The sequence below is a fragment of the Aedes aegypti genome, chromosome 3 (assembly GCF_002204515.2).
Source record: "Aedes aegypti strain LVP_AGWG chromosome 3, AaegL5.0 Primary Assembly, whole genome shotgun sequence".
NCBI lineage: Eukaryota > Metazoa > Arthropoda > Insecta > Diptera > Culicidae > Aedes > Aedes aegypti.
In genome coordinates, this window is record NC_035109.1 from 133067130 (window position 1) to 133299785 (window position 232656).

Sequence of the window (232656 nt, forward strand, 5' to 3'; positions counted from 1 at the left end):
GGGAACAATTCAAAAAATGAAACAAATTGGTGCAACCGTTTTTGAGTAATGGACATTTATGTTTCTGCTGCCACTCCGTCCGAAAAAGTTCTTGAAAACTTCCAAAAAACATCATTTTGTGTTTTTGACATTTCTTGGAGACAACTCAATCGATTTAAATATTTTTTTAGAGAAGCTTCTTATTGTTCTTTTTTGATAAATTAGCTAAAAACAAAATGGCGACCAAAGAAATTTTGTTTGTGAAATGTCGGTTCCCCTAAGAATATCGGAATATCTTCAAAACCAATATCGACATAGATTCTGAAACTAGAAGAGTTGTTTGAGAATCTGTGAAAAAAATGGTGAAATATATTGAGAAAAAGAAAAGTTATCGTGATTTGAATATTTTTTTCTGGTAAAAAAAAAGAAGCTGCCGGTAGAGGAGTTATGTGTCTCCCAAACTTACAAATAGACAAGCAGGAAAAAATCTTGTAATGAAGAGACCCTAATTGACAATTTGTAAACGTTCCTTCCCATTCTGTGTATTGATAGAGGTATTATGTTTAAAGTTGATTTCAATGTTTTTATTTTTCATTAAAATAACGCGTTTTTATTGCAAATATTCGTTCCTCTGTTATTTAATCTGATTCATCTAATAATTGCGGGCTCCGAATTATGAAGGCTTTCAGGCCAAATTTCAGCCACTGATTTGTCTCTTTTGAAAGCACATTTCACCTCTATTTTGAAAATTTCCATGTTCACCGTAAAATCAATTGCTTTTCAATAATGGGTAAGCAAAGAAAAATATCCTAATAAAGTTCATAAACATCTTTTTGTTTTTTTTTTTGCTTAAGTAGTCTGGCTAGAAAAAGAAAACAACTTTTGCTGTTTGGAGACCGCTTTTATCTCTGCATCCTCCACAAATGTCACGGGAATGAATGTTTGTTAGTGGAATGGGAAGGAAGAGTCGCAGGATTCTCAATTTGAGGAAACAATATTGAGACTAGTTTAGACATCGATTTTTTGAACGTTTTTGCCACTCTGATTTCTTTCACAAAATTGGTCACAATAATTGGTGAACTATATTCCTTAAAGTGCTATGAATTCAAATAATTACTTCTCTCAAATGGAGCCAAACCTCAGACCAAATAAACTGATCTGAAGAAAAACGGTTACAATGACTCAAGTATTTACTTAATGTTTGAAGTATTGAAAATTTTAATTTTTAAATAATCAGAAAAATTCTCATCAAACATTAAAAGATTTGATAAAGAAATTCAGAATCGCTGAGAGGTTTTTTCCAAAGAAGTACAAGATTTCACTTCAAAAGTAATAGAACTGATCTTAAATCACGTAGAATAGTTTTTTTTTTCTAAGATCTTAACTCCTATCTCTCCTAAGAGCTTTTTCTCATTATACATCTTTTCAAATTTGTATAGAGCGTAGACTTTAGTCAAACCTCTTCTTCGAAAAAGACTACATAAGCCTTTAATGGCTTCGATAAAGTAGGTTGAAGTTTAAAAAGGGTAAATCTATAATCCACTTTCATTCAATTATTCGATTATTCGAATTAAAACAGAGTTCACAGCTTTTGCCGAAAGCCGTGCAACGAAACGTAGGAACCAGTTTCGTTGGTTTTGAATAACATGTTTTCAATGTGTCTCTCCGTGTGTAGATTGCGCTCATCCGCATACACATAGATCGGACTGGGCTGGAGGGTATAAATAGGACCTACGTGTTGTTCGTCAGGCATCATTTCTACAGTGGATCTAGTAGTGGATCATTTCTCATTTTGTTGAAATTGGTTCTTCCTTACCTGGAAGCAAATAGATATTGGTGTCAATGTTATTGGTAAAGTCAGACTCAGCGTTGAAATTCATTCCGTCTGTAAGGTAATTATCGAGACCGGGTCAAAGGTTCTATACTGGTGTTCTTGGGATCTTCTGTGCGAAGGATACTCTGAACGAGACGAGAAGATGCTGTGCTGTGTGTATCGTTAAGTGAAAGCATGTGAAATGATAGTTCAGTGAAGGTTTTTGAGCAAAAGTTTGTCAACGTGACCGTTTGCAGTTACCTTGCATGAATCTGGTTTATCATATTATATCTACGGAGTCAACGTCATAATGAACATTTACCTGTTGTGTTTGCTGCGTCTCCCTCGCTGGTTAGACCGGTATTCAAATTTTTACTGATGTGCATTACAAAGGTTTACAACTCTCGTTAATGAATAATGCAGTCCCAAACAGGCTGATGCAATAAGCTGGTTAAATTTCGTCAGGAAAGATCCCAAGGTGGCCCCAAAAAAAAAGTTGAGCCATCAATCGAAATCCAATATCTGCAAACTTCCTACACGAGCAGCGGTTCCATACGTGATACATCCCCACGCGCGGATTGGCTGACGAAGAAAGGTTGATGAGATAATGAGGCAAACACTGTTCAAACCTTTGTTTATGTTCAAACCGGTTTGTTCGAAATTGCGATCGACAAGGATAACTGCTCTTTCCATCAGAAGATAACAAACAAAAAAACAATGCTTTTTGCTTCCGAGATTGCTGTTTATCGACACAAAACCGTCGGTTCTGAGCAAGTTTAGCATTCAGATATGACTCATCACGGAAAGACCACCAGAAACGACGAGTTTCTATTTAGGTGTATCTGTGTAGTTTGACACTGTTCAGAGATATCATGTAAATTATGAATATTCATACATACTCTAAGTAGATGAAAAACCGAATTTAGTACTATACCATTTAATTCCACTAGAGTTTGTATCCTTTGACAGATACGCGTATTTCGACTCAACTGTAAGGCCGTCTTCAGTGTCGTGTACTAGACTCGACTTATACTCTGTCAATTCGGAAATCTTTTGTTATATGTTAAACATTTAAAATTGATCACAGTTTGAACGCAAACGACCGAACAGAGATTGAATGAAATCAATAACTTGTGATTGTTATTAACTTAGATTGTATGGTTAGAGTTGAAGTATGCTTTGATAAGTATTCTAATAATTCATTGTTGTGTAAACGTAATTAGGAAAGTGTAGGCAAAATTGCTAAATATTAAAAACATAACGACCAAAAAAGTCAGTGTTTACTGCCAGATTAGTATTTGTCATACAGAAACAACAGTTTTCTGTCGAATATCAACAACAGTATCTTGTCAGCAGATCTGTTGGAAAACCCAAGTAACCAAATGGCACTTTAATTCGCCGTGCTAATGTAGAGCTGTTATACAGTTCGCAAGCTCTATATTAGCTTGGGAATTTGGAATTCAGGAATTCTTCGAAGGATTTATTAAACAAAATCTTGATATTTTTTCAGACACTTTTCCTGACATTCTTCCAGTTATTTTTGCTTCTTATTTATCCGGAAGCTCTTGCAGTGTTTGCTTTTTTATCTCAAAATTTACTGAAAATTTTAACTTCAAAATCTAGAACTTGTTATGATTGGTTTAGAGTTTTCTGAGCAATACCACCATGTTTTTTTTTCTTAGGATCCGAAAAAAATAGTTGATTTTTAATCGTGAACTCTCCTAGGCAAATTAACTCTATACATAGAAGATAATAATAATTTTTCATCAGCTCTTCTATGGACAACTCTTAAGTTTGTCAAAGCAGTTTACAGGAAAATCCAATAAGTCACTGCTATATTTAGATTTTATATGAGATTTTTACTTTTATTGACCTTGTTGTTTACAAATTGCATGTAAAAGTGCAAAAGAAAAGTACGATTTTTGTAAAGAGCGCCATTATTGTAAATAAGGAATCCTACGTATTTTTAGCAGTTTTACACTCTTCGTCATGGGGGGTTTTGTCGACCAAATCTTCTGGAATTCTGAAGTAAGATGCGCTTATATGTTAAAAGTATTGATGAAAAATTTATACTAAATAGGTTTTAGAAAAGCACTCATGACGAAGAGAAGCCACCGAACAACAAGTCATCCTAACGGGTGTTCAATAAAAAATGATATTTTTTTTCAGTCATGTAGTAAAATAATTGTTTTAACTAATTTGTATTTTTTTATTAAAAACATAATCTTTATTCTTCAAAAAACATCAATGAATATTGGAGAAGGGGTATTGGTCAGCCGTACGACGCAACTTAGTCGCGATGCTCTAACAAAAGCGCTGGACACCACTGACGTCCATTTTCCGGATACCTCGTGGTCAACTGTTTCGTATCCTTGGCCCGCCAATTATTGTTGTACACTAGGCCACGGAGGGAGTCGAAAAAATCCTCAATGGGAAGGCACTGGGGCAAGTTGGTCGAGGTCCTTTCTTTCGGCATGTACGTCGTTGCATAAAATCGTACAACACGTTCGCGAAGTGCTTGCTGTTTCGACGCCATCTTCGATTGAACTGACAGCACCGAGCGAAAAGAAACGTGCCACCCTATGCAAACCATTTTTAGGGAATCCAGAGAGCAATTCTATTATAGAGAAAAAAACGCTCTCTACTTTAATCACAGGAAGGTATTGAAATCGTTATTTTTTTTACTGAACACCCGTTATTCCATAAGCAACAATTTCAAGGATTGCCGAAGAATTATCTCTGTAATCTTTAAAGATTTGACCAGGAATGTAAACAAGGCCATCTTTTTAATTTTTTTTTCCAGGCGATTCTCATTGAATTTCTCCAGATATTCTTATACTATTTCAATATTGGAATAAAGCAGTTTTTAGGTATGAGGAATTTCTCCAGCATTCTAATATCCCTACAAGTAGTTCAACAATTTCTAATACTGCAGTATTACAGTAATATCTAGGACCAAAAGATGCGTCATAAAATATCATGTTCATTCTTTTTTTTTAAATAACGTGGCTTACGCATTGCACACATTTCCTGAATATGCGCTATAACATCCCGGATATGATGGCATGGATGATGCCATTTCAAAAAACTTTATTGGATATTGGTTGCCTTGAAAAATCAAGATTAGAAGTATGTTATAACAATTACTGACAACAGAATGTACGATCGCGAGCAATTTACATATACCAGTTTATGTAATGGCAGGAATTTCATGAAATTTATTGTTTTTAACAATTATGCCAAACGACATTTCGCTAAACGGGGTAGACTTATTGGAATTAATTTACGAAGTTCTCCTGCTTCTGTAAGATCTACTTTCAATAATTATTAAAAAGAATTTCAACAGCGTTTCCTGTAGTAATTATTTCCGAGATTTACCCAAAAGAGTCCTACAAGAAATCCGTTTTAACATACATTTGGAACTATTTCAGAGATTCCTCAAAGAATTCAACCAGGGATTCTTTCAGGTCATCTTGCATAAATCTCTGATGGTTTTGGTAGATCTAAGAAATATCCTTAAAATACATGAACTCTGATACAATGCGAAAAAGTATCGAGAAATGCTCGAAGTAGGCTATGAAGGAACTTAGCCAAAATTCGTGATGGAAGTCATGATGTTGTTCCTTCTCCAACACCTTGAGGAATATCTGGAAGGAAAAAATATCTCAGAAGATCCCTTGTGTCAGCAGAAATATCTGGAAGAATTGCTTGAGGAACCTCTACAGAAATCCCAAGATCAAATCCTGGGAGAATTCCTTTAAGATTTTTTTGCTTGGTGTGCACTTATTTAGGGTGTCGACTCGATTTTGATAATGACATTCATTGACATTCTAGACGATTTTAAGAAAAAATCCAAAAATCTGGTAATTTTATCGAATACAAATTTACTGTAGCTTCATTTAAAGTGGGTCAAAATCGTGTCTCATCGTCGAAAACTAGTATCCTTAACCTAATAAATAATACCTTTTAAAGATTTCTTCCGGTGAACTGGACTGACTGGATTCAAAGAACATATTACCGAATCATATGGAATCATATGGAGTTTATAGGTAGTCGACATACTGTTATTGAGAGACGTTAGAAGGAATCCTGAAGTTTTTCATGGATGAAACGCTACGTATAATAGAACTTTCTTGGCAATTTCGCCGATATATCATTCATACTTTTTCCCTGGGAGGGAGGCACCGATACTACACACGAAATATGACACATTTTTTTTTCAAACTGCAAGAAAACTCCAGCTTGCCAACGACAATCAAGGCAGACTTGATGAAAATCGCTAGTTTTCTTTTGTTGTGTACCTTCGAACTTTTCGGACAAACATGAAAAAAGGGCCAAAGTTTTCTATACATTTTATTTTCGTTTTTATTAGAAAAAGTAAAATTATGCGTATTTGAATACTTTATATTCAATCAGAATAAAAGGTGCTATCGTGACATTACTTTTGAATAGGCATGAATAGCTTATCAATCGTTTTTTTGTCACATTTGATGATATGCAAAAATCTGTTTTGATCAATTACGCGCTTTTTCCATGTTGGTCCGTTGTTTAAGATCCGGGCTCACAGTGACAGTTCGTGACAGCAGAATCTCGGCTCACTATGACGTACAGAAATTTCGTATCGGTTTCTCCCTCCCAGCTTTTTCCCATCGGGAAACTGTTGAATAGACTCGTTACTTAGCCATGAAATAGAACTAAGTCGTAACTACTTTACTCACTGACAAACAAAAAGGAGGTTAAATGTTAGGATTTATGCAAAATTCATAAATTAATATTTCACATCGTTCGAGGTTATTCCATCATTCCGGCTTGTCATCTTCATGGTATCATAGTCGCTCATAGCTAATAGCGTTCTTCGACAATGGTATTATGATATTCTATGCCCAGGGAAGTCAAGGAAATTTTCTACTGGAGCAGACCCTACACGTAACGAAAATAGTGTATTATGTTTCAGTTTCAAATCTACCATAATATAAAGATTTTCATTCCCATCTTTTCTTAGTCTTCCATGCCACACTCACGATACGCACAGCTCTCAGCAAAATCAATTTCGCCAGTAGTCATAGTAATCAAAAGTTTGACTGTCCTAATCACCAATGTACTTCTACCAATCCCTCCAAATTGCAGGCTGATCAACAACCTTAGCCTTCGCAAAGGTAGCCGTACAGGAAACTCAGGCAACCCGCTGGAATTCCAAGTGCTCACCCAGATTCAGTACGTGCCCTGAACAGACGGAACGCAAAGCAGCAGTCCACCGTTTCCATCGTAAAACCTGAACCGCTAAGCAAATCGAGAGAACCACAAAGACAAAAGACAAGCCAGCAAAATGGTGCAAGAGTCCAAGATCCGAAGCATGGGCGGCCAAACCAACGGCAGCAGCAACGGCTCATCGATGTACCGCCAGCCAGAGAAATCATCGGCCAATTTCGGTAGTAGCATTCAAAAGATGAAAATGACCAGCACAGGGTCCCCATTCGGCAGTGCGAAATCCAACGACCCAGGCAAAACGGCGACCAATTCGGCCGTCTGGGGTCAGTTCAAAAGTCGCGACCAGTTCGTTAGTATGCATTTTTCGTAGATGCAATCGGTTCGTTTCGCGATGAAATGAGCGGGTTGTGGAGAAAAGTCATGTTGTGATAGGGTTGACGTTAGTTTTAAAGCAAAAACAAAGTTATTTAAATATTCAAAATTGATTTCGAAAGGCAGCTGACTTAGAAACTATTCAATAATCCGAAAGCTTATGAAAAAGAATGACCTATGTAACCATAAATTTTCTATACGAGATGATCTTTTTGCAACCAGACCCTGAGAATATAACTAATATAAGGAAGTGTGGGGATGCCATGCCATCGACGACCCACTAAAACTAGAATTATGCTCTGTATGTGGTATACAGAGTGCACAGACATTTGTGTTTATTCTGCGCGGCGTATGAGATGAGACGAGTCGAATGAAGTGACAATTGACTCGCTCCCATTTGATTAACATAATTCGTCTCACGTCACTCGCGGTGAAAGCGGCTCGTCTCGATTCACACGCCGCGCAGAATAAGCACAATTACCCTTGGCCTCAATCACTATGAAGAAAAGCGGTTGCACGTCCATCTGGTGGAAGAAGGTGAGATGAGGGCGCCCATAGCAAGAATGATCCTAATCGTTGCAAGCCACTGTTTTTTTTTATTTTCTCGATTTCATGCGCTTTTTGAATAGCGCCCAAACCGTTGATTTTAGCGATAAAGTTTGTTCGGAGAAGTTTCTTGGTATATCAAAGCGCAACTTTTGACGAAAAAAGTTTTGTGATCAATCCACCTAGCAGTGAGATAGAAAAACTATTTTTTCAAAACATTTAGATAGACATATGGTGTCTTCGGCAAAGTTGTAGAATTATCAATTTGAAACAACTTTGTCGAAGACACAATTTTTCTATCTCTTATATTTTTTGAGATATATGCCGTTGTATGTGAATGGCCCCTAAAAATCATATATTTTATCATAACTTTTTTCAAAGATTTTTAACATTTTTTGTGTTTTCTACAAAGTTGTTTGTCATAAAAAAACCCGTGTTTTTTCTAAACATATCATCACTCTATCTTTTGAAATAACAAAGTTATTCATGAATTACTCTTTTTTCAAGGGGTAGTTTAGGCCTCTATAACTGGCTTCGGCGCAAAATGGCGCATACAACTCTTACAAATCATGAAAGTACCATATCTCCCCTTTTGGCAGTTGATAAAAACTTTTGTCTATAAGCGTCTTTGTATGGGTTTTTACTATCATACAAATAAGCCTTATTAAAACGATCTTGACTGATAATTCTTTTTCCTTAAGAGATAGAGAGGTGCGATGTTCAGCAAAAACACGCGTTTTAAGATGTTTAACAACTTTGTAGAAGATATGAAAAATGTTACGGTTTGGGAGCTTGTTTGAATGTTTTGAATGTTTTGAAAAAATAGTTTTTCTATCTCACTGCTAGGTGGATTGATCACAAAACTTTTTTCGTCAAAAGTTGCGCTTTAATAAACCAAGAAACTTCTCCGAACAAACTATATCGCTAAAATCAACGGTTTGGGAGCTATTCAAAAAGCGCATGAAATCGAGAAAATAAAACACAGTCCAGTCCCGCTATCTGCTCGAAACCCTTGGCGACGATTCTAGCCTTGTATCGTACCGCACGCTCGTCTTCGTCGTCCTTGATGCGAAAAAACCATTTAGTTTTCAACGGCTTCACGTTGTCAGGGCATGGTCACAACTGCCACATCTGGTTCTTCTCCATCGACAGCGGCTTGTCCTGCATGGCTTTCAGCCACTCTTCACGGTCGTCACGACTCAGCGCCTCCCGGTAGGTCTCAGGAACATCTACAGCAGAGGAAAATGCGGCAGAGGTTGTTCGAAAAACAGTGAAAAAGCAACTTACCTGATAACTTGCGCCCGTTCGCTGCGCCTCGCCCTAAGCATCGCGTCCATCTGTTTGAGAAGAGAGCGCGGCGGTAGTTGGTTCAGCAATCTCGTACTCCTCGGAATTGTCGTTATTTTCGTGATAGCTGTCCTCATCATCATCGGCGACCTCTTCTGGCACCGTTTCATCAGCTGGTCTAGCTTTAATTACCAGCTCGTCTACTAGTTCTACTTCCCCCTCTTGCTCGTACGATGGTAGCACTACTAAAGGTTTCTCAATTTTCCTCATATCAGAAGCGTACGGGAAACAGTTCTCGTCGAAACGACCGTCACGAGCAACGCTGCTGTTGGACTGTTGGACAGTTCACCAAGTACAAAACCGTTCATCAGTGTCCGATTGAATCGCTCGGTCACACCATTCTGCTGAGGCGACGTGAAGGCGACGGTGGCTGCGGTTTGGATGCCCTTCTTCTTATAAAAGCCTTTCTGCGCTGTAGAACCATACTCACGGTCCACAATAAGCTTCAAGATCTTCAATCCAAACTGTGCGGCTACAAGGGCCTCGTCCCACGGAACAGGCTGGGGGAACTGTATGACGACCACCGATCAACGTTGATATATGACCTCTGCGACGACTTCAATATGACAATTCTCAACACTGGGGAAGTTACACGAGTGGCACCTCCAGCTCAAGATGGAAGTCCTAGGGATAGCCGTTTAGACCTCTCAATATGTTCAAGCTCGTTATCGCTGGATTGTTCATGGAGGGTAATCCAGGATCCCCATGGTAGCGATCACTTGCCGATCGTAGTTTCAATTTCCAATGGAACACAACAGTCTCCATCCATCGATCTCGCCTACGACCTCACGAAACACATTGACTAGGGAAAGTACGCGGAAACAATCATAGGGCGCTTGCAGCAAACAAAAGTGTGCCCAACGGCTCCCTTTGATTTTGCTGGGTAACGCTTTGAAACGAAAAACAGGTTACAGAACGTTTCCCAGCAAAATCAAATGGGTCCGTTGGGCACACTAAACAAAGGCTGCAAGTGCCCTATTGATGGAGAACAAGCGGTACAAGTACTTCCTCCATTGGAAGAGTATCGATTTTTATCCGAGTTGATTCTCAACAGCGCGATTCAAGCACAACGCCGTCCTATGCCAGGTCCGTCGGTTCGTAAAAAGCCTCCCAATCCGTGGTGGGATGACGAGTGTAAGGAACTCTTTCGCGAGAAATCCGCCGCGTTTAAAGACTTTCGGAAACGTGGTTCAATTGACAACTATGAGCGCTATTCTTCCCTTGAACGCAAGTTTAAAAGCTTGGTGAAAGCGAAGAAAGGCGGTTATTGGCGTCATTTTGTGGAAGGATTATCGCGTGAGACCTCGTTAAGAACGCTTTGGACCGTCGGAAGAAGAATGCGAAATACATCGTCAGTTAATGAGGATCGAGAGAGTTCTCCTCGGTGGATTATCGATTTCGCTAAGAAAGTTTGTCCGGATTCCGTTCCTGTTGATCGCGTGCGTCGAGATATTCCGGTGGATAGGGACGCCATAGACAGACCGTTTTCGATAGTTGAATTCTCACTTGCTCTCCTTTCATGTAATAATTCCGCTCCAGGAATGGATCGAATCAAGCTCAATTTGCTTAAGGGCCTCCCTGACGTCGCAAAGAGGCGCCTATTGAACTTGTTTAATCACTTTCTGGAGTGTAACATTGTTCCGGATGACTGGAGGCAGGTGAGAGTAATAGCCATCAAAAAACCCGGTAAACCCGCGTCGAACTATAATTCGTACCGTCCAATTGCGATGCTGTCGTGTATTCGCAAGTTGTTAGAAAAGATGATTCTCTTTCGACTGGATTGAATCGAATGGCATGCTGTCAGATACGCAGTTTGGTTTTCGCAGAGCCAAAGGAACAAACGACTGTCTTGCGCTGCTTTCTTCTGAAATTCAACTTTCCTTTGCCAAAAAGGAGCAGATGGGTTCAGTGTTTTTGGATATTAAGGGTGCTTTTGACTCAGTTTGTGTTGATGTCCTTTCCGACAAACTCCACGCAAGTGGCCTTTCATCAATTTTGAACAATTTTTTGTTCAATTTGTTGTCCGAGAAGCAAATTAGTTTTACTCATAGCAACTTGTCAGTTTCACGAATTAGCTACATGGGTCTTCCCCAGGGATCATGTCTGAGTCCCCTTCTTTATAATTTTTATATGAGAGACATTGATGACTGTCTCATGGAAAATTGCTCGTTAAGACAGCTTGCAGACGACTGTGTTGTTTCTGTCACAGGATCAACAGCAGCTGAACTACGAGGACCCTTACAAGGTACTCTGGACAATTTGTCTACTTGGGCCTTAAAGCTGGGTATCGAATTCTCTGCAGAGAAAACTGAGATAGTTGTCTTTTCAAAGAAACACAAACCTGCCAAGTTTCCACTTACACTCATGGGTAAGACAATCAATAGCATGTATTCTAAATATCTCGGGGTCTGGTTCGACGCCAAATGCACCTGGGGGAAACACATTGCGTATCTGACACAGAAATGCCAAAAACGAATCAACTTCATGCGAACTATAACCGGAACATGGTGGGGAGCCCATCCGGAAGATCTGATCAAGCTGTACCAAACAACCATCTTGTCGGTCTTAGAGTATGGTAGCTTTTGTTTTCAATCCGCGGCGAAAACAAATATGCTGAAGATTCAGCGGATTCAGTACCGTTGTCTTCGCATCGCGCTAGGCTGCATGAACTCGACTCACACAATGAGTGTAGAGGTACTTGCAGGAGCCCCTGACAGATCGTTTCGCGGGGTTAACACTCAGGTTCCTTATCCGTTGTGAAATTCTCAATCCATTGGTTATTGAAAACTTCGAAAAGCTGCTTGAACATAACCCTCAAACTCGTTTCATGAGTGTGTACTACTGGTACATGACGCTGGAGGTCAGCCCATCTTCGGTTAACACCAATCGTGACAACTTCCTAGACTTCGACTGTTCCACTGTAGTATTTGATTTGTCCATGAAGCAAGATATCCATGGTATACCAGATCACTTTCGTTCAAAGTTTATCCCTCCCATGTTTGCAAGTAAATTCGGGCATGTCAGCGAGAACCGACAGTTCTTCACTGTTGGGTCAAAAATGGATTATATCACTGGTTTTGGTGTTTACAACGTTTTTCATAACGCCTCCTTCATGCTTCAAAAGCCATGTTCTGTATATGTTGCTGAGCTAGCAGCTATACATTACACCTTAGAGTACATCAGTTCTCTCCCACCCGAGCACTTCTTCATTTTTTCCGACAGTCTAAGCTCTCTGGAGGCTGTTCGATCAATGAAGCCGGTGAAGCACTCAGCGTACTTCCTGAATAGAATACGCCAAGCATTGAGTGCTTTGTCAAATCGCTCTTACACTATTACCCTAGCTTGGGTCCCTTCCCATTGCTCCATTCCGGGCAATGAGAAAGCGGACTCTCTGGCTAAGGTAGGCGCTAAAGAAGGCGATGTTTACGAGCGTCAAATCGCCTTCGATGATTTTTTGCATTGGCCCGTCGGGAGACCTTGATCAGCTGGCAACAGAAATGGAGAGACGGTGAAATGGGTTAGGGGTTGGGCATGAGCCGTGATTTCATTCGTGTCATGTGTCGGCTTATGTCCAATCACTATTCGTTAAGCGCGCATACCCACCGTATTGGGCTCTCAGAAAGCAATCTCTGTGTTTGCGGCGTGGCTTACCAGGATATCGAACATGTCGTATGGGGATGCGGTGAGCATCGTAGCATCAGATCTGATCTGACTGAAACTCTCCGGATCCGAGGAAGACAGCAGAAACCTGTTAGGGAAGTGTTGGCGGGCCTTGATTTGGAATATATTAATTTTATTTACCTGTTTTTGAAGCGTATCAATATCCGAGTTTGATTGTCGTTCGTTCCCTGTCTTTCGTTTTCCTCAATCAATTTGTCCTCTTCTCGTTGTGTCTCCCACAAACCGTTTCTGTTTAGTTTCGTTACAGATCTGGATATCCTATCCCATCAACATAAAAATCTAAATAGCTTAAGAAATCCCGAAAAATTATTTCCTTTGCTGTTGTATAGATGTATTCACTAACCTTAAAACTTCCCCATACTAACATAGTTATTAAAATAAATAAAATGTAAACAATGTAAAAAAAGAAAAGATTTCGGCTCTGTGATGCCCTACGGCACCTGATGGAAAGCTCAGCAAACGAATTAAGTAAAAAAAAGGGCCTCGTACTCTTGGAACCTCTCGAAGACTTTCGACTTCCGTTTCATCAGGTAGATCATGGCGAAGTGCGTCTTGTCGTCGATGAACGAAACAAAATATCTCGATCCGTCCCAGACCGGCGGATTGATGGAGCCACAAACTTCCGAATGAATGCGCTCAAGGGGCCGCTTTGCTCGCGAACGTGTGCCATCGAAAGGTTCTCGACACTATTTACCCTGGACACAGGCATCGCAGAATCGATTCTGTCCCGGGGCTTGAAGTCCACGCCAGTTGCCAACTGGTTCTGCACCATATTGGCCATGCCACCTTGGCCGAGATGCCCCAGGCGACGATGCCACAGATCGCTTCGTTCTACCTGACAAACGTTAGCAGTTGAGCCACTCGCCTTTATTTCGATCTCGTACAGTTTGCTCCTCATCGGAACGGTAACGATGATTTCTTCATCCTTCTTGAGTACCGCTTCTTTCTTGAGAAACAGCACCTCGACGCCAGTAGCAGCCAGCTTTTTTACCGCCAGCAGATTGTCTCGAAGGTCCGCCACGTAGAGCACCTTACGCATGGTCATGGGGACATCACGGTTGCTCATGCCGTTAATCACGCCTTCTTCCTTTGCGGTGGTTTATTACCACCGGGCACGGAAACTTTTCTACCACGTTGAAAACGTCATTAATTTCAAATGGTCGCTCGCCGCGGAGTCCAATTTGAGATTGATGACGTTGCATTTCGACATGGTTGGCGCATCGAGGTTCGCCAGCACCTACCTTCTTTTTGCAGTCCTTTTTCATGTGACCGATTTGACCGCACTTGTGGCATTTTCCATTGAATTTGCCACCATGCTTCCATTGGTGACCCACAAATGCCGCCGGTCGATCCTCAGCGGTCGTTGCTTGACCAAATCCAAATTGAGGTCGTCTTCGTTAGTATTTTCGAGCGCGGGGATCGTACGAGTCTGGCAAGCTTAGGAACAACTGGGACACCAAATCTCCGTCCAACAGTTTTGCACTGACCGTTTTGAGTTGCCTTACCTAATCGTCGAACACCAACAGGTGGGACCGCATCGATGCTGCCTCCTTCATCCGTAGGTGACTAAGCTGTTTTCGCAGTAGCGTCTGACTGGCCACAGACTTTTTGGCGAAAGTGTCGCCCAAGCTTGATCACATCTCCTTTGCACTGCCTTTGTCCCGGACGATTTCCAGGACCTTATCCGCCAGGAATACAACGATGAAACTTTTCGCTTTCCGGTCGGCCTCATCAAAAATCATCGCTTCAGCTTCTGGCTCATCTTCCTTCAAGGTCCGCAGTACACCAGCCGCATCCAAGAACATCTTCACGCGCAAACTACAATATCTCGAATCCCGGTCCACCGGAATAAGGGGGATTCCGTGCGCAGCTATCTTCGGGCGCTCATAACCTCTTGTAGGTAGCAGAAAAACACACGGTTTACAACTATTTTTTTAAGATAAAGTAACAGCTTGATGGTTGATTTGGAACTAATCAAGCAGATTTGTTTTTTCGATTAAATTCTTATTTGTTTTCATTTGGGCTTTAACAAAAAAAAATTCAATCATTAATAGTTTGACCCAGGAGTCCTTCAGCTTTGTTTCTCTTTTAATAATTTTGGTATTGGACTTGTTTAATGATTTACATTACTTTACATTTTGCTGCCCCTACTCGCATAACAGTCCCATTTATATAGGAAATCCCATAGAAGATGGGACTGTTATGCGAGTATGGGCAGTTTGGCTGTTTGGAGCTCCGGTATTATTTTTTTTTAAATTGATAACCTAACTACTGACTACAATTTACAAAACAAAAATTTGATAACCTAAGGGGGTGCGACTATAGCGCGGACGACCTGTTGGTCTGATGTGCGGCAACGAGTCCTGTACCTCTCGATAGACTCACTAAAGCGATCTTCGAGAATTTGTATCTCGGCCAGACGGTGGACCTCAGAATTTCGCATTCTCCAAGGGGCGTTCTGGGCCATTCTCAGAAACTTGTTCTGAACCCTCTGAAGTTTTAGATGGTGTGATTTAGCGCAGCTCTCCCAGATCGGCATACCGTACTTGATCACGGGACGGATGATTTGTTTGTAGACAGCAAGCTTGTTCTTTCGGGACAATGTCGACCTTCGGTTTATGAGGGGTTACAACATTCGCAGCATCGTGCTGCACCTCGTGGCCCTTTTGTCGACATGTTGTCGATAGATCAGCTTCCTGTCCAAAGTCAAACCTAGATCATCGGCTTCGTTGGACCATTCCACCGCTGTGCCGTTTAGAGTGATTTTGCAATTCTCAGCCGGAACAAGTCTGGGGGATTTTGATTGGGGGAACCTAGGACTTCGCCGCGTTAATACATATCTTCCAGCTGATGAGGTATTCTGTCAAGACATCCAGGCCTCGTTAGAGTTTTGCCGTGAGCGCTCTGATCTGATCTGCAAACGGAGACAGCGCGCCGCCTCCTGGGGGTGCGGGCATATCGGAGGTGAACAGGTTGAATAGCAGGGGCCCGAGGATACTGCCCCGGGGGACGCCTGCGATGATGTCATGCGCCACGGAAATTGCTCCGTTTAGTTATACCCGGAATGTTCTCGCTGACAGATAGTTATAAACTATTTTCACCAGGTAGCTGGGAAGATTATATTGTCGAAGCTTGAACACCAGACCTTCATGCCAGACGTTGTCGAATGGTTTTTCGACATCGAGCAGAGCCTTGGCAGAGGTTTTGGATAGGGACTTGTTCCGTCTGAGGATGTTGGCGACTGGGGACAGATGGTGCACAGTTGAACGACCGCGTCGAAAACCAAACTGTTCCTCGAGCAGGATGTTGTTTTGCTCAACAGAAGCAAGAAGTTGGCGATTAACTGCTCTTTCAAAAAGCTTTGATAACGCTGAGAGAAGGCTGATGGTGCGATAGCTTTTGGGATAGGAAGGATTTTTGCCAGGTTTACTGATGGGGACGACTTTAGCTGACTTCAAGGGCGAATGGAAGTAGCCAAGCCGGAGACACTGGTTGAAGATCACCGCGAGGTGATCATAGAACTGGACGCTCAAGTGCTTGAGTTCCAAAATCATGATGTAATGTTATCGAAACCTGCGGCCTTCATTTTTTTGGAGTATTTTAAATAGGTCGAGAGTTCGTCCAGGTCCGTCCCACTCGGGCTCAGATTGGGTACCACTTCTAGTACTGCATTTGGTCCCTCGGTAGTGCAAAAGGTACCCACGTTTGACAGATCGCAGTACACTTTGAACGGCATTCTAGATTACCTTATGAGCCATAAAATTTTGGGTAACTGCAAGGGACATGGGGGTCTTTAATTTGTCTTTGGTTCGTCAGCTGTGATCTCCAACTCCTCCGAGAAGTCGTTGGGAATCTGATGGTGGTTTTTTGCATGCTCATTAACGACAGCTTCATGTGGACTGATGATATTGCGCCCAAGATTATGTGAGCTGACGAAATGTCGACCTATTTTGGCTGCTTTCTCAGCAGGCGTTATCAAGCGATCTACGGGGCTATTGTTATCTTGCGGAACCAGCGGTGGAATGGGTCTAGGCTTGGTTTTTAAAATTTTTGCCAGCTTCCAGAACGGCTGAGCACAGTCTGGGAGAGCGCGGATCTTATTTGCAAAATTTTGGTTTCTGAGGTGCAACATTCTGGCCTTGATAATTTAGTTCATCCGATCTACATCGGATTTAAGGACAGGCAGCCCAGCTTGCTGGTACTGCATGAGGATGGTGTTGCGAAGTCTGATCAAATCTTTAGTAAGCCTATCGATTGGTATGTTGTTGCTCACCTGACTGTTTGCCGGCACGTGTCGTTCCCTGGCCTGGGAGATCGCTTATTCGATGGACTGCAGCTGTCGATCGACGTCATCAGTTGACTCCGGTCGCACCTCGTAGTCGACGTGGGTGTCGACACACTGCCGGAACTGGTCCCAGTTGACACGATGTAGTTGCGCCGAGTCGTTGCGTTGGGTAGTATGCAGCGATGATGGTGATCGGGCCGTCCGAAGCTTGCAATTCAACTCCTACGGCCTCGATGAGTTTGAGCTGCATGCTCGGCAGCAAGCTGCAGTTCATGTTGTGGTGGTGGCGACTACCCCTCCTTCAGAGCCGGTCCGATCGGTCCGACCTAGCCGCACAAGTCGATGGTTATGAATGAAGACGCTCATCTCAGGCTTGAGGTGCGTCTCCGTGATAATGGCGATGTCGATGCTTTTCTCTTTGAGAAAGTCGACGAACTCAATAGCTTTGTTCTAGAGGGAACAAGCGTTCCAATTTGCGATTCTAGTGATGGCCTCACGGGCCATATTTTGCATGGAAATCAAATACCACCGAGTTGGCGGCATTGATCTGTTCCGACTTGGAATCGCAGGCTAGCAGCCGTTGGAACAAGTCCCTTGTGTACTCCAATATTTGGTCCGGTGTGTACAGGGAGCCGTCGTCGTAGGTAGGAGTGCCGGGGGCACTGGGTCCAGGATTCCCCCATCCAGGAAAGGGTGCATTTTGCACCGGTGGAGCAGCGGCGGCGGTCGCGAGGCTATGCTGAACGGAGGGGGCCGACTGGCGGGATGCCTGCCGGTGGTTTGGTGGAAGCGGTGGCAGATTGGGCACCTGGTAGCGGGGAGTTGGAAAGTGCTCCTCAGTCAGCGATGGGGGTGGTTGGTGCTGGCGTTGCCATCCCTGCTTCTTGGCGGGCGCTTGCTGACGGATCACCAGGAACTCCGCTCGTTTGGGGCAATTACGGCTGCTGATTGGAACCGCAGTTGGCGCACTTCGGTTCGATACCCTCCATCGGCTGACATGTCGTCGTTGCGTGCGCGCCGGCACATTTGCCACAGCGGGGCTTTATGTGTCAGTTCCTCTTCCCGTGACCGAACGCGAAGCAGTTGCCACACAGCGTCACGTCTCTCTTCTTCGGGCGGTAGCACTCCCATTCAACCACGATGTTGAAGAGCGCTGTCACCTTCGTCAGGCCTGCCATAGTGGTGAAGGGGTCCAGGTGGGCCAGGTAGAGCTGGTCCCGATGCCTTCCTCCTTGCGCTCGCCGGATGGGGAACACATTCGTCGGCTTCCGTCCTGCCGCCTTCATCTCGTCGACGATTGCCTCCGGGGTGTACTCCGGCAGCCCTCGGACGAGAACCATCAACGGCTTGCTACCGGGGGCATCGTGGGTGTAAAATTCCACCCCCTTTGCCTTGTCGTAGCCGGCGCCAGAAGCGCACATGATTTTGGTGCCGGTGTGGCACAGCTTGAACAGCGGCCTGATATTGTTGGCCGCTTGTTCGGACGCCGTGAACAAAAGGGAAACCTTCGCCTTCTGGGGGACTTGGTTCACTGGCAGTAAGGCAAACTGGTTGTTTGCCAGCAACCTGCTGTTGCAAGCCGCCAGGTTGACATCTTCATTGCGGGCTCGCTTCGGGGCGCTCGTTTGCCCGTTGTCAGTCACGCGGACGCAAAATCGCGGAAAAACGGACTGTGTACTTCGCACAAGAAAACGAATTTCGAACTTCGAAAGCGAGCGAATCGGAAAGAACACATCCTCAATGAACGGCAGTCCGAAACAGAATTAACTAACCAAGCAGGGAGAAAAGTTGCATTTTTTAGCCCTCCCGGTTGTTGCTTCGGTTGCCATGGTTTTCTAGACCACGACGTTGACGCCGACTAGACTGACGTGTTCGGTCTAGGAAAACCTCAGATTGCTTCGATACTCCAAAACAAATCCTAGCTACGCATACGTCCAAATTGAACAAGGATGTCATCATCTATTACATTTAATGTTTATACCGTTTTAGCTGATTGAAGCTGTTATTATGCATATTAATAATTTTAATAGAGCTTACAATGAATTTCCTGCTAATTCGCATCCTAAACCATTTCAATCTTTGAAAGACCTGTGTATGGCGAAGGTTTCTTTGAAATAGAAAACAGACACAAGGGGAAAGAGAGAGAAAAAGAGAAAGCCAGAAGCCGATAGAGAATAGAGGAAAATTAGAGCTGTAATAAGCGTGAATTTTTCCAACTGTTTGAAATCTGAAAAATTTCATATAGGTAGCTAATTTGGACCACCAACGGTGGTCACACAGTACAGGAAAGGTGCTTTCGCAGCAAAGTAAATGTGGAAAGGAAACACATAACATTCAATGTGTAGACATCTAACCTGTTTCTCCATGGTACTGTGAGATGCTGAGTATTTCGTTTTCGTCTATTTCCTGTTGCTGCTGCTGTTGCTGTTCCTGTTGGTGCTGCAACTGAACGCCCAGAGACAGATTCAATCGGGCATTGTGATTGCCTCCATCACTTCCTGGGCCACCCACTCCCCCGCCAACCCCGGTGCCACTCATGGGCGGAGGTCGCAAACGAGATGGATCCAATAGGGATTGCATTTTACTTTGCTTCTTCACGGGGGTTCGATTAGGCGACGATTTGCGACTGTTACTGAACGATTTGAGCATTTTGGTTCTAAAACAAGGAATTTTGCCTTGAATGAACATTAGATTAGGACATAAAGCATGACTTACGCATCAGTTAGCTTTTTCAGCAGTCTTTGGTATGATTGGTATTCCTCTTCACCAAATTCATTGGGATCGTGTCGTGCGTGTTCATACCTATAATTTGAATCATTTGTATTACACCTCAAAACACAAGACCTAAAACCTACATATCACAGAACTGATGGATCAATCTTTGGCCAGAACCATTCAGCGGTGCAGCTAAGGTTGTGAGGAGGAATGCTCTCAAACTGTCCCGAGGATGACGAGTAGATCCATCTTGTTTGGCGATCTCTTTCTCTGAAAGTGGTCGAATGTCGATAAGAAAAATGTATATGTATAACAAAAAGCTTATTTTAATTTATTAGAACTTCCTGCCTAGAACAAAATGATGTAGACGTACAACTCACCAAGTTCTTTCACATCATCCATCGCCTTCATACGATAATAGTACGGCGGTAGGTTCGAATCCGGTTGCAGGATGTACTTCTTTCCGTCTGTTTTATCGTCCCACAATAGTTTCGGTTCAAAGTAGATCTTTTGGATACAGTCGATTCGTCTCTCGATTTCCTTTTTGATAGACTGCAATAAAAAAATCGGTTTTATTCTTATGATGCTTCCTGAAACTTTTCCATTGTTACCTTCTTTGCATCGTGTCCAACGGCAACATGGGGACCACGTCGCTGGCGAAGCGTAAACCGGACAATCTGTCGTTTGGCGATGATAAAACAGATCGTCACCGCGAGGACTCCGCCCCCGATGATGAGCACTATCATTACCCCGGAAAGCTCTTCCATTTTGCTGCTGGTGCTGACACTACTGCTACTGCTACTGACGACGTCGATTGGCTTTTCAACAATTTTTTGCAACATAACTTAAACTACTACGGGATAATTCCACTTTTTTCCTCAAAAACACAAACAGTTGCACTTCTTAGACAACATTTTGTAATGAAAATCGATAAACTTTTGTTTTCGTGGTTGCGCGAGAACGAAACATTGAGCTTTGTTTTGAAAGATTGTGGAAGCAGAAGTAAACAATGCAATAACGCAGCCAGGAAAAGGTTCGGTGCCTTTTGCTATATACGGATTTTACCGACAACATAAGGGCCTATTCACAAATTTCATAACGCTAGAGGGGGTGGGTGGGTGTCCTAACGATGTTATGGTCCATACAAAAATTGAATAACATTCATACAGAAAGCGTTACAAGAAGGTGGGTGGGTGTCCAAAATGGCCAATTTCAGCGTTATGAAATAAATGGTGCCGTGGTAAAATTGAATGCACAAAATATTCGAAATAAATGCGAATTTGGTCTGCACAAATCAAGTGGTGTTGTGTATTTAATTTAACCCTCTGATATAGTTTTTTCCAACCGCAACGCTGTTCTCAGTATCTGTTTTTTTTTTCTTTATTGTTGAATTTAATCCAACGAGAATTTCCACAATTATTATTCTCCGCCGTTAGCGAAATAAATACGCACGATCCAGTTGTGGTTGCAAAGGAGAATAGGGTTTGATCACAAATTTCACCCACCCCCTCGTAACGCTTTTTGTATGAATATTCTGATAGATTTGTATGAGTTGTAACATCTCATGGACACCCACCCATCCCCTTCAGCGTTATGAAATTTGTGAATGGGCCCTAATAATTTTCCTAGTTGAAATGTATAAATTCATTTTAGTTTCATTTGAATTTCTTAAAATATAGTTTAGGCCGTGTGGTACGCCATGATAGGTTTGTGAACCCCTGTGGAAAGTGTACATAGGATTTTCAATTATCATGTTTACTTACGTTTAGTTCCCTTTGTGTAATATTGTGTCCGTTCAGAGAATAGATATATTAGTAGTAGAACGCTAGTGGCGCTGTTGTCACAAAACTGAATTAATTTATAATAGACCATTTCCGTGAATTTTTTTTTATTGACTCAGGAGCTTTCAATTTCAATTTACTGGACAAACTTTCCTAAGGAACCCGTATGTTCTAAAGACTCTAACTATCGAAAAACAATAAAAAACTGGCGGCACGCCATTTGACCCCACGTTCTCTAAAAATGTTTGCGCATGATGATGTTCGCTTGACCCCTTCTTCCCCACGGTCCTGACGTTAACGCTGTGGTGAGTTTTAGATCAGCTGACTGTCAGTTATGACAAACGACTTTTTTGTTTTTATTGATCTTCGGCATCGTAGCTCCTGAGTTTCAGCGTAGGATCCAGCAGCGAATAGAACCGTCCGGTCCATGGTGAAATTTTGCCGGTCAGCGTGAGAATCAAGCTCAGAAGGACGGTGATCGTGGCGATCGAGACGACCAGCGCGTTGAACATAATTTCAAAATGTTCCTTCGATACACGAGAACGGACGTAGTCGACGAAGGCGTGCAACTGGTAGAGGCCGAACACACCGAAGGCCAGCATATGTTCTGAGCTTTGGACGGGTTGGAATCCAACGAAGGAAATCTGCATCGACAGGATCGTTCCGATGGTGTAGAGGGTGCTGTAGGCGATGTACACCCGATGCGTGAATCGACCAGTGGCCATCAAAGCCAACACGTGCAGCGGTATCAAGTTGATCAGGAACACGTAGCCTCCCCAGGAGGACACCATGTATAAATAGGCCAACGCTGCCATTGTGGCCCAGAAGATAGCTCCCGTTTTCACCGCCTTGATCCACATGTAGTAGGTCAGCAGCAAACAGAAGATGGCAACACCTTCGTTGTCGTACGAACCGGCCACCGAACGGGAGATGTATCCCGGAACCATTGAGATCATTGCTGCAGCCACCAATCCGGCCCCAATGGTGTAGATTTCCTTAGTCAGTCTTTAGTCAGTTTTGTGACCAACGATATGGCCCGCATGAACAGTTAGGCCGATGACCACTAGTTTATGAGCATCGCAGAGGCGTCGGGTGGTCTAATTATCAACCTGTGCACTTCAAATTTAGTGTCATATTATTTTTGCATTATTGGGTTCAAACCATTTTTTTAATGTTAATAAAATGTGTATCCTTATCACACAGCAAAAAAAGTTGTTGAATATTACATCGAAACTGCTGCAACCAAGTCATTCCCTCGGTTGTGTGATATTACACAGCCCGACGTACTCGCGGGCTATTGGTGTAATGAAAGCGACCGATGTAATTTTCCCGATGTAATATATTCGATGTACAAAATACGATGTAATCGATGCGGTGTAATATGAAAACTATGTAATCTTAGCGATCCCGAATCCCCCGTGCGAAATAAAGCGATCCCAAATTCTGCTCAATGGTTGATTAAATTGCTTTTTAATCTTTTTTCGATTTTTAATAATGTTTATGATGTTAAATCGGGTTCAAAATTTTTGGAATCGATTAAAGCAATTTAATCAACCATTGAAGGGAATTTGATGGTAGTAAGATAAGATATGTTTCAAACAAAAAAATAAGTTTACATTATTTATTCTATTTTTATTGAATTAAAAACGTTTAAATAATGCAGTATAACGACTGGAGCGCTTCAGGTGATAGTCCGAGAACCCGCAGTGGACAGAGATTAAATTCAAGCCTGCAGGCTCTTCAGGTAGAGATTAGTTTCCTTCAGCCAACAGTGAAATAAATCGCAGAGCTCGTTCAACTTTTTCGTGCCGATCTAAAAAAAAAAAACAATAATATATTATTGAATTGTACATATACATATATAAAATTAAATATACTACAATAGATCGATATATAATAAACATTCGAGGTAGTTGTTTAAACGGAAGTTCTATTCGAATGTTTTACGGAAATATGAGTTTTCAAAGTTTTTTCTTTGCTTTGGGGGACTCTTAGATGCAAAGATTCAACAAACCCTCTGGCAAATTTAAAAATTCTCCTGGTGTTTTGGAAATTCTTGAATTTCGTCGTCTACTTGCAGGTATTTCGCAAGGGATTTATCTTTTGGGCATTTGGTTGAAATCTGGTCCAGGTTATTTTTTTCTTGAAAAACACTTCGGGAACTCTACTACATTTCTCTTCCTTCTTCTCCTGAAATTCTAAATCTAAAAATAATTTTAATATTCTCAAAGACTCTCAAAAATTCCTAGAAATCTTTAGTTTTCACCGTAAATGTATAACAACTTTTAATATTTTAAAAAGACGCAAATGTTAATCTAGAAATATTCAGTCTTCTCGCATGATTCGTAAAAGCTTTGAAATTAATTTTTGGTTTTCTACGACAGTTTTTTTAAATCTGCAGTCTTCATTAACTATTTTAAATGTTCTAAATTCATTTGATAAGTATAAAGATACTGGTGTTAAGGAGTTGTTTTTTTATATTTATCATAAAGATCCTCGTGAATTTCCCAAAGGAATACCTTATAGCTTTTATCGGGAGATTGTGCTTTTTCCATGAGCTTCTTATAAAATTACATGATGGTTTTTCCTGACATTATAGAATTCCTTCAATATTTTCCACAAAACTTGCTTTTGACTTTTTCCCGCAATTCTTTCAGAAACTTTTCTAGATGTTCCACGAGTTTCTCATATATTTTTAATGTACTTTTATCAAATTGAATTTATATGAATATTAATTTATGAAACATTTCTGTTATTCATCCAATGTTTTTCTGGATTTAATTATGTAATTCGAACCTAAAGTTACTTTTAGAGTTGTTCTTCTAGAATTTATCTAAAATTTTTTAATGAAATTGTTCCACCTAGAATAAATAAAGTAGGGAAAGTGTACCAGTTATGACCATAGTTTTTCCCTATTTGGCCATATGTGAAATTTCGATGACTTTCGCATTTTTAATCTTTTTGAATGTTTTAACACCAAGATATATCTTATATCTTACTGCTAAAACACACAAAACTTTTCAAAATGTGGAGACATTCAAGTTATCACGTATAGCGAAATAGGGAACCACTATGGCCATAACTGGTACACCTACTCTATTTAGGATTTTTTTGTTTTCTCCATAATAGAATAGAGGAGTTTTTTTTCAATCCTGTCAAGCGTTCCTTTTGGAACCCATCCATGTGTTTGTTTCCTTTTCAGGTTGTATAGCGATTTAAAAATCACAGGTTTTCGTAGCTTGATCGAAAAAACAAATTTTTCTAAGTATAGCACAATTTCATTGCTTTTCAATATCTTAATTATCACTTTATAAATGATTATAGTTTATAAACTAACTCATGACTAAAACCAAGATCAGTCCAGCATCCTACAAAGTTTTTTAAGGATACAAAAACTATATGACAATCAACCCCCCCGCGAAGTGACAGATAACGCAATTTTCACGTACCTACTTTCAACGTAAACAATGGGGCCATCCACCGCTGCCGGCACAATTTTTCACTATGGCAGATCGGAATTTTGTTTCGTTGTTGACGGGTGCAAAACAACGAATGTAATGAAATGAAATAAGGGCGAGTCTGATATTTTCGTCTGCCAATGGAAATAAATTTAATAAAATCATCAAGATTAAGCACCAAATGAACTTAAGAGCGTACCAATTCGTTCGGTGAAAATATTAAATGACGTGTTAGTGCTTTGTTTTACGAAAAAGTAATCTATAAGAAATTACTTACAATACAGCCTGATTTGTGGATCGCTTTTATGCCCTCAAAAGAAAGCGCTGGCCGTAACATAAAATAAAATAAGATATTGTGGGCCTCGTGGCCGTGCGGTTAGTGTCGTTAGGCATTTAAGCGCATCGTGTCATTGGGTGTGGGTTCGATTTCCGCTTCAGCCGTTGAAAATTTTCGTCAGGAATGTTTCTCAACTATGCCACTGGAGCATCCTTATCCATTGTCTAGTGTTAAGTTCCATTCCGTACAGCTAAATGGCTGAAGACGGTGTCCTTATTTTTATTTGAGATGGAATCAAGTCGAAAAGTGATATATTTTTTATTTGCAGTTTTTTTCTATGCGGATTAGAAGACTTTTTCTCATACTCACCACCAGAGGTCTAAGTTTCAGTCAAATAAGCCTATGAACTAATATACGATGACGTCACGCTGCAACTGTCAGCGTGAAGAAAACCTTTATTGCGGGCGATGTATACAGAAAAATAAACGATTTAGTTGCACATTCATCCACGCATTGTTCATCCGGTGAACATTCGTGTTGGCGTGGATGTCATTTTATGTAAACATATTTAGATCGGAAAAAATCAACATGAAAAGAAGACCGTGGATAAGTCCATTGGATGCACTATCCAGCTTTTTAAAAGCGGTAATGGCCGCCAAAAGTTAGCTTACTTTCTGGTAGGGATCCAACATATTGACGTTTGGCTTTCAGTCAAATAAGCCTATGAACTAATATACGATGACGTCACGCTGCAACTGTCAGCGTGAAGAAAACCTTTACTGCGGGCGATGTATACAGAAAAATAAACGATTTCGTTGCACATTCATCCACGCATTGTTCATCCGGTGAACATTCGTGTTGGCGTGGATGTCATTTTATGTAAACATATTTAGATCGGAACAAATCAATATGAAAAGAAGACCGTGGATAAGTCCATTGGATGCACTATCCGCTTTTTAAAAGCGGTAATGGCCGCCAAAAGTTAGCTTACTTTCTGGTAGGGATCCAACATATTGACGTTTGGCTTTGGTCCGGTCAATTGACTTGTCCACCGGTGTGATAAATTCATTCGGTTATCCCGTATAGGCCAGAGTGAAAGAAAAATTACTAAAACTCTCACCGCTCAGCGAATACTTAACGGATTTCAATTATGTTTTGGCAGTATACTCGTACACATATCTAGTTTATAAAAGTGGTCAAAGAATCTCGGGAATGTTTCTGTGGCTGGAGTTATTGCGGTGAATCTCTGGGTCAGGTCGGGTGACAAGGGTTTTGTGCTTCTGTGCCCCTGGAGGAAGGCAAATTTCAAGTCATAGATAATTTCTAGAATCGGCCACTATATCAAGAAGTTTTAAGAAAAACGCATCAGCGTAAACCTTCTGAAAATCGATTTAATTTATTAATTATGTCAACTGCATTTGATTGATCCTACAAATGACCATTTTCGGGTCCTCGGGATGCCTAAAATTTATGATAAAGTGCACAACTTGTATCTTAACATCTGTGTCAAGCTTATGGGAATGCATTTTAGTGAACTGTTATGTTCGATCAATTCTTTTAGAGATTTGAAACGGTTTAATACCTAACAAATCTAGAGCCGGTTCTTCAGGACATTAAGCCCGAGTGGCCGCATCTGATTACTCATACTATTATTTTTTATTTTGAAATTTGCCAATTTAAACCCCCTTCCTCCCTGAGGTAACAGGTTTTATATGAAAAATTTCAATTTATTGTATGGACCGAAACACTACAAAATATCCCTTACCTTCCCTTGTTGTGTTACGTAATATTTGAACGATCCCTAACAAATTTGTATTGCTTTGAATTGACAAGTGGTCAAAAAATAATTTCGTAGACAAAGGAACGCAGCACCTTCAGCATGCGGACCACATCACACCACTATTCAAAACTCGCTCGTGGGCCATACAAAATCTTCCCGATGACCATACAAATCCTTTTAGAGAATCGCTATTTGGTGATCACTCGTTTATAATGATGTTACAAATGCCAAACAAAAAATGTAAAACTATTTTTATGTCAATCAAGCATAATTCTAGTTTACGCCCTATTTTGAGCACACTCCATGATTTCATTGAATTTGACAGTACCACGGACCAAAATTTTTCGGTACATTGACGTTGTACTGCAGCTGTCATGATGCTCCCGGGTTGATGACAATTTATAGATATTAGAAATACGAATCCTTCAGAATATTTTATTTATAAATCTATATTCTTGAACATCCAGAAATAATGTTTTACGATTTCTCCAATAACACAATTTACTTTGAGGAGAGGAGAGTGTAGTCTGAAAATTATAAAAAATATGACCGCGTGGATTATGGACGGACAACTTATAATCTGCCACGAATATTACAAAACACAGATACTGGTGACTTACTGACCCAGGAATATGAATCAGCGAAATTAGAACTTTCCTCCAATTTCTCCTGTAATTACTTGAGAAGCTCCTTGTTAAATTTGTTCTAGAGATCTTGATGATTTTTCTTCAAGGAACTAATGAGACATGCTTTCTTTAATTATTCCGAAAGCATCTTCAAGATTTGTTTTTGGAATTTTTCAAGAATACCTTTAGGATTTCTTCTAAGAGTTCCTTATGAATTGCTTAAAAAGATTTTTTTGAATTTACTCAGAATTTGAGGATTTTTTCAGGGATTCCCCAGGATTTTTACAAAGATTTTATTTTAATTTTTATTTTTTTTTTTATTTTTCCACAGGCTTCAGATTTTTTCTGGAGCTCGATGTAAAATTGCTTTCGAACTTGATCAAGATATTATATTTAATTTCTTTCTTTATCTTTATTTGAGTGGCTTTTCGCCCTTGGCGAGTTCGCCAAAAGGTTTTCGTTTATTAATTCTTCTCAAATTCCCAGCAATTCTTTCAGGAGTTCCTCTTGAAATTTTCCCTAGTAATTCCTTTTGGATTTTTTTTTTTTCACAATTCAATTAAGGATTTTTTTGAATACCTCCAGGAATCCATTCATAGTTTTTTTTTTAATTCAAGATACGAGAAATTGTTTGAATAGGTTTTTCATACAATACCCTGCAAGTTTTTTTTATTTCTTCCAGGAGCAAGTCCATTACATATTTTGTATGAAAATTTTCTTGAAGTCTAATTGTTAATACCTTATGAAATTGCTTAACTGTTTTGGAGAATACGAACTAAAACTACTCATTATCAAATATTTTCAGAAATCCCAGAATATAATTCAGAAAATAAATATAATTCATGCTTTCAAAAAACGACCACACTGGACCCACATAAAAGAAGGAGAAACCAAACAAAGATATTTTTTTATAAACTTTTCTCAGATAATCCAACTAGACGTTTCTGTAAAGATATTTCCTAGAGCTTTTTTAAATTCCTCTTGACATAACGATAAGTATTACAATATGTTTTTGCATGATCTTCTCTTATTTCACCATCGGGTATTTGACCTAAGATTCGTTCAGATATTACCTCGAAAATTTCTTCAGGAGATCATTCAATGTTTTTATTTACAGAGCTCCCAAGCAAATCCTTCAAAATTTTCGTTCAAGATACCTTTGGGAATTAAGATCCTTCTTTAGAGCAGTGATGATGTGCTATACCCAAGTAACACAACATGTCTCATATAAATCACAATGACTTCAATATGACTAATGAGAATGTTCTGTTTCATAGCGAAAAAACTGGAATTCATTCTTATATATGACTGGAAAAGCGCAGAAGGTGGAGCTTGTGCAACATATTTTTGTTGCCAAAATTATGTATCATATGGGTTTAGGTATACATAATTATGTATTATACTTTGTCCAACAAACCATTAACGCAACAAAATACTGAGAACATTTGGTAGTGGAAATACATTGAATGGTCGACAATGAAAAATGTAAAAGTGCAAACATTGACAAGCCTTTATTTTTGATTGCATAACTGTTATTGATTGATTACTGTTTTCTAACACAAAATTAATATGCGAATCAAAAATTATGGTGAAATATGCACTTTTGCTTCGAAAAAAACAATTCGCCCTTATAAATCGTTCAATATACATGTTTCGACGTCAAGCCGAGTAAACATTTCCAAAAAGGAATCATCACATTGTGCAAATTAGTTCATTATTTTGTTTTCTACTAATATACTGAACTATTATTACTTTTTCCAAAGCTTCAGAACAAAAATCTCATCGTTATGGTAAATATTCAAAATTCAATTCAAAAATTAAAGATGGTCCCCTTAAACACACTGCATGTCGAGTGTTTTGGGAAAAGACAAAAATTTCATTGCCAATCATTTGCCATTGTTTCATTCAAGGCAGTGAAAAGTTTTCAGGGACAACTAGTGTGATCGTAAATTTACAGTGTGATATAAGTTTGATAAATCACTTGACTATGACAGCATAAATTGAAGTTGTAGCATGGAAGTTGCTTCTCAAGTCTCACGAACCGCTGTTGATTTGTACCCGAAATAAAATAGTCTAATCAGGTTATTACCAAAAACTATTCCGGCAAACTTTATGTTACAATTTTGTTGACGAAAAACTCCTATACCAAATGACTATGAAGTGTTTTCTAAGTATTTATATATTTTTTCCTATAATTTTTCACAAAAACATGTAAGCCCTGCATGAACACAACTGTAAGCGAGTTAGGTAATTCCATTGAATCGGTATTTAGAGCATACCTTAAAAATAATAATTTACTCGAAACACTTGCTTAAAAGTATTCAGTGAACACCATATGGCGAATTTCTTAGCCGGCAGTGTATTATCCATGCTATCAAAAGTATTAAATGTCACTTTTGTTGCATTTGTTTTATAGACAACTAGAAAAACTTATATTTGACTGAAAATAAACATAATTTGTTTATTCAGAACATGTTTGAAAAGAGTATATATTATGACATACATGTAACATGAATATGACATATTGAGACTATTTATTTGTCGTACATGTCTAAAACAACCGAAATAAGACATATTATAACCAAACACATGTTTTGATAAACATAAGAAGACAAATATAAAACATAATATGGTTGAAACATAGTAAACGTAATTAGAACATTTTCAGCAAAATGGTAGATTTGTATTGCAAAACAAATTATATGCCTTAGTAGAACATCTCCATTCAAGGTCAATATTGAAATGTTTAACAAAACAAAATAGCGACTTACGTGAGACATGACATATTTCAAAAACTTTCTAGCAATCATTGTAGGACAAACTGTGTATTTTTTAAATTTGGATATATGTTTTCGGTGTTACTTGGGATAGCCATGCTGAAGGTAACTGGGTTTGATTCCCGGTTGGTCCAGAATCTATTCTTAACGGTAATTTTTTGACTTTCTAGGGTATCTTCGTACCTGTTATGAAACTTTGGAAAATAAAGCTCTTAATAATAAACTTTGGAAGTACTCTTAGAGCGCTAAGCTGAGAAGCAAACTCTGTACCGTAGGGATGTTATGTCAAGAAGAAATCCTTTAAGAATCAAACCTGGTGCTTAGGAATAATTCCAGAAATCCTACAACAGGAATTTCTTCAGGAAGCCTTCCATGAACTATTTCAAAAAATTCTCAAGAAAATCACAAGCCCTTCAGGAACTCATCCGTTGATTTTCCTAAGATTTCTTCCAAGATTTTTTGAAATAATTCTTCTACAAATACGATTTCTTAGAATTTCCTTTACAATTTTCGTTATGGTTTTCTTTAAGATTTTAACCAAGAATTTCTCTAAAAATACCTTCAGATTATGTTTCACATAATTTATCCAGGAATTGTTCCAAAAATGTCTCAGATATTTCTGAAGGAAATCCTAATTTAATATCTGTTGAAACTTCTGAAGAATTCCTAATGAACTCCTGCAAGAACCTCATAAAGAAATCCTGGATTCTTGAGGAAGTTTGGAGGATTTTCGAGAGCTTTCTAAGATAATTATTGAAAATAATCAATCAAATATCTGGATTTAATGTATCCAACTGGATTGTCTGAAGGAACTCCTTGAAAAATATCGGACGGAATACCTGAAGAATTATTAACAATTTCTGTATTGTTTGCTGGCATAAAGTCTTTTGAAGAATCCATGGGAGCTTTACTATTCAATACACATTTGAAAGTACCCGGGAGTAATTTCTTCATGAAATGCTGAAGAAATTCCTAGAGAAATATCTGAAGGAACTTCATGCGGAATTCTTGGGCCGCAAAATGGTGAGTCGACAATCAGGAAGGAGCGTCCAACACAGCTCTGGTCCTCACAAGTTCCTACCTCGCGCTTCCACGGGTCAAATGATGACAAAGACCGCCAGCTAAGGGTTGCGTACTTAGCTGGTAGTGCAGCCTGGGCACTGTTGTCCTTCTGAATCAGCTAGAGTGAGGAGGTGCGTTTTGAGCGTCTGTACACCAGGAGGTGCGGCTCAAACAGCGTCTGTTCTGGTATCCAGCGGCTGAGTACGAAACGCTGTATCACGTCAGCTACACCTAAGATGGCAGTCCCATCAACGTGATGTAGGTAGCGCGACCCCGGTAAGGTAGCATACCGAAGTCATTATCCACCACGAAAATGGAGAAAGAAGAAGAAACGAACGTTATTTTTGGCAACCGACCTGGCAACGAAATAAGGACTATGATTGGAAACTCGGTACCTGGAACGTCAGGACCTTAAATGAACCTGGACGAGTGAGCCTTTTGGCTCGTGAATTGCGAAAAGTTGGCGTGTGCGTGGCTGCTATTCAGGAAGTGCGTTGGCTAAGATCTGGAGAACGTGAATTCAGAGCGGTAGACCCCGTCGCTAACACCGCTTTCAAATACAACATCTACCACAGCGATGGCGAAAGCTAATGGGGATTTTGACGGTTCGATTGGCGGCTTACCGCCTACTCGCATTTCTACCTTTCAACAATAATTATTTAACACAAAACTAATATCAGATGGGCCGCCATTCTGTGGAGTGGTGTGGCCCCTTCCTTTCCTTGTTTTCTTATCTTTCCAGAACAACCGAAATGAAGAAGGAAACCTCCAAGCCATTGTGGAGAACATTTTGATTTTTTGATTACATTTTGATTACATGGATAATAATAACTACTTACACCCTGACAGAACTGCCTATCTCAAAAATAGGTAGAAGGGCGGGACGATGGTGCGAGCCTACCCACTCTGTCATCGGTGTGCCATTAAAGTAAATCCAATACAAGAATGCAGTGCAGAACCTCATAACGCCTTTTTCGGTAAACGTATTTCCCAGCGTGGGGTTTATAGGGATGTTTGTGTAAACAACGCAGATTGGCCATGGCTAGGGGGTGCGTTGATATTAGCAGATTAGCAGAAATGCTGAAGAAATTCCTAGAGAAATATCTGAAGGAACTTCATGCGGAATTCTTGGTATAATGTTGTATAATCCTGTATAATGTTGAAGAACTTCTGGAAGAGTTCCTAATAGGTTTCGTAGAATAATCCCTCGAGAATTTTTGAAGCAACTCGTGGAAGAAACTGTAAATGAATTTTTAACGAAATGATTACGAAATGGCGGTATTATTATACGCAATTAGGGTTGTTATGTATATTATTATAATTTTTATTATTAGGAGAATTCTAAGCTCAGGCTGATTCAACTGCAATGAAATATCCAAAAGAATTTCTAAAAAAATCCGATTTTTGATAGAATACCTGCATAAATCTTTGGAATATTACCTAGTCTCTTAAAAAAACTTTACACAAAATCGAACTCTTTTGTGTTATTTTCACACATTCTGAAATTCTGCTTATTTTTTTTCGAACTTCACGACGCACAGAGGTCGTTTTTGACAGTCATCAACTCATTTTTTTATATAACCGATCTGAGTGTAGAGCATCAACTAAGAAGCAGTAAGAATATCTGGAAAAATAACCAGAGGATGATCCCTAGAAAAGTGTTTAGAAGTAATCACTGTGAAAGTTTCTAAATTAAGCGTTGGAATGTTAAATAATTCTAGGAGCAATTTTTTTCTAAGCAATTCTTAAGAAAATGGAAACAAACAGAAATAGAATATGAAAACGAATTCCTGGGACAAATGGTGGAGAACGCCAAGCTGAGGGTTATGGGTTTGAATCCCACCAATCGAGGATGTTTACGTAAACGAAATTTTCTCGACTCACCAAATGGTAATCTTACAAAGGAAGCTTTGAGTTATTAACTGTCTGTGGAAGTGATCATAGGAACACTAATCTGAGAAGCAAGTTCTGTCTTTGTCGGTACGTAGCGTCAGAAAAAAGTAGACCTTTTTTCTATAACATTTCAAGAATAATATCAGTAATAACAAACCGTCAAACATTTCCAGAATTACTCAGTTTTAGCAGAATTTTGAGAAGTTTCAAAACATGCCTCAGCGTTCTCTAATAATTCATACCTTATTTTTATTTCTTTTAACATCTCACATTTTTGGAATTCATCCACTTTAGCCAATAATTTCTAACAACTTTAAAATGTTCATGGCCGATTCAAATATTTCAATAATCACTCAATAACAACATCAATAATCAATGTTGTCAAAAATTTCAAACATTTTTTTTTATATTTCTAAAGTATTTGTTCTACTAACTATGTTTGAATATTCCGAAGAGATGTAAATATTTGTTCTTCTAGATATTTTGGACCAAGAAATGATAAAAACTCAACAATCAGTTTATTTTTTCCTAAAATTCAAAAATTTTTAAAACTTAATAAAAAATCGTCAAACATTCATAGAAACAATTCCTTCAGTAATTACTAAGAATATATGTTTTTCATAGTAACTCTACACTGCCAGTAACTGCATATTTGTCACATTCGACATTTTCGTCAATTTGGAGTTAATATCGTGGAGAGGCATCAAATAATAAAGACTTTCGATCAACTTACAGAAATCTGTGAGATTGTTCTAGAAAATTCGAAAAATATATCAAGTTGTATTGTCACAATGTAAATTGTAACCGCATAACAGTCACATTGAGATTATTGATGAGTCTCGTAATGTAATAGCAATCAGAGGCGCGTCCACGTTCGAAACCATGGGTAGGACAAACGTTGGCAATTTTTTGTGCACAGTGAAGCTAAAAAAAATTTTAACCCTGGACTAGAAATTGACATTGACTATATTCGAGGGGCTCAAATGAGGGAATTCTACTGTTTACAAAAGTTCTACCGATATTTTCAAGTGACGATCCCGCTCAACAGAAAAAATAGCATATTTCTCTGAAGACTAGCTTATTTTTGACTCGCATACAATTAGTATAGAATGAAAAATACAATTTGTATAGAATCCCATACCATTTGTTTAGAATGAAAAAATGAAAATTGTGGGCTTCGTGGCCATGCGGTTAGTGTTAACAAGCATTTAGCCGTATCGAGTCAAGGGGTGTGGGTTCGATTCCCGCTTTCGACTGTGCCCCTGGGCGTTGCATGCTAGTCCGTTGTCTAGTGTGGTGCTACCTTCAAAGGGCAAATCGTCAACTGGAAGCATTAACGTGTCGATGTCTTTTTAAAAAAAATCACTGAAAAAAAACTGCAAAATAGATTGTCATAAAACTAGTTTTTGTCACTGACAGAACAGAAATGGAATTTCTCTAAAGATTATTTCAGAAATTATATGAAATTCTTCAAAAAATCTTCGACAAATTTTTAAAGAAATTCATAATACCTCCAAGATTTTATCCAGTGATTCATTCATCGATTTCCATAGGATGTCGTCCAAGATTCCCGGTCAAAAAGTCTTTTAAAATCCAATCTATAACTACTCCAAAAATTTTTAGGGATTTAAAATTGTCTTTTAAGATGTGTATAAAATTTCAACTAAAGGTTTCTCTAAAGACACCTGAAGCAATTGCTCCAGAGATTCCTACTTCTGTAGAAAAAATCCTCCAGCTTTGAGATTTTCTCAAGTAAGCCTTGAAAGTTTTTTTTGAGGATTTCTTCCAGAAATGTCTCCAGGGAAATGTCAAGATTTTTTACTAAAAAATAAATCCGTCAGGTATTCCTAAGCAAAATCCTAGAGTAACCTCTGAAAAGGGTACGTTTTAGAGTCCCCCCTAAATGAACAAGGATCTCTGAAACAACTCCTGTACTCTTGAGGAAGTTTTAGAAGATTTCCGAAATAATTTGCTAAGATAAATTTCTCGAAAAATATTGCACAGAAGCTCTATATAAATTTGTGGAATGATCGAAGAAATTATATGAAAAATCACAATGTATACTGGTATGAAAAGTTGAATAAACTTTTGACGATTGCATGGGATTTTTTTGAGAAACTTTTAAAGAAATGTTTGGTAAAACTGCAGAAGTAATACTTGGATAAATGCTGGGAAAATTCATAGAAAAAAAACCGAGATTTGTTCGAAGACCCCTCAAAGCATTTTGGTTTGAGGGAGGAAGCGGAGAAATTCTTGCAGGGTTTCTTGAAAAATTTAATTAAAAACTTAGGCTATTCTGGTTTTAGACACTCTAGCATAATCCTTTTTCATTTTAAGAAATTCTGTTTGAATCTGGAGGATATTCTAGCATAGTTTTGAAAAAAATTCAAAATAATACCTGAGGACATTACTTGAGGCAGCTATGGAGTTCTCAAGGATTTCTTGGAGCAAATTCTGGAGAATTTTTTTTGAAAAGCGCTGAAAGAATTTCTGGGAGAATCTTTAGTAAAATTTCTGTAGAGATCAATGTGGAAGACCCTTAAAGTATTCTAAATAAAATCACGATGATAATTCCTGAAGTTTCTCCTTGGGAAATCTGTGACGAAATTCTTGAAGAGCTTGTTATACCCGTTATAGTCTCTGAAAGTTTCTTTAACCCTGTATAATTTTGCATAAGGATTCAATACAAGCAATTTTTCCCTTGTTCTGATTATATTGAATAAGGGTATGGAGGAGAAGGAGAAACCATTTGCTATAAATAGATACTTTACAGACATTCGATGGAAAGTAGACTTTTTAGATACTTGCATAAAAATAGCGACCAAGATTTTAACAAGAAACCTACTGCCAGTTTCTCTTACTGCCAGAACTTTTGGGGGTCATTTACAAACCATATCACACTTAACTAGGCATGATAATACAATGTATTCCATCCTCCATAAGAATAAGTATGACGTTGATCGAGTTTGTATTGATGATAAGACAGTTGACAGACTATACTTAAATGATTTACTTTATTTTTCAAGCTTTTTGCTGATCATGTTTCTTTTTTTTTTTTGTTGAATCGTGGGTAGGACAATCCTTTGACTGTCCTACCCAGGTGTTTTCATGCGTAGTACATGTCCTACCTGTCCTACCCACTTCCCGCGCCACTGATAGCAATGAAACTTATATCAGTACCCGTAACGCGGATAGATCAACTTTTCGTGATGCGTTACGGGGTAAGATCTACCAATTTGAACCCTAGTCTCATCTTGTTTGTCGAGCTAGGTTAATATGTTCTGATAATTCAAGGATTCACGGTACAAAGTCCTTGTTACTGGCAACAGTTTCTGAAATTGAATCTGTTTTATCTAGCAGATGGCAGGGATAAGTAGGGGAAAGTGGGCAGTTTGGCCACCTTATGGTGAAGATGAATCGAAGCCAAACCTCAAATTTTCAAAAGCACGAATCTGGAGAACCGAATACCCATTTGAGCTGAAAGCTTAATCGATTGGTCACACCCAGCTAGTGACCAATCGATTAAGTTTTCAGTTTAAACGGATGTTTGGTTCTCCAGATTCGTGCTCTTGAAAATTTGAGGTTTGGCTTCGATTCATCTTCACCTTAAGGTGAATATGAATCGAAGCCAAACCTCAAATTTCAAGAGCACGAATCTGGAGAACCAAACTTCCGTTTAAGCTGAAAACTTAATCAATTGGTCACTAGCTGGGTGTGACCAATCGATTAAGTTTTCAGCTCAAATGGGTGTTCAGTTCTCCAGATTCGTGCTCTTGAAAATTTGAGGTATGGCTTCGATTCATCTTCACCTTAAGTCGATAAAAGTGCTGGAAATATTATGAGTTTTTAGAATATTTGCATGATTTTCTACAATTTTTAGATTAATACACTAGATCCACATGCTTCCTTTGTCTTATGAAGTTCACGGATAAATGATTGATTTTTCAAAATTTGTCATTTTTCGAGTCGATTTTTTACTGATGGGGTGATATGAGCACCCAATTTTTGATTGCAAAATAATCTCATATAATCTAAAAATTCAATTATTTTATTACTACACTTGAAAGTTTTAGTATTTATAAACACTCCGTGCAAGAAAATATATTTTTAAGAACATTCTAACAGTCGAACATCATCATTCTGAAATGATGAAATTTCAAAGAGCCATTCGGGGCAATATGGGCAGTTTTGGGGTTGCATGTTATTTCAGATGAAATTTCAAGAATTTATGCAGTTTTCAAGGGGTGCTCATTCCACCCCATTGGCCAAACCACCCCGACTACCCCTAATGGCCGAGAGACGAACCAGCCAAGGGCTGAAAGTCTCTTTAATAAAAAAAATTCATTCATTCCCTAATGGCCGTAATAGTCTATACGGACCGCTTGAACACCATCGGAAAGGATATGAAGGGTTGAGGTAGGGTATAGGGAATTGTAGAAGACTTGACAATCTAATGCGATTAATGCTGCAAAATGTAAATGTGATGAAAGCAATTTGATTTGAGTTTTGAAGTTTGATTTGACTTATCAAAATTCCAAATAGACCGACCATTGTACAAGTAAGAAAGAAAAAGCTGGTCTTCTAGAAATTTTATAAACAACAAAATAATAACAATACGAGAGGGCTGCTGATGGCACGATGCGATGCCTTTGGAGCTTTTGATAATGATTGAACATTACTATAAAGAACGCAATTCACTCGATAGTGACAAATTTACAAACTTTAACTGTTTTTATCATATACAGATATACAATGACATTTCAGTTCACTGATTGACGATGCTGATTTAAATAAAAATATTTGATATTATTAGTTCATTTGTTTGTGTAATGAAGGAGTTATTATTGAAAAAGTTTTACTTACTCTTGATGATAATACTTCCCCGACCAGAATTATTCTATTTTGAGCACCCTTTTCGAAGCTATTCTATCCAGGTATCCATTTACTGCTTACAATCCTGAAATTATTCTTATTGTGCATGCTCATGCATTATATTAGTAAAGACCATAATCATGCAACATATAAGAAGGTGAGAAAGAGAGAATATAGAAACAGTGATTAGTAATGAGTTAATTATGTAGTTTTGTAATAAGTTTTGGTGTAATGTAATTTTGTAACAATTGAACAGTACTAACAGATGCTATTGATCTCCCTTTGCTCCTATCCGCAATCCGGTGCACGCGCCCTGTTGGGTTTCGAAAACCTCGTAGAAGAACAAACCGTCAATGGCAATGGCGTCCCAATTACTACCCCACATTGCACATTCAAGGGTCTGACTGTGCTCCTAACCCACCCTCAGTTTGTAATCTTTTCGTCAGCTTGAAATTATATTTTCCCGAAGTGAAAGTAATTTTGACAAGTGATAGCCGTACTATGCAGTAGTTTAAACAGGATCTTTAGGTCAGAAGATAAAATCCGAATTTTATAATAAAAAGGTTGCCATTGCTTTGAAATTCACCCAACATCTAATCAAAACTACTAACAACAGCGACCAATTATAAAAACTCATCGCTCCCTGGAATGTATACTCCCAAGCCCATGGTGCACGTGTATCGCTACGACTTATTGGGCCCAATCTATCAATCAATCCTTTAGGTACTTGAACTAAAAAGAATTTTTCAAATATTGCCGTTAATGCCGTTGAGGTAATCTTTCGCGGAATACTCCTCGATCAAAAACAAGTGTGATAAGTCCCCACACGCTGTCCAACACGAAGAGTTATAATCTTAGGCATTAAGAGCAATTTATCTACATTTATACATAGTTACCCGTTTCACCGTAGTCGCCAGTAGAGCGTTCCCGCTTTTGAAGCTCCACACCGTTGCAATGTACCTTGCGGCTGATCTGGTACATCGGTTACATGTCGTGTAAGTTGGTGAATGCAGGAGTTGAGGATTTTTCCACCCGGCAGCAGGATGAATTGGCTATCTCCAGTACCATTCGAAGTATGCTCACGGCACCGAAGAAACGACACTCCATTCCAAGCGGAGGCTGGGCAAATCTGGCGGAAAAAAACCTGGATCCTCTTCACAACATCAATAGGGGTCAATGGGACCACCGGGAACGAACTGTTAATGGTGATTGCCTCAGCGATCCTCTTTCCGGATTGCAAGGATCATCATCACGATAACGGCTGTCGTACCATCGCATACTTATCACCTCGGTAGGACTCTCCTGTTACGGCCAGAAATTGCAAATTTTCTTGGGGGGTTTGTTCCACTTGAATTCGAAACATTATTGTTTTGCCACATCAATTGCACAGCTATTGAACTCGTCGGATGTAAAAGCATTTCTTTTCACTATACTTTAAGAGTTTTCCCGGAGTTTTAGCAACGAAAAATCGCGTAAGAATAAATCGCGATCGCGAACTTCTGCCACGCCGGCCATCTTTATCCACCGACCAAAACAAACTATGGGCAGTGTTGCGAGATGTATCATTGCATCAGTGTTGAATGCAAAATGACATCGAAATTGTGTAATATCACTCAAGTAGATTGGAACGACTTGGTTGCAGCTGTTTCGATGTAATATTGGATTAGTTGTAATGTGAATATTACACAATTTCAATGTGATGAAAAATGGTAATGTTGATTCTGTGTAATATCAAGGCGATGTAATATAACATCGAAAAGATGCTATATTGCATATGAATTTCGCGGTTGCATCGGAATTGTTATACATCGACATGAATTACATCGATGCGGATTACATTATTTTTTGCTGTGCAGCATGACCATGCTGAGGGTCGTGGGTTCGAATCCCGCTGGTCGAGGATCTTTTCGTAAAGCTCCCAGGGCATAGAGTATCTTCGTACCTGCCACACGATATATACATGCAAAAAGTGGATACGAGTAACTGACACTGAAGAAGACTGCAAGTGGTAGTCGAAATACGCGTATCTGTCAAAGATAAGCATTTAGGAGCGGAATTAAAAGGTACACGTACTGCATCTACTTTTAAGTTTCTCTATTGAGATTCTGCTCAGAGGATTCGAACATTAATAAGAGATGCAAAAATGGTCAATCGGCAAAGAAAGCTCTCAGTTAATAACTGTGGAAGTGCTTTTAAGAACACTAATCTGAGAAGCAGGCTTTGTCCCAGTTGGGACGTAACGCCAGAAAGAAGAAGAAGAAAATGTGTATCCATTGGCTACTAACCTTCGTTTTAAAATATAATTTTCTTCCGATATAATTTTCTCAGAATATTTAAGATTTTATGTGCTAATCGGGTTGTTTAGTTTGATTTATTAACTCAACCAACACTTTCTCAATTTTAATGATTAGTCATCATTATGGGCAAATTGTGAAATTGAATATTATAATTATGTGGGTCATCAGTGACAATTTATAAAACACTGGATATTGCAATACTAGAATCATAGCTCACATATCTTTACATATAATTAATTCAAGATCGGTAGCATCGTGTAGTGCACACCATTTGAAAAATGCTCGCTTTCGAAATACACCACAAGTGTCAAAATGTTGACGATGACGGAGGGCCCGACCGCTCTTGAATTTATTTTCTGGTTTTCATCTAACTGACCATTGCAAGTACCCCCGCGCTGTATGTGAAAAGCGAGATTTTTAACCTGTATTGTTCAAAAAACAGCAGCGTGAGTGCCAAACGAGAAGAAACTTCCTAGTAGGAAGTTCCTACCGTCAGCCGCCCGAAAAATCCACCTGACTTCACACCACAAGCTTGGTGATGCTGAAGGCGCCAATGACAAAAGAGAGCAAGCCAAATAGATCTCTCCCGTAGACTAATTTCTCTCTTATCTCTCCCATTCGCACGCTAGCACCGATCGAATTGGTAATGTAGCAAAACTGTGCACCGGCCAGAGTTGACGCTTTGGCTACTAACACACTCGCATTTGTAGCTCAAAAAGCTTCCTACAACATATACAGAATTGTGTGTACGATACAAGGCAGCGCATTTCCCGATGAGAGTGCACACGTCGGTCTTCATCGTCACAGCAGCAAAGTGTAGCATGGAACTGTTGCGTGGGATGCAGCATGCTGAGCGCGTAGAGAAAATGTGGTCACAAATCGCGCGTCACACCAAACAGCTTTTGCATTTAATTTGCATAGCAAAAATTTACCAACAGATATTTTGCCAGATGAAAATTGCGTTGCAAGCTATCAATAATAGAGATAACGAAATGGGCAAAATTCAATATTATTAAGAGAATTATTGAATTGTACTTCAAAGGCAGTACATATTGTAGCCCGGTCAACCATTTCTTCAATTTTCTTCACATTTCTTTATGTCGAGCTTTAAAGACGCTCATATAACAAATCGATAGCGATCGTCATCGATTCATAAAGAAATTCAACGCTCATTAAGTAGTATCGTGAAATGTTGATACAGATTTTTATCAAAATTTCGAGACCAAAATCTCCTACTTTATCGACTTGCAAAAAAATCGATCGTGAACCAAAACATTTGTGGGGTTCTATACGCACCTTGTCAATTTGTTTATGTTTATCATGAACTCTTTTGTCACTTTTTTAAATTGGGATTTGAACTCTAATGATATGGGAAATCGGAGGATACTTACCAAATAAGCCATGCTTCCTTATATAATTAAGGGTGGCAAAAAGTATTCATAAGCTATTGTGATTCATTTGCAGTTCAATACAGGGGAAGAGTTGGCCTCAAGAATAGCCAGAACTCTAGCTGCAGGCATGGTTACTGCCGAAAAATATTTGTAATAATACCTACTGGTTAAATAACATCCTTCTTGTCCTGCGAAAGGCGATAATCCGTAATGCTTTGGATCTGAAGAGAATGATTCAAAAGAGTCGAGGAGAATCATTATTGGTCTCAAATAGTTTGATCTTTGCAAAATCAAAACATCGAAACCTGTCATACGATGTACTAGAATATCTTTACGCTGCTTTACGAAATGATATTGAAAAGAGTGATAAAGGTGCCTCGATACCAAGCTTCATTTTTCGTTGTCAATATATAACGTTATTTTGGCATCATTCGTGACACATTTTCCGATGAATATTAATAAAGGTAACTAAAGTTCTACCGATAAAAGATGATTGAACGAAATTTATTACCATTTCGTTGAAGATTTATATCGTATGCTTGATAAATAAAGTTACTTATGAAGTTTTATGGATCGATGAAGATACATAAATATACGTAACAGAATTAACAGTAAAGTAAAAACGACAGAAATCTATATTGATGGATAAAGATATTTAAAGTAGCGCATAGGATGGTTGACCGGGAGGTGGTTAGGATGAACAAGTTGCCACCTGTGCAGTGCACATGTTGCACATGGGGACGCGAGTGACCCGTCGGCGTATAGACCTATCTGTCTACTAGATACGACGGGCAAGTTATTGGAGAGGTTGATTCTCAACAGACTAGTACCGTATACGGAGAGTGCGGACGGCCTGTCCAACAACCAGTTTGGATTCAGAAAAGGTAAATCTACTCTGGACGCCATCCAGTCGGTCGTTCAAACAGCTGAGGTGGCAATCGAGCATAAAAGGAGCGGCATCCGTTACTGCGCGGTTGTCACTCTGGATGTGAAGAATGCGTTCAACAGCGCAAGCTGGGAAGCAATAGCACACGCGCTTCACCGCCTCAAGGTACCGGTGCAGTTGTGTAAGCTTCTAGAAAGCTATTTTGATGGTAGGATTCTACTGTATGACACAGAGGAGGGGCAGAAAAGCGTTCGAATTACCGCGGGAGTACCTCAAGGTTCAATCCTGGGCCCGCTGTTATGGAATGCGATGTACGATGACGTACTGAGGCTGCCCCTTCCGACGGGTGTTAAGATTGTTGGCTTCGCCGACGATATCACCCTAGTGGTCTATGGTGAATCGATGGAGGAAGTAGAGTTGACAGCAGCGCACTCTATTTCCCTGGTTGAGGAGTGGATGAAGTCTAGGAAACTAGGACTGGCCCGTCACAAGACTGAGGTGGTGGTGGTCAACAACCGCAAGTCCGAGCAACGGGCGCTTATCTCGGTAGGTGATTGCACCATAGAGTCCAAGCGATCCCTTAGGCATCTTGGGGTAATGATCGATGACAAGCTGAGCTTCGCTAGCCACGTTGAATATGCCTGTAAAAGGGCATCTACGGCTATAGCGGCGCTTTCGAGGATGATGTCTAACAGCTCTGCTGTAATGGCCAGCAAACGCAAGCTGCTGGCAAGCGTGGCGCTATCCATACTAAGGTATGGAGGACCAATCTGGTCAAAAGCGCTTAGAACGAACAGAAACCTAAAGCGGTTGGAAAGCACGTACAGGATAATGTGCTTAAGAGTAGCAAGTGCATACCGGACGGTATCTAAAGAGGCCGTGTGCATCATAGCCGGGATGACGCCCATCGGGCTCATCATCAAGGAAGATGTTCAATGCTTCAACCAAAGGGGTACCAGAGGAGTCCGCGACACGTGTAAAGAGGAAACGCTCAGAAGCTGGCAGCAGGAATGGGATAACTCCACTAAGGGTAGATGGACCCATCGACTAATACCAAATGTGTCAGATTGGTATGGTAGAAGCCATGGGGAAGTGAACTTCCACCTGACGCAGTTTCTGTCAGGACATGGTTGCTATAGACAGTACCTGCATAGGTTCGGGCACTCAGAATCTCCTGCGTGCCCCAATTGTGCTGGTGTAGAGGAAACAGCGGAGCATGTCGTGTTCGATTGCCCCCGTTTCATTGTTGTGAGAGGTCGCATGCTCACTACATGCGGAGGGGACACGTCCCCCGACAATATTATAGAGAGAATGTGTGCGGATGCCGAGTGTTGGAATGCAGTAACTACGGCTGTCACTCACATTATGTTAGAATTGCAGCGTCTATGGCGCGCCGACCAAGAGTTGGCTGCAGAGGATTAGCCCTGCCGAGGCTGGTCCCTTGTAACATTGTTTAAGTCGGCTAGGAGAAGCAGTTTGCCTAGGCTACTTCTGCTACACGTGTTGTGCTATATGCACTGGTCCCTTCCCGAAGAAATACCGTAAGGTGGTTCCGGGGAGATGAGGGTCTGAGTCCAAGGGTCATGTCGATGCACTGTTCACCACTTGAGCAATTCTAAATGAATTGCTCATGCACAGTGCATAGGCTGGTTTTAGCGGGTCGTCGTTGGTGCGTCATCCCCGCATTCCCTGAGTTATCTTCTCAGGGGATCTGTTTGCAGATTTCCCCCTTGTAAAAAACAAAAAAAAAAAAACATGGGGACGCGACGCCTCTGGAGCATCGAAACATCTGTAGAGCAAACGATCGTCTTTGAGACCGAATTAATGTAGCGATTTAAGCAAACAAGCTACTATCAGAACAAAGCTTAAGATTCAAATTTTGGTACAATTAATTAATGATTACCGTCAAACGGGGTGACTTCCAGCACATATTAATATACGACCAAAATTCTCTTTAAATACAAATATCAAAAGAAAATTTGTTAAATCGGTGCTACAATACGTGTGACTCATGCTTCAAGTAGGAGCACACCGCAGTTATTGACATATTAAAGCAGTTATTAGAAATATTTGTACGCATCAAACATGTTTTTGTTTGTTTAAAAACTGATAATCGATGGAGGTTCAAAATCGTAAACCGAAAAAACTGAGGCATATTTGATTTATAAAACTAATATTCTACATGGTATTTGTATTACTAATAAGTGATAATACGACGAATTTTATTTTACGAAATTGTAGTAACAACTTGTGTAACAACTTTTTATTAATAATAGTTTCTATAAAAAAAAAAGTCCTTATCGAGGGTGACTTGCAACACTCAATTTCCATGCAATTTAGAGTTGTGGAACACTTTTGTGTCATGTCTACTTTAAAACAAAAGAGTCAATCAGATACAAATACATGTTAAAATATTGCTTTTTCAAGATATTGGACCTTGAGGATTTAACGGATCATTTTCCCATATGAAAATATTAAAAGTTTCTTACAAATAGGTAATCAAAATGCTCTTTTATTGATTCAAATGCATAAATGATTGACAAGTGCGACTAATAAAATAATATCCACATTTTGTTGAAAAAAAAACTTAATTAGCATTGAGTGTTGCAAGTCAATTTGGACAAGGACATTTAAAAATCACATCTTTCGGTTTTTTATGTGATAAAATAATTCGATTCAATCTTTTGTCATCTCATGCTGTAGAGCCATTAAAAGTTAAAAAAAAAGAATTTATATTCATAGATAACTTTTAGATCATGGTTTTGGCTGATTAAAGATGAAAAGTTTGACGGAACTCCTGGTTTTCTGAAAAACATATAGTATTCAGACAAAGAGGCTGGCAGTACGGGGCTCTCCACTAACAGTATTAAATTTTTATTTTATAGTAAAAATAATAAAAACTTAAATGAATTTCATTCTTATATGCACTATTGGACAATACATTTGCAACTTTTTCCATTTTCCATATAAAATGATCAACTTTGGTTTTTATTTATGGACCGATATCAAAGGAATTATCACAGGACGTTAGACAACTTGAATTTCAACATAGTTTTTTGAGCAATTTTTCCAATCACGAGTGCAATAGTAATAACAATTTGAGAAAGTGAAATTTTTGACGAAAAATTATAAACGATTTATCTAAAAATAGGAAAGTCCTACATATGAACTGACTTCAGCAAACATCACATTAAAATTTACAACTTTGCTGAAAATACCATAAACCATTTTTTTATTTTTTTTTTTTAATTATGAAAATTATGAAAAATCTTCAAAAAAAAATCACTTTAGCAGTTATTGCTTTTGAACACGTGGTTGCAGTTATTGCTTTTGCTTCTGAACTCGTGGTTAGAAAAGTCACTCAAAAACATATGTCAAAATGTGTGAAAATTTCATTCAAATCGGTCCATAAATAACTCAGATTTAACCCTATAAAAAAGTTGATCATTTTGCATGGAAAATAGAAAAAGTTACAAATATGTTGTCCAATACTGTAATCTACAAGTGCTGTTCTGAATAATAGCAGCGCATGTAGATTTTCAAATAAAATGATCAACTTTGACATGCTCTAGTTTTGTTCCCTTTCAAGCCATCGAGCTAAAATTTTCTCCACAGAACTAAAAATATGTTTAATTTTGTAACTACAACATGTCATATCTTTTCTGAGTTCCTTTCGGGAAGTGAGATACTATGCAAAATTCTTGAAAACAAATAATAGTTTTAAAAATAGAAATTTCTGCTTGAAAATTTTATGTCACATGCTATTTGAACAACCTGCATCTAATTAATGAACGTTCACCTAAACAAAAAACAAATAAAATGAGAAACTGCTCTTATTTTTTTAAGTTTCATTAAGTATCTTACTTTCCTTTATGGCTTTAGATCAACTTGAAATTTAACAATCGTTAAACTGATCATATTAGTATTTCCGTGAAAAAAAAATTAGCTCGAGTACTGAAACTGGAACAAAACTAGATCATGTCAAAGTTGAGCATTTTATTTTTATGAAAATCGACAGGCGCAGCTATTATTCAGAACAGCACTGTATTTCTCTCTGGAGGACGGGCCTGGTGTAGTTGTTAGATCACATTCCTCTCAGACCAAGGACCAGGAATCGAATCCTATCTCCCAGATAGTCACTCATGATCTTTATGTGGTTTTGACAATTTTCTTCAGAAGGGAAGTAAAGCCGATGGTCCCGAGATGAACTAGCCTAGAGTTAACAATCTCGTTAATTACAAAAAACTATTTCCCACATAATTTATGATAACGCCTTAAAAGCCATTGGTGAACCAAGATAAAAGCTATCACCACATGATGATGGAAGATCTTCTCTTCAGAATACAATTAGTCAATAAATCCATTCAATGGCTCAGAAACGAGGTGCTACACACATGGCTTTTTTTTTCTTTTTTTTTTTTTTTGGCATTACGTCCCAACTGGGACAAAGCCTGCTTCTCAGATTAGTGTTCTTATGAGCACTTCCACAGTTATTAACTGAGAGCTTTCTTTGCCGATTGACCATTTTTTGCATGCGTATATCGTGTGGCAGGTACGAAGATACTCTATGCCCTGGGAATCGAGAAAATTTCCGTTACGAAAAGATCCACGACCAGCGGGATTCGAACCCACGACCCTCAGCATGGTCATGCTGAATAGCTGCGCGTTTACCGCTACGGCTATCTGGGCCCATACACACATGGCTACCAAAGCGTTATTCTAAATTATGTGAGAATTGTACATGCGATTTCATATAATTTGGTAGGTAGGTGGCAAGCAATTATTCAAATAATAACGAGCCAACAACTTTTTTCATTGCAACACTCATGTTTTATTTTTATTTTTTTTACTACGCATATATATGAGCCTCGGACACATATTTCAAATTTAGTATAGTTATTCACGTATCAGTAAAAAAAATTATATATCAATCCAGGCATAAGGCGAAACGCTGGAGCCCACTCTACAGCAGTCGGTGAACATTGAACATTAAACAGGTGACCGCATGGCTTAAACTCCTTCCGGTAAACTCAGTAAAGCCTAGGTAGGCAAACGATAAATCCTAGTGGAAAGTCAACGCAGATAGGAAATAACAATAGGTGTTTAAGTTTTAAAACTACTCTTAGTTTCTAAAAAGCATCTAGTGACCATACAGGACTTTCCTCTAAAGTATTAGAAAAAACCTACTCGATGAAATGCGTCATTGACTTCCCGGTCAACCATCCTATGCGCTACTTTAAATATCTTTATCCAACAATATAGATTTCTGTCGTTTTTACTTTACTGTTAATTCTGTTACGTATATTTATGTATCTTCATCGATCCATAAAACTTCATAAGTAACTTTATTTATCAAGCATACGATATAAATCTTCAACGAAATGGTAATAAATTTCGTTCAATCATCTTTTATCGGTAGAACTTTAGTTACCTTTATTAATATTCATCGGAAAATGTGTCACGAATGATGCCAAAATAACGTTATATATTGACAACGAAAAATGAAGCTTGGTATCGAGGCACCTTTATCACTCTTTTCAATATCATTTCGTAAAGCAGCGTAAAGATATTCTAGTACATCGTATGACAGGTTTCGATGTTTTGATTTTGCAAAGATCAAACTATTTGAGACCAATAATGATTCTCCTCGACTCTTTTGAATCATTCTCTTCAGATCCAAAGCATTACGGATTATCGCCTTTCGCAGGACAAGAAGGATGTTATTTAACCAGTAGGTATTATTACAAATATTTTTCGGCAGTAACCATGCCTGCAGCTAGAGTTCTGGCTATTCTTGAGGCCAACTCTTCCCCTGTATTGAACTGCAAATGAATCACAATAGCTTATGAATACTTTTTGCCACCCTTAAGGCTGATACAAATATTAATTTTCTTTTATGTCACCCCCCCCCTTCAAAAATCCGAAAATTTTGAAGGGGAGAAAAAAAAAGATTCATCATTTTTTTGACATCAGTTAGGTTTTTTCAATTTACAAAGTAAAAAACAAGTAAAATAATGATCCAAAGGACGATTAAAAAAAGTTTAACAACTATCATTAAAAATAAAAATTCGAAAAAATAACTTTTTTTTCATTTTTATTTTTTTGTTCCTTATTTATTTTTATTCCCCCCCCTCGTACCTTCCAAGTGGTCTCGGACATAAAAGAAATTTAATATTTGTATCAGCCTAATTATATAAGGAAGCATGGCTTATTTGGTAAGTATCCTCCGATTTCCCATATCATTAGAGTTCAAATCCCAATTTAAAAAAGTGACAAAAGAGTTCATGATAAACATAAACAAATTGACAAGGTGCGTATAGAACCCCACAAATGTTTTGGTTCACGATCGATTTTTTTGCAAGTCGATAAAGTAGGAGATTTTGGTCTCGAAATTTTGATAAAAATCTGTATCAACATTTCACGATACTACTTAATGAGCGTTGAATTTCTTTATGAATCGATGACGATCGCTATCGATTTGTTATATGAGCGTCTTTAAAGCTCGACATAAAGAAATGTGAAGAAAATTGAAGAAATGGTTGACCGGGTAGCACTGCTGCCGGATGATCGATGATTTCACACTGCTAGGCTGACCGGTTCTTCCGGTTCAAAGAGCTCGAATGCGGATAGCGATATTGGCACTTGTCGATGGCATTGGGGAGAGGCTGACGTCGTCTCCTGCTAAGTTTATTTCCTTTGGTTCTTGAAGCCGATTCTGATTTTATTCCAGGATTACGTCAGTGATTGGCCAATGCGGGACTCCTTGTAACTACTTGCATATACACTGAGAAAAATCTACACGTCAAGGTCGTGTGTTTTACTTATAGATTTGCGCAATGAGGAAAACCACATGATTTGAGTGTGACAGCCATATGGATTTCATCATTGATTTCACGGTATAATAACATGTGTATCAACATTAGGTTGTCATGTGAAACAAACATGAATTTCCAAATATAAAATCATGAAAACCAACTGATTTGCTTATTGAATTCGAAATGTAGAAGCTTTAGATAGTCATGTGTGATAGAACATAAATGTCAAGGGACTGAAAGAAGAAATTTGGTAGAAAAACTTTTGCTTCCCAAAATATGGATCCGAGGCTCCTCTGCTTGTCGCAAGCTCTCTTGATTTTTTTCAAACCCGTGAGCCAGCAACAAGCGGGGCGCCGCAAATCTATAATTTGGGAAGCCAGGGATAAGCATATTCCATTTTTTTCGAAACTGAAAGCCAGGAAAATCTGTTAGTGGAATCCGATTTTTCTACTTAACTATACATTAAAATCAATGTTTTCTTATAGAAAGGTAGAATTCTCGTATACCGGTCAACTTCACTAATAAAAGAAAAATCGAATTCACAAATTTTCATCTAACACTTTCAGCTTCAACATTTGCTTCTTCTCTTTGGAAGCATGATGATGACTGTCGTTCGACACGAGGTCCAACCGCAATTCAGTTGACTATGCATCCCGTGGGTTGATCACAAAAAATTTAGAAGCTTTGAACATGGAAATCGATAGTATAGCTCATGGATTTCATCATAACAATCTCATTGCGCAAATCAATGAATCGACCAACTTGAACATGATGATTATGACACAAGATAACCATAAGCAAAACACACTGAATCCGTGTTGGTGTGATGATCTATGCGTCCATAGGTTGACACATACGAATCTGAAGAGAAAGCTTCGGGAACTTATGTGGAAAAAATATGGAATCCCTGTTGTCGGTTGATGAATCAACCCATGAAGCAAAATACAGGAATTTAATGTGTAACACACACGAAGTTTGCAAGAAAATCATAGCAAATCGATATGGACGTTCATGAATCGATCCATAATTTTAAACACACAGATCGAGCGTGTGGATTTTTATCAGTGTAGAAGTCAGTGTCGCTATCCACTGGGGCGACCCGCAAGGTGAGAGTTCTGATCGCTCTGGAACTTACCCGGATTGATTCGCATCGTTTCGCTGTCAATTGTAATCTTTTGGAAGTGATCAATTTTATTGTCGATCTCTTGCATTTAATATAGATGGAAGGGTAAGTTGACCTACCATTCGACGTGATACGGTTAGGGATTCATGCTTGAGAGAATCCCGACAGCTCCATCGAAACCATTTGTTGTGATCGGAGATTCCATCACATTTTCTGAAGTTTCAAAATGAAACCAGCTGTGCGTAGGGTTATCAGTTTTGAACATTTTCCCGGTGAATGGTGGTATGGTGAGAAATAAATTCACCATACTTAGGGTTACCATTTTCGTTCCGCATGGTCCCAAAAGTGGTGAAATTAGCATTTTTTGAAATTTCGTCAAAAATTCAGAAATACGTGAAACGGAAAAATACCAACAGAAACGTTAGTTTAAAATCATTATTTTTCGAGAAAAAATACAAAACAGGGGTGTTAGGTCTGACGGAAATGGTCTATTACCCTAAAATGTAGTATGTATTTCATTGTTTGTTCAATGTCATGTTGTAGAGGATGATTTGTTATGTTTTTAAAAACTGGTTGGACACTTTGAGGCCCGGTACACATGCTGTCAGTGCGTGGCAAACTAGATGTTGGTAACACAAACAGTAGCGACATTAGCCAGGCAAATTTGATGTTTCGTACCACTGAATTACAGATTTCGGTACACCGGTACACGGTACCAGATATATCAGCTTTTTATATCATCGACATCGGTGATTAGGCTACTTCACTGATTTGTCAGGGAAAATATTCACCGTATTCGGTAAATCTACATAAAATCACTGGTAATGTTATTTCAAGGGGTTTATCACTCCTGATGCATCTGTTAAATCGAAATGCATTTAAATGCACACTCGATAGATTTGCAATTCATGGCTTGCTCAAACGTTTCATTGTTGTACTTGTTGAAATGTCAAACTCCTTTTTCTATAAACTTAAGAAGAGCCCAAAACCCAAAACACCCAAAAAATGGTCGATAAGGCTTTATAGTGCCAGAGGGACAGGAAACATTTTTCATTAGAGTATCGGAAATCGACATTTCAGTAACAACTTCATCAGAAAGCGATTAATCTTTGCGGAAATTAAGCCGATGACATGGTGGACTCCAGCTTCGGGGAAGCTTGAAATCGTCAGAAAATGGACCATTGGCATGCTCAAATGAAAAGAAACCATATCCGAAATAACTAGTGATTGTTTTATTCGTCAAAGTTGCTAACGCCTAGAATCAAAAGCGTAGCTCTATCGCGCTCTGTTTTCGAGTTCATTCGGAAGTGGCTTTTTTTACGCTGTGGTACATGATTTATGATCTGAAGATCTGTCCATTTGCTGGTAATTATTAACAATATTCAGCAAATATAAGTTTCGTAGACATACGTTCAAGGGACGATTCAAATATGACGTCCATCGTTTTTCGGGATTTCTAGACCCCCCTCCCCCATCTGTCACGCTTTTTCCAATACTTTAACATACACTGTAACACTTTCATAGTCTAGAGTTTATTCTTGAAAGCAATAACACAAGCTATTTTGACCAATAATTTTCAAGGCTTTTGCTGTTTGTTCCACCGTCACTAGTAAGGCACAGTATGTGAGTTTCTCAGGACGGTGGTTCCGAAAGGGACGTGGTACGATGAATTTTTATCCAACTGTCATCCTCTAATGTATGAACCGTTCTTCAAAACAAAAACCTTAATGATCAGACGCTTTTCGCTCCAAGGATCCATAAGAAGATTGCCGCGGCATCGGGAAAGCTTTCAATAAAAAAATAATACATATTTATTCTGAACCTACAGCTTGAATATCTGAAATCAATAAAATATTAGTAAATAGTTTATTTTATTACGAAGAGTAAAACTATGTTGATCCTTTCACAACAAACAACGCGTTGCTATGGACCGATGCACGAGTTCACTAATTTGACGTTTGAGCGGTGCCGAGTTCATTCGTTTCCATGGTCACATAAATAACACGGCACCGCTCAAACGTCAAATAATGAACCCGTGCATCGGTCCATAGCAAGGCATGATAAAAAGGACCAGTGCTAAGCTGATGTGAATGCCGAAAAAATGCATTTGATGCAATTTGATGTACATTCAATGTGCAGTGAAGAAGTGATCCACCCCTTGTGTTATTTACAGTTTTCGGTAAACAAGCTCTTAATTACCGAAACCTTAGTATTTTGTTCAATTATCGATTCAAGTCGTTAAAATAATTTACCGAACTCAGAGTGTCTGTTTGAGTGTGTATGAAAAAGGATATGAACATGAGAAAATCAATATCAGTTTGCTAACGCACTATTATATTTAGGTATTCAACTTTTTAAAATGTGAAATCATCAAAAACACCTAGAAATTTTATCAACGTTCACCCGCAGAGTTCACCTGAGTTTTGACAGTTTTTCGCGCTCTACCATTCAAATGTGCGGTTTTCCAGTGACAATTAGTGACAGGTTCCCTTGACTTTTGGGAGCTCGCAATCTAAGCCAACTGTCTCCTCTCTCTCAGACCCAAACTATTCCAAACTAATCAATTGACATTCGAGTGATTTTTAGTTGGAATATTTTCCAACCATCGAGTTATTCCATGTAGCGGAGCCCCAACGAGAGTATCTTGTTCCGCTCAAGAAAAGAATAATATCTTTGACAGAATCAGTCATAAGAAATTTCCAGGGGGGGTGTACGCAACGAGGTGCGCCTACCGTTCATGTTTTTTGGGTGTATTCGTTTGGCTCACAGGCAGCCAAAAGGTTAATTCTTTGCACAGGAGGGAACGGTCGTCTGATTGACCTTAAAGCTAAGTATGCTGTTTCGCTCAAGAAAAGTAAAGAAATTCCTTGACTGAAAGGGTCAAGAAATTTCCTACAGAGAGCCCCCTTTGAAGTGACACTTCTTCTCAACTGCGTACTGCGATCAGAAAAAAGTGATTTTCTTGACCATTTCTTGGGAGAAATTTTCCACGCATCGAGATAGGCGATTCCTTTTCTTGTCAGTAGCAAACCGGCCTTAAGACTGAATGATTGGCTAGATCAGTTTATACGTAAATAATATATGCATTGTTAACTTACTCTGCTTTTCAGGATCTTAGTTTTTGAGATAACTAAATCGTATAGCTTTTAACAGTGTGGATAGGTATCAAATCTAGGTTATCAAATTATAAATGTTTAATTAGAATATCAAATTTTATCATTAATTCCACGAACTTCAGTATCTTGCATGTTAACTTACATAAAACTATTAGCACTCTCTAAGAATATCGAATATATATGAAAATAAACGAATTATACTTTAGAATTCAATAGTTCAATCGCATCGCTTATGAAAAACGTGATTCTTCAATAATCCAGGCTTTTTAATTGTACCTTCTCATCATCTCTTATCATATAAGTATTGGTAATTCTGCTGCCGACTCATCTGACAGACGTTTCTCTCATCGTTAGTCGCAATTCGTCATACCTTCAACAGGGGGTTCAGTATACTCGGCGGTACAGGCTTGTCCCGATATTCCGAACAGAAGCCGTTTTGTCAATTCAGCTGCAACGATCCGGAAAACAAGTTTCAAAGTCTGGTAAGGCCCAAACGCAATGATAGCGGAACGGCAACGGAATGCGGTACCGGTTCGCCAGGATGAACCATACCATCTCGACTGAGCTGACAACGAATGAAATTGAACTAACACTGAGTCGACAAGCTTGTTGTAGTCCATGCTGGCGAACCGGTTCCGCTTTCCGCTGCCGTTCCGCTATCATTGCGTTTGGGCCTGTAAGCCGATACTTTCACTCAAGAAAACCATCCCCTTAAAAACAGGTGCATTTGCACATACGTTGCTTAATTTTGCGCTTTCATTAATTTTATTTGTACCATATATTTATCACATTTTTATTAAATACCTTTAACACAGACAAACAGACGTAACACTTAGAACAAATCCCGATCAAAATCATAGTCACGATGACATGTACGCCCAATGCTAAAATCGGTGTGTTTGGCCGATGGACCAACAGATGGCGGTAGTGTGTAAACGTCAAACGCGAACAAAAACGATGCGAGCGCTGCGGGTGGTGGATTGGCCACCTACCATATATTTGAATCGGCCGTTAAAAAGGTGGTCGATGGACATCGGTGAGAGTGTGACGTCTGTTTGTCTGTGCCTTTAATTTGTGTAATGCATACATGTCATTTGAGTCACATTCATAGTATGTGCAGACTTTGAACTCGTTCGCATCTCGAACCACACAGTGAAAACAAAGATGGCTACCGAAAAAAGTTTCCGCGATATCGTGCTGCACGAATTACAGCTGCCTGTAGAAATTTTGGATACATTTGAAGGTAATTGCCTATAAATTGAAAATAAACATTGTTTAACATGAAACTTCAACGTTTATGTATGTTCTTTAAGGTGCAAACATAGATTCTGATCGCCTATCGCGAATTCCAAGAGACGAACTGGAAGACGTATTGACGGTTGCCGGAACAACAGCCAGTTGTTCAATAAGTGGTACATTTTCAATATGCGACCTTAAAGAGAAAGATTATTACAGTTGTCTACCTCTTCCAAATCCCATCAATGAAGATCAAGTTATACCGCAGACAGACGTTCAAGTTAGACTCAGCCACTTGTGTAAAAACATGGCCGCCACAAATCGCCAAGTGGCAATCAGCTAACAGATGGCGTTAGTGGCATATGCGTCCCGCCACCACCCCGATCACATTTTGTTGACAGTATGACACACAACCGCTCCCACAGCCGACGTGCTCAACGCTAAAAACGATGCACCTTTATTTTGCGCTGGGTAGGTGATGTTCCCTTTTGGATCTGATTTCTCATATAAAAGTTAAGGCCCAAACGCAATGTTAGCGGAACGGCAACGGAAAGCGAAACCGGTTCGCCAGCATGAAACACATCGTCCTGTCTGAGCTGTCAACGAACGAAAGTGAACCAAGTCTGAGTCGACAAACATGCTATAGTTCATGCTGGCGAACCGGTTCCGCTATCCGTTGCCGTTCCGCTATCATTGCGTTTGGGCCTTTAATTGAATCTATTGTTATTTTTACCACAAGTCGGCATTAAATTTTCTCACAGATTCATGCTAGTATAATACCCTTGAATGTTCGTTACTCATGTAAAATAAATTGGCGTGAAAGCACGTGAAAGTATCACAATTGTGTGAATCATTTTTAAAGTGATTGTTTAGATATTTTTGTTCAGTGGGTGGTGGACTGGGTGGTAAGCAAGAAGTTGAAGCCACGTGCTTTTACGAACTGTCACTGTACTGTAGCAATTTGCTCCCTAGGTGACACCACGGTAGAATTTACACAGGAATTTTGAATAAATTTGTTCCTGCTTAAACGTCTGTCTGCGGTTATACGTTGTTCAAAATGCATGCATTTCAAAGGTAGTGAATTCAGAATAGGTACCTATGTTACTGTTACTGAGCTGCAAAATGTACAAGTGTTTGAAATAATTGATATTTTAAGAACTGAAAATGATGAAGTTTTCATGGTGGCAGTTTTGTGGAAGTTAGGTAATTTAAACGAGCACTACGTTGCATTTGAAATAATTGATAAGACTTCAAGCTACAGAATGATAAACTTAAATGAAGTAGATGGCCCGCCAATCATGCCACACAATATTCAAAACAAACTATATTTTCGTAAAAAGACAGATTTCCTTTCAATGGATGTCTAAGTACCAGTGTCAAGTCCTGTAAATACTTATTATCTATGTGTATAAGAAGAAAGGTCAATCTGATACAAGTTTGTAATAAATTTATACTGCTTCGCTACTACCAACGTGCGAAGTTCTATTGTTGACCAACTATCTATGTCCTCCGCCGTGTGCATTATGCGCACTATTGAGAATCGAGTTGCGACGCGGCAAAGTTCGTCAAAAATCAAACTTTGCACGTTGGTTCACCCATTTTTAGTCGCGAAGTAGTATACATAAATCTGTATAATACACATTTTGTATCTAACTATTTACCATTGGATTTCCCTTGGAAAATCTGGTAAACAATATTTTGTTCTCTGGATCAGTGATGTTTCATTAAATTCATAAACTGTTTCCATACTTCTTTAATACTCCATTGCTAAATAGTTTGGAAATTGTTCGTGAATTTAATCGAAATATTTCTGATTCAGAATACAAAAATGTTTACCTGTACTTTCAATGAAAAGAAACATTTAGAACCACATCCTAAATTTATATGAAACGTCAATAAATACGATTGATGCGGCTCTTAAAAAGTATGTGCGTGAAGTATGGAGTCAATTTGAATTCATCATGATTTTAATGAAAACAGTGATTGGAGATAATCCATTGACTTCGCACATACTATGCATATGCGAACCCCCATTGCAAAAATCCATGTGGGTTTGCACATGCATCAAATGAGGACTTTATCTTGAGTGTTGTTGAAAAAAATCAATTACCCTGGATGTTGCAGACAGCCGCCGTTTCGGAACGAAGTTTTCTTGAAAGCACTGAGAGCATGATTACGAATCCGGATGTTGCGTATTGTGATGAATCGTATTGGGAATCAACAGGGAGCTGACATTTTACTTTGTTAAGGGCTCATTCATTTATTTCATAACGCTGAAATTGGCCATTTTGGACACCCACCCACCCCCTTGTAACGCTTTCTGTATGAATGTTATTCAATTTTTGTATGGACCATAACATCGTTAGGACACCCACCCCCTCTAGCGTTATGAAATTTGTGAATGGGCCCTAAGTCTATAAATCATCATGTGTGTTCATTATTTATACCGACATTTCTCGCATACTCTGAGATAACGCCATAAAAGCCATTGATAACCACGTGGGTAGCTCGTTGTTTCTGAGCAAATGAAAGAGTAAACATCCAAACCAACATCACGGGCAGGTAGATAATGACCCTTTCTTCCCCATAGCGTTGTTAAATAACATGAAAATCCATTCAAATGCTCAGAAACAACGAGCTACACACGTGATTACCAATGGCTTTTAGGGCGAGATCAGAAGTTATGCGAGATTTATACTAGAGAATAAACGCTATTTTATGGTTCATGGAGAATATGAAGTATAGTTTTAATAATTTCAGCAACAAAATTAATTAATATCACAGGTAATACATCATAAAATCCAAAAAAAAATAATCTAATGATGTTTATGTTTACGACATTTTAAAACTATATGTACTTTGCTCATACATTTTTGTAATCACACATAATTTCGACGAAAGCAAAATTAACACAAGGTATGCATCATGTGGAAAAACACATTGCAAAAATCCATGTGTGACACACATTACTAGGATATGGAGAATTCTTTCAGTGTAGGTATCCCGCTGTTTAAGTACATATTGAAATGTATCAGCATTTGTTGCCTGGCATGGCCCGCGTTTCAACCTGTGCTGTATGGGTCGGCCCGCGTGAGAGATGATGCTGTTTGGGCCGGCCCGCCCGAGAGATAATTGTTAGGCGAGCTTTGTTTGTAGTTGACAGCCTGGAAATTTCTAGTGAACTCCATCTGAAACTTATTTCACTGCTGTCGGTATAATGTGCGTTTATGCCAATTAGTCCGAACCCACCAACCAGGGGCTGTCAGATTTTGTTGTTTTATGCCAGATGTGCGCAGCCAGTTGCGAAAGGTAAACAAAGTTCCAACCCAAAAAAATAATGTTGTGGAGTTTTTTGCCATTTTTTAAATCAGTATTCGCGAATATTAAATGAGTTTTAATACAAAACCAATCGGAATTAAGTGTGACGAACATGTCAACGGAAAAAAGAAAACGGAAAATAACCCGGACGCCTCCGGTAGCCGCAAGAAGGGATTCATCCAGTGAGCCGGAACTCGTAATCGATCTGCCAAGCACTTCCACCTCGACTGGTGGCCGAGCTTCCAGATCTGCTCTACCGGTGACTCCCAAGAAGAGCCCGGAGAAGCGGCAGCCATCGACGAGGAAGAAACGCCGCCGGCCACGCTCCAGCAGTTCCAGCAGCGATGTCGAGGACCAAACGCTGGAGGAAACCATCCAGAGGGTGGCGGTTACAAATAACATGTCCCAGGAGAGCATCAAAAAGATTCTGAAGAAACTGGTCCTGAACGAGCATATTCTGGCAACGGTGAAATTGAAGGTTTGTTAATGTTAATGCTTTTCAGTTACCATAAAACGGGGTATCTTGAATAATGCGATTTCCCTGGGCATAGAATATTTGTACTTGCCACATGCAAAAATGGTCAAGCGGCAAAAAAAGTTCTCAGTTAATAACTGTGAAAGTGCTCATAACAACACTAAGCTGAGAAGCAGGATCTGTCACAGTTGGCCGAAGAAAGAAAGAAGAAGTTATTTTCGAAATCAATCAGAAATTTTCATATAACGTTAAGCGCCTAGATATATGTAATGAACTTTATACCTATTCTATGAATTTTGTTTGGAATATGTTTATTTATACACTTACATTTTATATTTCAATATCGTTTAATTTATATTGAATCCAAAGTCGATGTAGGTAATCGTAGACCTTTACGTTAGTAACACAATTCACGCCAAAAGATAATATAATTCTTGCTTAAAAAAATGAAACAAAAAGTGCCCAAGCATACAGGATTTCCCCCTAATTATTCAACTGTAATCGATATCTAAGAGACCAGTACTTGTTTTAAAACTATAAAATAGAAATCTGTAAAATATAATGCAGAAATAGTTATTCAGATTATCTTCCATAAAAATATCAAAGTTATCCCGTCTTATGGTACTTTCCTTTGGGTGTTAATGGTATTTTCAATTTTTCCTAGGAGGAAGACGAAGTGCGGGAAGCGAAAACCAATCCCGCTTCGGCCAAGGATGGCATGGAGGGCGATGATGAAGATGACGAATCGACTCAGGTCAAACTGACTCGATTAAAAGCCAAACAGTTGAATAAGCCACCCCTTCCGATAGTTCCTTTGAAGGCACCGATAGCAAACGAAGAAGTGGCCGCCCTGATTCGGGAAGAGCTCGGCTCCGACGATGACGACGAAGAATACCAACCCACAGAGGATGACATTCCCTCGGATGACGATCCCAACACTACGATATCGGACATCGATTCACAGCCTCGAACGCCGATCGCGCCCTCGACACCTGGGGGCACGGAACCGGAAAACGATGGCGAAGATGGCCCCGTCTATAGCCGAGATGGGTTGTTCAAGATACCGAGGATGCGTACCGATAGTCACGGTTCGCAGCAATCCGAACAAGAGCAGGAGAACATTGCCCGGCGGACCCGATCGAAGCTGTGTCTGCAGACGACGGCCATCGAAACGATTGAGTCGACGTTCTTCCCGCCGGACATTACGACCGACATGTACGACTTCGACTGCGATATGGATCACGTGTGGAAGGAGTTTCTGAGCGAGTTTACCAAACCGTTGCGTGAGTATTCTTTAGTTTCGTTCAGTAGTGGACATTGTTACGTGTTATATCTAAATAGTTACATCTTACTCACTAAATTTTCAAACAAATATGCAACTTTGCTAAACCTGCGCGTTTATGTTGGAACAATGCGTTTGTTTGAGGCATAAGCCTTTCTTTCCCACGACTATTTCTGTACGAAAAAAAAAAACAATTCAGTACTCGAACAAACAATGTTGTAAATAGGCTTCTCTTTTTAAAAATCAGTTTATACATTCTGACTGTTTTTCAATAGCAAAATGATTGCTTATGCTTTACTGTTGAAACAGTTGGTTGACTCTTGGATTGATCTTGAGCAGTGGTCACCAAACTGCGGCCCGCGGGCCGCATGCGGCCCTCAGCAAGGTGTTGTACGGCCCGCGGAGTGATTTTGAACATTGAAGTAGTGTGGCCCGCATGTTGTGATTCCAGAAGTTAAATTTTATCTTCTTTAAAATCTCGCAAATGTTTTTCTACGGCGAGCCATTGGATTGATTTTCAGATTTTGTTCTTTCCCATGTGTTGAACAGTGGCATAGCAATCGAGAATCTAATATGATATAATTTCTTGTTAACAGTTTGGCCAATAATCCAATGTTTCTTCAACTCATGATAAAATCATTTCTTCAAAATTTCAAAGTTGCAACGTTCCAGAAGCGCTTTCTTTTTTCAAAGTTGAAGAAAGAAAGTGTTTTTCCAAATATTTCTACTTTAGTTCCAAAATTACGCTTGAGTTTTAGCTTCACTGTCGCTAAGGATTTTTTTTATAACATTAAGGTTAATTGTTAATAATATTACACTAGTGTTGCAATCATCAAATTAAAAATAGGGAAAATATTTAAAATTTGTCAAAGGTTGTTTATTGTTTGAAAAAATAATCCTTAACTAGATTGTTTGTGACCATGATATTTCACTTCCGTAAATCGTATAATTTTTTACATGCATATTTGCACAAATGACGAACTCTTGACAATCCAGGGACATCGGTGTTATTAAAAGAGATTTTTGAAACCATTAGTAACTGTCGAACACAATAGGCATGCTTATTTCAGAAGTCACCTGTCGACCCCGATAGAAATTCAGTTAAATTGAGTGACAACTATCGAAAAACTCGACTGGCAGATTCGTGCAGAGCGAATGTTTTAGACAACAGAAACTCTAGTTGAGTCGTTTTGATCGGACTTAAAAAATAGATATTTGAGGTCTTCCTTTGCTGAGTGGTTAGAGTCCGCGGCTACAAATCAAAGTCATGCTGAAGATGTCTGGGTTCGAGTCCCGGTTGGTCCAGGATCTTTTCGTAATGGACATTTTCTTGACTTCCCTGGGCATAGTGTATCATCGTACCTGCCACACGATATACGAAAGCGAAAATTACAACTTTTTCAAAGAAAGCTCTCAGTTAATAACGGTGGAAGTGCTCATAAGAACACTAAGCTGAGAAGCAGGCTCTGTTCTAGTGGGGACGTAATGCCAATAAGAAGAAGAAGATATTTGAGGACCGCGACGTGTTTTAGGAGTAAAGTGGTAGCCCGCTTAATCAGTTAGGCTGAGGACCACTGATCTTGAGTATATGTTGCTATCGTAGTACAGTCGACTCTCCACATCTCGATGTTCTATATCTCGATATCTAACCCTATGTCGATGATTTTTTAAGTCCCTTCATTCTGCATACAATATTCGATATCTCCATATCTCGATGTGTTCCTGCTAGTTTTTCGTTCCCAATTTTCTCTCTGTATGTGGATATGACCAATATCGAAGGTTACTAGACGGAATTTTTGGGGTTTAAAGTAAATACGGAACGTGCAATGACGTCTGATTGTTTATTATTTTCTTCAGATCATAGTACACTTTACACGGCATTCTAGATTACCTTATGAGCCATAAAATTTTGGGCAACTGCAAGGCACATGGAGGTCTTTAATTTGTCTTTGATTCCACTACTAGCGAATCAGTCAAGCTAGACGATTTATTTAATTGTTCTGTGTTGGAGACTAACATAGTAGTCCAGGTTGCTACCACAAGGGCAGCAAGAACAGCGTCTGGCAAGCCTCTCCAGCTTCTTGGTGAACTTCAAAGCTCAGTCACTTTTGGAGATGTCACCAAAATTGGAAAGCTTTAGGTGGCCAACAACGACCTCAACCTTTTTGGTCTGGAATGGATCGACTTGTTCGGACTTTGGAACATGCCATTGTCAACTATTTGCAATCAAGTTCACGCTGATGGGTCGAACGCAATACAACATTACATGGCAAGATTTCCAAAAGTTTTCCGGCAAGGTCTTGGACACTGCACAAAAACCAAGCTACGTCTGCCCGATGCTATGCCAATCTACAATCCGAAACGCCCCGTTCCATTCACGTCAGTGGAAAAAGTCGATGCTGAACTGGACCGCCTACAAAAACTGGATATCATCACTCCGGTTGATTTTTCACAGTGGGCTGCACCAATCGTTGTGGTTAAGAAACCAGGAGGAAATATACGGATCTGTGCCGATTATTCGACCGGACTAAACGCCGCCCTGGAATCAAACAACTACCCATTGCCAGTTCCAGAAGACATTTTCAGCAAGCTGAATGGCTGCGAATATTTCAGCATAATCGATTTTAGCGACGCTTACCTGCAAGTGGAAGTAGACGATAACTCAAAAAATTTAATGACAATCAACACCAACCGAGGACATTTTTGATTCAACCGGCTAGCACCTAGGGTGAAGTCCGCTCCTGGAGCATTTCAACAGCTTATGAACACTATGATCGCAGATCTCAGGGGTGTAGAATCTTTCCTGGATGAGTTGATGGTAGCTATTCAGCAAGACCGAAAAGGAGCATCATGAAATTTTCACTGCACTCTTTTAACGGCTGCAAGAATATGGCTTCATTCTTCGTGAAGAAAAGTGCAATCTCTTTCAACATCAAATCAAGTGTCTTGCACATATCGTTGACGAATCTGGTCTACGTCCGGATCCTGCGAAAATAAAAGCTATTGTTAAGATGCCCCCTCCAAGTGACATCACCAGTCTTCGATCATTCCTCGGTGCAGTAAATTTTTATGGCAAGTTTGTATCGGGAATGCACCAACTACGGAAACCACTTGATGCACTTCTCAAGAAAGATGCTCAGAGCTTGTAAGCTTACATAATGCATAAATTTCCCGATGGCTCATGCCCATGCATCCCGTTCTCTTACTGATGCTGAAAAACGTTACGGAAAGGTAGAAAAGGAAGGCCTAGCTTTGGTGTATGCAGTCACGAAGTTCCACCGAATGCTACTTGGACGTAAATTCATTCTTCAGACGGATCATCAGTCACTATTGAGAATTTTAGGATCAAAACAGGGAATACCAATCCACACCGCCAATCGCTTATAACGTTGGGCACTGAAGCTTCTTTGCTATGACTTCGAGATCAAATATGTTTCCACCACCCAATTCGGAAATGCCGATGTTCTTTCTCGTCTAATCAGCAAGCATTCAAGACCAGAGGAAGATTTCGTCATTGCTTCAATCCAGCTGGAAGACGACAACGAAGTACCTCTCCAAGAAGCAGTCGGGTTTCTTCCTGTGACGTTTGACATGGCACGCGACTTAACAGTCAAGTGCCCCGTACTCCAGCAAGTGAAGCCCCTTTTGAGGACTGCTGGACAACAGTGAGAGCAGCCATCAACAATGCAGCTGAGGGCAACGTTTAGTACGTTGGACGGAGTTGGCAGTACGATTGGTTTGACGATTGATTTGAATGTAAGCATATTCTGGAGGAGAAGAATGCAGCGCGGGCGGTCATGCTGCAGAAAGGGACTCGACAGAACGTGAATCGTTATAATCGGAATCGGCAACAGCAAACCTGCCTCTTTTGGAAAAAAAACGCCGCCTGGAGGAGACGGAGTGCGAGGAGATGGAACAACTGTGCCGGTCTTAAGAAACACGGAAGTTCTATCAGAAGCTCAACACAAAGGCTTCGTGTCGCGAGACGAGATATGCATGGATAAGGATGGAAGCATCTTGACTGACGAACGTGATGTGATCGAAAGGTAGAAGCAGCACTTCGACGAACACCTGAATGGCGTTGAGAGCACAGGCAATGAAGGACGAGACAAAGTAGGAAATGCCTTCGTCAGGACACATGTCTTACAATCGGCGAGTAAGGAAAAGAACAAACGGTGGGTGGTGTGAAACGTCCTTTATCAAAGCTTATAGGGCAGTTTCCATAAATAGTTTATATTTCCTGCGCGCTAGCACAGCAAAGATCTGATCATCGCCTAATGCCAGCCTAACAACATTCAACACCAGGCTTAACATAGGGACCACGGTCGCAATGGATGTTATACGCAAGTCCATTTAGGTACTTGACATGATATAGTACGGATATCAAGCTAAGTTTCAGTCAATACGATGATGTTCTAATAGTTGTCTGGAGAGATCAAAAAGAATCTATTGACATCGCTATTCATCCCTCCGGCGTTTTGATAATAGATTCTAGAATGAATTAATAGATCTCAGGGTGTTCGTTGTACCATCGTAGATGTGCGTGCCGATATCAGGCTCGGAATCATGGATAGCTTTTTGCATACGCAAATGATCGTCCCAGTATTGCTCGTATAGTGAACATTCAATAGCTGCTTACTCCAATTCTATGGCGTCGGGCGGAAAGCTCAAGAGATCATCGATACATAGTGATATGTCTGATTCGAACAGAATGGAAAAAACCCCTTTTCGATATGTTATCCGAAAGTTGTTCGAATTTATCCGATGATATGAGATACCGAGGTCCTCACTGAGTGACCACAAACATGTATAAAAAGCGAAGGAATAAACGATGACGAGTCAGTCTTTAATGTTTATTCTTAAAGACTTAACGTTTATTACTTCAACGTTAGAAAAGTTATCCGTTTAGTGAAATACAACACAAAGCTGGCCTACCCTCAGTGATCCAACTTATACGTGCAAGTTTATCGAAAAAAAAGTTTGCATATTTGTCTGAAAGCCTTACCTTGTGTTTAATATTATACAATTAATTGATATTCTATCTTCACTTCAATTTCATGTTTTTCCAATCAGCGAACCACGCCGAAGACGACGATGACACCGATCCAGAATACGTGGCAGCGGACCAAGTACCGGTTGACGCGGAGGAGCTTCGCGAAGTCAAGGTCTCCAGAAAAGAACTCAACGAACTGGTGTCGGAACTGCTTGAAATGAGCGGAATTATAGACGAATCGTTTCTGAATGATGATGCGGCCAATAAAACACTAGTTCCTGAAGCTGCAATCGAGGCTCCCAATCAAGACCAAGAAGTGGCAGAAACCGGGCAGTCGTCTGTGCTAAACACCCCACAGCCAAAAATGGCCAGTCCGGTGAAAGAGCGTTCCGTTACTCCGGAGCAAGCTACCAACAGCTCAGTGTTCCTCCCGAACACGGTGTCAACCCCTACGATACCTTTCCCGGAGAATCGTGTGGTCATCGTGACTCCTGCCACCCCAACTGGCCAAGCTATTACTAGCGGTTCACCATGCGCAGCTCCTATTGTGCAGTCATATACTCAAGCTTTACAACCTTTAGAAAGTAACGCCAGTATCGTAGCTCCTATAGCTATGCCAGCAACCACTGTGATTTCAAAATCTGGAGAAAATAGTCTGAATAGCAACACCTCTCTTCATCAGCTAACTACTCCGACTATACATGCCACAGCCAAGGGTATAGTTTTAATAGCTCCAGTTCCACAGTCAAATAATTCTAGTTGGACAATCATCAGTAGTAGCCCCGGACATTCCACTATGCAATCCAGTTCGGTTGGAGATCAATCGTCCCTCGCTCACGATACATCACAAACTAGTTATATCAACGCCAACGCAAACGATGCATCCAAGAGCATTTCTCTGAACGGCAATTTCTTCATTCAGATATCCACTCCTGATGAGTCCAGCTTCTACAAATACTACGTACCATCGAAAAGTTCCGTCAAGCCGAGTGAAGAACGAATACCAGTTCCCCCGTCGGAACGAAAATATCGCTTCACGCACAGTCTGGTGCCGGTAACCGTAACGTACAACGAGGGTCAAACGGGATTCACAAGTTTCCAGCTTCAAATCTTCCAGCAGCAGCTTCGGCAGCATGTACAGTTCGCAGCGCAAAACTTCATGCAAACCTACGCACATCCCAAATTTTGGCAGATGGCCAAGACCTTCAAGGAAATGCTGGTAAACTAACTAACTCAATAGTCTCTCGAACATTAAAAGTTTAGTTACTCATCTTATAAAATTCGTTTCAGCTCGACCTTCAGACAATGGCACAGGACAACCCATCGGCAAAAGCGTGGAATCTGGACGGTGCTGTCGATTGTTGTCAAAGCTGGGAAAAGGAACTCGAAGCGGATACGGACGAAAATAAGGATTTCATCCAGTTTCAATTGGACGAAACTAGCAAAGCGTAAGAATGCTTCAATTGTTATTATTTCTTCAATTTCGATTAATTCGTTCAACCCCAGCATACAATTTAAAACTAAATAAAAAATCGACCGCCTACCATGTCTTAACCAAATTGCGCCAAATTATGCAACCTTTAATATCTCTGAACCACTCTGAACTCTGAATTCCAATGCAGAGACTTGGTTACTATTTTAATGCAAGTCTCTATTTTTAGTGAAAGGTCTCTAAAGTTTCTTCTTGAATGTCACTCTAAAGTCACTACATGTTTTTCTTTCTCTCGTTACAGAAGTTACACAGTGAATTATGGTGCGAAATTCTAGAATTTCCACAGAGACCTTCTTCAGGAATTTCTTATCAGATTCCTTGAGGGAAAGCGTCATGAATTCTTTTAGTGGTTTCTTCTCATTTCTTCTGGAATACTTTTAGGGACTCCTCCTGACATCCATCAAGAAATTACTATAGAGATTTTTCACAAATTTTCTCAGCAATTCATCCAGATTCTTTTTCCAGATGTTTTTCTAGTGAGATTGGACAGAAGGTCTTCAAAGAATATCCTGATAGGTTTTTTTCATAAACCCTACAAAACATCATCTAGGAGCACCTACGCCAATTTTATTCATTTTTTTTTTATTTTTTTTTTTTTTGGATTTCTTTGTGAATTCATACACAGTTTGTCTCTGGAACTGCTCCAAAATTCCTCTATGAACTATTCCAAGAAATATATGAGAGTCTTCCAAGAACTCCTCAATAAATTTTACCAGGGTTTTGTCATTAATGCACTTCAGATGTTTTCTACAAAGTCTATAAGTCCAAAAAATGATCACGCAGTCTCTTACAACAGTATTTCCATTCAGTCCAAGATGCCAAGGACATCACAACCTACTGCACATGTAATAAGAACAAATCACTAATCAAGCATTCAAATTCTGTTTCAGCGAAAAGGCGAAAAAATCGAACAAATACTACCTAGGCTTTTTCCATCCGAAAATGATGGAACACGTGGTCAACAATACCGCCTTTATGTATCCCAAACTCCTTCCTTACACCCCATTCCGGACGGACTTTCGCTCCGAGAACCGTTTCATCAAGGCCGAGGAACGGCTGATCGCCTACGGGTTGGACATGTTCTTTGCCATCGCCAAAAAGGATATGAACAAGCACAGACCGCACGTGGAAAAGGATCCAACGGTGATGCAGGTGTGTCGCTACATTAGCAAATATCTTATAACCTGCCAAACCGATAAGCAGCTGTACTCGTACGTGAGCTCTCGTCGGTTACGCGGTGACAAGATGAATCCTATCAAGGTGAGATTTGGACGTGGGCTTGACGAGAATTCGACCATTATAGTTGTTCTCTAATCATCTGTTCTAGTATTACTTCAAACACTCTAAGGGACCAGCGTTCCAACATGTACTGGAGTCTACGGATCTGAACAATGTGATACCTCCTGTGGGGTACCAGAAGGGAGAGCTCCCACATCTGTGGGATAAATACATCTATTCTAAGGAGAGGGTAAGTTGTTGCAAATTTATGTTTTTGTCATTGTTGAACAAGTGCCTATAAAATAAATTCTTCAATATTCCCAACGACATAATATACGACCAATAGAAAAACAAAATGACAACTATGGCAAAAATAGCGGTGAATAATTTTGGCCTAACTTATTAAATCATAATTTGAGTCGTTGTCCCTGGGCTTGGGATTATATTTTCCAGGGAGCGATGAGTTTTGATAATTGATCGCTGTTGTTAGTAGCTTTGATTAGATGTTGGGTGAATTTCAAAGCAATGGCAACCTTTTTATTACAAAATTTAGATTTTGTCTTCTGACCTAAAGATTCTGGTTAAACTACTGCATAGTACGGCTATCACTCATCAAAATTACTTTCACTTCGGGAAAATATAATTTCAAACTGGCGAGAAGATTACAAACTGAGGGTGGGTTAGGAGCACAGTCAGACCCTTGAATGTGCAATGTGGGGTAATAATTGGGAATGCCATTGACGGTTTGTAATCTTCTACGAGGTTTTCGAAAACCAACAGGGCGCGTGCACCGGGTTGCGGATAGGAGCAAAGGGAGATCAATAGCATCTACTTAAAATAATAGAGCAAAAAGCCGTTCCATGATTAGGTAATGTTTAGCGATCTTCTATGGTGTTCTAGTACTATAAAATTCTTCACTCACTGAGAATTCTGGCCTTGATAATATCAATAGTGCTAAACATAAAATAATACCTAATACTCAATAAGTACAATGTAGTTTCAATGTAGTAATAAATGAAACAAAATCAATTTTCTATACTTGACAAGGTTTTGAAGACAATCAATGAGTGAAAAAACTACCTATTAGAAAAGCCACATCAGCTAAGGCTATACATATACAAATGTTGGTCATAGGGTCATGGCGAGCATTCGGTATGTATGTCTATGATTGATTCTGATCTAATAGGGGCACTAGAAGACCACGCGGACAATTTCGAAACAAATTATTTTTATACATCGGTCTTATGATCCGAAAGGCTCAGCTATGCTGTAATGTCATTTTTTAAGCTATTCATTAGTGCTGTTTAATTGTTTATTATTCTCACAAAACTACATTATTATTCATTACTAATCACTGTTCCTAATTCTCTCTTTCTCACCTTCTTATCTGTTGCATGATTATGATCATTACTAATATAATGCATGAGCATGCACAATAAGAATAATTTCAGAATTGTAAGCAGTCAATGGATAACTGGATAGAATAGCTTCGAAAAAGATGCTCAAAACAGAATAATTCTGATCAGGGAAGTATGACCATCATGAGTAAGTAACACATTTCATTTTAATAATATCAAATATTTTTATATAAATCAGCACCGCCAATCAGTGAACTGAATTGTAATTTGATATCTGTACATGATAAAAACAGATAAAGTTTGTACAGTTGTCACCATCGATTGAATTGCGTTCTTTATAGTAATGTTCAATCATTATCAAAAGCTCCTAAAGCGTCGCATCGTGCCATAAGCAGTTCTTAGCATCACTCTCATATAGTTATTACTTTGTTGTTTATTAAATTTATATAAAGCGATCAGCTCATTCTTTCTTACTTGTACAATTGTTTGAAATTTTAATAAATCAAACCAAACTTCAAAACTTAAATTAAATTGCTCTCAGCACATTTACATTTTGCAGCATTAATCGCATTATTGTGTCAAGTCTTCTCCAATTTCCTATACCCTACCCCAACCCTTCCTATCATTTCCGATGGTGTTCAAGTGGTCCGGATAGACTATTACGGCCATTACCTATCCCTGCCCCCGGCTTTGGACTGACTTGCGCTCTCATTGCCCCACCAAACGCTGCAAAATGAAAATGAAAATGAAAATGAAACTTATTAAATCATAATTTGAGTCGTTGCGTATCTAATGAAGTTACCTGTTAGTAAAAATTAACAAACTGGTTTATTCCATCATCAACCTCCGTTAAGTTAAGGCTCAAGAATCCATCATTCAGTCATCAGCAATCATCAAAATTTAAAAACCAGTTTTTTCGTTCAAATTTATAACAATCCTTATGAAAATCTATCATCGCATTTCAGATAGTAAGTGTAATGTAATGATAGATTTTTGAATTTTGAGCAAAAAAACTGGTTTTGAAAATTTGCAAAACGATGATGGTTATTTTCCTCTTAACACCTTATTAAACCTGAGCTTCACGTTTCTGTTAAACTGTGCCTATTATTTGGAGTTCCCTGGCATTCCCTTCAAGAGGTTATGGGCATCACCGCTAAGGACGTTACGTGCAACATTCCGTTGTTGCGTGGGAGTGGAGCAGACTTTCAAAACTGGAAGAAGGATTGTCGCCAGCGGGAAGCAAATTCAGCGAAGAAGGATGCAGTAAGCTTCATGGCCGATGCAAACGTTGCGGAAAAGAGGCCTGGACGCGTCATGTTCAAGCTTGATTCCTTATGCAGTGACCACCTGGTTGGCGAGAAGAATAGTGTGGAGATAAAGGTCGCTAAGGAAGGAGAAGGTATGCTTTCTCAATAGATGAGCGAAATCAACGCGACAAAGGAGTGTGCTTCATCTTGAAGAAAGTTTTGTATGTCCCGGAGCTACGTGAAAATCTGATGTCCGTCAGAAAAATCGCTAACGCTGGGATCGACGTTTTGTTCTCTGGAGGCGTAGCTGTCTTGAAGAAGAACGGCAAGTTGTTGGTAACTGGACATCTTCGAGGCAACCTGTACGAGCTCGAGCTGTCGCTAGAAAAAGTGAAGGTCAATCATTGCGAGGTAGCTATCGAAAACCTTTGGCATCGTCGGTACGCACCCAACGGTTACCGCATGTGGGACCCGGTGGCACGACATGTAACAATTGCTCAAGACATCAAGTTTAATGAGTCGTGTTTTCCGTACGTTGTGATGAGTTAATAAGATGACGTTCCGTTGGTCGTTCACTTCCCGCTCGAGCAAGAGGGGGAAAATGATCAGCTGGCCACCATAGATGAAATCGACCAAGCTAATGAAGAAGAGGATGTAAATACTGAAGATTCGGTTGAAGCACCGGAAAACGCACTCCCTTCGGCCACAGAAAGACGCGAAATTTCGAGAGAATTGTTGTCGAGGTCTAGCGGACGGAAGCGCAGGCTCCCCGGTAAGTTGTTTGACTATTTTACCGGTTATAGAGCTATTTCTGGCGAATCGAGAAACTCGAAACCCGAAGAATTCTTGCAGTAACTGCAGAGTAGACCTATTCATATTTTCAAAAATGTCTGGAAACTCCCCAGTCAACCGATACTTTGATTTTTCATTGCGAAATGAACTTCTGGCCAAAATTTCACTCAATTTAGAGTAAATTTAGTTGTCACGGTGCCCTGACAAACCGTTATTATGTAAAAAAAATTGTCCATCAAATCTGAGTACAGGGCTCGATTCCTGAGGTCATTCTGCACCTCTGGGCCAATTTTTAAAAAAATCCCTAGGAGGAATCTCGAGAAATCTAGATTTGAAGTTTTTTACTTAAAAATTCAATAAAATCCATATTAAAATTTTGCAATAGCACTGATAAAAACTACAAAACGCTCAAAAAGTTGGCCAAACTGTTTTCAACTAGTATACAATTGTTACTGTTGTTAGAATTTTAAATATTTACAACTGGCTTAACTTACCAGAGTGGCTTAAGTATATTTTTACATGGCTTAAACCAGTAAGCTTAGTTTAATAGAATGAAATCCAAGAAATAAATGTCAATGTACAATTGATGTCACGTTCGATAAACGTGAAACACTCAATGCAGAATATTATTAACTAACGGCTTATTTTTCGACTTTTATACTAAGTGACCAGCCCACCAAAGTCTTCCGTATTTATTTTGCTTAATAAAAATTGCTTTTTTTTGCTTTGCTTGCATCTGGTACTACTCTTGATGTTTACGTTAAGTTTTCCACCGAGTATTGCCCTCAGCACTTTACATAAAAATGTTTTGTTCAACATTCTTAGCCACAACAGGATTATAACTACACGAGAAACATGATTGTCATATGGTCGGTGTTCAGACAGACTGAACCAAGTGTTTTTTAATGGTTTTAGGAAAACTTACCCCAAGCATTCGGTATAAGTATAATAAAATATATGCATTATTTGCTGTAAGAAGGGAGCTTATCTATTTGAAGAAACATCTGTTTCAAAATAGAATTGGAAATATTGTAATTGATGGAGTCCTTGACTTATCTTTGCAAAATCATCTGGTCAGTTTTTTCTGAACACCGACTATATGGAGCAAGTGTTCGACGATTAACAAATTCTTTAACAACTTCAAAAAAATCCCCAATAAGTACTACTCAAGTATCAACATCACTAGAAACTTCCATTCTACATACCTGCAACCCTTCACTTCGTTTTATTTCTTTCGGGATTCATCGTCAATCTGTTTATTGGCTTCTAAGTTGCGTTCGACTCATTAACAAAAAATAGCTGTTGCAGGTAATATCAAAGACTTGAAAATAAGACTCAAAGCTGATTAAGCTGACAAATACAATCAGGTGTAAGAATTATAGGCGAGGAGCTTATTTTTATGGAACATGATGAGTTTCTGAATTTACTGTTCAATACTGCGTTTTGCCGTATATACTTCGTGATTTTGCAGACTATGACTTTATTGGAACCGATCGCAGTTCAGTAAAGAAGGGTTTCACTATTTCAAAGATGGACAACTAGGATAAGCTCGTAACGCCATTTACTCTACCCAATCGTATATGGTTGCATGTAGAGAAAGAAGCAGGTTCAGTTGTGTTGGTGCAGAAGCATTGCTTGATTGAAATGTGCATGAAATTATTGAAGATCCATATAACACTTGTGACGTATTATTTTTTTTCTATCAACTTCGCCAAAACACCTCGCGATCCTTTATTATACAACACTGAAAAGTGTTTCGAAAACCAAATCAGTTTTCAATAATAATGCAAATAGAGCAACGATGAATGCAAGCATGCCTAAAAGAAATATCACTGTTAATTTGCTATGTATAAAACGCTTATTCTTGGCTCGTTTATTCGAGAACAGGAGTGAATACTATTGAGCGAAAAAAAATTGTCAAACTTCAGTGAGCTGGTCATTTAGTGAGAATGCCGGAAAAAAAGTTGCATCAACCAGGTGAAGCTCAGCGACCCCGTGGAAGACATCGGCGTATGATCATTTTGTTATTGACGTGAGCGTACCAGAGTAACCAAATCATTCAAAATTTGAAACAACCGGTAATACAAGCTCTAATTGACTATAAAAGTATTCACATGACTTATCTGCTAACTATTATTGTGCTACATTTATTCTGAGATCCTTTCTTTCAAATAACAACATTGTTAATTATTGACTTATTTGGTTTACTTTTCAATCGGTTTAACATAGAAAACAATAATCAATGAAATTTAAACCAGTAAACTATACAAAAAATGTTAAATCGAAGCCAAACATCTAATTTTTAAGATCACGAATCTGGAAAACCAAACATTTGTTTAAGCTGAAAACCTTATGGATTGGTCACTAGCTGGTGGTGACCAATCGATTAAATTTTCAGCTTAAACGGGTGTTCAGTTCTCCAGATTTGTGCTCTTGAAAATTTTAAGTTTGGCTTCGGTTTAATTTTAATATTTTTTCATTCATCTTTACCTTAACGAGTGGCTTAAGTTAAGCCAGTTGTAAATATTTCTAATTTTAACAACAGTAACAATTGTATACTAGTTTGAGAACAGTTTGGCCAGCTTTTTGAGCGTTTTTGTAGGTTTTTCAGCGCTGTTGCAAAATTTTAATATGGATTATATTGAATTTTTAAGTAAAAAACTTCAAATCAAGATTTCCCGAGATTCCTCCTAGGGATTTTTTTAAAAATTGGCCCAGAGGTGCAGAATGACCTCAGGAATCGAGCACTGTGCTCAGATTTGATGGACAATTTTTTTACATAATAACGGTCTGTCGGTGCACCGTGGTTGTGCTTCAAATCAATTATGTGTTTTCGGGCTATTTTCAAGCTTTAAAAAATCATAACTACTATACAAATCATAATACTTCTACATAGTAGTTTATCCAATTCTACGAACTTTTGCCGAACACAATCTTATGATTGGAGCAAGTTTTAACATAGTTTGGTTGAGGTTTGTATCTCGAGGTTCTTGAAAATCTCTTTTTTCGGGAATTGTTTTCACTGAACAAATTTCTAGAACATGATGTCTATGCATATCAAAAACCCAATCACTATTAAAGTTACCTTTTATCTTACGAAAATAAATTGTAAAAAATAAGTAATTAGGAAGCACATTTGTAAATCCGCTGTGGGTGAGCCAAGAACACCGCCATGTGCTTCAAAGAATGTAAAAAATGAACACGTTAGCACTGCTTTTTCCTAGTCGATGATGATGATTGTTTTCAAATCGTTCTGAATAGTCAGTCAAATGCGATCATAACAATCATCACTCGTAAAGAAAAAGCAATGCTAACTTGTTCATTTCATTCATTCGTCGGTACATGTGTCATACATGATAGAACTATCATCAGGTTGGGATGGGTTATTCGATCTTTGGGCATTTTTTGTCATTTATTGCCTAAAGCAACATGTAATCTGTTAATGGTTAATGAATTCATAGATCTATTTTGTTTGATGCCCGTTGACTAGGGCCTGAACAAATAATGTCAATGTGTGTTTTATACACCATACATATTTGGAAAACCGTGATTTCTGGGTACTGCGGAGAACAAATCTAGATCAAACAATATTTAAACTTCATTTAATCATATTGGGGTGTTCGACAAACTTTAACAGAATAGAATTAGCTTTCAATTGGTGGTAAAAGCAAGTGGTTTTGATATATGAGTTTTGAGTTATGATTTTTCAAACCTTAAAATAAGCCTAAAAAAACATTTTTAACTTGAAGCATACTGAAATCATTATCAAATGAGCTGAAAATTTGACCAGACAATGTTCATAGCATGAGAATTCAGAATATTGCTTGACCGGAAGATTTTCCCACATGTTTTCAAATATGAACAGGTCTACTGAACAGCATGCCTGCATGAAAATTTCGGATTTTTAATTTTCTTACATGATGACAATGCATATCTAAAAGTCAATCCCGTTCAAAGTAACCATTTATCTTACGAAAATAAATTATTAAAAAAATGGTAATTAGGAAGCACATTTGTAAATCCACTGTGGGTGAGCCAAGAGCACCACCGTGAGCTTCAATGAATACAAAAAATGAACACATTAGCACTGCCTTTTCTCAGTCGATGATGATGATTGTTTTCAAATCGTTCTAAATGATCAGTGAAATGCGATCATAACAATCATCACTCGGAAAGAAAAAGCAATGCTAACTTGTTCAATTCATTCGTTTCCGGTACATGTGTCATGCATGATTTAATTATCATCAGGTTGCGATGCAGTGTTCGATCTTTGGGCATTTATTGTAATTTATTGCCTTTAGCAACATGTAATCTTTTGATGGTCAATGAATTCATAAATGTATTATGTTTGATTCCCGTTGACTTGGGCCTGAAAAAATAATGCCAATGCATGTTTTATATACCATGTATATTGAGAAAACTGTAATTTCTGGGTACTGCGGAGTACAAATTTGGATCAAACAATGTTAAAACTCAAGATGTTAGCGTGTTCGACAAACTTTAACAGAATAAAATTATCTTTCAAATAGTGGTAATAGCAAGTGGTTTTGATTTTCCACATGCTAGTTATGATTTTTCAAACCTTGAAATAAGCCCAAAAACACATTTTCAACTTGAAACATACTGAAATTTTTATCAAATAAGCTAAAAATTTGACCAGACAATGCTCTTAGCATGAGAATTCCGAATACTGCTTGACCGGTAGATTTCCACACATTTTTTTAAATATGAACAGGTCTACTGCAGAGGCATTGCTGGAAGAATCATAAAGAAAATCTGAAGAAATTATCTGAAGGTAGAGCTTCGAAGGAATTCCTGGAGGAATTTTGAAGGACTCCTGAAGGACCTTCAGAGGAATTCCTGGAAGAACTCCGAAGGATTTGTTGGAGGCACTGCGGAATATTTTTTTGAGAAACTACGGCAAAAATTCTATAGGAACTATGGAGGAAATCCTGAAGAAACTCTGGAGAAATTTTTGGAGGGATTGAGAAAGAATTTCTGGAGGATCCATGGAAGAAATCAGAAGAAATGCAAAGCAATTTTTTTAAAGAATTTCTAGAGGAAGGTTGAGCAACTCCAGAGAAACTCGGGCGGAAATCCGAAAGAATTCTCTGTAGAGCTCCAAAGCAACTACCAAAGAATTGATGGATCAAATCCAGAGGAATTGCTTGACGAATTCTAGAAGATTATATGAAAGAACTTCGAAGCAATTCCCGGTTGACCTCCGAAGGAAATTCCGAGGAATTGCTAGATGAAATCAAGAAAAATTGCTGGATAAAATCTAAAGCAATTGCTGGAGAAACTCCAAAACAATTTCTGGACGAAAGGAATTCCTGGAGGGTTTCCAGGAGAAATTGCTTTTGAAAATCCACCGAGAAATTCCTGGAGAAAATCCCCGGAGGAGTTCTAGAGGAACATCCCCAGAGGAATTTTTGGAAAAAAAAACCCTGAAGCAAATCGCCAGAGGACTTTTTGGAGGAATTCCTTTGCGAGATCCCCGGAAGAATTTCTGGAGGAAATCATCGGTATAATTCCTGGAGGGAAGCCCCCGAATAAATTCTGTGCGAAATCCCAAGAGCAATTTCTGGAGAAAATCGCAGAAGGAATCCTTAAAATTCCCGGAGGAATCCCAAGAGGACATTCCTGGAGTAAATCATCGTAGAAATTCCTGTTGCGAATCCCCGGAAAAAAATCTGGAAGGAATCTCTAGATGAATTCTCTGAAAAAATCTCCCTGAAAGAATTTCTAGACGAAATCCCTGCAGGAATTCTTGGGGAAATTCTCAAAGGGATTCTTGGAAAACAAAATTCTGGAGTAAATCGCCGGAAGAAATGTTGGAGGTAATCTCCGGAGCAATTTTTGTACGAATTCCTAGAAAGTCCAGGAATAATTTCTGGAGAAAATTCCCGGAGGCGTTCTTGGGGGATATCTCCGGAAGAATCATTGAAATCCCCGGAGGAAATCTACGGAAAAAATCCTGAGAAAATCTCCTAAGTAATGGAATCCATGAGATTCCTAAAGGAAATTTCCGGAGAAATTCCTGGAAGAAATCTCCTAAGCAATTTCTGGAAGAAATTCTCGGAGAAATTCCTGGAGGAAGTTCCCGGAGAATCTACGAACAAACTCTATTAAAAAATCCACGGAAGAATTCCTGGACGAAATCCCCGCAGGAATTGCTTTTGGAAATACCCGGAGGAATTCTTGGGGGGAAATCCTCGGAGAGACTCTTGGGAATAATCTCCGGAGGAATTTATGCAGGAAATCCCCGGAGGAATTCCCTATAGAAATCTCCAGAGAAATTCCTGGATGAATTCCCCGGAGGAATTCTTGGATCAAATCCGCAGAGGGAATTCTTGAAATCCCGGAGAGAATCTTCGGAGAAACTCCAGGTGCAAATCCCCAGAGAAATTCCTGGAGGAAATCTCAAAATGAATTTTCTGAAAAAATTCCCGGAGTAATTCCTGGACGATATCCCCAGAGGAATTCGTGAATAAAATTTCCTGAGAAATTCCCGGAGAAAATCCCCAGGAGGAGCTCATGGACGGAAATCCTCGGAGGGATTCTTGGCATTGCTGGAAAAAATCCCGGAAAAAATCTCTGTAGCAAATCGCTAGAGGATCGAGTTTCTGGAAGGATTCCTCGAGCAAATCTCCAGAAGAATTTCAGGATCAAAGTAGAAAATCACAGGAGGTGAAAAGGAAGAAATTCCTGGAGAAGTTCTTGGGGAAAATCTCGGAGAAATTCTTGGAAAAAACTCTCCGGAAGAATTTCTGGAGAATATCCCCGGAGGAAATGCTAGAGCCAATTTCCAGCAGGAGTTCCTGAGGTAAATCCCTGGAATAATTCGTGGAGAAATTCCCCAAAGGAATTCCTGTACGAAATCCCCGGAAAAATAGCTAGTGAATAACTCCAGGGAAATTTCTGGAGGAAATTCCCACAGATAAGGAATTCCTGGAGGAAATCCCCGGAGAAATTCTTGGAGCGAATCCCCGGAAGAATTTCTGGACGAAATCCACGGGAAAATTTGTGATGGAAATACCTGTAGTGTTCCGGAAGGAAACTTCTGTTGCAAATCCCCCGAGAAATTTCTGGAGGAAATCTCCGGATAAATTCTGTGAAAAAATCCCCGAAGGAATTCATGAAGAAAATCTCCGGAGGAATTTTCTAATCAATTTCTGGACGAAATCTCCATAAGAATTCCTGGACGGAATTTCCGGAGGAATTCTTTGAAATCCCCCGAAGAATTCCTGGATTAAATCCTCGGAGGAGTTTTCGGGGGCCCGGAGAAATTCTTGGAAAAAAACTCTCCGGAGGATTTTCTGGAGAAAATCTCCAGAGGAATTCCTTGAGCAAAGTAGCAGTAGTTCCTGAGGTAGATCCCTGGAAGAATTCGTGGAGAAATTCCCCGGAGGAATTCCTGGAGGAAATCCCCAGATGAATTCCTGGACGAAATCTCCGGAGAAATAGCTAGTTCAAATCTTCAGAGAAATTCTTGGAGGAAATGGATTACCTGCTTCGCTCATGTTCACAGCTGAGCAGCAGAAATTTTCTCATTTCATTTTGTATGTGGAAAGGCATCTAACTTCAAATTTCTGGAATTTCTAGAGAAAATGCCTGGAGGAATTTCATAATTAAATCCCCGGAATAATTCCTGGTGGAAATCTCCGTACAAATTCCTGGACGAAATTCCCGGAGGAAAATCCTTAAAGAATTCCTGGAGGAAATCCCCGGAGAAATTCTTGGAGCGAATTCCCGGAGGAATTTGTGAACGAAATCCACGACGAAATTTGTAATGGAAACAGCTGTAGGGTTTCCGGGAGGGATTTCTGAAGGAAATCCTCGGAGCAACTCCTGCAGCAAATCCCAGGATGAATTCCTGAAATAAATCCCCGGAGTAATTTAAGGGGAGAGAAGGAATCCAAGAAGGAATTCGTGGAAGAGCTTCTGAGAATTTCTGTTAAACTTCGTTGAGGAAAATCTTCACGTTTATTCTCGTAGATATTTATTTGTGGTGGAATCATTGGACGTTATCCTGTAGGAGTTCCTAAAGGATTCCCTGGATAAATAAACTAATGATCGCCTGCCTTCTTGAATCATCTTAAATCATCTTAGGTGTCGGTCAGGGTAGACGCGTCACGCGAAGCGACGCGAAAATCCTTTCGAGTTTTACATTTCATCTATCTATCTATATAAATAAAAATGGAGTGATGTTTGTATGTCACGAAATGGCTTACAAACGGGTCAATGGATTTGTATGATTCTTTCTCCATTTTGTTCGTCAAAGGTTCCGACGTGTTTGTGTGCATTGAAGTTTTAGGATACTCACCGGGAAATTCGGACAAACGAGAGTGAACGGAACTGTCATTTTGTATAAGACGATTCATAGCGGTTTTCAACAGCCTACTTGAAGGCAAGACGGAGTTTGCCGGGACCGCTAGTTATTAATAATTGTCATTCCTTCCCATGCAATTTTCGCTTCGCTTCGCAGTTCGCGTCTACTCTGGCCGCGCCCTTAGAAGGACACGCGGCGTTCCCTGCATGGAGGAATGGAGCAACCGCGGTTTTGCTCCGTTTTTACTTCATTCTAAGGGCAACTTCACCGGTGGTTCAAATCAATGTTTGATTCCTTATGGAATTTCTCTAGAGATTTTCACAAGAAGTTTCTCCGGAGTTTTAAGGATTCCCTCCAGGAGTTTTCTCCAGAAATATCTCAGAGGATTTCCAAAAGCAATCCCTGCGGGGCTTTCGTCCAAGAATTCTCCCAGAGATTTTTTCAGAGACTTCAATCAGAGATTTCCTCCAGGAATTTCTCTGGATATTGCACCTGGAATTTCTCCAGGAATTCCTTAGGAGATTTTCTCCAGGAATTGGTCCAGGAATTCCTCCGGGAACTTCAAGGATTCCCCCGGGGATATCAAGAACTACCTTTTTTTTTCAAAAATTCCTTCGGGGATTTCAATGAATCTTCCGGAGATATCCCCCAAGAACTCCTGGGATTTTCTCCACAAAATATTCCAGGGCTTTGCTCCAGGAATCCCTCCAAAAATTGCACCGTATAGTACCTCCAATAATTCTTCTGTGGATTTGCTTCCCCCTGAGAGGAGATACGTACTCCTTGACCGCATCCGATTCATCCTTCTGCAATCGTGTCCATTTAGCACCTTCCTTGTTGTCAGGTTTTCGTTCATTATCATCATCTTCACTAGGATCTTCACTTTTCGGTTGTTCAGGAGCGAACACATTCTGGGCATGCTGTTCTTCCTTGATCTCCAGCTGCTGAACGTGAGGAGACAGCTGAGGAGAGTGGAGTTCTTCGACATCACATTAGAATCGATGGAAGTCTTCAATCTTTACCCAACATGGTTCTCAAATGGTGCTCCAGCAATTTCTTAGGAGATTTCCTCAAGGAATCAGTCTGAGAATTTCCTCCTAGTATTCCTCCGGGAGCTTCAAGGATTCCTTCGGGGATTTCAAGAATTACTTTTTTCCAAGGATTCATTCGGATATTTTCTCCACAAATTATTCTGGGGCTTTCCTCCAGGAATTCCTCCAAAAATTGCTCCGTAGATTACCTCCCTTTGATAATTTTCCCCGAGAATTCCCACGGGGATTTCGTCCATGAATTCCTCTGGGGATTTTGTCCAGAAATACTTTCGGGGATTTCCTCTATAGATTGCATTAAAAAAATCCTCCGAGGATTTCGTTCTGGAATTCTCCCGGGATTTTTTTCAGAGAATTCATCCGTGGAATTTCTCCGGGAATTTCCTCTAGGAATTCCGTAGGAATTGGTCCGAGAATTTACTCCAGGAATTCCTCCGGGAACTTCAAGGATTCCCCCGGGGATATTAAGAATTATGTTTATTCCAAGAATTCCTTCGGGGATTTCAATGATTCTTCGGGAGATATCCCTAAAAACTCCTCCGGGGATTTTCTCCAGAAATTATTCCGGGGCTTTCCTCCAAAAATTGCTCCATAGATTAACTCCAAAAAATCTTCTAGGGAGTTGCTCCCTTTGCAAATTTCCCCCGATAATTCCTGTGGGGATTTCAGACAGATTTTCTTTCGGGGATTAAAATTTAAAAAAATCCTCCGAGGATTTCGTCCAGGAATTCTCCTGGGGATTTTTTCAGAGAATTCATCCAGGAATTTATCTGGAAATTTCACGTGGAATTTCCTCCAAGAATTCCTTAGGAGATTTCCTCAAGGAATTGGTCCGAGAATTTCCGCCAGGAATTTCTCCGGCAACTTTGTATTCCTCCGGGGATATCAAAAACTTTTTTTTTTCAAGTACTCCTTCGGGAATTTCAATGATTCTTCCGGAGATATCCCCCAAGAACTCCTCCGGATATTTTCTCCAGAACTTATTCCGGGGCTTTCCTGCAGGAATTTCTCCAAAAATTTCTCCGTGGATTACCTTCAAAATATCTTCCGGGGATTTGCTCCCTTTGAGAATTTCCCCCAAGGAGAAGGATGTCGGATGCGAGGATGTCGTCCAGGAATTCCTCTTGGGATTTTGTCCAGATATTCTTTCGGGGATTTCCTCTAGGGATTTCATTTAAAAATTCCTCCGGCGATTACGTCCAGGGATTCTCCCGGGATTTTTTCAGAGAATTCATCCAGGAATTCATCTGGAAATTGCACGTGGAATTTCTCCGGAAATTTCCTCAAGAAATTTCTTAGGAGATTTACTCAAGGAATTGGTCCGAGAATTTACTCCAGGAATTCCTCCGGGAACTTCAAGGATTCCCCCGGCATATCAAGAACTTCTTTTTTTCTAAGAATGCCAAGGACTCCTCCGGGGATTTTCTCTAGAAATTATTCCGGGGCTTTCCTCCAGGAATTCCTCAAAAAATTGCTCCATAGATTACCTCCAAAAAATCTTCCGGGGAATCGCTCCCTTTGAGAATTTCCCCCAAGAATTCCTGCGGGGATTTCGTCCAGGCATTCTTCTTGGGATTTTGTTCAGAAATTCTTTCGGGGATTTCCTCTAGGGATTTCATTAAAAAATTCCTCCGGGTATTTCGTCCAGGAATTCTCCAAAAAAACTTCCGGGGAATCGCTCCGTTTGAGAATTACCCCCAATAATTCCCGCGGGGATGACGTTCAGGATTTCTTCTTAGGATGTTGTCCAGAAATTCTTTCGGGGATTTCATTAAAAAATTCCTCCTGGTATTTCGTCAAGGAATTCTCTCAGGGAGAGAATTCATCCAGGAGTTTCTCTGAAAATTGCACGTGGAATTTCTCTGGGAATTTTCTCCAGAAATTCCTTCAAAAATTGCTCCGTAGATAACCTCCAAAAAATCTTGCTGGAATTTGCTCCTTTTGCGAATTTCCCCCGAGAATTTCTGCGGGGACTTCGTCCAGGAATTCCTCTGCGGATTTTGTCCAGATATTCTTTCGGGGATTTTATTAAACAAATTCCTCGGGAGATTTCGTCCAGGAATTCTCTCGAGGATTTTTTTTAGAGAATTCATCTAGGAATTTCTCTGGAAATTTCACCTGAAATTTCTTCAGGTGTTTACTCCAGGAATTCCTCCGGGAACTTCAAGGATTCCCCCGGGATATCAAGAACTTCTTTTTTCCAAGAATTCTACGGGGATATCAATGATTCTTTCGTTGATATCCCACAAGAGCTCCTCAGGGGGATTTTCTCCAGAAATTATCCCGGGGCTTTCCTCCAGGAATCCTCCTAAAATTGCTCCATAGATTACCTCCAAAAAATCTTCCGGGGAATCGCTCCCTTTGACAATTTCCCCCAAGAATTCCTGCGGGGATTTCGTCCAGGCATTCTTCTTGAGATTTTGTTCAGAAATTCTTTCGGGGATTTCCTCTAGGGATTTCATTAAAAAATTCCTCCGCGTATTTCGTCCAGGAATTCTCCCGGGGAGAGAATTCATCCAGGAGTTTCTCTGAAAATTGCACGTGGAATTTCACCGGGAATTTTCTCCAGAAATTCCTTCAAAAATTGCTCCGTAGTTTACCTCTAAAAATTCTTCCGAGGATGTGTTCCCTTTGCTTCGAATGTTCTTCTTAGTTTCTCCAGGAATTTCTCCGACGTTCGTCGAGCAATTAACCCGGAGTTCCTCCAGAAACACATCCGAAGTTTCTCCAGCAACGTCTCCTGATTTCCTGAGGCTTTGAGGTTCCTCCAAGATTTACTTTGGATATTCTCTAGGATTTTGTCCAGAGTTCCTACAGGAATTGCGGAATAATTGCTTGGAACTCAGGGGTAATTACTTGACGAAATCTAGAGAAATTTCTGGAGAAATTTAGGAATTCGAAGGAATATCCGGATGAATTCTTAGAGAATATCTGGAAGAAATCGTCGAAGAAAACACTTGGCCCCAGAGGAAATCCTTGTTAAAGCCTCAAGAGGAACTCTGGGCGAAATCCCCGGATTAATTCCTGTAGAAATCCAATGAATGAATCCCCAGAGAAAATCCTGGACGAAATCCCCTGAAGAATTTCTGAATGAAATCCCTGAGATAACATTGCGGTGTTTCATCAAACGCTGTTGTTTTCCTGAACCATTGGCGAATGGCGTGACACTTTGGACAAATGCACGAGCAGGGAGCAAAACCGCGGTTATTCCTTTCTCCTGGGAAAGGCCGCGTATCCAAATGCGCTAATTGATAGAGAGTAAAAGCGTCTGAACAGGTATACAGTCTAGCAACGAATGATTTATTTGCTCAATTATTGTTCGTTTAGTTAAGGAATAGATTCTCGTGCACATTTTTAACGTGGAAAAATAAATACTCACGCGTCAGTTTATATGGCACTTTCATAGAAGCACGCACCTTGCATTCAATGTACAATCCAACATAATGCGTTACATGTGCGTTACATGTGCATTACTTGTTGGTTTTGTTAGCTACGACACCATCCAATATATGGCAAACATGGTGGGAGAATATTTTGGTGTGACAAAATTATTTAGGTGTGAGTCTATTAGAGGGCAAAATCCTCAATATAATGCAACGCTTACTACGCTAACATCCCCCCTTGAGCTAAGTATGCTGTTTCGCTCAAGAAAAGTAAAGAAATTCCTTGATTGAAAGGGTCATGAAATTTCCTACAGAGAGCCCCCTTTGAAGTGACATTTCTTCTCAACTGCGTACTGCGATTAGAAAAAACTGATTTTCTTGGCCATTTCTTGGGAGAAATTTTCCACGCATCGAGATAGGCGATTCCTTTTCTTGTCAGTAGCAAACCGGCCTTTAATGGGTAGTATCCACTTCGTAAGTACTGTGCAAAAGGAAAGGACAAGTAATGGCCAAGAAATACTTCAGCTGTCCAAATTACTTGAGCTGTATTGAGGATTTTGCCCTCTAATAGACTCACACCTAAATAATTTTGTCACACCAAAATATTCTCCCACCATGTTTGCCATATATTGGATGGTGTCGTAGCTAACAAAACCAACAAGTAATGCACATGTAACGCACATGTAACGCATTATGTTGGATTGTACATTGAATGCAAGGTGCGTGCTTCTATGAAAGTGCCATATAAACTGACGCGTGAGTATTTATTTTTCCACGTTAAAAATGTGCACGAGAATCTATTCCTTAACTAAACGAACAATAATGCAAAGAATGCAACGCTTACTACGCTAACACTAATGGTGGTAAGCTCCACCGAAGTTACGACGCCAATCGCGTATTATCCTCGATTTTGCTATAGTAAAATCGAGAATAATAACCGATTGGTGTATTAACTTCGATGGAGCTTACCACTATAATATCGTAAGTCTTTCGCTTCCTTGAACAAGGATCAACTTTTCATACCAAAACTTTATGTCAAACAGTCAAACAGTTAATTATTCAATCTTGAAAGTTTATTCAAGTGTATTTGGCAACCCTGTTACACCAAAATATTTGGCTGCGTGCTTGATAAACAAAGCGCTATGTTATGACATCTAATCAACAAAACAATCGATTTTAGTGTTCTATTCATATTTAGTAGAGTTTGTAACTATTATCCCATTATTTCTCTAAAAATATCCTTTTTAATTATCTAATTCTTGCTATTTCCAGCTGGGAAAACTCTGCAACAGCACGTGCGACTCGGAAATCATTGCCATTCACGAATCGGTGCAGGCATTCAGCAAGCAACAATCCAAACCTACGGCACCAGCCGCCCCACCCGAACCTCCCGCTCTGAACATCACCATCAGCTTGGTTCTCGATCCGCACCAGCCTCCCATTCCGTTGAATACTCCGGTATTTGGTCAAGACTCGGCAGCACCCATTGCTGAGGAACATAGCGAAGACAGGAACAAATCAATCGATTCCAATCCCCCTTACCTGTTCGAAATCAAGGAGGAATCTTCCATTTCGATTGACGACGATTCGCGGGATGTGACCGACTTTGACGGCCAGCCGGATGTTTCGATAGTAGCCCCGTCCGAGGGCAGGAGTAGCTGTGGCTGTGATTGTCATAACTTAGACCATAGCCATCGCAGTGGATGCCTTGAAGGGAAGAAGAGTGAGATCGGCAAAGGGCAGAAGCGACTGACGGATTATTTCTCTACGGTAAAAGGCGTAAAGGCGGATGAACTGCGAAAGACGAAGCTGAAGGAGAAGTTGTGGGAGATATACCAGAGGTTCTGTGACTCTTGTATAGAAGGAATTGACGTTGGAAGTCTTGGAAGATTAGTGCGAAAGGTATTTGACCATTTTCGTCTGATAGAAGGATTTAGTTACTTTCTAGGGAAACTTCAAGAGATGAGCTATAGCCACAGCTCTAAAAAAGTGGATCAGATCGTGACAAAGAGTGAGCCGTTTGCGGTGAATGAAATGGACAGCAGAGGACACCGTTCCAGCGAGTGTGAGCACAGGGACGCAAACTTTGCGTACAACTTCTTCGAGAAAGTAGAGGAAACCTTACTTACGGAAAACAAGCACAGCATGTATGAAAGGTTCTTGGATATTCTACAGTCGTTCAATGCCACAGAAGATCGCGTTCCTGATCTGTACCACAAGATAGAGAATCTCCTTCTAACGGATCACCCCGAACTGGTGGACATGTTCCTGACGTTCCTCCTGCCAGGTCAAGCCGCGGAAGTCGGTCGATTTTTCGAACATTTCATCCTAACCAACTCCAACGACTTTCTCACTAAATTGAACATCTATTTCGCCAAACAACCGGCACAGATCAGAAGGATCTACTCCTGCCTGAGCGAACTTTCCAACGAGGAAGGCGTGACCATGGAGTCTATAAAATCTCGAATCCTTCCACTTCTAAAAGGGAACCCCCTGCTCATCGAATGGTTCCTACAGCTGTTTCCCCTGGAAAACCCACCCGAAGGCAACACCTCAGACTACGAGGTTATCTCCGTGAAGAAACTTCCACACACAGATCATCCCCAGGACCCGGACGACGTCTACGAGGAAGTCCCGTTCATCGAAGTGGCCCAGGAAGCGGCAGGAGAGGGTACCGTTTGCGGAACGAAATACATCCAAGGCCGAATCATGTACGGCACTCAACCGGCCCGATTGACCTTCCTAGCACACGATTGCATGACTTCCCTGTCGCTCATCCAGCGAGATAACCACCACGGACTGAAAGGATGCGTACACAACGTACGAAGTGCTCCGAGATCGACGGCTGATGGTGACTCAACGGAACAAACACCACCAGTAGTGGATAATCCGGTGCCGGAGGAAGCGCCACAGCAGCAGCAGCAGGAGGAGCCACCGCGGTACAAGCTGTGCGACGATGCAACGTTCAATGCGCATGCCATCCGATTGAATCCGCTGGTGCACGGCGGGAAGGGGGTCACGTACGCCGATGTGGCGCATCTGCTAGTACCGGACTCGAATGTGCCGGATGAAAGGTAAGATTGATTTACGGACTTTGCCATTGAGCTTAGGAAGGTCTTCAAGCTAGATTATGTTACCTTCCCCAGAATTCCGTTCTCCATAACAAATCATTCCCCAGAATGCACCATTCCCCAGAAAGCTGATGCATCTCCCGAGCAAAGCTTGAGATCATATTGAAAACTTATTTTGATGTTTTGATGTCGCGAATTTTGATAACTCAGTTTGCTGTCATTTTGGTCATTTTAACGGTTAAAATATCAGAACTGTGAACAAAAAAAAGTTCCCATGAAATCAAATTGAAAACTAATTTTGCTATCAGTTACAGCAAGTGGCGATTCCCTAACCTCAAATCTACCTGTTCCACGAATAGAAATTTACATCATTTCACAACAAATGTCCATCTAATGAGTAGGTTATGGGTCAGTTAGCTGATTTCAATCATTACCATCAAACATTAGATTGTAAATTGGTCAAAATATCAATTTGTGGTGTCGTAGAACAGGTAAAAAGTGAGGTTACGATTCGCCTCTGCAGCAAATTGAAAACTGTTTCTGCTGTCATGGAGGGCAAATTGAGAACCCATTGAGATATACTTATTTTCGATTTATATTGAAACGAGTCTGCGACAATATAATTGCTTCGTTTTTATATTCTCATAGTGTTTATACATGCAGCACGAGTAAATTTATAATTGTATAAAATGAAAACATTAACACAAATTTAAAATGATAGGATTCATTCAAATATTACGTAACGCAAAATTTGCCAATTTTGGACCCCCTCCCTCCCCCACGTAACAGCTTTTGTATGGGAATTTATAAATTTTTGTATGGATCGTAACACTAGGTAAGACCCCCTCCCTCCCCCTTTTGCGTTACGTAATATTTGAACAATCCCATAGCAGAACGAAAACAAAACAAAACCTTCAAATTGCACTATAGGCCTTTTCATGAGACAGATCCGTCTATGCATTTGTTTACATCGGTGGAGGACCGGTGCTAACACGGGCCTGTCATTTTCATAGAAGAAATGTCAAAGTGCTTCCCGATCAGCTGATTTGAGACGTCATTTGAATAGGCCTATTAAGATAGATGAAACAAGTCGGCCGAAACCGCGAAACGGTACACCGCGAAATGGTACTGACCAACGTATTTTGACAGCTACTATAAAGGTACGCTGCATTTTTGTCTATCTTACACGAAAACACTCACACGGATAAAATAGTTATGAAAATCCGTCAGATTTGTACTGAAATCGGAATATAAATTCAATTAATTCAATTGGTTTATTTAGAAGCATCCATTTTTTTTTACATATCATTATTCTACGTCAAAAATTGAGCCCGAATCCAAAATTTTATAATTTTCCGAGTGAAGGAACTATTTTTAAAATAAATTTGAAGTTAGTATGGAAATCGCTTTTGAATCATTGCTCGGCAAATGTTACTACGGGACGAGCTGTGATTATGTAAGTTGAAATCTCATTGAGTCTACAGATTTAAATATTCATTAATCATTTATAACGTCAAAATTATGATATTGAAGCGCCATCAAATTGTATTATACTAAGACAAAAGTACTCTTTCGATCAAGCTACGAAAACTTTTTCAGTGCAAGTTTTCACCGGTTTGGAACTAGAAAAGCGCTTAAATTTCACCATCAAAATGTCGAATTGTCATGTTCCGACATGCAGGAGCAAATTATATTCCAAGAAACCCTAAAACAGAACGATTACTTTCCATAGAGTTCCAACGATCAATGTGCAGAGAAACCGATGACTAACATTTTTGGGCTAAAACATGAAAATAAATACCAAGAATCTTTTCGTATGTTCCAAGCACTTCCGAGAATCAGATAGCAGGACTATAGGGGAAGAAAATAAAGAAAATCCTGATGTAAGTTTTTAACAACTATCGAAAGTTAAATTAAACTGAACAATAAACAACAAGCAAATGCACCTTGTGTTATTTATTTTATTATACCTATATAAAATATCGAAAGGGTCTATCGAATATCTTCCAAAAACACTGTTGCAAAGCTTTAAATTTTTCAGTATACTTAACTCAAACCCGACCTAAATGTCACTCTCACTCCTTTGTATTTGGGCCCCTCATGTGACCAAAACGCTCGGTCAAATTTCCCAAATTATATCAGATTTAACTCCTGCATTCCGTACAATAAGGCCTTTCTATGTACATATTCGTAGTTACTAAATATATTCTTGTATATAAAATTAAAAAAAAAACAACTTGCAATTACAATTACAAGTTATTTCTGAGGGAGGTAATGGATTGTGATGAGAAACATGAAAAATACTCCTCATAAATAGAACAAATGCATTAAATGATCTCCCAATTGGATACGTAACAAATTATTCTGCTAAGTTATCGATGTTTTGTTATCCCAAATACCTAAATTTGCTTAAATTGCATTAAAATATAACAAATGCCATACAAATCCGGAAAAAGTTAATAACTATCTACTAATACCAATGCACAGTCGTGAATAGCATACCTTCTATACTGCCCATAACTGCATATTTGTAACATTCGACAAAAGTCGGCATTGAGTAAATGGGATACCAAGATTGCATTTTACTGCAGTATGGGAGGAAACTAAAATTTCAAAAAATAATTAAGAACTCAAAAGAGCTTGTTTGAGGCTGAAATTTTGTACAACTCGTATCGCATATTGGGTGAATAGTCAGAAAATAATTCTGATAGAAATTTCGTTGCTACTTCATCATGAGGCTCATGTCTAATCTCAATGTGACTGTTATGCGGTTACAATTGCCAATGTGACAAAACAACTTGGTATTTTTTTTTTCGAATTTTCTAGAACAAACTGACAGATTTTAGTAAGTTGATCGAAAGTATTTATCATTTGTTGACTCTCCATGGTATTAACTCCAATTTGTCTAAAATGTAGAATGTGACTGTTATGCAGTTATGGGCAGTATAATAGCTGTCAATATATTTAGCTACTACACTACTATTTCAAACAAATTCTGATGGAGCTAATGATTTTCACAATGCTTCCTTTTCACAGAAGCAAGGGAATATGGGTATTTTTCAAAAACTATCACGTCACAATACTAATAAAAAAACAGTGTTCATGTGGGCGCCATAGCCTAGTCCGTCAGAGTATTGGTCCTGATAGAGGGGAATCTTTTGTGGGGCCCAGATAGCCGTAGCGGTAAACGCGCAGCTATTCAGCAAGACCAAGCTGAGGGTCGTGGGTTCGAATCCCACCGGTCGAGGATCATTTCGGGTTGGAAATTTTCTCGACTTCCCAGGGCATAAAGTATCTTCGTACCTGCCACACGATATACACATGCAAAAATGGTCATTGGCATAGAAAGCTCTCAGTTAATAACTGTGGAAGTGCTCATAAGAACACTAATCTGAGAAGCAGGCTTTGTCCTAGTGGGGACGTGATGCCAGAAAGAAGAAGAAGAGGGAAAACTTGGCAAAAGCCAGACCGAGGGTTCAGCCTTGACAAGTTAAGCTGTCAGGTAGCTCCAACTGAATACCAACAAAAAAAAAGAAGATAAGTGCTCTTCAGGATATTTCCCAATTAAATACCCTGATAGCCCTACTTGTTTTTCTTCTTCTACAAACTCTTCTACGATTGATTTGGTGTTAATTAACACTAGTCACTTTTGTAACCAACTGGTTACTTATGTTGATTTTGATTCTGATCATGTTCTCTGTTACATTTCAAATATCCCATGTAGCGATTCTCAATCTTATCAGCACCACTTTCAATTATTTTCAATCAGTCTGGAAACATATGAAACTTACATCGATAGTAATCTTGATGTTAACCTTTCTTCGCAAACAAAACTTGATATTGACAATGCTCTCGAAACGTTAACTAATTCCATTGTGGAACAAAGAGGCATTGCAATACCAAATGAGATGTAAAACTCGAATCCGTCCGTAAGAATGAAATTGTTTCTAACTTTTATTAATTTCTATCCTCATTTGCAGTCAACCAATCCCTGAGGACGACAAATCCAACTCGCCGAAGAAACAACAGTTCAGAACCGTTCCCAAAAAACGCATCAACTCACCTGTGAGCAAGAAACCTACGATGGGCAAAAACTCTCCAACAGCCTGCAAAAAGGCACCAATCACTGTTTCCCCTGATTCAAAAGTTTTGCTCACATCGAAAAAGTTGAAACAATTGATTGAAACAGCACCGGGTCCATCGAACCCACCGGAACCAGCGGGCTCAAGCGGTGTGAAACGGAAAGCATTCCCTGACCTCAATACGAACACCGCTAGCACCGTTACGGTTCCCTCCAATGAGACGCCGTCTCTGCAAATAAAAAAAGAACGAAGTGACGCAAACGATTCCAAAGACACTGCAGAACCTCCCGGCCAAACCAGCTGGACCAGAGACGAGGACAAGGTGATCCTGGAGGAAATCAAAACGGGGTACAGTTCGGTGGAACAGTTGGTGGAACGGATCGGAACGAAAATTTCGGGAAGGAGTGCCACCGAAATACGACTGAGGTATGAATTCCTGATGGAAGTGCTGAAGAAGTTCCAGCGATCCAATTGATGAGTGGTTTGTTTCCGTGTAGTTTAAGGTACATTTTGTTTTAATGTAGAATCTATTTATTCAAATTGTGTTCGAATGTTTAATCACATGCAATAAATGCGAATCAATGTACAGAATGCTTACTTTTCGATTTATTAAGATCGTAATTTCATGTGAACTTCCCTAACTGCAAAGTGGATCCGTGTTTTTGTCCCTTTTGTGTTGGATTGATGTTCCTGGTTATCCGGCAATCGAAAACCTATCTGTAGTTGACAGGTATATGTAATGATACGACAAGCGAGCAACCATGAAATACCTCCCGGATGAGCTGAAGAAAACCCTATTACGCAATTCCAGCCAAGCCAATCCTAAAAATATTTGTGTCCACTAACCTCGAGTTGCCACGATTACCATGGCTCCACCTTGTATTAAATTTGGTACTTAAAAAGTTAAACAACTGTACACCAGTACAAGAATGAATTTCGACTCCGTAAAGCGTTAAACGCGATTGATCCTCAAATAAATTTATTGGATAAAAAATAGAATATGGATAGAAACACATTACATTCTATGCTTTTCAAGACCTTTTCCTTAGGTGGTTCATACTGCCCCTATCGACTCTATATATGAATTCCAAGCCTATCGTAAAAGATTACCACACTATCTCGGAAAATTAAATTTCTTCAACTATTGAGTAGTTTTGAAGTGGGATTATTAAAGGAGGCAAAAATAATGTGAACAAACTGTGGCTCGATTATTCGGGGGATTCAGTAGGAGCCGTCCACAAGCTACGTAAAGCCTTGGGAACGTAATTATTACAACTCAATAGATAAGAGATCGCAACAAACACAACAAATGATTCTCAAATAAGTTAACCCTCCTGAGTTGACCATTTTGTTTTAAAAATCAAAAACATTGCCAATGTATTGACCCTGGGCTTGAGATTATATTTTCCAGGGAGCGATGAGTTTTGATAATTGATCGCTGTTGTTAGTAGTTTTGATTAGATGCTGGGTGAATTTCAAAGCAATGGCAACCTTTTTATTACAAAATTTAGATTTTGTCTTCTGACCTTAAGATTCTGGTTAAACTACTGCATAGTACGGCTATCACTCATCAAAATTACTTTCACTTCGGGAAAATATAATTTCAAACTGGCGAGAAGATTTCAAACTGAGGGTGGGTTAGGAGCACAGTCAGACCCTTGAATGTGCAATGTGGGGTAGTAATTGGGAATGCCATTGACGGTTTGTAATCTTCTACGAGGTTTTCGAAAACCAACAGGGCGCGTGCACCGGGTTGCGGATAGGAGCAAAGGGAGATCAATAGCATCTACTTAAAATAATAGAGCAAAAAGCCGTTCCATGATTAGGTAATGTTTAGCGATCTTCTATGGTGTTCTAGTACTATAAAATTCTTCACTCACTGGGAATTCTGGCCTTGATAATATCCATAGTGATAAAAACATAAAAGAATATCTAATACTGTAGTAATAAACGAAATAAATCAAATCTTCTATACTTGACAAGGTTTTAAAGACAATCAATGAGTGAAAGAACTACCTATTAGAAAAGCCACATCAGCTAAGGCTATACATATACAAATGTTGGTCATAGGGTCATGGCGAACATTCGGTTTGTATGTCTATGATTGATTCTTATCTAATAGGGGCACTAGAAGACCACGCGGACAATTTCGAAACAAATTATTTTTATACATCGGTCTTATGATCCGAAAGGCTCAGCTATGCAGTAATGACATTTTTTAAGCTATTCATTAGTGCTGTTTAATTGTTTATTATTCTAACAAAACTACATAATTATTCATTACTAATCACTGTTCCTATATACTCTCTTTCTCACCTTCTTATCTGTTGCATGATTATGATCATTACTAATATAATGCATGAGCATGCACAATAAGAATAATTTCAGAATTGTAAGCAGTCAATGGGATAACTGGATAGCATAGCTTCGAAAAGGTTGCTCAAAACAGTATAATTTTGGTCAGGGAAGTATAAACATCATGAGTAAGTAACACATTTCATTTTAATAATATCAAATATTTTTATATAAATCAGCACCGCCAATCAGTGAACTGAATTATAATTTTATATCTGTACATGATAAAAACAGATAAAGTTTGTAAAGTTGTCACCATCGATTGAATTGCGTTCTTTATAGTAATGTTCAATCATTATCAAAAGCTCCTAAAGCGTCGCATCGTACCATCAGCAATCCTTAGCATCACTGTCATATTGTTATTACTTTGTTGTTTATTAAATTTCTATAAAGCGATCAGCTCATTCTTTCTTACTTGTACAATTGTTTGGAATTTTAATAAATCAAACCAAACTTCAAAGCTCAAATTAAATTGCTCTCATCACATTTACATTTTGCAGCATTAATCGCATTACTGTGTCAAGTCTTCTCCAATTTCATACACCCTACCCCAACCCTTCCTATCATTTCCGATGGTGTTCAAGTGGTCCGCATAGACTATTACGGCCATTACCTATCCCTGCCCCCGGCTTTGGACAGACTTGCGCTCTCATTGCCCCACCAAACGCTGCAAAATGAAAAAAAAAATGAAAATGAAAAATCAAAAACATTGCCAATGTATTGTACAGTACTGTATGAAAGTGATAACTATAGGGTACAGGGATCTACAGAAATAGTGATGAACTTTTTTTTTTTTTTTTTGATAAGAAGCTGATAAGTCTTTATTATTTCTTCTAATATTTTGTGTGCTAAACTAAAAACAAAATTGAATGTACTTTGCTGCTCAGACTCAGTGTTTGGTAAATTGCATCTTTTATGACATCTGGAAATTTGAACGCCTCCTAATACCACCGCCTTCCGACTAGTACGAACTACGCGCAGCTCCGGTCACCTATCTGTCCTTCTTCTGGGTGGCCTTCAGACGCTCCAACCGTTGCAGCAAAGTCGGATGCGAGTGGTTCCATGCCGAATACATCCAATCGTAGATCGGGAAGCCTAGGTTGTCGATATGCAGCTTGACCAGAGCCTTGCCCAGATCCTTCGAATATCCAAGACCGTTGGCGAAGTCATCAGCCTGATACTCGAAGCGACGCGACAGAATAGTCATTCCGAAGGAAATCAACGTATTGTACGGCGCCAGGACGTACATGACGATCACCAGAAATCCGATCAGGATCGGTTGGACATTCTCTGGGAAACCGACCGCTTGGTACAGTGGCGAATATTTGAACAGTTGAGAAAAGGCGATGAAGATCAAGAACATTTGAACCTGTAAAAAGTTAAAACCAAAAAGTAGGTTATTGTCAAGAATAATCATAAATACAAATACAAAGAATATCCCTCCCCTAGGACGTGTAATCTTGCCGCGATGGGTGGGCTTACCCCATTAGCACTTATATGGGAACCAAAGACATGTCCAGTCGTGGTGGTATCACATCAGGAAATATTTGTTTAATGCCGCGTCATCAACCATCTGGCATAGATGCATCAATCTTACGGATGTGATCCAACGGTGATCCTGTTACCAGGCATCGGGGTAACAGGAGCGGTAGCCACGCTTTGATGCAGATAGGTTAGATTTTGTTTAAATGTTTATAATATTGACTAATGAGGAGAATGACTGAGGATCCATCGAGTAGAATGTGACACAAACGTTAATTTGTTATGCTTCTCTCATTAGAATCATAATAAAACACCACATTTATTATGTTGGTATCATAAAACTACAACAACTTCATTCTCGCAAAATTATAATAAATAGATAGGGCTTAGGCGCGATGAAGCTTTATTTTGTCACCGAAAAGTGGATCCGGACAATAAAAAATGACTTTCTATTTCTTTATTATTTCTAGTATAGTTTTTAACACATAGAAATGTATTTACGACGATTCTAAATGAAAACAGACGAGACCAGATTTGAATATGAATAGATGTATAAAACAAACTGATCAAAATCATTATTGACCAACATGACAAAAGTAGTAAACTTAAAATATTCAACTTGTCCAAGTACTAATAAACATGTTAAAAAGAACCTTTAGCAATACTGACCAACGGGACTGAGGAAAAACTAGATCAACAGTCAACACATAAAGTTTCCGATGTCGTTGACTATAATCAGCGATTTAGTCAAATGTAATTCAATGAAAACTCACTAAACCCTGTTTATTCCTAATACTAATAACTTTCTTTCTTTCTTTCTTTTCATGTATAACAACTAACAACAACACCATCACGAGGGAGCAAGTGGTCTGTCGTATGTATCAAACGTCGTGTTAGGAGCCGAAGCACATAGATCAGCACGGACACGGATCGAATTACCATCAAACTGAGGTAAAAACGATCCATATGCGTTGGTGGGTATACTAAGAAAGGGGTAAGTAACATTTTTAATTTTTAGCGAACACATATTGTATATCATTTCAGCCCCCCTATATATTCATAATACCGTACCAATAATACCGTACCAATAACTTTGTCTATCCAAACTGTAAACTAACTTGAGACATTGTTCAATTGAATTCTCATTTTAAGAAGACCTCAGAACAATAACAATAAGACGAACATTAAGCACATCGATGACCACACCAAACACATTTACAGTACATTTAGATTTGATACTTCTCCTCATATTAATTATCTACAACTTGGATTCGGTACTACAAGATGGTAACATAGACAGTCATCTCTCCTAGAAAAGTATTGTATTGATTAGCATTCCAGTACGACCTTCGGAAGATAAAGACTATTTAAAACCAAACACTTGATTCATATTTTGAAATTTATTCATATAGTATAACACATCACGTTTCAGACTAGTAGCATAAACGACTAAAATACTAGAGAATACATGACGTACAATGACGAGGCACTTCAGATAGTTCTTGTTCGTGTATAGATGGAAGTACATTTCATGTTTTTCATTTCAATAACCTTCTTACCATTCGGGAAAAAAGGATCTCCCTATCGCTATCGTTTGATATACGACCGCATTCTGTAACATTTTCTGTCTATCATTGTCAAAAGATGCTTGGAGATGACATCTGTGCTACAATTTGTCAACATAGACTACTACAACATAGCTCTGTATGTTATTTCCAAGAAATGCATTAATTAATAACATATATTTTCATGTCGCTTCTCCATGCGTTATTAAGAATCCGATTGCTCAGAACTAAAGGATGACTATACAAACATGACTACGGGAGGGAAACTGAAGCAAAAACAATTTAATAAAACTACTTCTGCACAATATTCATCCAAAATAGTGTTAAAGCGGGCAACATAGCCTATTCCGTCTAAATATTGGCAAAAGTAGAGGTAAAAATTTGCACTACGGGGTCCAGCACAGACAACGAAGCTGTCATACAGCTCCAGCTGAGTACACCATAAAAAAAAAAAAAAAAAATACAAATACAAAGAATATTAATGATTAACGGGCTCCAATGATTAATTTATCAATTAAGGCAAAGTAGCCCGTCATTGAAATTTGTACGCAGCATTGATGATTGCAGCTGTTTCACCTCACGATTATGAATTGATGAAAACCTGTTGGTCTTACACTGACATAGCTAAAAAAAATATCAGCATACTTTCTGCATGTAAGCGTATATAGCTTCTGAATCACTAATAACAAGCAGGAAGCTATGCCCAGTGAGCTGTCCAATAAACTGTGTTCGAGAAGAAGCTGAAGGAGTTGGAAGCGGCTGTGGTAGCGAAAGATAAGGAGATCGCCAAACTGCAGGAAGAGAGCAAGCGGAAAGATGAAAGGATTGAGTAGATTATGGCTTTCATCAAACAAAATCAGTACATCATGCCAGTGAAACTGTCAGCTTAGAGAAACCCTGCCACAGCCGAGAGCAACGAGTTGCCCACTCTACGGGTGGCCCAATCACGTGATCAAGGAACAACTCTCCGGCCGTTCAGGAGACAAAGCGCGGAAGACCTCCGAAATTCATCTACCCCAAACCATCCACCTCGCTAGACACTAGCCCGCCCCCGAAGAAGAAAAACGGGCATGCTTTGAAAGTCTATGCGAGAGTGCCAATTCTAGTCCATGAGGTGACGCCTACAGAGGTGTAATGGCGAAGACCAAAGGTGCCATAGCGCCCTAAGGGAAGTCGCCCGAGTTGCCGCGATCGATTATCGATGTACTCTTCCCCCACCATCCCATAAGCCCATGGCCCCCAGCGCCGTATGCGGCAGATGAAGGAGAAGAAGTGGCGAAAGTGACGAACGAATAGCTGGCAGTGAAATCATTAGCGTCAAACAAGGCAACGGGACCCGATGGTATACCGAATGTTGCCTTAAAAGCGGCAGTGAACGCGGATCCAGACATGTTCAGAACCACGATGCAACGCTGCATTGATCGGATGTATGGAAGCGACAGAAATTGGTGCTACTATCAAAGGCGGGGAAACCACCAGGTGACTCGTCGGCGTATAGACCTGTCTGTCTACTAGATACGACGGGCAAGTTATTGGAGAGGTTGATTCTCAACAGGCTAATACCGTATACGGAGAGTGCGGACGGCCTGTCCAACAACCAGTTTGGATTCAGAAAAGGTAAATCTACTCTGGACGCCTTCCAGTCGGTCGTTCAGACAGCTGAGGTGGCAATCGAGCATAAAAGGAGCGGCATCCGTTACTGCGCGGTTGTCACTCTGGATGTGAAGAATGCGTTCAACAGCGCAAGCTGCGAAGCAGTAGCACACGCACTTAACCGCTTCAAGGTACCGGTACAGTTGTGCAAGCTTCTAGAAAGCTATTTTGACGGTAGGATTCTACTGTATGACACAGAAGAGGGGCAGAAAAGTGTTCGAATTACCGCGGGAGTACCTCAAGGTTCAATCCTGGGCCCGCTGTTATGGAATGCGATGTACGATGACGTACTGAGGATATCACCCTAGTGGTCTATGGTGAATCGATGGAGGAAGTAGAGTTGACAGCATTGCACTCTATTTCCATAGTTGAGGAATGGATGAAGTCTAGGAAACTAGGACTGGCCCGTCACAAGACTGAGGTGGTGGTGGTCAACAACCGCAAGTCCGAGCAACGGGCGCTTATCTCGGTGCACCATAGAGTCGAAGCGATCCCTTAGGTATCTTGGGGTAATGATCGATGACAAGCTCAGCTTCGCTAGCCACGTTGAAAATGCCTGTTAAAGGGCATCTACGGCTATAGTGGCGCTTTCGAGGATGATGTCTAATAGCTCCTCTGTAATTGCCAGCAAACGCAAGCTACTGGCAAGCGTGGCGCTATCCATACTAAGGTATGGAGGACCAATCTGATTAAAAGCGCTTAAAACGAGCAGAAACCTAAAACGGGTGAAAAGCACAAACAGGATAATGTGCTTATGAGTAGCAAGTGCATACCGGACGGTATCTAAAGAAACCGTGTGCATCATAGCCGGGATGACGCCCATCGGGCTCATCATCAAGGAAGATGTTCAATGCATCAACCAAAGGGGTACCAGAGGAGTCCGCGACACGTGTAAAAGGCGGGGAAACCACCTGGTGACCCGTCGGCGTATAGACCAATATGCTTGATTGACACGGCGGGGAAGGTGCTCGAGAAGATCATCCTCAACAGACTGTTGAGGTACACTGAGAGTGTAAATGGTCTCTCAAGCAACCAGTTCGGCTTCCGGAAAGGGAAGTCCACCGTAGACGCTATTCTGACGGTTAAGAAAACCGCTGAGATAGCACTCCAGCGTAAGAGGAGGGGGATTCGCTACTGCGCAGTAGTGACTCTGGATGTAAGGAACGCATTTAATAGTGCCAGTTGGGCGGCTATTGCCGATGCGCTCCTGCGTGTGGGGATACCCGAGTACCTGTACAAGATTCTCGGAAGTTACTTCCAGAATCGAGTATTAGTCTATGACACAGAGGTGGGTCGGAAGTGCTTTCACATAACCTCAGGAGTCCCGCAAGGTTCCATCCTGGGCCCGGTGTTATGGAATGTCATGTACGACGAGGTGTTGAGATTAAAATTCCCGGCGGGTGTGGTCATCGTTGGCTTTGCCGACGATATTACGCTAGAGGTCTACGGTGAATCGATCGAAGAAGTGGAATTGACTGCAGCCCACTCGATCGCAATTGTGGAGGAGTGGATGAGCTCCAGGAAACTGGAATTGGCTCACCACAAAACTGAGGCGGTTGTTGTCAACAACCGAAAGTCGGTGCAGCAAGCGGTGATCAGTGTAGGCGACTGCACGATCACTTCGAAGCGCTCCGTCAAACACTTGGGGGTGATGATCGACGATAAGCTTACCTTCGGTAGCCACGTCGATTATGCCTGCAAGAGAGCCTCCACAGCTATTGTGGCACTGTCCCGGATGATGTCCAATAGCTCTGCGGTGTACGCCAGCAAGCGAAAGCTTCTGGCCAGTGTCGCCTCGTCCATACTGAGGTATGGTGGCCCGGCTTGGGGCACGGCCTTAAGTACCAAGAGCTACCGTAGCAAGCTAGAGAGTACTTATAGGCTAATGTGCCTGAGGGTTGCGAGCGCGTACCGTACCGTGTCACACGATTCACTCTGCGTCATCACCGGTATGGTGCCTATTGGTATCCTTATCATGGAAGACATAGAGTGCTTCGAAATGCGCGGCACAAGAGGCATACGCAGGATTGCCAGACTGGCCTCCATGGTCAAATGGCAGCGTGCGTGGGACAGTTCCACCAAGGGAGTGTGGACTCACAGGTTGATTCCGAGGTTAGATATCTGGGTCAATAGGCGCCATGGGGAACTAACATTCCACCTGACACAGGTCCTTTCGGGCCATGGTTGCTTTAGACAGTATCTACACCGTTTCGGTCATGCGGGTTCTCCCGAATGTCCAGTTTGTGCAGGTTTAGAGGAAACGGCGGAACACGTTTTGTTCGTGTGCCCGCGTTTCCGCACAATGCGTAACCGCATGTTAGCCACATGCGGTCGGGACACGACTCCGGACATTTGGTCCAGAGGATGTGTGAAGACGAGTTTGGCTGGAATGCCGTTTCATCGGCTATCACCCACATCGTCTCGGAACTGCAAAGGAGGTGGCGAGTGGACTCGAGGAGTGGCTAGTGCAGACGCTAAACAACAGGTCGTCCAAGGGTTCGCAGTCGGCTACGTAGGTCATACCGGTGCCCTACGGTCGAAATCGACCCTTACAGCGATTAAGTGGCCGCGGGGAGAACATCCTGGTAGCGCTGCTGTCGTAGCGCCGGCCTACTGGGTTGGTACGAGCCTCTGGTTGTTCGGGGCAGGTGGAGGCCCCTTCGTCAGCAATCCCAGCTGGTGCTAGCTGATAGGGCCTGAGCCTTCAGTAGGTCAAATTGCGAAGCCCGCAGTATCAGTTCTTGATACCTGCGGTGCAGCTGGGCGCGGGCGTAGTGGTCGACCCTGCCCGCTTTCAGCGGACAACGGGAGGTGAGGACCACCTGGGAAGCTGGCAAAGCGCTAGCATGCTACCTTGGTGGACCCCCCTAAGCGTGTCATCGATGTTCGTTGCTGCATGGCTACGCAGCTAACCTGGAGGATGCGATGTGCAATAGCCCCTCTCCGAAGCAATGCCTTCTTGGTGGTCCCGGAGAGACGAAGGGTTTGGCGGCAATGGAAATGGTTTAGTGGGTCGGGGGTGTAGTCCTTTTTACTGCTTGCATGTAGTAAATGGTCCCTAACCCCTCACGGCGTCTGTTGAGCAGATTATCCCCCCATTGCTTAGAAAAAAAAAAAAAAAAAAAAAAAAAAAAAAAAAAAAAAAAAAAAAAAAACACGTGTAAAGAGGAAACGCTTAGAAGCTGGCAGCAGGAATGGGATAACTCCACTAAGGGTAGATGGACCCATCGGCTAATACCAAATGTGTCAGATTGGTATGGTAGAAACCATGGGGAAGGGAACTTCCACCTGACGCAGTTTCTGTCAGGACATGGTTGCTATAGACAGTATCTGCATAGGTCCGGGCACTCAGAATCTCCTGCGTGCCCCAATTGGGCTAGTGTGGAGGAAACAGCGGAGCATGTCGTGTTCGATTGCCCCCGTTTCATTGTTGTGAGAGGTCGCATGCTCACTACATGCGAAGGGGACACGTCCCCCGACAATATTATAGAGAGAATGTGTGCGAATGCCGAGTGCTGGAATGCAGTAACTACGGCTGTCACTCACATTATGTTAGAATTGCAGCGCCTATGGCGCGCCGACCAAGAGTTGGCTGAAGAGGATTAGCCCAGCCGAGACTGGTCCCTTGTAACATTGTTTAAGTCGGCTAGGAGAAGCAGTTTGCCTAGGCTACTTCTGCTACACGTGCTGTGCTATATGCACAGGCCCCTCCCCGAAGAAATACCGTAAGGTGGTTCCGGGGCGATAAGGGTCTGAGGCCAAGGGTAATTTCGATGCACTGTTCACCACTTGAGCAATTCTAAAAGAATTGCTCAAGCACAGTGCATAGGCTGGTTTTAGCGTCTCAGGTTTTAACCGATCGTCGTTGGTGTGTCATCCCCGCATTCCCTGAGTTACCTTCTCAGGGGATTTGTTTGCAGATTTCCCTCTTGTAAAAAAGAAAAAAAAAACGCCCATACGATGGGTGGCTTCAAATGCCCCATATATCAGAAGGCGAAGGCAGGGCAGTAATGATGATTAAGATAACGCAGGTGAACCTCAATCATTGCGGCGCCGCACAACAACTGTGGCAGTCGACAACAGAAACAAAGTGCAACATTGCGATCATTGCAGATCAGTATCGGGTTCCTCCCAATAACGGCAATTGGGTAGCAGACAGAGCAGAGACGACGGCGATCCAAGTAATGGGCCGATGCCCTATCCAAGAAGTAGTCGAACGCTCACACGAGGGTTCCATTATTGTTAAAATCACCAATATGAACTGGAGAGTTAGCGAAGAATACACCCACAGTGACCATCAAGCGATCCACTACTGCGTTGGCTAGAGAAGTTGTGCAGTATGGCAGAGAAGGAATGGAGAACGAAGGTGGAAGACGAAGCATTTCGATAAGGATCTTTTCGTCGAGGCACTCCGAGCAGTAAGCGACGCTCCAAACATGGATGCAGGAGAGCTGACAGAAGCGTTGGCGAGAGCGTGTGTCGCAACTATGCCGAGAAAATTGGAGCCAAGGAATCAACGGCGTCCTGCATACTGGTATGCAACGCCTTATAAATGTTCCGTATTTTTTTTTTAATTTCTTCATTAGTATCATTCCAAACATTACATTCATTTCTTATATCTAGGTGTTCTGTGTTATTGGACAACACCATCATCCTAATTTGGTAAAACAAATTTAAGATTTAATTAACATTTTGTTAACAACATATTACATTTCATTTGCCGTAGCAGTTCAGTTTTTTTTTTACAGTTGAGTTGATTTCACCTGCTTATAAGAGAGAAAAAAAACGTTTTTAATATACTTAACCTAACTTAACCTGACGGATTCGCGCGTATTTTCGATGCCGGAGAATTTTTTCCCCTGTTTTGGAGCGCCTTGTTGGGTAGTGCTTTGTGAAGCCCAAGCAGGACAGTTCGGTTTTGCGTCGTCCGATTGATTTTGCTGACGGATTCGCGCGTATTTTCGTTGCCGGAGATTTTTTTTCCCCTGTTTTGGAACGTCTTGCTGGGTAGTGCTTTGTGAAGCCCAAGCAGGACAGTTCGGTTTTGCGTCGTCCGATTGATTTGGCTGACGGATTCGCGCGTATTTTCGTTGCCGGAGATTTTTTTTTGACGTAGGACTACGTCTTTGTTTTCTATATTGGGGTGCACTTTAAAAGTACGGAAAATGAGACATGTAACGAAATTAGGGGAGATTTTGAACGTTAATAACTCAGTTGTTTATGAACCAATTATTACGATTTTAGTATCATTCGATCAGAAATGTATCTACGCATCGTTAGTAATATATCCGATAAGTGAATTTTGTTGTTAAACTATTGAAAATTGATAAATGTTGACCCCTTTCTTATCCAACTAATCACGTTCGAGCACTTTTCGACGGTGTCGCTTCCCACTATAAAAGCAAACGGGTCCCTGCTTCTTCCCTCAGTCTTCTTTTTGCGGTCGGACTGTGAACACGGTCGGGCGAGTCATTCTCACTTTGCTTTTGCACCCGCGTCACAGTCCAATTTGTGTCGTCGGAAGAGGAAGACGCAAGATTGATTTGCGGCGGCGATGACGATGGCTTGGGCGCTTCTCCGAGCGGCAAACTACTGCTGCTCGGAGAAGCGTCCAAGCCATCGTCGTCGCCGCCGCAAATTTATCCGCGCTCCCAGATTTCGACCCGTGATAAATTCAGCATCGGTGGTCAAGAAACAAGCCCGATAGGAACCAGATACCAGAAGCCCCCAGAGTTGCTGATCCGAGGAGCTGCTGCTAATCGCGCGTCGGAATCGCTCGAGACTCCAAGAGTGAGCATCGTTTCCAGATTTTGACTTGTGCCCGGGGATCCACTACCCGTTGCTGTTGCTGTTTGCGTTGAGGATTTCCCGTTTGACCATGGCAATCAAGTGATACCTTCCCGCAGTGCTATTTATCTACCATCGGACCTTGTCAGGACCATCAAATTTGTGGAAAAGAGTTGAAGGAATAATATTTCCAACCTTATTAGATCTTATATTTCTCAATCAATCTCGCAGCTTCATACAAAATTTTATTTGTTATGAATAATTGACTATTCGTGGACGCTGCTGCAGTGCCGTCGGGGTGAGTGCTCAACAGTTCACAACGATTGTAAACTAGAGTGAAATTTCCGACAGTGTCTTTGATTTGCCATATTTAATGAGAACACTTCGATTACGAAAATGATCACATGTAACAAAATTGCGACATGTTTAGAATGCTTTCGAAAAGAAATTAAAGAGTTGTTTGTGTAATATTCCCTAATGTGTTTACCACATACTTGCTATAATTTCTTAATTCATCTCATAGCATCATACAATAATTGATTTATTACGAATAATTGACAATACGGCTATTTGAGGATGTTTCCGAGGACGCTGCTGCAGTGCCGTCGGGATGCAATAACAGCATAATGCTAATCTTGTACATCCCTTACCCAGACATCAGTTTCATATAGCCTATTTCCCAGATAAGAAAACGAAGAATTTGAAAGGAGGAGCATCACCTGCTATTCTAAGGGTATAAAGCATCCCTCCTTCGTTGAATTTGGTTTCATTCTGTTTTCGCTTTCGAGCTGGTAAGAGCTCCTCCAAACCTGCTCAGCTCCTCGCTACCAGAGGCAAGCTGTTTGTACGAGATGGCTGAAGAAAATCGACCAAAGCCGCTTGTTGAAGCGCACATCGTCATCAGCACCGCAAATCTCATCGGGCGAGAAGGACGCAACCAGTGCGCCGTCAAAATCAAACTCATCATCTGTGGTGCAGTCAAGAATCAAGCCTGTTAGGCACCATTACCACTATTATTAGGCAAATCAAGCGTCCGGCTAGTGAAATTGCTCAAGATTTCAAACTTGAGCTACATTTTAAGATTTCGACTTCAGCCGTGTGGTCCAATACCTGTTGCTGATGTGTGCCATCCACACGACGAAACATTCAGTTGGTTCGTCGTATAAGCAGAGAACTTGTTCATTGCATTGCAGTGAGGATTTTTCGTTTAACCATGGCAATCAACTGATAATATCCTGTAGTGCCATTTATCTATAACAGCATTCGTGCTAACAAAGCCTTTGGCTCTTTTTAGGGCCACCACATGTGCGTAAAAGAGTTATCGGAGTAATATTAATTTACTTAATTTACTTTACTTACTTTAGCAATGAATAATATTTCTCGCAAACCTACAAAGAACTACAAAGCGATGACTGGATCTACTACTGAATCACTACTGTTCTTTCCAATGCTACTGTATATTTCAGAGGAGGTTATTAATATAATTTCAAAATGATCATACATCCTGAAGTGAAATTTCACATTTTCATAGATAAATATGACGAATGATTGACCAAATTGCAAATCGTTATATGCATTAATATTTACGAAAGTTTCGAGCACTGAAAACAGTATGAAGTCAAAACGAGCAACAACGATGACATCAAATTCAGTTACATAAACCATCGTGGTCCTACGTCACCAGTTCGTACAACCCCATAGGGATGTACCCTTATAGTTTTTTTTCCCCTGTTTTGGAACGTCTTGCTGGGTAGTGCTTTGTGAAGCCCAAGCAGGACAGTTCGGTTTTGCGTCGTCCGATTGATTTTGCTGACGGATTCGCGCGTATTTTCGTTGCCGGAGATTTTTTTCCCCCTGTTTTGGAACGTCTTGCTGGGTAGTGCTTTGTGAAGCCCAAGCAGGACAGTTCGGTTTTGCGTCGTCCGATTAATTTTGCTGACGGATTCGCGCGTATTTTTGTTGCCGGAGAATTTTTTCCCCTGTTTTGCAGTAGTGTGTGATCCTTTGACTGCGACGCTTGCTCCTGCGGGGCGGGTGATGCGGTCAGGATCGAACGTGTTACGCGTGGAGTGCAGTGAAAAAGTGTATAGTATTTTACGGAAACCCCAGTGCGGCGACGGAGAAAGACTGCTTCACATCCTGGTAAAATCGTTCTTTATTATTGTTTACTCACTTATTACCAATTCAAACTAAATACGTGCCAGGGTCGAAAATATAATTTTCGATTCGGGAAGTGTAAAAACATTGCATATATCCATTTGATATCTGGATGTTTTTATGCGGGGCTTACTGTAAATGAAAATGACCTCAGAATGTGTGTGTATTTACTGCCATTCTTGAAATGGGTCGTTGGAATTTCAGTAGAGCTATCACCTTTCATCTCCTGGGCTAAAATTGTCTGCAGATATAAAGATATCGAAGGGTATCATTAAATACATGCATACAATTTTCTTCCATAAAAGCACTGCCGGCCAGTGGGAGGTGGATTGTATCACACACACACACACTTAACCTAACTTAACCTAAACATATAACGCATTAATCGTGGCAATAGAAGATTGTAACGATTTTTGCCTGAAATTATTAATTATTTTATTTGACATTTGTTCCAATGCTTCAACATTGGATATTCTATGTAACTCATTGGTACTATACCAGGGAGGAAGTCTCAGAATCATTTTCAAAATTTTATTTTGAATTCTCTGCAGAGCTTTGTTCCTGGTATTACAACAGCTAGTCCATATTGGTACAGCATACAACATGGCTGGCCTGAAAATTTGTTTGAATATCAAAAGCTTGTTCTTAAGACAAAGTTTTGATTTTCTATTAATAAGGGGATAGAGACATATTACATATTTATTACATTTGGATTGAATGCCCTCAATGTGATTTTTGAAAGTTAAATTCTTATCTAGCAAGAGCCCTAGATACTTAACTTCATCTGACCAATTTATTGGAATCCCTCTCATCGTGACAACATGTCTACTTGAAGGTTTCAAATAAAGAGCTTTTGGTTTATGTGGGAATATTATTAGTTGAGTTTTGGAAGGATTAGGAGAAATCTTCCATTTTTGCAAGTATGAAGAAAAAATATCCAAACTTTTTTGCAATCGACTACAGATGACACGCAAGCTTCGTCCATTGGCGGCCTGTGTCATCCGCAAACAAGGATTTTTGACATCCCTGAGGTAACTCAGGTAAGTCAGATGTGAAAATATTGTATAATATTGGTCCCAAAATGCTGCCTTGAGGAACACCAGCTCTTACAGGAAGTCTTTCAGATCTGGAGTTCTGATAATTAACCTGAAGTGTACGATTTGACAGATAACTTTGAATTATTCTAACAATGTATGTTGGAAAATTAAAGTTTTTTAATTTTACAATCAAACCTTCATGCCAAACACTGTCGAATGCTTTTTCTATGTCTAGAAGAGCAAGACCAGTAGAATAGCCTTCAGATTTGTTGGAACGGATCAAATTTGTTACACGTAAAAGTTGATGAGTGGTCGAATGTCCATGGCGAAATCCGAACTGTTCATTGACAAACAATGAATTTTCGTTGATGTGGGCCATCATTCTGTTCAAAATAACCTTTTCAAAAAGTTTAATGATGGAGGAAAGCAAACTGATTGGACGATAGCTAGAAGGTTCTGCAGGATTTTTGTCTGGTTTTAAAATTGGAACAACCTTAGCATTTTTCCATTTGTCAGGAAAATATGCTAATTGAAAACATTTGTTAAATATGATAAGCTACTTTCTGGAAGTTTCTTGATGAGGATGTAGAAAATTCCATCATCGCCAGGAGCTTTCATGTTTTTGAATTTTTTAATAATAGTTCTCACTTCTTCCAAATCAGTCTCCCAGGCATTTTCGAAAACGTTCTCTTGATTGAGAATATTTTCGAACTCCTGAGTAACTTCATTTTCAATTAGACTAGTAAGTCCTAAATTAAAATTGTGCGCACTTTCAAACTGCATAGCAAGTTTTTGAGCTTTTTCGCAATTAGTTAGTAATAATTTGTTTTCCTCTTTCAATGCCGGTATTGGCTTCTGAGGTTTTTTCAAGATTTTAGATAATTTCCAAAAGGGCTTAGAGCCAGGGTCCAATTGAGAAATTTTATTTTCAAAATTTTTGTTTCTTAATTGAGCAAAACGTTTCTTGATTTCTTTCTGTAAATCCTGCCATATAATTTTAATAGCAGGATCGCGAGTGCGTTGAAATTGCCTTCTCCTCACGTTTTTAAGACGGATCAAGAGTTTAAGATCATCGTCTATAATCACGGATTCAAATTTTACTTCACATTTTGGAATTGCAATGCTCCGGGCTTCAACAATGGAATTTGTTAAAGTTTCAAGAGCATTGTCAATATCAAGTTTAGTTTCTAAAGAAATGTTAACATCAAGAGTAGAGTCAACATACGTTTTATATATATTCCAGTCGGCTCGTAAATAATTGAAAGTGGAGCTGATAGGATTGAGAATCGCTTCTTGGGATATTTGAAATGTAACAGGGACATGATCAGAATCAAAATCAGCATGAGTAATCAGTTGGCTACAAAGTGACTATAGTCAGTCAAGACCAAATCAATCGTAGCTAGATTTCTAGAAGAGGAAAAACATGTGGGGCTATCAGGGTATTGAATTGAGAAATATCCTGAAGAGCACTCATCAAATAAAATTCTGCCGTTGGAATTACTTTGAGAATTATTCCATGACCGATGTTTGGCATTAAAGTCACCAATGACAAAAAATTTTGACTTATTGCGAGTCAATTTACGCAAGTCAGTTTGGAGCAAATTAACTTGCTGTCCAGAGCATTGAAAAGGCAAATAGGCAGCTATGAAAGTATATTTACCAAGCTGTGTTTCAACAGAAACACCTAAAGTTTCAAAAACTTTAGTTTCAAATGACGAAAACAGTTGATGTTTTATACGACTATGAATGATGATTGCAACTCCCCCACATGCACCATCAAGTCGATCGTTACGATAAACAAAAAAGTTAGGATCTCTTTTGAGTTTAGATCCAGGTTTTGAATACGTTTCGGTAATAACTGCTATATGCACGTTATTAACCGTAAGAAAATTAAACAGCTCGTCCTCTTTACCATTCAGAGAACGAGCATTCCAATTTAAAATATTTAAATTATTATTTGGATCCATTAGAAAAACGTAATCCAATAACAATTTGATTTGTAAATTTTACACCTACTTGGACTGCTTCAGTCATAGTGGTGGCTTTGAACATTGCATCAATCATTAGATTCAATTGTTCAGTTAGAAAATTAAAATCAGAGGCAGACATATCATGTGATTTCCCATTAGAATTTCCGGTAGACGAAGAAGCGGAGTTACCTGTGGCGGTAGGGTTTTTTCCATTTGATTTGAAACAAGTAGAATGGGTACCCATGGATCGAACAGGGGAGGAGTTCGAATTTCCTGCTACGATATCGGCAAAGGATTTACCGTGGGTAGATACATTCGAAATTTAAAGATTCGAACGGCTACCCGACGGATTAAAATTAGTTTGTGAATGAGCATGATTATGATCTTCCTGATGGGTATGATTCATGATCAAGCGATCATTAACTGAAAAATGAGCATTGTTCGATACTCTACCAGGCAAATTCCGGAAACGACCGTTATCGTAACGGATATTATCTTTCATCTGCCTGGCACGAGCCTCAATGACCCTTTTGCGTGAAGGACAATTCCAAAAATTGGACTTATGGTTAGCCCCGCAATTACAGCATATGAATTTGGTGGTATCTTCCTTCACTGGACAGACGTCTTTGGCGTGAGAAGAATCTCCTCAAATCATGCATTTAGCATCCATGCGACAATTTTTTGTACCATGACCCCACTTTTGGCACCGACGGCACTGAGTGGGGTTCTGGTAATTTCCTCCAGGTTTCTGGAAATGTTCCCATGTCACACGGACATCAAACAAAAGTTTTGCTTTTTCTAAAGCTTTAATATTATTTAGTTCTTTTTTGTTAAAGTGAACTAAATAAAATTCTTGAGAAAGCCCTTTCCGAACAATGCCAGATTGGGTTCTCTTTTTCATAATGATTACTTGGACTGAGGAAAATCCAAGTAAATCATTTATTCCATTTTTGATCTCTTCAGGTGACTTATAGTCACTTGAGAGACCTTTCAAGACAACTTTGAACAAACGTTCAGTTTTGTCGTCATAAGTAAAAAATTTTTGCTTCTTCTCTTCAAGATGTTTGAGAAGAAGTTCACGATCTTTAAGAGTTTCCGGCAAAACGCGACAGTCTCCTTTCTTTGCGATTTGGAAGGAAACCTTGATTCCCCTAATGGAGTTCAAGATCTCCTGCCTAAATCCCGCAAATTCGGAACAACTGACCACGATAGGCGGCACTCTTTGCTTCCTCACTTGAATCAAAGAGCCTGGGCTAGAGGCTGCTTCGATTTGGTGTTCGGAAAATTTGTCTAGAGCATCGAACTGATTGCTCATTTCGATACAATTATTCATTTCACCCTTGGAAGAAAGTTCGCATTCCGGGGAAACAAAGCTCCCGGACCAGATGGTATCCCTAATGTAGCGCTAAGGGCAGCAATCTTGGCGTTCCCAGACATATTCAGAACATCATTGCAGCGGAAGGCTGCTTCCCAGACAGATGGAAGGTGCAGAAGCTGGTGTTACTGCCAAAACCGAGAAAACCGCCAGGAGATCCTGCTTCATATAGACCAATATGCTTGCTGGATACTCTTGGCAAACTTCTGGAGAAGGTCATCCTCGGAAGGTTGACGATCTACACGGAAGGCGAGAACGGATTGTCGAAAAGGCAGTTCGGATTCCGTAAAAGACTTCGACGGTGGATGCTATTCGTGCAGTCATCGCGTGCGCGGAGAAAGCGTCCAAGCAGAAGAGGAGAGGCAATCGATACTGCGCAGTGGTAACAATAGACGTCAAGAACGTGTTCAACAGTGCCAGTTGAGAGGCTATCGCCGCAGCCCTACAAAGCAGGCTCTGTCCCAGTGAGGACGTTAATGCCAAGAAGAAGAAGTGTGGTGTAGCTAGCAATACGGTGGAGACTTTTTTACATCAATTATGGTTGCTTTAATATAAACATAACTAGAAATAAATTTCCATGCAGTTTATTTGACTGCTTTTGAATTGTTTTGAAACGTCATAAATACTTTTTAAACCATACGCCTGCCGATGTAAGTGAGTGCGCAAATTGTATCCAACACATGATCAATTAGGTTAGAATCTAAAAATTTGTGCAATTGTCTATATAATATAAAATTTGTTTAAAATCAAAACAAGTCTTAGTTGGAAGTAGTTTGCTCCAGAATTTTCCTCTTTTAAAAAAAATCATCTTTCTTTGACCATATTATGGTTATTAACTTCATAATTACTTATTCAATTCTTCATCCATTATATGCTTTTATATAAAAAAAATATAAACTTTATAACAAACATCATTTTGGCAATTGTATTCTCTAATCACCTGTAGTTACAACAAGGTGCTTCGTAAATTTTGGTTGAACAGTAAAAATATAATTTCCGGTAAAAACAACATAAATTCGAAAAAAATGTTTTATGTTCATTATAAAAACAATATTTTTGGGTAGTTGTTGGTTAAATAACTAAATAACTAACTAATTTAATTAAACATTATTTTTAAATAAATTTACTGTATACACCTTTTCAAAACAACTGAATTAACTTCGAAAGTATGTGAAAATATCTGGAATTGGATGAGTGTTCATGGAGTTATGGTCTAAAAAGAGAAAAAGAGCAAAATTTTGAGAAAACTATTTTTAATTAAGACTAGTTTTCCTTTTAAACAAAATTGATATTCTACAAACTTTCCATATATTTTTTAAAGCGTAAAAGGCTAAGAGCTTCAAAATTTGGTATGACATAGCAAAGTTATGAATACTTCGCTGAAGGTCATATTTCATAACTTGAAAATTCACCTTTAAGTCGCTTGCGCCACCTCTAAATCTCAATATGTTTGGCTCGAAATTTGAGGTTTTCCTTTTTATGTGATTTGAATTAAGAAGATCACACGAATTTTTGATTTTGACAACTTTCGAAAAATAAGCCGCACTCTACTTGGGACCCTGGACAGGATTGAAAACAACATAAAATTCTACCCTGTTTCCACACAAATAATCACGATTTTTGAAAAGAGTTTCGACTGACATACAGTTGTGTTCAGAATAATAGTAGTGAAAGCCGATGTTCATACAAAATGCTGAACTTTGGCGTGCTGTAACTTTGTCTCCATATGAGCAATCGGAATGAAATTTTGGCAGTGAACTACAAATATACTCAATTTTATTATGACAAGATTTGAAAATTTTCACACTACCGGCTGAAAAGGTGAAATGGCTCAAAATAATAGTAGTTTTAATAATTTAAATATCTGCTGTATTTTGAGTTTTAAATTTTTCTTTATTCATCGTTTCAACCATTTCCATCCAAGCCATAAATGTATAAACAAGCCATTTTTTTTATAAAATGGTTTCTGAACAAAAATTTACAAAAGAAAAACTACTATTATTTTGAGCGATTTCACCTGGTGCTTAACTTTTTAGCCGGTAATGTGAAATTTTTCAAATTTTGTGATTATGAAATTGAATATGTTCGTAGTCCACTGCCAAAATTTCATGCCGATTGCTCATATGTAAACAAAGTTACAGCATGTTAAAGTTGAGCATTTTGTATGAAAATCGGATTTCACTACTATTATTCTGAACACAACTGTACGACGTTGTGATTTTTGCTAGTTTCTAACCGAATGTCTGGTTTCAGGTAAATTCCTGGCAAAATTTTCAACAGATTTTTTACAAGACGTTTGTATTTTTGTTTGGCAATATATTCTCGGATTGCTGATGAAATTGTTGGGGGATACCCTGAGAAAATCTTCAATCCTAACTACTGGGAATATTCTTGACGAATTGCTGGCGAGATTTCTGTTGGGATGTTTCCAAGTAGGGAAGCGTATCTTTTTTCTAGTACTTTTCGCAGAGGTTATGCTTAAGGCCACAAAGCTCACAATTTGCACCATTTATTTTTGTAAAGTGCAGTTTCTTGCCAAGTTTCAGACAACTTGACCGAGAGAAACCCTCCAATGTCAAAGCGAATCATAGAGGTGCCTTGTTGCTTATTTGCAATACTAGCACTGCTTAACTTTTTGTTGTTTTTCAAGATCTTTTATGCAAGTTTTCCATCCATTTAGGAATGATACCTTGGATCAATTTTCAATAGACTTATCCAATTGGTCACATCAGAAATCTTGCATTTTCTGTTCTGGATAACAAGCGCAATTTCGAGCTACAGTATATATGTTAAATCATCCTGAGATATTCGATTGGTTTCAATAAACATTGATTATATGAACATTCATCCTTATGGGTCCTTGAGGTGAGGATTAGACTGGCCCTTAAACAAAAAAGTTGTAAAACTCAACGGGGCACCCCTAGATATGAGCCTTAGGGTACGAAAAACACTCTATCAAAATTTCAACTCAATTGGTTGCTTCACCAGCTGGCGCATTCGATTTGAAGTTTGTATGGGATATTCGTCTCAAATATATTGAAAACTGATCCTATGTCACTGTTTCGTTCCGTATTCTAATTGTTCGCGTTCAAATAAGCCCAGAATGGCAAATACACTAGTTGATACCCTAATGAACATAATTGCAGAAGGTTGTATCTGGATTTAATCTCATTTTCATTACTCTTTCAGTTGTTGAAAGTTAGGCTTAGATCAGCACTCCCGTACAGTCACTTATATGCATGCGACATGTGCCTCAGCTCGCCCAGCGTCATAGGTGGCTATGATGCGCTTAGTGGCTACTTCCAAACTATGTTGAAGAAATACAAGCAGTATTGCATGATATACTTCAGATGGTTAAAACACCAACTTTATTAATTTTGATCATGGTACAATCTTCTACAATATTCTTCGCTATTACATCAAGTAGTGTTTTTGACATTCTGGGTCCAATTGAACGCGATCATCATTTTTCCTGAACCAAACAGTAGATGATGTGCTGTTGCTCATATGTTTGAGCTGAAACTCTCATATTAATTTCAATTCAATTGCGCTAGCTCATGGAACGACCAAATGAGCTGATTTTTTCAGAAAGGCTTCATCTAACCCCAAGAAATAATCCTGGAGGGTGCCCCGTGGAATCATACAACTTTATTTTTCTCCCATACTGAGCTGGGCCAGTCTAGTGAGGATCCTCAAAGGGGGTCGCAATTTCAAAAAGGTTGAGAACCACTGCTCTAGTAGATTTTTTTTTTTTTTTTGAGAGATTTCCCAGGGATGTCAAAGAATCCAAGCATGTATCCAAGTGAGTTTAGAACACTTTTTTCACACATTAGGTATAGGAGAAATTTCTGAAAAAAAATCCAACAAATATCAATAAAACAAAGCTTATAGTCATCTCTGATGAAACTTCTGTAGAAGTTCATGGTGAACTCTTGAGAGAATCTTTTAAAAATTCCCTAACTTCTGAGGAAGTCTTAGACATTTTTCTAGATGAATTTCTAAGGTAATTAGTGAAAAATAATCAATTGAATTCCTGGATACAATCCTGCAGGATTCTCTGGAAGCATTGCTTGAAAGATATTGAGAAGAATCCCTGAAGAATCTTTTGTAGATATGGGCAATCTACTAGTGTAAGTACTGAAAAAACGTGGAAACTGGAATTGATGGATAAATCTCTGAAGGAGAAGCATTTAGTAAAATTTCCAGAATAATCCCACTGGAAATTCCTGATTAGGTACTTGGAATCAGAACTCACTGCAAGGAAAAGGAAAATAGTGACTTCAGACACTAATCACCGTCTGAAAAGAGGCTTTCTGAGACATCCCATTAAAAATAAAGACTTGCGTTAAAATAGAGATCAAATCTCCAAAAAGAGACATGCTACCAGTCCTCAGTGATAAAATCGAGAGTGAGATTGACGAGTACCTAAAGCTTATAACGGATGATGATAAAGCCAAATGTAACAAATATATTCAATATCGATTTCTCCTTTTAAAAAGAAAATTCAAAACATTGTCTTAAGAACAACCTTTTGATCTACGTTTGTAAATATTTAGGCAAACCATGTTGCATGTTGGGGATTAGCTGTTGTAATACCGGGAAGAAAGCTTTGCAGAGGATTTAAAATAAAATCATAAAATGATTCTATCCAATGTTGAAACATTGGAACAAATTTCGAATAAAATTATTAATATTTATGGACAATAATCTTTGTAATATTGCTACGAGGTTTTATATACTTAGGTTACAGAATTAGGATGATAATGTTGTCTAACACAGAATATCCAGATATCAGAAATGAATGTAATTTTTGGAATGATACTTAGAATGGATTAATAGAGGCAATGATAATATCGAGAAACCAATACAAACCTGCATAATAATGATATTCTTCCGAACGTGACCCAACTTCCAGTGTCCCAGCTCGTGAGCCAGAACCGCCAAAACCTCCTTGTTTTCGCAGCCTTTGCCTTTCTCATCATCCGCCAGCGTCGAATCGTCGGCCAGGCCTTTGTTCAGTAGAAGCGTATCGAACAGAACAATCCGCTTGGCTCCAAAGAGCCCGGTAAAGTATGCATTGCTGTGAGCCGAGCGTTTCGAGCCTTCCACAACGAACAGTTTGCCGAGCGGGAAGTGCAGGGATTCGGCGAGCTTCTCGATGCTGGTCTTTAGTTCCCCGTCCTCCAGGGGACGGAATTTATCGAACAAGGGTGCGATGTAAACCGGATAAACCGTGATCAAAATTAGGGAAACAACTCCCACGAAAGCCCACAGCCAAATGAAGAAGTAATCTCCGCCAATTTGAACGATGTACACGATGGCGGCCACAATGGGAATGGACAAGACCTGCCCAACCAGGAATGATTTGATCTGGTCTTTGATAAAAAATCCCGGGGTCTGCTTGTTGAATCCGTGCTTCTCCTCCAGAACAAAAGTCCCGTAGATCTTGAACGGCATATCCTTAAATATCCCGATGATGTTAATCATTACTAGAAACACGATGCTAACGTGGATTTCGTTCGCCGGATTCAGTCCAACCCTGGCGGAGACTTCCAGTGCTCGAGCCCAGACCTGGGCCACGAATCCGGTGTACAGTTCAATAGTGGCAATTCCAACATCACAAACCAGCAGCTTGAAAACCTCAAAGTTTGCCTTGTCCAATCCGTAAAGCCGGGCCTTCTCGAAGGTCTCCTTTTTCATCACATCGCGCAGTTCCTCCGGGATTTCTTTGCTCGTTTCATACACAAAGATCTGCCGGCGCGTCAGATACAGGTTGACCAGATTTTCCAGGAATAGGAAAATCAAAATCGAGTAGAGCGTGAGCTCACCTTTGGAGAGCTCCTCGAACATTTTGACGTGTCTCTGAAATGTAGAAGTGTTTCGTTAGCTGATTGAAAGATGAAATACTTCTTCCACACTTACCGTTTCAGATGAAAGCGTGTCCTTCTTGTCGCTATTTCAGCTGAACAATATTCAAAAAAATACACGTAAGAGGAAAAATCAGCCTAACTTTTCCTCACGCTGGCGGACGAACGAAAAAAAATATGCAACCGCGACTCAAAATGCATCCACCACAGACGCTGGATGACAGTTTCGATGCAGTTTGTGCACCTTGCACTAGCGATGTTTTCTAATCCCTTCAGAAATTTATCGGCAGCCATTTTACAACCCCATTAAACACGGAGAAATCAGAGTACTCAAAAGTTCAAATTTGAGTAAACTGCATATTTCATAACGCCGAAAATGACCATTTATGTCACCCACCCACCCCCTCGTATCGCTTTTTGTATGGATGTTCTGTAAATTTTGTATGAGCCTTAACATCTTGAGGACACCCACCCACCCCTTTCAGCGTTAAGAAATTTGTGAACAAGCCCTAGAAGTTTTATCCCAGGTATCAATCGCATTTGAAACGATTTTCAAAAGATCGTCGTCGCGATAATCTCACAATGTACCCAATGCACAATCTCGCGTTTAGTATGATACAGGCGTACATGCAGTAATCGATTTCTCTTTGAATTTGTAAATAAACGAAATTCAAACGATTTTTATAACATTTTACGGTTCAGCATGACGAAGGATGATGAGTAGTTTCTATTGAATGAAAAATAGCAGTCAAAAACTCGAAGGTGGAATACATTAGAAATCGATCGGATATCAGAGCTCTAAAATGCCGTACGTCCAAACGCGCATGAGAATTATCTGTGTCGCCGGAAGGACCACCGGCAAAGCGTTAAATTTGTTGCATCATTTATTAGAATCAAGATAAACTCAATTAAAAATGGAGTCGATTAATCATTATTATGATCAAGGTGTGTGCATTTTACTCTGTAGCTAGCATAACAATTCAGCATAATAGGACAACTTAGAGAATTGGACTCGCCTTGATTATGATACTGTAGAGGATTGTATAAACAATAAAGCTGAATTAATAAAAAATAACGTCCCAAGTAACATAAGTTTCTGAAGAACAGTTTATTCTGCTGAAATTTGCTTCTGAGTGATCCGTTCAACTGTTGTTCCACTAAATTGTTTGTTGGGGTCTCTCTCCGAATTTTTCAATGGAATATACGAGGAATGAATTCAATGTTCAAATTTGATATTGTGAAGCAGTTTTTGGACAAATATCAGGATATCGATGTCGGCAGGAACGTGGAAGCGGGGATCGGCAAGGGGAACTTTGGGAAACTTTCACGAGGTAACGTCGATCGGAGTGGTTGGCAGGTAGACAGTTGGTCTCTTTAGGATGAGGAACTCTGGTGTGGTATTGTACGAAAGCATCTTGGACTTGATAGTGGCAGTCAACTTGCGTTTGATCTGCTTGGAGGATTCACCGATATCAGACACGGCGACGTCTACCTTCGTACGGCGGAGGTTGAGGGTATTCACTAGTTTCTTGGTAATGAAGCTGCACATCGATCCCGAATCTAGCAGCGCACGAGCGATATGCTCCGCGCCATTCTGTTCAATAACAAGGACATTAACCGTTTCCAGCAGGACGGTGGATTGGCACGACTGTACCGACAAACTAACTTGAGTTTTCGGATTCGTTGATCAGGAGGATTCGACAATGGTTGTCGAGGTTGCTGGGCGTAGTTGTTGGGATGGTTGGCCAGATACGACCGCAAAATGACCAGATTCGCTTTCCGGCCGGAAGACGTTCTCCCTGAAAGGATTTTGGTGAACTACTCTCACCACTCTCACGCTTAGAACGAGGCTTTACATAATATGTAAGGGCCCATTCACAAATTTCATAACGCTGGAGTGGGTGGGTGTCCAAATAATGTTACGACCCATATTAAAACTGAATAATATTCATACAAAAAGCGTTACAAGGGGGTGGGTGGGTGTCCAAAATAGCCAATTTTAACGTTATGAAATAAATGAATGAGCCCTAATAATATCGGCTTCCTTCAGTGGGCGCAGTAAGTACAAGTAAAGCATTTCATAAAAAAATACGAATATCGCGACTCCAGTCGGAATCGTCGACACACGAAAGCCTAAGTTTCTTCAAATCTATGCGCTAAACCCTTGGTCGAACCCAATGTTGGGTGTAGTGCACGGGCAGTGGATCTGATGTGCTACACGGCGTACCTTGCTCGACGTAGCTCCAACGCATGAATTTCACGTGTCACGTTGCTTTTCACGTGTCAAAAATTCCGCATTTTAAATGAGAAAATACATTACCGCGAATAAAATGCATTTCAACTATTTGATGACTTTGTTGCACTTTTCCTTTAATTCACAGCAAGTGCAATGAATGCGCCAATTTGATTGATGTAGCTCGACAATTTAATTTGTTAAAAAGTTGAATTTGGGGTTTAATTGGCATTTCAAATTGATATTAGGATCTTAACTATCGTTAGCCAACTAAGAATATAATTGACACTTCAGTCGTCGCGCTGTTCTATATTGTACAACACTAGTGAAAAAGGCTCGCTTTTCGTTCACAACAGCAGCGTGGTGGTTCTGACGGTGGAAAACCGCGCGACGACTGGAAGGTTAATGAGTTCAATTATGTAAAAAATGAGCACAAATGTGTGAAATGCCCATTATTGAATTGAGAGTTTATGTAAGTCCTTTTGTCACCATATGTTCCATGTGGCAGAAAATGGGCGCAATAGCACTCAAAGAAACATTAGTTCATTATCCAATTACGCCCATTTGTTTTTTATGTTTTACTTGATGTAAAACTCAAAAAAGTTGACATTTCTTAAAACTTTACGGCGAACTGATGCAAATGAAGCTTTACTGCATTTAGTTTTTACCCACAGTTGGGTTGTTGTGCCTCTCTCGCAACAGCAATGTTGTCAAAAACAGAGAGAGAGATGCACCGACCCATCGTCGAAGTTCAATGGAATAAGCCAAATTTGGGTTCTTTCGAGTTTACCCAACGTTAAGTTGTTTTTACCCATCACGGAGACTTCGAAAGCTAACGCTGGGTAGATTTTTTTTTGCACTGGGTTGTTTGTTTTGCCGTTGTCAAATCAAAACAACATAATGATAGGTATATGTCAGTTTACCAACCCACGGAAGAACCGAATTACGTCAAAAGAAGTCAAAGTTGGGTTGATTTGTGGCTCTGTGTATGTTGAAATTTATCAACGTGCACCAAAACCGCTTTTGCACAGCGCCCTTCAGAATCAACACACACGGAAACATCGCCGCAAAGCGGCAAACTTTTTTCCCTCGGTGCATTCAGCGATGAGACAGATCGCGACGTCGCCTCGTTCGGGTCATCGGAAAGAAGTGCGCTCCGCATCCATCATCAAAACGCAAAAGAAAAAAATAGCGAGTCAAATCGTTTTCTGGTCCATTCTCGCTCGGATTAGGATCACAATTCGCAGTAGTTTTACGGTTTTACTCCGCGGAGATTGTTTTTTTATTCGCGGCGTCGAAAACTTGTGAAATGTGAATGTGATATCGCTCGGAATCGGATTTGGGAGTGTGGGATCGGATCGATCCTAACTGGCTGACGGCCTGAAATACCTAAGAAAAATAAGATTTTTTTTCCTTTCCCGGGTGGAAAGAGGAAAGTGAACAGTGAATTAAAGTAAAACGCATTAGGAGGATATTGGCCGCGAAGATCGTGTTCGAATGATTCGAGAGGAAAGAATCCATTTCCGACGTGTAAAGAGTGTGATTTTTGTGTCATTTTGCTGATTAATTTTCGTGTTGGTGGAAGAAGATTGACGTTTTTTTCTTTTTGGTGTGGTGTGGTTCCTAAATAAAAACAAAAACAAGAAGAATCGAAGCAGCCAAAGAGGAGCGAGGAGATAATGTCGTCTTGGCCGACGAAAATAATAAATTTGCTGTGCTAGTGGTAAGAATCGCCTTTGGGCCGTATCCGTATCCGCGTAAAGTAGCGAAGAAGAACCGTCGCAATAATCACGGTGCTTCCCTGACTGTCATTATCAGAAAAACAAAAATCCACTAAATCTTTGCTCACCAGCCGATTTCTATAGCTAAAAGTCGTGGTAAATAAAAAATCCTAAGGCCCGTTTAAAGTTATACCACAGACAAACAGACGTAACAGCTAGAACAATTATCAATATAAAACAGTCACGCGAACATCTACGCCCAATCCTAAAAACACTTCTTTTGCCCAACCGCGAACTAGGTGGCGGTAGTGAGCAAAAGTCAAAATCGAACAAAAGTGATGCGAGCGCCACGAGTGGTCCGTCGGCCAACTATCAAATATTAGAATTGGGCGCTATTCTGCTGTGCGATGAAAATAATTAGAGTGTTACGTCTGTTTGTCTGTGGTTATACCCTTTTGATTGTACAGTTAATTCTCCATAACTCGATATTGAAGGGACCATCATGTTACAGAACACAACCATTGCATAAGGGCCCATTCACAAATTTCATAACGCTGAAGGGGGTGGGTGGGTGTCCTCGTGTTTTTTTTTTTTTTTTTTAAAGACACTGACACGTTAATGCTTCCAGTGGGCATTTATGCCCTTTGAAGGAAGCACCACACTAGACAACGGACTAGCATGCAACGCCCAGTGGCACAGTCGGAAAACAGTTCTCACGTTCATATTGTTACGGTTCATACAAAATTTGTAAAATGTTCATACAAAAAGCGTCACGAGGGGGTGGGTGGGTGTCGAAAATGGCCATTTTTGGCGTTATGAAATTTGTGAATAAACCCTAACTGATATCCTAGAAACCATCGAGGAGGCCATGAAAACCGAATTTTACTATGGTTCTCTAACTCGATATCGAGATACGAAATATCGAATAAGGGAGAGTTGACTGCATCAGTCTATAAATTTTAAGGAAAATAACAGGGCTGGTAGTAGATCTCATTTAAGAGATTCTCTATTTCTATCTATTTTAATGCAAGTCTCTATTTTGTAATTTACTTATCATACCTGGGCCTATTCGTCATCAAACGTCAACATCCCACCGCAAAATCGCTAGTGTTTGGAGGGGATTTTAACCTCCAAATTGCCAAATAACCTCGAAATCATCACCTCCAAGTTAGTTCTAATAACCTCCGTTTTATGAAAAATGGTGGCGCGTCGATCGTCGCAAGTTTATCGTTAAACAGTCAATTAGTGTTACTCTACATAATGTAAAGGAACTTAACCGAAATGTTTTCCAAGATGTTTTGTCCTTGTTGGAAATTGCCAACAGGGGGGAATGTTTTCCGAAATAATAATCCCGGAATAAAACGACCGTCGAATGGGATTTACTCTGATGGAAGGATTATTATTTTCCTGTAATGTGTGCGAATTCATTTGTAAATGTTTGTTTGAACAATCTGTTATTACTTAAAGTACTAGTAGTCATGGAGTCAATTATGGTTTGTTCTAACTTACGTTTAGTCCAGTCTTCAAGTCATCTAGTCAAGTCTCAGTCTCGTCTTTGAACCAGTCTAATATTGGCCGTAGTTGATAATCACGGTTATATCGTAAAACTGCGCGGCTTATTGCAAATCGTATTCAAGATCGTATCTCAAGTCGTACTACTAATCCGTACTGTAATATTAAGTTAGGTTTAAGTAGTTGCATGTGTTTTAGTTAAGAATTATTGTAAGATTTGCCAACTTTAGGTTAAGCGTATGTTAACGAGTAACTGTGAGATTCCTGCTAAATCATACATCATATCAATGCGAATTACACCTTATGGACACTTCATAATACTACCTCCCGATTGTAATAATAAATTCAATTAAATTCAATTCACAATAATGATAATCGATTGCAAAATCCAAAATAATAATAATATACTTAATAAATTTGTCTGATCCACAACGTATAATAATTCTCACGACATTTGTCTCCTATCTATCGTTCCCTACATGAACTCACCACTATGACAGTGTAGGGAGCTGTCATTCCGACTCTAGCTGAACCCAGCGATGAGGGGTGCGTTTATCGGTCGTCTATAGACAACGACATCGTAGAGGCGCGCTGGCGTGCATTCGCCAACAGTCCTTATTCTGCTGCCAAATTTTAGAGGTTTCAGAGAAATCTTCATATACATTCCCGCAAATGTTTCACAGTTTCTTCAGGAATTTCTTCTCAGATTCCTCGAGGAAATGCTTCAACAATTTTTATAGTGATTCCTACAGAGATTTCTTCTGCTTTACTTTCGAAGCCCGAGATGAGCCAGCCTCGGGCTGCAAATCTCGTTAATAAAGATAATAATAATAATAATTACTTTCGAAGACTCGTTAAGAGATCCGTCCACAAATTATTCTGGTGGTTTCTCCACCAATACCTCAAGATTTTTTTTCAGCAGTGTTTCTAGGGATGTTTAGAGGAATTCCTTCAGAATTTGCTTCAGGAAATCGTTGATCATTGCAACGCTTCTATCTCCAGTAATTTCCCCAAGGATTACCGTGATTTCCTAGATTTTTCTTCACATATTTTTTTGATCATAGAATATTTACAATCCAATAAAATCTACAATGGTTCATTCTAGAGGTTTTGAACAAATTCCGTAGCCAATTTTTTCGGTTATCATTACAGGTGTTTTCAAATAAATTCCTCATCATTTATTTGTTCATTTATTTCGTCAAGCATAAGTAGACTACATATAATAATTACAATCATTTCTTACATGCTATGAACTACTTCTATTGTCCTTAAGACGTTTTTTAAGCTGCTCTTTGAACATAGTAATGTCAATTAATTCGCAATGTACATTATACTGACGCATCATATTATTAATTAGTCCGTTTTGTGCAAAATACGTTCTGTATGATTATTCTGAAAACAATTTTCTTGTTCTTAAATGTCGAGAGGGTGTGTAGAAGTTAAATTGAGAAAGAAGTGCAGCTGAGTCTACACGGTTCGAAATAATATTATTGATGACGAGAATCATTGTGAATTCCCGGCGTTTCTTAAGTGCTTAAGTGTTTCCAAGTAGATGAGCATGCAGCGTGCTTCATACGACGGAAGTGGCAGTACAGTACAATTCAATTTTCGAAGGGCGTATAACAGGAATTGCTTTCGTCCTGATTCTATGCGTTATTCGTGTATGACATGGTACGGGTTCTATACTAGGTGGCAGTATTCCAGAATTGGTCTTACATATGTGATGTACAATAGTTTATTAATATAAGGGTTTTGTAAATTGTCACCAAACTTCTTAATGAAGCAAATCATGCTGTTTGCTTTGTTTATTATGGAATTATAATGTTCTACAAACTACAAAGGTGAGTTTTAAGTCTAGGATTACGCCAAAATCCTCTACAATTTTACACTTCTGCACTACTTTATTTCCTAAAAATACTTCAACTGGAGGTGTTTCATGTTTTCGACTAAATGCTGTGGTAACATCCTGAAGAATCTGTTAACCTTCCAGTCGTCGCGCGGTTTGCCACTGTCAGAACCACCACGTTGCTGTTATGAACGAAAAGCGGGGTTTTTTCAACAGTGTTGTACAAAATACAACAGCGCGACTACTGAAGTGTTAATGATATTTTGCACGTGCTCTGCGGGAGCCAACAGCTGTGCGAAGTATGAGTAAGACTGAGCATTCAGAACGATGTCATTCGGGTGGATACGAAGTGGCGGAGTTGGTTCGGATGTTGATACCATCTCTATCACAAATGCTATTGAATTATTTTTTTTTTTTGACATTGAGTTGGAGTTTCACACCAAGTTAATTTCATTTTGAAATTCTTCTGCTTTGCTAAAATTACTTACTTCCAAGAAAAGCTTCATGTCGTCTGCCACAGCCAATGTAGATTACCGACCCCAGTAAAATTTTACTGGGTTTTGGAACTACGAATTTTTTGGTAATTTTTACGATTACCGAAAAAACCCAGTAAACCAAAATATGTTGATGGAAATTACTGAAATTCTAGTTTACCATGCTTCACGCTTTGCTCCTCCGGATTCTGTTTTTTTTTTTTTTTTTTTTCAAAACAACGATACAACTTCTAGCAGATTGGAGGCTGTCAAGCGGCATTTTAAAAAGCCATGCTGCGTATTAGTAATTTGATTCTTTACTTGTAGGTTCACGAGAGATTCGAAGAGATCCCCATACAAAATTAAATGAGAAAACTTCTGCTGATCAACCGTGTACATGAGCAAAGCAGGTGATCCATCCCGCGATAGATCCTTATGTCAGATTTCGTGCCTAAATTGAATACAGGATGTTAAGCTTCAGGGAATTTTCCATTATTCGAAAGCGTTCTAAGGAAAGGGTAAGCTCTTCTAAAAGATTCTTGAAGAACGTGGGTGCAATAGGGAGCCGGATCCTATTCTTGGCACTTTTGATTCACTTCGGCCGAGAAAAACCCCCCATGTCAAAGTGAATCATGGAAGTGCCCAAGTAGCTCTGCATCCTACCATCTGGTCCTGCTCCATCAGATGCGTCTAGGTTTTTTAGTGCTGTGAAGACTTCTCGTTGTGAATGTTTTTTGATTTGATAGAAATTTCTGGAAAAAAAAGGAAAGATCGTGGTCGAGGTCTTCTTCGGTTGTATACACTTCTTAGAAGATATCTGCAAAGAACTTTCTTATATCGGAAGAGTTTTCACCTACATTTCAGTCAAAATGCATTCGCGCAGGGATATTACTACTTTTTAATTTAGCGTTTACATAATTATAACATTTTTTAGGACATGATTTTACTTCAGTTTCGACCTTAGGATTATATTCTTCATGTGCGGTGTTAATGGCTGAGTTTAGTTGGCTGCATATATCATAGTAAATTTGTAGGCTCGTTGCAATATTTTCTATTTTGTATAATTTGTGCGTCTTTTGTTTTTCGTTCTTCGGGTTTTAAGTTGTGGGCTAAACCACACCGGTACAGCGGGGATTCGCTGGTTGGAACACGACTGCCTTCTATCTAGCAATTCCGACCCGTTAGTTGGAAAGTCTGACAGCAGGTGAAAATGCTCCACACCAACGTATCTGGAAAGCAAATCGTCACGAAACATATATGCGTTTCACATTTGTTCTATATATCGAGACTTCAATGCAACGGTACTCACTGAGTATTACTCAGACGTCAAAGTCAGTTTGACATCTTTTCTTGGATGTTTTTCCAACCAGCGAACATCCAACCATCGAGTCATTTCATGTAGCGGACCCCCAACGAGTGAATCCCCACTGTAATTTGTTGTTTTTTTCTTTTTGTTGGTATTATTTGTTTGTTGAATGATTGAATAGAATTTATCCACTTCAGTGTCGACCCAGTAGGGGGCTCAGATAGCCGTAGCGGTAAACGCGCAGCTATTCAGCATGGCCATGCTGAGGGTCGTGGGTTCGAATCCCGCTGGTCGAGGATCTTTTCGGGTTGGAAATTTTCTCGATTCCCAGGGCATAGAGTATCTTCGTACCTGCCACACGATATACACATGCAAAAAGTGTCAATCGGCAAAGAAAGCTCTCAGTTAATAACTGTGGAAGTGCTCATAAGAACACTAATCTGAGAAGCAGGCTTTGTTCCAGTTGGGACGTAACGCCAGAAAAGAAGAAGAAGAAGTGTCGAAAATTCCTTCAATATTTATAATATGTTGCCAAATAATTGTACTTATTCTACGCTTGGCTTCTTCATAATTTGCTTTGTTGTATTCCAGCACTTCCTCGTACACCCAGTCGCTGGGGGAGAAGTATTGTGTATGAAAATTGAATATTCAATTGCTATGAGAATCACCTCATTTTTCCATAATGATGTATACACACAGAAAGCTTCCGTACAATTTGTAAATAAGTTCCTATTTTCAAGACACTTAGTCGCTACCAGCCCTGAAACTGCGATATTTACACGGTGTTCCATTTACCGTTATTATAATAAGAAATACGCTATCAAAGCTTGGTCCAAGGCCGATTTGTATACTGAACGAAAACCTCCGCAATAAATTGAATGATTTTTGCCACATCTAAGCTCTACGTCAAATATTACTCAAAATCAGGATGAGTATAGTTCAGAGTAAAAGTGTGACAACTTCTTTGATAATAACTTATGGCCAGTCAGTAAGAAATGTGTTTAAGATTCAGTCAGAATTTTTTTGAAAGGTTTACCCAGAACCCTAAACATTCAAAAATATACAAAAGTGTTTTGTCCGTATCTCTGTGATTACACCTCTAATTGACACTATTTATGGCGCATTCGATAAAAAATTACCGTAATCAGAGATCTCATCTGAAATCAGGATTTTCATCACAATTCTTCCAGGATTTTCGAAAGGATTCTTCCAGGATTCTAACTAGAATATTTCTTCTCAATACTCATTAGCATCCTACCAAGATTTCCTATAGAAACCTTATTGTACTGTCACCAGAAACTGTCCAGAATTCTCATGAGAAACTTTCTAGAAACCTTTTAGGAAACATTCTAGAACTCTTATCGGAAACTTTCCAGGGAACTTATCAATCCTGGGATTTGATTAAAAACCATCTAAAATTGTTATCAGAATCCATCAGCTTCCATCACGATTCTCATTAGAACCCTTTCAGGAATCTTATTAAAGTCGTTTAAGGATTCCCACAAGGATCCCCTAGTATAACAGTAATTTCAAAAATAAAACATTGATCCTCCTCGTAATCAAAAAAGTGGAACTTTGTCACTAAACCTGGGTTGTGGCATAATGTTCGACTGTATCCTAAACACTTTTATAGTTTCCGATAGTCTTTGCTTTATGAACCAGTTGGATTTTATGCTTCTCATAATTAGCATGTCCTTCAAATTTGCATTTTTGTACCACAAGATAATTCTTAAATAAATCAATTTGTATTCCGCAAATAAATATCGGAGCTACTAAATAAAACTCAAAGCGTTCAGAATGTTCCAACTTTACAAGTTAAAATTTGTCGCATTATAACACTTCTGGCCTGCTGTATCTGATCCTGTCAAATGGCCAAGTGATTATTGTGGTTCAAACATGTTCCACATTAGCTCGCAGGACTATACTGTCACATAAATACATTCGAAATATGTTGAAATTTTAATTTTACCAAAAATCACTAATGAAATAAGAATAAGAAAGAAATATAAAAAAAAAATGTTTGAAATTGTATTCAAACATTGAACATTTCCGAATAGTAAACGAACTTACATCATCGGTCCAACCGAAATTCAACATGTTCCACTCAGAACCTACTCGGTTTTTACTTTTAAAACGTTCAATTTCCTGATTTACAAAACGACTTGAGTCGGATTTTCAACTTTTAAAACCTAACCACTTCTTTCACCACTCTGTCATATGGAGTGATAAAGTGACTTAAAGTACTCTATGCCCTGAGAAGTCGAAAAAAAAATACAATACGAAAAGATCGTCTACCGTTGGGATTCAAACCCACGAACCTAAGCTTGGTCTTGCTGAACAGCTGCGCGTGTTACGCTCACGTTATCTGGGCCCTATTAAATGGGCCTAAAACTCTTTTATACAAACATACACACTTAGATTTTTTTCCCGAGCTCGGCTGTGCGAATCTCGGTTTCCCGATTTTAACCGAGACTCAGCTAACCAACTGTCCGGTTGCTTAGCAACGAAGTACGATTTACTGATACTCGGCTTTTATTTGCTGAGATCCCAGTTAATTTGTTTGCCGACTACTCGGCTGTGCGGATCTCGGTTAAAATTAACCGAGATTCGGCATTCTGAATTAAGTGTGTAGTTTCATCAGTTTTTTATACGATCTTTACTTTTTCGCTGGATGTAATAAAATTATATTTCAGCAGATTTCTTTGTAAATGGATAAATTACTAGAGTGACTTAGGGCCGATTTATTCACCTTCGCTTAAGCCGTAAACCACGTTTACCCATACGATTGAACCAGGTTTAAGGCCTAAGCGGTGGTGAAGAAACCGCTTATTACTGTTAAAATTTTGTAGAATATTATTTGTAGTTTAGCCATACTTCTAGTAGGATTTTTTTCTGATCGGATGCGCTACTGCGACCATTATCAAGATCTATTGTGGCATTACACGTATCCTTAGTGTTTAGTGCATGTCGCATTACTCCATTTCCATTGATAGGTAATGAAGCATAAATTTCTGTACAATTTATGTTTTGATTCCTCATAGATTGATAAAAATCAAATGTGATGAAAAGGTCCCGCTATTTACACCCTTCATAGAAATTTACATCTCAGCGAAGGCGCGCCCCTTAGCAGACATAATCGATTTAATTTCCGAGGAATAAAATCGGCTAATATTTGACCATGCAACGGAACTCTAGTCCCATCCTTGTTTCGCTTTTAGTTTAGTTCCAGAAAAAGACTAGAAAAAAGGTAGTTTTGTACTAGCAGAAAACCCGTATCAAGCTAGAGAAATTGTTTAATAATCAGCATTCACGTGATTATTTGAATTACTAGTACTCAATAGTCCTTGTTGATTTAAGGTGACTCGGAATCCAAACATGGCTGGTACAATGGCCGGCTTGTGCCGCTACTCACGATTTCATTCGGCACTATTCTGCTGAAATAATAAACGTACAAAGTCGATCTTCTTATTCTAAAGTTTCTGATTGTGCACATAGCTAAAATAAAAATTGCTCTGTAGTTTCATGCTTCTTCCGAGAGATGTGTGCCTTCAAAGTTTTGGTACAATAAATAAATTTTGATTCCAAGCTGTTTCACCTCAATACTCATGATTGTTATTCTGGCTTCAAGTGTAGTCTCGGGACTGACAAAGTTCGAGTTTTTGCCAGTAGCAAACAAGACGAGACTAGGGTTCAAATTGGTAGATCTTACCCCGTAACGCACCACGAAAAGGTGATTTACCCGCATTACGGGATTAAAAATATAGTAAAAGATACCAACCCAAGAATTGTTCATAAAATGAAAATTTTCTAATGCTAAAAACGATGTTTAACTGTGCACAGCAGCTTTTCTTAGAGGTTTATGAAAAAGCTCTGTACTTATTCGACCAAAAGCATCGTTTTGGATCTTTTGAAGAGAGGAAAGAATTACGATCATGTTACTTACACCCTTACTCTAGCACACACTTGAGTTGGCTTTTACGTACGTTAAATATGTATAAAAATAATAGTTATTTATGCAACAAGCTCCAAAATGATGATTTTTTCAGCACGAGTCGTACATTTATCTGCCGATCTGGATAAATACGACGAGTGCTGAAAAAATCGAGCTTGGACGCGTTGCATACAACATTTTTGGCAATTACGAAACATGCCGTTTGAGTTAGATCATTTTAAGGATAACAATCATGTTTTAAGAGAACCATATAGCATCCATGCGTTAAAGCGACTCGATATTTTTCAATCAGGTAGGGGATCGTTCAAATATTACGTAACGCAACAGGGGGAGGAAGGGGGTCTTGCATGGTGTTACGGTCCATACAAAAAAATAATTTTTCTCATACAAAAGCTGTTACGTGGGGGAGGGAGGGGGTTCAAAATTGACAAATTTTGCGTTACGTAATATTTGAATGAACCCTAGGTTGTGACACAGTAGTATGACCATAGACATGACAGTCACAAATTTTCACGCATCACCCGAAGTCAAACAGATCTACCGTTTTATCTCAAATTTGCATTTGCATTGCATGCATTTGAAGTCACAGTTGGCCTTAATTAGTGCTGAAAAGTAGCACTTTTCAGTACGAAAAGTAGGCCGTTATGTTGTCCATTCTCTTGATAAAAAGTAGGCTGATTTGCAACGGTATTGCAAAAAATATTAGTTCGACGCAAGTACTCAAGTTTACCAAAATTTCCAGATTGTTGTTGCTACAAAAATATGTTGTTACGTGATGACAATCGCTACGTAACAATTAATCCGTAAAAACGCTTGAGCCCTAAAAAAATAGATTAGTATCATGTACCTGTGATAAATCATTGAACATATTGAATAACTTTAAGCGGTATTCGATAACTACATTAGAAACCATTAAAATTATTTTTTGAAAGTTACCCTTCAAAAACGGCTTAACTCGGAATATGGTTGATATATTATTAAAAAAAGAGCCTAAACCTTCCAGAGGTTAAGAATACTTATACTCACTCACTTTGTAACTTTTTTATTGTATGTTTCTTCTAATAATAACGATAAATAAACAAATCGGCCAAACATCGTTGTTTTCCTTAGATTGTTATGGACTTATGTTATCACGAGAAGGTAACTTCCGTTTTTAATTTCCAGTGATGTTTGCCCGGTTTGTTTATTTACCGTTATTATAAGAAGAAGCATACCATAAAAAAATGTTAGAAAGTTCGTTTACCGATTTAAAAAAAAATCCCAGACATGCACGCATAAGAGAAGTTACACAAAATTGAGTACGATTTGGACAAAATCGAGCATTTCTGAACCAACACATTGGGTGTGTAATTGTTACACATGATAGAAAACCTGCTCTTGGAATGATTTGTCTCTTTTCTTTTCTATTTTTAAATATTTCAAGGTCTCTGAATCCACTATTTTAAAGGCATTTATTCGCTGCCAGCCCTGAGAGTGCAGTTTAATTATATATATAGAAATCGACTTGTGAGCACAAATTTGATGTGGATTTTTTCTGATAATAACAGTCTGAGGTGCACTGTGTAATAATTGTATTTATTTGTGCAATCACCGCCGAAGTCGCCGTGTTGTGTGAAGAAGTGTGAAGATTGTTCCCTGCTCTTAGACTTACTTCTTTTTCTCTCCCTCGGATCGGACGGTGGACATCATCCTCCCGTGCGCCAATGCAAATGGTGCGGGATATAAATCTTCCAGTGGGCAGTAACAGTCACAGTCTCAAGCAGTATCTCTAGTATACTAGCGCCAGCCAGCAGCATCGTCGTCGTCGTCTCCTCATGCATGAAAAGTGAGCGGGAGCAAAATTCCTTACGGTAAATTTTTGGCTACCTATGTAAATAAAATCAGAAACGCAATTCATAACACTGGCCCTCCCTCTATCTATGCGGATTCGCGTCTTGCAAAAAGTGGCTCTTGGGGCATTGTTGAGCGAGTGCTAGGCTATATTGCAAACACGTCCATCTCACAGACGGTTAGTTGAATTAAATTCATGCGTCTTTGAGATATTGGCAATGGGATGTACCTATTTGCGAGAACATAAAAATCACGCTGCTTCGAAGGGGACAAACCTCAATCCATGCGAATCTTGGGTGATCTGGGTTTAATTATTTAACCCTCTCTTTCCCATTGTAGCTCTAGAGCTTCATTGATTTTCGACGAATTTGCCTCAAAAATTGAATCAGATGAATACTACGCAATAGTTACAATATAATATTAGACTGGCTCTTAAACAAAAGAGTTGTAAAACTCAACGGGGCACCCTCTAGATATGAGCTTTAGGGTAAGAAAAAAGGTCTCAAAATGTTAGTTATTCCAGAGTTTCTATAAGAATTTTTCCCAAAGATTATCTAGAAATTCCTAAAGAAATTCCTCTAAGAATTCTGCTAAGGTTTTTTGGAACTTTTAAATGATTCTTCCAGTTTGTTTTCGTCATTTGGATCTAGATGTATCTTAGAATTTCTCTTGGCGTTAGTTAAGGTATTATGCTTAAGAATGTCTTTTGGATTTTTTAATAATTCGAATATTAATCTCGCAAATCCTTCGTGAATAAGTCCAAGGAGTTTTACATAATCGACCGCGTAGAGCTATGGAAAATCATGGACGAGAACAGCTTTCCCGGGAAGCTCACGAGGCTGATAAGAGCGACGATGGAAGGTGTGCAAAATTGTGTGAAGGTTTCTGGTGAACACTCCAGTTCGTTTGGATCCCACCAGACACTAAGACAAGGTGATGGACTTTTGTGCCTGTTATTCAATATTGCTCCGCATAACGGAGAGCCGGGCTTAACAGCTGGGGTACGATTTTTACGAGATTCAGTCAATTTGTTTGCTTCGCGGATGATATGGACATTGTCGGTCGAACATTTCTAAAGGTGGCAGATCTGTACACACGCCTGAAATGCGAGGCAGCTAAAGTTGGACTGGTGGTGAATGCAACCAAAAACTAAAGAAAAACTAAATAAATTAAATCAAATGAGTTTTACATAAATTTTTCCAGCGATCATTTTTGAAGAACTTCATAAGTTGCTCTTCGTTTTAATGTAAAGAACTACTCGCAGAACGTAATTTTAAATAGTACGGACAGAATAATCCACTTTATGTTTGCTGTCAATCTTTTGACGATGTGAATCAATATTATGAATTTAGAAGAAGTAAGCTAGCTTTCAAATCAAGAGTTAGTCTTTGCGATTTTTTAAAAATCGAAGGCTGTAAATAAACACATAAAAAAATATCACTGTAAATTTCTCTATTGAACCTTTGAAGTATTCAACAGGAATTTCTTCAGGAATCAATACAGTGATTCTGCCAAACATCTTCCAGGGATTTCTTTAGGAATGCCTTGAAAGGTTTGCCCATAAATATCTCCAGAGGTTCTTCCATGGACATCTGGGGCAGAGCCTACTTCTAAACATCGTGCTCTTGTGAGTTTTCTTTGTAGATTTACAATTTTTGCTACCATTCTACGGCTCTGAGAAGTCGACAAAAATTTCAACTTAGTCAGATTCTCGATCGGTTGGATTCAAATCTAATACGATCTTGCTGAATTGCTGCCGCCATGCTCCGTTTACCCCTACGCTGCCCATAGTCGCATAAGCGCGAATATGACCAAAATGCGTTTTTTTATTGCTGTGCATTCTAGGTAAAGAATACACTGATTGTCCATGTGAACAGCGCTTATTAGACATGAGCACATACACCAAATTATCCGAAGAAACACCCGGTATGAAGAGCGTTTATTCGGATAGTTTAGCGTATATCAGGTTGCTATGACAGTGACCTGGTGGTGACATAAGTGCATCCATATAATCGTTCATCACTGACGGATAAAATGACATAAGCGTTTGTAGTTGAGAAAAGTAAGTAATTATTTAAAGTATTCTCCCCCTTCAACTTTTAAATTATGATTTTTTGAAAAATCTTTCCGGGTTTCCTTTATTTACAAAATTCTAAATTAGGTTTATAAGGAATTACAGAGATTCTCACAAGATTTTTTTCAATGATTCTTTCAAAAAATTCTTCAACTACACACTCCGAAAAAATCATGTGATTTCACGTCTTTTGGATGCACACAAAAGAAGCGAGCCGAACGACGTGAATTTATGTCACATTTCAACTACCATAGCGTCTGATTCGGGAAATGCCGATCATAGTGACATCGTTTTCGTGTCCATTAACGTGTAAAATTACATTTCTTGTTCAATACATCTTCAAGGACACATTTTTGTGTCGTTTTATCATTTATATCATGTGTCATTCAGTCATACTATGAATTACGTCCACAGTAATTTCCATTATTTTTAAGAGTGTATGTATCCACCAAGTTTTTTTTCATTAGAAGAAATTATCCAAGTATGAATTGGTCGGCGTTAAGTCAGAGGAGACCAACTACAAAACTTGGGAAAATTGGATTATTCTCACATTAGATGCGAAACTACCTTACATCCGTTTCACTTTGATCAGATTTCAAGAATGCTGTAAACTGCGAGAGACATGTAACAAATTTACTTTGGATGATCAATAAAAATCGATAAAAGTATGCAGTCAGAGTGGACCAAGTGCTTATTATCATATCAGCGAAAATGATCAGCGCGCTGAGGAATGCGAGGAAATGAAAAACATTTCAAGAGATTTGTCAGATTTCTCGACATCGAATGAATGTTAGAAATTTATAGAAATTTATAAATATTACTTAATTCGGTGCATTTGAATTTGATTTTTGACCATTTACCATATTTGGATGGGTGGTCAGAAATTGCAACAATTTCTGTGCAGACAGAGCGAACCAAGTGTTGAAAAGCAATAAACTGATTGATTATTGCATTTTGTGAGTCAATTTCAGAGTCCGATAGAAGTTTATGGTAGTTCTATGGTGTATGTATGGAATGTGCTACAACCCGCTTATTGGACCAGTATATTTTGACGGTATTGTAATTTCGGGCAAAATTGATCATTTTTCACGGTGTAATTTTAGTGTTAACAAATATCTCTAATATAAATAATCAGGGGATCTCATTTCGGGGTGAAATTGATCACTTGTCAATGCAATTATTGTTAGTTTTCAAAACAACTCTACATGCTAAATTTGAGCTCCCTGATTCCGAATATGCTTGTCAAATTCTTAACAACGCAATATTTATATAAATAACGAATAGTTAAATTTCAAGAATTTCGCGGAAAACGCCTAAATGTATGCAATTTTCTAAGAAATTCAATGATATCTAACAGAAATTTAATTATTTCAACCATATAAGCTAATTGGTGATGAAATCTGGTTTGGGGATATATCTCAAGTATCCTCACAAACTTTCAGGTTTATACCATATTCAAATCCTTGCTTAGAAATAGAAGTTCATAGGTGTTTGTCAATACTGCACCGCGCATGATTTTACATTTAGTAATAAACATTCTTTAACGCAAAAAAATCACATCTTCAAACAGTGGTGCAAAAAGGCCTCAATTCACTCTGGGTATGCTCCAGAGCACTTGGTAAGAAATGGGGCCTGAAACCAAGTATGATTATGTGGATCTATAAAACCATTGTTCGTCCTAGAACAACTTATGCTTCTCTTTTCTGGTGGCCTAAAACAAAAGAGGCTACGGCAAGGGCAAAGTTAAACAAAATCCAACGTATTGCCTTTATAGCAATTACTGGTGCAGCACGCAGTACACCCACCTCTGCCTTAGACGCGATGCTTAATCTGCCCCGGCTGGATCAATTCATAAAGCTGGACGCTGAGAAAAGTGCGTTGAGGCTGAAACGAACAAAAACCCTACTATCAGGTGATCTTACGGGTCACCTCAGTATATTAAATGGATTTTCTATAAATCCAATTGTAGAAAAGTGTAGTGACAGGATGGAAATGGTAGTCAACTATGACATACCCTATCAGGTGATCATGTCTTCTCGTCAAGAATGGGAAGAAGGTGGACCCAACATCCCTCTAGGGTTTATTAAATTCTACACAGATGGTTCCAAAATGAATAATCTGGCAGGTTCTGGAGTCTACGGACCCCGAACAAAAACCTCAATTCACTTAGGACAGTGGTCTACAGTATTTCAGGCAGAAATATATTCTATCTTAGAATGTGCGTTACTATGCCTGAAGAGGAAATTCAGACACGCAAGTATATGTATTCTCTCCGACAGCCAAGCGGCTCTTCAGGCGCTTAACACTTACACGTGTAACTCAAAACTAGTGTGGGAATGCATTCTAGCTTTGAAAAAACTAGCTCTCTGCAATCGAGTTAACCTATATTGGATCCCAGGGCATGATCTCTAGCGAGATAAAACCCGATGTACATTCGATTTTTATAATCGTCTGGTTCAGACATAGCGTGCGCCGACCAATTAAGCTATTCCTTCAGGGAATCCGCTAGGGTTTTTTTTATGAAATCTTTAAGGTATTCTAGCAGAAAATTTTGCAATTGTTCCAGAATTTTTTAATTGTTCCTCTTGTGATTTTTTTTCGTGCCTCCGGGAAATTCTAAAAAAAATCAAGGTTTTCTCAAGAACTTTACTGTTACATCTTTTAGGAATTCCATTAAGAAGTGCTCCTCTACTTGTTTTCGGGATTGATGTAGCGATTTCTTCAGAGATCTCTTTTCATAATGCAACAGCAGGTATCACTACCTTAGGCGAAATTGGCCAATAAATTGGACAATCCTTACTAAATTTAGCAATTAAACTTTCACTAATCTGCAATACTGCATATTAGTTCTTTCGGAGCTGAATAAATGAACTGTGTGAGCATTTTTTTCAAAAGCTTATTCAATTATTCCTTTGAGAGTCCCTCCAAAAAATTTTTTGAGGAAAATTCCAAGCGATGTCTCCAGCGATTTTCCCAATAGTGTTTTCAGGGATTCTCTGAGTGATTCATCGAAGGATTTTTCCTCTTATACATTTTAGGGATTACTTCAAGATTTTGTTCAAGAGATTGCTTTATGTATACTAAAGTGATGCACATTTTGAAATTTTGGCTCCCCTATGCTTAAACGTCTTATGTTATGGTATATAGAATCTTCCCAAAGTTTGAAATGAATCGGAAGAAAATTACCTGTGCACAGGCTATTTCAAGTTTATATGGAGATTACTATGGAAAACGCCATATTTTTGTGTTCAGCCCTCTATCTCTTCGTCATAATGTTCAATAGAAAAGTGAACACAATCTTCTCATGTCAAATCCTTTCCACATTTTGATTGGACGTCAGGATAAATTGCTGTTCATAATCATAAACTGAGTATGTATTTTGCATGCTGATCCAACTGTCCGGCAGGCAACAGTGGTGCTCCTGGTGGGTAGAATAGATCAAAGTAATCCAGGTTACTATGTTCTATAGCAAAAAAGCAGTGTTGCTCTAAAGGTAAGTAAATAATCATCTCTGCATGGTTTAGACTTTGTTATCAACAATAACAAATTATCCTTACGTCCCATCAAAATGTTGTCTTCAAAAGCTTTGCAAAAAGCAAAAAGGCAAAAAGCTTTGCCTTTTTCATAGTAATTTCCATATAAACTTCAAATTGCGTGTGCGCAACCAAATTTCTTCCAAATCACTTCGAATTTTGGGATAATGATTTTTATCATAATTGACACCGTTTAAGCATAGGGGAGCAAAAATTTCAAAATTTGCATCAGTCTAATGTACACCCCTAGGCCTTCTTTCAAAACATTCTTCTGAAATTCCACCAAAAAATCGTCTAAGGTATGCTCCTAGGGTTCATAACAGGACTCCTTGAGTAAAAATGCCAGTAATATTACTATTATTAATATTAGTAATATTACTATTATTAATATTACTATTATTAATATTAGCATATGCTTACGGTATTTCCCATGTTTTGTACGATGGATTCCTCCAAGTAATCCTACAAGACATTTTTTCAAACTTTACTCTTACTATTCCTTAAAAATTCCAGTAAGATTCTTGAGAAAATTCTTCCAAATATTCTTACCAGAATTTCTTCATGTTCTTGAAATATTGTCCCATGATTCTTTATAGGAACTATTGAGTTTTTTTTCAAGTATCATCCAAGATATTTTTCCAACTAATACTCTTCGAATTCCTTGCAAAATTCCTGTAAGAATTCTTAAACTTCCAGTCGTCGCGCGGTTTGCCACCGTCAGAACCACTGTAGTGAACGAAAAGCGAAGTTTTTAGGCAGTGTTGTTCAAAATAATACAACAGCGCAACTGTAGTGTTAAACAAATCTTCGGATATATTTATCTACAAGAAATATCTTCAGGAATTTATCTTGGAATTTCTTTCAGTGTTCTTTCTAGATTTTTCAAGAATATCTCCATGAGCTCCTGCGTGAAAACTCCTATGACACCGCCGCCTATAAAAACTATTTCAGCGCACAGGTCTATTTATGTTGTAGTGATTCTGAACTTTTCGAAGGTGTTGCAATATTCAAAATGAGTGTTGCACACTCGGTGAAAAACTGTGAAAGTGCTCATAAAAACACTATGCTGAGAAGCTGGCTCTGTCCCAGTGGGGATGTTAATGCCAAGAAGAAGAAGAAGTAACAGATTTTGTTACTCAGTTAGCGCGTTTTATCCAACAAAATATGTTATAAGTTTGGCTGATTAGTAGTTTAAATAACAAACATTATAACTCAATTTCCCCTACACTAAACAAAATTGAACAAAATATGTTAGAATTTAAACAAAAATGTAACTCATTATGTTTTAAATCGAACAAAAATATAACTCATTTTGTTATAGTCCATAACAAAATTGTAACAACATTTGTTATCAATTGATCTCAATTTTAATAACATATTGTGTTAAAATTATGTTTCAATTTGAAACAAATTTTAAACAGACTTTGTTATAAGAACTGATTTTCATTTAATTTCAAATATAATTTCCTCCATCAACTCAATGTGCATCTAACAAAAACGAAACAAAATTGCTATTTGAAACAAATTTTGATGTAATTATGCTACAATTTTGATGTAATCCACTGGTCGGGCATTCTTTTGGCGGATAGTACAAGTCCACAAACTATTTTTCGAATGAGTTTCATATCCCAAATTTTGCACAAAACAGTTCTATGATGTTTTTGAACATCAGTGCCGGATGGACTTAGAAGATTAAAAAAAAGATTCAATTTTGATTTTGATACAACATACCAAGAATTTCACAATTTTCAAGACGACATTCCTCAGTCAGCTCAAGGTATGTACCAACAAACTTTGCGCCTTCGTAATTTCGTATGTAAACGCAAATCTAGTCTGATCTAGCACGGCCCGACACCGTCAGAATTCGTAAAAATATAGATCAAGGTTGTCTGCTGCTGTTTTCCGTCTTACATATATGTATATACAAACAACGTAGATCAATAAGACGAATTACTTTTCGGTAGTTTGATGTTTTTACTTTTTTGTTCTGGTTATGCAAAAATGGTTTACATCACAACTCTTCATTTGTTGACAATATTATGTTGCTTCAGGCGTTGATTGATTACTTGACGAAAGTAATTGAGCTTGTTGATGTCAATAAATCAACTAGCCAAAGAAAGCTAAACTGCCATTAGTGACACGGCACGACATCATTTTCACCACGCATTTTTTTTTCGAAGGACACTGCGGGGATTCAATCATCGTAACGTAAATGGATCCTTCAATTATGATGTGTTACAAACTGGGGATTCTATTATACGAGACATGTGTACCAGTCGTAAACGCATTGAGCTACATCATCACGGTCTGTAAAATAGCCACATTTCAACCACGTGCCATCGTCCACTGATTGTGTAGTAAATTTTGTAAACAGCGGGGAACGTTAATTATATGTATACCCTTCGCATGTGTCTGTTGCCTGGCTGCATGCTAGAGAATAAGACGCGCAAAAGTAGTGTTGTTTACATCAAAATTTGTTTGGTAAACAAATAGCATCATTGCCAAGTTTGAAGAACGGCCACGGTTTTCCCGTATGGAGTGTAAAAGTATATGCAGTTGGGTGGCGCACATGTGCCAAAAGTGGATAGTGACGTAAAACGGACTAATCGAAACCTATTGAATGTTATATGAATGGCAAAGTTGAACGTCATATCCTTTTGGGCAATTGTCGTCGTTTTCGAATGATGTGTCTAATTACATAAGTTTGTCATTATCGCGTTGAATTCTTTGGTTTATTCCTTGATAGTTTTCGTAATTTCTGTGCGAAACAGAAAATTAACTTTTTTCATATATGTATGTTGTGGAAAAGTTGGAGAAATTCTTGAAAATATTCTTAAGGAAATTTCTGTCTGAAATCTTAAAGAGATCTTGAACTACAATTTTAGAGTAAATTCTAAGGAGAAATTCCTGGATACATCTCTGGAGAAATTCAAGACATCTTCGATGTAACATTCGTGCGAATACTTGAATCACACACACATACTTATCGTAATGTCACGAGGAATTCAAATCAATCTTAGAAATATTCATCGTAATACCACTAGGAATTCAAAACAAAACCATAGAAGTATTCATTGTCTGGGATATTCTAAGGAATCAAACCCATATCACCTGATTCCTGTTTAATTTCTTTTTATTTACTTGGTTCATGTTCGGTTTCCATTATATCTTTTGGTCACGTTTTTATTTCTCTTTTAGGCTTATTTTCAGACGTGAGTCTCTGAAATTCCAGTCCTTACTAGCCCTAAAACTGTTTCTTTTTTTTTCATATAGTATTTGTTGCGGGGGCAGACGGCAGAAGAATCAATCCCAATTTTATAATTTATTCCAGATTGAATATAATTATTAAATTCCATAAAATACATATAACATTAATAATTGATTAATTTAATAATTCAGTGCTTACTTGTAGTGATTGAACTCCAATTTACCACGCAACTATTTCACTTCTGACTATGCCTATAAATTTATTTTCGTGTATCGCTTTGTTCGCAAACGTCAGTCAATCATTTACAGTGGCGTGTGGAGGGATGCTGATATTGCTGCACGGGTTGTCGCCGTGGCGCGCGTAACAGTATTTGAGTTAGAAAATTATTTACAATTTTGGTTCGGAGCCATCGTCATACGACGAATTCCTTACCAGCCCTATTATTATGCTCTTTAATAGTATTAAATAGTACGGAAAATGTATCAACTCAATCTAAAGCATTAGCTTTTTTCCTTACCGACATTTTTAGAAGGATACGAAATCCTTGTGTCAAAGCTTTGAATTAATATGACATGAATTACAGAACTCTTATCCAAATAAGCAATCACGAGATATTTTTTGGTTTATAGCGCCACCTCCCAGATAATATCTCAATTTCTTTACTATTCATCACCTACAGTTTTACCTCTTCTACGGCTTTGCCGAAGAAACAATTAGTAACATAAATCTAGAAGTGATATATTATTTAACAAAACATGAAAATTCACCTATAGTTTCCATACAAATCGGATAATCTTCGAGTGAAATTTCCACGCATCTAAATTCTGTATGTAAAATTAAAAGCAATATTCAAATTAGGTGAAAAAGTAGTGCGTAAACTGTAGAAAAACGTTTCTAAAATGTATGATAACTTAATGTGATTAACATTTTTAAGATTTCCTGTTTTTGCATAGTTTTGATTTTTTTAAATTCTAACTTAAATACCGTCCATTATGCCAAACGTCCGTATGCGAAACGTCTTTGTGCGAAATAGCGAAATTTGTCATCCCCGTAAAAATATAGCAAATTTTGTCACTAGTCAATAAAAAATTCTTGAAATGTTACTAAAACTTAAGTTTTTTTTTATGTACAAACAATATTTTCGAGAATTGAAATGGTTAACTGTCTGTCCGCATCAATACATATTTTGGAGGAACAAAAATATATTAGTGCTGTTGCTTATAATACTATTTTTCTTCTTCTTGGAATTACTAAGTTACTAAATCTAACATTTTTAACTCTATAAGCTAAGATTATTTGGGTTCTACTGTATAACCGTTGAATTGAAGCAGCGGACGCCGTAAAAAATAAAAACTGTCAAAATTAGAACGATTAGCGTTTATACAGCTGTGACGCAAACGTCTTTCAACTACAAATCTGGACAATCATTTGAAAAGGGCCCAAGAGGTCTCTTTTCAGAAGCGTTGCTGTAATAGAGAAGATCGCAAAGGATCCCAAATAGCCAAATACTCTCAGCTATTCAGCAAGACTAAGCTAAGAGTGACGGGTTCCCATCTCTCCGGTCCAGGATATTTTCGGGATTAAAATGTTCTTAAGTTCCCAGTGAGTCTTCGTGCTGGCTACATTACCAAACATTGTAAACATTCAAAAAGATTAGTGAGCACAGATGACCGTAAAATTCGTAGTTACTACTCCGTTATTGACCAAAGTAGAGTAGTGTTTGATCCGTCGAAACTGTTGCATGCTTCTTTGTAGGCGAGCGACGGCAACCGCATCAATTTTGTCTGGTTCGCGTTGTGGTAAAAAAAAAAACAAAGCATTCGAGTTCGGGTTTTTGCATCGCCGGAGTGATTTATTTGTGCAATGAGCATACAGATTAAAGTGGATTACGGTACTCAGTCATAAAAGTCATTATAAAAGAGACCTTTGAGGGGTTCGACACTGAAAGTGTCGACTTACCGTATGTTCATGTTGTCTTTGAATACATGCTGATAGGTGATTTTTTGAACTATGGTTGCATGAATCGCATCTCTTACCAAGGTGAATCCTGATCATGCAGCTATGATCCCTCCCCACTAACAAAACTCCTTCCCATGACAATCATGGAGATGAAGAAGTGATCTCGGTCTCTAGCAACAATGGATGACACACTAACATTCCTTCCCTTCCCCCGATGACCGTAAGGACGTGGACGGCGCCGTTATTGACTTTAAGGACTGTTCATTTAAGAAAGTGGACACGTATTTTTTAAAGGAAACTGTTTATTTTCGAACAAATTCATGAGTTCTCTTGAAATACATGAAAATCAAGGTAATTTCGACCAAATTCACATAAGTTTGAACATTTATTGAGCATTCCTCGAGAATGCTCTGACTTTTCTCTTACTACCTCCCATCGGGTTCTGCACAACTTTCTTCGTAACTTTTTGTTGTGTTATTGACCACATTTTCTTGAAAAAATCGATGAAACTTACATCTCTTCCATCCTTCTTAAGATGTCGTTTGATTATTGCCCAATATTTTCCAATGGGGCGTAGTTCTTGGCAATTCGGTGGAATTTACCATGTTTCAACAAATTCAACTTTTTACTTCTTGAACATTTCTAAAGTAGCTGAAGCATAGTCAGTCGATGCCAGGTCTGGCTAAATAAATTGAGGCTTGGTATGCTTTTGGTAGATGGGCAGAAGACGTTTTTTCAGTTCTGTAATTTTCGCCGTTATTGGACCCGTTGTGAAATATGTAGTACTTTACATATCGCAGGAGCAAATTGCTTGCCATACCAAAACCTTTTTCCCATTTTTTTCTGTTCGGATGTATCGTACGTTCTCAGGAGCATCTGTTTTCGATACAGTGTTGAAAAAATGGAAATTTGACACTTCGCGATTTAAGCCAAATCCCGGAACGACAGCTTTTCTGAACACCATTTGTGCAGGATAAATCTGCGTGTCACCATGTTAAACCGACCCATCGCCTGGAATTTACAACTGTTTTTATGTCAACTTTTTTATGCTGTCAAAATAAACACTTGAGAACAAAGTAAAACAAAATTTTATTTTTTTTTTTTCTTGGATTTTTCGCACTTAAAAGTTACCAATCACGTCCACTTTCTTAAATGAATAATCCTTATAATGTTTGGAGTTCTCGAAAGTGTACATTGAAGATGGAAAGCTAATCCCAAGCTACATCTGTTGATTTCTTGTGCAACTTCGATTATTCTGGTCAATCACGGAGTAAAACTACGTATGGGGCTTGGGATTAGTTTACCATTCCTCAGGGTGGATGTGATAATGCAAAAACATTCAGTGGACAAAGGAATTTCTCAGTTTAGAACATAAGACAACTAAGCTGAGAAGCATGTTCTGTCCTAGTAAGAACGTAAGGCCACAAAAGTCGAAGAAAAGCCTGGATCAAAGAGCGCATTGATGCTTAGAATATCTATTTGACTAAAGTCAGTAAACTCCGTTGTATAAAGCCCGAGCATAGGTGCTCACTTATGGTTAATGAATAATTTAACTTATATGCCAAATAGGGACGCTTTGGAAGCTTATAATTAAAATTTTCGAAAATTTTTGAAGAGGGAGACTAGTGATGTAAAGGAATTTTTGAAATTTGAGTACCTAATATACCAAAGACCACAATCAAAACTTGGTAAAAATGTGTATGGTCAAAATACCACGAGAGGGAGGAGAGATCTAGAAAATCAAAAAAAAAGGCCCACGTTGTTTATGAGCAGCCCCTTATAATCTGAAACACTTGTTAACTACCGATCCATTGTGCAGGTGCAGTATCGACTGTATATTCTAAGCATTACAGCTACTCCTGCATGTAGGACGCTATCACTCGATTATCGTGCTCTGCGTTTTTCAGCTGCATTCGAACCTAATAAATCTCTTTCCATAGGACTACCTACTCGACAAGTGCCATATGAGCTATAACTGTGTGAGAACATTGAAATCACTGGATTCAATGCCAGAAAACGGTATTGGAGACTATAGTGGGAGCTAGCGTCCCACATGGAGAGATTGCTGTACTTGTTATCAAATGTTTACAACGGCGCCTCGTGTGCATTCTAATACTGCTGCTGATATGCACGCAAGCTTGTTGTGGAAAGGAGCTTCAGGCCCTTATCCGTTAAATCCATAAAAAATACATCATCACGATTATATTAGCGTGCTGAGCGTGCGATGGACTTTACACATCTGAGTATTTGCCAACCTTGATCGACCGGTGAAACGGATTAGTCAAAAATATATTTGTTAACAACTATGAAGTATCCTAGTTATATTTAACAATATAAAGTCAAATCAGCTATATTTATAGCAGTGGCGACTGGTAACCTCACTTTTTACCTGTTCTACGACTCTAAAAATGACTATTTCGGCAAATTTAGATTATAAATCGAAAAGTTAATGATTGATATCGTCTTTTCTAACAAATCTCTACTCATAACATGCAAATTTGTTGCTAAAATTCAAGAATATCTATTCGTGGAACAGGTAGATTTGAGGTTAGGGAATCGCCCCTGATTTATAGTTATCTCCAAAACGGTCGATACATATTGTTGATTTGATTTTGTGCAGATGTTTCTAAAGCCTACTGCTTTTAAAATATTTTCTTATATTTTTATATGAGCATTTGATTCTATTTGTTTTTGAAAATATCCCATTGTCTCGTGTATAGAGCCTTTTGAAACTTAAAAATGGAAGAAATGGAGAATGTTCAACCTAAACAACATGCTCGAGTATTTATTCCAGAAAGGACGATATCAGCTTGATCAAGTTCATTCCTTTTTCATTGATCAACTGTCGCATATATGTTGACTAACATTCGAAAGAAGCGGAACGACCATCGCAAACAAAAGTTTGTTTCGTTAACACTAGCTGCATCTCGATCAATTATTTTGAATCTTTTCAAGGTACAGTGGAGATCCGCCTATCAATGGTAAAAGATTTCAAAAATTAGTCAAAATTCGCCTGGAACCGATAGGAGCAGCTTTGGTTTGGTCCTTTACACATATTAGTCTAGAAATAATTTTATCAGATTGCTCCAGTACAATTTTTTTTTGTGAAATCAAAATGCAACTTGTTTTTTTACCGCTTTCATCGAACGTTGAAATCGATGAAGACTAAAAAAAAACAACGATTACGTTATATTCATTTTGATTCTAGATAATGCAAGAGATTTGTAAAGAACATATTGGTGTATAAATATTTTGTATTCGCGTTCGACCGTTGATCGACTTAATCTTTGCTTTTATTGACTGGTCATTCGCTGTACCACATGAATTCGATTTGATAAGATTGTTTATGCTTGATACCGATCATATTTCTGACAAAAACAATTTACAGCTGATTCGTGAAAAGGTAAGTCACAGTTTCAATTTACCGGTATTACTTATGTGTAGAGGAGGACGGTCGGTCGCGTAGCGAAGCAAAAATGTGCAAACGGGCAGCGCAATAACACCGCCGTCACGTCGGCCACTAGGCGCCAGGTTTCTAATTTTATTTTGTATGGTTGTTCGGTACACTTGACAGTAGATTAAATTTGATTTTCGCTTTTCTCACTGACCTGAGATGAATAGGAGTTGGATTTATTTCTGATGTGAAATGAATGTCAAAAATTTTGTTTAATTATACGATCAATATCTTATCACTTTTGTTTTCATGATACTATCTAGTATACAGATGATTGATAAAACAATAGATCATATAATATTTAAAAACGATCATCCGTACATGATTCATCGAGAGAAATTTGATACACGCGACAGATGTATCGTATTCATTGCTGTAGGCGCCAACTACAGATCCTACTTCTATGGGCCCTCACAATGGTCTAAAATTGTATGATTCAGCAATCGAACATATTCGACACCGCAGATGCCGCACAATGGGAGAAACTTCAAAAAAGATAGTCATTTTTCTAGTACTTCAAGAAGTTTATATATAGTACTGATTTACGTTTATTTAAGTTTCGAGAAAGCATGGATTAATAATGTTGTTTTGCTTTACTTATTTACTAACTTAAACTTGGCCTGCTTCTTGAAATTCGTAATTTATGAGTATTTTCATATTGATAACTTTAAGTTTTTTACTGCCTATGCATGAGTATATTGTGTTGGCTAGTCAAATTCTCTGTGCATGATTCAGAAATTTTTCAGGTTGAAAATTCCCTGGAACGTACAGTACGAACGTATTGTTGAAACCAAAAAGGATTACTATGTTAAAAAAAGTATTAATGAATAACTTTGGAAATGTTCTCAGAACACTAAACTGATAAGCTGGTTATGCTCCACTGCAAAAGCAGTGCATGTAATATGAACGACTTGATTGATTTATCTCAATATATTGTTCATTATTTAACAGATGTTTCCATAATTAACTGCCAATTTTAATAATAAATGTAGGACTGTTTCGAACGGTGGTAGGTCATTTGGCATAAAGTCGTTTGACATAAAGCCGTTTGGCATAAAGTCGTTTAGCATAATGGTCATTTGACATGATGGTAGTTTGGCGTAATGGTCGTTTGGCATTTCTTTTGTATACCACTAAAGACATCAGGCTTATTTAGAAATTAATTGGTGAAAAGCAAAATGATACTTAACAATCCCATGTTGTTCAATTAAGATATTGATTTCTGACAGTGGAGAAAATATGGCGCATAGTAAATTAATATTCACTCGAAGACTGCCCTTTTTCATGTATAGATTATTTTTTTTAGGTTGCGCTATTGGAATAAGTTTTGGCAGTGGAGGTTCTCATGTACTTTTCACATATTTACTTATCTTCCAAATATTGGTTGTTCAATTGAAATTTAAATAAATTTTACCTTCTTTCAAACATAGGCTGTTCTTTAGAGCTTTACTGTTCCGAGAATTATTAGTTTTAAAGCAGATATTGCAATTCCTACTGAAATAAGGGTTGACAAACGAATCCAGAAATCTGCCCAAGTTCTTCTTCTTTCTGGCATTACGTCCCCACTGGGACAAAGTCTGCTGCTCAGCTTAGTGTTCTTATGAGCACTTCCACAGTTATTAACTGAGAGCTTACTGTGCTAATAACCATTTTTGCATGCGTATGTCGTGTGGCAGGTACGAAGATACTCTATGCCCTGGGAAGTCGAGAAAATGTCCTACCCGAAAAGATCCTCGACCGGTGGGATTCGAACCCACGACCCTCAGCGCGTTTACCGCTACGGCTATCTGGGTCCCCTTACCAGCAATAAGAAAAATCAATAAAAAGAAATCGATTGCTACAGTTACTCCGATGATACTAACCGAATTGTTTACGATTATTTCGTAATCTTATGTTGCAATTTTTTGTTTCCAATCTTCTATTGTTTTATTCATTATTTTTGCCTTCTTTTAAACATAGACTGTTTTTTAGGGTTTTATTGTTATAAGAAGACAATGTTTTGTAAAGCCTTAATAAATACATATTTTGCTACTTGATTTCTCCTTTCAAGTCTTGCTGTTAGAATAATTATTTAAACGCACATTTAAAATTTTAAAAGCACTGGATCTTGTTTCGAGATATGCTCGAAAATGATTATTTCAATTACAAATTTTCCCTTCTTTCAAAAATAGGCGGCTTTTTTATGAACACGTCCAAAATTGAACTTTATATTGGATCGTTCGAAAATTATGCCAGAAATATTTACTTTCAAAAATTCGTTTGTTCGGATTATGCTATTTGAAAATATTTTGACATTGAAGTTTTAAACATGTTAAACCCAAAACTATGCATTCATATTAAGGCTATTTTTGAATAATGCTGCAATAATACGTCTTTGAATCAAAACTTTCGATATCTTGCATATACATTTACCCCTCTCAGAAAAACATGCTTCATCAGTGTTATGTACCTTTGTCAAGTTATGCTTTTCAATAATCACTGAAAACATGTTATTTAATATTTCATTATTCTCGGTTTGATTTAATTAAAAAATCTACTTAGGATTTCATTTTTTTATTGTATATAAATTGACTATTTCTAAGACTTTTCTTTCAGTTCGCTTAGGTTAAATCATTGCTATGTAAACACAACCTAAATTGCGTTATACATTGTTATCTCTGCCTCGTGCTCTTGTCTGCTGAGAATTAATTAGAAATTTTTAGTACGTGCTCGTTGGTGCTTCGAAAATGACGATATTAAAAGAAAAAAAATCAGTTTGTCAGTTTCCAAAGGCACAGAAAAAATCATTAATAATATATCTAGAAAGATTCGCGATCTGGGCGAAACTGACAAAATGTACACAATTCAAGAAAATATAGCGTTGAAATTGTAGCTTGATTGTATATTCACTGTACTTAAGCTTTTCCCCTACCGATAATTTGACTATTCAAAAAAAAACGCAAATTTGTCGATGCTATGAGATTTTATATGGATATTTTCTCATTTTTATTGATTTGTCCGATATATTGTGTTTGAATCTGCTAATTTTGAATCACAAATTATGCCATACGGGGTACAATCGTTTCGTACCGTATCTCCGGCTGTAAGGCCTACATCGGAAAGTTATTAGTAACATATTCAACCCGTTTCCGCCCAGCAAATTAACTATCATGGTAAATTCTGCTATTTGGAAAATTCTTGACGGAATACCCTTGTTTTAGTCCCAATGGAATCGTATTGATGCCTAGTTTTCCGAGAATTGTTGGAATTTTCATGAATTTTCACTGGTTTGGCATTATTCCAAATTATTTCTTAAGCGCTTATGATCGAATTGTAAACAAATCGGGTTTTGATACCATTATCACAACACCTACGACTAGTAGCTTAGTAATGTTCAAACATTATCAACATAATCATAAAGCTTACCGTTAGAAACCCGAGCTTCAATATGACCAATAATCGCTTTTTTCCAAATCATTCATAGACCCCTGCTCAAAACGGCCAAAAATCGAACCCCTCTCCATAGGCCAGGGGGGAGTGGTTTCCTAGATTAAACTTATAGTTGAGAAAAAGTAGATTTTGTATGAAAATTGACAAGTATTTGAAAGACAACTTCATCCACTTCTCTTAGTATACCAAAAGGACCTACTCTTTTGTTCTTTCGAAATGGACAGAAAAGGCTAAACGATTGGTTCTTCTGAACTTTTACACGAGATTTGTCGTATTATTTGAAAATTGTTCAATATTTTTCCCATATGCCTTAAAACGTTTGAACTCATTTCAAAATATCAAAAACTGTGCAAAGGTAACTGAAATTTTCCCGATAAATTACGATTATTTTATTCTAAAACATGTTTTCAATCACATGCTCCTGTGCGACGAGCGACTGAATTAGGATCAATCGTGTTCGGTTCGTGTTGCGCGAGGGCGAAAAGATATTCGTGTTCAATCGAGGATGGACTACCGTATGGTGAGCTCGTTTCATACTTATAATAACAAATGTTTAATTTAACAATGTTACGTTTATGTAATTTCCGGAAAAAATGAATAGTTCACTGAAGGTATAAGTTAAATGAATGGGTTTTCTTATGTTTTGAATCAATTCGGACGAGTAAACTAATGCAGCTCTATCATGTGAATATGATCTACTGAACACAAAAGGTTTCGTGCTGATTAGCTATGTAAAACGGTGTATAATTCACTATGGCTACGAAGGGCGTATGTCCCAAAACTGATGCTTCAATCATCAGAGACTAACATTCCTTCCCCATCCTAACTGACTGTTAGGACTTGGCCGGCTCCGTTGTTGATCAACAATATGAGATCTGCTAAAATGTGTACTTCAAGATAAAGTGAAAAGTCCTATCTCTTGAGTCGAAGTGCAATTCTTACCAGTTTTGATTAGTCATGGAGTGGCAATCATTTACAGCCAATCTATACTATGATATGCTATTGAAGATATGCAAAAAAAGCAGTACAAAAATGCATTCAGCTTGGAGAAGAAGCATTTTCTTCTTGGCATTATGTTCCTACTGGGACAGAGCCAGTTTCTCAGCTTAATGGCTTATGAAAAATTCCACAGTTATTGACTAAGAACTTTCTGTGCCAAAGTTACATTCGTACATCTTGTGGAAAGTTCGAAGATACTCTATGTCCAGGGAAGTTGAAGAAATTTCCATTACCATTGAACATTAATTTTTGAACCACTTCATCCCGTAGTGCGTTGCCGCCACTGTTGATCGCAACCGGCGTTTGCGAAAACGGTGAATAGGTCATCCGTCTGGTCGGTTTCTTTGGTGAGTTCGACCTCATCCGAGACATCAGTTGTTGTCACCGTTGTTTTTTTTTCTGTCTGTTGGCTGTGGCACTACTGTCTGACTCGCAGCCCCATTACTACGATCTAACCGACTGCATCAGTCTGGTTCTATTTCTGGGACTGCCACCGCCGCCAACCAATTTGAGTACCGTTGTTTGTGTATTTCGGTGGCAGAGGCCAAATTGGATGTAGATACAACAAAGATCGGGATATTTATGGCTTAACGAAATTGTAAGATCTTGTTCTCGGGGCGGTTTCGGCAAACAACAAGTTCCCGAAACTAGGATTTTGGGGAAACGATTAAGAAGAGGGAAAGCTGTAGATTTTGAATTAATTGATTGTGTCGGAGAAGATTGTATCATTCCGCAAGAATATGTTCACAAGATTTTCCATATTACCATGCTCTGACAGTTACGGATTACACGCAGTTATGGATCATTTTGACGTTCAACAACGAACAACTTGCTTAAAACATACATATTGACGTACAGTACATCTGCCAAGTCATACTTTTTGTTAATGTTAAGTATAACATTGGATTGCCTAATAATGGGGTTTTTGACAAATGTTGAGTTGTGAGTGTAAAACGATTAAATTTCTTGATCGAATAACACGAGAATTTATCTTCTTGGATTTCTCTATTGGAGAAAGTCATTTGAAGCGATTGTTGGTGTTGCCACGACCAGAGTCGCCGCTCGCAGCACTTGGAAGCCCAAGATCAACTAAGTCTGAAGAGTATCTCGAAAGAGTTCATATTCCTAAAATAAATCCAAAACGAATGGGAAGCGTTCCTGCTGAGGAAAATATGAAACATTATCTTGACGATTTTTGCGAAATCCTTGTTTAAATTGATTATAAAATCTTAGGATAACTTTCTGGTATCATCAACGAAATTAAGAAAAGGTATGTTATTACTTAACAGAAATTGTTCAAGAGATCCTGGAAGAATGAAGAAAATCCGCTTAGGGAGCCGAATCCTTGACACTTTTGATTAACTTCGACTGGGTTATAAAGCCAATGAGCTTATATTTGGCCATAACATGTGTCGTATTGAAGAGCTTCTAATCGCAAAATGTATATTTCATGAGAACAAAGTTGAATAATCTATCTGCGTACTCAAACTTTAAGTTCTGTATTCTATAGATTGGAATAGAATATGAACAAAGCGATCATCCTTTCTTATGTAACTTTCGCTGATTTAGGGCCAGAAAATAAATAACCATGACATTCACGTCAACAATTGACCATTCAAAAGCTTATAATTTTAAGCTTTTACGAAAGTAGTGTGCTTGCCGACCCCTCTCCTCCCTCATCATCGTGTTTTGATGAACTATACCAACGACATCAATAGGTAAGCAATAGTGCTTCATATCCCGTCCCAAGCAGACATACCGACGCTGAATGGTGTGGTCCTAAAACTCCAATCTCAAATGCCAATCCTCGCGGCCCATGTCTACGCGTGTTTAAAATATCTCCGCAAAGCTGAGTTGATTAATTGAGTGTGCTTCATTTCTTGTGCCGCTTTTATCACAAGGAATAAGTTATTCACGTTCGTCCACAGCACAGTGGTTCAAGGGTGGTCGGAGCATCAGAAATCTGTGTTGTTTTCTCCGAACAGAAATATTTTTCCTGGCTTTCTTAACACTTTCGTTGTTTGGAACCAAAGTTTGAATCAGATTCAATGGATTTTGAATTTTGTACAACGCTTTGCGTGCACCGTGGACATGATTAATTAGCTTTGTTATTTAAAGAGAGCTTAAACCTTAATGATATCTTCAAAAAAGTTGTTCGTAAATACATTAAGTACACCTGAGCTGAATGAAACTTGACTATAGTAACCCGCGAATGCCTGCGATTTGATTAAATACATTCGAAAGCTTAAAACAAGAACTTTCAAATAGGATATAATTTTATTTTCGAATCGCAATTCGAATCAAATAATCAAAATCAAATAATACGTGCATTGCAATCGTAGTAGCCATGAATCACATGCGGTACGATGTATTCGATTGAACAAGATATTGTTCATTACTTACATCACGCAAAATTGTACCATCCTCAAACCATTCTTCCTATATCACCCCTTAAGTATCACATTTTCAAAACCTCTATATTGATCGTCAAACATTCTGAGATCCCGTCCTTCTAACATTTGTTTATGGATGCTTTTCTATAACGATTCTCTTGCGTCTTACAGTAAAACCTGATCCCTTAAAATATCGACTCATGTAGGTTGGACTGTAGGTAAATATAAACTTACATAACTATTTCAAATTGTAGTATTAACGAGTGTTAAGATTACATCATGTGGCTAATATCTTCAAGATACATTTTGAAAGACAAAAATTTGATTAAGAAATAAAAACTTAGTATGGAGAAAAACGTGAAGTTGCACTATGCTTCTTGTATCAAAGATGCAGCATTTGTGGTTTTATGAAAAAGTTTTTCTACCGAGTTTATTAAAATTCAGAGTATGACGGGGTTGGTGGTCTGATGGCTACCGCTTCTGCTTCATAAGCAGAAGGTCATGTGTTCAATCCCAGGCCCGTCCCTTTCCTCGTACTTTGTAGTTGTATATCTCTCACTTGCCCCTATCTTTCATTCTAAATCTATCACACTCAAACTATTCGTTCATAGCAAGCGCTAGAACCAGAGACGGACAAGAAACCGTTTCACAACGCTTCCATTATTCCACGCGCATGCCTTTCCTTACGCCTGACATATAGGCAGTCTCACAAAAGCAAACCTCTCTGCCATGCCTTTCCCCCAATCCATAAACTTCCGCATGAACTGGCGTAGATGCAGTCGGACTCCACGGTCTACAGTGGGCCAATATAAGTGCAACATCATTTCCTCCCCCTTCCCAACATTGGTCTGCATTCTGACGTGGCAGGCACCATTGTCGCCTAAAAATAGAAGATCACCAGCACTTATACACTGAGGATGCCTGTTAGTCCCAAGCAGTTATTTGGTTGGTTCCTTGTGTAAGTGCAGCTGATCTGGCGATACTGGAGTAGCATCAAGCTCAAGCTCAAGTTTATTGAAATTCAGAGTACTATGAGGTAAAATTTAAATTGTAGCTAAACAAATACGTTATAACAGGTTTGCGATCCACCACTAAATGCAATATTTTTGCTATGATCCTCTTGAAAAGTCTATTAAAAATCAGGCCAAAAACCAACATAACATCTTGCGGGTTCGGCACTTGCAAAGGTTTCAACTAAAAATTTCAACAGCAGTTCGTTGAACGATTTACATCCATCCACCGAAAGCTTTTCACCATATCATATATAATACCATATATAAAAAAATGTTAGCCATCCAGTAAAACTCACCAACTGGAAACAGCTATGAATATTTCAAGATATTTTCTAATGGGCTTTGATAGAACCAATTATTAAAACCACCAGAAACTCTAAGAAAACCTTATCAAAAATCCTTCAAAATATTTCGTTTTAAATCTTCTAAGGATCTCTTCTACAGATATCAGTCGAAATTCTCTTCAAATAGCCTGCTTATAAATTTGACAGGGTTCTGCCAATGGTTTGAGTTGATACTATGAATTTTTTTTTATTTATTTTTGTGATTATTATGATTTTGCTGAAAAGTTGACAACAAAAAATCTCAAAGAAATCTGACACGATTCAAGCCAAAAATTTGCTAGGAGTTTTCGCATGAAAATAGAATATCTTCAAAAGTGATGTAAGTGTCAAAAATCACCAAATCGTTAATGATACTGTATTGCAAAAGAAGTGCATCAAGAAATTCCTCATAGGCTAGAAGTACCAATTATGGCTATAGTACTAATTATGGCAATAGTTGGAACAAAAAGAGATTTTTCTTATTGTTTCACTGGAATATAACAGCTAATATTCACAGGAATGATAAAACTTTTTGTTTTTGATGATTACTAACCTTGACAAGAACATTCGTGCAATAAGCTTCGAAAAAAAGTTTTGTCTCACACATATGTTACCTTCTTAGCAGTTTGCTAAAGGACACTCGTTCCGAAACTTATGTTTTCATCCAGTAAATCTGCTTCAACCTATAAATATATGTTCCCTAGTGAGAACAAATGAACAAATTTAGCTGGCGCGCAATCAAATTTACCTTTCAAAGTTTTGTGCCCAATTACTAGGATTTTTCAACCACACGTCCAGAAAAGTTCGCAAGCGGCAGCTGCTAATTTCAGGGTAGAGTGGGTTGTTTCAGTGATACTCGAGATTTCGTTCTTTTTTTTCCTCAAAATTGGACTCTGGAAAGGTAATATGTGCTCATTAATGCTGTTTTGTATCATATTTTGAACTTTCACAACATTTCGACTCCTTTTAAAAAAATAATTCGCTCCCATGAACCCATTGACGATGAATTTATTAAATGTCTATAAAACACAAAATCATTGAAAAAATTTTTGAGCAATCACTTCATTACTTATTATCATTCGCTCTGCATGGCATTTGAGTCCATTTCGTGAAAATATCCGATAGTCCATAATTGGAACACTTTTATGTCGAATGCTAGAAACTCTATTGCCATAATTGGTACAAAAATAACGCTTTTTGAAACCAATTTTTAGATTATTTAAGCCAATTGAGAACTATAGCTGATCATTTCAACTGTATCGCAAGGCTTTAATTTAGTAATTAACATCAACAAGTCATGCTTACGTTTTAGAAATGCGGTTAAAATCAGATTTTAATTCATACTGTTGACCTACTGCATCCATAATTGGTACACCTACCCTATTTATTCATCATTTATTCTTTGCGGACCCCTTGCTCAACCCTGCGTTATAATGATAGAAATCATATCGGCTTATTAAGTAGGCTTTTTTCAAGCCTACTTAATAAGCCGAGATGATTTCTATCATTATAACGCAGGGTTTAGCAAGAAGTCCGCAAAGAATAAATGATGAATAAATAGAGTAATACTTCCTCGGATTGTGGCATTTAAATAAATCGGAACAAATTTCAAGAATCATCCCCAACATTGGCATGTTTTTGCTGCCCAAATAAGTATGAAAACAGACTGAAGCCATGGACATAATATGCATGATAAAACTGATGAAATAGGTGATACTTGCATTGAGGCATAACTTTCCATCTCCTTGCTGTTATTTCAGATTATAAATGTCTAACCAGAAAATTCCATAGGGAAAATTCCACAAAATGCTATTCCAGGACTCCTTCACAGATTTTTCCACCAACTTTAGATTTCCACAGATTTTCCTAGTAGATCTTCCGATTCCTACATCCCCAAGAGTTTTCCAGGAACCCTTACAAGAGTTCCTCAAGTAGTTCCTACATCGATTTTTTCAGTTATTTATCCAGCCATTTTCATATGAACTCCTTCGTGAATTCATACACGCCTTATCTCAGGAATTGCTCTAAAATTCTTCCAGAGATTATACCTGGAAATTTACGGATAACGCTTCCAGGAACTCCCCAATAAATTCTACCAGTCATTCGTCATTAAGTTCTTCCAGAAATTTCAATAAAATTTCTCTAATATTTCATTCTCATCCAGCTTATAATTACACCTCCTGTTTTTACACACAATCACCCTCATTCTCGTTTATGGCGGATTCATATTTCGATCGAATCCTATTCATTCGAATCCACAGCCCACTTGATTTTGCTGGCGAAAACGGGAATTCGTACGTAAACAAGAATAGGGGTGAATACTCGAGTAATTTGTCAAGCAAAATTTTCATGGATTCTTCATAATTCTTCAGAAGATTCGCATCAGTAAATACTATAGCAATTATTCTGACCATTTCTACAAAAGTTTTTTTCAGGGATTCCGTACAATGTACCCTGCATGATTCTATTCAGAGATTTAACCGATTATTTTTTAGCTTTTCTTTATATAGCAATCATTTCCGGATTTTTTTTTTATTTCTGTCCTTAAAGGTTCCCTGGACATATCCCTGAATAAATTCTTTGAGAACTTGCTTGGGAAATTTCTCAAAGCATTTCTTATGGACTTTTCGAAGTGTTCATAGGAGGAATCTCTGCAGTAATTTTTAAAGGTATCACTTAAAAAAAAATCTTGGACAAAATTCTGGTGAAAACCCCAAGAAATCAATAAAGGAAGAAATTATTGCTTGAGCTTATAAAAATGTTCTAAACAGAAAATCTTAGACGAAATTCTAGTGAAATCAATTAAAGTATCACTGGATGAACTTCAGGTTTTTATTGACGAATTTGTGAAAGAATATTTTGAATAATTGTTGAAGAAAACCATTGTATAGTATCTGGAGTAATTTCTTAGGATATCCCTTAATCAAATCCAGCTTGAATTGTTGGGTTTATATTGAACTAATTTCATGAGAAATATTTCAGGAATGCTGTTAAAATAAATAAATGTATTCTTTGGGAAAATACACTGGTCCCACAGTTATGAATCATTTAAGGCTCTGTTCAAAATTGAAAAATTATAGAGAGCAAAAAAATCAATATTTTTTTATGAAATCAAGACCGAATGGTAGAGTGAGATATATACCTATAATATAATTTTGCCATTAAAATTGTTGAAAACATTTGAAATTTTCACTTATTTGAACATTGTCTAAAACCACAATTTATTAATCGGCAAAAAAGTTGTCCACAAATATGAATCAATATGAACACGATTTATGAATCAGTTGTTTACTTTCAATTATTTTGCAATAAAATACTATATAGTTCATATTTCTATTATAACACTGCCTCAGACAACGATTATTATATACGGGGGTGTACCGGAACCAAGTATTTCAAGCAGTGCTGGGAATGGTAATAGTAGTAGGCTTGAATTTCGCGAAAATCACGTGGCTTTCCCAGTACAGTAGTTTAAAAACGTGAATCTCATCGAGTAGCCTATGTTGGGTGCATGAATTTTCTAAATAGTTAGTGTCATTGAAGGCTCTAAATGCGGGAAATGCAGCGGGAAATAGAACATTTTTCTACAGTAATTTTGGGTTGCCCTTAGCAACGGGTGTTTTGCAATTTTCAAAGCTCTTTGCCTACAGCAGCAATAGGCGTGAGTTTCACTGGCTTCGCTGACTGCGATTGGCTTTGTTTGGCTACTGTAGAATGAATTTCAGATTTTTTCCCAACCCTGATTTCAAGATTCTGCATGACAATGCTTGATATTTAATTTTGCAACTGAACGGGTCTAGTAAAAAATTGAATGTGTGGATTTATATGCTTCTGGAGCATGTTTATTTGGAGGTTGATGACAGGTATTGTAATTAGACAATCATTAGATCTAGATGGCAGAACTCGTAAATGCTTGACTCTTCGACTGCCTTTACTGAGAATACCAATATTATATGGCGATTATTTGGTGGCACATTACGCACGGGAAAAATCGACTAGGGGAAGTGGTGGTAAAATGAACAGGGGTGGTAAAATGAACACCGTGCCTTTTACCGAGAAAAAACAAATATCGATGTATTTTTATCACGCACGGACGTTTTAGAGCATAAATCTGAGTGTTCGAGTTGATACGAAGGTCAATTGAAGTGAAAATATCAACGAAAACTAAGATTTTAGAAAACCACGTTTGAAAATTAGAACTGACGTAACTTTTAGCTCGGAAGACTTGAGGTTTTACAGTGATGTGAATGTCGTTATGATATGATGTCAAATCTGAAAGCTTTAGAATTCTTTTTGAATAGGTTACAATCATTAATGGATGTATTTTTAGTGGGGCAATGAAAATTTTCAGAAATATTTGTTTTGTTCACGTTTTTTGCGTGGTGTTCATTTTATCACCAACCGCTGTTCATTTTACCCACATAGTGCAGGTAAAATGAACATTTGCATCGCATTTTGATAGCGATGAAAATGTGTAAAAATTTAGCTATTTTAGTATTAATCCATGTAGCTACTATAGATTACATCCCTATTTTTTATGTTGTGCGATAGAACTATACAAATTTCTTGTTTTTGTATCAGAAACAAGATGATTTCCTTGAGGTGTTCATTTTACCACCCCTTCCCCTACATGAATGTAAACGATACTCCATGACCTCTGTTTTTTTTTTATATTTTAAGAGTGTGAATACCTTTTACTTCTCCATGTGTCCAATAGAAGAGCCAACAGTTTAGCCTGGGAGTTAAAAATGACAAACAATTGGCATTGATATCAATCATGGAGGATACAAACCAGTTCTTTTCTTTCCCACTCGTTGCTTTCGGTCCTTCGGCAGAAGCAATACCCCTTTTTAATGCAAAATTAGGAACAACCAATCAGATGTAACTAAAAAATTCTTTACATTTTTACATCTATACTGTTTCTTTTTGTTCCTCACAAATTTAGATTTTTTTTATTTATCCATAAATTACTCAACATTATAACCTTTGTGGCCTTACATAACCAACGTCCAGAATTTCCACAAAAAAAAAAAACAAATTTTCGTAGTTTATGAAAATTATTTAAAACTAAGGATCATTTTTTAAAATACTGAGAACTAATAGTTTGAACGCTGATTCATAAATTGTGACAGGTATGTATATTTCCGACAATTTATTGATCAAGTATTTTACTCAAAAATCTCAGCCAAATCCGTATAAATACGCATTTATCTATCATAGCTATGTTTATTGAATCTGTAAATGTTGTTTGAAGCCCAATCTCCCACAAAAAATCGCCAAACAAACTTTAAAACGCCGTTTCTAGCTAGGCGTCAATAGGCACACGGCTTACAAAGTTGGCCAAAAGTACAGCCCGAATAGCTACAAAAATAATTTAGTAATATTGTTGGTTCATACCGCGATCAAGAGCTATTTTAGTGATATAAAAAGCCTTGAAATGACTGATCACAATGTGTTGCTTATCAGTAAAAATGATTCTGTGATGTTTTGTGATAAGTTTGATAATAATTCTGTCTTTTGAAATCAAATGATTCATAAATTGTGGGTGATTCAACTGCGTGGGATGTCTGTAATCGAATTAGTTTTCAATGAAATTAAAGGGCGAACACGAAATTATTGCGACACCGAAAATGTCATTTCAATTTTCTTATAATGTTTAGAATCAAACCAAAATTTTAGGGTAGTTTTATACATATATTTACTCCAAAAATCAAAAGAAAAGTTCATCGATGGAGCCTTGCGTGTAAAATTGAAGGCATTTTCGCTTGATGCCCTCCATCAAAGTCTTTACAGTGTCATTCGGTACCAGTTTCTGAGTTTTTTTTTCCATTTTCTTCAAATGTCCTTTTCGTCTTTGACTGACTTCTTGCTCTTCCGAAGTTCCCGCTTCATTTTTGCCCAGTACTTCTCCACCGGGCGCAGCTCCGGACAGTTTGGCGGATTCATGTCCTTTGGAACAAAATGGACAGTATTGGCCTCATACCACTCCAGGACATTTTTAGAATAGTGGCATGATGCCAAATCTGGCCAAAATAGCGGAGCTTTGTCGCGCTGCTGCAAGAACGGCAAAAGGCGCTTCTCGAGGCACTCAGATTTGTAGATCTCGCCATTTATTGTGCCCTTTGTCATGAAAGGCTCACTCATCAGTCCGCAAGAGCAGATGGCCTGTCAAATGAGATATTGGGAGGCGAACTTCAACATTTTCTTCTTCTTAAATTTGTCGTCCACATCGAACTTGCTCTTGCCGGTGAAAAACTCCAACCCCGGAATTTGCTTGAAATCGGCTTTTATATACGTTTCGTCGTCCATCACACAGCAGCCATATTTTGTCAGCATCTTCTCGTTAAGCTTCCGTGCCCGAGTTTTAGCTGTCGATTGTTGCCGCTCATCGCGGTTTGGGAAGTGCTGTACCTTGTATGTATGTAGTCCAGCTCTCTTCTTTGCATTCTGGACGTAGCTCTGCGACATGCCGATCTTTTTAGCCAAATCACGGCTTGAGACATTGAGATTTGCTTTAATCATCCGCTTCACCTTTCCCTCCTTTTTTTTGTTCTCCTGTCCCGGTTTTCTTCCAGCTCCTTTGCCGTGGTCCAACGTCAACTGCTCCTGGAACCGCTCCAACACTCTGGAGACGGTTAAATGGTGAATGTTCAACATTTTTCTCAACTGCCGGTGCGACAGGTCAGGAGTTCCAGGTGTTTGGAAAGAATTTGCTCTCCCGACTCGCGTTGGTTCACCTACATTTTCGTTGAATATTCGAGTGTACGAAGGTACGGTGCTGCCATCTGGGAAAAGTTTGCTCGATGCGTGAAGCGTCGAAAATTTTACCCGGCAAGGTATAGGAAGCGAAATTTCAAATGCTCATATAAAATTAACTACAATAGTTATTTAAAATCTTTTCAGTATGTGTTGATATACTTTTGATGGGCTACATTATAGGCATATAATTTTGAGTTTTATATTTTTTTCTCAATATGCTGCTGATTCTATAGTTGATTAATAGTCTAACCCCGTACACTTAGCAGAATTTAATTAAAAAGTGTTTTGAATTTTTTAGAAGCATATTAAAATTGACTTCCTATGCTTTGCCATGTAAAATAATCGGAGCTTCACGCATAGGGTCAACTGTGGTAATTACCTTCGTAGACGCGAATAAAAACACGACTTCGAGTTTGACAACATGTAAACAATACACATCAATGAGAAAGTGTGAAATTTGGTTGATTTTCACCCAATGGTAGAAAAGCTATACCCTGTTGCATGTGTCGCAGTAATTTCGTGTTCGCCCTTTAAGGAAAAAAGCATTCAGTAATATGAGCAGTAAGTAAAACTTGTAACATAAAAATACAACTTTAATCTCCTGATTCCGTTTTTTTTTGTTGTTTTCTTGGTTCCTGTATGGTCTCGTATTGATTTCCGTACGGTCTCTTTTAGGTCTCTTTTTTGAAGCATAAGATTTCTTAGTCGCTATCTGCCCTAGGTTGTGGTTTTATATTCGAACTAAAAAACTCTTATTCTAAAGAATCCAATTGATTATATCATAATTATCAATCCAAAACAAGACAAATTTGAGAATAAAAATTCATAAGGTTTATATGGTGAAAATATGCCCAGTGTATAGTTTGAGAGGAAATACAACAATATTTATCATTTAAATGAAACTGTAAAGTTTAGGGCGACATATGTTCTAAACCGAACCACTGTGACGGTACCGACACCTTTTCCATTGATATGCCATTCGTAGCTGCTGACGCGTCAATAAGTTACTGAATGGGAATCACACAGAGACAGGCTGCTGGCTGGCTGCGGCTCACAGGTTCAGCTTTGTATTTGCCAACCGCTTACGTACTAATCCGGTTTCATTCAACACTTCTCCCCATTCGCGTCAAACGATGATTTAATAAACAATATTCAATATTTGCTTTACAGATTCGGAAAAACAACAACAATAACAACCAGGACAGCACCGTGAGTCGGCGGCAACGGTAACAGCATCCACCAAACGACGACCGTTGATTGAAACGAAAGGAGAAGTTCAAGTCAGTTCTCATCGCGCTCGCTAATAGGGCAGCGTGTGTTTCGAAGTTCGGTGAAAGTGCACGGGTGCACACGCGAGAGCTTTGGAATTAGCACGTTGTGGAAGTCGTCATCGTCGGAAGCGATACGACCGAATAAACCTCAGACATACCTCAGAAATTGTGACTTTCCCAGTAACAAGGGCTGACTAGAGAAAGAGAGATAGTGACTTGCACCAAAGTGTTACTCGACAAGATATCCGATCATAATGTCTTCATCGGACACCACTCAACCACCGGCTGTGCCGGTTACACAGCCAGCACGTGTCATCCAGCCATCTGCAGCGTTGATCGTGAAGGAAGGCTGGCTGTACAAACGTGGCGAACACATCAAGAACTGGCGCTCGCGTTACTTCATTCTGCGCGACGATGGAACACTCGTCGGGTACAAAAATCGTCCAGATGCATCGTTCCAGGCTGAACCATCGAACAACTTTACCGTACGAGGCTGCCAGATTATGTCCGTGGACAGACCACGGCCGTTTACCTTCATCATCCGAGGCCTACAATGGACTACCGTAATCGAACGCATGTTCCATGTGGAGGAAGAACGGGAACGCCAGGAGTGGGTAGAGGCAATCCGCAGCGTTGCCAATCGCCTCACGGAAGCCGAGGCCTATCAGGGATCCCAGTCGAATGGGGACGGCGATGTGGAGATGGCCTCGATTGCCGAGGACGAACTATTGACGGAAAAGTTCTCGGTACAGGGCACGTCAACGGGCAAAATCAGTGGCAGAAAGAAAGTGGTAAGTATTGTTGTACCTACCTACATATAATAATTATAAAATCTTACAGTATTCATTATAAGAAGCTTTAAAAAAGAGAGCTGACATTTTCTGCTGACCCCCGGGAACTGAACCTTACCTTTATGTTTATAACGCACTTCAACATGTTCAAGGTGGAGATGAATCGAAGCCAAACCTCAAACTTTTAAGAGCACAAATCTAGATAACCAGACAGCACTTTGAGTTGAAATCTTAATCGATTGGTCACCACCATCGAGTGACCCATCGATTAAGTTTTCAGCTCAAATTGCTCTCTGGTTCTCTAGATTTGTGCTCTTGAAAATTTGAGGTTTGGCTTCGATGCATCTTCACCTTAACCTTGAGCATTTTTGTGATTTTTTGGATTTGTAGGTATACCTACCTACCTACAGTTATGTTCAAAATAGTTGAAGCTAATTTCCAATTGCCATACCAAATACTCTACCTTGACATGCTGTGACTTTGTTCCGCTATGAATTAGTGACATGGATTTTTTACAGAGAACTACACTACCGTGAATCGCAAGTCAGTCCCAACTGCATTTTCGTCAAAACTGAGCTGAGTTCAGTTTCCAACATATCTTCCAATGCTCTTTCAGCTGCCCTAATGAGATTTGTTCGGAAAAAGTAAGAAAAAAAAATTGTCCCATAATGAAAAGTAACCGCATATCAGTCCCACTTAGGCTTACCAGATGAAAATTTAAGAAAGGAAGACATTTAGTGTGATTGGCTTTGAAAAAGGAGGAAATTGATTTTTTTTTACTAAATTGAGAAATGCTCTGGCTACGTCCTTGCAACAGGTTTCATAAACGTTTTTTTTTCTGTAAAATATGGTTAGGGTAAGCGTTCCCTTAGTTGTGGGTGTTCCTATAGTTGCGGTAGTACCGTTTTCACTGATTTTATTACACTATTCACAGAACCGACACTGTCAATCGACGTATTAGCTTGTTGATACACGGAATAGCTGAAAAGAGCGTTCAAATTGCTTTGAAACTGATGAAATATCACTAAAATTGTCAAAACTTTTCTTACTTGTACCAATAGTTGCAGTAAAGTGTTCCTATAGTGGAGGATCCCATAAGAAAACAACGGATACCGCAACTATAGGAACACACATTAAAAATATACCGCAACTAAAGGAACAGTGTACCAATACTGGAGGTATTATTTTTCACTGACATGCCGTGGATTACTGCGATGAAATCATTTTTCTCATTAAGTCAATGCTCGTTACTTTCCGTTACAGCATTAACATGTACATTAATTGCGCTTCATGAGTTTAGGCGGTTAAATGAAGTTCAATCGTGCTTAATACCTTCACTATTGGTACATCTACCCTATTGGATTGAAATCATGGCCTTCTGTTTAGTAAGCTGACGCAGATGCCATTGATTCTTCTGCATTATCCCAAATGCTAGGAACCCGTATAAAATCAGATATTATCGCACCCAACTGATTCTAGAATTGACTTTAACCCAAAATAATTCAATAGCCATATATTTTTACAGAAATTCAGGATAAAGAGTACTCTCGGGGTTTTAACATTCTGGATAACGATACAGTAAGGGTAACCGTATTAGGTGTGCTTGAGTTCAAAGTTATAAAGTACTAGTGGTCCCGGCAAACTTCGTCTTGCCATCAGGCTGTTGTATACGCTATGGATCGTCCTATACAAAATGACAGTTCCGTCCACTCTCGATTTTTCGGCTTCCCCGGTAAATATCCTGGGATTTTTATACGCACGAACACGTCGGAACCCTTGACGAACAAAACGGAGAAATAATCATTCAAATCCGTTAACCCGTTCGTAAGCCATTTCGTGACATACAAACACCATTCCATTTTTATTTATATAGATAAGCATATCAACAATACTCCAAAAAAAATTCAAAAGTAGTGTAATCTTACAAAAATAAAAACAAAATAAAAAAATCTGAAAACATCTCGCTTTTTAATAAGAACAACAGCGATTTGAATAATAGAAGAGTTTAAAAACTTGAAAACTATTGTTTGACCCAATTTTTTTCAAATTGCATCTTCAGCAAATTTTATTCAAGACAGAAATATTAAAAAAATAATAAATACAGAAGGAAAAGATGTGAATGGCTATCAAATATTATATTTTCTCACTTTGAAAAAGGAGGACATTTTCAGTCTAAGGGAGGACGGGAGGACACATGATCAAAAAGGAGGACAAGTCCTCCCAAGGGATACCATCTGGTAAGCCTAGTCCCACTACAGATTTTCACACCTTGTAACACAAAAATGAACCGTGCTTTGATCATCTTTATATTTTTCTAAAAAAAATATCGTAGTGAAAAGCAAATTGTGAAAGTTTCGCTAAGATTTGAACATGTTCCAATCCTCTAGAATTTTTTGAATATTCGTATGGAAAACGAGTTTGGAAAATTCGCACCCCATTTTCTCAATGCCTACTTTTTACAGATGGGACTGACTTGCGATTCACGGCAGTTACAAATATGCTAAATTTTGATATAAGGGGAGATCCCCCAGTACCGGACAGCACCCAATACCGGACAAAGTCGTAACATTGAGAAATCATGGTCCAATACGGATGGTGTATTAGTAGAAAAGGAAGCTATTAAGGAGACTAATGTTTGCGTAGAATAACACATCATTGAAATATGCATGCCTTTTTCAAAAAGTTGAAAAGTTTGAAAATCCTAACAAATTTGACGTATCGCCTTAATTTCGAGCCTATTAAGTAATTATTTTGAACATGAAAAAATGCTTTGAATAATGCAAGCATGTTCGAACATAATCCTAATTTGATAGTATGAATTTATTTTGTACCATGATTGAACTAAATATGAACAAATCTCGCATAATTTGTGATCTCGCCCTAAAAGCCTTTGGTAACCGAGTGTGTAGCTTGTTGTTACCGAGCAAACGAATGGATTTACTCGTTATTCAACAATAACAATAACAACAATACCGTGCAAGCACCATATTCTGAACGGTTAAGAAAATCCAATTTGAATAACTTAAATTATTAAGGATTTCAACAGCTGGGATATTGGTTTGTCTTGCCGTTGCATTTGTCTTATATCTAAATTAACGTATAGATTGAAATAAAACGTCCAACAATTATCAATTATTTAAAAAATCATATGTTAGTCTGACGCATGCATGTTCCTAATTATGGACGCCATATACATCAATGGTCCTAATTATGAACACACATTGTTCCTTATTATGGACAGCAAACCAACTTTACGTATACTATTTGTTGAAAAAACAACTTCACCATGTATTTTAGTTTTGAAATGTTACAATGAATCATGTTTAGAACTGACAGTTTAATCGTTTAATATTTTGGATGTAAAAACAATGAATGTTCAACATAAGGAACGAACCGTTCAGAATATGGCGCTGTCTATAATGAGGTACTGGCACGGTACGATGAAGAGAAGATACTCCTCTATCTCCCAGTGGTGATAGTTTCCATCCTGGTCCATTTATTTACTTAGAAACAAGGAGCTACACAATCGGCTACCAATGGCTTTTAGGGCGATATCACAGGTTATGCGAGAAATTACAATTTTGGTTAAGCACCTCCTGTCCCTCAGTTTCGGACAGCTTGATTTGTTATATGATATCTTTGTAATTATTACATCAGTGTCTCAAAATACTTTCATTTTTCATGGGTTCCGTCGATCATGCTATCAAACATGCAATAAAATTAAGAAGAATGAACATTCAGAACAACATCGCAAAATGTGCTATTTTTCATCATATATGAAAGAGGTTTTTGATAGGCATCTTGCAAACTAACAAAAACTCAAATTATTCTTGTAAATGTTGCAAATGCATTGAACTGGCAAATATATACTATTCCTTAAATAAACACATTTTATGATGTTCAAATTTACATAATTTGAGGCATTTTCAGATCGTGTCCGGTATAGGGGGCCACCTTTCAAGATCGATCAATTTGGTACTAAAATACATCATCAAAATGCAATGCAAAAATTCATATTTATATTTTCAAATTTATTTTTGTACACTATAAAAATGACAATATTTATCATAAATGGGTAATACGAGCACATAAAACCAATATATTTTAAATTATGAATTTAGTAGCATAAGTGTTCGGTACTGGGAGATCTCCCCCTATCAAAGTTTGATATTTTTTGAACAACCGAATCAAAAGTAATCAGGCGAAATAGTTTGGAATAATGATAGTTCAATTATTTTAATTTAACTCATTGTTCGAACTGTTTCTATTTAGGCAACACATGTACAAACAGGCGAAAAAGTACTATTATTTTGATCAATTTCTTCTTATGTTTAACCTTTTAGAAAATTATTTGAAAAAATACATAACGAAAATTCAGCATATTTTATCATTTACTTTTCATTTGGATTTAATTGCAATGATCAATTGCTCTTCATCATTGCTCTCTTCGCATTATTACAGAAAACTGATTCATTTTTCGTAATACTTTTAAGTGTTGTACGGTAAAGAATTGACGAATCTTGCATCGTTAGCTAGAAACATTGTGGAAGTATTTATTTTGGCAAAGTTATTAGCAAAAGAGAGGATCGTTAAGGTCAGTTAAGCCCTTATGGAGCAACAGTGTCGATTTGTAGTTAACTGTAAAAATTTCATCTCCCTTTTTGAGGCTTGGCTTGCAATTCTAAGTATAATGCAATAAAAGCTTGCAATATTTACGAAGTCTTCTAAATAAGGATCAAACAGACGACTCCCTTTTAGCTAGATAAGAGCTGTCCATTATTTACTTCAGACAATTTCCCCAACGGTAAACAAGCGAGAAAAATGGATTTTAGGTTAGGTAGAAACATGAGATGGATGGGTATGGATTATGAAAGGAGTCCGCGTGGTCTGTAGGGATTTGAATTCTAAACTTGTAACCAACTCAGTTATTGGGTCACCAAGTGGCTCGGTAGCTTAGTTGATGAAGCGCTCGTCTAGCATATAAGAGTCCTGGGTTCGAATTCCTGAACATCTTTGCAGATCGCAGATTATTAACGTGTCTCTCAACAATCTCAGTATTCTTTTTTACTGCTTATTTTCTTATCTCACAGACGCTGGAGAATTTCGAGTTCTTGAAAGTGCTCGGAAAGGGAACTTTCGGTAAAGTTATCCTGTGTCGCGAGAAAACCACCGCCAAGTTGTATGCTATCAAGATCCTGAAGAAGGAGGTCATCGTACAAAAGGATGAAGTCGCTCACACAATGGCCGAGAATCGCGTACTTAAAAAGACCAATCATCCTTTCCTGATAGTAAGTGGTCAATCGGAATCGTGTCCGGGTGGATGGTGTATAATACTTCCCGTTTGTCCATTGCTTTTTTCCAGTCATTAAAGTATTCCTTTCAAACGGTGGACCGGCTATGCTTCGTTATGCAATACGTCAACGGTGGGGAATTGTTTTTCCATCTCAGTCGTGAGCGCGTTTTCTCGGAGGATAGAACCAGATTTTATGGCGCAGAAATTATATCGGCACTCGGGTAAGTACCTTTGAAACTGTTCATAATATCGTTATGTGGAACATTAGCAATAAGTCAAGTGCATAAATTGCAATCCATTTAATAAGCGTCATTGTGTAAAATCGTCGTAAGTCAAGTTACTACCTAAATAAATTTGCATGATGCTGGAGATGACTCAACTGGAAATTCAACGTAATTGACTTTTATTAGGTGTTGAATCTAAAAACATTTCGACTTAACTCATTGAAACACATCGCTAAAAAACAATATAAAGGTTTGTTTTCCGTTCATCACATATATACTTTGCATACAATGTGCTCTAATGCAACAACTGGAAAATTTCCAGAAGCAATAAACTACCAAAGTGCAGCTTTGATTCCATATGCGACGAGCGAAAATATTTATTATCGAGTGACTAATTTGTTTTCAACCACGTTCCGTTGTTTTTCTGTCCTAAATTTGCCAATCACCTGCGAAAAAAAAACATTGACATACTGGCGGGCTGAGACTTAGCCATCAATGCCAAAGCTGTGCACGCGCTACACCCGCCCGCCACTCCACCTTTCCGCGCAATGCAAAACGGAAAAGAATGCAACAACCCCAACTCCGGCTGTATGATGATGACTCAATCATCCGCCGAAGGTTCAAAACAACATAAGACAGCCAGTGTATGCATCAGCGCAACATGGCTTGTTTTCTGCCACCATGTGCGCGCAGGTCTCACTGGTTTTGCCGAATCAACATGTGGGAGGCTGGTTGCCGAGTTTGCTTTTAGTGTTGGCTGTTTATCACATTGTTCGAAATTATAAAAATAAATAAATGTAAAAAAAAAAACTTTTTCAGGAGTTGATTACTTCTGTTGCAAATGTTTTTATTCTAGATATGAACTATTGGTTGTATTTACATCAAATCATCCTTAATGCAGAGAAGTCTACCACAAAGGCCGAATAAAAAAAAGGATTAATGCCATCAAAAAATGTATATTGCGCTTAAAAATGGCACTAATTTATCTTGCCCCGTCCTAATCTTCGTATACAAAACGGAGTATCTGTATTTGTATTCTAAGTGAAACCCTATATTTCGCTTTTCCTATTTTCAGCTATCTACATTCACACGAAATCGTCTATCGAGACTTGAAACTGGAGAATCTCTTATTGGATAAGGACGGTCACATCAAAATAGCCGACTTCGGCCTCTGCAAGGAACAGATCACCTACGGACGCACAACGAAGACCTTCTGCGGCACGCCGGAATATCTGGCGCCGGAGGTACTAGAAGACAACGATTACGGTCTAGCGGTCGACTGGTGGGGAACGGGTGTGGTAATGTACGAAATGATGTGCGGCCGGTTGCCATTCTACAATCGCGATCACGACATTCTGTTCACGCTGATCCTGATGGAAGAGGTTAAGTTTCCGCGAAGCATCAGTGCCAACGCACGTGATTTGCTCGCCGGTTTACTGATGAAGCAACCAAGAGATCGTCTCGGCGGTGGACCAAACGACGCGAAGGAAATTATGGTGCATCCATTCTTCTCCAGCATCAACTGGACAGATCTGGTGCAGAAGCGCATACCACCTCCCTTCAAACCACAGGTCACGTCCGACACCGATACCCGTTACTTCGATTCCGAGTTCACAGGTGAAAGCGTCGAGCTAACGCCTCCCGACAACAATGGACCGCTGGGGGCGATCCAGGAGGAACCGCATTTTTCACAGGTACGTGTATTGAATTGGGCCCCTTAATTCTACAACTAGATAATTCGAAATTTGGTTTCGGAGGTAATGGAACTTTTGGATTGGTGGAAGATCTTGGTTGTCGTGGATCAATGCTTGGAAACTGGGAGGGAGAAACCAATACAAAATTTCTATACGTCATAGTGAGCCGGGATTCCGCTGTCACGAACTGTCACTGTGAGCCCAGATCTCAAACATTGGACTAACATGGAAAAAGCGCGTAACTGATTAAAACACATTTTTGCATTTCATCAAAAGTGACAAAAATTGAATGAAAATCAATTCATGCACATAATGCAAGTAATGTCACGTGAGTACCTTTCAACTGATTGAATATAAAGCATTGAAAAACGCATCGTTTTACTTTTTCCAATGAAAACTAATATTTGGTGCATAGAAAACTGTGGCCCTTTTTCTATGTTTGTCAGGAAAGATCGAAAGTACACAACAAAAGAAAACTGGCGGTTTTCCCCAAGCCTGCCTTGATTGTTGTTGGCAAGCTGGAGTTATCTTGCAGTTCAAACAAACATTGTTCTATATTTCGTGTGTAGTATCGGTGCCTCCCTCCCAGCTTGGAAAGTGTCATAGAAGGTCAACCACTGCATGTAATCGCCGTCGAATTCAGGTATCGAGATAGTAGGCCATTTTAAACCAGCCAAGGTAACAACAGCGCGAGGATGGGGTTAAATGTCAAAATTTTGGAAAAATTAAAATGCTTAAGCGCCCTTGTATGCGAAATATCGCATCAGCAAATATTGGCAACTGATAGTAATTCGGAAAAGGTATCCGGGAAAAACATTTTCCGATGACTTTTACCACTAGGAGCGATGATATTACAGTGATACCTCCATGAGTCGATGTTCCCTGACTCGATATCGACTCATGGAACCATGGACCAATGCACGAGTTCACTAATTTGACGTTTGAGCGTCACTCGTTGCCATGGTCACATAAATAACACGGCACCGCTCAAACGTCAGATAGTGAACTCGTGCATCGATCCATACTAAAAACAATATTTCATGGTTACTACGATGGTCCCTAGAAGCAGCTTTCCAAAGGATTGCTGGTCCATGACTCGATATTTCCATGAGTCGATGGTCCCTTCAATATCGACTCATGGAGGTTACACTGTAGCAATATTCGAATGTCAAAGTCACGTGAAATTCATGACATTTAACAGCCCTAGTTTTGAGTTGAATAGGTATGGCGAAATATCGATCTTGACTAGCTTTGCACAATATCCAAAGCTCACAAGTATGTGATATAAAACAAGCAAGTTATAATTTATTTTCCAAATATCTTAATGTAGAGCGTGTTAAAACTAAATAACTCGGTTTATCCAGTTTGAGGTTTCAAATGTGCCCCCATAACTTTTTTAGATTTGCGTACTAAAATGTTAAGAAATAACTGCCTATCATGATACCTACTCATATGATCAATAAAGGCGCCGGCCAAGGCCTTGCGGTCATTTGCAATGGGGAAAGAATGTTAGTGCGATATTATTGTTGTTACTAGAGACCGAGAATACCTCTGCATCTCCACAATCACCACGGGAAGTTCGTTTAACGGTTTAATTTGATTACTGTGCTGCGCTAACACTACGCCGAAAACGAATTATACTTATTTAATAGAGGACGGACCTGGTGTAGTGGTTAGAACACACGCCTCTCACGCCAAGGGCCTGGGATCGAATCCCATCCCCTAGATAGTCACTGACAACAAATTTTAGTGACGACTTGCTTCGGAAGCGAAGTAAAGCCGTTGGTCCCGAGATGAACTTGCTAAGGGCTAAAAATCTCGTTAATAAAGATAGAAAAAAAAAACTCATTTAATGCTCGCATCACACATTAATAAGCAGATGTTTTCGACTTTTCTGCTCAGTATGTATCAAAGAGCAGAACCAATCCCACCATGGTCATCGGTTGTTCCAAACCGATCCCTATAAGATTTTCGCGTATAGAAAATTTTCGAATTATCTAGTTACATCATTAAAGGGACGAATTGATATTATAGTAATTATTACAATGCATTATTTTTATCTTTACAGTTCAGTTACCAGGATATGGCATCTACATTGAATACGCCTTCGTTTATCAACAATCCGAACAGCTATGTGTCGATGCAGTGAAACTATCGAGCATAATTTGAGATGCTGTGTACTGCAATTGACGGGGCAGTAAACGTGACTTATGCCTTTCGGGGTACTCAATATCGCTAACACTATCCCATGCTCGATTCAGAATGAGAGTGAGCGTTGCTGCCCTCACAAAGCATTCGGAACCGTGTGGATTTGCTACGTAAACCAGGTGGGCCTTTTCGTGTTGATTATTGTTTGCAGTTCGGGAGTGATAAAGAGGACACACAGTTCAGAATATTTAGTTACGGTAACAGAAATAACAAGCAGAGGTTTTGAATAGCAAGGCAGAAGGAGCCAGTAGTTGCTTCAATTACAGTCAAACTAGACGGACTAGTGTTTAACACAGGACAAGACAATGGTCCTGAAATGGACGCTCAGACCCCGCAACAAAACAAAGCCCAGCAATAGACCGGTTTAATTTCAGGTAACGCAGACCACAGCTACAAAAAAAAGAAACAGGTGCAATCGCAAAGCGGTCAAATTAACAAATAGGACCCAGCAATAGCCCGAAAGTTGAGCCAATTCCGGATTGACTCGTCAAGACCGGGGTTGGATTAACGAACTAATTCATTCCATATACCCTCCATTGAATACACTACAAATGCCACAAAACCATTCATACATCAAATATGACATTCAAGTGCAGTATAACAAAAATATATTAATACAAAAAAATACAAACCATACCCAACCTCCCTTGCGAATGAAATGGCTCTTCCTTTTAAATTAAATTAAAACGTAAAACTAAACTTGCAAACTAAAAGTAATAAGGCAACACGAGTAAGCTAAACTAAAGTAGATTGAGAGAAGGATCGAACTGTGATAAATTGTAGAACCAATATAAGATGAAAGCGAAAGAAGCAAATTTACAAGTGCAGTTGCAGAAAAACTATTGAACAAAATAGCAAGCATACTTTTAAATTATTACAAAACTACGATGTACATCTGAACCAGAGTGTAAAAACCAACCACGCAGAAAAAGAAAATGGGCATTCTATACAAAAAAAGTGGATTTCAGTTTCGAGTCGGGATGAAATTACATTACCCTAATTACGAATACGAATTAACGAATGAAAAGACGGACTTTTGTGTTCTGGAAACATGTTGTTGTTCATGGTAAACTATATAGACTATTTTCGGACGTTGTGTTCGTGCGGAGGATGACGATGAAGAATAAAATTTGTTTGAAAATACCTCGACAATGGAAAATCACAACTAATCTACCTAGCGATTGGCTCTAAATTCTATAAATTGACGCTTATATTGAGCTGTTCGGTATTCCAATCCGCATGGTTATTAAATTAATTAACTCATTACGCGTGGTAAAGATGTACAAATTATGGGTGAAATTATGAAAAAAATCCACGTGCTCGGGCTGGGAACTTTTTTCATAATTTCACCCATAATTTGTCCATCTTTACCACACGTAATGAGTTAATTAATCTAAATTCTAGTTTATGACAAAAAATAAAACTGGCTTTAATTTACGTTCTACAAAATACATATAAAATGTAACACATTCAAGAAATATGCAATACAGTGAAGGATAAAATTACTATATTTGCAAAGCGGAAAATGTTACACTGTAGGTAACACCGTCGATCGCTATGAAGGGGGAGGGATGATTTTTGCACCGGCTGAACCGCAATAATGAAGAGCGCAATGCAATAAATGCAATTTTAGTTTATTATATTGCGCATTTCTTTCACCACTGGACTAACGGAGAAGTTTTTACAAATGCGGAAACGTCAATAAAAGTCCTCAATGGCATCAAATCGGGTAGGTGTTTTCGGGGAACTTTATTCTTTCAGAGAGTAAGTGCTCTGAAGACATCAACGTGATGTGACGCAATCCCGCACTTTCGCACTTATGAGGCCGCACTTTGCAGTCCAGTGGTGAAAGAAATACACAATACAGTTTTGCACGAGACAGTTGATGAAGTCAACAATTTAAACATCAACAAAACGATAAAAAATAGTGATTTTTCACACCGATTCTCGGTATTTATTTTACCGAGATTTTGGTAATTCAACTTTGTTACCGGTACTGGGAGAATGTTAAGTGAGTTTCAGGGCCGTTTTCGGGGGCTTGCAAGACTCCACTAGGGGCGTAAGTGGGGTGTGGTTTTCTTGCATTATACTCTGTAATCTATTCATATTATCCACTTGCGTCTGTTCAAATTAGTTCAGGAACATTTTTATCCCGTTTTTTTGGAGTTTCGGAGGAAGTGTAAAAGTATCCGAATAAGTTTCAGGGCTATCAAAATCGAGATCTAGAGCCAATTAAGGGCTTTTTAAGAAAGGGCATACCGGATTTCTAGTAGTTGGGTGTTGGGGATGATTTTTTTTCTGTGGTTGCTTCACATTCCCCAATTTATTCAATTTACAGTCGAAGCTTGTTATAACGATATCGCAAGGGACCGTCGTAATAGAGAAATGTCACTATAGAGAACAGTTATAACATCAAAATATTTTTCGAGGGACCGAAAAATGTCGCTATAGAGAGCTTTTGGCGCAATAAAAGTTGTCGTTATAACGAGCTCCAACTGCATATTTTTTCTCGAGCCCTCTAAACAACCAGTATGCCTCTTTATAATTCGTCTTACACCAACCAATGACGTTCTAGAGAAGCGTAAAATCACAGACAAACAGACGTAACAGCCAGAGGCGTCGCGTGACCTAATTATCCACCTGTGCACCGCTTACTTAACTTGCTAAGTTTTTCGTAAGAAGAGCGTTATCATCATTCTGGAATATGTATTTTTTTTACTGAGCCTTTCAATAGAATCAAAACATTGCATATATTAATTAATAATCGGGTTGTTCAGTTAAATTTATCAATAGAAATGTATATGGGTATTCAGCTTTTATATATTCTGAATTTACGTTAAAAATTGAAACAGAACTCAAAGTTTCAACACTTTCCGTGCCCTAGAACTATTTGAAATTAGTATGGAAATCTTTTTTGATCTCCTTGGCAAATTTTACTACAGTAGGAGCTGTCAGGATGAGATGTCATTAAGCCTCAAATTTGAGATTTAAATCTGTGAATGGTCAATCATTCACAATATCAAAATTAAGATGTCGAGCATAATGGAATCGTTAAAAAATGTCTGCTTTCGATTAATTTATAAAAACTGGTAAATTTGTCATTACTCAACAACCCAATTGAATCAACACGTATTGTATGTGATTTTAAAATCAGACATCATTAAATGATGAATTCTGAAGAAGTAGTGACAATTTCAACAGCACTGGTTTCTAACTAACCTTGTAATTCAAAACTGTGACTAATGGTCACCAAATCTTTACATAGAAATGAACCAAAACAGTTAGTATTGTGTAAAATACTCGATTTTTATTGTACGTACTTTATGACCCAGCACAATTTTCGTAGAACAAAGTCGCTCAGAAATAACGCGATTTGTGCAAAACTCATGAAGAGCTTCCAGAAATGTAACACCAAGAGTTTATTCACAAATTTCATAACGCCAAAAATGGCCATTTTCAACACCCACCTACCCCGTCATAACGCATTTTGTAAGAATATTTTCTGAATTTTGTGTGACCTGTAACAACTTGAAGATACCCATCCACCCCTTCAGCGTTGTGAAATATGTAAATGGGCCCCAACAACAAACAGGTAGTGAAAAAATCGTTCTAAATTCTACATCTACTCTTGATAAGTAAGAAAATGAAATGTGTGAAAATCAGATTTTTATCTGCATTAGTCTCGAAATGGCAGTCTGGTAAAGTCGTGCCTATACTTTCTGGGACACACTATATGCAAAAAGTGAGGCTAGTTTAGGTTATCTTCCACTGCCTGAGACACACCTGCGCTTCACGCGTGGTGATGCCGATTGCTGACGGCGCGAAGGCAAAAAGAGAGCTGGCAGAAGGAGTCTCTCTCGTGGATTGACTTCTCTCTTGTCATTCCCATCTGCGTTCTCACACTGATCGACTTGGTTGGTTGCTGTAGCAAGATGTGCACTGGCCGGAGTTGACGCTTTGGCTACTCACACACTGGCATTTGTAGTTCGAAAAGCTCTCTACCACATTGACGGCACTGCGTATACGATACCGGGCAGCCCGTTTCCCGATGAAAGTGCACACATTGGGTTTTATCGTCACAGCCAGCAACGTGTAGCGTGCGTAGCGTGGGATAAAGTATCACGCAGCAATGCGCGAGGAAAAAAAAAAGTTCTCAGATCGCGCGTCGCCACAAAACGCATATTTCATTTCATTTGCAAAGCAAAATTTTAACAACTGTTTTGATAAATGTAAATTACGTAGCAAACTATTGATAACAGTGATACTTGTAATGGTTGTTATGAATGAAATTATTCATGAATTATTAAATTGTCATTGATAAGTAGTACATATTGTTGGTGGTCAGGATGAACGAGATGCCACCTGTGCAGTGCACATGTTGCACATGCTGACGCGACGCCTCTGGTAACAGCTATAACAATTATAAATTTAAAATATACCGTAAGCACGCCATTCACCGCTCATGCGCTATTCACCGCTGGTCAGTTTCAGAAACTGCTTGATTCTCCGCTTGGAAATCCTTTTTCACTTCTGTATCTGAACTTCCTTTCCAGGTTTATCAAGCTACTTTTTTCTCCAGTAAGGGAGAGAAATTTTCACTTGGCTGCTGGATTTATAATTAGCTTGTACTTAGAGTTCGTGGTTTTGGATAAATGGGAACCCTGGAGTGAGCTATGAACTTGGTTTATTTCGTGTCAAATGTACAAAAGTCATCTTAACTCTACAGGTTACACTATTGATGTATAATTATGTAAAACTGAAATTATGTTGAGTGGAAATGTCCATAGGGGTGATCGGGGCAATATGGGCCGCCTAAGGAAAACGTCATGGAATGCAAAGAAGAACAGCAAAAATTATGGTTTAAATTCAAGTGACTTTGTACTATAAAATGTTATCTTCCATGTTACGTCGATAATTAATGTTAGCATCTACTTGCAAATTATTTCAGGAACTTTTTGGAAAACCATGTTTTTCTACGTGGTCACCAACCATATGGGGCATTATGAGCCACCCTACGGGGCAGTATGAGCCACCTCATTCAATCGAATGATTTTTATTTAAAACAGTATGAAGAAGAGTTAGTGGTGAAGAGTACATTATTGCAAAGGAAATTGTATTAGCTTTGCTTGAAATTATTGATTCTAGCGGTTTATTTTCAAGGATAGACCATGTTATACTAGTACTAAATTGCGATACTTGGTTCAACGTATTTTCTAGCAAAGTGTTCCACTTGTAATGGTGCATAAAGATGACTATGCAGTAAAAAAAATAATCTGGTATATTTAGGCAATGCATTTTTATGTTCAAAACATCATTTGTTTTGCTTAAATCTAGGTGGCTCATTTTGCCCCGCTCCTTCATCTTGAAAATAATATATTGTATAATATATTACGAACAAATCTAATTTCGCTCACGAACTGTTCATTATGATCAGAAGTATCAATGGATTGGTAAAATTTATCAGAATTATAAATATAATTGTCTTATAGGCTTAACTAAAAACTGCCAAAATTATAAGCTTTTCATGACGAAGGACAAATTTGTACATTTTTGTAAATATCTTGAGTGTTCAAACGAATATTCTTACGGTTTTTATTGTGGTGGCTATTTGCGGCATCCTTTAGCAGATCATAATGACACTGGACATTAAAACACTGTTTTTGAGGTCAAAACCGGGGTGGCTCATATTGCCCCGTATGTTCATATTGCCCCCATTGCCCCTATCCCTTTTTAGTCTAGGGATTTACAAACGTATTATTGATATTACTTGCAAATTTGTTGGTAGTATATTCGTCCCTGAAGGGGCTAAATTTTATTTGTTTTATTCTTATATACTATGTCCCTTTCGAACCTGGTAGAACTCCTAAATTATCGTTGTTTTCATCATTTCTCTCCGCCAGATCCGAAGATCCTATTCAAATAAAACGAGGTGCCAAGTGATAAAATTGCGAAACATTTGTAAATTTTAAAGGATCTAATCGTATACTTTCTGAAGGATAAACAGAGATAAAATCTTAACCTATGATTTCTTATGCGCATTCGTCTCACGCGTGGGCGTGTTTTCTTATCTCGAGCGCAGACCTAAATGCTTATTCGTTCCTAGACGGATGATACAATTGCGTTAAGTTAAGCGTGCGAACTACCTAAAATGGTAGTTTTTACCGCACTTTTTTAGCGTGTAAAGCTAAAAAATTGTCTAACGGTTATCAAACTTTCAAAGTTGGTTTAAACATAATTAAGCTGAGGATCGTGGGTTTGAATTTTTTCGGGTTGGAAATTTTCTCGACTTCTCAGAGACTAGAGTATCTTCGTACCTGCCACATGATATACGAATGCAAAAATGGTCAATTGGCAAAGTCAGCTCTCGGTTAATAACTGCATATGTGCTCATGAGAACACTAAGCTGAGAAGCTAATCACCCTGTTTGAGCTATTGCAAAATGCTTCCCATTGCATTAGGGCAAAATTATCCTTGCTTCATGTGATATTCCAAGTGCTTGTAATTTTCCCCACAATGTTGTCTAATGTTGTCTTGTGAAAGGAATGGCGTGAAAGATTTCAATTGGCTATCTGCAAAGAAATAGGTAGGTATGTCGAAAAAAAAAAACGTGATGCTTGTTCTCGTAAACTAAGCATACCTCACTTTTGGTTGACATCACATGTGGAACTCAAATTAAGGAAATGAATTCAGTCCACTTTGTAAACCTTGTATGGGTACCTGGCCATTTTTCCATTGCTAGAAAGGCGGCATCCATTTATTACGTAATGCTAAAATTGGAAATTTTCGACCCCCTCCCCCCCCCTTCGTAACGTTTTTTGTATGGAAATTTTTAAAATGTTGTATGAGTCGTAACGCACGAGCCTACCCCCTCCCCCCCTTCGAGCGTTACGTAATTTGTGGATGCCGCCAAATTAATTGGCTGATGAATTATCTCGCAATTGAGCATCGTCCTACTCCAGCTGTCGGTGCTATTTTCCATCGATCCCCTCTTTAAATAGCGATAGACGAATCCGAAGCACATTTCTATTGCACATGGGCCTCCAACCCTGCGCATAAAATTCGCTCGCTGACCACGAACAAACGGCGAAACAACATGGAACTGTAATGCAAAATCTGAAATATATCACTGCCTTAGGTAATAACGTAAAAAATCATTGGAAAACGGCTGCTTCGCAATTTTACACGTAAAGCGTAAAGCAAAGAATAGACGAATCGACGTTGTAAAAGTGTGAAACACAACCATTGATATGAGTATATTAGTAGCAGCAGTTTATTGATTAGTAAGTGTAGTTTGTAGTATGGTAGTCGAGATGGTCGAGAACTTTAAGTTTAGTAAAATGCTAAGATTATGAGAAGCTTACCAGCAAAGTCAGTAATTGACTAAAAACATTTGTATATCGTATGACTATTAAATTTAAGATGAGTAATCATTTCTTGCAACAATTACCGATACATAACATGAAAAAAAAACAAGCTAGTTTAAGTTTAGACGGAAATAGAATTCTTTAGTCAACAATGTGAATTATGTATCGTGGTAATGATATTTTACTTGAACACTCATGAGAATCAGAAAATAACACAGTTCGCTACAACTTGTAATATGACATATTAACAAATCATAACCTTTTAAGCCGCAGTCAATACTAGACGTAACCGAGAACATCTTGAAAGAATGATTTCTTGGATACTACACTATTACGCTACGTAGATTTAGGCCTACATTTCGAAAGTTGTCGTTTCCGCTGCTCTGATGAATTAAGTGAAATTTTTTAAAATCGATGTAGCTTTTGCAATGTAGGCATAAACCTTATCTTCGGTGCTCATTTAAAGGTATATAAACAAAGTAACGCTGACAAACCAACTTGAACTGGATTAATATTATGCAAACAGCAGTAGCTGACCACAAAGGTAAAATGTAATCCTATACTTCCTTTTAAGTATTATAACTTGAGATAAAAAAAACAAATGGCATACACTTTCAAGTTTAGTCTAGAACGGAACATTTAAATACTAAAAAAAATACTACACCTTTTATGCAAGGCAGCATAAGTAATAAGATTCAAAATACATATTTGACGAGAGAGACATTTACTGTATGTTGAGACATGTAATGATTATCAGTTTCACGCAAAATATAATTTAATTTATACAATTTTGTTTCATTTATGAAAGTGTCCGAAATTACTGCTCAAAATAAAGATCCATCCTTTCTTGTGCCATAACACTCTTTTCATGCTGCCTTTTCTTTCTGCGGTGAATTCGCTTTTCTTCTGTTATCGGTATTTTGTGCCGCTTTCTGTTAAACCGGGTACTGGCCACTAGCATTCGGCTGTTGTCGGCATTCTTCATATGAATTATTTTGAAAAAATACTCTGGGTAGGGGGAGATCCCCCAGTACCGGACACTTAAGCCACTAAAATCATAATTCGAAAAATATAGGTTTTATAGGCTCGTGTTACCCATTTATGATAAATATTATCAAGTTTATAGTGTACAAAAATAAATTTGAAAATATAGGGCCCTATTTTATAAGTCGAGTCGATCAAAAACGACTCGAATGGAGTCACTGTCGACCAAAAATTTCGCTCGACTTGGCGCTGTCACTCGAGTTTATCGACAGTTGTCACTCTATGTGACTGGATTACTATGGGAGTCACCGGGTGACATCTGAAATATGCATGATTACTTTGATCGACAATGACTACAGATGAGTCACATGAATCAGCTCGATTTACAAAATAGACCCCTAAGTCAACGGATTAATCGCTTGCATTGGTTCAGTAATACGTTGTAGTTGACCTTTCCAATCCGTTCGATGATTACAGCGGGCATCCAGGACCATGAATTGGCTTGGTGTGGGCATATACCGTATCACTTCGATCGAAGCATTATTCTGGCGTTCCGTTTCTTCGGGGTTCTGACGAATATGATACATATATGGTATATGGTTTCAATAGAGCTGCCACCGTCCATATTGGTCGTCCTAGCATCTTCTGCGCCGGTGACTGTCTTCCGAGATCTTGTGTTGAAGTGGAGCGGTATACGATGAGAAAAATGTGCAGTGAATCTTCTAAGGACTCTCCTCCCGAACGAATTTTCTTCACGCTTCTCTTCACGGTGTCCACAAAACGTTCCGCCACCCCGTTTGACTGGGGGTGGTACGGGTACCGCTTCGGGATGTGACGAATTACAAAATAAGGTACCGTGGGGCAAGTGGGTAATGGAATTCGCATAGTTGGGATTCTTCAAATCCTACATGGAGAAAATGAGTACTCAAAAGTGAGTTCATTCTATTCAATTCCGGGAGTTCGTGCGTTAACCTAATTTTGAGATGATGGGGTAGAAGTTGTTTTCATTCGCAGCCATGCAAAAAACTGGCTGATTTCTTTTCACTCAACCGGCAGATCAAATAACTCAAATTCCAGTACTATGCCACTTACTCAAATTTGAGGTAACGCACAATGGTTCGTTTTTTGGGTTGTTTTGCTCTTCGCTCTCTGACAACAATAGAGCGAATGAAATAGGGAGAGAAAAATAACTCAAAAGTAAGTTAAAAAATACTCAAATATGGGTTTTACGTTTTCTCCGTGTAGAGACCTAAATCAAAACAAATAAGGTCGTGTATATGTAGGAAAAAGTACAGAAAAAGTTTTTGAAAAACGTCTTTCTAGTTTTCATGTGCCCCACAAGTGAGGCAAGAGAAAAGTTTATCGTTTTGAACAATATATTCAAAAACTTACAGTTATATTCACGATTTCAATTACCTTTAACATTTGTTAAGGCGTCCCGATGAACAATAATATAAGTAACATGTAAACAAAGAAAAAAATATTCTTGTTACTTGAATTTTCTTCTGTCCAGTTATGTGAAATGATTCGACAACATTATAACTGCAACATGTCCAATGTTTGTTCTTACATCATGGGACAGCATTGCATTTCTGCTCTGTAGAATTTACATTTCGCGTTATTTGTTAAGAAAATCGGATATGACGTCGGATGACCCTTCGGGAGGAATCAAACGGAATCCTTCAATAAAGTATTTAGAAACTTTTTTATGTGGATACACCTATACCCCATTTTTATGTTTTGAACTAGCTTCACATAGACATTCCACGAGATTTCCGTGCGTTCTCTTATATTGGAACTTTTCAATCAACGTCTTCCTTTTCTTCCTTTTAATCGGCTGTCCGAAGTAATCATATTTGGCAACCTTTCTTTAGAGAATTCCATGATTTGGCCATGATATAAGCTTTTAAGGTTGGGTGACAAAACGTCGAATCCCAAAACGTCGAATGCTAAAACGTCGAAAGGATAAAACGTCGAAGGAACAAAACTTCGAAAGGACAAAACGTCGAAAGTAAAAAAAAAAGAAGGACATGAAATTTCTTGGAAGAATGATTGACTTCCGAAAAAATAAATAATTCATTATGTGTCAAACGTTATTCACGTTTTGTCCCTTTCGACGTTTTGGGATTCGACGTTTTGTCCCTAAAGCTAAGTATGCTGTTTCGCTCAAGAAAAGTAAAGAAATTCCTTGACTGAAAGGGTCAAGACATTTCCTACAGAGAGCCCCCTTTGAAGTGACATTTCTTCTCAACTGCGTACTGCGATCAGAAAAAAGTGATTTTCTTGACCATTTCTTGGGAGAAATTTTCCACGCATCGAGATAAGCCATTTTATGAGACGTTTCGAATCATATGGTTTCCGTTTGTTTACCAGCTTTGAAAGTTTCTGGCGGGCCGATTTATTTACGTTTCTTCTAGCGCTACATTTGGAAGAGGCTTATTCAACAATGGCGCTGGTGGCAATGCTAACAAAGTTTTTAATTTTCGCATGTAAAATTGAAACCAGCAGGCAGGGAAGATATATTTCATCTACAGGAACATAATACATGTAAACCGGGTAGAAACATGCGCTGAAAGAGACGGGGACGTCATCGCCAACAAAAATGTGACCAGCGCTATTCAGATATCATGCTAGTTTTTTGAACAACAACAATGAGCGGCCCGCCAGAAAACGTCATTCGAACGTCTCGTAAAATGGCTTATAGGCGATTCCTTTTCTTGTCAGTGGCAAACCGGCCTTAAACCAGCTTTTAACGCTTTGAGTATAGTGTTTCTTGAATTATCAGCACATTCTGTTGCTCTATGATAATTGCGAACCTTGTATATTTATAGCTATCTAAAGAGAAAACACAAATTCAATCTCTAATGAGAAGCTTTTCATTTTCCCCACGTGATTAGAAAATTGGCGGTGTTTCAATTCAATTATTTTTAGGTCTATATCAAATTAACTCTAAACCCTTTTTTATTGCAGTTTAAAACTTTCAGAGGGGACAAATTAGAAGTGATACAAAAAATTATTTTCCGCAACTTTTTTCCGCTGAAAACATTAAAATAAGATTGCACGCCGCCAACTTGTTACGGAGTGATAGTTAACAGGTTAACAATCTTCCGCTCTATTATGCAATAATGGCTGAAAAATCTCAGAAATCTCTTACCTATAGTAATATTCTCAATGGCCTCAAAGGTTTACGCATGAGTTTAAAACGTTAATTCACATATTCAGTTAAATATACCAATTATTTTCACTTACCCTTATTTACCCACTTGCCCCGCGGTACCTTATTTGCAAAAATTCTGGAACTCCAAATCGGTGATTTGTGTTTCGTTGTCACTTACCACGGTCTCGGGAATTCCAAACGTTGCACAGTGCGTTGAATATATGGAGATGCGGGACAAAAATTAAAACTGGAATATCAAGCCATTTGAGCATCTTGGTATGAAAGGAAAAGTTTTTTCTGGTCAAAAGAGCTGCAATTTGCATGAATGTCATATAGTATACGCATAATCGCAAAACTGTCATGAGCACCAATTTCATTATTTTCCAGGAAAAACCTTGTAATTTGCTCGGTAATTTGTACTATTATTGCCTATAATGATGTAAGAAGCTATTTGCAAATATGTCTCTTCACACTCGTAGCTACAAAAGTGACTTATACGCCTTTATGCAAAAATGCGCATATTTTCAAATTTTTCCAGTTTTTAAAGTACAATATGGGGAATAGCCGGTTAAGTTATGTAACCATTTAAAAACGCCAATAGACCATTTCCGTCATTTTTTTTTTATTGGCTTATATGCTTCCTGTCATTTTACTGAACAAACTTTCCTAATGAATCAATGTGTTTTGAAGCCTCTAACTATTGGAAAACAATGAAAAACTGGCGGCACGTTAGTTCTCCCCTCGGTCCCCTACAATTTGTTTCAACTCGAAAATAATGCGGAGCCCTTTTTCCCCTATGGTTTTGCCATCACGTTGTGGTGAATAGTCCATTTTACGAGACGTTTTGAACAGCTGATCGCTTGATTTATGAATGAAATTTTGACAGTAGGCGGTGTCGTAACATGTGAAAGTAACAGCAATGGACGGATGCACGAGTTCACTATTTTGACGTTTGAGCGGTGCCGAATTCACTTGTTTCCATGGTAACATAAATAACACGGCACCGCTAAAACTTCAAAGAATGAACGCGTGCATTGGTCCATGGATCAATGCACGAGTTCACTAATGTGACGTTTGAGCGGTGCCGAATTCACTGGTTTCCATGGTCACATAAATAACACGGCACCGCTAAAACGTCAGATAGTGAACCCGTGCAAAGGTCCATATCATCAGTGTTGCCGTTTCGTAAAATGGACTATTCATGATCAGCTGGCATGACCAGATGATTTTTGTTTATGTTTTCATTCATCATAATGGGCTCCGCTGGTTTCGCTACCTCCTTCCTTCACGGTTCCTGTAATCTCCGTTATAATCGTGGAAACCACCTTAACCGCTTCGGCCGGTTATGCACCAGCCGAACACTACACGGTTCTGTAACGCAAGGATTGTAGTCAACAGATGCCTTGTTGTCAACAGATGTTTTGTGCCTACGAGGATTGAATAAGCCGGAAGCAACAACAATCGCTCAAAATTTCCTTGCGCGGATGTTGCTGCCTCTAGGCGGGAATCTTCCGGATCAACAGCCAACTGATAGATTTAGGCATTTGTCGACATTAACAGCAAAAATAGTCTCTAATAGAACTACCGGTACCGTAACTGTTGGGTGGATGAGAGATTTGTTTGCGGGGTGGGTTTAAATTTTGAATCTGTGGAGCAAAATATATTTTCCTACTGGAAAACTTGAATCGGGTTGGGGTTGAAACTGTGATTCGGGTTGCGCCAGTTCCAACCTGGTTCAAGAACGTTTGTTTGAGTAATTTGAGGTTAGTTTCGTTTGCGCTCCTGTTTGGGGCGCCTTGACCGGGATCACGGTCAGTTTGAGCGTGCACCTGATTTGACGTTTCCAAATGTAAACAAGCATCCCAATGCGGGGGTGGAATCGAAAAACTGATGAAAAATCACCACGCTGATACCCATAGCAAAGACTAATTAAAGACCTCCATGTCCCTTGTAGTTGCCCAAAATTTTATGGCTCATGAGGTAATCTAGAATGCCGTGAAAAGTGTACTGCGATCTGTCAAACTTGGGTACCTTTTGCACTACCGAGGGACGAAATGCAGTACTAGAAGTGGTACCCAATCTGAGCCCGAGTGTGACGGACCTGCCCATAGGGTTGAACCAACTGTGCCGCATCTCGAATTATTTTTCAAAACGTGGTGAGTATCCATGTTTTCAAAAATTAATAAGAAAATTAGGAGTGCGTATAAACAAAATCGGGAAGCGTTAATATTCATTAAAAATGATTGTCTTTTGAAGAAAAATACAAAAAACTGGGGGTTAGATCTGACGGAAATGGTATATTGAAAATAATTTGTTCTGTCAAGGTCAACATTTCATATGGATTGCCTTGATGTATCAAAGGAGATGAAATGGCTGTGTTGGTCTCAAGAAACGAAGCTGTACCAGAAGACGCATCTTGCAAAGGCTTTGTGCCGCAAGCTGAGATTGCAGGAATACCTAATGATTGGAGCATCCTTCCGGACGAACGAACGGGCGATCGAAACCGTAAAGTAAAACACCTACCCCCAAAAGTAAACAAGCGAGAAAAATGATTTTTATCATCGCTCTCTCTTTGGTCCTCTTGTTTACTGCTCTTATTTATCAAACTTGTTACAACTTACGATACATTGCCGATCATGGACCTCTACAGATGGGATGTTTTCTTCGCTCAAATGAGAACCAATTCTGCAATGCTTGGTAACCAGTTTCCAGAGGTAGCTTAAAAATTCAACATCAACATGCTAACAAGGTTAATTTTTTTTTTTTTTGCGTTTATTATAGAGGCTTTAAATTATTGAATTCATTCGCCTCTTAAAGTAGATTTAAATATTTACAATAATTCATACAATTTCGCTCTTCTGAGAAACGCTAATAACTTTCCTTCTGATTTTCTGTCATTCTTCAAAATGTTTTTCATTGATTTAGCTAATCCTATTTTGTCTCTGAGACTTTTAAACTGATTACAATGGATTAGAATGTGTTCTATGCTGTTCTCTTCTTGACACATGCTGCAGATTGGAGGGGACCTTTTATCTAGTATGTGACCTTTGGTGAGCCGACTGTGTCCTGTACGACACCTAGTTAAACATTTTTGTTCTGCACGAGCTGGTCTGTCGATCCATTTTGTAGTAGTAGGCTTAGTGACTCTAAGCTGATTTTCGGTTGATTCATTCAGCCATGCTTCATTAAATTTTGTATAAACGAGATTTCTAAACCATTTAATTAGATCTTCTTTCGGGGTTCCTTCTTTTAGTGGTCGGCTGGTCCGTCCTCGTTTGGCTGCTTCGTCGGCGGCTTCATTTCCGACAATGTTGACGTGTCCTGGAACCCAGACGAAAACTATCTTCTTTTTTCCAAGGTTTTTTTCGATTTGTTGGATAAAGGGATGCTTCGATGCTCCTTTATGCAATGCTTCTAAACAGCTTGCAGAGTCCGTTACGATGATAGCCGGTGACTTTTTGGGCACTAGTAATATTGCCCTGGCCAAAGCGGCAGCCTCAGCTGAGAAAATAGTGCATGCTGGAGGAAGTTGTCTTTCGAAATTGATTTTGTCGCTTACTATTCCGAATCCAGTTCGGTTACTAGCGACTGACCCGTCAGTGTAGAAGTGCTTATGATGTGCGTACTTCGTTCGAACCAATTCGAAGAAGAGGTTTCTGGCTATAGTAGGAGAGTTTCCTACTTTATATCCACTTTTGATTGACCAATCTATGGATGGTAACAAGGTTAAAAACTTATTGAAATACATAAAAAAACACGTAATTATATGGAGTTCAAGCTTTTTTATTTATTTTTATCTCTTGTTTGGGACCTTAGTAGGTGGTTGTGTCCACACAGAAATTGTATCTGACTATTGTACCTATTATAATGATGAAACAGTCACACACCACAAAGAAGTGGCGTTATCGCAACAAATTTAGTCTTAATTATAAAAAAAAATCAATAATCTCGCTAATTTGTGATTTGTAATGTTGAAAACGAGTCTTATTCGGCATGCGTGAACCTGGCAGCTATTCTCATCTGTCGCTGTTTGCACGGCTGGGCTGTTGACGGGTTCACCTCATTCAACTTTAAAAAAAAGAAAATCGTGAGCAATGGGGAACATCATTTCCATCAAAGGACCGATAAACGACGTAGCATTTTTTTTTTCACTATTTTTGCACCCTTTCCTCTCCGAATCTGGTTCTGTATGATCAGTGACCGCTGCACTTATATTTGGAGACATGGACAGATAGATAAATCCAAGTATGGCGAATATCTGTCCATGTCTCCAAATATAAGCGCAGCGGTCACTGATCATACATAACCTCCAATTACTAAACTCAGTACATGGACTAGACAGCAAGCACACTTATCGTGTTCAGTTACTCCTGATATATATCACTGATACATAACACACTTCTGTCTTCTGTCAATCTGCGAAAACCACGTGCTTTCAATTTAGGCGGGAAAGTTTTTCCATTCAAAAAAAAAACATAAGATGATCAATAGTGGTTATCACGCCCAATGGTAAGAGTGCCCTATTGTAGATGTAGTTGTGAACCTTAGAGGAAAACAATATGCACTCAGTCTAGAAAAACACCCAGAAACCGGATATAAATATTTCAAATTGGGTAATATTTCCATATGCATTTTGATGAGTCTGGAAAGTGTGTGCAAGTTTCTTTGAGGAAAACAAAAACAAACTGTGTATGACGAGCGTATGCTAGTCTACGTGTGTTCAAATGTCACTAAGCTCTATAGTACCTCTGTTATCTAGAGACGCCTTCCTTCCCTCATCAAACATTGTCACGAATTCGTGAATCCTTCTCCCTTCTAAAATGCTACGTCATTTATGGATGGTTCCCAAGCAAAATACTTACATTGGAACCGCTTTCGCAGTGATCTACGTTCTCCTCTTTATCACTGGTGTTTTCCAAGGGCACATGTTGTTGTTGTTGTTGCTTGCTAGCGGGGATCACAGATTCATCAACCTTACTGACGCTATCGGCCATGAACGAGGCGAAGCTTTGCTTCACCTCTTCCTGCTTCTGTTCGACCATTTGCCGATGTTCGGCATTCTTCTGCACGAAAACCGTTGCTGCTGGGTTGGGGGGTTGCTTTTTGCTACCGGTTCCGCTGGATGGCGTGGATGTTGCGGTGGAATTGTTGTTCCGGTTTTTGGAGTTGATCATGGCCTGAAGGGGCACGAAGGCTCCTGTGCCAGCGGGAGTGTTCCTGTTGAAGCTGAGGTTCTGCGGTCCTTTGGGACCACGTTGCCGGTGGTTGTTTGAGTTGTGTCCAGGATTATTATTCGAATACTGTGGATTGTACAGCTGTTGCTGATGCATGTGAGCCTGCGGTGCTTGCTGATAGCGAGGCATTGGATGCAACTGGTTGGGGTATGCGGGGATGGGTGGACCCGCCGGGTAAATCCGGTTGTGCGGAATGTTGAACGGTGGAAATGGCATAAAGAGCGGCTGATGGTGCGGAACATTGGGCGGATGCTGGGCCACATAAGGATAGTGATTTGGAATAGCATTTCTGTGCGGGGGCTTTGGCGCGTCTTTCGTCGTCGGGACATTTGCGGTTGTGCTGGCTGTGGAGTTTTGTGATTTCGTTTTAGTAACTTGTTCGTCGTTTGACGACTTTTTGGGTGACCTCCACGATGACGGTGGCTTTGGCAAATTCTTTGGCATGGGAATGTTGACTACCGGCGGTACTGCAGGTATAGCGGGGACCTGTAAAACATGAGGAAACATATGTAAGGGTTTTCTAAAACTGCAACACAAAAATAGATGTTGTGTGATTATTTTTCAATGAAATTTCATGCAGTATTTGCTCGGTCTTAGTAAATGTTGCAAAAGGATGAATTACTTTCACAGAGCCTAAGATATCAATGAACATATGATCGGGGTTTGGGGCCTTCCTTAGCCGAGTGGTTAGTGTTCTCAGTTAATGACTGTGGAAGTGCTCTTAGAACACTACGCTGAGTAGCCGGTTCTGTCCCAATGGGGACGTTAATACCAAGAAGAAGAAGAATGTGGTCGGGGTTCAGTCTGACTGGACCAAGTGTTTTTTTTTTAATGATTTCTGGAAACGTACTGCAAGCATTCAAAATAACAAAATATTTGAATTATTAGCTATAATAAGGGGGACATATTGCTGTGTGCGTTTGAAATGCAAATACCGTGGTGCATCAATACCCGGACGCTTAAGCTGCCACAAATGTTCTTACTTCAATATGAGCGTGTTGTTTTAGAAAATCCGTGATGTAATATTGCTTGATAGATTGTTCCAAGCCAGATCTTCATGAAAGTGATGAAATTTTTGATAAAAATCATGATTTTAACACAAAAATCAATCAAATATTGAAGCGTGTCTTGTCTTTATATCCGGACACCTTAGGACACCTTAGACACCGGAAATCCGGACAAAGGTGTTATAGCATGCAATATCCGTTAAATTTAAATAAAAATAATATCAACACGCTATTAAATAACAATCTTTAATAAACTTGATATCCACGATTGACCCACAATGGCAAAACAAATAGCACGTTTGTAATAAAACTGGTTTGATTACCTGAGCTGAAGCACACGTAGATTGAAGTGCATTCGATGCGGCTCGAACAGCTATTATTGAAGATAAATACAATTTAACGAATAATCAATTGCATTCTGAGTACTCACTACACAGGGTGGCCACCAAATTTCCATTTTGAAATTCCCGCTTTTTTCCCGGTTTTCCCGGTACAGTCGCCAGAATTTTCCTGGTTTTTTATTTAGCTAATTGAAGATATTTCAACTCAATTTCTAATCTTTTGATTTTTTCTTCGTGAAAATAAAGAGTTCTCCAAAGCAAACTACACACTTAGAATGAAAAAAAAATTGTGAAATATGATTCAACAGATTTTTCTGTAGAACAATAGTGGTTTCGACATAACTGTCAAAAAATGTGAAAATTGAACATTAAGCTCGGTGAAAATCAAACTTTTTGAAAATATGTGAAATCATTAGGCTTGGCCGGCGTTTTTATAATTGCGCATTTCGCAAAAGTTTATATATTTGTATATTTATATAAATATACTGGACTTCAAAAACAAGATGAAACGCTAGGTATTTTTGTAATTATAAATGATTTATGGAATTCCGTTAAATAAACGATCAGTGTCAAAAAAAGTTATAATATCAAATAGCTTCTGTTGTAGAGTGCTTTCATTTCAATCATCACATGTCCAATTTTGTTCTCACTATTCAGAAGAAGAAATCCCCAGAAATTCATAAAATATCACCGAACTATTCAATACTTCTGACAGCTGAACTTTTTCCAGCTTCACGGATCGATTGGTGAAATAAAACATCAACTTATTTATTAAATTTTTCGGCGATTTTTTGGAGAATGAAATATTAGATACCTTTAAAAATAATTGATTGTGAGAAAAAAAAATTTATTGAACCTTGATTCAAAACATCGAATCAAAAAAGTTAGAGAAAATGCTAAAAAAAATATAATTTTTGAGTCAAAGACCTTGACAGTAGTGAAAAGATTTGAAAAATATTTCGAAACATGGTTGCAATGTTGTGATAAAAGTGGAACATTTTTAAGAAAAAATTTCAGCATTCCAATGTGCTATTCAAACATAACAATTTTCGACAACTTCTGGTTTGTAGATTTATAGCTCCAAAATGTTCGTTCAACACGATTTTCCCGGTATTCATCTCAAATTCCCGGTTTTGACTACGTCGGAATCTCGGACAATAGCAACCAATCAGCTCCCACTTTTAGGAAAGTCAAGGATGCCGTTCAAAAGCTTAAGAATAACAATGCAGCTGGGAAGGATGGTATCGAAGCAGAACTCATTAAGATGGGCCCGGAGAAGTTGGTTACTTGTCTGCAACGGCTGATAGCCAGAATCTGGAAGACAGAACAGCTACCGGATGAGTGGAAGCAATGGGTTATATGCCCAATCTACAAAAAGGGCGACTAGCTAGAATGTGAGAACTATCGAGCGATCACTATTATAAATGCCGCCTACAAAGTATTATCCCATATCATCTTCCATCGTATATCACCAATAGCAAATGTACGGCAAATCCTCCAAAAATATCGTGAATAATACTAGGTTCCAACGCATCACCTTTGCATATATTTCAAGTCGGCATATGATAGTATCGACCGCCTAGAGCTATGGAAAATCATAGACGAGAACAGATTTCCCGGGAAGCTCACGAGACTGATAAGAGCAACGATGGCTAAATTATGTGAAGGTTTCATGCGAACATTCCAGTTCGTTTGAATCCCGCCGTGGACTACGACAAGGTGATGAAATTTTGTGCCTGTTGTTCAATATTGTGCTAGAAGGTTTTATGCGGCGAGCAGAGCTTAACAGCCGGGGTACAATTTTTACGAGATCTAGTCAATTTATTTGCTTCGCGGATGATGTGGACATTGTTGGTCGAACATTTGAAAAGAGACAGACCTGTACTGCCCTTCTACGCCTACTTGTCACATATTCTATGTAAAACTTATGGATCGCGGGACAAATATGTGTAGAACGGCAGTGTACACCCGCCTGAAACATGAGGCAGCAAAAGTTGGACTGGTGGTGAATGCGTCCAAGACAAGATATACGCTAATTAGTGAAGCCTAGCGCGACAGAGCTAGCCTAGAAAGCAATGTTACAATAGACGAGGATACATTCAAGTTGGTCGATAAGTTTGTCTACCTTGGATCCTTGCTGACGGCTGATAATAACGTTAGCCGTGAAATACGGAGGCTCATCATCAGTGGAAGTCGGGCCTACTATGGCCTTCACAAGGAGCTCAAAAGAGATTCGTACCCATAGAAAATGTACCATACCACGTACAAAACGCTCATAAGGCCGGTAGTCCTTTACGGGCATGAAACGTGGACGATGCTAGAGGAGGACTTGCCAGCACTTGGAGTCTTCGAACGCCGAGTGCTTAGGACGATCTTTGGCAGTGTGCAGGAAAATGGTGTGTGGCGGCAAAGGATGAACCACGAGCTCGACCAACTCTACGGCGAACGCAGTATCCAGAAGGTGGCCAAAGCTGGAAAGATACGATGGGTGTGGCATGTTGCAAGAATACCGGACAGCAACCCTGCAAAGATTGCGTTCGCATCGGATCTGATTGGTACAAGAAGGCGTGGAACGCTGCGAGCTAGGTGGACGGATCAAGTGCGCGTCGATTTGGCGAGCGTGGTGCTGAACCGAGGATGAAGAGATGCGGCCACGGACCGAGTATTGTGACGTGAAATTGTGGATTTAGTGTTATCTGTTTCGATGTTGACTAAATAAATGAAATGAATGTAACACTGGAACATTTCATCCAATAAGACCAAACAAATGACAAATATTAAATGCAATTTCATAAAAAATATTAAAAACTAGTGGTCCCGGCAAACTTCGTCTTGCCATCAAGTAGGCTGTTGAAAAATGTCATGGAACCTCCCATACAAAATAGCATATAAGTACTCCCCCGTTTTACCAAATTTTCCGAAAACTTCCCTAAACTTTTTCGTCACACGAACACGTCGGAACCCTTCAAGAAGACAACAGTGAAAGAATTGTGCAAATCGGTTGTCCCGTTTTCAAGCCATTTCGTGACATATAAACACCACTCCATTTTTATTTATATAGATTGATTAAGCTAAAACTATTGTTTATTCAACACTCTACGGGTTAACAACAAACGTACTTACCAAGGTATTTAGAATGCCTTCATTGTTGGTAGGCACTACCCCATTGGGTACACCAGAAGATATCGCAGTCTCATCCTGGCTGTTTATTCTGAGCATCTTTCGCAGCATATCTGAAGGATCTTTCACCGAATTTTCTTCAGTCGATGTATCAGCTGCATTTTTTTCTGGCACAACATCTATCGCAGTCTTCAATGGCGGAGGAGGGATTGAATTTTTCGATATGAAACTTTTGATATCGCGATCGTCAAAGGTGGACGGCGCTTGCGATGACTCCCTGAGCTTATTCCACAGTTTTTCAAAATCACAGGCTGTTTGCGCATTAGGATCACTACTTATACTCTCTTCCAACGGTTTCCTGTTGGCGAGGATGAACGCTTTATTTGGGTTTTTCTTCTCAATTCGCTCATTCAGGCGCTTCTTGATAGATTCCGCTGTAGGCGTCGGTTTTGGAGGGAATATTCGGACCAGCTCGTGTTTCCTCTGATGTTGAGCATGCTGGTTATTTCGGTTGATGAATTCTTCGGCCGGGAGTATGATTGGCTGGCTGGGATCTACTTGCTTGTATTCCAAGTCAGCAGTTCCGAATGAAATATTCAACACGGCTCCTTCGGCAACTCGCACTACACGGTTCTTCGTGGCAGAAATACCGAAAATTTGAACGCCATTGGGAAACTCTTTATCGAACAACACATCGAAATATTTGTCACTTTTGGCCACGATACTCTCTTGTCGAACCGGATTCGGATCCTTGGCGAGGTGTATTCCGATAATCGTACCCCGGTAACCCAGAGGAACAACCTCAGTGTCTCGAGCGATAATCACGCGATCAAGCAGTTCGTAATTAGCTTGATGATCGATACTTTTCGCCTGTTTCATTCCCGGCTTGTACAGATCCTTCGGATGTACAAACATGGTCTGCATGGTAGGCAATTTGGTTGCCTGTTCATCGACTATCTTCACCAGCTCCTCTACGGCATTAGGTTCCAACATTTTTGTCCCACAAGATCGCTTTTCTGCCTTCGCGTGATCCTGACTCTTAATCCATGCTATCAACTCTTTCAGTCCTACGGCACCCTCCTTTTGTTCTCCGAATACCTCATCCTCAAAAAGAATATCACCTTTTCCGAAATGCTCCAATCTTTCAAACAAATTAGGAACTTTTTCGTGGTAGCTTTTGATTAGCTCGACTGCTTTCTCCGAAAACATCCAAGACTTATGGACCTTACGGGTGTAACCAACCGTTTCCACATCTTGTGTGACCATTCTCAGCTGCAATCCGATGTTCATCTTTCCTCCTTCGTCTATGTTGACCGATCGTCTCGCTCCTCGCATCATATAAATAGTCGATGAAAGCCTGCTCAAAAGATTAGCCGATATGCCTATCATCGAAGCCGCGTCCTGCATGGTCAAATAGTGACTCTTGGCTTCTTCATTTATGTCTACAACCTTATCTAGATTGGGCTCTTCGTGTATTTCAAATCGAGTCTTGATACGCTTATGGCCTGCGGTCACATCTATTACGTGACCCAAACTTCCATACCACTGCGTTGCCCGCAAAAACACCAGACAGTTTTCAGGAAACATTTCTCGAATCTCCTGATATGGCTTCAGTGTCTTTAGTGCTTCTTTCAGATCCGTTACGATCGCCTGCACTGGGTACATAGTTTCCCCCATGTTCCAGAGCTTATTCAACACGTACCGATTTTCCTTAAGTACATACTCACTCCCAACACAAGTTTTAACATGAACCATTTGGCTGATTTTGCCCAAGTCTATTGCCAATCGGTTATTGTGACTGAAAGACAAATTATATAGCTTAGACGACTTTCTAAAGCTTCCTCAAAAATACTCACTGTTCAACGATGGCTTTGCTACAGGTATCGAAAAATTTATCGTTGTTCTCCCGTGGTTCACGATCTTTCTCGAATATTACCTGTGCGTCCGCTACCTTAACGACCTTGGCCTCGGTTAGATGGGGCCAGCTGACATACACTATACGACCGAGTAGTTCCCGTGCCAACATCTCTGTCGTTTTTTCACTGTCCTTCAGGGGACGATCAATGACGACCACCATGCTCGAATTTCGACTCGGAAAGTTGAATACCTTCACTCGCACTTCCTTGATTATTCCCTGTGGAGAAGAATTATAGGATGATGGATTATACATATATGTGTAGATATCTTAATTAAAATAGAGATGTACCCAATATTCGGGCCGAATATCACGATTATTTTTATTTTGCCGAATATTTGGTCTGCCGAATATCGAAACTAGTTATTCGGCCGAATAGGCCGAATAATAACAAAATAAAATAAAATGTAATAAAACCTTATGTTTCACACAAAGGAAAATGTAAAAAAAATCAAATTAGTTGGACTCCATGGAGATTTTTTCCGTTCAGGGCTATTCATACCTTCGATATTTTTTGCGACACTTCAAAGACACCAACACGTTAAGGCTAAGTAGCCCGTCATTCGTTTTGGCAACAATGATGACTTTTCAGCTTGGATTTCAAAGTGATAAAAATCAGCCTTGATAGTTCATATTGGCTTGAAAAAGTATCACTGTACGCGCTAACATGCCTATAGTATGCTGATACTTTTTCAGGTGTGTCAGTGCAACACCAACTGATTTTCTTTGATTCGAAATCTTGAGATGAATTAGATACAATCATCAACGACGCGTACAAATTTCAATGACGGCCTACTTCGCCTTAATACTTCCAGTGGACGGTTATGTCCTTTGAAGGAAGCATCACTTTAGACTAGGATGCAACGACCAGTGTAACAATCGGAAAACGTTGCTGACGAAAAGTTTTTCGGACTGAAGCGGGAATCGAACCCACACTCCTTGGATCGAAACGGCTATATGCCTGGTAAAACTAACCTCATGGCTACGAAGCCCACACGATCACGTTCTTCCTTTATTATGCGAGTCAGTGGTCTCGGTATAAAGCACTTCCAGAAGTCGGATGAGCAATCAAGTGAAGTATTAACCGAATTTCTTAAAAAAAAATTATAAAAAATATCATCGATTGTTAATTGTTAAAAAATACAACTCCCTAACTTCAGAAAAACAAATCCTCAAAACTTTCTTTCACCACTAGACTATCGCAAAAGTTTTTACAAGTGCGGATACGCTAATAAAAGTGCGCAATGGCATCAAATCGGATAGGTGTCTTCGGGGAACTTATTCTTCGTAAAAATCAGAGAATAAGTGCTCTGAAGATACCAACATGATTCGCAGTCCAGTGGTGAAAGAAATACACAATATAATTATTGTAATTTCCTAAAACGGTTTTAAAAATTCAATAAAACGATCATTCCGTTCAATTCTTCACCTTGGAAGCTTTTCCTATTGAAAAAAACAAGCATTTTTTGTTGTAGATCAAAATTAAAAATGTATTTCTCGGGAATAATTGAGTCATTATTCGGCCGAATGTTCGGCCGAATATTCGTTTGGCCGAATAATAATATTTCAACTATTCGGTATTCGGCCGAAAGCCGAATAGTGCTATTCGGTATATCTCTAAAATATACATTGGATTGTATAAAACGTATTACCACTGTGATACAGTAATGTCTAGGTACATGAAGTGCGTCATAAAACTCCATGGTCCTTCTTTTTTGAGCTGTCAAACGTTTCGTTATTTATTCATTTACTCATGAAGCTCATGCGCTATCATACTTCTAACTTTTATTTAACTTTGAGAAACCGTAGAACTCGCGGTTTGATCGAGGTTAATAGTGACAATAAAAGTTGAGGATGGTTAGTAAATGCTGGGTATGGTGCACAATTGGTGCTTCGAGTACCTGCATCGATAAAATAGACCCCTTTGTGTGGTCCTTAGCCTCCTACCCATTAACTCCTATCCTACTCGTGGTAGTGGCCATCTGTACTCTATGTTAGGAGCGGCTCACAACAGCGTCTGTGCCACATGTCAGAAGCGGCTGATCATCGTCCGAGTGCCAGAGAAGGACTCTAAGCTAAACTGTGCACTATCGCCCTCCGAACATTTAGGAGGAATGGTTCTCCGGAAACCTTGGGAGTTGGTGTCAGGCCCAGCAAGCCAACCGTAAAAATACATCAGCACAGGAACGTCAACGAGAGAATACGGACCAGAATATGACAAGAGAATCTAATCCAGAAACGGCAAAGACCTCAGCGACGAAAATGGACTAGCGATTGGAAACTCGGTACGTGGAACTGCAAATCTCTCAACATCATCGGATGTACAGGGTGCCAATGGAATGTATGGGAAAAATTTTGCCATCGAATTTAAAAAAATGGTAGGTAGTGCTCAAAACTTTTGTCTCCTCGAAAAAAGTCCCCATGCAAAATTTGAGCTCAATCGGCCTTCGTTAAGTGGTCCCCCAAAGCGGTCAAAGTTTAGCTTTTTTGTCCCATGAAAAATCTCCCAAGGGGGTGTACATGAAATTTTCGAAATCGATTTTTTTTTATGCCAGATGTCTTAGAAATGCATGAAACGTCGAGATCTGGTGTTGTTTGGATTTTTTTTTTTAAATCGACCAAGTAAATTTTTGAGTTGGGGGAGTGAATTGAATTTGAAATGAACGATTTGAATTCAATTGCTGAGAAATTCAAGGCAATAGTATTGAAACGTATCCTATATCATTTTTGGGCACTGAAAGCATATTATATGTGATATTTCATTAGGGAGGTTCATTTACTTTTTATTAGGGTGGTCCTTTTTGTTGAAAAATAAAAAAAAAATAAGAAATAGAATTTTAATTGAATATTGAAGACAATAGTATTGGAACATCTCTCACATTATCGTAAGCCATTTTCTACATTTAATATGTGGTATTTTATTAGGGTGGTTCACTTATTTTCCATAAGGGTGGGCCTTTCTGTCGAAAAATCATAATTTGAATGGGATATTAAAAACAATAGTATTTTATCACCTCTTCCATCATCGTAGGCCATTTCCTTCATTAGATTCGTGATATTTCATTGGGAAGGCTCACTTATATTCCATTACAGTGGTCCTTTAAAAAAAATGAGAATTTGAATGGAATAGTAAATACAAGAGTAATTAAACATCTCCTATGTCATCGTAGGCCACTGTTAACATATAATATGTGATGTTTCATTAGGGCTATTGTCCTCAGTTTTGCATAAGGGTGATCATTTAATTTGTAAATAAAAAAAAAATATTCTCAACAGATCTAACAAATCAACTTTGTTTGTATAGTTTTGAATCATGATTCTTTATTGGCATGCAACTCTTGGTTAAGATATTTTCATTAAGGTTTTCTTTTGAATAGTTAAAATATACTATCGGCGAAGATTTACAGATACCAGGTAAGTGTAAATTGAATACATTGCAAATATGTTTTAAAATGTTTTTCATGGATTCTAATATTTTTGATTTTTATATTTTCTTCTAGGTCCTTCAAAATCATCTTCAACTCCTGAACCACAATTAAAAAACGTTATTACTGTCGATGTGGCTGCTGCTTTGGATCGCTGCAAAGTGAGTGATCGAAATGCGGTATTTCTAATTTCATCTATAGCGAAATCTTTGGGGCACGACGTTTCAACATTATTGTTGAACAAGGAGTCCATTAGATATTCAAGAAAAAAAAAATCGTAAGCAAAAGCATCATGAGCTGAAAACAACATTTAAGCCACAGGTTAACTTAACAGTTCACTGGGATTCAAAGCTGCTTCCTAGTATATTGTCGTCTAAAGCCATCCCCAAAACTGAACGATTGGCTATACTTGTATCTGGTGATGGCATCCATAAGTTGTTAGCTGTTCCCCCCATCCAAAATTTAACAGGAATAGAACAAGCAGTAGCAGTTTATAATGCTGTTGTCGATGGGGTCTTGAAGACAGGTAAGTTTTTTTAGCTTCAATTTTATTATTGATAATTTCTAAAATATAACGTTCGTTTTTTAGGGTTATGTTTACATCATTTGATACCACTGCATCAAACACTGGTCGAAAGAAAGGAGCGTGTCAACATCTAAACAATATATTTTAAAGACAGCTTATTGGACTTCCCTGTAGACATCACATACACGAGCTGTTAGTTGGCAAGGCATTCAAGGTACTGCAATTTGAAACAGCACAATCTCCAAATGTTAAGATCTTTAAGCGGTTTCAGATGGAATAGCACGGCTTAGAAAAGAGTTCATACCATTCTGGTTTGAATGATGCGTTCGTTAAATCATCAATAACAGACAACGAGAGGGTGATTCTATTAAAATTTTTTGAGCGACAACTAATAGAACATGATCACCGCGAAGATTATCGTGAAGTTATTCAGCTTACGATTATATTTTTGGGTGGAAAAATTAATGAAAATTTTAAAATAAGAGCTCCTGGTGCTTTCCATAATGCAAGATGGATGGCTGAAATTATTTATTCTTTAAAAATGTTCCTTTACCGATACACTTTTGCATTACCTAAGGCAACTAAAGATGGATTAGCACGATTTAATGTATTCATTGTGAAAGTATATCTAAGAAACTGGTTTCTTTCTTCGTGTGCTGCAATGTCTGCAAACAATGACCTCAATTTGTTAAAATCGCTTAAAATTTACGAGGCTGTTGACAAAGAAGTTGCCGAAGCAGTACATAAAGGGTTCTTGAATCATCTGCAGAATTTGGATAGCAATCTCATCGGATTGTGTTTGTTTGACGAAAAGTTGGATGTAGCAGATAAAAAAAAAGAATTATGGAAGCCTTACATACATCAGGTAAATACTTTGTTTAATTTGTTGTACCGAGATTATTTTTCTAACAATATTTTGATTTTCAGATACCCAAAAAATTGTACCTGCTAAATCCATAACACAGCGTAACAAAAATGACATTTTTACGTGTCTCAAGAATCAAATTATGTGTCTCTAGTAGATTTGGGGCTGCTGAATCTGATGCCTTCCTCAGAAATATTCCAGCACGTCACAATTTTTAGCTACAGGTCGCCAAAGTTACATAAAACACTAGTTTCATTGATGTTTACTTAAAATTTAAACAATGATTTATCAAAAAGTTTGTGATCTAATCTAGCAAGCATGCAAAATAGGACTTCAACTTTCATTTCAGATATAATTTGGTTGAAATTGCACGCTTAAATATAGATTAAATCGATTTTTCAAACATGATTGCAGTCTCCATACAAAATTTTTCGTTTCTCTTATATGGAAAAATAGAATACTTGTATAAACCAACAAAAAATAACTTTTGAGCATGGAAATTATTATGAACTTCGTTGATAAGTATTGTTATACATATGAAGTTTGATTTCTGAGGCAAATTAAGCAAAAAAATTGCCATACAAGCTGGCAAACTTGCATGCAAGTTGGCTGAAATAGCCAAATTTAGCATTTTCAACAGCCAATACCTCAAAAACTAGACGTGCTATGATATTTCTGGAAATGGCAATGGATTCAGCAACCCTTAATTAAGGTTATAGCGGTATTTTGGTACTTGAGACAAAATCGTGTTCCGCAGTGGAATCGAATCAAACGACGTTTCAACACTCGAGCTACACTCGTTTGTACAAGGATGTCAGGATACTAAAAAATTGTTCCATGCTCTAGAGATTCCGGAATCTTTGTTTGAAACTGATATTAAGCAGTGGAATTGCAAAACAGAATATGAAGATGCCAAAAGACGTATTCAAAGTTTGGAAGTAGTAAATGACAATGCGGAACGAGGTATTGCATTAATTAAAACATATAATTCGAAATTGTCAACCGATGAAAATCAGAAACAGTTCATTTGCAATTAGTCGAAGAACATCGAAAAATGTATAAAAGTCCAAACAAATCAGATGTAATTTAGGAATTATATGCGATGTAATGTACCAAAAACAACCAACATGATATTTTTTTAATATCACAATTCCTTTCCTCTCCCTTTCGTTGCTTACCTTATTGCTACTACAACCATTGCAAAATCTAACAGTTCCCCATCTTAAGGGCCCCGGGGTTACAGTTTAGAGCCTTCTCACCAATCACTCTGATTTTTTTAATATGAGCTTGCACAGATGGTGCAAAACTGAATTGGAAAGGTCACTGAGGCTCAATGCTTGATCTCTGAGATGAGTGCATCTGAAATCACGAAGTAGCAAGCGGATTTTGTATGAGACGAGGACTGCGAACTGGTTCAGCTTAGTGAAGTGTTGCATTCCGAATGAAAATCACGCAAAACTTTTCAAAAGGACTTTTCTAACAATGAGAGGCTTTCTATAAAACTCTTTTGTTGTTAACTAAGTTACCTTTACATTTTTCGTCGAACATTACACAAATATTATGTAGTAGTCCACACCATAATCTTTCGGTCTGTAGATCTTAAGCTTGAAATTTTTACAATGACACCATAATTAAGGAAAGTGGACGAGACTTGGATTGTAAAAGAGGTGTTAAAATACTATTGTGCTAAAAAACAGGATCAAATTCAAAATTTCTTGATTTTTTTTTTTAATTTTCGGCAAACACCAATGGAAAATAAGTGAGCCACTCTAATAAAATATCACGAATCTAATGAAGGAAATGCCCTACGATGATGAAAGAGGTGATAAAATACTATTGTTTTTAATATCCCATTCAAATTATGATTTTTCGACAGAAAGGCCCACCCTAATGAAAAATAAGTGAACCACCCTAATAAAATACCACATATTAAATGTAGAAAATGGCTTACGATAATTTGAGAGATGTTTCAATACTATTGTCTTCAATATTCAATTAAAATTCTATTTTTTATTTTTTTTTTTATTTTTTAGCAAAAAGGACCACCCTAATGGAAAGTAAATGAACCACCCTAATGAAATACCACATATAATATGCTTTCAGTGGCCAACAATGATATAGGATATGTTTCAATACTATTGCCTTGAATTTCTCAGCAATTGAATTCAAATCGTTCATTTCAAATTCAATTCACTCCCCCAACTCAAATATTTACAAGTCCTAAAAGTCCTTTTCAAAAAAAAAATCCAAATAACACCAGATCTCGACGTTTCATGCATTTTTAAGACATCTGGCATCAAAAAAAAATCGATTTCGGAAATTTTTCATGGGTCGAAAAAGCCAAACTTTGACCGCTTTGGGGGTCCACTTAATGAAGTCCGATTGAGCTCAAATTTTGCATGGGGACTTTTTTCGAGGAGACAAAACTTTTGAGCACTACCTAATCGAAAAATCGATTTTCATTGGCACCCATGCAGGATTAACACTTCAGTCGTCGCGCTGTTGTATTTTGTACAACAGTGGTGAAAAAACCTCGCTTTTCGTACACAGCATCAGCGTGGTGGTTCGGACTGTGACAAACCACGCGACGACTGAAGGGTTAAAAACGAAAACATCTTGACAGACGAACGTAGGGTGACTGAAAGGTGGAAGTAACACTCTAATAAACACCTGAATGACGCTGAAAACGCAGGTAATAAGGGTCAAGACAAGAGAGAAAAATAAACATCAGTCTAGCGGACCATGGAAATCAATCAGATCAAATATTTTACTTTGAGTTCTTATAATAATAGGCATAACATAAGTGTTTACTTACATGATATTGGAGATGTTTCATTGTCGGGAAGCCTTTTATGTATCCATCCAGAATTGCACCTTTCGAAGGCCCGAGAACGAGTTTATTGCTCGCAACGTGTAACTACAGAACGATAAATAATTTCAACGATAACAGTTAGACAGTAAACAACCCAACCAAGTCACAACTTACCTGGTCGCGATAAATAGCAGACTCCTTCACTTTCAGCTGCTCGATTTCTTCGAATCCGTAGCATGCAGGAAGCTGCTTGGTGCCCTTCGAGTCGTACTGAAACACCAACATCGGTCCGTGTACGTTCCGTTGTTTCTCCTCATCCGTAAGGAAAGCGTCGCACGGTTCCATAGCTTTCAGGAGGCGCTTTTCGTCAATGAATGGAATAAGAACCACCGCTTCCCACGCTTGTTGCTTCCCGTTGAGATCGGTTTCGAAATTCTCCGGGTAGTAGTCCACCACGGGACTGTTCGGATCGGTCATGAGCTTGTGGTACGCACTGGGAAGATGGTCTTTACTGGCTGTTGGTAATACGCTCAACAACTGTTGAAACGGGAGGAACGGTTTTCCCGGTTCGAAATTCAGCTTCAGACTACTGATGTTTTGCAGATCGCTAATGAACGGAGCGTAGTGATGGGGATAGTACCAAGCCCACGATGGTACTCCCCGATAGTAGTAGAGAAGCGTCCACTGAAGGGCTCTTATGTAGCATTCAGTTTGCTCGTCGCGAGTTGCTCTGGGGAACATAAATATTAGATTGTTTCGCATAATTTAGTCGAATAGTTCTTACTGATTATAGTCTTGATAACCTAGTTTGGTGATATAATAGTTTCTTTTATACGCGGTGAATTCCTTCTCGAAAAACTCAGGATCGTTTTCAATGTCACCTGGTGGTTCTGCATCGTCCTCATCGTCCGAGAACATATCTTCCGATGCCTTGATAAGGGCCGAAAGATCACAGTCCATTTCCGCTTCGGCTTTTATATCATCTATGATCACATCAAACGCTTCAGTCTGCAAATACATTCATGAAGATATGAAACGAATTTCTTAGGAAACATATTGACTGTGTATCAGGAACCATTATTACCGAACAAAAATCATTGTTGTCCGTTAATAACGTTTTAGACACACCGTGCATTAGTATCCCTATACTTACATCGTTGTGAGCTCGTTTTGACTTGAAGTACTGCAAATCGGTGTAGTTCTCGAGAAATATATCTCTGTCGAAACGTGCCAGACGGTTCATCAGCACTTCTAAACGTGGCATATTCAGTATGCCTCCTTCATTAATATATCCATCCAGGGTGGGCAAAATGTCCATGTACGCTTGGAACAGTGTCGGAAGCGCGTTTTCGTTGATATGCAAATGTGGCAGGTGTGGGATGAAATCATTGCCCACCATGTAGCCCATCAGCACCCAGTCATCTATCAGCTTGTAGATGTTGAACTCGAACTTTAGCTTGTCCCGAACAGGAGCAAACTCGAGTTCCAAGTATTCTCGCATCAACGTCAAATGTAGCAAGTAGAAACGAGTTTCTTCGACAATGCTTGACTTTTTGTCATTCTTACCAAACTTTACCTCTTCTCTCAGTAGAGAAAAATGTTTTTCGTGAGTGCAAAGTCCCAGCATAACTAAATCAGCATCCAAGCCATAAAGACAGTGACGCGTATTGGAATCAAAATCTGGCTGTGACTTTGCGTATCTAATGTATTCCATGATTTTATGTTCTCCTTCTCCGGGAGTTTCATGTCCGCTTAGAATCACCTTACAGTGTTTCCACAGAGGGTTTGTGCTAACCTTTACCTTAATGAAATGCTCCAGTGCCTTCTGGAGCCGAACCATAAAGCTTGTACCGGGCGTGATGCAGTTACTATCGAACCTAGCCTCTGTCGGTAGAACTTCTCCCTTCTTCTGGGCTTCTTCTGCTTGTTCTTGCGCTTCGCGGGCTGACCGGAAACGACGTCCTCGTTGCTGGTTCATTTTAGCCCGTGGAGCCACTCCGTCGACGGCGATGAAGAATAACTTCTGCGGACGGATCATCCGGAACAGAAATTCCAAGTAATGGAATATGTCGCTGAATATTTTTTCCTCCGTAATCCGGAAGAACACGTCCGAATCATTGGGATGCGAACAGTTATGGATGATGCCATTCATGTCCAGGTAGAGATTGTCGAAGTCTGGCACCTGCAAGAAGTAAACGGAACAATTTGCTACAATGATGCATCAAAATAATTTCTTAAATGAGAGGTAAGAAAGTTGTTGTATCTACTTATCTCAAGCGGTATTCTCAATTCTATATCATGTTTTTGTTACCTTTTTCTTGTTTGTACCTTGTGTGCCATCACTGTACCAGTATCTGCTATTTGCGCTCACTAGTGTAAAAATTGATTTTTCGTGTCAAAAACCAACATTTTTCATACTGATATATTCTAGCAATGTTAACAACATTCAAATGAAGTTGCCTGAAATTATTTTCATTAGATAAAATAAGTCTTTATATTGAAAACACAAGACCTCGTGAAGGGTTATTGGATCACTAGGTATTTTTGTGTGTTCCAATAACCGCTCATGCAAAAAAATTAAATAAATTTTTAAAGAAATGTCGATTTTAGTAAACAGCCTTCTTTATTGCAGTAGTAGCTATGGTTTGACCATGAAAAATATCAGGATGAATAACGAAATTCTAAATAATGAATGTTTTAGAGAGTTCGTCACGAAATCTGTTTACCGTAAGCGGAAATAGGAACATTTAGATGCAATAATTTTTTTCTGAATGTTTTTCAAATTCTTTTCATTTTGCCGCTGATTACCTATAGGCCTTTTCACATGACGTTTCAAATCAGCTGATCCGGAAGCTCTTTGACAGCTCGTTTGGGCGAATGGACCTTTAGCATAAATAAAATATGCTTAAAAGCTTGTTCTTCTACGTTATACTGTTAAAGTTGTTAATATATCTAAGCTTCTAATATTTCAATTAATATTACTTGGCATTGGGGGGTTATTGTACCTAGGTCAAATTGTCTTAAACTACGCAATAAAAATCGCTTCAATAACACGTTTTGTCAGTGCGCATCGTACCTTCGTGCTGTGCGTATACGAATTCTCTCTGCTCTTGGAAGTTTTTTAAAAACTACATAAAGCAATAAAACAGTACTTTTCAGTGCTACAAAAACAGTACTTTTCAGTGTAAAAATTAAAAACGGTACTTTTCAGTGCTACTAAAACAGTACTTTTCAGCACTATTTTTTCTACTATTAATCCCATTACGATCCTTGTTTGGACCCGTGCCTTCGACCTTTCGTTGGACCCGTTGGCGAAAGCTAGCGGTGGTAATCCTTCTTGGACACCGTATTGGGAAAACACCTCTTAGGAGGTCTCGTCTTCTTTCGTTTATTCACTAAACATGATTGCAACTACAAACAAAAGGAAGGGTGAATCTCTGAATTCACAACTTCCTTTCAAAAAAGTGGGATTTAAAACTGTCACTAAACGTGGCAAAAGTGGAAGAAAGGATGTTTCTCCGAAATGCGAACTTTCTTCCAAGGGTGAAATGGATAATGTTGGTAATTGCATCGAAATGAGCAATCAGTTCGATGCTCTAGACAAATTTTCCGAATACCAAATCAAAGCAGTCTTTAGCCCAAGCTCCTTGGTTCAAGTGAGTAAACAAAGAGTGCCGCCTATCGTGGTCAGTTGTTCCGAAGTTGCATGATTTAGGCAGGAGATCTTGAACTCCATTAGGGAAATCAAGGTTTCCTTCCAAATCGCAAAGAAAGGAGACTGTCGCGTTTTGCCGGAAACTTTTAAAGATCGCGAACTTCTTCTCAAACATATTGAAGAGAAGAAGCACAAATGTTTTACTTATGACGACAAAACTGAACGTTTGTTCAAAGTCGTCTTGAAAGGTTTCTCAAGTGACTACAAGTCACTTGAAGAGATCAAAAATGGATTTTACTTGGATTTTCCCCATTCCAAGTAATCATTATGAAAAAGAAAATCCAATCTGGCATTGTTCGGAAAGGGCTTTCTCAAGATTATTATTTAGTTCACTTTAACAAAAAAGAACTAAATAATATTAAAGCTTTAGAAAAAACAAAACTTATTTTCGATGACCGTGTGACATGGGAATATTTCCAGAAACCTGGAGGAAAGTACCAGGACCCCACTCAGTGCCGTCGGTGCCAAAAGTAAAGTCATGGTACAAAAAATTGTCGCATGGATGCTAAATGCATGATCTGCGGAGGTTCTTTTCACGCCAAGGACGTCTGTCCAGTGAAGGAAGATACCGATAAGTTGATATGCTCGAATTGCGGGGGCAATCATAAGTCCAATTTTTGGGCATGCCCTTCGTCTACCGAAAATTCTAACGGAAACTCATCAAATGTGAACAATGGTCAATGGAATTGCAATGCTCCTGGCTTCAACAATGGAATTTATTAAAGTTTCAAGATTATTGTCAATATCAAGTTTTGTTTGTAAAGAAATGTTAACATCAAGATTAGAGTCAATATACGTTTCATATATATTCCAGTCGGCTCGAAAATAATTTAAAGTAGAGCTGATAGGATTGAGAATCGCTTCATGGGATATTTGAAATGTAACAGGGACATGATCAGAATCAAAATCAGCATGAGTAACTAATTAGCTACAAAGATGACTAGAGTCGGTTAAGACCAAGTCAATCGTAGATGGATTTCTAGAAGAGGAAAAACATGTAGGGCTGAATTGAGAAATATCCTGAAGAGCACTCATCAAATAAAATTCTGCCGTTGGAATTACTTTGAGAATTATTCCATGACCGATGTTTGGCATTAAAGTCACCAATGACAAAAAATGTTGACTTATTGCGAGTCAATTTTTGCAAGTCAGTTTGGAGCAAATTAACTTGCTATCCAGAGCATTGAAAAGGCAAATAGGCAGCTATGAAAGTATATTTACAAGACTGTGTTTCAACAGAAACACCTAAGTTTCAAAAACTTTAGTTCCAAATGACGAAAACAGTTGATGTTTTATACGCTTATGAATGATGATTGCAACTCCCCCACATGCCCCATCAAGTCGATAAACAAAAAAGTTAGGATCTCTTTTGAGTTTAGATCCAGGTTTTAAATACGTTTCGGTAATAACTGCTATATGCACGTTATTAACCGTAAGAAAATTAAACAGCTCGTCTTCTTTACCATTCAGAGAACGAGCATTCCAATTTAAAATATTTATATTATTATTTGGATCCATTAGAAAAACGTAATTCAATAACAATTTTATTTGTAAATTTTACACCAACTTGGACTGCTTCAGTCATAGTGGTGGCTTTGAACAACCTTAATGGAAGTTATTTACCATCACCAAGCACCAAGATACCGAAAACGATTAAGTAAACGATGATCAAAGCTAAAGCAAGAAGTTATTATGTATAGAACAGAATTCTCAAAAATAACCTACTTCACCCGGTAATAATTTAACGGTAATCAAAAAGCATATAGGCACAATAATGCAACATAGGTAGGTACATAATAAATTCAATAATAATAGTGAACTAAATGAAAAGGAAACAATCTCATCAATTAGCAAAGAAGAGTGTTATCAAGTATCTTTACATATCGACTCATTCGCTATTTCACGACATTGCGTTCTACCATTTCGCTTAAGGTATAGCGCGCTTATTCCAATAAAAAGTATTTGCAACAAAAATGTACAAACATAAAACAAGTAAAAATCGCGTCCTTCGAAGGCTACCATTGTGGGAGAAAGCAAAAGACCCCTCCATTTGCAGAAGTGTAACATTCCCACAGACATCCTACTAATCACCCTAGCTCATGATGTTGATTCAGAGCTGGAATTGCACAACATCTATTAATTTCTCTATTAGCCTTTTATTAGTACTGGAAGCGCCACCGATGATCATTATTTACCTGATTTTCACGAATCAGCTCGCTCAGGCACGGATAGCGCTCGCTGATGTAGCGGAAGAACTTCGGAACTCCCATGATGCCGTGAACTGCGCTGGGTGTCGGATGTAATTATTCTACGGAAACGATCGGTGACACAGTGCTGCAACGAATAACAATTAATACAAATTCGATATTGCACCAAAATGCACTATTTTTACGTTTAATTTTTCAACAACAAAAAGCTTCGTTGACCACCGAAAACGAATGACGAGCGAATGGCACGATGAAAGCGGACTGTCAAACCCGCGAAAAGAAACAGCACATGCACTGAAGCAAAACGTCCGTCAGGATTTAGAGTGTTGCACATTTTGCACAAGCTGACCGTGAATCTCACATGACTTACACCGCATTGGGATCGGCTTGGTGTCTTCAATGCACTTATTCAGCATAAGCTGACGAATAAATGCGTTGACGACACCAGACCTATCCGATGTAATCCCGCATTTCTTTTTGCGATTTCGATCGGTGTATTCGTACATATTCACCACAAACTTCATCCGAACGCTTGTCACTCAGCGAATCGTGGTGAATAACCGATTCATTCATGTCCTTCATGACTCTATCAATGGAGCACTCCATCCATTGTTGTGATCCAGTCCGGGACAGTATTTTACTACGAAGTAACGGTTTCATGTGTGTACTTTCAATATTCGATGGTAAACACCGCAGCGTAAATCCGTGAACAATGACGAATTGTTGCCGAATCTGCCTTGACAGGGAAAACACGATCCTTTCCTTGGAAACCATAGTCGATTCCAATGGCACAAAATTGACCTGCATGCAAATGTACGAGAGCATAACAAAACTGGAGGTAAGATTTGCGTTAATGTAATCCCGCTCAATCATTTTTGAGAAATCTAGCGTAATATTTGAAAAGGGCCTATCTGCAAAACGTAAACATTGAGAAATTCTCAATTGAAGATTCCGTACCATATTTATAATTCCTATTTTAAACCCATTCGCATTTTTACTAGTTTCATACCTGTGTTCGACACCCATTAAAGTCTGTTGCGTGGCCCATTATGTTTCTAATCTCAAATAACACAACAACTCGTAAAAATTGTTGAATTCAAACATCATCGGCAGATAGGCCCTATTATGAATCTTCAAACCAGTTAGGCCCTTTCAGTTAGGCCCTTTGATTGAACATGGTTTCAGTTATGCCCTTTAATAATTTGCTTATTTTATTGATTTTTGAATTGGTTTGCATAAATCTTGAACAAAATTTAGCGATTATGTGAAAAAACACTATATAATAGCTAAATATTGGAAATTTTCGGTTGAAGATTCAGTACCATATTGATTATTCCTATTTCAAACCCATTCGATTTTTACTAGTTTCATACTTGGGGAAGATCCAAAAATGACGTCCATCGTTTTTCGGGATTTCTAGAACCCCTCTACCACCTCTGTCACGCTTTTTCTAATACCTAATCCATGCACTGTCAAATTTTCGTACATCCCCCCATTGGAGGAGGCCCCAATTGATGGACGTCATTTTCGGATAACCCCTTGTGTTCGACACTTATAATGGTCTATTACGTGGCTCACAACGATTTGAATTTGAAATAGCACAACAACTTGTAAAAATAGTTCAATTCAAACATCATCCGCAGATAGGCCCCTTAACGAATTTTCAAACCAGTTAGGCCCTTTTTGAATTTGCTAATTTTATTGATTATTGAAGTGATTTGCATAATTCTTCGACAACATTTGATGATTATGTGAGGAAACAACACAATATCATACAAGCTAAATATTGGAAACTATTCTATACAAAATCAGCAACATATTGATTATTGATTTTTTAAACCCATTAACTTTTTTTTACTAGTTTTATACTTGTGTTAGACACTCATTATGGTTTATTACGTGGCCCAGAACGTTAGTAATCTCAAATAGCATAACGACTCGTGAAAATGGTTGCATTCAAATATCATCAGCAGTTAGGCCCTTCAATGAATCTTCAAACCAGTTAAGCCCTTTCAGTTAGGCCCTTCGATTGGACATGGTTTCAGTTAGGCCCCTCCAGTTAGGCCCTTTTATTAAACATAGTTCCAGTTAGGCCCTTTTGGAATTTGTTGATTTTATTGCTTATTGAAGTGATTTTCATAGTTTTTAAATAAAATAAAGCGAGAGAAAAACAATGTAATAGCTAAATGTTGGATATTCTCGGTTGAAGGTTCAGTACCTTATTGATTATATCTATTTCAAACCCATTCACTTTTTTACTTGTTTTATACTTGAGGGCCTTCCTTAGCCGAGCAGTTTAAGTCCGCGGCTACAAAGCAAAGCCATTCTGAAGGTATCTGAGTTCCATTCCCGGTCGGTCCAGGTTTTTTTCGTAATGGAAATTTCCTTTACTTTCCTGAATATAGAGTACCTTCGTACTTGTCACACGATATATGAATGCGAAAATGGCAACTTGTCAAAGAAAGCTCTCAGTTTATAACTTGGAAGTACTCATTGAACACAAAGCTTAGAAGCAGGCTCTGTCCCAGTGAGGACGTAATGCCAAGAAGAAGTATAAGAAGAATTCTTGCAGGGCTGTTACAAAAACAAACGAATTTGTTTTTGTGAAAATCGCGACTTTTGGAACTCGATCCACAACTAGAGGCAACAAATAAAAATTAACAAATAAAAATTATTCAAAATTTTTAATGAAATTAATTTTTTTTTCAGGATAAAAAATCAGTTTTTCAACTAACTTCGCATTAAGATTATGATAAAACTAGTAAAAAAGAGAATGGGCTTGAAATAGGAATCAATATAGAACTGAATCTTCAATAAAGAATTTTTAATAATCAATGTTGATTTTCTCACATACCTAATCGATTGATTTTGATCTAAAACTTTGAAAATCACTTCAATAATCAATAAAATTAACAAATTACAAAAGGGCCTAACTGGAACTAAGTTCAATAAAAAGGCCTAACTGGAGGGGCCTAACTGAAACCATGTTCAATCAAAGGGCCTAACTGAAAGGGCCTAACTGGTTTGCAGACTCGTAAAAGGGCCTATCTGCCGATGATGTTTGAATTCAACCATTTTCACGAGTTGTTTTGTTATTTAGGATTTAAAACGTTATGGGCCACCTAGTAGACTATCATGAGTGTCGAACACAAGTATGAAACTAGTAAATAGGAGAAAGGGTTTGAAATATGAATAATCAATATAGTACTGAATCTTCAATAAAGAATTTTCAATATTCAATGTTGATTTTCTCACATAATCGATTGATTTTGTTCTAAAACTTTGAAAATCTATTCAATAATCAATAAAATTAACAAATTCCAAAAGGGCCTAACTGGAACTATGTTAAATAAAAGGGCCTAACTGGAGGGGCCTAACTGAAACCATGTTCAATTAAAGGGCCTAATTGAAAGGGCCTAACTGGTTTGAAGACTCGTAAAAGGGCCTATCTGCCGGTGATGTTTGAATTCAACATTTTTTACTAGTTTTTATGTTATATTAGATTTAAAACGTTACGTGGCCCAGTAATAGACTATGAGTGTCGAACAAAAGTTTAAAACTATTAGATAGCAATGAGTTTAAAATAGTAACAATCAATATGTTACCGAATCTTCAATCGAGCATTTCTCAATTTTCACGTTATGCTGATCACTATACAAGGGCTAAATATTGAAAAATATGAAGAAAAATTAAAAATGCACGGAAGGGCCAATCTGATTTTGATGGAAATTTTCAGTTAGGCCCTTTTATGACCAGTTAGGCCCTCTTAGTTTTATCATTTTCAGATAGGCCCTTTTAAATTTGAATAAAATTACCATTAATAATGCATTTTGCATGCCCGTAAGAGTATGTAGGAGTAATTTACGTAAAAAATGATACGAATAATGAATAATCAAGTTTGCTTACATTTTGCAGTTAGGCCCTTTTCAAATGTTACGCTAGAAATATGTAGGGTTTACACAGATTAGTGGCTGTAGTGGAGGTTATTTGACATGTTTCGCACTAATAAATGCCTATCTCAGGCTTATCAAACCTCTCTGAACCGAACTTCTCAGGCGCTACAAATTCCAACACTATCGTAGAACTGAACAAAAGTTTGTCAGCCGAAAAGGTTTCTTTTGGATACATTGAAAAATAGCATTCCTGCTATGCATCCTTCTAATCGGGGATACAGGTGATTTTTTTCCTATACACCCGATTCTGTTTTTGCACGGAGGATACGAACCGTGCAAAAAAAGTTTTCAGTTCAAAATTTCAAAAATCGTGCAAAAAAGTAACACCAGGGTGCCGGTACCAATGGTTGTAATGTACCAGTAGATTTGACTAAGGAATAAAATGAACATTTTTCGAGCATTTAACCGCGATGATAGATCGTCTCTAGTTCAGTCGAGTTGCCAAATTTCAGCTTTTTATTTTATCAAAAAGTCATATAAATAATTAAGTTTATGCAAAAAATTTGCTCCCTTGCACCAGTAGTTGCCGTCGTGTTCCAGTAGTGGATCAACGGATGGAAGCAGTTTTTAAAATGGATGTATAAAAATGAAGAAAAGCCTTAGAGATCATTGAAAAGATATTAATTGCTGTTCTGAGCGAAAAATGTTAAACTTATGTAAAAATTTACCATTTTGTTCAAAATTCCTTGTATCATTCCCGAACGTCTACTACTGGAGCACTAGCGCAACTACTGGAACACGTGTACCAAGCTCATGCGATTTTATGTTAAAAAATTAGTTTCATCACTCTTTATATTTTTCCCATATAGTAGAGGTTGAAATCATTCTGTTGACGCCAAAAGATCTTGGTTAAGGTTTTTATTTATTTTGTTATGATTTTTTATAGCTTAGGTAAACCACTAATGGCACCGGCACCCTATTTCTCGACGTTCCATGCAAAAATAAGGTTTTGGTGGAAAAAATTTGGGGTGGGTAATGTCTATTACATTACCGCGGGGTTGACGTAGAACTACTATGGACACAACTTCGATCAATTCTGGGTCAGACTCTTACAACAGTGCGGAAGCTTTTTGCAGATGATAGGATGTTTGATGATAGATGATAGGTGCTGTGAGTATTTAATTACGTTATGGGTTTAAAGGTGATCTTTCATTTGGTTTGAGAGCTTTTTCTGATTTAATTTGATTATGATGATTGAATGACAGTGAAGTTTGAGTATGAGTGTAGTGAAAGATTATTAATAATTTGTCATGTGTATGAATTTGTAAATGTACTAGTTTTGTGATGTTATTGATCGGACGGTTGGGTGCTCGGTTTCAGTTCTGGTTCCAGCTGTGTTTCGCCAAACTCCTTCAATAGATTAGATGTTTGAGGTGCTTCGATCATGAGAATCGATAGAATCGGTCTATGGTAAGAAAAGTATGAACAATGTCGACTGCACTCAACACTTATATATTTCTAAACGTTAAATCAATACAAGAACCATCTAATGTGGTCGCTTCATTTGCACGATTAGCCAACATTCAATTTAAATTTTTATTCATGAAATCGACAAATTTAATATTTTCTTGTTTTACATAATTGAATAAATTAAGGGTCATGAACATTTTCGTATCTTGCACAGTAGTACCTGGAGAAATGTACACTGTTATTAGCAGTACTTCAATGTCCATAACCATAATGGATGCCGCACAAAAGTCTCCAACCTGATCTGCTACGCCAAGGATTGCATCATATTCCTCACTAATCTTTTGAATTGTGTGAGGAACAGCTACGTTGAAAGCCGTATCCTTCTGGGCGTTTGAACTGGTTATGCAGCTGTAAACAGCAATGTCGACGGAGGAGTGATCATCTAGCCAAGTCTCACTCAGTGCAAGAAATCCTACACTGGTCAGAATTTGGTCTGTAGCAATATCCATGCAATGAGCATTAAGGCTCTGTTCATTGATATTCATCAATGTGCAGGTAGGGCCGCTATGATCAAGTATTTCACGCAGTTCGTCTCCAAGCGTCCGTAATCGATGATTGCCCAAGCGCTGCAGCTTTTGGGAGAATTGCTGCCTTTGGCGTGATGGAACTTGAAAGAATTGATAGAGTTTGTCAAAAATAGTCCTTGCAGTGAAGTAACCCGCGACAAACCAACATATACCAATTGCTGATCCTGGCTTTTGTCATAGTTGTACACGACCTCCGAGAAAGTTCCACCTTGCGACTTATTAATAGTAAAAGTGCCTGTGCTAACTACCGGAAACTGAATGCGCTTGCATTTGATTATGCCGCTCAGTTTGATTTGAAACCAATAGCGTTACGTTGGAATGAATTATTTTAAACAATAAAACTTTTTGCTGGCTTAACGAAATTCCTTGATTAGCACCTGAATCAAAAGACAAGACATAAAAGGGTTGTGTCGTTTACTTACTGAATCCTACAAACCTGTCCAAATAGTTTAATAACTGTTTTAAAAGAACACGTTGATTTCAAGCAAATCTATAAATAGAGGTGCTAGAGAAAAGTCGACTTCATTTGCTTTTCACTCTCACGAGAAGCTCTTACTAGCTCAAATTAGAATTGTTGTATTTTATCTATGAGACTCTTTTACTCATAAGGAGCGAGAAGAAATGTCGATCAATTTCTCTCCCCTGAAAGGGATGGTACACAAATTATGTCACGCTAAATTTCGACTTTTTCGACAAACCTCCCTCCCCCCCCCCTTTGTCACGTTTTTTTATATGAGTCCTTCGGAAATTTTGTAAGGCTTGTCACGCTTGGCTTGACCACCTCCCCCCCCCCCCCTTGGAGCGTGACGTAATTTGTGCATGACCCCAAATCTTTTTAATGCGATAGGGCTTTGTTTTGTTGGTTAAGTTCTGTTATTTCCTCTACGAGAAAGAATGGTGATCAAATTCTTTCTATTCATGTTTCATTTGGTGAGGAAAGGAAATCAATCGCCGAAGAGAATTCTTTCTATTTGTAATAACTGGGCGAATAGTAATGTTAACACACACAGTGGCTTCGTTTATAAGGAACTTTTATCCTACCTTATTACATCAGCAGCTTTAGCACAGGACACCAACGCGCCAGGCATCCAGCACACCATCATCCTAGTTGTGGGTTCGAATCCTGATTCTAACAAAAAAAACATTGGGCTGGTAAAGAAAACCATTGACAGGTAGTCAATGGATTCATTGTTTTGTTTATTTTTAACGCAAGCCCTAAACATACATTATTTTAAGCTAATATACATCATGAACCCTAAATATACAAACATAAATGCTAAAGTAGCACAGCTAAAAAATGTTGTAAATTTAAGTTTATTTTCATGCACATATCTGGAGCATCAAAATAAACCTAAATTTCAACGACCAGTCCATTATTTTCCAATCAAATTCACTTTAAATTTACATGATCACGTAATATTCAAGCATTTTTAGTTGAAAATTGAATGTATATTCATTTAAATTTACATGATGCTGTAACAACACACGTATCTGATTAGTTTTTACAGTAGACCTCAGTTTACATCACATTTAAAATTAAATATTTTTTTTCTGTGAGGGCTTGTGCATTAAAACTGCTTTACCAAGTATTGCATTAATTTGATTGTTGTGGGGCCCTTTCCCACTTTAATTATGCTTTATTAAACTGCTCTTAAAGGCTATGTCACTTTAAAACAAAATCTGATAGCACACTATAGAGCAAACATAAAGTATTCATATATAGCTTCGTGGTTACTTGGGGAGGCATCAAATGATAAACACTTTCGATCAACTTACTGAAATCTGTGAGATTGTTCTAGAAAATTCGAAAAAAAAATACCAGGTTGTTTTGTCACATTGGTAATTATAACCGCATAACAGTCACATTGAAATTATAAATGAGCCTCGTAATGTGATAGCAATGAAATTTCTATCAGAATTATTTCTGACAATTCACCTAGTATGCGATATGAGTTGTACGAAATATCAGACTCAAATAAGCACTTTTGAGTTCCTGGTAATTTTTAGAAATTTTAGTTTCTTCCCATACTGCCATAAAATGCAAACTTGATAATCCATTTACTCAATGCCTACTTTTGTCGAATGTTACAAACATGCAGTTATGGGCAGTATAGAGCAAACATAAAGTATGCATATATAGCTTCGTGGTTACTTGGGTAACCACTCTATTTGAACGGAACCATTGCCTATAGATGCTAAGAAGCAAAATATTTACTTAAAATAGCTTTACGATTATTTTCATGAAAATTTCGCATCGTACATCACAGAAAAATATCACACATTCATTTGAAAGTACGAAAGATGTCAAAACACACTACCTATTTACACAATTACTTCGTCTATCCTTATCCTAGGAGGTGCAACACTAATGGTTCTTGCCTTTTTGTAATTCCAGGAACCAGCGAATAATTCTTTCCAAATTCCACGACACATTTGCATATCTTGCCTTGGGGAGCTGAACAGGTGCTACAAATTTCAGCAAAAGGCAATTGAATCGTTTAACGTGCTTATTAGACAACATTTCTTGCATCAAGAAAGGCAATTTGAACAAATTAGTGAGATTAATACATGTACTGATGGGCCAATAAAGAGTGAACCAGTCGAGCAAAAAGATTTGACAAATCCTGTTGGGCGCATACAGAGCCCAGTAATATCCCCTCACCATACTGATGAAGAATATTTAGAAGTAGACTTCCTAGAAGAGAAATCATACCACGAACAGAGCCCTCATGAATGTGCTGACAGCGATAAACTTGTGCAGGAGAATGTCGCCATTGTCGAATCTAACCACAAATGTACAGATTGCCCGAAGGATTTCGAATCTCAAGCTGCTTTCGACACACATTTAGTTCTGGAGCATTTTCAGGAAACACCCGATGGGGACTTTATTTGCCCTGTTTGCAGTAAGGTGTTCAACAGTAGAAGGTGTCTGCGTCAGCATAGCCGAACTCACCAAGATAGGAACGCCAGAAAACATAGATGTCGTTACTGCGAGAAAGCCTTCAACTTTGGTCATCATCTCAAAATACACGAACGAATCCACACCAAGCAGAAGCCGTTCTCGTGTTCTACGTGCGGAAAAACGTTCGCTTCCAAAGATAGGCTCGCAAATCATCATCTCCAGCACGTGGATGAACCACGGTATGCTTGCGAACTGTGTTCTGCCTGCTTCCGAAGCAAGAAAGTGCTGAAAATGCATTCTATCTTGAAACACGATGCACCGGTTGGAAAGTTTGAAGCCATCGAATGTAATAAATGCGATAAGAAGCTGTATTCCAAATCGGCAACGAACGCCCACATGAGAGGACCATGCGGAACTGATTTAACTGTTGATGTTGTAGGTGCCTCAGTACTACCTAGTACCTAATATGACAATAAAATAATAAATAATGAAAAGTTATTAGTGGTTTCATTTAATTTAAACATCTTAGAGAAAATGGCTTTTCCATGCAACATTAGTGTAGTAAAATTTACAAAAAATAGTAAAAGAACAGTTCACCTAAATTACGGAAACTCAGAACATCTTCTTCTTATTTCTGGTGTTATGTCCCCACTGGGACAGAGCCTGTTTCTCAGCTTAGTGTTCTGTAAGCACTTTCACAGTTATTAATTGAGAGCTTTCTTTGCCGATCAACCATTTTTGCATGTGTATATCGTGCGTTGGCAGGGATTTTGCTACTTTTCCCGAATGACCCTTTGGGAGCCCGCACTATACACGGTAAAAAATAAGCACGATGCTATCAATAATTCTACTCTTGGATTTGCACTACTGTTAAATCTTGACAATATCAAGGTAAAAGCACTTGGATTCAACGTTGCATGTTTTGATTTAAAATATAAAAAAATAAAATAAACGTTTCTGCTAGACCCAGATCCGCACCATCAATCTACGGAGTGCAAGTCTTGTATCTTACCTCGACACCAACTTGCATCTATTGAAAGGTGCTGAATTTATCTCAATCACGTTCTACAACGAGCAGTCAATGATTGCTTCCATACAAAAGACATGATATTCAAAATCAACGACTTTTCACTTCAGAGTCTAGTGCAAGAGAGAGTAGAGCAAATCCAAAGTTAGAACTCTTCAAATCATGGTGATTGGTGTTTTGAATTGAGTCAAGAGATCAACCAATTCAATCGAACGTGTTGATTTTTTACCGTGTACAAATCTCGTCCAGCACGTCGTTGGCGAGTAGTGTGTGGTCTTTCAATACCTAAAATTAATGCGTTCTCGGCTAGGCATTGCATATAGAATAGAAATATGAAATAGAAATAGAAAGCGTTGTGTTTGAATGGGCATTTAATGATTCCGAAAGAGGTGTGCTTTGCGAAAGAGGACCACGTGATTATTGAGCTGAAATCGAATTCAGGTCAATGAGTCCTCTCGTGAGTAACGCGTCATATCAAGTGAACTCGGAGTCGTGAGTTCGATTTTCACCGAGAAGATGTGTAACTTTTTCGCAAATTTAACATAAATTTGTCAATTTAATCCAACTGCAAAGTATATGTAATGTTTAGTTTTACGGTAGTTGTTCCAACTTCCACTCGGCTGGTAAGACACAAAATGATAATTTCACTACTCTTTGCAAAGAGCGCGATAAATGATTAAACACTTAAAATTTACCATGATTTCAAACTACTTTCAGCTTGAGTTCACATTTTCATCCATTCCAACCAAAAAGTAGATTGTTCGATTTCGTTCGTTCTTTTATACAGTGGTTACACAAGACATACACGTACAGAATTTACAGTTAGGGGAAAGTGGGGCAGTTTGGCCACCTTAAGAAAAAGTCAATAAAAGTGCTGAAAATATTATGGAAACTTTGGGTTTTTGCGTGATTTCCAACAATTCTTAGATCAATACACTAGATCTGTATGATTTCCGTTGTCTTATAATATTCCCGAATGAATGAGAGATTTTTCAAAATTTTTATATTTTTTAGACGATTTTTTACCGATGGGGTGAAATGAGCACCCTATTTTTGGTTATAAAATTGTCTCAGATATTCTAAAAAATCTATTATTTTATTCACCACACTTGAAAGTTATTAGTATTTATAAACACTCCGTGCAAAAAGATTGAATTTCAAAAATCATTCTAACACTCAAATTTTATAATTCTGAAATGTTGGAATTTGAAAGAGCCATTCGGGGCAATATGGGCAGTTTTATCGAACTTCATTTATTTATTTTTCTTAGAGTTTGGAACACCGACTTCTAGGATGTCTATTGCTTCATTTCCTTGTCAGCTTTGGGGTTGCATGTTATTTCAGATGAAATTTCAAGAATTTGTGCAGTTTTTCAAGAGGTGCTCATTCAACCCCATTGGCCAAACCGCCCCGTCTACCCCTACGTAAAATAATACGTATTATTGTTATTTTCAATTTGTTGCAATTAAAAAATGCATTGAAACAAAAATGATTTTTATCAGAATAAAACAAAAATATTGTTGAATTTAATGGGACCAATCCTAACAAGAAATTTGTTAAAACAACAAAGCATGGCAAATGGAAGTCGTACCTATTTGTTTCAATTTCCTTTATTTTTGATGTAAATGATCATACGTATAGCATAAAAAAATGGGGTGGGTAATGTCTGTTACATTACCGCGGGGTTGACGTAGAACTACTATGGACACAACTTCGATCAATTCTGGGTCAGACTCTAACAACAGTGCGGTAGCTTTTTGCAGATGATAGGATGTTTAATGATAGATGATAGGTGCTGTGATTGTGAGTATTCAATTACAATATGGTTTTAAAGGAGATCTCTCATTTGGTTTGGAAGTTTTTTCAGAGTTTCGGATTTCAAAGTAAAATACTTTAAAAGGATTTGATTTGATTATGATGATTGAATGACAGTGAAGTTTGAGTATGAGTGTAGTGAAAGATTATTAATAATTTGTCATGTGTATGAATTTGTAAATGTACTAGTTTTGTGTTGTTATTGATCGAATGGTTGGGTGATCGGTTTCAGTTCTGGCTCCAGCTGTAGTTCGCCAAACTCCTTCAGTAGATTAGATGTTTGATAGCTTGGGTGCTTCGATCATGAGAATCGATAGAATCAGTCTATGGTAAGAAAAGTATGAACAATATCGACTGCACTCAACACTTATATTTTTAATAAACGTTAAATCAATACAAGAACCACCTAATGTGGTCGCTTCATTTGCACGATTAGCAGACTTTAAATTAAAATGTGTATTCATGAAATCGACAAACTTAATATTTTCTTGTTTGGAAACGTCAATATTAAAGTCACCGGTGACTACAATAGGAGCGTTTTGTTTTACATAATTGAATAAATTACGGGTCATGAACATTTTCGTATCTTGCACAGTAGTACCTGAAGAAATGTACACTGTTATTAGCAGTACTTCAATGTCCATTACCATAATCGATGCCGCACAAAAGTCTCCAACCTGATCTGCTACGCCAAGCATTGCATCATATTTCTCACTAATCTTTTGAATTGTGTGTGGAACAGCTACGTTGAAGGCCGTATCCTTCTGGTAAATCGCCACACCTCCAGCTCTCACGCCTGGGCGTTTGAACTGGTTATGCAGCTGTAGCCAGCTGTAGCAAGGAATCCTACACTGGTCAGAATTCGGTCTGTAGCAATATCCATTGCATGAGCATTTAGGCTCTGTACATTCCCGCATATTTAAGAACCATACATGTACTGTTTCCTGTATTATTCACAAACATATGCGACAATATCGTAGCCGTTTCGTATAACGTCCAATTTAACAATAAACTAACCATACCAGAAACTATTTTGGCCGTTTGATAAATTGTTATTGGTCAAATCACAATGTGGGGAATGGGCGGTTAAGTTATGTAACCATAAAAAAACTTCGATTTTCCCGAACAATTTTTTTCGTTTACAATTTACTGAACGGTTGACATACTGTCCTTTTTTTGACTGATTCACTGTACAGCAAATAGTTTTTAAATAGGTTAACAATACATTTGCAATGTGAAAAATAACGTTTATTTAATTGTTGATTTATGGTACGTTATGTTATTTTAACCCTATGCTGTTTTGTTATTTTATTGTAATATCATAAGAAAATAATTGATGAGTATTTTGATGGAAAATAATAAAACAAGTAAATATGTATTGAAAAATCTTACTTCAGTATTTACGTTTATGTCAGAAGTTATATTTCAACTACCTATACATATTTACTTGTTTCATTATTGAATATTAAAACAAACAAATAGTTGCCTTTTATCATACAAATCGATTTTTAATGATTTTTGTTTCTTAAATCTCCAATTTCCAATTTTGATTTTCCGGAATTTTTTTAGGACTTGTTTAAACGCTCACAAGTGAACACAAAAAAATCGCTCCTGCAGCGGTTGTCTTCATTGTTGAGTTGGAAATCCAGCCGCGTCTTGACTTTTCGCTTCAGATGAGCCATTCTACTGCAGCTACGAATCCGGAAGATGCACCTAGTGCAACCTACCGAACACAAAAAAAAAAATAAAGGTAAACTTCAACGTCTAGTTCCGAACTTGTTTTAATTGACTGATGCTTACCTAATTTGTTGCATGTGGAGGCAGGTGGGTTGTACGGTTTGATTGGTGCGCGGTCCTCCTTTCCCAATTTGTAGCAGAATCCACAGGTAATCCAAACATTCCTTGGGGTTGGGGACAGCAGCCGTGGAATTTTCAGGTGTTTTTTTACAACAGCCATCAGATCACTGAAACATTACTTCACGGAACGTTTTACACGTAGATTTTTTTATTTTAACTAAATGAAAACTGTATTTTAGTGGGATCACGGCGAAAATTTTCGGCAACTTGCGAGTTTCCGTTTGTTTTTATGGTTTTTATTTTTCACTGTTCGAGCCAAACACGGAGTAAAGCACTGTAAAAAATATGTGGTTGATTATGTGTGAACCACTATAAAACTATAAAAAAGAATTGTTTATTAAGCTGGATCGTAATTTTATTTTGAAGCTACATAAATAATATCTCATTATTTTGTGTGTATGAGACAAACTTAATGTTTGATCGTATTGTGTGAAAAAATCTATATCATATTTTGATTGAATCGTTGCGAGACTATTTTTTTTTACCGTGCTTAAATATATCGCGTAAAACTCATCGTACACACATACCGAAGCGTATCACTATTTGCGAAACTGTTGGAAATTGGTAATATATAGTAAAATTTACATATATAAGTGTGTTGCGCAAATATAAGCACAAATTATTACACGAATGGTGTTTTTATGTTGCTACTATTTCTAACGAGTTTTCATCCCCTTATACTTCAACCACTTATGGATCTTTTTATAAACTGTAACAATTTGGTGTACATTGAACTAATTGGTTTTTATGGTCTCAAGTTTTAGGTCCCAAATTGTTCAACATGGAATCGACTGTTTGTGATACACTAACATTATTAGATAGAGGAAACATACTGTACGGAAAGAATGAGAAATTGTGTTTTTGTATGCGGGTTGATACTCATCAATGTGCAGGCAGGGCCGCTATGATCCAGTATTTCACGCAGTTCGTCTCCAAGCGTCCGTAATCGATGATTGCCCAAGCGCTGCAGCTCTTGGGATAATTGCTGCAGCTCTTGGGATAATTGCTGCAGCTCTTGGGAGAATTGCTGCCTTTGGCGTGATGGAACTTGAAAGAATTGGTAGAGTTTGTCAAAAATAGTCCTTGCAATGAAGTAACCCGCGACAAACCAACATAAACCAACATATACCAAAAGCTGATCCTGGCTTTTGTCATAGTCGTGCACGACCTCGGGGAAAGTTCCACCTTTTTTTCCTTCTAAGCAATGGGGGGATAAACTGCTCAACAGACTCCGGACCGAGGTCCGGGAGTGTGGGGTTGGGGACCATTTACTACGTACAAGCAGTAAACAGGACTACACCCCCGACCCACTAAACCATTTCCATTGCCGCCAAACCCTTCGTCTCTCCGGGACCACCAAGAAGGCATTGCTTCGGAGAGGGGCTATTGCACATCGCATCCTCCAGGTTAGCTGCGTAGCCATGCAGCAACGAACATCGATGACACGCTTATGGGGGTCCACCAAGGTAGCATGCTGGCGCATTGCCAGCCTCCCGGATGGTCCTCACCTCCCGTTGTCCGCTGAAGGCGGGCAGGGTCGACCACTAAGCCCGCGCCCAGCTGCACCGCAGGTATCAAGAACTGATACTGCGGGCTTCGCAATTTGACCTACTGAAGGCTCAGGCCCTATCAGCTAGCACCAGCTGGGATTGCTGACGAAGGGGCCTCCACCTGCCCCGAACAACCAGAGGCTCGTATCCACCCAGTAGGCCGGCGCCACGACAGCAGCGCTACCAGGATGTTCTCCCCGCGGCCACTTAATCGCTGTAAGGGTCGATTTCGACCGTAGGGCACCGGTATGACCTACGTAGCCGACTGCGAACCCTTGGACCACCTGTTGATTAGCGTCTGCACTAGTCACTAGTCGCGGGGCCCAAATAGCCGTAGCGGTAAACGCGCAGCTATTCAGCAAGACCAAGCTGAGGGTCGTGGGTTCGAATCCCACCGGTCGAGGATCTTTTCGGGTTGGAAATTTTCTCGACTTCCCAGGGCATAGAGTATCTTCGTACCTGCCACACGATATACGCATGCAAAAATGGTCATTGGCATAGTAAGCTCTCAGTTAATAACTGTGGAAGTGCTCATAAGAACACTAAGCTGAGAAGCAGGCTCTGTCCCAGTGGGGACGTAACGCCAGAAAAGAAGAAGAAGAACTAGTCACTCCTCGAGTCCACACGCCACCTCCTTTGGAGTTCCGAGACGATGTGGGTGATAGCCGATGAAACGGCATTCCAGCCAAACTCGTCTGCACACATCCTCTGGACCAAATTGTCCGGAGTCGTGTCCCGACCGCATGTGGCAAACATGCGGTCACGCATTGTGCGGAAACGCGGGCACACGAACAAAACGTGTTCCGCCGTTTCCTCTAAACCTGCACAAACTGGACATTCGGGAGAACCCGCATGACCGAAACGGTGTAGATATTGTCTAAAGCATCCATGACCCGAAAGGACCTGTGTTAGGTGGAATGTTAGTTCCCCATGGCGCCTATTGACCCAGATATCTAACCTCGGAATCAACCTGTGAGTCCACACTCTCTTGGTGGAACTGTCCCACGCACGCTGCCATTTGACCATGGAGGTCGTTCTGGCAGTCCTGCGAATGCCTCTTGTGCCGCGCCTTTCGAAGCACTCTATGTCTTCCATGATAAGGATACCAATAGGCATCATACCGGTGATGACACAAAGTGCATCGTGTGACACGGTACGGTACGCGCTCGCAACCCTCAGGCACATTAGCCTATAAGTACTCTCTAGCTTGCTACGGTAGCTATCGGTACTCAAAGCCGTGCCCCAAGCCGGGCCACCATACCTCAGTATGGACGAGGCGACACTGGCCAGAAGCTTACGCTTGCTGGCGTACACCGCAGAGCTATTGGACATCATCCGGGACAGTGCCACAATAGCTGTGGAGGCTCTCTTGCAGGCATAATCGACATGGCTACCGAAGGTAAGCTTGTCGTCGATCATCACCCCCAAGTGTTTGACGGAGCGCTTCGAAGTGATTGTGCAGTCGCCTACACTGATCACCGCTTGCTGCACCGACTTTCGGTTGTTGACAACAACAGCCTCAGTTTTGTGGTGAGCCAATTCCAGTTTCCTGGAGCTCATCCACTCCTCCACAATTGCGATCGAGTGGGCTGCAGTCAATTCCACTTCTTCGATCGATTCACCATAGACCTCCAGCGTAATATCGTCGGCAAAGCCAACGATGACCACACCCGCCGGGAATTTTAATCTCAACACCTCGTCGTACATGACATTCCATAACACCGGACCCAGGATGGAACCTTGCGGGACTCCTGAGGTTATGTGAAAGCACTTCCGACCCACCTCTGTGTCATAGACTAATACCCGATTCTGGAAGTAACTTCCGAGAATCTTGTACAGGTACTCGGGTATCCCCAGACGCAGGAGCGCATCAGCAATAGCCGCCCAACTGGCACTATTAAATGCATTCCTTACATCCAGAGTCACTACTGCGCAGTAGCGAATACCCCTCCTCTTACGCTGGAGTGCTATCTCAGCGGTTTTCTTAACCGTCAGAATAGCGTCTACAGTGGACCTCCCTTTCCGGAAGCCGAACTGGTTGCCTGAGAGACCATTTACACCCTCGGTGTACCTCGACAGTCTGTTGAGGATGATCTTCTCGAGCACTTTCCCCACCGTGTCAATCAAGCATATTGGTCTATACGCCGACGGGTCACCGGGTGGTTTCCCCGCCTTTGGCAATAGTACCAGGCTCTGCCTCTTCCACGCATCTGGAAATACCCCCTCGTCCAGGCATATCTGCATAGCAGATCTGAACATACCGGGAGCCTCCAAGATTGCGACTTTGAGGGCCAGGTTTGGAACTCCGTCCGGACCTGGTGCCTTCCCCATGCTTAGGGATTTTGCAATCCCTACAAGTTCCTCATCAGTTACTCTATCCTCATCGCCAGCCCCAATCCCCGGCTGTCCTACAAAAGGAGGCCATGGGCTAGGGTTGTGGCGCGGGAAGAGCCCCTCGATGATCCCCTCCAGCATCTGTGGAGATTGCTCCGTAGGAGCAATTGCACCTCTTGTCTTCGCCATTACGATCCTGTAGGCATCACCCCACTTTTTGCTTGCCCTTATCTCGGACTTCAGCGCGACTTTGGCAGCGGTGAACACCGCCCGTCGTTATTCACGCTCCTGCTCGGTACGTGCTCGCTGCATCCGTCTCCTGGCCCGTAGGCAGGCACGGCGCAGGTTCGCAATAGCTTGAGTCCACCAGTATGTCGGTGGTCTCCCATTCCTAGGGTGGACTTTTCTAGGCATGGTCGCATCGCATGCACGCGTAAGCACCGCTACCAGTTCGTCCCCGCTTAGGCCGAGTAGGTTACGCTCACGGCGGAGCGCCTCCCTAAGTACTTCATCATTGAAGTACGATGTCTTCCACCTACGAGGGCTTGGCCTTGACCTAGCCGCTTCCTCAACCCGCTGCCTGCTGTTGTTGTAGTCGATACTATAGCGAACCGCCAGGTGGTCGCTGTGAGTGTAGGCATCGTCTACCCTCCAGTTCGAACTACTCGTTAGGCCAGGACTACAAAAAGTAACGTCGATAATCGACTCCGCTCCGTTACGGCTGAAGGTACTTTTGGCACCAACATTAGCCAGATCGACATCTAGTACAGCCAGTGCCTCTAGCAGGATTTGACCTCGCTGGTTCGTGTTACGGCTTCCCCATTCCACGGCCCAGGCATTGAAGTCACCCGCTATTACTACTGGCCTTCGCCCTGTCAGCGCGGTCGTCATACAGTCCAGCATCTGCGTGAACCGCTCGGTCGACCAACTCGGAGGCGCATAGCAGCTACAGAAGAGGACCCCGTTTACCTTGGCGATCACGAAGCCCTCGTAGGTAGTAGACACCAACTGCTGGACAGGGTATTTACCCGTTGTCCATATCGCCGCCATTTTTCCGGATCCATCCACGACCCAGTTGCCGTTGCCGGCGGGTACTCGGTATGGGTCCGATATGATGGCGATGTCCGTCCCCCACTCAGCAACTGACTGGTACAGCAGTTGCTGAGCTGCGTCACAGTGGTTCAGGTTCAGCTGCGTTACCTGCACTGTGATTTTTCGTTGATGGCTCGTTTGAAGGTCGGGCACCTTGAGCCTCCCGTTGGGTGATTGTTGTTCACGGACTTGCCGGAACAAATCAAGCACTTGGGAGGGTTCTTGCAGCCTAGTGCCTTATGACCTTCCTCACCACAACGCCTGCACAACTTGGTCCTATCAGGGCCTTTACAGCCCCAGGACTTGTGTCCAGGTTCCCTGCACCTAAAGCAGATCACTGGTTGCTCGTGTATGTTCAGTGAACATACTGACCAACCAACCTTGATCTTACCTACCTTAGCGGACTTGTTTGCGTCTGCCACAGGTAGGTGTACTAAGGCCACCTGAGTACCTGCCGGACCTTTCCGTAGCTGAACGGCGGTGGTGGGCACCTGCACTTCGCACTGTTGCCGCAGTGCCGTGACGAGCTCTTCTGCGTTAGTGATCTCGTCAAGGTTCATCACCTTCAGAGTCACTGACTGCGTCAGAGCCCTCACTTCAACACCAGCGCCAAGGACCTCTTCCGCCAAACTTTTGTAGGCGGCGCCCTTGCGCTCCTTGTCGCGCTTAAGCTCGAGGATCATTTCACCTGTACGAGTGCGTCTGACACTGCGTACGTCGGCTCCTAGATCCGCAAGCTTCGCGTCACTGCGCATCGCCTTCAGGACTTCCGAGTACTTGGACTCTTCCGTCTTGATGATGATCGCATCACCCTTTTCGCGCTTGGCACCTACCCTCCTACCTTTCTTAGGTCTGGTATCCCTGCGCTCCTGATTCTCCTGTTTCTTCTTCTTCTTCTTCCTCACTACGGTTGTCCAGGGGGCGTCCCCCCCCTGCTCCGCCCTGACCTGTGGTGATGGAGGACCTCTCAAAGGTCGCAACACCCTGTTCCCATCACTCCGTGAGGGGCCAGCCTTTTCGGGCCCACCCTTCTCGGCTTTCCGGGACGCCTGGCTGGGGTCCGATTTTCCGGCACTTCTGCCGGTTTTCGGGGTCAGTATCCGCCTGGCCTTACGAGCGCCGCCGGGTAGCTCCTCCCCTGACGGCTGCCTCGCGCGCTTCTGCGATTGCTTGCTGTAAGCATTCGCTTCCACGCTTTTGGGGCTGCCCGCGAAAACGAAGGGTTCCGTCTGCGTAGACTTCGACACCTTCAGTTCCACGGGTTCTGCCGCAGCCACAGTCACCATGGGTTCAGCATGGTTCTGCTTGGCCGCCAACATTGACTTACGAAGTCTAAGCAAGGCCTGCTTGAGGTCCTTGCTGATGTTAGACTTCGAGGACGCAAAGTCAATTATGGAGTCGAGCTGCTGTGCAGCCACTTCCATCGCAGAGAGCCCATCTCTACTTTTATTGATGGCCCTCATCAACCACGCTCCATCCATAACTTCACCCGATGCGTTAGCCGGGGATGAAATATGGGTTCCAGCACTGGCACTACGTGCACTGCTGCCTCCTCCTGCTTCTACTCTCCTCAACGGAGATCTAGCTAGCCCACTTCTTGCAAAGGGGTTCGCTTCCCTACTACTGCTATTACCTGCACTACCACTACTAATCTGATTGTTGTTTGAATTTGTACTCATTTTGGATCCCACGAGTAGCACGGGAAAAGAGGTCAACCACGCCAGAGCCCTGCATTAACGCGGTAAGGGACAAAATACTGTGAGGGGTGCCCAGGTGCCCCACAGGCTCCGTTAATGGCCGAACATATTTTTCACCCCTTCGACCATTCATTCCTCAGCACGGTTTTTCGCATCACACCTTGAATTGGGGTTACCCCGTATGGTGGACTCTTACCACCGGAACGGGTTGTCCGTAGTTCTATTCTGGACGCCGGAACTACACGGCCGGGAAAGTTCCACCTTGCGACTTATTAATAGTAAAAGTGCCTGTGCTAACTACCGGAAACTGTATGCGTTTGCATTTCCCAAGTAACCATTAGCACTAATAATAAGCCCTTAATCAGCATCATAGATGCGTACATGCATTATAATAGCACCACAAATGCTTACACACCTTATAACAGCACTTCCGCTGCATAGAAACCCTATTACAGTATCATTAGTGCTTCTAAGCCTGATGCCTACAGGCATTAAATAAGCACTATATTGGCTTTATATTCGAATACAGGGCATGTTTAAATGCCATCCAGTGTTTTGACAGATATACCACGTGCTTTTTTGTTTGCATATAGTGGTAAGAGGGAGTCAAACATAAATCTTCTCACTACTAAAATTGCAGGTTTTATGACGGGGAAAAGTGATGGTTTAAATTGGTCACTTTTCTTTCCAATACTATTCATCTTATGTGGCCGTAGGAGCAAAGGAGCAGGACAACAACTCAACAATACGGATGTCGCAGGTTCGAGACGCAGAATGAGGAATTTCATCATTATAAAACGAGGATCAAAATGTGGCAATTGCAAGTCCTCAGAAGGATGAAAACTACCAAAACGAATATGTCTGATACGGAGAAGTACTATCTGTATCATTTTATTGCATTTGTTGCATACTATTAGAGGTTTCCGTTTTCATTCATTCATTTATTTACCTCATGTACCAGTTGCTTGGCCGCATATGCGAAAGCTCTCTGGCTGCGTACGCGAAAGCACAAAATATTCGCCCTAAAAACCTGGCGAAAACAACTGACGTTTCTCACGTGGTCTTATATCAGCATTAGTGGTGCAGAGAAGCACGGTTATATCTTGGCACTATAATGGCACGCTATTTCGCCTTTTCTGGCATTATAATAGCATTATATAAAACTGACATGCATCAAATGATTACCCTATATGCGCATATAATGCTGTTACCGTGCATATAATGCTGTTACTGTTAGCGTGCCATTATAGTGCCAAGATATAACCGTGCTTCTCTGCACCACTAATGCTGATATAAGACCACGTGAGAAACGTCAGTTGTTTTCGCCAGGTTTTTAGGGCGAATATTTTGTGCTTTCGCGTACGCAGCCAGAGAGCTTTCGCATATGCGGCCAAGCAACTGGTACATGAGGTAAATAAATGAATGAATGAAAACGGAAACCTCTAATAGTATGCAACAAATGTAATAAAATGATACAGATAGAACTTCTCCGTATCAGACATACTCGTTTTGGTAGTTTTCATCCTTCTGAGGACTTGCAATTGCCACATTTTGATCCTCGTTTTATAATGATGAAATTCCTCATTCTGCGTCTCGAACCTGCGACATCCGTATTGTTGAGTTGTTGTCCTGCTCCTTTGCTCCTACGGCCACATAAGATGAATAGTATTGGAAAGAAAAGTGACCAATTTAAACCATCACTTTTCCCCGTCATAAAACCTGCAATTTTAGTAGTGAGAAGATTTATGTTTGACTCCCTCTTACCACTATATGCAAACAAAAAGCACGTGGTATATCTGTCAAAACACTGGATGGCATTTAAACATGCCCTGTATTCGAATATAAAGCCAATATAGTGCTTATTTAATGCCTGTAGGCATCAGGCTTAGAAGCATTAATGATGCTGTAATAGGGTTTCTATGCAGCGGAAGTGCTGTTATAAGGTCTGTAAGCATTTGTGGTGCTATTATAATGCATGTACGCATCTATGATGCTGATAAGGGCTTATTATTAGTGCTTATGGTTACTTGGGTACTTGGGTTGATTACCCAAGTAACCACAAGCATTATACCATTGCATTAATTTGGTCAAAAGTCAACATTTTTTGCATTAATAATGTTATCATGCATTTATTCGATAACTGTCAAGCAATGATGCATTTCATTAACATTGTAAATGCTTTGTAGCATTACTTTAATATAGCATTATGCTAAGCGTTTAGAGTGAATATACAGTTACGCTGTCATACAAGATTACATAACCTCATTAAACGCACTCGAATCTGTAATTAATAAGTAAGACGATCGAGCACGTTCGCACTCGCTCATTACGTTTTGTGGGATATGGAAGAATAATGAAATGACTTTCTTTCATCTCGAACCCCCATTTCATGATCTAAGGATATATGTATTCATTCAGAATTATTGTATTTTATCTTTGAGACACTTTTATTCATAAGGAGCGAGAGGAAATGTCGATCAATTTCTCTCCCCTGAAATCTGTTTAATGCGCAAAGGCTTTGTTTTGTTGGTTAAGTTCTGTTATTTCCTCTACGAGAAAGAATGGTGATCAAATTCTTTCTATTCATGTTTCATTTGGTGAGGAAAGGAATTCAATCGCCGAAGAGAATTCTTTCTATTTGTAATAACTGGCGAATAGTAATGTTAACACACACAGTGGCTTCGTTTATATGGAACTTTTATCCCACCTTATTACATCAGCAGCTTTAGCACAGGACACCAACGCGCCAGGCATCCAGTACACCATCATCCTAGTTGTGGGTTCGAATCCTGATTCCAACAAAAAATCATTGAGCTGGTAAAGAAAACCATTGAAAGGTAGTCAATGGATTCATTGTTTTGTTTATTTTTAACGCAAGCCCTAAACATACATTATTTTAAGCTAATATACATCATGAACCCTAAATATACAAACATAAATTCTAAAGTAGCACAGCTAAAAAAATTTTGTAAATTTAAGTTTGTTTCCATGCACATATCGAGGGCATCAAAATAAACCTAAATTTCAACGACCAATCCATTATTTTTCAATCAAATTCACTTTAAATTTACATGATCACGTAATATTCAAGCATTTTTAGTTGAAAATTGAATGTATATTCATTTAAATTTACATGATGCTGTAACAACACACGTATCTGATTAGTTTTTTACAGTAGACCTCAGTTTACATCACATTTAAAATTAAATATTTTTTTCTGTGAGGGCTTGTGCATTAAAACTGCTTTACCAAGTATTGCATTAATTTGGTTGTTGTGCACGGTGAAAATCGAATATACTTAATAGCTTAATGTATAATATTCCGTTAAAATTTTTCATATTAATCCATTGCGATGCTTATTAAATATGCACTGGATGATTATGTTTTATCCATTGGAATGAATATCGGACTTTTATTTCCTCATGTGCATAGACGTTACTGATTGCTAATCTTGGGACTTCATTGAAAAAATCATTGCAGTTTCCAGCAACAAGCAACGGCACGTTCGCTTAAAATTTTTGAGCTCTAACAAAAACTTGGAAAAGGAATCTTACTAAGGTAAACTAGAAACTTAATTCTATAATAC

General features: G+C 39.0%; 7 protein-coding genes, 1 long non-coding RNA gene and 1 pseudogene across 11 annotated transcripts; 4 read left to right on the top strand and 5 right to left on the bottom strand.

Moving 5' to 3' along the window:
• Window positions 1–1718: 1718 nt before the first annotated feature.
• On the top strand, window positions 1719–7497 carry LOC5571070. The gene is made up of 2 exons (XM_001659460.2): window positions 1719–1871; window positions 6920–7497. Exons 1-2 carry the CDS (start codon window positions 1822–1824, stop codon window positions 7017–7019), a joined length of 150 nt encoding a protein of 49 aa, XP_001659510.2. The 5' UTR covers window positions 1719–1821; the 3' UTR covers window positions 7020–7497.
• An 11717-nt stretch (window positions 7498–19214) lies between these two features.
• On the bottom strand, window positions 19215–20942 carry LOC5571069 (uncharacterized protein C1orf43 homolog). 2 transcript variants are annotated; one of them, XM_001659458.2, is made up of 6 exons: window positions 20558–20942; window positions 20327–20498; window positions 20087–20216; window positions 19947–20033; window positions 19586–19887; window positions 19215–19319 (listed from the first exon to the last, which is right to left on the bottom strand). In XM_001659458.2, the coding sequence occupies exons 1-6, from the start codon at window positions 20786–20788 to the stop codon at window positions 19294–19296; spliced, it is 948 nt and encodes a 315-aa protein (XP_001659508.2). In that variant the 5' UTR covers window positions 20789–20942; the 3' UTR covers window positions 19215–19293. The 2 variants fall into 2 exon arrangements, with proteins under 2 accessions (XP_001659508.2, XP_021711674.1); XM_021855982.1 differs by having other exon boundaries at window positions 19215–19338.
• Window positions 20943–22067: 1125 nt separating this feature from the next.
• Window positions 22068–40110, bottom strand: LOC5568822 (annotated as a pseudogene).
• Window positions 40111–58619: 18509 nt separating this feature from the next.
• On the top strand, window positions 58620–92025 carry LOC5571068. The gene is made up of 8 exons (XM_021848512.1): window positions 58620–59132; window positions 59794–60412; window positions 65485–66623; window positions 66695–66852; window positions 67787–68156; window positions 68224–68364; window positions 85548–87349; window positions 91327–92025. Exons 1-8 carry the CDS (start codon window positions 58767–58769, stop codon window positions 91901–91903), a joined length of 5172 nt encoding a protein of 1723 aa, XP_021704204.1. The 5' UTR covers window positions 58620–58766; the 3' UTR covers window positions 91904–92025.
• Window positions 92026–94581: 2556 nt separating this feature from the next.
• LOC5571067 (CAAX prenyl protease 1 homolog) lies at window positions 94582–116905 on the bottom strand. Its single transcript, XM_001659456.2, has 3 exons — window positions 116732–116905; window positions 115682–116671; window positions 94582–95152 (listed from the first exon to the last, which is right to left on the bottom strand). The coding sequence occupies exons 2-3, from the start codon at window positions 116657–116659 to the stop codon at window positions 94775–94777; spliced, it is 1356 nt and encodes a 451-aa protein (XP_001659506.1). The 5' UTR covers window positions 116660–116671; window positions 116732–116905; the 3' UTR covers window positions 94582–94774.
• Window positions 116906–120010: 3105 nt separating this feature from the next.
• On the top strand, window positions 120011–173317 carry LOC5571066 (RAC serine/threonine-protein kinase). Of its 3 annotated transcripts, XM_021851472.1 has the most exons (7): window positions 120011–120632; window positions 131454–131569; window positions 161864–162755; window positions 167846–168043; window positions 168118–168269; window positions 169348–169966; window positions 172035–173317. In XM_021851472.1, exons 3-7 carry the CDS (start codon window positions 162219–162221, stop codon window positions 172113–172115), a joined length of 1587 nt encoding a protein of 528 aa, XP_021707164.1. In that variant the 5' UTR covers window positions 120011–120632; window positions 131454–131569; window positions 161864–162218; the 3' UTR covers window positions 172116–173317. The 3 variants fall into 3 exon arrangements, with proteins under 3 accessions (XP_021707164.1, XP_021707165.1, XP_001659505.1); XM_021851473.1 differs by lacking the exon at window positions 131454–131569; XM_001659455.2 differs by lacking the exon at window positions 120011–120632 and having other exon boundaries at window positions 131395–131569.
• Window positions 173318–187441: 14124 nt separating this feature from the next.
• LOC5571065 (5'-3' exoribonuclease 1) lies at window positions 187442–209171 on the bottom strand. Its single transcript, XM_021853967.1, has 10 exons — window positions 209032–209171; window positions 208835–208973; window positions 204078–205106; window positions 203709–203932; window positions 203099–203654; window positions 202928–203029; window positions 195238–195515; window positions 193385–195179; window positions 188542–189399; window positions 187442–187747 (listed from the first exon to the last, which is right to left on the bottom strand). Exons 2-10 carry the CDS (start codon window positions 208907–208909, stop codon window positions 187664–187666), a joined length of 5001 nt encoding a protein of 1666 aa, XP_021709659.1. The 5' UTR covers window positions 208910–208973; window positions 209032–209171; the 3' UTR covers window positions 187442–187663.
• A 176-nt stretch (window positions 209172–209347) lies between these two features.
• On the top strand, window positions 209348–218196 carry LOC5571062 (zinc finger protein 888). The gene is made up of 2 exons (XM_021853968.1): window positions 209348–209684; window positions 217192–218196. Exons 1-2 carry the CDS (start codon window positions 209559–209561, stop codon window positions 218161–218163), a joined length of 1098 nt encoding a protein of 365 aa, XP_021709660.1. The 5' UTR covers window positions 209348–209558; the 3' UTR covers window positions 218164–218196.
• Window positions 218197–222022: 3826 nt separating this feature from the next.
• LOC5571063 lies at window positions 222023–222680 on the bottom strand. Its single transcript, XR_002501751.1, has 2 exons — window positions 222341–222680; window positions 222023–222263 (listed from the first exon to the last, which is right to left on the bottom strand). It is a non-coding gene; the product is annotated as an uncharacterized LOC5571063 (long non-coding RNA).
• Window positions 222681–232656: the final 9976 nt, after the last annotated feature.

Excerpts from the sequence above, each read along its gene's own strand:
- LOC5571070 (XM_001659460.2), top strand. The coding sequence starts at position 1,822 with ATGTTATTGGTAAAGTCAGACTCAGCGTTGAAATTCATTCCGTCTGTA. Across the intron at positions 1,872-6,919 it reads AAATTCATTCCGTCTGTAAG|GCTGATCAACAACCTTAGCC; the intron begins GTAATTATCGAG and ends TCCAAATTGCAG.
- LOC5571062 (XM_021853968.1), top strand. The coding sequence starts at position 209,559 with ATGACGAATTGTTGCCGAATCTGCCTTGACAGGGAAAACACGATCCTT. Across the intron at positions 209,685-217,191 it reads AGAGCATAACAAAACTGGAG|GAACCAGCGAATAATTCTTT; the intron begins GTAAGATTTGCG and ends TTGTAATTCCAG.
- LOC5571068 (XM_021848512.1), top strand. The coding sequence starts at position 58,767 with ATGTCAACGGAAAAAAGAAAACGGAAAATAACCCGGACGCCTCCGGTA. Across the intron at positions 59,133-59,793 it reads TGGCAACGGTGAAATTGAAG|GAGGAAGACGAAGTGCGGGA; the intron begins GTTTGTTAATGT and ends AATTTTTCCTAG. Across the intron at positions 68,157-68,223 it reads ACAAGATGAATCCTATCAAG|TATTACTTCAAACACTCTAA; the intron begins GTGAGATTTGGA and ends CATCTGTTCTAG.
- LOC5571069 (XM_021855982.1), bottom strand. The coding sequence starts at position 20,788 with ATGTTGCAAAAAATTGTTGAAAAGCCAATCGACGTCGTCAGTAGCAGT. Across the intron at positions 20,499-20,557 it reads TTGGACACGATGCAAAGAAG|TCTATCAAAAAGGAAATCGA; the intron begins GTAACAATGGAA and ends TTTTTATTGCAG. Across the intron at positions 19,888-19,946 it reads CTGAAAAAGCTAACTGATGC|AACCAAAATGCTCAAATCGT; the intron begins GTAAGTCATGCT and ends TCCTTGTTTTAG.
- LOC5571067 (XM_001659456.2), bottom strand. The coding sequence starts at position 116,659 with ATGTTCGAGGAGCTCTCCAAAGGTGAGCTCACGCTCTACTCGATTTTG. Across the intron at positions 95,153-115,681 it reads AGAATATCATTATTATGCAG|GTTCAAATGTTCTTGATCTT; the intron begins GTTTGTATTGGT and ends AACTTTTTACAG.
- LOC5571066 (XM_021851472.1), top strand. The coding sequence starts at position 162,219 with ATGTCTTCATCGGACACCACTCAACCACCGGCTGTGCCGGTTACACAG. Across the intron at positions 162,756-167,845 it reads TCAGTGGCAGAAAGAAAGTG|ACGCTGGAGAATTTCGAGTT; the intron begins GTAAGTATTGTT and ends CTTATCTCACAG. Across the intron at positions 169,967-172,034 it reads AGGAACCGCATTTTTCACAG|TTCAGTTACCAGGATATGGC; the intron begins GTACGTGTATTG and ends TTATCTTTACAG.
- LOC5571065 (XM_021853967.1), bottom strand. The coding sequence starts at position 208,909 with ATGGGAGTTCCGAAGTTCTTCCGCTACATCAGCGAGCGCTATCCGTGC. Across the intron at positions 203,933-204,077 it reads CAAAACGAGCTCACAACGAT|ACTGAAGCGTTTGATGTGAT; the intron begins GTAAGTATAGGG and ends ATGTATTTGCAG. Across the intron at positions 203,655-203,708 it reads GGTTATCAAGACTATAATCA|AGCAACTCGCGACGAGCAAA; the intron begins GTAAGAACTATT and ends TATGTTCCCCAG.